The sequence below is a fragment of the Strongylocentrotus purpuratus genome, unplaced genomic scaffold (genome assembly GCF_000002235.5).
Source record: "Strongylocentrotus purpuratus isolate Spur 01 unplaced genomic scaffold, Spur_5.0 spur5_scaffold_5, whole genome shotgun sequence".
Classification (NCBI taxonomy): Eukaryota; Metazoa; Echinodermata; class Echinoidea; order Camarodonta; family Strongylocentrotidae; genus Strongylocentrotus; species Strongylocentrotus purpuratus.
This window is the reverse complement of record NW_022145611.1, coordinates 34,325,627-34,562,412: the sequence shown is the minus strand read 5'-3', so window position 1 is coordinate 34,562,412 and position 236,786 is coordinate 34,325,627. Positions and strand designations below refer to the sequence as shown.

Here is a 236,786-nt window from a genome sequence, read left to right as displayed (position 1 = left end):
TCTTTCTTTAATTCATTCCTTTATTTATTTATGTCTGTCTTTCTTTTGTTTGTTCCTTTTTTCTATCTCCTTGACTCTCCCGTCTATCCATCTTTTTTATACGTCCCATTTACCAACAAGTGAACTTATTATAAATGTTCGCAATTTCCATATCTTACCTGTCTCTATTTTGAAACTAGCTTATCTGGGAAAATCATCTCCCAGTTTGTTCAAACAAAATATTGTTTGCTATTCAATTATACATGGTCATAACATTCCCAATCGCATAATCACAAATTTAGTATGAAATGCAAGAGGTTTTTTAAAATCTGACCCCCTGCGTTGGATCTCATCAATTTCACATTTGAGTTGGAAGCTTCAGTATTGAACACTATTGTCAGATCAGAGCTATTAAATGAAAACATATCATTTTCTGAATAACACTGCTAAAACATTATGTTCTATGTAAACTGTGGAAAAGTAGGACTATACCAATTACCAGATAGCTGTGCTCAGAAGATTTTGTACTTTATATTGTCATGCAGTTAGCTTTATCTAGCGATCCTTTTGAGTAGAAATGTAAACATCTTTGCAGCTCCTGATTTGTTTCTACCACCTCTCTCTCTCTCTCTCTTTCTTTCTTTCTGCCTTGTGTCCCCATTTTGTCTTCCTTTCTCTCATTTGTTCTAGCCGTCTCTCTTTTCCTCTTTTGCTCAGAGGAAGTTGCGGTATTGTTATTCAAATCAGCTTGCTATCATGTATGCATGCATTTATGATGTGACTCAGGATCATGTTCTTGTTATGTAACGTCTGCTGAGAACTGGAAGAGTGTTGACTCATACTTGCTCAATATTGACTTAACACCCTTCAAGCTCACAGCACTCATACAATATCACATTTATATTTATATTGTTTGTAACACCAATGAGAAGAAAAAAATCTGTATTATTATGGACGATAAAACTTGAATCTTGAATCTCTAGTTTTCAAATTATACTGGAATGGGTTCATGGAAATTCTTACATGACAAAATCTGTTTTTTAATATTAAGTAAAGAAAATAGCAAAAGTTCCTTCAATTTCACAATAGAAACACTACACTGATGAGAATAATGCACGATTGAGAATCACATCTTTACAAAATAGCACTCAAAATTTTAATTGTTCAAGCTATATTTCTTTGTCTCAACATGAGACACAAGGAGCATATTCTGAGTATATAATCACCTGTATCCATATTGTGCATTGTTTCTCAAAATATTGCTTCATGAAAATACCAATCTCGGATAATAAAGAATATCTAAAACTACATCTCCATCCAACATAACATCGGTGTAAAGTTATGATAGGGTATTAGCATCTTGATTGTTCTACCTTAAATCTAGTTTGACATTCAACATTATCAATATCCTTTATTGACAAATACAAAAAAAAAAAAATAATGTAAATATAATCATGCACTGACAATCTCATCCACATGGTTGAAAGGAAAACAAAGCTGGATAAAGAAAGACACACTCTGTAAATGTCTAGCAAGGGAATGATATCCTTTACTAACCTTCTTAAAATAATAAGATTACTATCATCCAAACTTATCATCTGTTGAGAGCCAGAAGGGCGTTAATAGGTTTTTAACAATTACTGACAGATTAAACATTAGATGTTGTCATTAATGGAACAAGATTTGGCTTTTAAAACACATATAATTCTGAAAGGTATAAATGAAAAAGTTTTCAAACTTTAACCATGCAAATGATAATAAAAATGTCAAACAATTGGATCAAACTTCACATCACATAATAATCCTATAGATGGATTTTTAAAATTTGACACTTCAACCGATATTACACTAGACAAGTGAGCATGTACATTGCATGTACATGTAATCAACAAATAATACACTATTTTAATTATATAATCATAAACAGGTAATATTAACAAAAGCAAAACTATAAAGTAATCTAAAGTCTAAGCTAAAGATTTGAATATAAAAATTGGCAATTTAAAATTCATTTATCAAATGAGCAGAGCAAATATAAAAGTGATGTTTTACATCAAATTAAGTAGGAACAAAATAATGAATTGACGAAATGACATAAAAAAATAAGTGGAATGTATGGAAGACATCAGACATGACATGATATGCCATTATTAGGATCTCTTCCTGAAAGTTTAAGAACAATGCTTGTAAGCACCAAATTCACTTCCCACTTGTTTCCCTTGTAGATATCTACAATATACAGCAGCTGTAAATATTCTCACCACAACGGATATCAATTGTGGAAACTTTTTCACAATTTTATAGAATTCTAAATTTGTGGTGAACAACATAAAAAAAAGCATACCTCAAAAACAATCTGGCTGTTTATACATCATTGGTATTTGGTAAATATGTATAAACTAGGAAACTAATGTTTTTCATACGAGAATAAACAAAGTAACCGAAATTGCAAAACTGAGGATTCATGCTTTGAAATAACTTGTTCACAACGCTAGATTTGATCCATAAGTTAAAGTTTCTTGAAAGTCATTTTTAAAGAAAACCTCACTCCAAAAGAATAGTTTAGGTATGCGGAAAGATGAAATTTATTTCTGCCTATTGATGTACAATATCCCTTATGAAAATATTAAAGGCATATATGAATACAGATATTCTTGGCATGATGTAATGCCTTTTTAATAGCATTACATGGGTGCAGCCATTTTCTTTCGAACTTGCACAAATATAATGCACCAAGCTTTAGTTGAAGAGACATTTTAATTCAATAACAAAACCTTTGCTTTTCAAAAAGGGAACAATCATAGCTGAGAAGGTACCAATTTATTTGGTGAAAAATATATAACAGGCGAACAATAGTAACTTGTTAATTTTATAATACTTAAGTATAGCAGTTGATAAATCTATTTCATTTATGCTAAACCTTTACCCCAGAAGAGCAACAACTTGTTATTCAGTTTCACCAAGCAACAGCTGTTAAAGTGATACATAAGAATCATGGCGAACTAGCAAAATATATTTTAATTTTAACATGTAAAAAATACACAGACTAAATAACTACTAACTAATCTTTTTTTTTAAAGACTCGCTAATATAAAGAAAAATTATAATATAATGTGTACCTTTGTGTCATAACAAACTTATCTTCTATAAAAAAAGATTATTTAACAAATAAATGGATATAATATACATGCACTATAGGCTTATTTACAGTATTAACAAAAACTAGAAAACAAAAACAGCCCCGCCCCCTTGACATTTAATTTAGGGCCATGTGTACGCAACGCAAAAACCTATCACTCCAACATTTTTTGACTTTTTTTTCCTTCAAATCTGTTGAGAGCAAATTTGCGACACCCGGGTAATTGGTGCTAAAGCTGCACATCATTTTGTACTTGGTCATTAGAACAAAATTTGCTCAAAAACATGATTCATGCATAATTTCAAATACAAATTGTGCTTTCAAACAAAATTCATAAATGTATGATTATAATTGCTTTACCGTAACTGATTAATTTTATGCTTTTTATGATTGAAAAAGTGTCGGCAACAAATTTCATCACAAAATTAATGCTTTAACAATTCTTCTGCCATCCTCTTTCCTCGACATCAAATCAGCCACCGTACTTCAGACTATTAAAGAAGAAAGACTCGTTTTCTCAGTACAAAATATTCTAAGAAATAAGAAATTGGTCTGTAAAAATCACTCATGACAGTGCCAGGGTTAAAAGCTTGCCACAAGCTTACCTGGGTTTGAAATACATATATAAGGCAGTTCAACAATGAAACAGAACTCCTCTTCAGTGTTGAGTATACTTCACATCTCTCTACTAAGAAAATGGAAGATAGATTTTATAAAAACTGTAAAGTCTGCAAAACTCTCTTGCTTGTGACCAAAAGTCTGAAGGATTCATGCAAAGACTTTACGACACATCTCAAGAACTTCTTACAGATAAATTTATAGTGCTCTCATGATATAAATGTACACCTATTTCAGTGGCGGCATCAAAGGTTACTCCTCTGATAATATCTATGACAGCGCCTTCATATAATATAATAATAGTGAACATTTATAATGTGCCATGTCTGTCAAAAATGACACTCCTGGCACAGTTGTGTGAAAATTGTATAATTGTGGGCATACGACCATCAAGTAATTCAAGAAAGAAAGTAAAATACATATAAGTTAAAGTTTAACATATTTCAGGACATAATTTGCAATAATAGAATAATATAATACAAAGCATATTACAGTAATAAAAGTTATATAAGGGTAGTACAATGTAAGACATCATTAAACAAACTAATATGTTGAGAACAGAAACTTTTTTAACAGAGACTTGAACTGTGAGTAGGAGTTCTCAATTCGGAGGTGAGGAGGGAGTTACACATATCAAACAGTTTTCTAGACTGCTCACATTTTGGCACTGGCTTTCGTTAAGCAGAAACATACATTAGGTAACCACTTTGTGTATTGATAGTTCAGTTAAGATCCTGTTCAAACACCCACAGGTTCTGGTAAGTAAAGGGATGTGCTAATCAGAGAATGATGCACAAAACCTTACATTTTTGCTATGCTTTGCCAGAACATAGAGCAAACCAATATCATTTGTTGAGAGCCAAAAAGGTGTTAATTTTGTGGAAAAGGACATGAACTAAGGCCCTTCTGGCTCTCAGCAAACAAGATACTGTCACCATGGTTACTGTGCACTTTGCAAAATCCAAGACCAAGTGTTGCCTCAAACCACAGAGGGCACCACATCAATTGTTGATGCTTAAAGTATTAAAAACACTTCAAATTCTCAGCTAGGCAACTCTATTTCTTGGCCACTTTATCATGGTTCTTTACGATGATCTCTACGATGGAAGGATCAGCCAAGGTGGACACGTCTCCTAGTTCATCGCTCTGATCAGCTGACACCTTCCTGAGGACACGTCGCATGATCTTACCAGAGCGTGTCTTCGGTAGTCCTGGAGTGATCTATAAAGAGATTTAAATATTGAGATGCATTGAACTTTAAAAGCCTAGAAATTGACAGATCTGGTCAAGGAACAAATCAACAGAATGATATCAGCAAACCACTTAATGTAACAATAAATGCAGGATAATAAAGATGACACCGTTTAGAAAAACCAGAACAAACCAGTGTGTCATGTATGCCCCCAGTTTGAAACATCTTTAGGATGGTGATGAGTTCAGCCTAAAAAGGTTTAACTCATTGACTCCTGGATTCTCAGATTCCCTTAGGACTAATACAGGATCCTTCTGCTTCCGGTAAGCAATATGTTAACATTATAAGCTTGACACTTTCAAAACCATGGACACGACCTGAGCATCTACCATTGTCTGATCTGTATATAAGTTATGTAAATGTCATTTCGAAGACTTGCAAAAGCTCCACTAAAAGGGCCATTTCAAATATCTTATTTATAGCAAGTTAGTCTTGATTATAGTGGAAGTGACTTTAAGGCTCACCCACTTCAATAGGGGATTAGGCTACCGTTATAACCCAAGAGTGGATTTCTTGAAAGTCCTTTGCGACCATATCAATAAGTTCTTACCTGGATGATATCAGGAACAGCATAAGCAGCGATCTTCTGTCTGACTAGAGCCTTTAATTCCTTGATGATATCTCCTTCGCTTTCTGTCACATCATCCTTCAGAGTCACATATGCATACACACCTGTAAATGGTCAAGTTTCAAGAATACTCTATAATGTTGAGTACCAGGACTTTGACTCCATCCAACGTGAGATATGCTTAAGTTCTTCTCGCTCTTGGCATATGACAAGCAGTTTTGAGACAGAATGCTATAACTAAAGCAAAATATTCATTCCCCCAACACTGAGAATGTCATATTCATATCATCAAGAATGAAAGTCTACATGAATACACTCTACTTCTTACACTGAATACAATGCAAATATTAATATAAAGAAATATGATTTTCTTTCAGGAGGAGTAGTTTATGATTTGGGATTAATTTGAAAATTTGTCTATTCCAAATGTTTGGGTTGCATAACACATATAAATTAGATTAACTCTCATCAGGTTATTACTGGATCATAAAAGCGGCACAAGAACAGGAGAGAAACTATTCCAATTCAAAGTCCCGAATAAGAAATGAAAAGAGAGTATGCTGGAAGGGAACTGTACTTCTGAGTGACTTTCACTGATCTCCTAGTCCTCAGGTGCTTGATGATTGTTTACATTGTCATTCTTACCTTCTCCTTTAATGTCATGCGGGTAGCCCACTACAGCTGTCTCCGCTACGGCAGGATGCTCATCCTAGAAAGAAGAACAAAGGTATATAACTGACTGTCATTCATCATAACAAAATATATGTATACAAGTCTTTAGTATTAAATGGAAGAACCTGATGTTCTGGATGTTTTTGCACAATCAAACCATTACTATCAACACATTAAGCAATTCATCTAATATGGAAATATAAACATTTGAAGTAATACAGTAAAGTTTTAAATGGAGTCATGAAATCATGTGTATCGAAAATTCGCAATTACAAGAATAAGCATAATCATATTGGAGAACAGTTAGCATCAATAGATATTTGGACCCAAGTAATTAATAATTTCTGACATAACACTTTCTTGAGAAAATATTACCTTGATCTATTTAAATTGTTAATGAAAGGACCTCACCATAGCATCCTCGACCTCTGCTGTTCCTAGACGATGACCTGTGACATTGATGACATCATCCATTCTACCTGTGATGTGGTAGTAACCTTTATCGTCTCGGACTGCACCATCACCAGAGAAATAGAATCCTGGAGAAAGGGTAGGAACAATAAGTTAGCAATTGGAACAGGAATTGTAGAGGTGTGGTCTAGTAGATAGGAGATAAAACTGTGGAACACACAAGGTATGGGGTTCACATACCGACCATTGCCATATATTGTTCTTGCTTTACTAGGCCATGGTATATGACATGACATGACCCAACATGACCCGATATGACACATACTGAGCACACCCGGGTATGGGCTTAGATATGTCTCCAGGTAACGCTCATGGTTGTCATAAACTGTTCTTGCTATCCCTGGCCATGGTTCTTTGTAGCCTAATATGACTCTATAATGACCCGACATGACCTGATATGACCCTTTATTGAACTCACCTGGGTACGGACTCAGGTACGTCTCCAGGTAGCGTTTGTGATTGCCATATATGGTTCTTGCTATTCCTGGCCATGGTTTCCGGATGCAGAGGGCGCCAGGCTCATTGTTCACTGTGACTTCCCGACACTGTAGAAATGACATGTATGAATATAGATTCGTCAAATGAGGATTATAATTGGATTGGAATGATTATAGGAAGCTTTGGAGAGTAATTACACCCTAATTCACTTTAGAATCAAATAAGCTATGCTTTTTGGCCAGCTTTTTCTGGATTTTGACAATCTTACCCATACTAACTTGCCTTGACAAATAAATCTATCTTCATAACATTTCAGAAAGTGATATTCTTCATTGCTTTGGTTAAGAGAGGAAATGTTTTTATACAAGATAATCAGGATACTTACGGTAGATTATTTTTTAAGAAGTTGCATGACATGAACAGGAGAATTCAAGAACATGTGTATACTTCATACAGACAAAAGGCATACAAATTTCATCTCCTGATTTGTATCGATTGTATCACAGAGTAAGAATCTAATAATCTAAAAAATATGAACACAGAAGGATTAATATGTTTAACTGGAAGCAAATCGATGAGCAATTCTGGGAAGTATGTTTGATAGATCACCAAAGAAGAGATCATACTAATGAATTGTTAAGTAAAGGATAACCTATTCAAGTACCTTTTCATCAAGGAGAGCGGGTTCGATTCCAAAGAAGGGGCGCATAGGACCACCTGTTATTTCAGCATTGGGAGCAGATGGGCGTGGCGTGATACATATACCACCGGTTTCTGTATAATAATAGAATATGTACTTACATATACAGATTTATAAATTGTGTATAGCATTCTTATGATTGGAATAATATGTTTCCAAAAGTAATCAAAGGTTAATCTGTTTTACCCATTAAAAAAAACTATAAAGACTGCAAAGCCACAAGAAAACTCCCCTCCCCCAAAAAAAATTAAAAAAATAAAATAAAAATAGTATGTCTCTTTGTGTGAGTTCATTATAGAGCAATAGACTACGTACATACAATATTAACACATTGCTTCAAATCAGTGAAACGCCAGCTTCTCACAAGATATGAACAAATCAACTGCCGAGACCCAGTATGCATAAATACTTGTACATTGAGTTCATGCCCTTCAGCCTCTCATCCGACAAAATGTTGCAGGAAACGAACCTGTCTGCCACCATGTATCAGCTAGTGAGCAACGTCCTTCTCCAACAACATTGTTGTACCAATCCCATGCCTCGTGGTTCAGTGGCTCACCAACTTCAGACAAAAAAAAGAAGATGGATTTTTGATTTTCCTGAATTCATACCATCTTCATGCCCCCATATCTACTGATTTCATAATAATACCATCTTGTACAAATATTAATCATCATTACATGAATATATTCTTCTTGAACATACAATCAACATTAATTATCATTGATATAACTAACATCATCACTGATGTCTTCAGTAGTCTTTCTTAATTTCATTTGTCATAATAATGTGCTTCTCCATCATTACTCATTTCTCATTAACAACCCTATGTGATGCCATTTATTATTGCTTCCTCATCATTATAAAAACTAAAAAATCAACAAATTCCAGCTACATAACTGATCTAGATATTAGTGTCCTTTTCATCACCTCACAAAGAATGAACAATTATGAAGAAGAAACAAACAAAAATCTTACCACATCCCAGTGTTCTCAATGTAGATCTGTCATACTTTGTCACATAAGAGTCTCCTGATTTGAGTAGCAACCTCACGGCTGTAGGGGCTACATAAATCTGGTTGATCTTTAGCCTCTCTACCATCTCCCAATATCTTCCTGCAAAAAGGAAAACAAAAACAAAAACATTTACAGGGTTACACTAAGTTTTGATTTGACCTCCTACATTGAAATGTTTGTGGGCATCGAAACGTTGAATACACATTTGTTTGTTTCTTTCCTTCTTTATTTCTTTCTTTCATTTATTTTGAGGGGGGTGTATGCAATATGGAACCTTATGTTTCATTCTTATTTGTGGCACTTTACATTGCAAATCATCATATTATGTGAAATGGAGTTTGACACAGGCATAGAAACGATTTTTCTTTGCCAATTGTATTTATCTACAAATGCACAAACTTGTCAATGCTTATGACTATGCAAGATTTCCCACATTAAGCAAGAGAACGGATTATAGGGGTGTTCGTTCGTTCGTGTCTCCTTAGATCAAGATTAATTTAAAATCTTGATCTTCGGAGTGGTTGCTTCAACCGGCCGTGTTAGACACGTTGCCCAGGGGTGCGAGATAGGACTCTTGTAACGTGTTTAAAGCTTTATATAAATTCCCTTTCAATACATGTACCATCGTGTATGCATATTCTAGATAAAACTAATTAAAACTACATCTTTTCTTTTTTTTAAATATTGGAATGTGGAGGAAATAGGGAAAAAATGTCCGGGCACTTGGCAGAATTGGAATGAGATGAACTTTAGCATAAAACTTCAGCATCACATGACAACTTTTTAAAAACTTCAAATGTTGAAATTATATGGAGGCTGTGGCTTAAAAATGTATGTTACTAGGATCAGGTACCTGGATCAGGGTAGGTGGGAATGCTTTCAAACAACACGGTTGTGGCGCCATTACTGAGAGGACCATATACGACATAGCTGTGTCCAGTAATCCAGCCTACATCTGCAACACACGCATAGACATCACCAGGCTGATAGTCAAATACAAACTAGGGAACAAATAGAGCATAACAAAGTGTAAGGGAAAAGATACAGTCAACATGAAAAGAGAGAATGATACATGTGAAAAACAGAAGACAAATCCTACCAAAAGAATAAGAGAGAGAGAGACAGAGAGAGAGAGAAAGACAAACAGATATGTATATATATATATACAGAGAGGGAGAGAGAGAGAAAGAAAGAGAGAGATTGTTCAAAGGGGAAGGGGGGGGGGAAGAAAGAGGGAGGGACTCAAAGGAGACGAAAAGTTAGTTGAAATAGACTGATATACTGATTTATATACAATATATAGATTTTAAGAAAATAAGGATATCTTTACAGCCTGTGCTTACTAGTATTATATTTCAAAAAATTCTAGAGGCCATAACATGCATTTTTAACAATTATTTTCATTCCTTTTCAAATGTAGCTTTGCTTTAATAAGATTTCATGTCTAGGTATTAACTATGCTGCATTACACGTGGCAAAAACATCAAAGTCAAACCTTTGACATTAACTTCCTCTTATTCTCCTAGACTTGCACCCATAGAAAACGGGTTATTATCTGTACTAGTTCCTGTTTTCAATCACGTATTCCCCTTACCCCTATGGGAGACTGCACATACTAAATAGAACATGTAGGACACAAAAACCAGTAATCAATCACAGTTCACAGGTCACAAATGGAGCACAATCAGGTTTTCAATGAAAAGAATCTCTTCCCAGCTCAGTTTATAATAAAAGCCACTATAAAGGAAAATGGTTTAATCTTTGAAATGATATCATGCATGTGCATCCGAGACGGATTTTGCCACAGTAGACCTAATGAATTGAACAATATCACACTGCAGGTATTAAGAGTGTATTATAGTCAGACTAATGTATACGAAAATCGTTTAATACACTGTGGATGCATTATTAAATGCTGAATGAATACAAAATATTACCATCATCATTAGATATTGTGGCATATGCCTGTGCAAGAATGCAGCAATGACATTGTATATGGCAGTTTTTCAAAGAATTAAACAATTAGAAATCTAGAGAATATATCATCAAGTTTGAGAATGGGAGAGACCTTTAGTAGATCTTGATCTTTACATTGTACCTTGTGAGTTAGACTGGCATAGAGAAGGTAACCAGCTTGAGAATGAGCGAGACCTTTAGGAGATCTTGATTTTTACATTGTACCTTGTGAGTTAGACTGGCATAGAGAAGGTAAACAGCTTGAGAATGGGAGAGACCTTTAGTAGATCTTGGTCTTTGTATCTACATTGTACCTTGTGAGTTAGACTGGCATAGAGAAGGTAACCGGCTTGAGAATGGGCGAGACCTTTAGTAGAACTTGGTCTTTGTATCTACATTGTACCTTGTGAGTTAGACTGGCATAGAGAAGGTAACCAGCTTGAGAATGAGCGAGACCTTTAGTAGATCTTGGTCTTTGTATCTACATTGTACCTTGTGAGTTAGACTGGCATAGAGAAGGTAACCAGCTTGAGAATGAGCGAGACCTTTAGTAGATCTTGGTCTTTGTATCTACATTGTACTTTGTGAGTTAGACTGGCATAGAGAAGGTAACCAGCTTGAGAATGGGAGAGACCTTTAGTAGATCTTGGTCTTTGTATCTACATTGTACCTTGTGAGTTAGACTGGCATAGAGAAGGTAACCAGCTTGTGAATGAGCGAGACCTTAAGGAGACCTTGCTCTTTATACATGTATCTACATTGTACCTTGTGAGTTAGACTGGCATAGAGAAGGTAACCAGCTTGAGAATGGGAGAGACCTTTAGTAGATCTTGGTCTTTGTATCTACATTGTACCTTGTGAGTTAGACTGGCATAGAGAAGGTAACCAGCTTGAGAATGAGCGAGACCTTTAGTAGATCTTGGTCTTTGTATCTACATTGTACCTTGTGAGTTAGACTGGCATAGAGAAGGTAACCAGCTTGAGAATGAGCGAGACCTTTAGTAGATCTTGGTCTTTGTATCTACATTGTACTTTGTGAGTTAGACTGGCATAGAGAAGGTAACCAGCTTGAGAATGGGAGAGACCTTTAGTAGATCTTGGTCTTTGTATCTACATTGTACCTTGTGAGTTAGACTGGCATAGAGAAGGTAACCAGCTTGTGAATGAGCGAGACCTTAAGGAGACCTTGCTCTTTATACATGTATCTACATTGTACCTTGTGAGTTAGACTGGCATAGAGAAGGTAACCAGCTTGAGAATGGGAGAGACCTTTAGTAGATCTTGGTCTTTGTATCTACATTGTACCTTGTGAGTTAGACTGGCATAGAGAAGGTAACCAGCTTGTGAATGAGCGAGACCTTTAGGAGACCCTGTAGACCCTGAGGTATAAAGCATGAAGAGAAGATCCTCACTGTCCAACACTTCTGGTTCACATTCTGTTGATTCTTGTGCCATAGCCTGAAAGATATAACAAGAACCAAATGTGATAACAGATGACTCATTAAAGGTACTATGTCCCTTTTGCAGCCAACCTCAAATTATGTAGAACTTTGCAGGAATTATGAATATGTCATGTATGTCCTATCTGTGAAATTTAAACGTTAGCAGTGTCCTCATATTCAAATTATGCAAGGAGACCCGTTTACTTGCTAGACTTCACTGTCAGACACTATTAGGTGACTGACTGGCTTTTTTCTTCTTTGGTAATAACATACATGAAAAGAGTTGTAAAGGGTACATGAGCATTTGTCTACATCAATAACCCACTTCTTGTGATGGCCAAGATTAAACTGATTGAATCTTTGTGCAGCATAAAACGTATGACCATTCGGTACAATTGTCTGAAAATCAAGACTATTACTTTTGGGCTCTATAGCCCTAAAGTCGATTTGTCAACTAATAGTCGTTATTTTCCCACTTGAAGACATTTTCAAGCCCCACCTTTTTTAGGGAAGTTCTAAATTAGTATTATCTTTCAAATGCAGTTGGAATTTAATTTTTTCATTTTTTTGGCCTGCAAATGGGACATAGTAGCTTTAAATATACAAGTTCACAAACTGTTATGACATCTGAACAAAAGGCAGTGGGCTTCAGAAACTTACAAAAAGAAACCTACTGTGAATAATTGAGGACTGTAAAACAGTTTGTTTTTTCTCCTATGATTGCATAAATATAACAATAAATATACAAAATTAAAGCCATCAGATCATGTTGGCATTTTTATATATATATATTTGAAGACTACAACGCGTATGTAGAAACATCTTTTGTAAGTACTTGCAATTACTTTGAAAACAGTGTTATATCATACTCAATTTCAATAACATGAAAACCACATATTAGTAATCAAATTGTAAAGAAAGATGAAATGATGATAATACAGTAGTAGGAGTATCAAGCTCATTTAAAATCTAACGATATGTAGGATAGGATTCATGACATCCCTCTACTTTCTTTTTCTTTTTCTCTCTTGGGGGGGGGGGGGGGGCATTTCACAAAAATTTTCATCAGTGACAAATGACAGTTTTTGTTATAAGCTACTGAGATCCTTGCTTCTGTTTGGTTATTAGCAGATTTGTCACTGATTTTGGTCATTTGTCATTGAAAAAAAGGCTTTGTGAAACGCCCCCCTAGAGTGGTCTCCTTCACATCTCACCTCCTCCATGGGTATATCTCTATCATACATGGGGATGTCAGCTCCAGTCCTCTTGGACACAAAGACTCGCTTGACCTTCGGACACTGCTCCATGGCTTTGTCTACAGTAGCCTTCAGACCGATGACCTTTCCTCCTCTCACAGCCTGGTCAGTGGTCATAACAGTCTCTACACCAGCTGGATAAAAACCAAAGGATTTTGAAGTCTTGGTTTGATGTGGGGCTCATTGGGTGACCAGACATTTGTTCTGGGCCTCAACTTGATAAAAACTAAATGATTGGAGTTGTGAATGGGCTTTAATTTAGATTAGGTTCATGAGTTAGAGTTAGGTGTAGTGTTTGGTCCATGGTTGAAGTCTGGAATTCAGTAAATGTTGGAAATTAATCATGGAGCTATTGTTTTTAAGAACCATGGCAACTATAGGCCTGGTTTAATTCAGTATATTAATTTAATTTGAAAGGTAGAATGAAACATTGCTTTGTACTATAACTCCACTAGAAATGAGGAGAAGATAAGAGAAACAACTATTAACAATGCAATTGAGGAGTAAAAATGCAAAATCGACCCTTAAATGCGATTGCATTGTGAAAGAAACATTGTGAAATCGATCAGAAAAGGTTGATCATCTAGCATAGATGTACTGCAAGGTTCTGGAATCATCAAAATGATAAGAAATTTGGCCAAGTCTTCATAAAGTTAGAATCACTGTACACAGAAAGATGTATATGGGACTACACACACGTGCATGACACGTGCATTTGTATCTCTCAACAGGCAAGAGATACACTAATTTACCAAATATATCAATTAGTAGGCGGTTTCCCATCAACATTTTTATCATCATGTATTATTCAAAACATATTCCTTCACATGATTGGTAATAAGAGCTTGCATTTCATTTTTTGAAATTGGGGCGTTTCCAATACTGGTCTTTACCTTTAATAGAATTAAAGATGACAAATATAGTTTGTATAAATTGTGCTGCTGCTTCCAAACCAAATGCGGTTGGTTGTATACGCTGCATAGTGTTAACCATCAACCATGCACCCTTTACCATCAATACCTCAGATTAGTTCTCTTTTTCGTTCTACTCGCATTTATTTTTCTGAATTCAATTGAATTAAGCTTGTGTACTAATTTCAAGGCCAGTTTGTTTTGTCGCATTATCATACTTTTGGTAGACTGATTTCTTTGTGTCCAAAAGAGTGTCTGAAATGGTTGTCCTGTTTGTGCTTAAATTCTTACCATCAATGATTCTGCTAGCCAAGGCTTCAGCACTGAACCCTGCAAAAACAACACTGTAGGAGAGAGAGAAAGAGAGAGAAAGAGAGAGAAAGAGAGAGAGAGAGAAAGAGAGACAGAGACAGAGACAGAGAGAGACACAGAGAGAGAGAGGGAGAGAGAGAGAGAATATTAAAAAATATTGACTATTTTCCTATTGTCTTGCTTCATGACATTTTCAAAGAATTCACATAATTCATCAAGGTTATATATATAACAAACAGAAAACTGTGCTATGAGCTCTACTTGTGAGAAATGAAAGAAGGTTAGGGTGGTGTTCTTAAACATGATATTATCTTTAATGTTAGCTAAACAACATTGATTGACATAACAAATCAAACTTAGGACAAGTCAATGGTTAATGTCTGCACAAATCTGGGTGCACTTGTGTAAAGTTCAAAGAAAAATCTGCGGAACATACAAGATAACATTGATTCAGAATACGGCCCCTGGATGTTACATGTAGTCTACATCATGATGGCCCTTAGTATACATTTGTAGCTATAATGTAAGATCAGAATTGAAAATTGAAAGTAAAGTGTACACTGCTACAAGAACCAATTATCCCTAACTTTAATTTAGGAAGGGAATATAGATGGCAAGGTATGCCAATAAAACAAGTTTAATTTCAAAATTGCATTATGACAAAGATGATTTTAAAAATGCTTCTAAATTCAATTTTTGGATTGTGTTGAATAGAAAAGGAAGTGATTTTTCAAGTTCCTCAATTTACACCTGTATTGAAAAAGAAAAACAATCAAATAATAAATCATAAATCAATCCAAGACAAACTTATGGATTCTTTGAAACAGATGAAAGCATAAAAATTGGCATTTCTAACGATAGAAAATAAATATCAGAAATGAAAAATATGAGAAAACTGAAATAGAAACAAAAAGGCTTTATGCAGGGATCAACACTTACGTATATACATGTAGGTTACCCCTAAAATCTAAAATTTAAACAGGGGAGGGGGGGGGGGGAGGGTCATACACAGAGGCCTTCAAATTTTCCACCAGGATCCCTTTAAAAAAAAAAGTGGAACCCTGGACAAAACCGTCATTCACACATGTAAGTACAAGTTCGCTAACAGCACTAGTTTCAATAGGATGTTGGTAAACTCTACTTATAAATGCCAGTTTCATGATATGATGCCCTGCTCTATATGTTTCTAATCTACCTGTGAATGGCCCCAATCCTTGCACATGCTAACATAGCAGCTACTGTATGAGGAGAAACAGGCATGTAGATAGCGACTCGATCACCTCGCTTTACACCTTGACGACGTAGTGAGTTGGCAAGTTGATTGGTCATCTCATACAGTTGCCTGTAAAGAGAGAAATATAATTATGCAAATATCAGATGTAAATACTTTTCTAATCTTAATTTATATTGATTGTATTACATAAAACATAATATACATATTCAGTTCAGTCACAGTTTTACTAGTAGCGAATGTCTATTTTACACAAGCATGCCTTGGAATGATATCTACAAATGTATATGTACCACATGCCATTTCAAATGGTTATAACAATATAAAAATAGAAAGTAATTTCTTGTTAATACCTTTCTTGTAAATACGAAACTTTTACCGGTACTCAAATATGTTTTCTGTATACTCATGAAACTTTTTGATTTTGTCTGTTTGGTGGAAAAAAAATCATGTTGTACTGACATCATATTAATTTTATTGAAATAGTGTCTAAATGGATTAAAATAGAATTTGTCTTCAATATTTCGTATGTTTAATTTCAATACTTTTCAGGGTTTCATCTTAAGGTACGTATTTATGTACAATATACAATAATCATGTGGACATATCGACAATCGTTTGATATGAGCATATCTACAGTGTGATATACATGTGCACAAACACTTTATCAAGAATTTTGAGCATAACATAACATCAATGAAGCATGACAAATGTACTTGGTGGGGTAGCAGGCCAGAGATTTTGCCTTTTCAATTTAGGCAGCATACAAGTCGGGTATTTGGAAGCCTTTTGGAAGTTCCAATGTGAAGTTGTGGTTTGATGATTTGTGCATGCTTACTGAACCTCATATTCTGAATAATAGACCACCAGCTATTGGGCAATTTTTCATTTTTTGTTCATTCAAAAGAGGTTCTGAGCAAAGCACACACCATAAAAGATGTTTTCCATACTGTCGGAATGCACATTGAGAACTGATAGAATTAGGAACGAGTAGTGTGAGGGGTTGAATTCAGGCAAACTATTATTCAACCAGGAGCAAGGGGGAAACGTGACTGCTTAGAAGCCACATGGAATGATATAGCATGTTGCTATCCTGTTGTTAGAAGTGAAGACATGGGAGTGCAAGCAGAACAATACAGTGCAGAGACTGAACAGTAATCAGTTTCTTTGAAACAGCGGTAAGTTATTGTAAAGTTCATTTCTAACAATTTGGAAGAAAACATTTTTTTTTCTTCTCTAATACAGTAAATATTTGATAGCCTGATAGGCTTATCAGCAAACTACATGTATGTGCATCACAATTGTTTTCATAATGGTCCTGAATCAATACAAAAACTCTTCATTAAAAGTACTATTTGACATTTAGATTTGTGTGTGCACCTACATATGTATGAAGGTTGCCCCTCTGACTAGCTCTGTAAAAGTGAACATTATTTCAGTTTTCATTGCACTGCACTTCATTTTAGTTCGCACCAGATCAGATGTTATAGTAGACATCAAGGAACAACTTGAATGATTTCATGTTTATTCCTCAGATCAATTTTATATGACATGTTTGTTTCTTACTTCCTTTTGATTATACCTTTATCTGTATATTTAATAGAAAACTCATATTTCTAGACTCCTTTAATTAAACTTAATGAAAAATAATCATTTATTATTATTCTTACAATCAGATACCACTCAAGTTACTTTATATAAGCCTTTAAATTTTGATGGAAAGTGGATGATATTTAAATTTTAATTCCAAAATTGTTTTTGTTTGTAAGCAATATTTGTAAGATGTTATCATTATACATATATGTATAGTTCCTTTCATTTGTATTTATATGTATTTCTATAATATTATGTATGATTCTTCCTAATTTGTATGATGTTTTTAATGTTTTGAATTTTGTAAATTCATTTGTAATTTAGCCTTTGGCTACAATGAGTGAATAAAATGCCTTGAATTTAATAGAAAAGAAGAAAAAAATTAGGCAAGACCATGAAATCAATTGCATTATGTAGTAATCTGTTATTAAAATGTAAGAAAATAACGTCACTGAAAAAATTAATAAATATTTATTATTAAGGACAAAACTATAGTCATTCTATTCAAACTCCAGTGGAATTACTCTAAGAAAGAAAAGAATATAACAGATTGTCTAAGCAACTGTTACCATTCATTTTTTCTCGCTTCTCACTTTTGTGAACAAAATGTATTTTACAATGTAGAATCACTTGAAAGTATACATGTAAATTCATGATGTGGCTCTTATTACTAGCATCCAATAACCTATTCAATAAATCCGGTGAATGGGCAGGAGTCTGTGGAAATATGTATTACGGGATATAAATATACCAAAGTCACATGACATCCAACATATAAGCTTCATGTTTACTGTAGTTCTGTTGTTGTATACACTGGTATTTCCAAAAGGGCATAAATAATTCCCCAAAAATGAAATGTGTATCACTGAGTATATGGTATACCAAAATCATATGACATCCATAGAGATGAACAAAAAAGCTACATGTGCCTCATTCAATATACATGTAATTCTGTTATTGTAGCTGGTATTCACAAAAGTGTTCTATTCTGGCAAACTTTGAGAAATGCTGCAGGGTCGTGAACGTACAAAACACAAAAATGAGCTGACAATGTTTATGTACCCCATGTACATGTATTTCACACTTAAAAAGTAGCCTGTGTTTATATAGAACAACTCATGAAAATATCTGTGTCCTTGGCATCTGTGAAACTATTGGCACATATTGCTGCAGTAGTAGTGCGGAAGACATGAGGAGACTTACTTGTAGGTGATCCTCTCCTCCTGATTAGGCTCATCTTTCTCCCATATCAAGGCTACCCGATCGGGGGAAGCCTCCTTGTGACGGTCAATACAGTTCACTAAACAAGGAATAGAAGAAAAAAACAGATATGTATATGATGGATTATCAAAGTTACAGGGGACTTAGAACCAGAAATAATTTGCCCTGTCTGTTTATGGTCCATATTGGTATATTAACTTCAAAACATTTTTTTACAGACATTGCTTTTGCTAAGAGGTATTGCACATTTGAATGCACTACAATGTACATACAATGTACATAATTGAACTTAGGTAAAAACCACTTGAGAAGAACAGAGTAAACTACATGTACATGTATGTAAATGTAGTTCACACGCTCACCACATGCGCTTACACTATACAGTGCGTCCCAGAAAAAACGAAACCGAGAAGTATCGATGTTTTATCATAACTTAATCACAACCATGATTAATGAATGATACATATTTGGAAAGCTTAGAGTCTCCTCTTTCAGTTGATGCTACTCAGATGATGCATATTTCACGCATGAGTGATTAAAAGCAATTTAAAGGAAGGAAACCAAAAAGACATTTGGCGGGCGGTATCTGAATTTCGAAGAAAAATTCACATTTCTAGAAAGTTGAGTTTCTGCCCTTTCATATGACACCTCAATCAGGAAAAATGAGCGAGGAATAACAAAGTTCTGTTTGTTTAAAGTGGGTGCCTGCCGTAGCAAAAATTACAAAGCAGCAAAATGTCAAAGCAGATTTGACAAAAGACTTAACTCCGTTTCGTTGACAATCAGCCGTGCATGAAGACTCTCGTCTACGGCTGATTGTCAACGAAACGGAGTTAAGTCTTTTGTTAATTTCGTTTATTGATACGGCGGGCTGCCAGTGAAAACGAATTCGTTTAATAAAATTATGGAAATGAAAGCACTACTTTAAACAAACAGAACTTTGTCATTCCTCGCTCATTTTTCCTGATAAAGGTGTCATATGAAAGGGCAGAAACTCAACTTTCTAGAAATGTGAATTTTTCTTCGAAATTCAGATACCGCCCGCCAAATGTCTTTTTGGTTTACTTCCTTCAAATTGCTTTTAATCACTCATGCGTGAAATATGCATCATCTGAGTAGCATCACATGAAAGAGGAGACTCTAAGCTTTTCAAATATGCATCATTCATTAATTATAGTTGTGATTAAGTTATGATAAAACATCGATACTTCTCGGTTTCGTTTTTTCTGGGACGCACTGTATAAATGTGCAGTGCTTTTCTCAGAGTTAATTCCATTTCGGCATTTCTGTCTTCTTTTTTTGTAGGGGGGGGGGGGGGTGAATGGTCCTTTTAGGGGCTTATTTTATAAAGTGAAATAGCTCAGTCCATACCATTCTCATATCTTGATAATGAAACACTTGTAGACCAGTCTAATCATGTATGGTAAAACCTCTCCCTGATGATAAAGTTACCTGTATACTCTATGAATTAATTATTTATTATGGATCACAGGGTATCCCTGACATAGTAAATAACAATAACAAAATCAAATTTGGCTTCCTAAAATGTCAAATATAATATTTCATACTTATGCTGTTTTATTTGTGTGTTTTTTACTACAGAAAAATGTTTTGACATAATGTTTTGACTGTAAGTTATAATTTTAAATGCCCAAAGAAATTTCTCATCAATTCACAATTTACTAATTAAATCTTACAAAACTAGTATTTTAAAAATATTATACAGAAAAGGCTCAACAGGAAATTACATGGACATATAATATGATCCTTAAATTATAAGAATTATTTTATGATAGAATTTTTAGCTTTTGCAAATTTTACCCCCCCCCCCCCAAGAAAGAATTTTTAAAAAACAATGAAAATAATAAAGAGTTGACACGAGACTCTCCCTTTGTCATATATATTGTAAATATGTTCATCCAAGAGGAAGTATTTTGTTTTTCTTAAAAACTACCCATTATATTTGGTCAACACCTCATATAAAAGAATGATTTACGTAGTTACTTTGGGCCCATCCCAGCAAAACAAATAGAGCAAATGACATGCAAAGAAACAGAAAAGCAAAAAGGACTGACGGAGAGACAGATTAAAAAAATAAAAAAGTGGAGAGCACTGATTCCTAAACTGAATAGCGCTGGTTGGTTTGAATTGTGGGTGTGTCCCTCAAACAATGCAATTTGCTTTGTTCAGTCTGGAGAGCAATCAAGCATGGTATTCCACTCCTCAGTTTCAAGAGAGAAAGAGGACTTCCCCCTGCCTATACATGTATCTCTAACATGACGTCTAGAAAGACATATCATGGTTCACTCTTGCACTGGTTTTTATCCATTCTCACATGCGGACCCTTGTTCAAACAAGGACTCTGTGCCATAACTGTAAGCACTTCAAGTGAAATGGATTATTTATATCAAGCAGAGTTTCTAAAGAATTTTCCAACTTGGCCAAAATGACTTGCTAATGGTCATGGGGATACAAATAAAGTGAAATGGGTGAGTTTTAATGGAAGCCAACACTTATTTTTTTCGTTATTCATTAAAGGGCATTTTGTTCTGTTCTTTCGTTGTACCTGTTGCTCTTGATGATGATGATTATGTTTGGAGGAGCTTAACTACCTTCAAGAAAGTGATATATCCAAACATGTTATGGGCAGGGGTTCTCAATTCTTTCTCCCCCCCCCCCCCACACACACAGCTCTTTATTGGTATGTCAGAGCAATAATTTTAAATAAATGCTACATCCATGATTTGGTGATAATTCTTCCTCTCTTGTTTGTCTTATACATGTAGTACTAAATTCAAAAAAATATTTTTAATAAAGAAATTAATATTATATTTAATGTTTATTTGTTTTCATTTATTCAATGTTTAATTATTTGTGAGATATTCAATGTCTACTAATTCATTTCTTCAATTTGACTATATACCACAGTTGTTGCAGCTCAGACTATCTTAATTGAATTGAATTGTTAAGGTGTTTTTTTATTGAGAAATATACAACATTATTGCTAGTTTTACTACCACTACAAACTGATGCATCTTCATTTTACAGATAAAAAATATAACCTATACAAAATAAATGTAATACTACATGTGTGATGCAATATAGGAATAGCCAGAAGTAAATCAAACTTTTATTAGAAAAAATATAAAATTAAATTTGCAGGACTGAGCTTTAGTATAATGAAATCACATGTGTATATCGTAACAAAATTGAACACATATCATAGTAAACATATTTTTTCCAGTTAATATTGAAAATGTTGATAATGTGAGTCAGCCCTTTAAAAATTTAGTATATATGCACCTGGACTAATACAGGCACTCTGGATACATGTATTTTAAATAAGTGTTAGAGAAGAATAAAAGATGTAGTTTTGACTTGATCTTATGCTAAATGATAGGTTTCATTATTACCATTACGGTACTTGTGCTGCTTTACATTCATGCTGAAAAATCAGAGTATACATATTCATCGGAGGTGGTATTGCAAATGAAGACTTCCCTCATTTTAATGATCTCAGGCTCAGCCCGATATTTATTGGGTTCAAGCTATGGTAGAATACCCTGTGTGTACTGTATGTCACATACACCAAGCTATGTAGAATATGTATGTCAAGTTCAGTTTCAAATCAGCTTTATTTATCAATGTACTACTATCATTGGAATATAGATATACATGTACATGTATGCGCCTCTTTCGTATTTAAGGTAGAAAATGACAGAATTGTACTTAATTAAATCATTGGCCCATGTGACATACTGCTGCTATTACTTAATGTACTAATGTACTCCTGATGTTATTGAGAAAATGAAGGGGAACAAAAATCAAAGTCTGACGTTGCTTGAGAATGTAAATCTACTAGGAAATCCATGACTTTTCATATATGAGACTTCTATTTAGCGGCAAAGTAAACTTTACATGACACCAAAGTATCTACATGTATGTATTTACAACTCCAATCATGTTTACATAGTACAGAGTTCACAAGCTAATTTCCTTCCCAAGTGTGTAATATGTATCACCTTGACCACATTATCTCAGGGTGCCATATACATGAATGTAAAATGGAAAAAGTTAACACATTAATGTCTCTGAGCATATAAAGAAGGTCTATAATAAACTTGAAAACTGTTTATACAGAAGTTTATAGTTCAATATCAGAGGGAACCATTCAAGTACTTTGAGAGGAGGTACTGCTGGGTAATCTTTTAGTACCTACGTGTATACAACTATACCGGTACTTTACACCGTACATGTACATGTACAGAGTACATATGTACTGTAGTGTTACATGTCAAGTATTTAAAAGCCAATGGTTTAACCATATTCCTTTGGTCTGATGAATCCACTCCTAAGTCCAAACCCGATTATATTTCATGACCAGTGAAGCATGATTGAGACCATCTTGTAGCCTATGTCTGTTTAGATAGCTACCGTTAGACATAATTGCTCAGGTAAATGCTCGTAAAAAATGTGAACATGCACACTATCATTTTCATTATAATCATGGTTAATATTGTTACAAATATTATACAGCATTTTGTACAATAGTAAGGGCTCGTTCAGACGTGACATGGCAAAAGCGTGGGGGTCTTTCATGACAACGTAAAGTATAATAAGCTTCACATTTCTGTCTCCTATAGCACAGAGCTCAGTGAATTTGTGCACGTCCTTTGCGCGTGTAGTTGAAATAGTTTTTGCAGCGGTGCAGCAACATAAAGTCAGAACCAGTGATTCATGTTCTCCTGTTACAGCTTGTGAAGTTGCCTGGAAGAGAGGGGAAAATGCCTTACACTACACGTATCCTGTACATGTACGTGACCCTTGGCTTTGAGCCTTTCCCCATACTCTCATGATATACCTCAGGATTGCCTTGAACATAAATTGTAGTAAGACACATGTATGCAACATGGGAATAACATTGTCAGGCTGAAAGCACATTCAGTACAGACAGATTAAATGTACCTTACATGTACTTGTAAGAGATACAGTGTTGTATGAGAAATAAATATCTGACTTAATTACTTGTAATTTATAATCTGGAGTATCATTTAATGTTAGGTACTGTACATGCACATCAAGTTATGGTAGCATGATTTGAACCATGTAAGGAGAATTTAAAGTACTAGAGTGTCTAAAGACTTTAAATATGTACATCTACATCTACATATTATTCCTGTAACATACAGTACTCTACATGTGTGTAGTCGATATGATAAAACCATGCAGACTTGTAAAGTTTTGCTTCTACTATGTACAGGAAATCATATACTATAGTTACTTTCCCAGGATTATTTAAAGCAGGTTTTCACATTTTCACAATTTGTCAAGCCAGTAACATATCTGTATGTATCCCTGATTAATGCTGTTCAAAACTATGCCAAATACTGTACATTGTGCTTTAGCAGCTATACAACATACTACCGGTACTGTCACTTATTAGCAGTCAGTGATGTACTACTACTAGTGCAAAAAAACAGTATGCAGTGATATTGAATTTCAAAACATCATTAAACTTCCTGTCATCTGTCTGATTTGTCTCAAAAGCCAAAATACTACACAAATGTAGGTCTTTGTTTTTTTAATAGTCGGCCTCAACTCTACCCAATTTCCTTTGAAGGGCTACATGTGATTTCCTTTTTTTTTTAAACACAAGAAGTTTAGAAGCAATCTTTTTAAAGGGAAATTGAACTGTTAAAATCAATTCTAAAACAGAAAGCAGTAAAACCAGAGAAGCAGACTGGTGAAGTTTCAATGGAATCAGACAAACATAAGTAAATATAACATAATATTTAATTATACACAGGATATGCATTTTCAAATCAGCTGAATTGTAAGTATCTGACAGCTCTTCTATTTGGCCAAAACACACAAAAAGACTAAAATATATAATTTTCAAAATGTGCAATTCAGCAGTGATCATTTATATTTTGGAAGACCTACATGTACCGGTACATGTATATAACAAGCTTCTCCCTTGAGACACTACTCAAAATATATAATTGATCATGATCCATTATATATTTCGAGTAGAGAAAATCGGAGAACTAGATATTATAGAATTTAGGCAAACAGGAATACATCTCAATCCCCTTACCAAAATTGCTGATTTGAGATTTGCATAGATTTAGTGATCTCATATTTCAAACATTAATTTTTGCTCCAATTTATTCAAACTTTCGCCATTTTCTTGCCCTCAGTTTTCTGCTCTCGCACAAATAAACTCATTAAAAATGTTGGATTGCCCTTTAAATCTCTATCTTTAAGTTGTAGTGTCACAATAAACAAAGTATTGGTACCTAAGCCAAAGTACAAACATGTACATGTAATAGTAGGCACATCAATTTGTTGAATATGTTCCTGATTTTTTTCTCTCGATACATCTACTAGGGAAGACATTCCGCTGTACACGTGTACAATGTAGGTCACTAGATCAGAATCATGTACAGTCAAGGCAGAAATGTTGACCTTAGAGTCTTCACGTCTAGCATTAATAAATCTTAAAATATATATAATTTTATAAATTCTACTGTACCCTTTTCACATCTACCAAATATTGCTTAACCCCGGGAAATAGGTGGGGCTAAGGGGGCTCTTAGCCCCACCAATTCCTTCCTTAGCCCCACCAATTACCCGGGGTAATTTTAGCCAGCTTTCTGTTCGCATTACGTTTTGCCAAAGTGGGCTAACCCCACAAATAGTACGGGACTATCTGGCCCTGCAAAATAGCAGGGTTAGCCGGGCAATTGCGGGGTTAGCCGGGCAATTGTGGTGCTAAGCTGCGTAGTGTGAATCCGAACCGGGCTAAGGAGAAGCGGGGCTAAGCAACAGCCAATCACAGACAGCGTGGTCGTGTGGTCGTGAATTTGCATTTATCGCGCGCTATGCATGCAGTTCACGTTACGCATGCATGCAGTTCACGTTACGCATGCGCGGTAGCAAAAGCATTAATATTCATGAGCTATCGAATAGTCCGGGGCTAAGGCGAACGTAGTGTGAATCGCGAGAAATTTCTTAACCCCGGCTAAGCACATAGTCCGGGGTTAAGAAAATAGATGTGAACAGCAAAAAAAATAGTATGGGGTTAAGGATAGTATGGGGTTAAGGATAGTCCGGGGTTAAGAAAAATAGATGTGAAAAGGGTACTGGAGAACTATCCTCTGTGGTAGTACCGGTAAAGCTGTATCCTGCAAATCTATCAAGCCTGAATTTGTCCTTTGAATGAAAACTTTTAAACTTTTTGTTACTGCACCAATACCTTCTCAAATGTTCTTTTATAGTGTACAATACAACTTAAGTATCTCTCTCTCTCTCTCTCTCTCTATCTCAATTTAATTTTATATTTCCAAGTGTGTATCTCTCATTCTCTCTGCAGATCTCTCCCCTCTTTCTAATACTCTCTAAGTCTCTGTTTTTATATTCACAAACTCTACAAATCGTGTTAAAAGAAAAATTAAGCAAATCTTCCATGTACAGGTGTATCACATGTATTTGATCAAAATTGTTTTTACGCTGTTCAACATGGGCAATCACATCTTTTATTTTTTATTTTTTAATCTGGCATGGGCAGTTTGGTGGCCCCAGGCCGCTGTTGGAGACAGGTCTCCCATTTAACCTACTCAATGTCCATGTATTATGACCAAAATACAGATTCAGGGATCTCCATCTTCCTCAACTTGTCCTTCCTGTAATATTTTTTTTTTAATCCATGCAGTGTATGTACATTCATTTAAAATGATTGGACTTCATGCACAAGTATACTCATTTAGAATTTGCTAGAAGTCCATAAAAAGTGTAAACTGAACAAGACAATTTTTTGCATACACCACCAGGTAGATATCTCTTCCCATGGTAATGCTGTGGAGTCTGTAACAAAAGAACAGTACTTTCCTCTGAAAACATGTACTGTACAGTGTATACTGTATAGTGACAACCAAACACACACAAATCTGTTTCCATGTTTCCCTATATTGGATTCAAAACATGATCTAGAAGACTAGAACTCATCAATGAAAGAAATAACCAAATATACATTATCTATATTCTAGTCTCACTCTTTGGCAATAAATACCCAAGTACAATTTCCTTTGGAGCTGCACCTGAACATCTCATGTCACTGTGTCAGTGTACAATCAACATTAAGCAGATGAAATGTACATGTACAGTACATGAACTTGCAATCTTGTTTTGATTGATAACCATAACTCAAGATTGTTTACATAGATATTGTTTCAACCAAAGTGGGCCCCCAGTCCCCCATGGTTTAATCATATCTTAAATCCTTAAGTGTCTAGACTGTCTGATAAATCAAAAGATATGAGGAGTGGCATGAAATTGATATTCTTGTCAGCTAGACAATAGATGAATATAATGCACTTTGGTATTGGGACAGTGCATTATTAATCTATGAAGTTAAAACCCGGGATCTTCTTGGATATACATGTAAAGTTATCAACCTGCTTTGAATAATGACTCTTTTGTTAAATCTCTTTAATTAAGTGTTAAGTAAACTAATAAGTGAAAAAAAAATCATATAGTTTATTTTTTTCCCAAAACAAGTATTACACCAAAACTTGTTCTGTAAGTTAATTACAAAAATAAAAATAAGGTAAACGTAAAACAACAACAACAATTCTTCACATGTTTAGCCAGACAGGGATCCGATATTAGATGACCATTCAGAAGAATAAGAATTCATCTTGAGACTTAAACCTTAATGACAAGGTGTATCTACAATGTATCATGCACACACTGCAACATCAATACTACACTTATCACGATTATCTTTTTCCTCTTTCTCTCTCTCTTTCTTTCTCTCTTTGCAGAAATAAAGTGTTACAAAGTACAAGCAAACATAAAATGGAATCTGTAAACATAATTACATTGTAAAAAAAATGTAATTGCATCAAAGGGCTTTTTGAGCTACCCAGTATGCAACCATGGAATTCATACTGTACTCCTGTTTCCTATGTACATGAACATGTACATGACCTAAGAAAATGATGTGATAATTTAAAATGTCATTTTCTGTACAGAAAACACAGATTAGTAAAACATATGGTGTCAAATGTGATAACAAAAGGTCAAAAGTGCATCATCATTCAGTTAATCATTTGTGTAGCCTACATTACATGTACATGTATGTCAATATAACATTTCAGATCTGTGTTTGTTCATCTCTCTCTCTCACACACACATACACATACTCTCTCTCTCTCTCTCTCTCTCATGCAAATATCAAGAATTTTCAATCAATGGTAAAAGCTATGAACAAGCGTGTACAATGTAGATATAGTTGACTACTATGCATTGATAATGACTAGTACAGTGTACTTAGAGGTACTCGGTATACAGCAAACACAGGTATCATTCTGTGGAGCTACATCCTTTTTATTTGTGCTGCACAAAGATTCAATCAGCTTAATTTTGGCCATTACAATTAGAAGTGGGTTATTGATGTACATGCAGGCAAATGCTCATTTACCCTTTACAGCTAATTTTTTTGCATGGTATTACCAAAGAAAAAAGAAGTCAGTCAATCACTCAATAGTGTCTGACGGTGAAGTCTATAAAGTAAACGGGTTTCCTTGCATAATGTAAATACTAGGAGTAGGACACTGCTAACGTTCAGAGTTCACAGACAGGACATACTGTACAGGAACATGACATATTCATAGTTCCTGCAAAGTTCTACATAATTTGATGTTGGCTGCAAAAGGGATACACTACCTCTAATGCAAGTACACAGTAAAACCTGTCTCAGTGCAGTGGCCACCAATCTATAGTGGCAATGTACAGTATGGTGTCCTACCCGAAAATTGAAAATGTGTGTTGTTGGACCTGCCTACAACTTACAATGTACATGTACAAGGGCCACCTGTCTACAGTGGCCACTTTCTCTGTGCCCCTAAGGTGGCCTAAATAGACAAGTTTGACTGTATTTTCAATCTCAATCAATTACAAGATGTCAAATGAGTGTATGCGTAGTTGTGTCATGTTTGTAATTACATGTCCTTTGATTTCTAGTTTACATACTAAGGTATAATCAGGTGCCGTATTTCGAAAACAATTATATTGTATGTTAGGAAATGATGCTAATTGTCACAACAACTCAAATTGCACAGAACAAACGCTTACCATTGGTGCATGCCCAGATTTTTAAGTTAACTTTACGCGAGCACAGCCAGCTTTGCGCAGACATTAACCAATGACTTGTCCTAATTTTGAATTTTTAGTAAAATTAACATTGTTTTACTAACATAAAATATAACATTGTTTTCAAAATACCACTCCAGATTATCAGAGCCGTCATTCATTACTAAAAAAAACATCTTCTCTAAATCCAAAGCCTCCAAGATTAAATTCCTCACATCTTTTGATTTGTTTACAAAAAATTAGCCTATAATAGACTGGTATATGCCTACATTACATATTTACCTGATACATTTATTTTGCCTCCTTGAAACCAGGCAATTTTGCCCTCTTGAAGATTGCAGTCCATCACTTCATCAAACTTTCTGTACCATCGCAACCTATTTCTTGCTAGTGTTCCCCAGAAAATTTCAGGTTCATTGAGTGAAAATTTATACAGTTCTTCATGCGAGTTAAATGAATACCCAAGTGCTTCAAAATCGTTCAGCTCTGGGATGTTGGTTGATGAAACTTGCATGGCACGCCCCACTGCTGTACAGCGGAACGATCTTACCTCAGCTCCCCGAGTGGTCAGGCGGCTGGGACTCCCTCCGTTCCGCTGGAAACAAAAGGCGTTGGAGCTCCGATTGGCAGTGTTTGTGAATGAATTTACGGCATTCCCAAACTGATTCAACCGTTTCAAGCTTAATCTGTATAACGCTGCCATGTTAAAATATGCTGGATCTCCGATGTAGTACAGATCAAGTCTTCAATATTGTAAATATAGTCTGTTTCGATAGTTGAGATGGTACAACAACAACGAATGAATTTCGCGCGCGTAACGTTTATTTACCGTACCTGGCAAGCGTACTGCACTGGCCTGGGTACGGTGCGTGGGTACGGTGGGTGAGACGGTATCATAATTTAGGGGCGCGCGCTCGTATGCCGTATTTTGTAACACATGGATGCTAATAACGCATCTTCATCTCTGGCAAGGGAGCCATGTTCGAGCAGCGAAACATACAAGCTCCAAAGTTCAAACGAGACGTACCCCCTCCCGAATCGCAAGAAAGTGCACGCATTGGGCCATCGGGGGGGGGGGGGGGGGGGGAGGCACGTGTTCCCATTCTCTCTCGATATCTCTCACTCACTTACTCATGCACTCTTACATTTTCCTATTTAAATCGTGCCACTAGTCATTCATCATTTTTTTTAATCTACGAACCTCATTACCCCCCCCCCCTTCTGCCCGATAAAGATCGAGGTTGTGGCCCTCGTCATTCACCTACAATAGATTCGGTGCCACCCGACTATGAATTTATTGACATATTATGTCCCCAACTACATGTGCAGCCCCGCCCATATCATTATTTGACAAACTCATTATGATACAGATAATAAAAATAGAATCTTTCGAGTAGGTTAAGTTTTATTGGCTACTTATCGATACTGATAACAGTAATATAATAATTATTTTTGATCTCTCTATAATGCTTTGGACCCTTTGGTATTCATCAGGAAACGGTTTTTGTTAATGCCTTATGGATACTCACTCCGTGCTGTATTCATTGATGAGAGAGGTATCAATTAATATGTAAATAAGATAAACATTTTAAATAGGAAGTTTGTTAACCTTGATTTAATGAGTAATCCAATGATTGTAACTGTTATCATTGATATAGCCGACGTGATTCTTACTCAGAAGAAATAGAATAAACAGTATCTGCATCATGAAGTGGGTTAAAGGGATAGTTGAGTTCTATTTTCAGACAGCACTTTAAAGTGCATGGTTATTGCTCTTGACATTGCTAATGCCCTTTCAGAACCTAAAATTGCTATGAAGGTAATTTTAGACCCCAAAATGTGTGAAATTTAGCCAATACGATCATCCCATACCAGTTCAGCTCCACTTTAAAAAAAATACGGTGACCGTTAATTTATTATTTAATTAATAATAACAATACATGGGCCGGCTGGTTGTGCGTAATATAAGCAGCACGAGAATGCCAACACAAAATCCATCATCGGCATTGGCTGAAATACGACGTAAAAGGCAGGCGCGGATCCAGGATTTCTTAGGGGGGGGGGGCCCAAATTTGAAATTATGCGAGCCAAATATTGGTACGTAATGGCGACCAACAGTGACGTCATGCGGGGGCGGGGGGGGGGGTCGGTGAAGGGGGGGGGCGAGTTACCCCCTCCCAGGCTTTGAAGTTTCATTATATTATTAGAGAAAGAAGACGATTCGTTGTACCGTTCTCGAAAATAATTCTCGTCTGATTTTAGTTTCCCCCCTCCCGCGCGAAGGGCGGAAGCTTTTACGTTTCAATAAATCATTAGAGAAAGAAAACTATTCGTTGTACAGTTTTCGACTCTTAATCCTTGTCTAAAATCAGTCCCCCCCCCCCCTCCCCCTCCTGCGCCTAGCGCGGAAGCTTCTACGTTGCATTAAATCATTAGAGAAAAATGACGATTCGTTGTACAGTTATTGACTCTTAATCCTCGTCTGAATTCAGGTTCCCCCCCCCCTCTCGCGCAAAGCGCGGAAGCTTTTAATCTTCATTTAATCGTTAGAGAAGAAGACGATTCATTGTACCGTTCTCGAAAATAAACCTCATCGGAATTTAGTTTCCCCTCCATCCCGCGCGAAGCGCAGAAGCTATATTACGTTTCATTAAATCATTAAAGATTCGTATTACCGTTCTCGCCTCTGAATCTTCGTCTGAATTCAGTCCCCCCCCCCCCCCCCCCCTCCCCTCCTGCGCGAGGCTTTGACGTTTTATTATTAGAGAAAGAAAACGATGCGTTGTACCGTTCTCTATACTCTTAATCCTTGTCTGAATTTCAAAGATGTTCTTTGTCTGCTCCTTTTTCTTCCTATACGTCCTCTTCCGATTGGAGGGGGGACCGCCGCCCCCTCCCCCTTGGCTACGCGCCTGTGGTCAGATAAACACATCTTGATACCTTGTCCGACCCCGCAAGCTCAGGGCCCGTATTCAATAAACTTCTTAAGCATGAAATCTAAGTACTTTTTCTTAAATTTTGGCTAAGAAAAAATCTTAGCCAAAAATCGTATTCTATAACAGCAATGGGGACTTAAGAAATTTGCCTTAAGATTAAGAAGGATTCTTAGATTTTATCTAAGAAAAAGGACTTAAGTAGCATGTCGTATTCTAATACAATCGAGATATCTAAGATAAGTAAGAAATCTACCCTATATTTAAGCATACTATGAGGATGCTTAAATGGGGCTTTGGCACCGGCAGCTCAGTGATGCTGCAAGCAACCGCTTCGGATTTCGATCAAATGGAATAAAAACAATGCATGCAGCGCGAGCGCAGGTTATCAGTTGACCTATATAACAACGTAAGCTTCGCGCGCGTATACAGCGTCGACGGCGCAGCGCGCAGGAGCGCCATAGGCTCTGTGTACTTGTACTTATGTATGTTTGTTTGTACACAAAAAACGAGTAGTATAGCACATGCATAACACTAAATCATGACATGGCTGTCGTATATAAAGAAACCGTCTCTTACTTTATTAGTCTTTGGCGCTAAAGTATGGAAACAGGGAATAATGTGCAATCGGCATAATATTAGGTGAGACAAAATTTGTTATAGTATGAATCTGATAAAGGTTACATCTAGCCATTTGATTAATTTTAGGCCATATCATAACAGTAGACGATGTAAAACAATGAAAGGGTAGCTCCAAATCCAATGCTAGCGCTGGTCGGCCGGCTAGCGACGGCGCTCCCTTCATACTCACAGACCCTGCGGTGCTGCGACATAATAAGTAAGCCCGGTTGGGCTCCTCGGAGTTGTTTGACAGAAAAGTATAAAAAGCCTACAGTGGATGTTAGATCTAGCCTCAGGTGGTCTTGACTAGACTGTTTTAGTGTCAGTTGGTCAATCCCGAAATAATTATGTGAGCATCGTTCCTCCCTTACGCTCTCCCATACATGTTAGTGTATAATTTTCGTGCGGTGCGATTTTTATTTTAACACGCAAATTACATAGGCAAATCGAGTTGCAATTAATTCGCTCGAGTCGACCACATCAACTTTCCAACATGACGTCATCGGGTCTAAGAATTTGTCTTATCTTTCGTCTTAGCTAAGACAAACTGCTTTACGTGTTTAGAATACGGCTAAGGCAACTTTCTTAACCTAGACAAATTCTTAGACATTTTCTTAGACTTAAGAAAAATGTCTTAGAAGTTTATTGAATACGGGCCCAGGGGTTTAAGGCAATAAATTACGATCAGATAAGAATTCAGGGGCCCGCCTTAGGGCCCCTGGTGGGGTCGAGGCGGCGGAGCCGGCCCCGGAAGCTCAGGGGTTTTAGGCGTTTAATAAAGGTCAGATGAGCATATTTTGATGCCTCATTATTTTGTTAACACTGGCAGTTAACTATTCTCACTTTCTTGCTCTCATTCTATTTTATTTCTCTTTAATATACTTTGTCAAGAAAAGTGGGGGAGGGGGGGGGGGGGGAGCTCGAGGTTCTCGATCCCCGCCGTACCTCGGGCCCTGACATGTACGAATCTCAAGAATCATATTTTTTGCCTGGTTGTAAATTTAGGAATTTGTCATTTTTCAACAAACACATACAAACGTATAATTTACTAAAAAGTGAGGAAAAATTTCGGAAATTATGTCATTTCAGCATTATTTGTAATCCACCGTTGTGGAATTAGAAATAAACCACGTTTGAATTTGATTTCCCCCAAGCCCCCCCCCCCCCTCTATCAGTACGCCAGTATCTCCTCTTTTCCTTTTTTCTTTCCCTTTCCTTCCTTCTCTCTTATTTTTTTTTGATGGGGGGGGGGGGGGAACAGCCTGGGAGGCAAGGCCCTTTCGCCCCCTGATCTCCTTCTTCCCCCTTTTCTTTTCTTCTTCCTCTTCTTTCTTTCCCTTTTTCTCCTTTTTCCCTTTCCCTTCTTTTCCTTTCTTCTTTTTTTTTTTTTTTTTTTTTTTTTTTTTTTTTTGCGGGGGGGGGGGCAAGGCCCGCTCGGCCCCCCCCCCCCCTGGATCCGCGCCTGGTTAAAGGTGCTATTTCGTTTTTTCAACGGCTTTTTCAAATTATTTAATATTTGTGGTGGTACACAACTATTAGAAATATTTATGGATATTTTATCCGTCTCTGAATGATGTTGTCATTTAAATTGTATGTTCTTTCAAATTTGACACTCAGTTTTTCACCGAAAAAAATTGTGTAGCGCCCTCTGCAACAGAACTCAACTATCCCTTTAACATGGTGTTTATATCTACTTAATTATTAGTATTGCATTGGTACAGAAATGATGATGACCTTTTTGTCTGTCGGTTAGGAGAAACATTGGGCCAACCATAACAAAAAATGAAACTTGAAAGGTTTCATCACATCATCAATATGACTCGTGTTTAAGGTTTTGAAGGTGACTTGCAAGAAAGCTGATGGTCTTGCTTTTCCGGCCATAAATGGTAAACCATTATGCCAATTCCACGTTGGCTCGTTTACATCTATGATTTTTTTCTAAAAAATATCTTTCTGTAACATATTCTTTAATCACCGTTTTAATCATGGTTTTGATGAACTAAAGGTGATGGATGGGGAAGGGTGGCCAATGGAACACTTTGCTCTATAGTTAGCCTTCTACACGAAGTCTTTGAGCTCCTTGGGGGGGGGGGGGGGGGAGTGGTGAGGAGGGGTTATAACATCTCTTTCTGAAAAAAGGGAAAACTTTATCTAGGGATATAACTGGCGTTTACTATGATTTATTTAGAGTATTGGTGGAGTTACCAGTATTCCGTTTTCCCCATTTTAGTTAATTCAAAGAAAATGACATACACAATATGTTAAGATAAAAATGCATGTCTCGTATGTCTAAAGGCGAATATGGCCAATAATTATCAGTTCAATGTGTATCTAATTGTGATTCGTTATGTTATCGTTAACCTTTTGATGATTCAAATACAATTCAATCGTTTGCTCTTTAATAGTCTGTCTGATAGTAAAGCAGGACTTGCAAAAGAATTCCAAGTAGGCCTTTTGCTAAACAGCACTATAAAGAAGCAAAACAACAACAATCACTTGGAAGAATAATTTGTATTTGCTTCTTATTTTATATATATATATATATATATAACCTGGAAGATTAATTTTCTACTGGAGTGAATGAAAATAAATTAATGTCAAAAATGTAAAATGTAAAATAAAATAGAGCAAAAGAAAATCTTAGTTTACTTAGTAAGTATAAAAGATATTCCTATACTGAAAACATTCATTGATTATTTTTTAAATCTATTTGTATCTTTGCATTAGGTCACAATCGACAGGTAAAGCAGAGATGGAATGACTTTTGCTTGGGAATCGAACGACAGGGCCTTCAAGACAACAGCAGCAAGACTCATTCACATTGCAATACGACTGCTATTCTCATGGGATCTTCACGGATACGGATACGCACAATTATTGTTTGTTAGCTGTTTTGCAAAATCTTGACATTGGAGGACCAACCGAACAAAAACAAAAAACAAACAAAAGAGATATCGATCATTGACTAATATTTCTGAAGAACATTACTATGTAATATAGGCGCTGTATAAAAGAGCAGTTTCGGCAAAGGGTGACGAGCGGGGTGGCGAGCGGGTGACGAGCGGGGTGACGAACGGGGTGACGAACGTGGTGACGAAAGGTGTGACGAGCGAGGTGACGAAAGGTTTTACGAGCAGGGTAACGAACGAGGTGGCAAAAATACAATGTCAGCTAGGGGTAGGAAAAGGAAAACTGTCATTTCAAGGCCAGATTTAATTACTACAGTTCAGTCTCATAGCCTCCAGGGGGAGGAGAATCTCATGGTTAGTTCATTGACTCGTAACAAAACGGAGAGTAGGCATTATCAGAATGCTCAAGCGATTCCAAGAAGGCGATTCCCTGCCAATGTTTATCCTGATGTAATTCAAATGAGTAGCGTACAGCAACCTCCGCAATATGCAACAGAAGTTGATACAGTTGTCCCTCTGTGTTATGAGGAGGAGGAGGAGGAGGATGAGGAGGGGGTGGAGGAAGAAGACGATGCAAGATTCTTCCGACCATCAAATACAGCAGTTCCATGGGCACAACACCATCGAATGTTCTCAGATGCACTTAAAGTAGGCACAGCCCCAAATCCAATGACTAATCTGTTACCTGAAAGGCAAACGATGTTGATTGCGCCAGAAAGTGTTCCGACGCCGGATAGCGACGAATCAGAAAACATCGAGACACGACGGCCAGTGATGTTGTCCATTCCATATTTTAGACCTGGACGTCCTGAATCAAAGCTTGCTAGTCCAAGCGAACCTCAAAGTCAAGGTTCTGCCTTAAAGGTGGATTCTCCAAAATCTCTCAGTAAGCAATATTCAATTCCTCAGAACACCTCTGTACTAACAAGCCCATTATCACCACCTACAGGGGAACGACCGATACTGTTTTCTGCTTTGTCTGGTCATAGACTTTCTCCAACCGACAAAATCAGCCAAAGTCCAATATCTGAACTAAAAAATAAAACGATTACCGGCCGCAAACCTCATCTTGAAGCGCCCATGTCGCCACCATCTCATGGTTTACAAACGTCCCAATATTCCAGCGGGTCCCGGCCGCTTGTAAGTCCACTGGCATTGCCTTATGTACAGCCGCCAATGTCGGGATTGCTGTATGCTATTCCCATGTTTGGCCCTGGGCCGTCGCCTACTGACATTTACAGTCCATCTCCACCCATGCACACAGTGACAATGACTGAACCGCAATCGCCACTTCCTGCGGCTATGCCTTATACAGGTATATTGCCGTTTCTCAATCCAACTCCAAGTGATGCATTCAAGAAACCACCGGAATACTCTCTGAATATGAATGCATCACCAAGTGCATTTCAATACGTCTCTAAAGAGAATGGAAAAGGAGATCGTCTACAGAACTTTGACCGTTCTCCAACGTCTCCGTATAGCCCCTCACAACCGCCACTCTCTGTTTTTTCTTTATCAAGATCCACAAGTACAGGATCGTCACAAGATGCCATATCTCCTTCCAGCTCACATAGTCTTGACAGCGAACGTACCGTACTTTTACCGAACGATCCAACAATGCCTTCCAAAAAGAACCTGAGCAAATTCTCATTTGTAGACTTGCTGAATGACCAGCAATCGTTAGCTGCACAAGAGATACCACTTAACAACAGTACATGTAGAGTCATGCCTTCCTCAAGAATGGTTTATCCGGGCCATGGACCAATGTCACCTCAATCTCCTGTTTTTCCTGCATGTGAAGCAAACAACAACACTATACCCAGTCCTGGTTTAGGTGTACGACAGATACAGTCACAGTTTGCCTCTCTGAATGCCGCCAGTGCCATTCCCCAAAGTGAGAATGTATTCGAATTTTACGAGCCACCTCAACATCATGGAAATGAACCAAAAGATGAATCAAAAGCAAGAAAAATCAAGTTCAAGGGCGGCAAATTTATTGGTACTGAAACGATCTACCAATGCACTATATGCTACAAGGAGTTCGATCTAAACGTTTCTCTGAGAAATCACGAAAGAAGCCACCGGACTGACAAGGATCATCACTGTCGATTCTGCGACGATGTGTTTCACTTCAAAGCTCACTTGAGGAGCCATGAGCGTAATCACGCAAAACAGCTGCGCATTTGTCGTTTTTGTGGCGTCACGCTTGAATGTGATTACGACCTTGTCCAGCATGAACGAAAACATAGAGAAAATAAAGACGAGATGCTGAGTATCTATGCAAAGTCGAATAAGAAGAAGAAGAAGAAAAAGAAAGCGGAAGGAAATGACCCGCCATCAAATCATGACGAAAATAATCAAGAGTCATAATAAGCAAGAGGATTGTTTTCCTGTCTATGTATGAATGTTCTAGAAACAATGATGACTCTGATAACGCACTACATTTCCATTTTAAGGAAAAACTGTCACTGTGCTTTAAAATGTGATTAACTACAGACTACAGTCGTCGAAAAAGCAATTACGTACATTATTTCCAACAAACGAGTCTCGATTATATCAGTTTATGGAGCTATGTTTCGGAGCAAAAACCCGAAGTTATGGATGGTCTGTTAAACAACCATAGACACCATTATTATTTATATCAATAGGGGGATAACCAACATGTAATTTCTAACTTCATATTGGACGTCCCAACCACCAAAGGTGTTTAAGTGCTACATCAGAAGTCTTCTTCAGTATAATTTGTCTTAAAATGTTCCACAAAACAATCAAATAATCATGTATTGTGTATCTAAGTTGACACATAAGCAAATGCGTATCTAATGGTTGGTAATATTTTGGGATTTTGAGCGGATGAGTTCGGAATGATGGGGTGGGGCGAAGTTTAATTATATTGTTTAGCCTGGGTGCGCTAATTCCTAGCTCCGCTCCTTCATTTGGCCAAGTAAAAAAGTAACGAATTTCTCTTCAGGAGGTAGCGCTTTACTATCAACTACTGTTACTATTTTTTAACTAGGGGGGGGGGGGGGGGTCATTGATTGGGGAAGGTTTGGATGGGTTCGTAACATCTTATCATGTTCCTTTCCTCCCCCGTCTTGCTCTCTCTCTCTCTCTCTCTCTCTCTCTCTCTCTCTCTCTCTCTCTCTCTCTTTCTCTCTCTCTCTCTCTCTCCTCCCCTTCCCCTCTCTCATCCACCCCTATACTCTTCCCCCTTCTCTCTCTCTTTCGCTTTGTCATTTCCAAGGAGACAATATAGCAGCTCTTAATGAGCACCTCTAAATTGTGATGATTTATAGACAGATTTTGAAGGATGAAAAGTCGTATATGATTCGAGCTCGAATTATAAACAAAAAGATACTGTCTGCCGATTTATAAGGACTTACGAATGACCCCCCCCCCCCCGTGTAATCGCAAATAGTATTGTGCTCTATGAATATCAATATTTGTCTCCTCCAAGAAGTAATATGCTTTTAGCAATATCAAGATGGAAATCATCCGTACATGTACCAGTGAATTCCACTTGTTTAATTTTTTTTCTCCTTCTTTTTTCTTTTCCTTTTTTTATTTGGTGGAGGGACAAACTGTAAATAGCACGTACTCTGTTCTGAACAACGTATCGCACTGAAATTTCATATTCGTATAATGTTATATCGTGTATACAATTTATATCAAGAATGCTAAACACTCAATCATAAAACCAGTACGGTATTTTTATTGCTCTTATATTTTTTATTAGAAAAGAATGACAAAAAAAAAAATTGATTGTTGAAAACAAACTAAACGCCTCATGTACATCTTTCTCACTTGATTATGTTTTGATATCTTATAACAGATCTGAAGGAGGTGGGGACAAAATCAACATTTAAACAAAAATATATATCTCTTAAAGGTAAAGACCAGTATTGGAAACGGGCCCAATTTCAAAAAATGAAATGGAAGCTCTCATTACCAATCATGTGAAAGAATATGTTTTGACTAATACATGATGATAAAAAATTTGCCGGGAAACCGCCTAATTCATATATTTGGTAAATTTGTTTCTCTCATGGTCTGTGAGAGATATAGGGTAGTCCCATATACATCTTTCTGTGTATAGTGCTTGTAACTTTACGAAGAATGGGCCAAATTTCTTATCATTTTGATGTTCCAGAACCTTGCAGATGCTAGATGCTATAGATGATCAACCTTTTCTGATCGATTCCACAACATTTCTTTCACAATGCAATCGCATGACCATAACTGGTCTTTACCTTTAAGTAATAATGTTCCTATTGTAGCAACGCATTATCGTTTTGGACCGGGTACCTTTTTGTCTTTGTCCGGAAGAGGTGGGGGGGGGGTGGGGTATCCCCCAAACTGCCAACAAGCAAATTTACTGATTCAAGAACGTTGTAAATGTATGTGACGTTTCTATCTTCTTATGATTCTTGAAATCAACGAAGATGAAATAGGTTATTCCATAAAACATAATGAAATATACATTAAAGCACAAACAAGGCTACCGGCATTTTTGGGGAAAAAATAACAGTTTTTTGTACGGGAAATATTGGGAATGTTTGTATCCTCATTGATAACTCGTAACAATTAAAATCAACGAGTTTTCAGCGAAATTTTTAAAGTGCCATAACCTTTCATTTCAATTAATTTTCACTTGGCCAAAAGCAAAACCAATCCAGCTCTTTAAAATGTTTTCATAGTTCGAAAGTAATGATTGTATTTTCTCCAAGTGTTATTGTCTCTAATTTATATCATCTAATTCCTATGTATTAACCAAAGGGCCCCTAACTGATTGTACTGTAGTACCCTGCAGTTTTGTATGTCTTTTAATGAATACGATACATGTGTATTTATTACTTTGGAGGTATTCTCCATTTTTCTTAATCATGATAATTATCATGATATTCTAGCTTCCTCGATATTCATAAAATAAAGTATAGATTATCACTAATTAGAGTAAATGGAATAATTGCAACCTGTATGCATGCAAACTGACCCCCTCCCTCTCTCGCTCCCATAAAAGTAAAAATGGTAAATCATATTGAACCCCATACAGTCTACTAATGTGAAAGCAGGTTATACATATGGTATAACCCTTCAAACACTAATCAAATACGCTACATAGACAATCAATGCTTTTAAATTATACATCTTTATTTCAGTTCAATGAAAATATACATATACAGGGATTAAAAAAAAAAAAAATCTGTTTCCTCATTTAGTGTAACTTTGAAGGAGGATACCCTTCTCTCATTCCTTGCATTGACTAAAGAAGCAATAATTTATCGCCTATTTCACTCTTAAACATTCATAAACACCCATAAAATAATACAACAAATATTATTCTGCAGTAGACAAGGTGATACTGGCCATTACTTTGGAAGGCACTGTTCATGAAGGTGTCATATCAATATATTCAATACAATATAAAACATATATTTTGCTATGAAAAATAAAATAATGAACGATCTGTTCCAAAATGTATAAATTAAATTTTATTTGGCTCGAATTCACAAAGAGGTTTTAATTTACACCATGGGTTACATAAACCTCCTTCATGAATCCAGGCCTCTGAATAAAAAGAAAATAAGGGAAAAAACAAAAAAATTGGGAAACCCATTTAAACCGTGTATAATCTAAACATGTAGGCTAGGACACATACATAATTGACTTTGCAATTAAATATCATTCCATATAAAATTTATATTCATATACGTATGCAATCTTAAGTTCTCTGTGAATAAAAAGTACCATGGACATAATCAATAACAACCTTTTCTTCAACTATCTTCAGTTTCCTCTGTTTCTTTCCAGTGTAGGAACTTTTAAAAGACTTTGATGGTAAGTAAAATAAAGAGTGTTTCAGTATTTTATCTAGACATAAGGTCACTTTTTTTTTAAATACTTCAAAGCCATATGTCACATACAATACTACAATACCCAATACAAAATGTAAAGTATTTATTTGTACCTACTTTTACAAACAAAATAATGGTTTAATGGTACAGCCTGTAAATGGTGTGACATTTAATCACTGAACAAGTAAATGGTCTACAACCTGTCTAAGCTCCCTACAGTCAGGGTTTGGTTTCAGGAAGTAATAAAGGTAATAAAATTAAAGATAATAATAACAGCTAAATTCCATCCCAGGGGATGCTCAAGATGCCTACAAGGTAGTAATATTACCCAGGCTTTAGCCCGGCTACCCTAAGGCGTTAAAAGCATTCTAGGAATAAATTCCTACCATGTACCCATTTACTACACACGGGTAGAGAGTGGCAAACATAGATCAATGTCTTTCCACAGGATATTAGTGCCCTGGGGAGACTCAAACACTACACCATGTGATCCACAGTAAAGAGGTGATCATTTTTAATACAAAAATTCCAGACAACTTTACATGCTTGATACAGCATTCACACAAATAATGGACGGATAAAGTTGATATACATGTACATCTGAATAAAAAAGTACTGCAGCTGCATACAGTTGACATATCCTTTTTAAAATCTAATATGAAAGACAATAAATATTCTTTTGAAGGTAATGACATATCAAAATACAGTATAGTATATTTGTTGGGTTTGTCAGTACAAGTGACAATTGAAAGTATGAATGATTAGAAAGATATACAAATTTCCTCAAACTGACTTCAAATTTTCAACTGAAAACGTGATATTATAAAGTATCAAAAACTTGTATTAATGTGCAGTGATTATTTTTTTAACGAAGTGGCTTTGAGCTTGAAAGACATACATATGGACCCATGCAATATTTAATTAGATGCATGAGTTTAATAACATTAAGATCATTGGAAAGAAACAAAAAGGTTACTTTTAGCATGATATTTAATACAAATTTAAACATATATCTATTGATGCATATCAGTCTCCGTCTCTGCTGTCTCTCTCTCTCTCTCTCTCTCTTCTTCTATCTTCTCTAATAATATGTCTCTGTCTGTCACTCTCTTCTCCCTCACTACATCTCTCTTTTCAGGTTTTTACCTTCTTCCATCTTTTACTTCCTCTCATTCATTCCTTTATAATCTCTATATCTCTCTCTCTCTCTCTGACCTACCCTCCCTCTCTCCTACTACATGTCACATACATTGTATTATGAAAACATATACCTTCATCTTTGAAATGATATTTTCTTCCAGCTATAGAATGTCTTTGTTTTTCATTTCTAGGTAAACTGTTAATCAATCTACCAACAAATACAAGATCTATAACATAACAATATCTTTAAATCTCTACACCATGTGTCTACCTTATACTTATCATGAATAAAATAAATGTAATGCACAGGAATAAATTACAAAAAGTTACAGACTCTGCTTCATATTCTAATTTCGTATCCTCCACCTGTTAACCTCTTCTCAACTACTGGTCCATCATCATCACTTCCATCAGCTCCTGCTTGCGTTGCCCTGACAACGATAGGAGACGATGATCTATTAACCCTAGGAGTGCTGCTAGGAACAGGATTCCTTCGAGGTGAGTTGTAGGGGTTGGTCTCCTGGACAAACTGATAGCTAGACTGTCCAGAGCGACTTGACTTGTACTGTAAATACAAAATATAGATGTGTGAAGGACGGACTGACACCATAATAATAATACAAATAATAATAATAATAATAGTAATAATAATAACAACATTTATAATGTGCACATATCCACCCCAAGAGATGCTCAAGGCGCCATACATGAATTGATTGACTAGTGGTATATTGGTTGATTGATTAATTAATAATCAAGTATGGCTGGCAACTCATTCCATTATCCAAATGCATTTCTTAAGAGCAAAATATAAAACCAGGTATTTTACAAATTTTACAACACCCTGTACATGAAATTAAACCAAGCTTGAATTTCAAGACAAGACTTAAATTCATGGCAATGTTACAATATCCATCAAAATGGCATCAAAATCCATCACAATCTAAGAATTCAATTGTTGTACGTCTTTCATATAAGAATATCGGGTGTATAATCTAATTTCATTTCTGCACGATTGATATTGTCCATTGACAAAAATGTAACACAAAATACTGAGTGATAACTTACACATGCTCTCATATCTTTGGCATATTTGTCAATCTCCTTGCTTGCTTCAGAATGGCTCATCTTCCACATATTCAGAGAGAGATGCTACAATGTAGAAAGAAAAGAAACAATGATCATCTCAGAAAATTAACCAAACCTAAAGATAGAGTGACTACATGATTAACATATAACCAATGAATCCAAAGCTAGACCATGTGTTAAACATAAAACTCAGATCATTTCCTTCAAGTCTGTGGAGGAGGGGTATCTTTTGTCGACACAAATTAAGCTAAAAATTGAGAGACAGCAATGATATCTCAGCTTTAGGCAATATCATTTTGAAGAAAAACATTGATTGTTATACTGTATCTCTAGCATAAAGAAGAAGCAATAGGGCAAGTATCAAAGAGAATAGGAAAATTAAGAGGAATAAAAGTAAGAAGAAAAGGAAGAAGAGGAAGAAGAATTAAGAAGAAGAAAACTGAGATTAAAGTAAAACACTTACCCGCCAATGTATCTGTTCAAAGCTATGTGGATCATGTGCTATTGGTAATCCAACCTTCAATTTCTTCACTACATGCCAATCTGGGGATGGAAATTGAAATAATGATTGATATCAATAATATATTTTGTAGATGATTTTTCTTCTAAATCAAGATGTATTCAAATGATGAGATAGGACTACAACGATATACATGTACGACAATTACACACGGCAGAAATGTAGATTCTTTGTATCACATATGTTAACTTATGTTTAATTTAGATGGCATAAACACATTTCATAATATTTTGTTCTTATTTATATGGCAAAACTCCAATAAACCACTTAAATACCTGGTACATTGGTTTAAGAAGGCACATATAGTATTTGCAGCTTCTGCATTAATTTTTTTAACAATATTAATGTTACCATTGAATGTGATACAAAAGAACTAAGTGATTGATTCATCATCAAAGAAATTATAATACATATAAGCGTGTAATATGGATGATACTTACATTTCTTATACGCATCTTGATAGCTGAATATCAGCTCAGATAATGACTATTTAAAAGAGGAGAAAAAAATTGTTTCATTAATTATTAAGCAACATCAGAATTTGCAATAGCTGTGAATTCATTCGATCATTCTGATAGCATTCAAAAGAACACATTTAATGTCTTTGATTTGAAGAAAAAAATTGCCCCATAGAATTCTCTGCAATTTACTATGTATTCAATCTTAGCCATACCAACAACTTAATTTAATACAACTCAAGAATGACACTTATCCATTTGAGAAGTCAATTACAAAATAAATTTTAAAAACTGAAAAAAGGAGGAAAAATAAAAAGAGAAATCAGGAAAAAGGCAAACGCAGAGAGAAAGAGAGGTCACACACAAAAGATGAAGAGGGACAGCAAAAAAAAAGATAGGAAGATGAAGAGGAGAAATAAAGATAGGGGTCAGGGAGGAAGAGAGTTAATAGGGTAAGGAATGAAGAGGAAGAGAAAGAGAGATGAAAATAGAGATATAAAATACCTTGAATTCTAGAGGTTTATCCATGAGATCGTCTCTCCTGCTCATACCAAGAGCACCATACCGTGAGTTGTGAACCAAACCAAGTACCACATGTCGGTGAATGTTACCATGAAATTGAGTCTTAAAGCTGATCGGAAACCGCTCTAATCCCGGGGTACCATTGGTCAAATAACTGATACACACATGGATTTGTTAAGGAAAGAAATCAGTGTTATCATCAAACAAGCATGCCTTTTCATCCATCAAATCTTCCATTTAGGTTTTTAAAAAATTTACATCAATGAGAATAGATCTTTTATTTATGAACTAATATATTGCTTCTTTGCAAAGCCAGGATGTTTTGTATTGGACAAGTCTTCAATAATGCACATTTCCAAAAGATAATACATACATGTACAAAAGGATTTGTTCGGAATAGCACGCTTGTTCTAGAGATATTAGCAATTTCCCCAAAAGATTACAGAAAATATACTAAAACATTGTATACAAACACCTATAAGCATGTTACTAGTTTGTTATTTTGGTTACAAAAGGGTCCTTTTCTTAATGAACTTTGAAAATGTTAATAGAACTGCCTTTGAATGGTCTTTATAATATATGCAGGTTTCACTAAATATGCTATAGCATCATGGTAGAGAAAGGATACATTCCTAGAATGACTGCTTCAAGACACTTGATGGGAAGTGACTCCCTGATCATTTCTTTGGCAGAATCCATTAACCTGCAAGAAAGAAAAAACAGAGTAAGATGTACACAATCGGATTTCTTTTCAATTGATTCAACCTCAAATCTTAATCCAAACTGTTTGGATGAATATTATCAACCTATAAACCAAGAAAATGTTCTCTACATTTTCACTGTTTCTAAAAGATTTAACAATGTAGGAACAGAATCCTAGTGATACTAAGATAATTCTATTTAGAAATGAAAGCATACATTTGAGAATACTCTTACATTGAATACAGACAGAAATTTCTAAAAATCATTAATGTTTTCTTCATCATAGTTACTAATCATTATGTTTAAAGATTGATGCCACACATATATTTTTTCATATAGTTATAACTCACAACTTTGTGTTTCTATTTTGTGTTTCTATTTTGGCTTCTTGTTGGTCTTTTTAAATGTTTATCTCATGGCTGAATAGGATTTTGATCACAAAACCAGACCAATTGAACACTTAGTCCTGTAACATCATGTACCTACACAGAACATACTTACCCAGATAGTGGCCTGTTCTTTTTTATCTCATAAAACTGCATACCAGTATGGTTGTATCTGAGTAAATATATACAGTTAAGGTTATAAGCAAAATTATATGATTTTTTTAGCATTAAAGAAACAAAGAAACAAAGCCATATTGCTCCTTACATTTATTAATATTATTATCAACAACATATACCACACAACATAAATCTTATAAGGATATCTATTGATTTGATATAGTTCAAGTCATAAATGCAAAGTAGAAAATCTACCTTGGTACTTAAAAGCATCATAATTATTTGTTGTGAATAGAACTACGATAGTTCCATATTTTGATGAATATTTCAATTTTATTATACAGAAGGATACTGCAATTCTTTCATATAGTCCTGGATAGCTTCTAATCTTGCTCCAACAGACTGGTAAAGGTGCACAGCAGGAGCCGAAGGGACTGGAACCTACAGCACAAATGAGAAGAACAATCGTATAAATAGCTTCTTACATAATATCATTACACATGACGGTTGGCACCATCAAATCCCTCAAGGAAAGACTCAAATATTCAAAAATCAAAGATGTCTCAATCAGACAGATTTTGTCTTTCTTTCCCAGATATGTCAGAACGGGAAACGAAAATAAACCTAAGTTTCACTAGTGCCTAGTGAATGCAAACTTGGACCGAAGTTTCTGTCCCTTTCGTTCATTAGCCTCTGATTTGGGTAGGGTCGTCTCATCTCTATTTGGCTACCCAAATCAGAGGCTAACGAATGAAAGAGACAGAAACTTCGGTCTAATGCAAACTGAACTCTGATTTTAAAATTTTGATTTGTAAATTGTAATGACAAATTAGAATTCTGTACCAAAAAAGCACATGCTGACTGCATTGCATAATCACACCATAGTGTAATAGTAATAATAGTATTCTATCTAATTCTACTTCAGTCTCCGACTTTAGTCAGTGAAACGAGTTCAAGTTTGGTATAAAAATTAAGAGTCTGAAGTTGATGTTATTCATTATATGCTATTTCTGTTTCATACCCAGATGAGGGACTGAAGGTTTTAATCTGATGAGTATTGAGTACATGTAATGTAATGAAGGATTATTGGCGCTTGTTCCGAAGCTAACTTCACACAGCACAGCTGATGTGCACGCTCGCAACCCACAATCTGTATGCACTTGTATTATGCAGCTGTTTGCTGTGAAACCTGTGAAAAAGTGTATAGTATAACGTTATTCCGAAAAATACTCCAAAAATAAAAAGAAAATTGACACGAAAAAGGATAAACATAATGACTTTTAACTCATGATCTTTATTTGGACATTTAATGAATATTTACTTCATTTTTGGTATGTTTTAGTAGGGTATCTTCACGCCGGAGTTACAGGTCAAATTTTGGATAGGCTTCTGAACAAGCGCCGGATTATCGTCCAACTTAAGTTCTCATTAATTATTTCAAACTTTTTTTTAAGCTGTCCGAAATTAAAAATGTAAGTTGCAACACCTCACCTTAGGTAAGTTTTTACTCCCTTGAATTTTGTCGACCATCTTTTCTCTATCTGGATGAATCCTCGCACAGTGATTAAACATTTTCTCGCATGTTTGGTGGGTCATGGGAAAGCCGTCTTTATTGACATAAAATAGAACTCCCCCGGTCGCGGCGGCCGCGGTGCCGTTTTCATTCTCCTCATCGTCGCTCTTGTCTCCAGCACCGGGCGTTGATTTAGAAGTCATAATTCTCTATTATTACGATAAAGTGGCTGTATTCATATTGTATCCGAGAGAGTACTGACTACTACTGGATTCCATCTGATTGCTTGCAAAGCTTTCACAGGGTGATAAGCTTGAGATATTGTGGGATTTATCCGTGATAATGCGATAACTAGCTGTATGCAGTCGAGTGTTGTTTACATGTCGTTACGAGAAACCAACCGTGGCGAGACTTCACTACACACGAGATTATCAAACGATGTTGTTGTTGTTCGTTTGGTATTATAATGGCTATTAGTCAAATTTGACTATTGTTGCCAATTTCATCGCATCTCTTTCTTTTAATGTCTTGGTAAAATTATTATTTCTTTCTTTCTTTTTCCAATCTCATTGATAGTCTATGGTGTAGTCAAAAGAAAAAAAGGGAAAAAACAGGCAACAGTTTTATTCATCGCTTATAGTGGACAATTATACTTCCATGGTAATACTCATCATCACGCTGGTAGTTTCCACAAATAAAAAGGGGTTTATAACATGCATAACTATGCTTATGCCCAGAGGCGGCGGAGCGACTTCAAAAGTGGGGAGGCCGAGGGGAGGGGGGGGGGGGGGGGGGGGGGGGGGGGGGGGGGGGAGCACCTGGAGAAAAAGGTCACCTTCAAAGGGAAATCTTCAAGCGAAAATATACCAGTTTTTAGATACATACCCCTATATGATTATCAGGGATGATTTTAATATTTGTTTCTCTTTATAAATCATATTAAGCATCATACTTCGCAGTTAGGTGTGATGGTCTGAAAATTAATTTGCGAGTGAGCAAAGCGAGCGAGGAAAATTTCTAAGAGTTATGAGGTCGTAGTGCGAAAAATTTACACCTTATAAAGAGGAAAAACCCAATCCTGATGGGGTTAAGCACATTTTCATAACAGTAGACTGAAAAGGCCTTCGATAGTTAATATCATTATAAAATCGCGAGCGAGCTTTGCATGGGGAAAATTGCTCTTAGTCGCTTGAAATTATGGGCACGTTTAATGAGAGGAAAAGGGGACACTTTTTGAAAGGGATAAGACACTCACTGATTAGAAAAGAAAAGGACCAATGACGTGTCAAAGTACAAAGGCTAATTATCAAAGGTAAAAATGGGGCACTATTTCACCTAAAAAGAGAGGCACTCGATCACTAGGGATTTTTAAAAAAAAGGCACTTATGAGAATTGTCGACGGAAAAGAGGCACCCTTCAGATTTTGATAGGGGCATTTTATTAGAAGTGAAAAGGGGCATTTATGAAAAAGGATAGGTTCCTTATTAGAAAGGAAAAGAGGCACGTATCATTGCTAAGAGGTTAATCATCAGAGGTGAAAAGGGAAACTTATCGCATCTGAAAAGGGCCACTGACCATATATGAAAGAGACACTTATGAGAATGAAAAAGGGGCACTAATAATAAAGGGAAAGTTAAAAAGTTATCCGGGTTAAAAATGGGTAATTATTAAAAGCTCTTCTTACAAAAGAAGAGGGGCACTCGTCAAAGCAAAGGGGGCACCTCTTAGATTTGAATAGGGCAATTATCAGAGGTGAAGGGGGCGCTTATCAAAAGTGAAAAGGGGCGCTTCTCGTTCCTGAAAAGGGGCACTTACTAGAGGTGGAAAGGGGAAGGGTCACTTAAACAAATTAATAGGGGCACTTTTCCTATATACAAAAGGGCACTTTTGGGGTACTTGAAAAAGAGGGGGATCTGCCTCCCCCTCCCCCTCCTGCATGGCCGTACAGAGGATTATGGTACAAGGCATGGACACACAGAATTTTTGGTCGCTGTTTGGGACCGGGGGGAATTCAATGAATTATTGATAATTTATTGCATTTCTTTTGTTTTCTTTTATTTGTGGGAACAGCCCCCTACCCTACCCTACCCTAGCCCCCGCTGATATTTCCTAAAACATTTTCATTTTTGGATAAAGATTATTATGTCACAAATTATTTTTGTTTTATTGAAAAGCTGATGTAGGCCTATGTCACTGGCGTACTGGTTGGTTCAACCCCCCAATAAAATCCAATCATGAATTATTTTCAATTTCATACAAGTGATTTATAAATGTTCGTGATATCACATGATTTTCAACAAAATTTGCGTTTCTCCATTTCTGTTGCAAACTGACACATTCCCAAATAGCCAGGAAAAGCATTTTGTATAGTCACTAATGGGCCAAATTAGTGGCCGTTAACACTAACAGTATAGTATACAATTCCTTTCCAGAAGCTATTGCGACAAGCACTGCCGGGAGATAACATGCTACCCACCACTGTCTTGGGCTGTGCATGCAAATATTTGCGAACGAACGTTCAATACATACATCATGTGAGAAAACGAATCGTCTTCTTTCTCTAATAATTTAGTGAAACGTCAAAGATTCCGCGCTTTGCGCGGGAGGTGGGCAACTGAATTCAGACTAGGATTGAGAGTTATAATTAAATGAAACGTCTAAGTACACGATACAACGTATCATCTTCTCTTTCTAAAAATTTAATGAAACGTGAAAGCTTCCGCGCTACGCGCGGGATGGGTGAAAATGATTTCGGACGAGAATTAAGAGTAATAATCAAATGAAACGTCAAAACTTCCGCGCTTCGCGCGTGAGGGGGAAAAATGAATTCAGACAAGGATACGATGCAATAAATCGTCTTCTTTCTCTAATAATTTAATGAAACGGCGCTGGATGGGCAAAAATGAATACAGAAAAGGATTAAGAGTAATAAATCATTGAAACGTAAAAGCTTCCGCGCTTCGCGCGAGAGGGGGAAACTAAATTCAGACAAGGATTAAGAGTCGAGAATGGCACATCGAATCGTCTTCTTTCTTTAATAATCTAACGTAACGTCAGAGCTTCCGCGCTACGTGCGGAGGAAGGGGGACTTGATTCAAACATGAAGGAATAAGAGTCGAGAAGGGTATATCGAATCGTCTTCTTTCTCTAATAATTTAATGAAACGTCAAAGCTTCCGCCCTCCCTGCACCCAATCCCCTAAGGAGCGCGCTTCGGTTGCTTACTACCGCCCCCTAAAATTAAATCCTGGCTACGCGCTTGGGGAGGGGTGCAACCTGCCACACGCTTCTACCCCTTTGTTGCTTTGATCCATTGCCGAAAATATTTTGGCAACTATCATCCCCCCAACCACAGATACAAATCGACACCCTTGCCCTCCCCCAACCAATCGCCCGCTCGGAGCCCCCCGGCGCACTTGGTACCACATAATAATGCATTGAAGAATGTTATAACAGAGAAGAAAAAAAAGCACGATTGAATGATTGTATTACCCGATTGCATGGCCCATCAACTGGTTACAACGAAGTTAAAGATACAAAACAGCTGTAATGTTGTGACTGGATAAGACAAGTCAATCAGTGTGACACAAACTCATTTACAATGCTATTTATTGAATAGAATAACGAATTCGAGTAACATAACAAAAAACAAAAGAATATAGCGGGAAATAAATACGGGATCTGTATAATCGAAATGCATTACATGATTACCCGAGCCGATTTGTTTGTTGAAAATACAACATTATACAATGAAAATAAAGTATTTGTTAGAGATGCCATGCAGGTGCAACTATACAACCTATTTTGCTTTATGGATCAGAAATTTTGGATGCTAGTGCAATAGACATGAAGAAAATTCTTCAAATAGAAACAGGGAAAACAGGACTTTATTTTAAAAACAATTTTGAGAAAGTACACATTCTGTGATGTAAAAATTTGGTAGTTTCAGCCGAAATTGGAAGGCATCCTCAACTAATTCAAGTTGCAATACACATACTCAAATATTGGATACGAATACGAAGTTTGGATGAAAATGACCTTGTCTATAAATCCTTTGAAGAAAACAAAAAATTAGTAAACAACGAACAAAGCTGTTGGCTAATGTCAATTCGGGATATCTTTAGTTCACCAAATATTTGTAATAATGGAAATGAGACCGTATGGACCCTGAAAATATACCAATTTCTCAAAAAGATTTTGTCGAGCTATGTAAAATTTGTATGGAAAGAAGAATTGATGAACAATTAAAACTGGATTTTTTTTTAATGATAGGGATACCCATAAAAAAAATAAAAACAGAACCTTAAGACAATTTAAAAATACAATCAAGCAAGACAAGTATTTATCTCATGTACCAAAAATAAATTTAAGAAAAAATATCACAAAACTACGACTGAGCGCACACAACTTACACAAAGAAACGGGAAGATATAAAACACCAGAAAAAACGCCCCAGAATCTACGATTCTGTGAAGACTGAAATATGGATCTTGTAGGAGATGAATTCCATATAATTATGAAATATGACAAATATAAAGATTTACGAGTAGATTTTATTGACAATTTTAGCAATTTGGAAGAAAATTTTAGTAGCATGGAATGTCAAGAAAAAGCCATATTCATAATGAGATTAGGCAATAAAAATGTAATAGATATTTTCTCCTCGTTCACCAAAAACATAGTTACAGTGAGGGGTAACTTTTAGATAATATGTAATAACAAAGTAAAAATGTTCAACCTTATGTTTTGGGGTTTAATTTTGCAGTAGGTCGCATATAATATGTATAAATACTATCACTTCATTTATTTAGGCATTTCATGTACTTCATATACCTATTTCGTATAATGAAAATTGCTATATTAGGTTTTACCTATCGAAATCTTCGGATGTATGGTACATTATGGTACATTATATTTACTTTAGGGATTCATGTTATTACGAGAAGAAAAGAAACTGTTTCTGCTGTATATGATTTTCCTTCTGTTTTGCTATATACACTGCATTGTAAATTGATTTATATGATATATGTTTACAAACAGAATATTGATTCGTTACATTGCAGTCTAAATTAATTTATATGATATATATGTTTACAAACATAATATTGATTTCACTTAGTTGTTACATTGCATTGTAAATTGATTCATAATGTTTACAAACAGAATATTGATTGGTTGAATTGCATTACAAATTGATTTATGTTTATAAACAGAATATTGATATATATCATTGAAGTTTAATAAAATACGATACAATACATGTCTATACCATGCATGTTGTTTGGCTTCCGTTGAGTGGCATCCTTTATATTACTCATTCGATCTCGTAGAATGATGTGATTGATACTTATTCGTTTACAGAAGAAGAAATACCTTAAAGAAATGGACTGATTTTCTTTCTTTTTTAAAAATAGATCTAGCATATAGATTCTGCTTGAGTTAACACTGGATAATGGCATGATATCAAAATTCTGCTCTTTACCCGGTTCTCCGTCCATAATTCCTAGCTTTAAAAACAGTTAAATGTACCATATTTCTTTTATTACAGTTTAGGGTCAATCTAAATTCTTTCTGCATTCAAGAAAACAGCGACAAGCCCCCGCCACGCCCACATCTGCCACGCTCATCGCTCGAATAGAATCCAAGATCCACGTGCGATCATCTGGGACCCGTTTCACAAAGCCTTGTTTCAATGACAAATGACAAATCTGTTGACAACCAATCAGAAGCAAGGAGCTTATAACAAAAACTGTCATTTGTGACTGATTTGTGAAACGCCCCCAGGTCATATTAGCTTCGTTTTATCCCGGGGGAGTCACTCGACTGTTTTTAAAATATTGTTATCACCCAAAAGGTAAAATTTACGTGTTTTTACATGTTTTTTTCCTAGGGGGGAGGGGGGGGGGGGGTGGCCGGGCCCTACGCCCCCCCCCCCCCCCTCCCTGGATCCGTCACTGGCTACATGTCTGTTGCTAGCTGATGGGTGCTTCGGTTTGGCCCCAAACTACTTCCTCAAACTTAATTTGACGAGAATAGTGCCCTCTGCTGGTCGTAAGATCAGCAATCCAGCTGGTTTAGCCTCATCCAGAGTCTGAAGGGATTTAACAGAGAATCTTCGAAGGAGGTTGATCAGGATAACCTTGTCCTCCATCATTGCAAACTTTTGACCTGTGAATGTTTAGAAAAGCATGAGATCGGTGTAAGAGTAATACAATTTATACAAGAATAAATACTTCTTTCCAGCTTTCTCTCTTTCTTCTCCCCCTCCCTCCCTCCCATCCCTCACTCTTTGCTCTTCCTCACTCACCCATATGTTCCCCTATCTTTTCCTTCTAATACCCCTCTCTGTAGTGTAGGCTCCCTCTCTTCCCTCCACCCATTACTTCCTATCCTTCGTTGCCTCCTCCTTCGCTGTCTCTGTCTGTCTGTCTGTCTCTCTCTCCCTCTCTGTCTCTCTGTCTCTCTGTCTCCCTTTGTCTCTCTTTCTCATCCTCCCCTCTCTCACCCATCTTCGATTATCCTTGCCCTCTTACCCTTTCTCTTTCTATATTTTCCTCATCTCTTGTTTTGATATTTTTCTTTAATTTCTACTCTCGATTTTCCTATACCCACCCTACACTCTTACCAATGCAGTTTCTTGGTCCAGCAGAGAATGGGATGAAGGCAAAAGGGTGTCTCTTGGTCGAGTTCTCCGGAAGAAAACGATCAGGATCAAAACGATCAGGGTCAGGAAACTGTTCTGGGTCATGATGGATGCCATAGATATTGATAATAACCATCGCTTCTTTAGGCAACACTTTACCATCTATAGTAAATCAATGGGTGATACATATGAAAAAGATATTAGCATCACGGGAAATTATAACGAAAAAACAATAACGATTCGGTGGTTACATAAGACGCATGATAGTCTGATATCGTTGTCTATGCCCTTTGACAAGTCATATTCATGTCTCTCCTATATAGGTTTAATGTTTTGTTTTAATTACTAGGATTGATGGTTTATGTATAATTTGTTCTGGTAGTCAAGAGTCCCAAAGTATAAAAAAGCTTTTAAGAAGCTGACCCTCATTTTCCACATTGAACTTTTCAATTACAATGATCTCCAACGAAGATTATCGTTATTTAGATATTAGGGCCTTCTAAATGCAATCCCTATAACAACATTGCTCAATAATGCTCCAGTTTAAAGAAACACACTCTTACCTACAACGATGTCCTCATCAAGTTCCCTGCTTAATCCTGGAACAGGCGGGGTGATGCGAAGTGTCTCCTTGATAACACGACTCAAGTATGGTAGTTTTGAGAGGTCATCTGAGGTCACTGGTCGCTCAGATTCACCTTTGAATTAATAATTAATTGATAATAGCCATTATGACTGTGCAAGTTCATAACTATGGAAAACCATAAGAGTTGAATTGTAGTGTTGTCCCGAGAAGATGATTCCAAAATAATGAGTAAATGATAATTCTTCACCACAAGATTGAGAAGCTGGTATAGGCCTACCTTTATAAGCTGGGACATTCCAATGATGGGAAGTGAGATTCTTTTTCTTCTCCAAAATGTATGTAATCACATAAAATGACATTCTCTGAATCAGACTGTAAAAGCGAAATTAGTACGACTGATTTGTTTTTATCTGATTTTCAGAATATGAAATGTGTTTGGAAAAGCGATTCATCTATTAATGTTTTTATAAAAACAACAGGTAAAAACATACAATAAATAGCAGTGTATATCCAAACATATCCCCTAACCTTATTAATGTAAATTTACTGCAAATGAATCTGAATTTTGAGCACCTGACTATTTTAGCTTTCATACCTGTGTAAATATAATGTGCGATTATCCTGTGTTAAGTTATTTCGAATACTTCATCTAAATTTCTCCCTCTTCTATTTCAAGCTTGTTCTCGTCTGCTCTTTTCACTTTCCTGTCTTTTTCTAGATACTTGTTGATATTTTTGTTCAATATTATTCCTATTTTGTATATTATTTTGCATATTACTGTATTTTTGGGAACCAATTTTCAATGTATTGTATTCAAATGTATTTTTAAAATCTTTCGTTAATTCAAAATTGTTTCAGCCTTGGCCTCTATTTCGAATGTATGCTTTTCATTAAATAAACCACTTCAATGATATCAATCAATCAATCAAGAAGTTCATGTGACGAGTTTAATAGATAAGAATCATCACAAGGATGATTTTTGCCAGTGACCTACCAAAGACCTGATCTATTTCATCATGTAGACGGACTTGAACCTCTGGATGCTGGCCAATTAGTAGGAGAGCCCAACTGACTGCTGCAGATGTCGTGTCATGACCCTAGAATGTGAAGTCAGAATCAGTAAAGGTTTCTGTATTTAGATTTTTGTTGTTGTTGCTGTGGCTTGTTTATAGGGCAACAATTTCAGCTACAGGTATATTGCAAGCACTTGTGTGAATCATTTTGAAATCATATACATATTATATATATATATATATATATATATATACATATATAGATATTGTAAGTGGCACACGCATGGGTGTCGATCCCGGGGGGATGGGGGATATATCCTCCCCCCCAATATTTCAGGTGGGGGGGGGGCCTGTACAATCATCCCCCCAATAATTCACCATAAAAAAAAATCAAAAAAGAAAAATTAATGATGAGAGCCCGATTAGAGTAGTTAATGGTTATTACTCGCAAGATGACCATCAATATACGCATTTTGCTACCTCATTTTCATAATACATACACATTTACGAAGTAAATGAGACGACCGTATATGAGACAAGAACAAATTGAATTCTCGCTCATATGGATTTTTCAGGAATTAATGAATTTATTCAATTTGTTCAATCAACAGCATCATAGAAATGCAGTGCGCCAAATGCAAAGACGCAGCGTTAAAAAGCAGCGAGCTAAATGTTAAGCGCGTGAGCGCAAAAATAGCAATCTGCAATGCACATCAGACATTCCTGGACAGTGTAAACATAGATGAACTCTGTGACGAATTCGTGATGAGATAAGAAACAAGGAGAAAGCTTCCGCGCTTCGCGCGGGAGCGGGGAAACTGAATTCAGACAAGGATTTAGAGTCGAGAACGGTACAACGGTTCGTCTTCTTTCTCTAATAATTTAATAAAACGTCAGAACTTCCGCGCTTCGCACGGGAGCGGGGAAACTGAATTCAGACAAAGATATAGAGTCGAGAAAGGTACAACGAATCGTCTTCTTTCTCTAATAATTTAATGAAACGTCAAAGCTTCCGCGCTTCGCGCGGGAGGGGGGGGGGGGGGAACTGAATTCAGACAAGGATTAGAAGTCGAGTAATGGTACATCGAATCGTCTTCTTTCTTTAATAGTTTAATGAAATGTCAAAAATGGGGGGGGGACTGAATTCAGACAAGGATTAGAAGTCGAGTAATGGTACATCGAATCGTCTTCTTTCTTTAATAATTTAATGAAATGTCAAAGCTTCCGCGCTTCGCGCGGGGGAAGGGGAACTTGATTCAAACATTAAGGATTAAGAGTCGAGATGGTACATCGAATCGTATTCTTTCTTTAATAATCTAATGAAACGTCAGAGCTTCCGCGCGGAAGGGGAACTTGATTCAAACTTTAAGGATTAAGAGTCGAGATGGTACATCGAATCGTATTCTTTCTTTAATAATCTAATGAAACGTCAGAGCTTCCGCGCTAAGCGCGGGGGAAGGGGAACTTGATTCAAACATTAAGGATTAAAAGTCGAGATGGTACATCGAATCGTATTCGTTCTCTAATAATTTAATGAGCGTCAAAGCTTCCGCGCTTTTTTGGCACCTATCATCCCCCAACCACGGATACAAATCGACACCCTTGGGCACACGATTCAACATTAACGAAAGGTTTTAAGGCCGATCATTTCCCCTAGCTTTTTTTTCCTTCTCTCTCTCTCTCTCTCTCTCTCTCTCGCTCTTTCTCTCTACTCTCTCTCCCTCTCTCTCTCTCTCTATCTCTCTCTTTCTCTCTCTCTCTCTCTCTCTCTCTCTCTCTCTCTCTCTCTCTCTCTCTCTCTCAATGTCCCCTAAATAAATTACTTGAGGTTACAGAGTAAATGTTTTCATACAATGGCTGTATATAGAATCCTAATAATTATCAGCCCAAACCACTGTGAAAATAAGAGCAAAGGGGCGAAACGCAGCTAACTGTGCCCATGATGTCCGTCGGAAACACTCACCTCGAACATAAAAGTGTCTACTTCCTCTCTGATATCTTCAAGAGTGAACGTAGCATCCTCACGGTGCATCTGAAGAAGAAGATCAAGGAATGCGATTCTCTTGCGTTTCCTGGTGACTGCATCATCTTGATTGGTTCCATTTTCATTTGAGGGAATGTCACTGAGTCTTTCCTGGATCATCTGGAGATGAACATTATAACTGTTGAACCAATATAATATTATTTCCAAGAAAGAAAAGCAAAGTTTGGTATTATCTCATAATCATGGACTCACAGTAATGGTAATTACCAATTACAGATTAATTTTTTGCCAATGTAACCACTACAAAATTTACTTATTAATGACAAAATATTTGGATAAAATTAATATACGTTTGTTGTTGAGTTAAGCCTAAAGTGTTATAGCCTAAAGAACGCACCGAATCTTCATCAATGCAGAATGCTTATTTCTGTAACAATTACCATCGTTACCATCGTTACCATCTCAAACAGTAAATTCCTTTCGTTAGTTCATGTATTGAAAATCACCTCATTGGTTACTTTGTGTAGAACATTCAATGATTTCTCATGTTCCTTCCCGACTCCCATGTTGTAATAAATCCAATCAGACCAACACAACGGATTCCTCATCCTACGAACGACAAGACGACTCATACTGGACAAAGAAAGAAGCAAACAGACAAACAAATTTAAAAAAAACATCGTGGAATATTGTCACTGGCACTCTTTGTTTTTTTTAAGCGACGGTTGTGTAAAACCTTGGTTGTGTTTATAAGACCGATCAGAAGGATAATTCGATGTGACAATATGCAACTTTATTTCTTGAAACTACAATATTTTTCCAAGGTCGATTCAGGAAAAACATTCCACAAGTGCAATATCTTGCTCGATGAATGTTGAGGAAATCACATCATGAGATTGCTGCAGCATTTTGCTTGACACATGTGCCCATATATTCTGAGTAGTATTTGATCATTACTATTACCAATAGGTACCGGTATATTCACACAGGTTAACTTTTGATATATTCCTTGACCACGTACCTGTCAACGGCTCGAACGTATTCATTCTCACTGTCCTCTTGTGCATTGGTGCGCTTCCCCATGGCGGTATCTATATACCAAAGATATGAAAAAAGGAAAAAGAATATTATTATTAATTTCTGTTAAATCTCTCTCGAGGCATACAGTACTTCTTTGCTAAATTTATTTCTAGTTGGCTATAAAGATTGCACGAGTGATGATTACATCAATAAAGCTACAAATAAAACTATGAATAAAATAAAATAAACTATTTATAACGATACCATTGGTAAACCTGATATCAGAAGACAAGGAACGATATGACTGGGATGAAACACTAATTTGGCGTACCTCATGAGTCTATTATTACCTTCTACTTTTTTCTGCCCTAAAGTATTTGGCTGTGGTGATCCTATTTGTTGATGTATTATGATAGAACATGTGGAATTTATTTTTGTGAATAAAGAACTATGAGAAAAAGAAAAATGCCACCATCCTAAATTTGTAATTCTTCGTATATAGAACCCCCAGATCAAAGTATGTGACTATATATACAATCGTGTTAGCCAAAAATACATCTTTACATCCATCAGTCTTACCCCCCCCCCCCACAACCCCCCCCCCCCCAAATAAGAAAATTCCCTCTCTATAAGTAGGGACTGTAACATATTTTTAGCCCATTGAACAATGTACTTCAAACGAGTCTACACTAGTATTGATTAGCTGGGACATTCGCTGCACCGTCCCTCCGATATGAAATATGAGAAGGCCGGTTTTGGAACATAGTGGTGACGAAACGTAACACAGTCACTGAAAGCTTCTTCACATGACAATGCCCACACAAAACTTATCAATATTATTATGAAATATGAAAGTTCATTTCAGGTAATTTCATCACTAATATTATCTCAAAACTAAGTCATGTATTACCGCAAATGATATCCAGCACACAGTGGGTGACGAAAGGGAAGATGTTGAACGTCTCAGATTTCTCTGCAAACTTTTCGAGTTTCTTGACCAAGATGATGCTCTGCTCGTTGAACACTTCCATGAAATTTTGTAGGATGGAGAAATGAAAGGTCGGAGTGAGCAGCTTTCGTCGGTGAGTCCACTTCTTACCCGAGCTGATGAATAAAGAATTTGTAAAAGGCGTTTCAAGATTTAGACATTAGAACACGGGGCCTTATTGAATACATCGAGAACACGGGGCCTTATTGAATACATCAATAAATTGCAACATTTAAAAAAAAACAAAAAACATTGGTCATCTAATAGAAGACGTGCATTGCCACAATCAGATAAAGAATGTACAACTAAACCCATAATGCTTTCATGGGGATTAAGGATTGTTTAGAGGAGAGAAAATAGGGTTGGTAAAATTGCGACATTTCGTTGCCAATAAAAAGTAGCACTTTTATGGATTGAATAGTAAATATCTACCTGCACAGCCTTTATTTTTTCTTAAAGGTGGTGCAAACTTGATCAATACCATCTTCGACAAGTTTAATGATTCAAAGCGTTGTAAAACAAGAGTTAATTTAAATCTTTGTATTGCATTGTGTATATTTAAAGGGTGAATAGTTGTTTCATAATAAGATAGTCCTAGTTAGATTTTTACCTTGTAAGCAGCCCTTTTCCAAGCCATGGCTCCAAGCATTTGTATTGGATTCCCTTACTGGTATGGTGACTGCTATTCATTAAAGCCTGTTTAATTATTATGGGATACAAGGAAGGCATTAATAAAGGTTAATAAACATAAATCGATACTGTTACACGGTGGAATAATTGCAGGAGCAAAATTTAAAGACAAATAGACAGTGTGAGGGTAAATTGAATGCGAGAAGAATAGCAACGAAAACAGACATATTAGCTTCCGTTTGTTGTCCGACTTTGGATTTTGTTTAACATTCGTTTACTCTGATGATGTCTGTACTCGGTGCTATTTTTTAGAATTCCTCGTTTCGTCAGCAAATTGGTAATAATTATATTATGATGACTTTTTCTGTTGATGTTGACACATTTTCGGCAACTGTATCAGGCAACCGCCCGTTCAAATATGGAGTTAACGGCTGATCGTAAGTATCCAGGGATGTTTGCTCACCATCAAATGTGTATACGCAAAAATGTTCCAGAGTCCGCGGAGAAAAAAAATTCTTTCCTTCTATATTTATTGTTCATGTTTTGTCCACGGAGCGCGAGATTTATGAATAAGGGGAAATCAAATATTAGCATGGACCTGGATGAGCCGGTGGTATTGCACTGCTGCAGCAATCCCTTGGGAGCACTGAGGTGCTTTTTGTTATTTTCCTTTCTATTCTGTTAAACGTGTAAAATCTTCAGCCCGCTGAAGAAATAAGCTCTCAGTGCCCTGAATATTGTGGTAGGCTTATTTTGGGAGTAAGAAATGGTGGGAAAAGAAGGATACATAATCATGATAATGTCATTTCCATTTTGAAATCTTCGTTGAAATGCCCGAAATAAACCTATGGATTTAAACTTTTGCCTCGTTTTCACGAATAATAGGGGGCTTAGTGGTAAATGACCGGCTCGTTATTTTTGCACAAATAATTATAGGGGGCTGAGCCTGGGGTTAGTTTAGAAATCCTAGAATAATTATTTGTGACATCTTATTCGAAGAGAATATCTCGATATTACCTCGCCGTGTTTGGCACTGTAGACGATCACAGCAGGTAACGGTCCATACCATATCCTTGTTATGCCTCCAGTTCCCTGACGATATCTCTCGAAGTTCCTTTGATAGTACAGGAAAATGTCTACAAATATTATAAAAGCGATAAATATGCAGATTATATAAATTATAGATATATGGACAAATACATTAATGCATAAATCAATCAATCAATCAATCAATCAATAAATAAATAAATCAATAAATAATACAATAAATAAATACATGAATGAATCAATAAAATAATGAAGAAATACACAACAAGTAAATAAATAAATAAATAAATAACTGGCATACTCTTGAACACTTGTCATGTATATGCGGATGAATTGAAGCCACATCCCCGCATTTTTGGCGTCATGAAAGGAATGGAATATTGTACTTAATACGAGAACAATAGTAATCAAAGGAAGAGACAAAATATCATTTCAACAAGCAGAGTGCGCATATAATCTGATAAATTATGTTGCACCCTGCACCCGATCGTAAATTTAATCCCACGTCATTATCGGCGGCCGGATGTGTTTGTGTGTGTGCGTGTGTGTGTGTGTGTGTGTGTTTGTGGGAGGGGTGGTTTACTACAAATTATCATTTTATCAGTTATCACTGACTGCCAGTTGCAATACATAATTTATCTAAAGTTAACTTAATATGAAAAATGTGCAGGGACAAAGCGTCGATGTAATAGTGATACGCCTTTGTATCAAACTTAATGCTGAAAAGATACACGATAGAGGTAAAGGGTAAAATCTGGGTTAGATTAAGAAAGATATTGTTGTTACCCACCTCTAGGGTCGCTCTTAAATTGGAGTGTATTCCCGAAGATCGGGACTGCAGGTGGGCCATCGAATTTACTGATGAGAAGGAAAATACGAAGCAACCTGGCGATGTAGTAGAACAGGAATGCAGATAAAGCTACGATACACACAGTCACACCAATTCCAGCAGAGAGTACAGCGGCCATCTTGGTGCGATGGAAATCACAGAATGTCTCTGAATTATGACCAATAATAATATTGTGTAAAAAATGTTGGCTTTTTGTAACCTGGCATTATCTTTTCTTCGAATCAATTCATCCAAAAAATTAGTGTTAGGCATGATTTTTATTATAGGCTTAAACGAAATGTATCGAATTTATAACATGTGGAGATGGTTTTCTAATCGAGACAGTAATTATACCAAAGAGATGTAGAACGTGTGCGTTTTGACTGTACAAAGCCCTGTTTTATAATCAAATTTAAGCTTTCGTATTTCAAAATCTGTTGTATGATTTTAATTGACTGACACTCATAGCTAGACAGACAATAATGATATGAATGGTTCACAATATTGATCCATATATAGTTATAAATAATTATTATCAAAAAGTAGTGTTAGGGTCAACAAGAACTAATATATAATATTTTCTATTCCTTGTCTTTTTCATAGATATAAAGGCTTAACAAGAAGTGGACAATCACAGACAACATTAATGAAATAATGGCAAAGATAAAACTTACAGTTTTCGAAAATATCTTCGCGAAGTGTTCCTCCCGCGATGGTCCGTGCTATATCTCTCATCTCAGCATCCAACCCCAGCACCTCCCCAGATCAAGCATCATTAAGGTCTGACCGATAGAGCGCGTTAATCTATATAAGGTTCCACTGAACTTTACCACCATTTTTGCCCGTTTCTGTGACCTCTTGTATGAAATTGGAGCTTGTAGGTCCAGTGTATGTAGGTCCAGTGTATATAGGTCCAACGTTCAAGTTTAAGTATATACGCAAATATTCTTATTAATTTACAGAGGTCTCCCTTACTGAGGGAGCTGCTCATGGGATTGTCCTTTCACAACTACAAAGAAGTCGCGTAGGACGTGGATCGGAGGGGCGGGAGCGGGGGAGGATCAGGGGCGATGGAGAAAAGGGCATATAGTGCTCATACTTGTCAAAAGAAACATGTCAGTGACATCGCCTTACTTGAAGGAAAAAAAGGTGCCTATTTAACTGCTATTTCCCATATCTGTCAAGAGTATTTACTTGTACCATTTCGAGTCCGTTTCTATATGATTATGCAAACATGTATTCTAAGTCAAACAATTTCGGTATTGATCGATGCAGTAAATATCGTTCTTGTCCCAATTTCTCGATTGGTCAATAGCAAACATGCTAACCACTTTATTTAAAGCAGTGTAAATAGAATAAATCGAAGATGCTTGAATCCCAGGTGTTCACTACATTTGTTAAGCATAATAGCAAACTTCTTTAAAAATTAAATAGGCATTGTCAATCCTTACCCGACCTTTGATATTTGGGCTTCGGTATAGAACAAAATATATGAATGTATATACTGTGACAAAAACTATACTCTATAATATCTGTATTTGTTTCCAAAGTACATACAGGAAAAGAGAAAGAGAGAGAGAGAGAGAGAAAGAGAGAGAGAGTTAAAATAAACAATTCATGAACAATAAATCTTATAATACAATCGTGATAATCTTTTTTTTAAATCATTTATTTTTCCACAAAATCAAGGAAGGATACATATCAAACATTTTGAAGATTATATAAACCAGATCCATTCATGATGCAATGGAATCTTTTCTAAAGAAACACACCCCATATCCTGTTTTTTTAATAAGAGAAGAGTTTGTTACGGATAGGCCAGGGTAATATACAGATGGGTATAAAGGGAAAAAAAAGAAATGCAAACCGTGTGTTTTCAACATGATTTGAAATGATTTAATAAAGGTAATGTCATTTGAAATTGCATAATCAACATGGGCAATATAGAAACACTATATACAAATTGCCACTAATTTGATACCTTCATGAAAATTGTAAAACTTTTGAAGGTAATTTAAAAATAATCATACCACAGTTACTTCCAAAGGGTAGTTCCACGATGAAAGGTTTAGTATAAGTGTTAATGTTACATATGATAGACATAATTATCCACGTTACAGACACTACACAATTTTTCAGCCAATCTTTGTAACTTATGTGGTGCACATAATATTCTCGAACGGTTGAATATTATTTCTGAAGTTCCATTAATTCATACCTCTTAACAAAGAAGTGTGCATTAGTTTTGATTACTTTATTCATAATTATGACCTATCAAGTCTCAAAACAGTTCCCCCCAAATAGGCAGTTTTCGCAATTTAATCAAAATATGGATACGTCTTCGTGAAGAGCCTCGTTTAATTTTATTCACCCGTAAGAGTAAAGTTGTATTTCAATAGTCAGAATGCAAATTGTACACAACTATCTATAATGCTATTAATTTACCTACATAATACTTCTTTAACGTTTCATATGAAGTAATACTGTCTTATTTTATACGGAATATAAGTAAAATGTAAATATTGTTCTGTATGATATATCTATATAGGCATATGTGCCACGCGGGTTTTTGAAAGTAAGGTGACTATAGACCCTTTTCTTCAACGATTCTTAATTTATTTGTTTCTTAAATAGCTGGTTTCTAAGGAACATTCATCAATTTTGTTCTTTCTCCCCCTCCCTTTTTTTTGGGGGGGGGGGGGGGTGGGGTTCGTGTGTTAACACCCCAACCCCATTTTAACCAAATTAAAAACATCTTCTAATAAAGATTCACCAAAAAAAATACGAATGAAAAAACGTTTTTGTGTTGACCCCAACTACTTCCTGTGACTTAATTTGACAAGTATGTTGCCCTCTGCCGGTCTGAGGATGATTTGTCCGGCTGGTTTAGTTTCATCCAGAGTCTGAAGTGATTCAATAGAGAACCTTCGTAGGATGTTGATCAGGAGAACTTTGTCCTCCATCATTGCAAACTTCTGACCTGTGAACAAAATACAGAAAAATATTAAGGTCCAAACAAAAAAACCAAACATAGTTTCTAAACAGAGATGAAATATTTTAAAGTTCCCTTGACAGTACCTGACTGCATTTTTTTCTCAATAATTGCAATAAATAACACCCCACCCGAACAATGTGCCATATGGGCAGAAATTGTCGATATATACCCCCCCCCCCTGTATATATACTCTTTCTGTGCTTTAATTCTTGATTAGTTTCATGATGTTGTCTCATTCCCTTGTTTCATCCCCAGATTTCCCAAGTTCGTATGTTCTGACACCCCTTGGCCCGAATTCACAAAGCAAGGTTTGAGCTCTAAAAAAAAATGTCACAGATTACAAGCGTGTGGAAATGTCTAGAAGAAATTTCCCGGAAGCCTTTGTAAATTTATTAAAAAGTCAGGAAACAAGAGTATCGGAACACAGGGCAGTAATAATTTTCTTACCAATGCAGTTCCTTGGTCCAGCAGAGAATGGGATGAAGGCAAAAGGGTGTCTCTTGGTCGAGTTCTCCGGAAGAAAACGATCAGGATCAAAACGTTCGGGGTCAGGAAACTGTTCCGGGTCATGATGAATGCCATAGATACTCAAGAAGACAGAGGCCCCTTTCGGCACTACTTTTCCATCTACAGTAGATCGAGATTGTGTTAAGGATTAATAGGATTCAAATTACACAAAGTACATTAACTACCCGCATAGTGGTAGAGACTCTGGTTGTATACAATTTTACGTGTACTGTGGTCTATCATTATATACAAAAACCACGTTTTTAACTTAACTTAACCATGGACCAAACACTCTTCCTAAATACTCTAACCCTTACCCTATATCTTTCACACACTAGATCCTGAAAGAATATACTGTCGCCGGGGGAATGCCCGAGTAACATTGACTAAACATGCTCAAAATTTCACAACACTTCAGTCTACCGTCTCTAAATAAGCATGCACTCATGCAGTAATGTTAAGAAAGAACCTAAAACTCTACAATAGCTGGAATCTTAATAAAGGAAAGAGTATTACAGTATTATGTAAAAATAGAACATGTACATATTAAAGGATCCGGGGGGGGGGGGGTACTCAGATTTGGTTTGGACGGGGGTGTGCCACTCAAGCCTCGAAACCCATACCCATTATTAGGGGTCATTTTTCTCGAGAAAAAAAAATTCCAAAAAAAATCAGGTGCTTTACGGGTGACACCCGAAAATATTTGGAAAAAAACGGACCCATTTTTTAATGTTTAGGGATTTTTTGTGAAAAAGTGACCCATTACAGCGGCACACCCCTCTATGTCCTATGTTGTGAGTACCCCCCCCCCCCCCCTATACACACTTTAAGAAAACTGTTGTGTATTATCAAGAGATGTAGAGAAAGTACCCTTCAATCCAAATTAAGAAGACAAAATCAATCAAAGTTAATAATCGCCATGTTTATACTCACTCACGATGATATCTTCATCTAAGTCCCTGCCTATACCTGGAACAGACGGGAGAAGACGCAGTGATTCCTTGACAACACAACTCAGGTAGGACAATTCGGAGAGGTCGTCTGAGGTTATGGGCCGCTCAGAATCACCTTTAATCATAGATATAGAAATAATTGATTTTTCATCCATGTTCATCGACAGATGAAAAGACTATCAAATCAAACACAATAACATGACTGCTCGAGGAAGTTTCTTTACAAAATGATGGTAAAAAATCATATAGCTATGTTGACAATAATGTAGATAATAACTTAGACAATTTACATATACTGATATTACAAACTTTGCTACGTAAAATCCTCTTTTTATTAGAGTTATTACTTAACTAAAAGACATGATAAAGGGATACATATAACTTTCCGTTGTTGTCAACCTCCTCCTTGCTCAATAACCAGGTTTAATACTTACCAAAGACCTGATCGATTTCATCATGCAGACGAGCTTGAACCGTTGGATGCTGGCCAATTAGTAGGAGAGCCCAATTGACTGCTGCAGCGGTCGTATCATGACCCTGAACAGAGGAATAACAAAAAAGTATATAACGTTTGCATTGTGCGGGTTTCTTGTATTCCCCATCATATTGTGACGAATGAGAAAGGAAGAATGCTCATATTACTAGGTGTATCGTATATCCATTGACAAGAGTGGCAATCCCGAAAAAACGGGAGCGGGACCAGCCCACAACCCCCCCCCCCCCCCACACACCCATCAGGAATTTCGTGAAGAAATGTATAGAAAATAATAAGAGAAAAAACTGAAACTCATTTATAGACTATATGGAAAAATGGAGAATGCAAGGTTTAGACTATCAAAAAAGAAAAGAAAATCCTCTTACTCGTTCGCATGATATAGTAGCTGTACAAACAAATTTTGTAGAAGACCTGTATTTTAGAGGTATTGAGTATGTGATGTGTCATCCCACAATAAATCGCAAACATTAATTTATTTGTTAATCTTTTTAACATCAAAGGTCACAATTGTATATTCTGTTCTTATTATCGTGAATTCAGTAAAAACTTAATTGCGTGGGGAGTACAAAACTTCAGACGTCCTTCAGTACTGAAACAATAATAACTACAGCGTAGTGTCGAACTTAAATCTTAATATGAAAGAATAGGCAGATGAATGTCAAATATATTACAGCACCATCTCTCACCTCGAACATGAATGTATCTACTTCCTCTCTGATAGCTTCTAGAGTGAAGGTAGCATCCTCACGGTGCATCTGAAGAAGAAGATCAAGGAATGCGATTCTCTTGCGTTTCCTGGTGACTGCATCATCTTCATAGGTTCCTCCATTAGGGCTATGGAGGGGGTCGTGGAGTCTTTCCTGGATCATCTGGATATTAATAATGGAGGCAAGCCATTTTTACTTTCATTCCCTTTATTGGAGACGTTTTAATAGTTTACAATTTTTTGATAAAAAAGTTCCTAATAATATTTTAAAGTTAAAGGTATAGACCAGTTCTGGTCATGCGATCGCATTGTGAAAAAAAACGTTGTGGAATCGATCAGAAAAGGTTGATCATCTAGCATAGAAGTATTGGTGTGTACTGCAAGGTTCTAGAATCATCAAAATGATAAGAAATTTGGCCCAGTCTTGGTAAAGTTACAAGCACTGTACACAAAAAGATGTATAGGGGACTACCCTATATCTATCCAGTCCGGATAGATATAATAGTTTACCAAATATCTATTAGTAGGCGGTTTCCAGCAAAATTTGTATGATCACGTATTAGTCAAAGCATATTCTTTCACATGATTGGTAATAAGAGCTTCCCTTTCATTTTTTGAGACGGTTTTTTTTCCTCCAAAACTGGTCTTTACCTTTAATTAAAATGGTAACATGTCGAACAGTGGTATATTTTGATTGGACAACAGTTTTCAAAACGTTCTGTGCTAATAATCCCACATTGTTTGATATGCTGTTTCAGGGAATCTCATTGTTTATTGATAATTACAACATTGAGAGTATTTCTATACTTCTGTTGTCATGGAGGGGGGGGGGGGTAGCTTCACATGTGCACAACATTGACAAGAAACTATAGATGAAAGCAACATTATCGCTTCACATTTCACTGTAATAATTTTTTCAAAATGTGGTCTTTTCGCTTTACGTCATTTGTGTTTTAGTTGTTATCACCTTATTAGTTACTCCATGAAGAATTTGTAGTGCCTTCTCATGATCCTTCCCTGCGTCTGTTCTGTTATAGATCCAATCAGGCCACAGCATGAAGTTCCGTATTCTACTGACGATTAGATGACTCATTCTGGACAGATAAACACATTGTACAAACTTATTTAAAATTCTGCAAACACAGCTTCGAAAGTGTTTTATATCTTCAAACTAAACAATTAATTAATATTTGAGGGGCAATACCGAGGGAGGAGATTATGATTTTTTTTAAAGTGAATTATTAGAAATGCGCTTTAAATTTCAGGCAATACATCGTTTTAAAATAATTTACTTATGCGCAAAAGGATAATGGGATAAGGGTAAGAAAAGCCCCAATTTAAGATATTAAAAAAGAAAAATAGAAAGAGAAGGAAAGACGAAAAGAAGATGATACACCACCCTTCCACTTACTTCCTCTATGACCGTGTTCTCTCAAATTTCCATCTATTTAATTAAGAGACCTATCATACCGCTCTCGCTCGTGCCCTGGTCCCAGTGTCTTGTCACTATTCAGACATACGATACGTCATTCGTTGAGGCATGTCAGTCGCTGAAAATGGTGGCGAGGTTTGAATCTTTATCATTTTATTTGCAACATAAAAATTATGAGTGACTTGTTGTACCATTTCATAAAGTGACGTCATGCTTACCTTCCAACGGCTTTAACATATTCATTTTCATTGTCACTCTGGGCATTGGTGCGCTTCCCCATGGCGGTATCTACCAAAGATATCAACATACCGTTACATGGAAAAACATATTAGATTTATGTCTTGATTGGTTTTATAGATTACATTTTGAATAGTATAAAATAGTTACGATATCGCAGTACTATGATGGAATAGGTTAATTCTGTCATTAGTAAAACTATTTACCTCTATGTAGGGAGAATTTAGGACCTATGCCTCACATGAATAGAGCCACCAAATCACATTGAATCATTATCAAAGTATAAATTGAATCATGTTCATATCGAAAATTACAGAAATTATACATTTATTATGCGGCACCTCCTGCCCGAATATGAAATTGTTCGGGCAGGCCCGCTACCCAAAGATGGATATTCGGGAACTCCACTGCCCGAATATATAAGGATACTCGGGCATTTCACTGCCCCAATATGAGGGGTATAGTTACACAAATATTAGGACTTTGAAAATCCATGGGGCTGCATGCCCCTAGCGCCCCTCCTCAGACGAGGATTGCGACGCATGTCAAAAAAAAAGAAAATAATACCGCAAATGATATCCAATACGCAGTGAGTGACGAGAGGGAAGATGTTGACGGTCTCAGATTCATCTGCAAATTTTCCGAGTTTCTTGACCAAAATCATACTCTGTTCGTTGAAAACCTCCATGAAACTTTGAAGGATGGAGAAATGGAAGGTCGGAGTGAGCAGTTTGCGTCGGTGAAACCATTTCTGACCCCCGCTGAAAATAAACGAAGAGAGTTCAAGTTGTATATTTGGGCCCCGTCTTATCAAGAGACGACTGATCCACATCAATCGCAAGCCCTCCAATCAATCGCAAGTTTGCGGTCTCCCATCTCTTATGTGCATAGTTGCGATTGATATCAATCGCTTAAAATGTATGATTAATATCGACTCTAAATAAAGACGAGGTCCAAATCTGTATACTGATACTGTGCATTAATGTTGTATCAGCAGTGTTCAGCACAGGAAAATATATGGCTATTGGAAAGCCAGTTCACGGTTGCAGTCTGAGCATGAGCAGATAAAGGTCATTGCAGAACAAATTTTGAAATACACGGAGACGAAATACTGGATACATGCTCATGAAAGTTATGTAATCATTATTCATTCATGTACACGCAGTGCACTCCATGATACACAGGAGGAAGTATTCTTTGGAAAGGGGAAACAAAGGCTATTTATATAGTACCTCCGTCGCTGTAGGAGTGATTATTTCAAAATGTACATAGTGGGACCTCTTCATGTTTTGAAGATCTGTTGATTTTCGGGGTCATTGCAGTAATGTGCTAACCGTGAACTGGTCTATTACATGCATATTTTGTGTTGCTCTTGTACCTCCTTGTGAGCCCGAAAAGGGGCATAGGTGTTCCAAACTGAAAACTGCGTTCTTTAAATTCTAAATAATCATTATAAGTAACCTCTTATTTTACACAGTTTTGGAGGTAAAGGGCGAAGTCTACCCTTGATTATACTCAATGACCAGCTGTACACTTGACACCGAGGTTTTAGATTGCTTGTTATGTAAGGCATGTATTATAGGGGAAGGGTCTATAATAATTGATCGTGTTTGTATTTATTTATTTTTTTATTGAAGTGCTCAAAGTCTCTCCAAAAACATAAGAGTATGGTTAAGGTCTTGACCCCATAGTTCCGTTAATGACCTTTTCTTTAGCGGATGACCAGGGGGGATTGCCCCCTTGCCCCCCCCCCCGGGCTACGCCTATGCTTACCTTGTTAGTAACCCTTTCCCAAGCCACGGCTCCATAAATGTGTATTCGGTTCCTTTATTGATATGACGACTGCTATTCATCAGTGCCTATACAAGAAGGTTATAATTGGGCGTTTATTTAATCATTTTCCTAATAAACGAAAGAGGGAGAGAGGGGGAGAAAGTAACTGTTACAGCAAAAGAGAGAGAGAGAGAGAGAGAGAGAGAGAGGAGAAAGAGTGAGAAACAGACAGACAGAGGCAGACAGAGGGACAGAGAGAGAGACAGAAACAGAGTGACAGAGTGAGAAGGGGGGAGAGATAGAGAGATGGGGAAGGAGGCGTTCGAAAAAGAGGGAGAAGATGGAGGGGGAAATGTGGTTTGATTGCTTTCTTAAATCGTCAATTAATTCGTTACAAAAAATGTCAAGGTTCACATTATTTTACTAAAAAATTGTAAAAAATGATGACGAATTTGTAAGAAATGACGACAAATTTATTTTGATTTTCATGACACTGCGATAGTTTTATTATACAAGAATCATTGAGTTTAAGAACACTTTTTAGCTCAGAACACGTTTATTTATGTTGATCCCAAAATTTGATTTTTATATTAACACAGAGATCATTGCAAGATTAATACCAATTGGTGCTAATTAAAATTGCGCGCTCAGCTTGTCTCATCATGCTACCTATCTTTCATAATTATACACTGTCCTTCATTCACGCAGTTCACACCAACTCACCCCTTTTCTTTTGAACAATCTTGGCCATGTAGTTCATACCCTTGTGCTTCCACATTGCGTCTTATATGTTGATACCTGTTCTCTTCAGTATAGTCTCCTTAGACACAACACTTGTTGTTGTATACATTTTTATTATTGTGTTAATTTGTTATAACATTATTGTTGAGGGGTCAACACTCTACAAGCTATGCTTTTTAGTGGATCTCTACATTTTGACATATAATATACAGCAAAATTGTTTTCTTTTGCTTTTTTTCTTGACTTAGATTGATTGATATGATTATCGTATAATTCATTGTAACTAAATTATGAATTATATAAACAATGTCTTTTGTTATGCAAAGAAAAATATCATGTACACTTGTGTAATCACTTTTGTATATTTTTTAGAATGTTGTTTATAATTTATTTAATTTATTTATTGTACATAATTTGTGTTTTTCTTGTTGAAAATGAGAATAAAACTTGTATTTGAACTTGAACTTGAGTTACAAACATACCTCACAGTGCACAGCGTTATAGATGAGTACTATCGGCAATGGTCCAAACCACATTCTTATTACACCACCTGACTGGTGACGATACTTCTCCCGTACACCTACATCATACAGGAAATGTTCTGCAAATAAAAGAAAATTAATAAAGCACTTATACACTGCAGTCTTACTGAATTGTCACACTAATTTTAAAGGGCTGAAGAGTGACAGCTTTTTCAAAATGTTGTAATCCACTCAGATTGAAATAAATTAATGACGAGTTGCATCCAATGTAGCAGTTAAAAATTATTGTTTTTAAATGCTCTCACTTAATATCGGCTAGTTTAAATGTTTAAATAGATTACATTGTCACCCACCTCTTGAGTCACATACCATAAATATTTTAAATCCGCATGATCCAGAGGCTTCAATACAAAATAATGATGCATTTACAAAGAAAACATTTTTCAACTTGTAGTGAATTCTCACATTGTCATTTCATCAGTTATCACCGACTGTGAGTAGCAAACTAAGAAATGTTACATATCTAAAGTTAAATAAATATGAAAAATATGTATGGACAAAGCGTCAATATAAAAATGATTTGCCTTTGAATCAAAAGTGATGCTAAAAGATACACAATACGTAAAGGATAAAGGTTTTTCAATTGGAGTGAATTTACACATTATCATTTCATCAGTTATCACCGACTGTGAGTAGCAAACTAAGAAATGTTACATATCTACAGTTAAATAAATATTTAAAAAATGTATGGGCAAGGCGTCAATATAAAAATGATTTGCCTTTGAATCAAATGTGATGCTAAAAAGATACACAAAACGTAAAGGGTAAAATCTCCCAAATTAAGAAAGATATTGCTTTTACCCACCTCTAGGGTCGCTCTTAAATTGGAGTGTATTCCCGAAAATCGGGACTGCAGGTGGGCCATCGAATTTACTGATGAGAAGGAAAATACGAAGGAACCTGGCGATGTAGTAGAACAGGAATGCAGATAAAGCTACGATACACACAGTCACACCAATTCCAGCAGGTAGTACTACGGCCATTTGGTATGGGTGAAAAACCCTCAAGATTCACGTCTTATGTCTGAATAATTAGATCAATAAATTTTGTAACGTGTATGCAGAAAGCTGAACAAAATCAATCGCTAAACATACTGCATAAAATGTGCAAGATTGCATACAACTCATATTTTGTTATTCAAATATCTAAATGTATTTCATACATTTTTAAGTATTTCATAATAATTTTCTAAGACCTGCTAAGCTCCACCCTAAAAAATATTCCAGATCTCATTCATTTCGAGACATCATCCTATCAATCATTAGTGAGCTAACATGAGACAGTGGTATGTAGCTTCAGCAGAACTGACCACCTGTTTACAATAGACCATACAATACCAACATAATAGTTGCTATGTCCGACGTGCTGTAACATAACCAGGAAAAGAGAGGTAATGTGGAGGTATTGTATGAAAGAATGCAATTCTTTTGTGAGCATGTGCTGAGCTGCATGTGGGGAAGTTACATACCACTGTCTCTTGTTAGCTCACTTAAATGATTGACAGATGATGTCACAAGATGAATGAGATCTGGAATATTTTTTAGGGTGGAGCTTAGCAGGTCTTAGAAAATTATTGTGAAATACTTAAAAATGTATGAAATACATTTAGATATTTGAATAACAAAATATGAGTTGTATGCAATCTTGCACATTAACAGGAATCATCTTATATTTGGATGTCACCCGACCTTTAACTAAAGTAACATAGAAGAAAATCACAATCTCACACGCCATGTACAAATCAGGCCTAAAATAATCCAATCAGGGGACATTCATGTGAGGAGAGAACCCAATCAAGATAGATGAGGTGAGCAGGTTAGATAGTTCAAAGGTGAGAGGTGAAGAGAACCAATGAGAGAAGAGAAAGTGCCTGTTGCTAGAGCATATCAAGGCAAGCCATATGCAAATGAGAACACAACAAAGTGAACAGGTGAAGGGAATATGGTGTAGCAGAAGTGTAATTGAAAGGCTGTGCTGTAAGAAGATGAATGAAATGGGAACATTAGCTTGAAAAATGAATATGCATATCAAGAATGCAAATTTAATAAAAATAATAACAAAGATAGATTTATTGAGCGCATAATAAACCGAAGTTTCTCTATGCGCTTTACAAAGTAAAAAACAAGCAAGTACAAGTATATTTAAATAGGTATAAATTAAGAACGATATGTAAAAAGACATGTAGCTAAGAGAATCCATTGTGAGCAAAGTTAATACATGCAGATAGCAAATACTTAATTAGAGTCAATTTATAATGAATATGTAATAGTGGATATGGAAGAAGGCAAGTAGTAACCGATAACTGAAATAAGACAAATTTAAACTCTTGTAATGTAAAGGGGGAATTGAGAAGATGAGCACATTAAAAGAGATGCATGGTTTTGTTTGTTTTCATTAATAAAACAAAATATTATACAATCATGTACATGTAAATTGCTAAAAAGTGAGCAAGAATTGTCAAGCTTTTAGGATCCATGCAGAGAATGAAAATGATCGTTATATTACTTACTCCTGTGGACCAAACGTTTTCAGAAAGCTTACGCCACTAGTTAGCTAATATCATGAATATAATAGCCCTTAGAATCTGAATGGTTCTCTCGACGCTTTCAAAGTATCTGGAGGGAAATTAATTAGTGGATTGTATCAATGTCGTTTGATCGTGCAAGCCAAAGTTCTTGTTTGTTGTCAAACACCGTTCATAGTACGAAGATCAACATTGGAGTGATTTTACTGCAGTCACGTGCTTTGAAAACATTTTTTTTTTTTTTTTTTTTTTTTTTTAGGGGGGGGGGGGGGTATTTTATGTTCTCTCTTTTCCGAGGGGCTGGCTGAACATTAAGAAGGTCACAAGATTGATAAACTCGTATTTCAGCAAAGTTTCGTCACCAGCAGGTGATATGTCGAGGATGTTACACTCTATCAACTGTTCGACTGCTGGAATGAGTTGAGTGAAAGGGTGTGGGGTGCAAAATTTCCGAGATCTATATAATATTCATTTGGGAGGGAGTAATCGTTTTTCTGTCCCGGGATCAAGTGCACTTTCGCGGCTTTCAAACTATTACACTCACATATCTAAAATGACATTACAATGTTTGTATTGTGATCAGTGTTGTATCTTTAAGTTTTATAGCCGTACTATATAGTTCCATTCAAACCTTGGACTTTATAATTATATTACGATGACTGAATATTTTATAGAAAACCTGCTATAATGGTTATGATAATGATTATATATCTTCTACCCCTGCGTCTTTCTTTATACACTTACAGATTACTCCACAATGATGTATGAATGCTTTACCTGATTATTGACACTTTCCACAAAGAAAAATACAGCATTTTACGTCTAAAATATTAGACAATCTTTTTAAACAATAATATTTTGGCAGTGTGTCAAGTGCACTTTGGTATATACTCAAGTGATTTGTAATAGTCAGAACTGATGCACCCTCGGTTTAAATTAGATATGGGTACATGACCTACATAGTTGTGTGTATCCCAAATTCAAAATCAAACAAACAACTCCTTCCTGATGGGTGATTAATGTTAACTGTGATCCGAATGTCATCAAAATGATACATGATAACAAGAATTAATAGGCATTATCACGCGTTTAATGAGACCATAATGTGATAAACGCCTTGGAATTGACTTTTTTTTTTGGGGGGGGAGGGGGGGGGGGAGGGGGGGGGGGAAGAGATAATTTGCACTTAGCTTTGCCAGACTAAATTAATGTCTTTATTTATTTGGTGTTCTATTTTTTTGCAAGCACGAGACTTGGTAAACAGGAAATCCTGGGCTATTCCCATCATTGTTATGTGCATGGCATACAGCCATTTATTCTTTTATCTGCTTTTTCTTTAATACATGTGCCAGTTTTATGTTTGTACATGTAAAGCCAGATTGAGCTACATCACTAGTTAAAACTTGTGCTATACATTGATACATAATGCATTCAAGTTTGACATGTAAATAACTTTAAATCACTTTACGTAATAATCAAGTATCAGTATTAAAGAAGTGATCAAACTGACTTTTTTTAAAGCTGGTTCTCTTCATAATTGTCATTCATACATTGTTGCTTTACTCCAATTCTTACGAATATAGAGAAGACTGAACCCTGAGGCGTTTGTATTTTATACATTGTATCTGTGGAGTACATGTATATGTACACATACTATTTTGACTGGAATAAAGCATTCAGGAATAACTGGGTAAAAAAAAAAAAAAAGCACTTAGCTCATCAATGGCGCCCATTGGATGGGGATGGGCAGGGAAGGAGTTGTGGAGTTTATGAAGCTTCTGCCGAGGGCCGCTTAATGTTTTAGCGTAATTATAAGGGCCTGTCAACTGTTATTGTGAACTTTGTGAGTGCCAGATGATCGACTTTAGGAAAAAAGGACAAGAATTTATATTGAAGCAGTGCTTAGGAAAATGAATAAAACTATAGACTTTCACAAAACTTCACGGAAATTATGTCGGGTGATTTGGAAGGGAACGTGGGCCCAGAAGCTCACGCATGCGCAGGGGATAAATATGACGTCACGCGTAGTAGCCGACGTCAGGGCCCGTATTCAATAAACTTCTTAAGCATGAAATCTAAGTACTTTTTCTTAAATTTTGGCTAAGAAAAAATCTTAGCCAAAAATCGTATTCTATAACAGCAATGGGGACTTAAGAAATTTGCCTTAAGATTAAGAAGGATTCTTAGATTTTATCTAAGAAAAAGGACTTAAGTAGCATGTCGTATTCTAATACAATCGAGATATCTAAGATAAGTAAGAAATCTACCCTATATTTAAGCATACTATGAGGATGCTTAAATGGGGCTTTGGCACCGGCAGCTCAGTGATGCTGCAAGCAACCGCTTCGGATTTCGATCAAATGGAATAAAAACAATGCATGCAGCGCGAGCGCAGGTTATCAGTTGACCTATATAACAACGTAAGCTTCGCGCGCGTATACAGCGTCGACGGCGCAGCGCGCAGGAGCGCCATAGGCTCTGTGTACTTGTACTTATGTATGTTTGTTTGTACACAAAAAACGAGTAGTATAGCACATGCATAACACTAAATCATGACATGGCTGTCGTATATAAAGAAACCGTCTCTTACTTTATTAGTCTTTGGCGCTAAAGTATGGAAACAGGGAATAATGTGCAATCGGCATAATATTAGGTGAGACAAAATTTGTTATAGTATGAATCTGATAAAGGTTACATCTAGCCATTTGATTAATTTTAGGCCATATCATAACAGTAGACGATGTAAAACAATGAAAGGGTAGCTCCAAATCCAATGCTAGCGCTGGTCGGCCGGCTAGCGACGGCGCTCCCTTCATACTCACAGACCCTGCGGTGCTGCGACATAATAAGTAAGCCCGGTTGGGCTCCTCGGAGTTGTTTGACAGAAAAGTATAAAAAGCCTACAGTGGATGTTAGATCTAGCCTCAGGTGGTCTTGACTAGACTGTTTTAGTGTCAGTTGGTCAATCCCGAAATAATTATGTGAGCATCGTTCCTCCCTTACGCTCTCCCATACATGTTAGTGTATAATTTTCGTGCGGTGCGATTTTTATTTTAACACGCAAATTACATAGGCAAATCGAGTTGCAATTAATTCGCTCGAGTCGACCACATCAACTTTCCAACATGACGTCATCGGGTCTAAGAATTTGTCTTATCTTTCGTCTTAGCTAAGACAAACTGCTTTACGTGTTTAGAATACGGCTAAGGCAACTTTCTTAACCTAGACAAATTCTTAGACATTTTCTTAGACTTAAGAAAAATGTCTTAGAAGTTTATTGAATACGGGCCCAGGTGCCTAAAATCAAAAGCTCGTTAAGAAAGGGGGGGGGGGGGGTTAGGGGGGTTTAGGGGGGGGGGGGGTTTACACACAAAATAATACCAAGGGGGGGGGGGGGTAAGAGCACATATTTTTTTTTTTTTTGTCCTGGAAATTGGAAAATTATGCCGACCAATATTTCGTTCAGAAGGGGGGGGGGGGGTATTATTTTTTTTGAGGGGGAAGGGTTTTCCTCCAAAACACACACATAAACAAAAATGGGGGGGGGGGGGGAGTAACCCCCCCCCCTCCCCCCTGTGTACGCGCCTGGCTGCATGGCTTTGTCTCAATCACTATACCTCCTCTTTTTTCCATCTTTATTTTAAAAAATATTGCACATTTCGATATCATATTATTCTTAAAATACAACTAGAATAACGTAAATTTCAAGCATCTCTCCTCTTCAAAAAAAAAATTAAAAATATATTTTTAAAAATATATAAAAAAGCAGTTGTCTGTGGATTGAAAAACATACAAAAATTACCTACTTTTTGGCCAGGGGAGGGGGCCCGGGCCCACCACTGTATAGTCATGTCGAATATGTACTGTCGCTCACTAGTTGGAATAATTTTTTTTTACCCCAATGGAATTATTTTGACAATCATTAATAGATCTAGATAATAGTATACATTCTCAGATTTCATTCAATAATAATTAGCCAGTGTTTGTTTTGTGTGACTGCTAAAGCATGTGTATGCTACCATGCTTATCAACTAGGGGACCTACGCCCTTAAGTCATAAATTACAGTAATGAGGATTAATGCCCCACAAAAGGGCACTAATATGGCACATCGACACGGTTTTGATCCTGGGGCCTCACAGTTACGAGGCCATTGGTTGGCCACTGAACCATGACTGTATGCAGAGCCAGGGCTAGGGTAGGGGGCAGTTCCCACAAATAAAAACAACCGAGAAAATGCAATAAATTTTCAATAATTCATTGAATTCCCCCCGGTCCCCAAAAGAAAAAAATCTTCTATGTGCCAATGCCTTGAGCCATGATGCATGATTGTACAGAGGATTTTTTTTATGTCGGGGACCGGGGGTGAAATGCAATGATTTATTGAAAATGTATTGCATTTTCTTTGTTTTTTTTATTTGATCATTTTGGAGCGCGATTTTTTTCTAGGGCTTCAATATTACACCATATCACAGGCACTGATAACATTTGGCGTGCATCTTAGATTTAATATTGTTAAACGATACCTTTAAAAGATTACTACAAGAAGAAGAAGAAGAAGAGGTAAAACAACGGAATGCATGCATTCTGATGCGCCAGATTTTGCCTCTGCCCTATCGTAACTTTAAAAAAAAAATGAAATGACTAACTTGTCCAAACAAAAGTAGTACAAATAAAAATAACGTAAATACAAATGACCTCATTCAGAGGTTAAGTCGGTTACAAGTCAAAACTAAATAAGTTCATTCAACAATACTGTAGTGCAATATTAAAGATATATACTTGGTTTTTTACCCCCCCCCCCAACTCCGGGGTCGGAGGGACCGCATTCATGTTCCCAAAATTGCCAGTGAAGGGGTACTTTTCGCGCGACAAAATCCGGCCCGAGAATTGTAAAAAAAGGGGGGTGTGTTTAACTTTTCACCCGGAGATTTCTTTAAAAAGGGGGTGTTTTTTTTTCTCTCTCTCTCTCTTGGGATTCCTAAGAAATTAAAAAAGGGGGTTATAAAATAGTAAAAAGGGGCGTTTTTTCTCTTTCTCTCTCTCTCTGTGGACTCGTGAGAAAATTGAAAAAGGTAGTTATAAAATATCTTGAATAATAATAAGGGGGTACATTGAGCAGTGTTCCGGATTTAGGGTGGTCTTCAAGGTAGAAAAAGCCCGCGAAAAGCACGCGAAAGGGGGGTTCAAAAATATTGGGAGTCCGAGATAGGGGTGCTTTCAAAGGGAGGGAACAATCATACGCGTACCCTAAATAACATTGAGTGGGGGGGGGGGATAAAACTGTTTTTACCTTCTTTTTTTTTACATGAAATAATTTTCTGACCCATTATTATCGATTTTTGTGTTGGTGATCGATCGCGATTAAACATCGACGCGCACTAATATGCGCGCGCGCAAATTTAAATCCGAGTTCAAAAAACTTTTCGACTGTAAAAATGTGAGTGTTATATTTCGCTGCACTGCAGCTGATCTCCGAAAAAGCGGAGGAATCAAGAAGAAGAAGAAGAAGAAGAATGTTTTAGTCATAAACTCATAGTTCAACGATAAAGAAATAGGCTATGTTGTTTACGAAGTCGGATAGATCTAGATCTAGACCTACATTGATTTTGTGCCAGATCATGATCAGAAGCTAGGGCTGGGATCATTGTCAGAGGCGGATACCAAGCTACATACCGTATTGAGAACAAAAAAAAGTAGGGATCTAGATCTAGTCAACGGCAACGCCATAGATGATACCGGTAGATCTACTCGACATTCGACTCGAATCAGTGCAATCCCGGCAATCAATTAATATGAGCAACAGTCAACAGAGTCAAGATGTGGAGAGTAAGTTATAAAAAAACTGATAACCATGATAACATTAACGATCTGCATCATGTACAGCCTAGTAGTAGATCTAGGTCTAGAGAGTCTATATAGATATGTTCTTAATTTAATTACTAAATTAGGTCTAGATCTAGACTAGACAGATCTCAATCTACCGGTATACCCAAACGTTGACGTTGTCTGTCCGGACAGGTTTTGTAATTGTAGACTATCTGGACATTTGATTTAATCCAGCAATATATTTACTAAATCTTTTAAGACTTATGTTGGACAATAGAAAGGTCAAATATTCATGATGGTTAGTGCTTTGTGATGAAAGCTTCGCGTTTATACATCCGAAGCGGAAGGCAAAAGAGAAGGTTAGTTAGTCCGGACCTACGGACACACACCATCATATTTGATGCGCTGTCTCCCTCTGCTTTTCTTTCCCCTCATCAGTGTTGCGTGTCAGTATACCGTTCCCTACGCCATCTCTAGTCTGCTTTGTGCATGGCTGTTCGTCAACGAAAAGAGTTAAGTCTTTTGTCAACTCTGTTTGTTGCTACGGCAGGTAGCCAGTGAAAACGAATTCGTTTTAATCAAATTATGGAAATGCAAGCATTACTTAAACAAACAGAACTTTGTTATTCCTGGCTCATTTTTCCTGATTGAGGTGTCATCATATGAAAGGGCAGAAAATGAAATTTCTAGAAATGTGATTTTCTCTTTGAAATGCGGATACCGCCCGCCAAATGACTTTTTTGTAGGCCTACCCTCTCTTCAATTTTGTTTAATCCCATAGGTCTAATCTGTGCGTGAAATATGCATCATATGAGTTACATCAAATGAAAGAGGAGGATCTAAGCTTTACAAATAGATCTAGAGTCTAGACAGATATATAGTCTAGGCCTAGACCTAGACCTATGTGTCATTTATTAGGTCTATTGTGATAAAAGTAACATCGATAATTCTCGGTTTCGTTTTTTCTGGGACGCACTGTTGATATCAACAGTAGATCTAGCAACTGTTCATAAGACAGGGCCCAGATTCTACAACTGTCTTTGGTCATGTTTCGATATTTTTCAAAGCATTTCGCTTCATTTCTTCAACAAACTAATGATTTTGAGTAGGTAAATCGAATGTGTTGATGGTAAAATTCCATAATACTATTGATTCTAGACCATAGATCTTCATTTACGTTATTTAAGAAAAAAAAAAAATCACCAAATGTAAAAGCAGGATTTTAACTTTAAGACCCTTGATTTTGTCGAGAGAGAGACAGAGAGAGAGTGCTAATGGAGAGAGAGCTTAGACCTAGTTTTTTTTTTTTTTTTTTTTTTTCCTAAATTTTCTTAACATTTTACAAAGGAAAATTGTATTGTTTTTCTATCACATTTTGATGTTAGTTTCTGAGCATACTATTGAATTCCAGACCTGCGGGGGGGGGGGGGGGTAAACTTCAAATGTATAAGGGAGGGGTTACCCCTGCAAGAATACAGGTACATATACGCTACTTTGAGTGAGAGAGCGGGAATCGGTTTGGCATTATGAGAGAGGGAGAGGGGTACAGGAGTTGATCGTAACTCACCAAAGGTCATATGGGAACTCTTTCCTGTAGATTGCATAATAGTTAATGAATATACGGGAAGAAAGCTCAAACACTTTGCATAAGCCATAGGTTATACATTCGAACTTCTATTTGGAAAGACAGCAATTCACAGATACGGTAATGAAAAGTATATGCCTTATATAAGTTATAAGTTGCATAAAACATGTATAATTTATAGAGTATGCCTTTAAAATATAAAAGTAGATGTTGTTATTGTAAAATGAGTATGATAGTGGGTGAATAACTGAATGAATTAAAAATGTCGACCATATAGTAAACACTTCCTCCCTCCTTAACTTATTTTATCTCACGTCACCCTTGCGTAGTCTAGGCGAAACAGGGTGTGGCCATCTCGGATGAACATTTTAACGAGAGCGAATTATGACCGTGTACTTGTATTTCATCATCAATTTATTCAATTTCAACGCTTGGATGATAATTATTAGTCACACAGACAGCCTAGGAACCTCTGTATCGGAAGTGATCATTTGGGAAAAGCGAACCCGATCATGAGCGACGCGTTCTTACACACCATGACCGAGTACGTCTGAGCTAATTTATCCTGAACATGAAGCACGCATGCCCTGTGGACACGTGTAACATTCTACTCTCTTTTCCCCCCAAGACAGTTTGAGGATTTTCATTATGTTTATCTTTAGTGATTCAGAACACAGTACAAACTGTCATATTCGCCTGACTTTGTCTTTTTACTTTCTGAAAGTTTAAATTTTTGGATCTTTCTCTTGGAATATTGTTCATTTATGTTCGGCTGCTGTTTGTATAGGCCAAGGCCTGACAGCATTGACTCATCATGTTACTACGGTAAGTACGATAGCAAGCTCTGAGCGGAAAGCATTTATTAACTCTATCCAGAACACGTTTTCACAAAGGAAGATGGGAGCGAATTGTCGTGTGATAGCTTCTATTTCTAAGTAAACAAAAGTCGTGAGGAAGCGATAGATCTCGTGTGTTAATAAGACAGTTTTAGTTCTCGTCTTACAAACGCGCGAAAATTTCTATCCTCTTTTAAGGAAGATAAACTTCCATTTAAGATACATAATGCATGTGTATGGTTTCTTAATATACTCATCATTCGACATTATCCTTACTGTTATGTTTTCATAAACGTGTGATAACATTTTCTAACAAAAAAAAAAAATCATCATTAGTAACTTAATTTATTCACGAGTCTACACGTATTTATTCACTGTACAGGTTTTCCTTTATTCGGTCACAACCAGAACACAAAAAGTACTAGTAGTATGATAGTAGACTATTACCTCGTGCCTTATAATTCATGTATCAAAAGAGTAATTGCAAATATATTGCTATGACAACACTGTTTTGAAAATATATTTGAGTGGTGTTTATTCGTCATCATCATATTATTTCGAACTATGTACATGATTTAAACATGTAATCATAATTACGACAACGTTACTTTATATTAAGCTCTCAAATAATTTTAACTTTGAAAGAGATAATAATGATATAAAGTTGTCATTTTCAATATCCAATACTACAATTGAATTGAATTGAAAATTTATTGTCCCTTTCGGGAAATTCTTTTTTCACTGGTTTACAGTCTTTGACTTTGTACATATATACATAATACAAGAACAATACATAATACAATAATTATCAAACGTACATCGTTACAAACGTAGATACATTCTGAAAATAATTGTTGCAATGGAAAATGGAACAAAACGAATACATGATTGCAGTATAACATAAACATGGCATTCCAGGTGAAAAATTCGAACATTAAGCTTGCTGTTTATTTGAGAATATAGGTGAGTTTAATATTATGAGCCCTAGCGAAAATTCGCTAGGGCTCATCATATTAAACTCACCTATATTCTCAAATACTCCGTGGAAAAGTTCATTCCCCGAACTCTTCGAAAATTCATTTTAAGTAATATTTTTTTTCCAAATGAATAAAATTTGTGCACCATGCTTGCTGAATTGGCAGGATTTGGCGAATTACCTCAATTACACCTAGCCCTATATCAAGCAAAGGTCATCTGCAATTAACAATGGAAGGACGTGTCCCTGGATGCCATGTAGAAAATGAATGCCATTGAAGGCATGTACATGTACCATGTCTTTAAATTGTGAGTGACCCAGGCTATGACTATGAGGGTTAAGAAACTTTTCTTTCTTTTTTAATTTTAAAGGGGAAAAACAAGACAAAGAAATTAAAAAATGAACGATAATCAATAAATTAGTAGCAGGAGAAGTACAAAATAAATCAGTAAGTAGAACAGGCATCACGTAGGAATAACATTATACATACTCATTACCCATTCATCTATACTTAAATGCAGTAAGTGAGTGAGAGAGAGAGAGAGAGAGAGAGAGAGAGAGAGAGAGAGAGAGAGGGGCGACAGTGCTTGGAGTTCCTACGTGTATATACCTGTACATTTTCTATCTATTATATCTTGCCATGCTGCAGTGAAACCTCCAGTGATGAGGACCAAGGATGAGCACCCAAAGTCCCAAAGACTGAACCAGAAGGCTATGGTCATCAACAAACTGGCCACTCATGTGCCAGATCTGGTACTATCCCGCTCAAAAACAACGCGACTACCCAGCAGCCAAAAATTTGAAGGGGTGCTTATGTTTGCAGATATCTCAGGTAAGACTTTTTTTTAAAAAGAGTATCTAACAATAGTACAATACTTATATAGCTTGAAATATTGCATACTGCAATGTTGAATTTAAAAGGGGACAAGAAGAGAGAAGCCGCCCCCCCCCCCTCCTCTCTATAAATTTTAACCGAAAACAAAACAAAACGTATTATAAGCTTTACGCCCTTTTATTCCTACTTTTTATCGTCGTAATTTGTTTTCTTCCCCGAAACATTCAACATGCATAATGCAATAACTAAAATGCCTCCCCCCCCCCCCCCCCCACTCCCTGGCCGAAGTATGTGTATACAGTATACAGGCTACTGTGAACGGAAAGTTTAAACCAATCTCGGGATGAATAGATGTAAATGATCACCCAAACGGGTTTTAATATTTTGAATGATCAGTCTCATGAAGTCTTGATTACCTCGAAATCAACTAGAATTACAAATTTAATTACATGCTATAGATTACACACTCTTTACTTCTTGACATGTAATTCAATTCAATTAAAATTTGTTATACATATACATATTTGATACTTTGGTGGCTGGTGGTATGGTGGGGGAGGGGGGGGGGGGGGTTGTGTCATTTTTGTATTTGGTTTTAAAGTAAAATCAACCAATAAACCTGTGGTAGGAAAACGAGAACAAAATTTTACATACATTATAAGTCATGTTCATGAATTGGTAGCACCCCCCTGCATAGACAACCACAAATATGACAATGCATGAGAAGGTATTTTCCCTTTTTCTCTTTTCCCCGTAATCGGTATGTTGAAACCTTGCAATTATAACCAGGATAACAACAGTAGTACAAGCTTGACATTTCCATAAACTGTAGGGCTGGAAATGATACATGATGTACACATGTCTGCGGATACAATAAGCTGGGTTTTATGAAGCATTTTAATTGCAGCTGTCTAATTTCGGGTATGACTGTCCGACCGCGGATCGGAACCTTCGTAAAACCCTTGCTGACAAGAGTTGTCCAGGGTATTGTCTAATGATGGTCAATTAACCTAATTATGATTATTCGTACAGATATGTGACTGGGTGAAATGGTCACAGAATCTTCCATATAATATACATGTAGGTTGTTTTACAATGGTACATGTGTGGTACTCGTGTCCGGCTATTGTAAGGAATTTGATGTAGGGGAATGTTATTGTACACGTTTCGGATATCTCTTCTGAATGCAAAGAATGTTGAGTGGAACTTGAATTGTAAGACTTGACAGTCATTTTTATTATATTTGGAGAGATCAGGATGATTTGGAATTGTTTTGTTTCTCTCGTTCTTTCCTCATTTTACGATTACTTCTTTTTTTCTTTTTATTACACACACACAAATTATTAAAAAAAATAAGAAAAGGAGAAGAGAACAAGAAAAAAACAAAAACGTTTTCCTGTTAGCTGAAATCAGCTTTATCTGTGGAACCTCACTCTCCTTTAAACGATAAAAATAATTTTCAAGTATCATACCTTGCTCCGTCTTCATTAAAAAAATGTAAATATAGCAAATCTAGGTAAATATAGATGGGTGAAGACATGCAAGAGACGGATTCACTAATCGCCAAAAATGGGAAAGGAGGGGGAGAGAAGTATCGAGAAGGGAGATACACGTACGTAGATCACGCAGAGATGGGCAGCTGCGAATATTTCCGATTTTCCTAAACCGCAGTCAGGAAACGCGGAGAAAAGAGGAAGAAATGTGTTAAACATTGGGAAGGATCTTGTATTATTATCCTTTGAAAATACCTCATAGGTGGCCCTCACATGGTTAGAGCCATGAAAAGATCGCTTATAAATGCAAGACGCGCATGAATTTATTTCTTCATAATCATTATAGTAGTCACATGTATATAGCGCTTATAAGTGGCTGACATTGTAATTATTGTTACCCCGGTCATTGGATACAATTGCTAATCCGCATGCAGTGCACGCGCTCCCCTCCCTGGGGAGTATTCCGGCCATGCACCATTTACAAGCGCACACGTACAAACCAATTTAACCACGTCAATGTTCGCATCCAATACCGAGTACCCATTTACCACTGGGTGGAGAGTGCAAATTTAGATTAATGGTGCCAAAACATGAGTGCCGCGGCGGGACTCGAACCGTGAACCATGAAGTCCACAGTTCGTTACGTAATCACTAGACCACGAAACCTTTACATTAACTTCATCAACATCTCTACAAGAAGTAAGCATGGATTTGTTTACATCTACAATTCTTATATTTCTGAAGAAGTATGACTCATATACACTTCCAAGTAAAGTTCACGAGGCGCCTGTCACTTTGTTTACATCTCCAATTCCAGTAACTGCGTCCAAATACCAACACTAAGAAAAGTTATGACGTAACCATGGTCAAGGTTGAACGACTCCTGATGAAATCATTACACGTTGCTGGATCATTAAGCAGCAACGATAACGCAATTGTTAGATAAATAAACCAGAAAACAAAGTTTTAGAAAGTTTAAAACGTAGACCCGAAATATTACACAGATTTAGACAACATTTTTTTTTCTTTTTTTTCTTCCACTTCAGATACAATCCAACTCGTTAACTTCGTTAATGTGTATGAATTTTACTTCTAGAAAAAAAATGTTGTTTTCTTTGATTGTCATTGTAATGTGCACAATGTACTTTATGATCAATGATCAGGAGACCTTGCCGTTTTCATTGTTCAACTCTTGTTATGCAAATTGGGCGCTGAGGATGATATGGGGGAAGAGTCCAGATCTCATTGGATAAGGCATTGAAGAAATATTAGTTTAAATAAATGTTAATAAAAGTTTATTAATATATAGACTGGATGGTAAATTTACCAGACCAGTTGAGCCGATTCTGTACATGGGTGTGGTGTGGCTACCGCTTTTCTTACGAGCATGCAGAGGGCTAAATATGGATTCAGGAAAATTATATTTAGAACTCACCGCATGGAGCCTCGCTGACTGATTTAATTTAAATGGTTTTACGAAGTCTGACGAAAAATTAATTCCATGCAGGGATTAGCTCATCCAAATATAAAGCCGGTACACAGATCTAAACGAGGCAAATTTATTTGAATGATTTTGTGCTTTCGACAGTATGGAGAAATCATGTGTCTTTTTGCTTGATATATAGGGTATACGGTTGGATTAATAATTTTTTTTACATATTACTCTTTCATTTAAATTAACCAACTTTTTTTTCATAGTCATTTATTTATGTATGTCATACTGATTCATCATATTTTCAATATAATAAGAGGTTTGATATTTAGCAAGATACGCTAGATCACCATATACTAGCTATAATCCATGCACATATTAACATAATCTCAACTCTTCTGTTTGTAAGAATCAAATTAAACTCCAGAGGGGGGGGGGGCATACTTTACAAATAAGCGCATGAAAGTAAGTTATGTGCATGTCAACACGTTTGGGCAGTAACTGCAAAATATGTCATGGAGTTTGATTATCTTATCAAAATATTTCTATGCACAGATAAAGCAAAATATGTTTGTGTTGTTACAATGATTGATAAGCATTCGAGTGAATTTGTAGAAGAAAAAAAAAGATTTTAGAAACATTTACGGAAAGCAGCGATATCATTCCCCATTTTACTTAAGTTCATCACGGCATATTCCGCCTTTTATTGTTGCATATTAAAATGATTGTTTTCTAATACGATTCTCATATTTGGATTTTAAATTTGGATTTATGGGTTTTCATTATTTTTTAAAGGTAAAGACCAGTATTGGAAACGCCCCAATTTCAAAAAATGAAATGGAAGCTCTTATTACCAATCATGTGAAAGAATATGTTTTGAATAATACATGATGATAAAAATGTTGACGGGAAACCGCCTACTAATTGATATATTTGATAAATTAGTGTATCTCTTGCCTGTTGAGAGATACAAATGCACGTGTCGCGCACGTGTGTGTAGTCCCATATACATCTTTCTGTGTACAGTGATTCTAACTTTATGAAGACTTGGCCAAATTTCTTATCATTTTGATGATTCCAGAACCTTGCAGTACATCTATGCTAGATGATTAACCTTTTCTGATCGATTTCACAATGTTTCTTTCACAATGCAATCGCATGACCATATACTGGTCTTTAGCTTTAAACTGTTTTTTTTATATACCTGTTTTGTACATTATAATGCAAGTGAAGTACGATTTCATTGGATTTTCATCGCATCTTAATTTATTTCTTGAAATTTCGGTGGTATAAAAAAGAACGGGGAATTTTCTTATTCCTTGAAATAATGAAACATTGAATATGGCACAAAATCATAATTCTTTCCTTTTTTTACTGAAAAACTGCAAATTTCTTAGTCGGAATCAAAGTTTATTACAATAACCCTTTCATCCCAACATAGGTTTCACTGCATTATTCGTTGAAATAATGAAACATTGAATATGACTCAAAATCATAATTCTTCCCCCCCCCCTTTCTTACTTCAAAACTACTAATCTTAGTCGGAATCAAAGATTATTATAATAACCTTTTCATCCCAACATAGGTTTCACTGCATTATGCGAGCGATACAGCATGAGTTCACGATCGGGCAGTGGCACCGATCGTCTTTCTCGTACTCTCAACGACTACCTAGGAGAAATCGTGGAGAACATTCTAGGCACAGAGGGAGACGTCCTCAAATTTGCAGGTATAATAGAGTTACCGGTAGTATCATAATGATTTAAGTACTTAATGAGACTATTTTTGGACATGAAGGTGGCGTTAACTATTGTCTTAATTATCTCGAGTCCGTGATTGGTGCCCCTGTAATTGATTTTGTACCCCACATGTTAATACCTAAAAAGCAATTTCTTTTTCTTCATAGAAATATCTTTTGGCTCTCATAAAATTCATATTTAAAAGATCATACGTTGGCCTATCATTTTGATGTAAATCTTCTTGTAATGCTCTTTGGATTCATTTCAAGTTTTCTGAAAGAACTACGTGCTTGCGAGATGTGTGAATAAAAATGTTTAAATAAATTGAAGAAATTATGACTTTGATCGTTTTTAACTCGATTATATACTCTTCTTTTAGAAGTCAGAGTTTGGTTTTAGCTAAAAAATGTTCACAAGTAACGCTGAACCTTGCATGCAGGCAAGTCAAAAGAATACTATTCGACAGATCTCTTCTAAACCAATAGTCATAGTGATGCTCTTTGTATAGGCATGCATATGAAATTTTCTTAATTTCGCCGGAGAGTAAATTCTCTCTCACTGGCAGGATAGTTAAATTCTGCTTTAGAAATACTAACTAGCTAATTTGCATTTGTTTTATATAAAAAGAATAACAAAATTTGTGATGAAACTATTCTTTCAAGGCTTGGGAAAACAGACGCAAGTGACTTTCAACCAATCAGAATCGGGGATTGGGGACATGTCTGTGATTAACGTTTGTTCGCCATGTTTCAGTTGATAAAAGACGTGTCTCACAAACACTCATTTAAATGCCTATTTCGACTTTTATCCCCGCCTGACCGCGGCTGTCGATTTCTGTAGTGAGTCATCGTTTGTCTATACAAAACAGGGGTGAAGAAGAAGTAGGATAATTGGACATGCTTTATCATTTCCTACTCGTTAAAACCAAGAATTTATTTGTTGTCAAAAGAATGTATACATGAAGAGTTAGGAGGGCGATACATGCGAAATCGCAGTATTTAAATTAGTTTAAAATATAAACATCAAATTTAAATTAAATCTGAAATGCCGGAATGATGTATAGTATGTGGAAGTGTCTCTTGTATTGGTCTTTCACCGTACAGCAATGAGTTAGAAGGTAAAGTTATTAACATTCGGATGGACTAGGGATTGTTCTTTTCTTCTTAAAGAAATAAAGCTCGAGTTGGCATAGTACTATATGTTTTAACTTAAAAAGCGTCCTTCTTTCCGACACATATCAAATTAATGTCGGCAGTGACATCAAATTAAATGAAAATGCGAGGCTAAATATAGACATCTTGCTTTGTCATTGAGCAATCGCTTGTATTAAGCATTAATATAAAAGGTCTGTTTGGGATTACTCAGTATAGTCATGATGAAGACAATGATATTTCTTGGATACCAGCCATAGACTGCTGAGAGAATGGGGTCATTGAGGATTTCTGTTTCGTCAATACCCCCTTCCTTGATGGCGACTCGTTATGACTGCTTTTTGTAAACAACGGTAGATTGGGGATTTCATACATGTATCATGTATCTGTCAATGACGACGCTCTTTCTGTGGGTTCACAAGGCCTTTTAAATGTAGCCTAAAATAACCCAGCAGAAATACGTATGAAACTTTTTGTTTCTTCTTCAAAAGTCCGTGATCAAAATCTTCGACAGACAAAGTAGCGAGAAAACCCACGTACAGGTTGAACCTTACGTCACGTGACTCATTAGTTTGATCGTATTGTACTTTCTTTTAGCTTGCAAGACAATATATTCATACTTCAGTACATTTATTGTCAAAGGATGATCCATGTTCTTTCCTCACAAGAGATGAAGAATATTCCTTTCATTAAAACAACTTTGAAGTACTAAGTTTCCTCATTTGATAATTGAGAATTCATTTTAAGCTATGTATGAAATTGCATGATTATTTCCGTAACAAACATTAATGTACCTATCCGCCACAAAACAAAACAAACATTGATTTATAGTTGATAATACCAATTTATAAAACGCCTTTTTCACTGAATATAAAGCGCTAATTTATCATATATCTTACAACATGGTGTCAATTTTCGTCGGGTAATTCTTTCTTGGTCCCGTAATACTGAAATAGATTGATGGTGCATAAATTCTTCGAATTCTTATCACGAGTCAGAAAAAAGAATGACGTTTTGTGTTTTTATCGCGTCAGGCGATGCTTTTCTAGCCTTATGGAAGGTGACTAGAGCAAACATGGATCACATCCTAACACGCGTCATCAAGTGCGGTCTACGTATCCAGGATAGATGTGACAACTGGGACACAGAGGTTGGAGTCAAACTCAAAGTCAAGATAGGTAGGAAACATGAATGAATACCCCAATATCCATGGAATAGGCCTACGTAAAATTCAATATGAGTTACGGAGTAAATATTGATCATAAAAGAGAATTTCGTCTTGGTGGAAATATTAAAATTAATGATTTTAATGACATTCAGAGAAGTTTAACTGGATTGGAAGAAGATGTCCTTTCTCAGTTCCGATTGCTTCCAAAATATTTTAGTTCCATTGGCTTCCAGAATTTGATCTCGTAACTTGTGTAGAAGGTATAAAAATAGGCCGATTTAACCCTCGCGCAATTTTTAAACCTTTTTTCTGTCTTCTTTTTCATTTCCTCCTTATCCTCTATTCTCTTCCATTCTCTGTTTCCTCTAATTCTGCTTAACACCATCATTTCACCTGTCTCTTTGTTATGTTGAGTAGCTGTGTCTATCGGACCCGTCCGAGTCACGACCATAGGCAATGAAGGATGCATACATTTCGTCCTGAGCGGTCCAGCAGTACTCGAGGCGAACATTGCTGAAAAGTTTGCTCTGTCTGGTGACGTCATCCTCTCTCCTAAAGTGTGGGCCTACTGCCCTGACCATGATCTTATTGATCATACTTTCAAAGCGGATGACAAGCACATCGCGGTAAGCAAATCATGCAACTACCCCGCTTTGATCTCAAGTAATACCATGCATGTCTTTCATGTATTTTAAAGCTGTTTCGATCAGGATGACTACAAGAGAGGAACTTCCCAAGTGCATGTATGATGTACAGTATTCAAAGATTTAAAGATCTAGAATGGTAACCCCGTTTACACTACGTAGAGGTCGACAACATATTTAAGTGTTACATTTCACATTGTTAATCTAAACATAATATTTTACAAAACATTAAAGTGTACTATAGTACTACACCATGTATATGTATATCTGCATTTTCTAAAGGATCAGAAATCTAAGAGAAAGGTTGGGAATCCATAAGTGTTCCACATTCGGATCGATTAGGTTTCCAATCTATTTTCAAACTTCAAACAGGAGTATCATCGTGATCTAAATGATATTCAACTGCCTTTAACTGGATTTAACTTGATTAAAGTTGGGTAAATTACGATTATCATAAATCAGGTGACGGCATATCATCGTCGTAAACCAAAGGAACCTGGTAAAGGTATGAAGGCATCATCAAGTCTTCCAGCCAACCAACGCCAGCGTGGAGTAGCTAGTAAAGGCCCTCTTAGAGGTGAGATGTTTAAAACATGTAGGAACATTCAACCATTCATTTTTCTTCGACAGTACAGGCTACAAGATACAGAGGTTATCATAATTAATATGGACCTTATGGTATTCTAAGAGTCGGCGGTGGGTCAGAACCAGAACCCTTAACAGTTAACGGTGTTGTATTGATTTATCAAATTTCAGATGGGAACACCAAGTATGTTTAATATTAAAAAACAATTTACATTTCAGGTTCTGTTTTCACTCAGAATATTAGCGATTGAGATCATTTTAAATGTTGAATGAAGTTGTTAACATGAGACATTACCTTTTTTAAATGATTAGATGAGAGATTTACAGGATGGAGGCGGCTTTCGACTGGAGCTTACCTCCTTCAGAACCAGGCTGCTACAGCTCGGATGGGAGGTCAGAAACCCTTGATGACGGATGCCATGTACGGTGATGCTGGGATCACTGATTCGGCTGTTGCACAGGACGCTCGTGGTAGACGTAAGCTTGCCATAACTCTCACCATTGTGTGTGTTAGCTCAAAAGTTTTCTCCGAAGTTGTTATCTTAAAGTTGTAACAGATCTATTATGATGTCAACATGAAATATTTATTAGTGCATTTCGGGTTTCATTATGAAAATGAAAATAAATTTGTTGTGGGTTTTTGTCAAATTTCAGAACATTGATGTCCTCTATATGACCGGATGGTTAACTGGCTGTTTTACATTTCCATTTGCCTATCCCCACAGAGAGGCCTGCCGTGTTTGTTTCGCCAACGGATGACGAGAAAGCTCGTTTACGGAAATACATCATCAAGCCCGTTCTTCAAAAGGTGATTGATAACAGCATGGAAATAAAAATAAAAATGTACAATCATTTTATAAAAAAAAGCTTCCTAGTTGGTTCGTTTTTCATTTCGTGTAACTAAATAATTTCGCATTACAAGACTAAAAGAACAAAAATGTCAAAGATATTTCTATTCTAATTTTCTGTTATATCATTACGTTTATTATTGTGATTATCTTGTCATTGCTTATATAATGTCGGAAACTAAAAGATAAACTCGCTCTGCATAGAGCAACTATTATTACAACCACTTCAACATGTCATTTAAACTATCATTGATTACGATAAACATCCCCCTCCCCCATACAGAAATAATTTGATGAAAAAGGAAGGAAAAAACACAGACATCGAGCAACAAACCAACAAATAATCATATACCTTAACCTTGCTGTTCTTAAAACTATCTTTTCGATGCTAGTATTTCTTTATCATGTTTATGCTCAAGTGTTCATGGCCATTCCAAATATTTTTAGGGTTTTTCAGCATTATACATTTCACCAAGGTTAATAATGATAATAATAACCTAGGCTTCTATAGCGAAAAATAACAATGCGCTTTTATTCTAGTGTCATATGTTTTGTTATAGATTGACGATGATATGCCCCTTGAGTACTTGTCAGAGATGCGTCAAGTTTCTGTCGTATTCATCAACCTCATATTCGCGAGTGGCGCCGACATTGACGAAAGCGACAGTCTTCAGGAGGCTTTCAGCATCATCTACGACAGCATGCATGCATTTGAAGGTATTGCTTGATATCGAGAAAGTTTCAGTATCTCTGGTCTAAAAATGGGGAAACATCAAACAGTCTGTCCATTTCTGACTTTTAAATGGATGAATGTAATAACTTGACGCAGCGCTAATGATTTCTTATAATACACATATATATATATATATATATATATACAGTGCGTCCCAGAAAAAACGAAACCGAGAAGTATCGATGTTCTATCATAACTTAATCACAACTATAATGAATGAACGATACATATTTGGAAAGCTTAGAGTCTCCTCTTTCATGTGATATTACTCAGATAACGCATATTTCACGCATGAGTGATTAAAAGCAATTTGAAGGAAGGAAACCAAAAAAACATTTGGCGGGCGGTATCTGATTTTCGAAGAAAAATTCACATTTCTAGAAAGTTGAGTTTCTGCCCTTTCATATGACACCTCAATCAGGAAAAATGAGCGAGGAATGAAAAAGTTCTGTAAATCACTCGTGCGTGAAATATGCATCCCGTGAGTAGCATCAACTGAAAGAGGAGACTCTAAGCTTTATAAATTTGTATCATTCATTAATTATGGTTGTGATTAAGTTATGACAAAACATCGATACTTCTCGGTTTCGTTTTTTCTGGGACACACTGTATATATATATACATATATATATATATATATATACTTTTTTTGTTGTTGGGGGGGGGGGGGGTAGGGGGGTAAAATCATATATCATTACAATCGTTTATTGCCGTTACTACGTAATTGTATTGATCCATTTATAATGAATCTACATGATGATCATGGTTATCAGATTTTGCATCTTATTAATCTTAACCCCCTCCTCTTTGAGCCAATTTTTTACGTCGTACATGTATCTATCTCTCTCTCTCTCTCTCTCTCTCTCTTTGGTTCCAGGTTGCCTGAATAAGGTTTTCATGTTTGATAAGGTAAGTTACGGAAGGCACAACCCTGGAACAGACGGTATCAGTTCTAATTAAAATCATTGTTATTACTGTGTCAGATAGTTTGGGTATGAATTGAATGCTTGCAATGTTTATCCTATCCATGATTATTAGAAAATCCATTAGAAAACTATCACGTTCTACGTTTCAATTAAGTAAAATAATTAGTAATCAAGCAAGGATTTACACTGGTTGTTATTCAGGGTTATATACACTCAAGAACTCAGCGTCCAACACTGCATGCACTTCTTTGCTTCCAAGTGGATTTTCTAATTCGTTTGACTTTTTCTTGGAATTCTTTCCTTTCTATTTGAAGCGCATAGGGACATGCTATCCTGTAATGTGTTATGCGCTATAAAAGAACTGAGTATTATTATTATTATTATCAGCTGGATCCGTGAAAGAAAACTCATTGTTCCATGCCAAGAGTGAATTACATATTTCTTACAAGAACATGCCATTTTGGGAATGGCGAATCTTATTATAAAATCTCATTTAAAAAGGGTATCCTACTATAAAGCCAGTCAAACGAAACGCCTTTAAGTTGTTTTCCCACTCCCTTGTTTTTTAAGGTGCATACATTTTATAAGTTCTTTTGATATAACGAACCTCGATTGGTTAAAAACTTTGAGCCAATCATAGCCAGTCATTTAACGTTCGCTTTGCACCTTGATACAATCATGGACCCTAGCACAAATGATATCTATGTTTATGATTCTACAATTTGATACCTATAAAGAACTAGAAAAATAAAAAGGCGATTGCGCATCTTTCTTTCCAGGGCTGCACATTCTTAGCCATCTTTGGCCTTCCAGGATACAAACATGAAGATGATTGTGCACGTGCCCTTAGATGCTCCTATCGTATGATTGAACTCCTCAAAGGAACAAACAACATCATGTAAGTAAAACTATTAATAATAGTCGTGTATACAAAGTGACGATTAGCCTTTTAAAGTAGTGTGGAAGAAATATCTCGTCGTTGATTGATTAGAATCTGTTAATTGACCAACACTGTTTCATTTTTTTTTCTGGCGGATCGCGTTTCGATATATATTGATTTTGAACGGGTCTGCAATACCGAGATACTTCAATGAAATTTGTAAATGATTTTGGTGGATATTTGTTTTGTTTTGTACTGTTTTCTTTCGATTTGTTTTATGGGATGTATATAGATATCGTGATTGTGTGTTGTCTCTTTTTGCAGTACTTCGGTAAAAAGTTGACTGATATTTCCATTTATGTTATGTGAACGCTAATATTTATACGATATGCATCTATAGTCTTACATCCTGTACAAGAGAATGTCTTATTTGCTCAAATAATTCATGTAACGAGATCTGTTTATCAAACTAATGTCTTTAATTTTCTACATGTCCTTGAATATAAATTGTTCTATGAGCATTTCATGAGATCAGAGGGAAAACCCCCTATTGGGAATTGTCTCAGCCACCTCTGAATCACGATATGAACTATTTTAGGAATCATTTCTCATAGTCGGGTGTTGCGAAACAATTGATTATTTTAAATGTACATGTACGACCTATGCGCAGACAGAGAGAGAATGTATGGACATTTGAACGTTACATGACTCATGCAGGCTAAGAAAAACAAGAAGAAAACCAATACTAGATTAGTTGATCATTATATTCTTATCGAGACACGGCATACGATTGTGATGAATTTTGGCATGGGACACCGTGAAAAGAAGGCGCCCCAAAGAGAGATGTCGACTGAAGCCAACGGGTATTAAAAGGATGTTTCAGATCTGTGGATAGTAATTTACTTTAAAATCTGTGGTCGTGTACATAATTATTTTATATGTAGGGCTAGTAAATGAATGATTTAGTTTTATAATGGAGCAGGAGGATGGATACAGTCAATTCTGTTTGATTCACAATAGTAACCCGTTGCTTTTAAATTTTTGTTCCTCCTAACGCCAGATAATAATATTTAAAAAGGAGTTATTGTCACATTGTTTGCCAGAGTCATGACGCAAATCTTTTTGTAATTCCTTGTCTCAGTATAATTGCGTGCATCACTGTATTACTTGTATACAAGCCCTTCCTCCTGTAAACGTGCTGACCTAGCCTTACCCCCTGCCCCTGTCGTTCCTCAACCACAACTTTTAGCGAATCGTTGATCCTCATTAAAGGTGCTATGTCCCATTTGCAGCCTACATCAAATTCTGAAGAACTTTGCAGGAATTATGAATATGTCATCACATATGTCCTATCTGTGAAATTTAAACGTTAGCGGTGTCCTAGTATTAAAATTATGCAAGGAATCCCGCTTACTTTCTAGACTTCACCGTCAGACACTATTGAGTGACTGACAGACTTTTTTTTTTCTTTGGTAATAACATACATAAAATGAGCTGTAAAGGTACATGACCATTTGTGTACTATCAATAACCCATTTATTGTAATAGACAAATTTAAAGATAAACTTGAGTTCTGGTAAAAAAAGAAAATGAATTCTCACAGAATCTAACGAAACTTACACTGAATGTTCAAGATTACAAATAAATGTCATGTGCCAAACAATATTTGGAAGAAAATGTAAACTGGCTGAGTAATGAGCATAGAAAGATAAGGAAATCAAGGTAGTTCTAGCCCCGACACCATTTGTGTTGTCCCATATACATCTTTCTGTGTACAGTGATTGTTACTTTACCAAGACTGCCAAATTTGTGATGATTTTGATGACTCCAGAGCCTTGCAGTACACACCAATACTTACATGCTATATGATCAACCTTTTTTGATTCATTCCACACCTTTTCTTTCATAATGCAATCGCATTACCAGAACTCACCTTTATCTTTAAAATGATTGAATCTTTGCGCAGCATAAACGTACGACCATTCGGTACAAGGGTCTGATAATCAGACTATTACTAAAATGATTGCAATCACGAAAGGCGATTCGACAACTAATACTCGTTATATTCCCACTAAAAGACGTTTTCAAGCCCTTTCGTTTTGACGGAAGTTCTAAATTGGTATTATCTTTCAAATGCCGTTGGAATTTAACCTTTTCATTTTTTGGCCTGCAAATGGGACATAGTACCTTTAAAAAAGAAGGAAAGTTTGAGTAAATGCTTGTCAGACAAGTAGCACCTGTCATATTTTCTAATATCGTCACCTTTGATACTTCGCTAGTAACTGACTCGGGATGTCGTCATACCTGTGTTGTTCATATCAAGTATTTTTAGGTTTAGCTTCACAATCTTCTATTTTGGTGTCATCATCATCGTCATCAAATTAAGTTTGAACTGCTTAGCCTTTCTATTAAAAGACATTTTTAAATTTAGACATGCTCCAAATATAGCTATGATTAATTGCACGCGTATTGTAAAGATGTAAGGGTGATATCGGATAGAGACGGTTTAAAGGGTACCAGCACTCAAATATAAAGTATGCTTAATAATAATGCAACAAGAGTCATCTTCACATTATTTGCAAGCATCAAGAATGTATTGCAGTGTATATATCTTATTTTAGTATGTACAACTATCGTGCATAGTATCATATGATATAAGTGCCATCAGTATGCATACTAGATCTATTGTAATATGCGAGCTCGTCCTGTAGTTTTACGGTTACACATAGAAGTGGTAAGTTATATTGAGAGAAAAGTTTACTTCAGCCAAGTTATTTTCATGCTTTCTGAAAGATATTGTAGAAAAGTAACTTGGACAACATATGTAGATAAATAGGGCCGATTAGACAATGACAAATTGTAATATATATAGCGTGATGAAGAAACGGTATTATATTATACGCTTGTCTAATTGTGACATTGCATTTTAAAAACTAAATCCCTTGTTATATCAGAAATCAAATGACCTTTTCCCAATCAGAATCACTATATATTTCGGCAACTGCGGGAGGGTTTGATTTTCCTTCAAAACAAGAATTATGATGGAGGCAATAGGGCTTATTTGTAATATTTTCTTCATTTTTAGCCAAGCTTCAATCGGTGTCACAACGGGTGCTTCTTTCTGTGGCGTAGTTGGTCACGTACATAGGCATGAATACACAGGTAAAGACATGTATTATATCGAATATAATTCAATGATATTATCTTGCGCCTCTATAAAGAGTCCAATGGTCAATAAATAATCTAATAAACAATCAGTTTTCCGTTTGTGTCATAAACCATGAATTAATATTCATAAACCATGAATTGATATCACTGTGTAAATATAGATAACACAAATTGTGAATTCGTTAGGAATTGTATTTCGTTTAGTGAAGCATGTGCATTAAAAAGATCTTACATCTTCTTGACTTTTCTTTCTCATGAAAAAGCTCAAAAGTAAAAAGGAACGAATTCTGAGTACCATCGTGGCGACTCTATTATTGGAGCTTGTAAAATGATATTATGATAATTTTATTTGAGTCATGCAAAAGAAAGGGAGGATCGAAGAGCCATGTATCTGTACGGTATGCTTGAAATCGTGACCGCTTTCTAAAGTGATACTTCGGTTATTTGAAATCGTGACCGCTTTCTAAAGTGATACTTCGGTTATGATTCTAGCTTACTAAACCATTTTTATTTGCTCAAAGCCAACCAGCAATAAATTTACTTATTTCAATAAGAACCCCTCCCCTTTCCCGCCCATTTTCAATCAGTAATCGGACGAAAAGTGAACATGGCTGCCCGATTAATGATGCACTACCCAAACAAGGTGTCTTGTGATCCAGAAACCTTCCATCACTGCAAACAGCCTCGTGCATTCTTCCACGAGCTCCCTCTCAGAGAGATGAAGGGTGTGAGTGATGCAGGTGTCATCCATGAGTACATCGAAGGCGATGAGTAAGGCATACATTAATATTGATAATGTTGTTATTGAAGAAAAAAAAATTGTTATTATCACTATAAATCAATGATCAAACCAAGCGAGATATCGGATATATTTCTCAAACATTTCATTATACATACAGCGTCCCATAAAACAGAAATTCAGAACGGCTTTATTGTCGGATAGCAAGAAGGAGCGGTGATAAATTATTAAATGTACAAACATTTAATTGATTTTGAATGAACGCTCATTAATACACGTTGCAGTGACAATGATTCACTGATAAGAACAATAACCATGTTAATCTTAAACCAATACACACAATTTCCCCCGTTTCCGTCAACTATTTTCATCACCTTGTTATTACAGCTGAATTTGTCGTAGTATTTTCTCTAAAACATGAAGTGATTTTAGCTACCTTAAACATATATCTGCTAGAGCATTAAACAAAAGTCTTCCTGTAACGCTTTATCTCATTCGAATCTAAGATTTCCATCATTTTTCCCCTTTCAGACGCCGAGTCTCGACTGGTTTCAACGCTGTTTCAATACCGGAGTACGAGTATCCTTTGCTCGGTAAGTGACTACCTTTTTTTTTAAAATAATAATTTATTATTTCTCCAATCCATAGTCAATGTCAAAAAAAGAAAGAAAAGAAAACGCACCTTAAACGATATTGTCTATAGGAAACCAGGTTTACGATTAGTTAGATACGCTGCATTTTTGGTCTATTTTCCCCGATTTGTTCTAGCATGTACAATGATCTACTTCATGTTATAAATTGTGTATGCATGTTCTTTATTCCAGGACGTGATAAAGAGATGGCCATCTTTATGCGTGAGCTTGATCTTCTTCATCAGCAGAGAAAACGGGGTGATCATCGGAGGATCATCGTCTTCCAGGGTGACCCAGGAATCGGCAAGAGTCGAATGATGGATTCAGCTATCACGGCAGCTATCAAAGAAGATTACACGTAAAAACAATTATCCTAGCTTTGCCTTCGCTTATCATTTCTTTATTTAACATATATTGTGGAAGAAATATAAATCACATCGTATTGTTTCATTAAAACTTCCATTCAGTTTAGAATGTTTGAAATCGGCGTGTCCGCGATTTACGTGCAAGTTAGAAAGTATGTAATTTTGAAAGTGAAATTCCCGTAAATTAATATCTATTCCATTCCCGATTTAATTGGAAGGATTTCGTGTGTAATGCTTCTTCCACTGGCTGTTTTATCCACTCGATCGTTTAATTCATGTTAAGTATAAACGTTCTTGTTCCATGAATATTTACGTCTCAATCGGATTTTATCTAACATCTAAGTCGTAAATGTACAAACGTATTAACTCAAAATCCTAAATGAACAAACGTATTAACTCAAACTCATAAATAAAGTCAAAAACCTACAGTTGAAAGTGTCCAAATAGAGTGATAAAATAAGTATCTTACTCCTACCGTGTTATTGACAGAGTGGTGCCACTAGCGCTGACTCTGAACGATTCGGGTACCCCGTACTACGTGGTCAAGCTCCTGATCGCCATCCTACTGGATATGGAAGATTGTGCCAGCCACGTCGAGAGGGAACATTCTCTCATCCAACACATCAAAGAAGAGAAACTACGAGAAGACCTTTGCTTGCTCAATGATCTCTTAGTTCTCAAGGTGAAAAATTATTGTAATTTAGAGTACTTTCTGCAGTAGAGATAGAGTGATTTATGAGCAACACAGAGTGTTGAACAAGCCGACGTATCTCCTTTTGATAGGAGATAAGTGGCCTGCATAAAATCGTTACTATTTTGCAGATCCCAAGTTCAAGCATAAAGATTGCGATTAATTAAAAACATTGTCATTGACATCACTAGTAATATATACACTGTTTTTGTTCCTTGTTTTCGTTTACTTTTTAAATCTTCATTTTGCCTGCAGTTCCCAACAAACCCACGATGTCTTCACATGACCAGTGAGCACCAAACCAAGGCATTGCACAGACTATTGGTGCAAATCATCAATCAGGTAAAACAGACATCTTGTATTCGAACCTTAATATATATTATTTGGGGATATCAGGATCCCAGATGCGATTGATTCACAACTTATTCCAGTCGTAACCCTAAACAAATAGGTGATTCTAACTAACGATTTATTGGAGGACTTGTAATCATTTCGGATCAATCCCCACTCTTTATGAAGAAACAAAAAGAGACCCAGAGCAATTTCATATCAAACTGCCTAAATTTGACACAGTGAGCTGTCATGTGTGTCTATCTGAAAACGTGTGATTATTCATTGACTATTTTCAATTCAATTACAATAATGTTTTTATTGTAACAGTCAACCACGGATCAGGCTGTCATATTCGCCATCGATGACGCGCACTACATCGACAACGAATCCTGGGACTTCCTTACCCACCTTGCCTCAAGCAACTCATCAGCAACGCTCCTACTCACCATGCGTCCGTTGTCCGACGTTCAGCTTTGTCCTACAGCCATGGCTGTCCTCAATGCCCAGAAGTGCTATCACATCAAGCTAGGACCTCTAAACAAGACATGCATGGCGGCCTTGGCTTGTCAGCTCATGGATGTCGTTCAAGTGCCCGAAGAACTCGTCAAGTAATTGTTTTCTACTGCTCGTTAAATATACTCTTAAAATGATGATTTCATATATTCAATCAAAGTTGATGAACCATGATAAATATTAGTATAAGGATACACGTTTACAAGAATGTCTCTTCGAAACTACAGGCAATTAATATTCGTGAATATATTTTTCTTGATATAGCATTCAGCACATTTTAGGAATATGAAACTTTCTACACGAATCACGAAATATTGAACCAAGATAACATTTGATTCACTGACCGATTGCCCTACGTTTTATTTGGATTTTAAATTGTTTATTCATTCATATTTCACAAATTATTCAAGTCTATGACAAATATTTACATTGATTTGAGAGAAAAAATAATACAGATCATAATCAACCAATTGAGAACTAAAACAAAAAAACAATATGAAAATGTGGAGGGGTCTTCTGACAAGCTTTTTGCTTGTAAAAAAATAGACCCTCTGTCTCAAATACTTATAACTTTTTAATAAGTTCCCCTCATATCCCGCATGATTACTTACTACTCTTCACAATTTGTCTGGCAGGATTCTTCAAGAGAAGAGTCATGGTATTGCTTCTTGGTGTGAACAGCTGATCCGTGAGATGTTCTCAAGCGATAAACTGCAATTAGTACCTCGTCGCAGCCCGGAAGCCAACAAACTGGTAGGTCAGATCATGCCCGATCACTCGGCACTCCAGAAGCGAAGGGAGAGTAGTAGTAGCAGCTACTCTGGCAGACTACCTAGAAGTCGACGGGCCAGCGCCGATGAGGTAACGTTGAATACATTTCAGTTCCTTCTTTAACGAATGTGTTAATTGTTTTTCATTTCATATGATCTTTTTCCCCCAACTTCTGTTGTAATTACGAATATCCCGAGATTGTTCAGTTGGTTGAAGATTGAATTGAACCATATACTATAAATGATAGTACATCCTTCTCTTAAAGGAAATTGTGATTGATCTGAAGCGATCTAAAAAAATAGACAATTTAAGTTTATGATTGAATTTGTGTTGATTTATGAACATTTATTGATTCCTCGACTTGCAAACAATCACATAAAAACATAAGACAGTGTTCAGAATGATAAGATACTATCATCATATCTCCACGATTGATTGCATCATCTAAAAAAGATCAAAGGTTTTTTTTTTGTTGTGACACGTTTTCCTTCTCCCCTGTCAGTCTGGGCCAACGTTCCAGCTTCCAGCTGAGGCGACGAAGAGACTTCAGCAACTCGAGCAGGGTATTGATGATCAGGGAGAGACAGATACCAGTGTAGTGTGTATTGTCGCACCCGGCGTACAACTACAAGATCTTGAGATACCAAACTCAATGAAAGGTGAGTACTACATTCGAGTTGTGCTTTAAATGTAACAATAAAAATGGATTTTCATAATAATCTTGCTTAGTGATTTTGCTTTTAGATTTTGGTCTGTCTTTGTAGTTAATTTTGAGTTGAGGGGTCAATAATTTTACGTTAAGACGAGACAGAGAGATTGAAAAAAGGAAGAATGTCTTGGCATCTCTCTCTCTCTCAGTGTAGAAGTTGAATGCATTTGAAGTGTTTTGCCTCCCCATCAAATCTTCAGAAATGTTAGGAAGAGTATCATCATCATAATGATATCTATTATCTATTCATGATTCCTCGAGATAAAACTGCGGATTTGCTACTTCACGAATCTTATCTCTGATTCGTTCTGATGTATGCAGAAGAAAAAATTTCTTCTTATGCAGAAAATGTGTAAATAAGAGACATGTTGATTTGAATGTTGGACTAATTGCCCATGTGAAAGCTCCATGTCTGCATGTGAAAATGAATTTTCAAAACATTAAAAAAAACATTGTGGATTTTCATGAATTCTTCAATATACTTTTATGACCATGTGATTCTTTTACCAGGTATCGTCATCTCTCGCATTGATCGCATGAAGCCCACGCAGCAACTCATCGTCAAATGCGGCTCTGTACTCGGCATGACATTCTCTCGACGGATGCTAGAAGCCATCTTACCTCATAACACGAAATGGCGCAAGGCCATCCTACGTAAAGCCATACACGCACTCATGTTGGCAGGAATCTTCGAGTGTGCCATGTACTTCCACGATACTCACCCTACCTCCAAGATGCGCAGCACACTGTCTGCGGTGGTTTCGTAAGTATATATCATCTGTGACTTTCTCGTCCTAAATAATTTTTGTAGATTAAACGCATTAAACATTCGATAACAATTTTTGGTTTTATCGCCAAGTTTTGCATTTGGGAAGTAAAATGTAATTGTTACACAAGAACGCATCAGACAGGAAAAAGTTTCGATTTTATTATTATTATAATCTTCGAATATAGAAAACGACGAAGACACGTTAAGTTGAAGATGCAGCGTATAATTATGAGCCACCAGACGATGTATCAAGATGATCTTTAACGAGACAGGCCTTCGGTACGTCTGATCATATGATTTAATCTGATTCTGACGGATCTGATTTGAAGAAAAATATATTTGAAGTAAATTATATTAGATACTTAAAATCTGAGAGAAGATTTTATCATTAAAATAATAAAAATCATACAGCGGTTTCAGTTGGTTAGGACATGTTTTTTCTCTTCGTACAGGCATAGCCACGGGCACGGTCATCGCTTCAATACCAGAGTTGATTGTCATTGTGACGGCTATGCTCCGGATCTGGGTCCTAATGCTGAAATCACAAACTGCAGGTAAATTTAATTGCATCGTATCGCAAACATTTTTACTCCTTTGTTAGGTGCTACAAATTCTTTAAAAAAAAGAAAGAATTGAGAATAGCAGTGGACTAGTATAAAAATGATAACTAGGAAGTAAAGTTTGTCTTAAGTTCGTCTACGGTAGATGTTGATATAGTACATGTAGAAATCACTACTGTATACTCAAACGTTATATATTTGTATGAATTACTGTCGTGTTTAGTATACTTATGCTTAAGTATTGCATCAAAGCAACTATTAGAATGTATATTAGTAGTAGCTTTTCATGTCAATTAATGGAATTGTGGGATTATTGTGAGCTATGATTTTCATTTATATACATCTTCATCGAGAAATTTGTAGTTGGTAGGAGATCTAGATATTTTTTACAAAGCTTCCCTGATTTAATGTGAGCGGAGATTGTACATTCATTCAGAAATAGTGTAAATGCAACTGCTAGTGCTAGGTTTACATTTGGTTCCTGGCATCCACAGCAGCCCCGTTTGCCCGAAACGTAGTGGGTCGTGGGATTTTTGCCATTTTTTTCTCTGTATTCAAGTTTCGTTAGATCTTGTCAATTTGTTTTATTACGTACTGAGTTTTATACGGCCGACTAGGTATCTCATCCGTACCATGACTGTCATGGCAATTTTTTTTGACAGTTTAAAAATCTGGCCCGGCATCCACGGCAATCACGGCCTGTCACGTTTGCCCATTCCTTCCCCCCGCGTTGTCTCACGTCCATCCCGTTTTGTCCACGGTGGCCTGAAACGTGATTGCCGTGGCCGCCGGGAACATAATGTAAACCTAGCATTACCTTTTTAAGCTCTCTTTCTGAATCTGACACTGGATCCATCATCTTTCAGAAATCTGCGTTTTGTGAGTGCGCTCCTTCAGGAGACGCTGTACGAAATGCTCCTGTTAGACCAGCGCAAGAAGCTCCACCGTCTCTCCGCTCTCTACCTGGAGTCCTTCGCACACCGATGTGACTCTTGTGGAGGTGGAGAATTCCTGGCCGGGCATCAGGAGACCGATGAAGAAGACGAAGAAGAAGAAGGAGAAGAGGATGTTGATGACGCTAAGAGCGGGGGAGAGACGTCAGCCAGTAGCGCGCCAAAAGACGAGCCCACCAACAGTGACCGAGGCGGGGCTACTTCAAAGACCAGTACTGGTAAGAAAGCGCTTTCGCTCTTTAAAATTATAATAAAAATGTTAAAACGTTCTTGTATGTTCTTCCGAAAAACAATCAATCCTTCTGTATCGAAAAACGGCATAATTTAATGAACTAATAGCTTTTTTTCCTCTCATAAAAAAAATCTCTCCAATAGTTTGAATGTACGTTTTTTTCCTTTACACTGGTATCCATAATTTTCATCTAAAAGTAAATGCTTATCGAGGAATTCAAAGTAAATCTGTAACTTTTCCAGAAAATGAAACATCGAAGAGAAACGAGACGACGGGCTTGAACGTCATGCAGGGGTTCCGAGGTCGAAACCATTCAATCGTCCAGCCCTTGTTAGAGAGCGAAGAAACGGCAGACAAAGACGGTGTCGATGAGAAGCCAACGCATCATGTAGAGATGGAAGAGGAGGATGAATCTTCAGATGATGATGATGAGGGACCACACGGGACAGGAACAGGACGCCGCAACACCATCAGTCTCCGCAAGGGTTCGGTCGACAGTACTCTTAGCATTATTAGGTATTATGATTATAAACTTTACTACAAAGTACTCAGTACTCTTTTTTTTTATTGCTGAATGTTGTGAAAGGGTTATAGCGCGTTATGTTAGAAAAAATAGGAAAAGAAAATCTAGTATAGGTATCATTTTCCTCCAAGTATAAAACTACCCCAATCCAAATCAAATACTATTTGATGTCTAGTTTGTTGCATTTAAGATCTTACCGCGTTCTGTTATCTTTGTTTGTTATTTTGTTCGGCCATTATGTTTAAAGTTCTTTTTAATTAATTTTGATTTCAGGAAAAAATCTTTTAGAAAATGTCGATTCGGTAAATGTATCAATCCTTATTCCTCCAACAGACATATAACTGTCTTTGAATTATATTTCTAATTTCTCTCGTCTTCCAGTTTTGATGAGAAAGATGAATCAAAGGACAAGAGTGCACACCGGGCACACAAGGGTAGTAAGACTGATGTTGAGTTTGATAGCCTAGATCTGCGAGAGTGCAGCTGTGCAGAAGTTCTCAACTCAATCCTCTCACAGATAGTGAGACACTGGAGAGCGGCCGGTAACACGGCTAAGACGATCTACTATTTGCTGGAAGCAGGCGCTGCGGCGGTTGCTACGGGCAACAACATGCAGGTAGGTTGGAGCATAATACAATGATATCACAATTATTCTCTTTTCATACTTACTCTTTCTTCTCTCTTTTTGGAACGTTTTTGCTATACTTTATTTTCAGATTTTATATAATTTTTCATTTAATTCTTGTTACATTTCTGTTGTTTTAAATGTGTCTATCTGCCTTGTTTTTAAATCATCACTGTAGGCTTTGTCATATCTGCACGAAGCAAAGCATTTTATCCAGGAGCTTGATGTAGGTGAGAAGCCGTTAGCTGAAGATCCTAAAGAACCTCATGAAATCATCATAAAGAAGCAAGAGAGAGCCATTATTGAGAGGATGATGGGACAGGTATAAAACAGCTCCACTGAAATTAAAGTTTCTAAAGCACTCGATCCAAAGTTTAAAACACTGTGTGTGTGTGGGGGGGGGGGGGGAGGGGGGGGGGAGGGGGGAGGGGGGAGGTAAGTAAGAAGAAGATTATTCAGTAGCAGGTCAAATACTTTTCTAGATACGACATCTACAACGAGCCAGCCCATAGAAGAAGAAAAATCCATAGGTGTCGTTAATTTATGCTACAATAATGTTAAAAAAAGGCATTTATTTTGTATTTTGTGTGTGTGTGTGTGGGGGGGGGGGGGGGGGTGGGGAGGGGGCGGTTAAAGAATACAAATGTATGGATCAAACAGAAAATATGTGTTGCCTGTTTATATATGAACTTTGACAGCTACTTTGTATGGGTTATCCTTTGCTTATAATGTGAACATTCTGAACTGAACTCTCTTATTTCCATGATTTTGAACAGACGATGTTTCGGATGGGCCGAGTAGAAGAATCTGTGCCTCACTTCTATGAAGCTCTGTCCATACTAAGGAATAAACAACCACAGAGTATGACCGGGAAATGGTCCAAACTCATCGGGGCTGGCTTCATGCAGCTATTGCATCTCTCCTTCCCCACCAGGCTCCACGGCAGAATAAGGTAATACATGTTATCCATACCTCCCCCCCCCCCCCCCGAAAAAAAAACATCCGGCGGTCCGTCTTTCTCTGTCTCCATCTCGCCCATTTGTCTTCCCCTCTTTATATTATCCGTCTCCAACGCTCGTCTTCTTTCCGGCTTTGAGTTTAATGAACATTGATTAGGGGAGGGGGGGGGTTGTAATCAACATTTATAGAGGCGAATGAGATAATACATTTCAAAACATTGTTTGCTTATAATTTTTTCAAAAGAAATAACATGACACATAATGGCTTTTGAATTGTATAAGGTTGCCAAATGATAAGCGGTCATGAGATTTGCCATTGTAGAAAACAGTAGGTATGTTTTTCATCAAGTATATATATATTTGTAAGGGTATGTATGACCCAATTTTAAATATTATTCTTTTTTCAATTCTATATGATTTAATTTTCTTTACATTAGTTGCAGAAGGTGGAATCGGTTCAACGAGCAAGCCCGATGCCTCACCCACTTATGGTACTTTCACCTCAATAATCGTGACTTCACGCAGGCACTGGTGGCTGTCTTACAGCAGATGAACAGATCGGAAGCAGCTAATAATGATCTCACTGAGGTATGCAGTCTCTTTCAAATAAAAGAACATACTTCATTTTATCCCCTGTAAAACTATTGTACGAACACTCTTCTTCAATTTTGTTATAATTACGTTCGTATATTGGGAACAAGAAAAAATTCTCTCCCACACAAATGGAAATGTTCGAAACGACTTCTGAAATAAATTAAGACATATCTTTAAAAATTGTTCTAATACATGTATAAGAGTTTAAATATAAATACGATTGTTTCTCCAAACATCTTTTCTTTCCCCGTTGCCCTTGTGCTTTTGCAGACCTTATCAGTAATAATGACTGTCGGCATTCTTCCGTTTTCTCTTGTTTATCCAACATAGGTTATCAGATCCTACAGCAACATGATGGAAACATGCCATTCCTATCGGTGGAGAAAGCTGGGACGTCGCTATGAAAAGATCGCCATGGAAAGGCATGTGTAAAGTTCTAAATCGTGTCTTGATGATGTGTCGTCGTAACCATTGCATTATTTTATTCTTTTAGAGAAAGGGACGAGTGAGAATAGACCTAATGTTATGTAACTTGTGTCCCTTCAATTTTCTTAGAAATATCTTGTCCTTTACAGCTGAATGTTACATCATGAAGGAGAAAAAATAGTTAAACACTATCTTATCGGACTTCTTAATTTATCTCAACGCAACGGCGACTCCGGTATCAAGAAAGAACAGTAAATAGAAGATAATTGAACTCACCACTGCGTCCTCGTTAATTGCATGTCCTGCGTTATAGCTTTCTTCGGGTAATTGCTATGGCGGTCAATTGTGCGCCCAGGACGTTTTCATTTCGGTCTAAGAATTATCGGGGCACACATAGATCATAGTACATTGTACCAACGCAATGCTTAATATAAGAAAATGATGTTCTGATGACGCATCCCTAGAACTAGAAGTAAAGACACCAAGAAAATTTGATGTAAAAATGTAACAAAAATTGTGACAGGAGCCGATTGATTACGTGGCCAAGAGATGTTTTTCTCCGACGAATGCAAAATTGTGACTTAATGTAGATCTTCGATCCTCTTCATCACTCTCCACTTTCTAGATGTGTTTCGTCTCCTAGAGAAGTAGGAGCAGAAGAGTTAGCCGTCATCAGCCATCTCTATTGTGTTAGTATGAAGATACGACTAGCTCAGGGCAAGATTCAGGGTGCCATTGACACAGGTACGGAAAAAAAAAACCATGTTGCAAGATTAACATGGTTTGTAGTTGTTGAATTGTTGCGTATTGAACATTAAGACTTGTTAACGCAGTGCAGAATGCCATGAAACATCTACCAATTCAAGACAACTATTAATAAAATAAAAGATACTGCTGTGTAGATTCGTATGTAAAGAAGACAATACCAGGCACTGATTGAAGAAAAAATAAATAAAGGCAGTATTCGCAGTAAGCTTTTCAGCTGATGACGAGTATGCCTTAAGTTTTCACTAAACAACCCCCCCCCCCCCCCCCGAAGAAAAAAAAATATGCGCCTTCCCGTACATAAACTTTATAAAATAATTGCATTCAGTTTGTGTAATTATAATACTTTTTTAAAAAGAAGGTGAATTTCATTTTCAATGCTTACAAAATAGGTAATGCAATCGCCGTAGGTGACCTTAAACGAATGTACAGGTGTAGAAAAGTACACGTATCAAAGACACTTTATGAAATCATGAAATGTTAAGTCATAAAATGATCAATGAATGAAATGACAATAGTGTGGTGACCTTTTTTTAATTTTCGATAGGATACAGTGCACTGAAAGTAGCTGAGAAACTGCATGATAATGAGATGGCCATTCAAGTACTACCAACCCTCGTCAGAGCATTGGTGATTGCTCAAAGGTTAGATAAATCATTCCCTTTTCTTTCTTTGTATCTCATAGTATTTATAGATCATCTCGACAACTTTTTAATTGAATATTAGAAAAAAATAGAGTTGAAGTTATGCATTAATCCTTTTTAAGATATTTAAAAAATTCATTGTAAAGCTTGAAGCAAAATAATCATAATTCGTGTGTCTAAAATATTTCTTTCTCTCATTTTTCTAAATTGTAAAATGTCTACGTTTTGTCAAAGTCGAAACACGACTCGAAAAATGCATTGACTTAAGTACATGTTTTTTAGGGTGGGAAAGAGGGAGAAACAAAAAGCGTCCCATAACAAATATTTGATGTCTGAAGTAAACTGATTTGAAAATTTTAATTCGAACCTAAAGTATATAACAAATTTCCCAAAGGAGAAACTTAGTATAACCATTGATGTGGTCTATATTCAGGACGTCATCAGCTATCGAGAAGCTTAAGAAGTTGGACTATGCGGCCACGGAGGAGGAAGATGTCCTAGGCAAGGGATTCTACAATAACGGATGCATTGATCTCGTTTTAGAGACCGGTAGGTTGTGAATATATTACTTTTAGAATTAGAATAGGTGATGAGATACGTAATGTTATTATTTTAAAAAATGTATGCAATAACATAATCATAAGTGACATTCATTTACACCGCATCTTTTTTACGTCGAAAGCGCGGGGCAAATCTGCAAATTGTTCGTTGAGGGGTTTTTTCCCCGTTTTCTTTTGTGATATTTGTTATTATATATTTTGTTTAATAAACCTTGGCGGATTTTTTGGAGCAATTCTTTATAGTTAACAGCACGTTCCGTGTCGTTGTTTGATTGCAGGTGTATCTTTAGAGAGTAACGAAGCTCTGACTCAGTTCTGTCGACATGCAGCCAGCGATTCGGCTTTCTCCATCAACACCGTGCCAAGATTCCATCTCATGGCATGCCTGGCTCTATGGTAAAATTGAGATACATTCAAATTCTTCCCTTCGTCTACTCATTTTTCTCCTCGCCCCGTCTCCATCTCCCTCATTTGTTGCGTGTCAATCCACATCCATTTTGAGTCTAAAAATATGTTTTACACAGTATTCCCATTTTGACAGAACTTATTCTATGATCTTTCTTACATGTCTTCGCTCAACCTGAATAAAACAATTCTTTGGCCACGTCTTCCATCCATCGTATCCTTTTCCTGCCTCTGGCCTGTTCTTTTTATACACGTTTCCAAGCATGAGGCTCCATCCCTTTTTATATTTTCACCGCTCCCATTTTGATAATCGTGATATTTCAGTACGGATGTAGATTAAATTGTTGTATTTTCTGTCCTACTTTGTTCAGTACGGCTAAATGGGATGTGGATTAATTATTACAATTTGTTTATCCCCTGTCTGCAAATGTTATAATCTGAGGACACTCTTTTCTTCCCAATGGTTCGGCAGCAACCCTTTTTTCCGTGGAGATGATGATAACAAAAAATGAAATGGGTGCCTTGGAAATGATGATGATTGAAATTGGATATATCTTATATGATTCCAGGTGTGCTCGTCAAAGCCGGTATGAGATGTCCAATGAGTGGTTGGTTTTACTGGAAGGTGTAATGCCTGTTCATCGGACCTGCTTCTTAGCCATTGATGGCCTGCTCAAACTGGCTGAATGTCATCTTGTTAACTACTACAACTGCCTCAAGAATGCCTACCAGAACACTAGGGAAAGGTCTCGTGTTAAGGCTAAGGGGGTGAGCATTATTATTCATTCATTTAACAAACGTAAAACGTGAATAAAGGATATTCAGTGGCTAAAGAAAGTGATGCAAGCCTATGTTAGCCTGAATATGAAAATCATATTCAGAAATTATAATGCATATTTATTCCCGTATGTATCAGATTCTGGATCACCTGAAAGCCGAGATGAAGCTGTTTCCAGTCTTCATTCCTCGGATGTTGCACATGAAGGCTTACTACGCCATGTTGCTAGGCAACAGGAATCAAGCCAAAAGGCTCCTCGCCAAGTGCTTGAAGGAGAGCGAGAAAACAGGCAACCTGATGGAGCTGAAATGGGCTCAACAGAGCTGGGATTCTTGGGCTGACACTACTGGAGAGAATGTGAAGGGTCAGGAAGGCTTGTGGCTGACTAGGTCGGCTGATGACTCCAACACGGGTAAAGGAGGTGCATCTGATATCGAGCCTGTCAAGTTCTTGTTGCCTCTTCCTCGGCCTGATGCAGAGTAATTGATCGGCTCCTGACGATCCACACACGTTTCTAACTAAGCTGTCTTCAGTCGGTTTTTACATATTTGGATGAACCTTTATCCCTTGAAGGTGATTGGTTTTAGCTGGGCCATTGATGTTTCTATCAAGTTTATAAAGTGTAAAGAGTTGAATGCTCATTAAAATTTCACCTAGATTTTCATACGTTTACACTCGCCTAAATTATTTTTGTTGTTGCATTTGGATTTTATTCTCTTTCTTGCGAATGTTACTGCAAATAAGATTTTGTTTGTTTTTAAGAAAATTGCTTTGGAACGTCATAAAATGATTGTTCTTTTTACACTTAACAATTTAATTGTGTAGGCTTAGCCTCACGTTTATAAAATTGTAATTCTAATATTTTGATTCAGAGAATTCATGAATTTATGATGATATGAATGAAATTACTTCTGTCTTCCAGAACTGTCATAGATTGAATCGCCTAGGCATTGATTACAATGTTTTCTGTACATAGAGAGGATATAAGTTATCTTGTAAGAATTGTTTTTAGAATACATGTATTTATGAAATTGAAATTACCAGGCTTGTCTATAAGGAATATGTTAGAAATTGTTTATTGTCATTGTTGTTTTTTAATATGTAAATATTTATTATCGATCTCTGATATTTTTTTTATCAAAATAATATTACTCAAGAATAAACTGCAAATAATTTTAATTTATTATGATATCAAAATATTTACCTAAACAGATCTTACTGTTTGCCTTAAAAAGAGGAATAATATTACATGACTATTGTAACGGCATACAGAATTTAAAAATAGATACTTGTCTTTTTTGCATTACAAAAAATAGAAATGTACATTTTGTTTTGTATGTTGACAACTTGTTTAATTTAAAGACGGGATTAATTCAAAAGATTGTACAACATTACGATTACAAAGACGTTTGGGGCCTATTATGTAGTCATTTTGGGGGGATGAATTGGCCATTTTGCTCAAGTACTTTCACTCTGTTCATTTCTTGCTTGAGGTGTTGTATTCAAGAGGTTTGAGCACTTGACTAGAGATGCAACAGTTTGAGGTTCGTGCCTTGACATGACTCTTGAGTGGTGTGGAAAGAGATTTATCTACAGTCTGCGACACTTTACCCAGATATAGTTAATTGGTACCGGATAGGATTTATTAATGCATGCACTAGACACCACGGCAGCTAAGTCAATGATATTTGCAAGAGCGCAGAGACGCGGTTCCAAAGTGCGATGAATGTTTTTGAAAATGCTTTATTATTATCACCATTCATCAAATAAAGTGGCCTCTACCAAATAAGATATGCGGCAGCTATGTGTTTGGGCTTCCTTTCTGTCTTCTACTTTAGGTTTATCTCTTCGCCCAACGCACAGACCTGAAACTTCAAACCAGGTGCAATATGCTCATTTTCTCTCAGGTTCAGTTGGTCAAAGGTTATTAGTTATTGTTATTAATTGATGATACTTGAGTGGGCAACCACTATAAAGATGACTCTGGTGTAAAGAAATACCCAATTCTCAGTCTGTAAATACATACCACTAGAAGAGCCTCATATGTTGGTGTATTCAAAGTTTTGTTGAAGACGCACTTGTTTATAGGAGCTTTTGAATAGTTTTGTTTAAATCATTTTATTGTGTATTTGTAAGGTCGCGCTGTTGGGAGTTTTTTTTTCTTCATCACAGCGCAAAATTGATTAGCTGCGCTATATAAATTGATGTAATTATTATTATTACATGAAGATATGTTAGATGAATAAAGGGATTCATCATTGCATTTAGTTGCTATCAGTGATACTTTAGAACTCTTATTGATGCAATCAGGTAAAGAAATGTACGTCGTCATCTCTAATTATTAAAATTGATCATTCCATATTTATTCGAATACTTTAATTTCTTCTTTAAATCGACCACACTACAGTATTCCTCTTTCAGTGTTTCTCGTCGACAGTTACACAGACGTTCTACAATCTTTGTTCTACGATGTAGAATAAATTATATGTCAAATTTAACATTGCAATTCATCTCTCAAGGTTATATTTTTCACGTACGTGTTATTGGTATTTTATCGCCCTGGATGCATTTTATCCGATTCGGGCGACCTGATAATTGATTTTATAATAAAAGTCTTCATACCATTGTACTGCGTTACTAATTATATCTGTTATAAAGATAATTGATTATACAAAGTTTTTACACCCTGATTATCCCAATTCAACTCTTTTATTGAATTTTCATTGTAAAATATCCGAATTTTCTGCATTAAATTTCGAAATTTCTATGAAATTTGTGATTCTGTCAGAAAATCTTGTTTGTATGTAATGTTTATTAGCTATCCCCATGATGTCGAAGAGACGAGACAGAAGTGGCATACTTTATTGCAATATATAATTGTTTGTTTGTTTGATTTGATGTCTGCATTTTCAACGTAATAGAAAGTAATATACAAACTAAGTAGATATATATATTATTAACAAAAGTTAAGATACATATATAATCATATAATAAAAAAATCAATTGAATAATTATACCTTTCAAAAAACACTGTTGACAAATCATTTCAAAATTGAAAATGCAGGAGACCGCCTAGCGCTTGAACGTAATGGCGGCCTTAGGAAAGGAACATATATGTGCGACCAAACCTATAATATATATAATCAGAAATAAATAAATTATAACAGCCCCATAATGATAATTAGGGGCAGGGGCTAAATACACTAGAAAATAAGAAACAAAATGTTTGTGGATGAGATATGTTAGTTAAGGAAATGTAATACTGAACTTTTTAATAATTTCTAAATTAAGGTATCAGAATATTAAATGTTTCCCAACCCCAGAACTTCTTTAAACGATACTCTGTCCAGGCGCGCCGAAACAGTTTTGGATTGGGGGAGGGGGAGGGGGAGGGGGAGGGGGGGGGGCAAACATTCCAGGGGCAGTGGCGTATAAAATGAGGGGTAGAAGAAAAATCTGCATCACCACAACTCTTACATGTTACATGCAGGCCCCGCGGAACGTTTTTCATAGTGGAGTATTAACGATCAGGTAGACAGAACCGAGCGAAAGAAAGACGTTCATATTTCAATTTGTTCTATTTTTATGCATTGATACTAACAAAAAGCCCACTTTAATGTTTGCTTACAAATAATGATAATGACTTTGTGATAAGATTTGTATAACAATTTACTTGAATGGATTGGAAATTCGGTTACAGGAGCGCCTCTGTACGATGTGTCTCAATTTAGTGTTTCTGTGTTTCTGAGTGGTCTAGGCACCGTGCGTTACAAAATAAAAAGATCAATGCGCACGCACGCCGAGTAGCCGAGAAGCCTGTTTCAAATCGGGCAAAGCTAGTTTTCATGCAATCGAAACCGGGCTGACCAGATTAAACTTTAAAAAAGCAGAAACACGAAGTTGCAAACCATCCAGAGACTCTGAATAAATTGCGTTACTTATTAATTAATTATTTCATTACAAATCTTTATTCTCAGTTTTCTTATGAAGACTATAACTGATTTTCTTATAAAATTGAAGATATTTATGGCGTATATATTCATTACTAAATGAACGCCATTAAACATTTACCAACAACAACAACAACAACGAGCGTATTTTGGTGTAGGGTCCAGGGGCTTTGCCCCCGGAAGTTCAGGGTTTAGGTATTAAATTACTGTGAGATAAGCATATTTAGATACCTTATTTGTGACACTGGCAAGTCACTAAATGGCGGGGGTCCAGGAGGCAGAGCCCCCGGAAGCTCAGGGGTTTTAGGTATTTAATAACGGTCAGATGAGCATCAACGGGCCCGTCCAAGTTCGGGCCTTAGGTGGTATTCAGGGAGCAGAGCCCCCGGAAGCTCAGGGGTTTTAGGTATTTAATTACGGTGGCAGATGAGCATCCATGCAGGGGCCCTCTTTAGGGCCCTTGTTGGGGTCCAGACCCCCTAGAAGTTCAGAGGTTTTATGTATTTAAATACGGTCAGACGAGCATCCAGGGGCCCGCCATAGGGCCCTTTGTTGGGTCCAGGGGGCGGAGCCCTCGTAAACTAGGGTTTTTGGCATTTAATTTCGTCCAGATTAGCATATTTTGATACCTCCTTTGTGACATTGGCGGGTCACTCGTTTTTTCTCTCTCTCTTTCTTTCTTTTTCTCTTTAACATACTTTTTCAAAATCCCCGACGTTCTGCAGGCCCTGACATGAAAGCTTCTGAATAAGCATATTTTTTCGCCCGACTGTAAATTTGGGAATTTGTCATTTTCCAACAAATGCATAAAAAGGTACGATTTACAAAAAATACCCAAAAATCATTTCGGCAACATTGGTAAATCACTGGTATCACATTAGAAATACCCCCTCCCCCTCCCCCATTAGTACGCCAGTGTTCAGAGGCTCATATCTTCTCACCTCTACGATAAAAAAAAACACACACGCGGCTTTCCCATCATCTCACAATATTTTTACGATATGCGCGTATCGCTATTATAAAGACCTCCATTGATAAATATAGGGGAATGCGAAATGTATAGGAAATTTAAATCCTGCACTTTCCTTTTCTTTGAATGTAATTTGTATGTGATGCAATTCAGGTTTTATTATTTGTATGTTCTTTTGTTTAACAAATACAAACCATCTTTACTCCATTACTGCTTGGGGGGGGGGGACGTTTTGGGTGGCGTTTTGCCCCCCTCCCACTTTTTTGGTTGGGGGTTAGTGCCCCCTGCCCCCCTCACTTCCGGCGCCTATGACTCTGTCTGATGAAATGTGATCGCAACAAACGTTCTCATAAACTTACGAGGCCAAGTGACCTTGTCATATAATTGTCATGTATTTAATAAAGGTTTTCATTTTTTATTTATAAAAAAAAGATAATTATCATGTCCACGACACAATTTAAGTCCCATTTCCCCCTAAAAATAAGCCACTTCGGAGATACTATCTGCGCATGGGAAGCTTAAAGATCATTTTTACAAAATTGTAAAACCTATCGTGACGACTGCTGGATGCTTGTTCATAAAAGTTATGTAATCATTGTGTTACGCACCGTCTGTACATTGTAAGATACGCAGGTGGAAGTATTCTTTTCAAGAGGGCACACAAAAGGTATGCAAGAAGCACCTTCATCACTTTGGGAGTGATTATTCTAAAATTTCTGTGGCTATTTGGGGGTCATTAATTTGTTCAAGTGCTATCTCCGAAGTGGCTTATTCGAGAGCCCCCCCCCCCCCCCCCCACTCAGGGGTCGGAATGACCGCATGCGTGTTGCCAAAATGTCCGGTAGAGGGGTACTTTTCGTGCGACAAAGTCCGGCCCGAGAATTGTAAAAAAAAAAAAGGGTGGATTTGACTTTTCACCCGGAGATTTCTTTAAAAAGGGTGTTTTTTCTTTTTTTTCTCTCTCATCTCTTTGGACTCCTGAGAAATTATTCGAATTTAGGGGGGTCTCCAAGACAGGAAAAGCCCGCGAAAGGGGGGGGGGGGTTCGAAAATGTTGGCAGTCCTCAGATAGGGGGTGCTTTCAAAAAGAGGGAACGAGCATTATGCGTACCCTAAATAACACTGAGTGGGGGCCGGGTTCGAGAGGGACCCATAGACCGGTCGGGACGATCCCAGTATAGACCAATCAGGAACACACGAGAAACAGCACATGTATTGATGTGTAGGCCTATGAAGTTGTGTCATTGAAAGGGGCATAATGGAAATTTGAGAGAACGATGCCCCCTCCCCTCTACCCTTTAAAAGTGGGCATAGGCGCCGGAAGCGCCACAACTAGGCGTTGTGGCGTGCGCCTGTAATCCAGCTAAAAAGTGGAAGTTACAAACTGATTCAGCCGAGGATGCAGGTTCGAAACTGAGTCACGTCTTTCGGATGGTGACGTTTAAAGGTCGGTCCCAGACGTAAATAATCATATCTGATTGATACACGTCTGTAAAAACCCAATACACACACACACGGAAGCGCGGGGGTGGTCTCCCCCCCCCCCAAACAAAAAATTGGGAGGGGGGGGGGCAAAACGCATTCCCCCCCCCCTCCCGAAAAAAAAATCAGCAGTAAAGGAGTAAAAATGGTTTGTATTTTTTAATCAAAATAATACTAAAACCTGAATTTGAATCACACAAAAATTATATTCCATTCAAAGAAAAGGAGAGTAAAAAGGAAATCAATTTCCTAAAAATTCCGCATGCCCCTATCGATGGAGGATTTTGTAAGATCGATACGCGCATATCGTGGATATATTATGAGAGGATAGGAAAACGTCGGTCGTTGCACTCTACCTGGTCGTTAATAATCCACTTTGAAAAACGTTCTGCGGGGCCTGCATGTCGCATGTAAGAGTGGTGGTGATGCAGATTTTTCTTCTGCCCCCCCCCAACGTTTTTTGTGCTCATTACGCCACTGCCCCTGAAAGATGAGCCCCCTGGAATCTCACCCCCCCCCCCACCAACCCCAAACTGCTTTCGGCGCGCCCGCAAGTGAGCTATTTGAAACCTCTACACCGAATTGTGAAATTCGTTAGTTATGCCAGTTCATACAAAATTATTCCAATCATCAAAAAAAAAATTACTTCATTTAGTAGCTACTTTTTTTCCATCTTGTGAAGGTAATGTAGTACACAAAACTTTTACACAGAATTTTGAAATTTTGCCTCAAACAGTACAGTATAAAAATCTATGCATTTTTTTTTAAACACCCCCCCCCCCAAAAAAAAAAAAAAACGCTTATTCTCTGTCATTTATGGACCGATTTTAAGTTTTGTTTTCTCCGATTGAACTTAGTGATAGGTTCACATAAATTTTAGATTTTTACACAAAATCTTGACATTTTGCCCTAAACATAAAAAGTAATGCAATTGTTTCTAATAGCACAAAATTACCCCAAAATGCTTCTTTTCCTTCATTTATTGACCGATTTTAAATTGTTTGTTCTATTTTGTAAATCTAAATAAGATAAACATAGCTTCTACACAGGATGTTTAAATTTTGACTCAAACATGTATTATCATAATTAATGCAAATTTATTCAAAGAGTTTTTTATGCTTCCTTTTCTTCGCTTATTGACCTACTTTTTTAAAACTTTTTTTCTAATCTGGTACGGCCAATGTAAGTGAGAAACTTAGAACTTCTACACAGAATGTTGAACTTTTTTCTCCTTCTCATTATTGTTAAAGATAAAGTTGAGTTCTGGTCATGCGATTGCATTGTGAAAGAAACGGTGTGGAATCTATCAGAAAAGGTTGATCATCTAGTATAAAGTATTTGTGTGTATTGCAAGGTTCTGGAATCATCAAAATGATAAGAAATTTGGCCAAATCTTGGCAAAGTTACAAGCACTGTACACAGAAGGATGTATATGGGACTACACGAGCACATGGCGAAAAAATCTACCCCCGATTTTTACGATGTTTCATGTCATATTTAGAATATGAAGGCATTTGAAGAGCCATGCTTTTCAGGGAACATGTTTTATATGATGTTCTTCCACCCTTGCATAATAACAATGATAATGCTCACAAATTATTTGTTACCTCTTCCCAGAACTCAACCTTCTCTTTAACAAGAACCAATATATGGCTGTTCATTATAGATGTCACAATATATTTTTCTTTCTTTTTTTCTATGGTAATAACATACATAAATTGAGCTGTAAATGGTCAAAATTAAACTGATTAAATCTTTGCGCAGCACAAAACGTATCCATTCGGTACAATAATCTGAAAATCAGACTATTACTAACATGATTGCAATCACTAGAGTCGAATCGACAACTAATGCTCGTTATTTTTCCACTAAAAGACATTTTTCAAGCCCTTTCGTTTTGAGGGAAGTTCTAAATTAGTATCATCTATCAAATGCCGTTGGCTTTTAACCTTTTAAATTGTTAGTGGCCTGCAAGTGGGACTTAGTACCCTCAATCCATTTAGGCAGCCTGTCCTTCGAAAACGGTTTGCCAACGCGAAGAAGCGCTGATGATGATAATTCATGCATTTTTTAAAAATTTTAATACTTCTTCCTCATTTTCAAACAAATTCAAGATCGTAGTGAAAGTCGTGACGATTCTTGCTCTAGCCGGATGCTGGATGAGCCTATATGTCTTTAATGTTCTGGTTTAGAATTCTGACCGATCCTCTAAAATATTTTAAAGGTGATCTTCTGTTGAAGAAAAAAATACACCATTCTTTAGGGGCGTGCTATATGCAGCACCGATATGACCTTTGTGACAAGGCCCCCCTCCCCCCCCCCCCCCCTCCCACGAAAAATAGTCTGGTTGATCACTCTTTTATGCGCTAAGCGCGCCTCACGAAATAGGAAGACAGTGTGTAAATGACTGGTTCGAGATGACAAACGAAATGAAAGGAGTGGGTTACAATAATGCTTTATTATACGGTGGGAGAAAGAAAATACTGGTTGACGGATAAAGGTGAGAGTCTCAAAATGTGTCGTAAGCTAGTCCATGGTGTAATTCTATACCCATCGCGGACAGGGGCGTCGCTAAAGGGGGGGGGGTGTGGGGGGTGCGACACCCCCCCCCCCACCTGTCGGGATATTGTCGGTAAAATTGCGCTGCCGTCGGGAAAAAGAGAAAAGGGGGAGGGAAAAAAGAAAGGGAAAAAAGAGAGGGAAAGGGAAAGAAAAGAAAAAAAAGAAAAGAAAAGAAAAGAAAGAAAGGAAAAGAAAGAAAAGAAAGGAAAAGAAAGGAAAGAAAAGAGAAGAAAGAAAGAGAAAAAGAAAAAGAGGGAGGAGAGGAGAGAAAGGAAAAGAAAGAAAAGGGAAAAAGGAGTGAAAGGGAAACAAAAGAAACGGGGGATGAAAGAGAGGAGAGAGAGGGGAAGTAAGAGTCTGAGAGAGGAGGAGTGGGAATAAAAGAGAGAAGGGGGTTGTTGGGTGGAGTCGTCTCGTCGAGGGAGCAAGAAAGACACGGGTAAATATGTTGCTGTGTCGGGTCAGCTGTGTCGGGATTCTTGCTCGATCCTCGTGTACTATACCGTATATATATCAATGCAGAAGTTTGAAGTCGGTGAGATGATTGTATATTGTCGGTCGGCCGACAAGTTTTTTTCCCTACGAACTGTGACTTCTTATCCGCTGTAACGACTTCGAGAGTGACTACAACGACAATACTTGTATTTTCACTTTCCTATAATATCAGCTAAAGAAATCAGAGGTTTAAAATTTTCGGGGAAACTAAATTCAAACAAGGTTTAAGAGTCAACAACGGTACGACGAATCGTCTTCCTTTCTTTATATTGTGATGAAACACCAAAAATTCCGCGCTTCGCGCGGAAGGGAAAAACTTAATTTAGACGAGTCGAGAACGGTACAACGAATCGTGTTCTTTCTCTAATAATTTGAGGAAACGTCAAAGCTTTCGCGCTTCGCGCGAGAGAGGGAAACTGAATTCAGATGAATCGTCTTCTTTTCTCTATATTGTGATGAAACGCCAAAAATTCCGCGCTTCGCGCGGAAGGGGAAAACTTCATTAAGACGAGTCGAGAACGGTACAACGAATCGTCTTCTTTCTCTAATAATTTAAGGAAACGTCAAAGCTTCCGCGCTTCGCGCGAGAGGGGGAAACTGAATTCAGACCAAATTAAAAGGGCTTATTTAGAGTCGAAAACGGTACAACGAATCGTGTTCTTTCTCTAATAATTTAAGGAAACGTCAAAGCTTCCGCGCTTCGCGCGAGAAGGGGAAACTGAATTCAAACAAAATTAATAGCACTTATTTAGAGTCGAAAACGGTACAACGAATCGATGCTGACTAAATTGAAGAAATAATTCTTATATATTTATGTCGTCGAGGTAAATGGCCATTTTGCGCATATGCAAGTACTATAGATAGTCCATAGGAAAAACAATTTAGCCTTCGATCCCAGGTTTATAGGGTTGAATTTGTAGATATTGCACATTTAATTTTGTCGGTAATTGGTGGCTAGTTTTGTCGGTTATTGTTGGCCTCTACACCCCCCCCCCCCCCCACTGAAAAAGGTCTAGCGACGCCCCTGATCGCGGATTGGGGGAAAACGGCCCCTCCTAACTTTAACGTGTACAAACAAAAACATGTTATCCCATTTCTCTGCGTGTACAATAAAGAGTAATGTTATAAACGTTATGACCCTTTAAACATCAAATGTTGTGCCTTTTTTAAATATTGTCACTTGCTCAAAATCAGGATCGATTCATTATTTACTAGTGCCCGGAATAATTGTTTAGGAAATTCTGCCGCCCAATTCTCCCCACTTAAATCACTAATCCTACTTCTACTTTAAAATTATTCGCATCACCTACCGATATGTAAAAAAGTTCTCAATCGTTTCCCTACCTATGTATTTATCTGATTTCTATTATCAATTTATCTATCACTATCAGTATCACTGAGCTATACCGGTGTATTGAAATAACATGTCGGGGGGGGGGGGGGGGGGGGGGGCTCAGATTTGGTTTGGACGGGGTTGCGCCGCTCAAGCCTCGGAACCCCCTACCCACTTTTAGGGGTCATTTTTCTCGAAAAAAGACCCATTTCTCACAATTTTCGGGTGATTTGAGGGTTTAGAAAAAACGACCCCGTTTTTATAGGTATTTTTGTTAAAAGTGGGACCCATGTTTAGGGATTTTTTGTGTGAAAAAGTGACCAATTAGAGCGGCACACCCCCGTATGTCCTAATATGTGAGTCTCCCCCCCCCCACACCCCCCCCCCTCCCCGAGGGGGGGGGGGGAGACCAGATATCACTTCAAATGTTATTATACTACATGGTAAGCCCCATTGTCACAATGCAGCTAACCTGGTGGAAGACCCGTGAAAAGTACACTGTACACACATGAACTGCATAGGTGAGTGACTGGTATATAGCTCCACCAAATTTATATCAGAAACTATTAGAGATAACCAGATGAAAACCCAATAGATTTTGACGTTCGGTAGTCAGACTAGTCACTGCATTAGTGGTCACGTGACTGAACCACACGAGAAATCGCGAGATTTCGGTCACACGTCATTGACCCCCTGTGTAGAGCGACGAAGTTGGCTGCCAAAACTGGAAGCAGAAGAAAATCCAACATGGACGCCGATGAAGTTGACATTGAATTGCCCTACATTTGCCCCAAAATGGCGGATGATCCGGACATCATTGACACCGAAATTGGATTACCAGTTCAAGAGGTGGAGATTGAGAGCATACCAATGGAACATATTGAGGGTATAACGACAGAAAATATAGTTACAATACCGGTAGATGGAATTGGACAAGTGGAAACCGTGGAATGTGAAACTGTTGACGGAATTGAATGTCAACCCATCTCGATTCATCATGCGATTCACCATTTAACAGATCGTGAAGAAATTGTTCTTCAGACTAGAGAGGAAATTGTAGGGGATGTTGATGATTTAACAGGTTCAAGTTATATTATTGATGCAGACTCTGTCCCTGTTCCAGTACCAAATTCAGATTTATCGGACGAAACATTGGCCGGTCCCAGCAGACGGAAAAAGGGAAAGAAAAATTCTCGAACGAGAGTCTTGGCGAGCGGGGAGTTGTCATTTGACTCCGAAAAGAACACAAGAAAATGGGAACACAAGCAAGTTCAAATAAAAACTCTCGAAGGAGAGTTTTCAGTGACGATGTGGGCTTCAGGTGAGTGATTTTTGTTTTAATTAGATAAGGAAACCGTCAGACTATCACTATTTTAGCACGACAACTCTTACCATCAGCGCGCGTCCCTCGGCTGCCTATGCTGCAATGCCGTTTGTTCACTTTTCCGTGATCATGTGTGTAAACGAATGAGCGAACGCAAGCGCACAAACTCGCACCCTATTTTGCCGTTCGACAAAATATCAAAGCGTCTCCATCGAGTAGAATGCCCATCTTAAAGAACTTATTCAATATGAATGATCACACCAATAACTAGAGGCCCTAATCGGCCACAAATCTCGAATGTTTGGTTTGTTTTGATGTGATTTCGGCCATGTTTTTCGCCATGTTTTTGTCATGGGCGCAGCCATGTTACAAAATGGCGTTTTCAAGATGGCGAATTTGGCAGAGGGTCGTTTGGCGATACTCGTTGAAAATATGAAATTTGTTGGGGAATTATTACATTTACTGATTCATCGGTAATTAAAATACTCTTAATATTTCATTTGTATTACTTATAGGGTTACAATTTTAGTGTAAAAGGCCGTTTATTGCTCCAATTACCGTCTTAACGATTGTGTTCGAAGGGCTTACCCTGGAATTGCCATACTCTTGCTGGTGTTGTGCGGTGTTCCCGCCATTTGCTAGCCCGATAGCTCTGGCGTGGATTACAGCACATTTAGTTCATATTTTGTGTGTTTGTGTGTAGTGCATGCTGTAAGCTGTGCGTGCTCATTCATGCCATCAGGCATCAGATATGTTGGCTCATTGTCTATTGTAAGTAGTACAGTACTAGACTGAGGCTGCAACATTTTCACGCTCTGAATTCAAATGCCAATAAACATTTGGGATGGTGTTTTTGTTAATGTATTAGGCCTACATACAGTGAAAGAAGACCAAAAAAAGGAATTCTACAGAACATTTAGATCTAGACCTACTGATAAAAATAAAACTAAGCCCGCCCCAAAGTTGCCAAAAATTTGATGTCAAAATTTCACTTACATTTCACTTTCACTTAACATTAGATTCATAATAACGTGAAAGACCATGTCATTTAAAACGAACTTCTGTAAAGATTCCCCCCCCCCCCCCTAAAAAAAAAATGTGTTTGAAGACAAATTGATATTAAAAGGAATAATTTTGGGTTTTCTTTTGGACGCAAAAAAACAAAATGTTGTATTCTTTCATCAATATTCGACTTCAGACACATTTGTTTTGAAAATCAATGCAGAAATGTGTTGTTACTCTTACAGGTAAAGACCAGTTTTGGAAACGCCCCCCCCCCCCCCCTCTCAAAAAATGAAATGGAAGCTCTTATTACCAATCATGTGAAAGCATATGTTTTGACTAATAGTAATACGTGATCATAATAATTTTGCTGAGAAACCGCCTACTAATTGATATATTTGGTAAATTATTATATCTATTTGGACCTGATAGATATAACTCATGTGTCGCGCACGTGTGCATAGTCCCATATACATCTTTCTGTGTACAGTCCTTGTAACTTTACCAAGACTGGGCCAAATTTCTTATCATTTTGATGATTCCAGAACCTTGCAGTACACACAAATAATTATATGCTACATGTACATGTAGATGATCAACCTTTTCTGATCCATTTCACAACTTTTCTTTCACAATGCGATTGCATGACCTGACCATAACTGGTCTTTATCTTTAAATGACATCCTCTTTCACATTATGATACAGTTTATGTGAAATTTTGCAATCATATCTTTGGGGCTCCCAAAGGCTTAGACAAGTCAAAAATTGATTTGCTTTTAATAGATGCAGAAAAACAAGAGGAACAGAGCAGAGCAAACAAAATAGTAAAACCAGATATTTAACTAATAAGGAAGTTCTGACATTTTAAAGAAGTATGAAAAACTATGAACTTAGAAAATCACTACCTAAATTGCAAATTTTGTTATCAGTTTGTGACGTCATCGTCTTACTATTTATCAATTGCTTTACCGGTATATATTTTTATCCTATTAATTTCCCTTTTCATCCTCCATACAACTTGATTCCCCCATGCCTTTGCCCAGGTTATATTATTTGTATCATATGGCGTGCATGACATTTCACAATATCTTTTATGAACTTTGAAGAATTGATACTATAATGTGTATATTCATAAGCATTGATTTTATATCAATAGTTTATCAAAATGCACATTTTCATGAATTAACTGGAAAAAAATTACTCTATATTAGTGCATCCACACAAAAACATTACTATCAATATAACTTGGATGCTGGTGTGAGGAAAATATATTTTAAGGGGGAAAATTTAAAATTTATATTATCAATATGAAAAAAAGCTATTAGTGGATAGTGAGGCAGTGACGTGACTGAAGTCACAGACTCATGAGTGAGTTGCCAATTTGTCTTGTGATTTTCAAAGTTGTTCATGTCATTAAAAATTCATACAGGTGTAACTCTCTATTACATGTAGTTATCCAATTTTGCTCAAACTTTTTTTGATTGGTTTGTTTAAACTTTCTGCATCTATTGAAAGTAATTTATTTTTGGAGTGGACTTGCCCTTTAAATGGATAGGCCTAATTGAGTTTTGGTATAGAGGGCACTACACAAAAGAATTTTATGGTGAGATAATGAAAAACTAAGGGTCAAATTTGAAAGAGCAAATAATTTAAATAACAAAATCATCTTTGCTTGATCAAAATTGGTTCAGAGACGGCTGAATTATCCATTCTTACATTGTATATTTGATGATTTTAAACCAGCCGTTGAAAAAAACAAGATAGGGCCTTATACATACATGTACGTTTTATTCCAGCCAATGCCAATTTTGGCTTTTTGTTAGCTTTTTTGTTTTGGTTTATAATACGCACAACCAGCCGGCCTGTGTATTGTTATTATTAATTAATAATTAATTAACGGTCACCATATTTTGTTTAAGTGGTGCTGAATTGGTATGATTGGATTTAATCCAAATTTCACACATTTTGGGGTCTAAAATTACCTGCATAGCAATTCTAGTTCCCCACAAACTACAAAGGCACTAGAAAGGTCATAAATAAGAATAAGAGCAACAACCATGCACTTTGAAGGAATTTGCAGTCTTAAACAAGAACTCTTGCCTGTCCCGTTAAAGGCACACTGTCCTACTTTTAGCTACTTGCTCCCTCTAGAAAACTTCCCCAATCGGTGCCTGTTGGTCCCCCATGATCCTCTTTTTCTTATGTTAAATGAGAGCTGAGTTAATGAGATAGCCACCTGTCACGGTGACCTTGCTGGCTCGCTGGGCAGTCTAATCCATTCTGGCTGAAGTAGTAAAAGCCTGCCTTTAAGACTAATGGTAGACTTTAGAGTCTAGACATTATACCAGTAGACCAAGAATTAATGTTAATAGTTGTGCAAAGCCAAAGTAAATTACTAAATTTTGTCATTTTCTAATTTTGACATCAGAAACATTACTCTTTCATATCTATAATTATTGAAAATGGTGAAATAAATAGTTGAATTTGCTACGACTCTTTTTCAAATCATTTCTGTACTAAATGATAATGGAAATAATAATAATAGGGTGTCTAAAATAGAATAAATGACATTTTTAAAATAGTGCCCGCAAACATCAACAACAGTGACAAAACTTATGCATACTTTACTTTGTTTGTTTGCATTGATGCCCATGAAGAAAACTGTTGATTATCCTAGCAAATTAATGATAAAGCAAGCAAAAAAAGTAAAACAAGTGGTTTAAGATCATTACAGCTAGGCAACTCCAAATGACAAAATAATCCCAGAAATGAATTTTTTTTGAGCATTTGATAGCCAAAAACATGAAAATTGTTGTCATTAAAAAAATTAAAAAAATAGGCCAATTTTTTCGCCGATTATTTTTGTCGATACCGATCACAGGTGCGAGAGTGTCGCTCCGGTCTTCCGATCCGATCAAAACCCCAACTTACAGTGTTATGTAATTACAGCTTGTGTACCAAACTACCAACCTTGAAAGCCTTTTAATTAATCACCTCTTGTAAGAATGAAAAAGAAAAGTACATGTAGTTAGATCTATCTTCTAGTCTACATGTACACGTACATATACCGTACTACAGTGTATTTGATAGGTATGGAACTTTATCTTGAAATTAACTAAGAGATCTCAAGAAAATGGCTCAACGTTATTTACACTGCAAGCAAAAACCATAGATTTTTCTCACATTCCTATGTTTTGTTGGTAGTTGCTAAGCTACACATGTAAATTCACCTTTTTTGTAGTGTAAATGTAGTGTAATTTGGGTTTTTTTGTGTTTTTTTGGTCGCGTTACTCTCCCAGCTTCTGTGCAATTGGCTGCAGAGCAGTGACAAGTTGCACATTCGCACGACTTTCAAAATAGATAAATAATCATTAAAACAATTAAAATAATAATCATTTCTCTTTTTCACCAGTGAAGAAGAGAAGCCTCAAGGATAGTGAAGAAGAGAACTCTTAAGTATTTTTATTTTAATTGTTTTTCATTATTATTCATTTATTGCCGCGATGAAAGATTATCAACATTGAATTATTTGTGTCATACAGTATGTACACAAAAATACAAGAAAATAATGATGCTCTGTCTGTCACAAAGAAATTGTTTTAAAAACTTTCATCCCTGTTATGGTCTATTTTTAGATGGTTTAAAGATGAAATTGTCATGCATTAAAATATGCTCAATTTATCCCAAGAGATGAAAGCAAAAAGGGTAAAAATTTACTACAGAGTATCATTATTTCTTGTATTTTTGTGTATTTTCCCGATTTCGATCAAAATATAGACTCTCTTCTGTTTATGTACATGTTTGAGATGACACTTTGCACTGCATTACATGTACATGTTCTTGGTTAGACAGCAAGCTATAAAAAAAACACCTTCATGTCAATTTGTCATTGAAAAAACAAAAAAATCACATCTACTGTGTTGCCCAGTAGTTTTTTAAATGATGTTGCTCAGTGAAGCATGTGTAGATTTATGTCATTGGTGTATCAAAGGAAATAATTTACTTGTACTTTATGTAAAGCAAGGAATCATTATACAGTTAATATTTTGTTCACGATGTCAGTTTTTTTTTTAGTTTTTTTTTTTCTGGGACGCATTGTTCATAATTTCATATGATATGTCTACTTAAAATACTTATATAGTGTAATTTTTTTGATTGAAGAATTTGTATTAAATTTGCATTCATGTATAGCCTACATGTACATCCTAGTGAGACAGGCTTGACTTAATATTATGAATTTTGTTTCTTTTAAACAGAAGAGAAGAAGCAGCTGTCAGATGACCCTGTGACCCCACCTCAGCAGGTGATAGCACCACCAGCATGTCATGACCGATCTCTTGGCTTTGAGTGTGAGCCACCAGACTACTCAGAGTACCTCACTGGAAAGAAGTTACCACCTGGTGGCATCCCAGGCATCGATCTAAGTGATCCAAAACAGTTAGCAGAATTTGCAAGGTGTGTGTGTGTAATATTGTGACCAGGGAAAAAAATGTACAGGGGCTTGGGGCGAATTAGCCCCTGAAATGCCCAAAAGAGCCCCCGAAATTAAAAAAAGAGCCCCCAAAATTTGCATAGAGTTCAATGCAAAACAATTAAAGAGTGTTATTTTCATGAAAGCAAGCTTGAAAAGTAGCCCCCAAATGGGCACAGGTCCATCAACATTACTACACACATCTACAAACATTCATATTATATACAATTAATCTACTCATCTACTTATCACCTGCCCCTAATCTTTGTAAATCTGTTGTAGTTGTGTTGTGTGATTATTTGTCACATACTGGTACTGGTAGTTTGTTTTTTGAGTGATGTACTACTAACTGAATATTGACAAGTGCAGTTTCACTCATATTCTAACATTCTTTCACTCACATCTAGCATTTTTTCATTAATATCAGTAGATTTGTAAGGTTTCAACTTTCAAAGTTATTCCTTTATTTCCTGCTACAATAACAATTATCACTTTTAAAATGTATAATTGTTTGGTGAGAGATATATCAACTTCCTTCAGGGCACTTTCAGTTCAAATCAACTTACTTAGAAAAATATACCGGTAAGCGTATTCAACACTGCAATCATGATGTCCGTAAGGAATTTGTTAAAAAACAATATTTTAGTTGTGTAATTAGCAAATGGAGTTGAGGAGAAACAATCAAGCTGCACTTGTAATCATCCTGACAGTATGAGTTCTATCACTTTTCCAGTCAGTTTGTTTTCCATTGGCTTTTGGGGTTTTTTGCAGTGGCATATCTGAACAAAGCCTTACTTGTACATGTACATGTTTACTTTTTATATGTGCTTGACTAATGAATATGGACAATTAATGCAGAAAGAGCAAGCTCTCTACCCCTACTGTAGTTACCGTTCATTTGGGTTTTTTCTGTGTAAGATTCTCAGGAAGTTCCCATTTGTTGATACGTTTACATTTGTTGTTTGTTTTTGTTGTTTTGTTTGTTTTGTTTTGTTGTGTTTTTTAAAATTATTTTCTATGTGTGTACTGTGTTCAGTTTATAAATGCAACAGGGAAATGTGTATTTTCCTGTTGTAATCATATAATGGAGGACATTAGGATACTGAGCTAATGACTAGAACCTTTTACATCGCAATAATAATAAAGTTAGATTTGCCTCTCTTGACGGTACATTATGTAACATAAATGAAAACTGCATATTGTACACACTGCAGCTTAGTGAAGCTTAGTACTCCTTTGTTGAATTGTATGTTTTACATAACTAAATTCACTGGAATTTCTTAGGGAGTCTAGTTCAATTTTGGTACTATACATCTTATATCTTCGAGTAATTGAATTTTTGAACAAATATTTTAACTTTTACTTTCTGTCTTTAAAAAACAGGATTAAACCAAAGAAGCCAAAGGATGATGATGTGCCAAGAACAATAGCCTGTCCTCACAAGGTACATGTAAGCATGAGCTCAGTGTCAAAGTTATCCTTTATATTTACAAGTTGCGTACATTTTTTCTTGATAAGAGTGTACACTGTACATTTCTGTTTTGTCAAGGTGTTTGAAAGAAATCTTTAAGAATATTAAAATCTCTAAGGTTGAAATTGGAACATGTACTTGTTACATGTAACACTTCCTGAAATTTGCACTCACATATTTCATCTGCTAAATTTGATTCAATCATCGGATCAGTTATAAGATGTGAAATGTAGGTTTGATGAAACCCTTCTATATGTAGATTATAAAAATAATATAATTTATAATAAGATATTTCTATACCGCAAATTTGCATAATGCCTCTAAGCGGTTTAGAAGGAAAATAGTTGATAAGTAAAGGAACAGAATTTGCATTACATGGAGATGTATAATGAAGAGATGAAAATGAAATAAAAGTATTATTTTGCAGGCACTTTGAATAATTTACTCTCTGTTTAGTGTTCAATAACTCTTCACCATGATCTGCACATGATGCAGAATTAGATATGGTGCATTTGATATTTGTAATTCCTCAGTACTGTCATACATGTATGCACATGTACATTGTTTGTAATTTCTTTCTCTTTATCTGAACCAGGGATGTACAAAGATGTTCCGTGACAATTCAGCCATGAGGAAACATTTACATACCCACGGGCCCACGGGTACATGTATGCGCAGAGTGTGGTAAAGCCTTTGTTGAGAGCTCTAAACTCAAGAGACATCAACTGGTCCATACTGGAGAGAAGCCTTTCCAGGTACAAACTATTTTCCTATCCATCTTTAACCCATATCAGTAATAAAAGATGAGAATTGAAAGTACACAGTAGTTCAGCCAGGTGAAAATCTGATCAACACCAAGATACAATGGTTAATAATATACCACTGTATGTACTAATCGTGGTTTCTTCATGTGAATAAAGCACTTGGGTAACATTAGTTATTCTGTGTGTGCTTTTCCCTCGTGACCTATGTTTATTTCATTGTTATCCCATTTTTTTTGTATGCATAGAGTTCTTGGCTGAGAGATGGTCTGTAATTATACATTGTAAGCAGGTGTTTGTACTTTGATACATGATATAAAGTTGCATCTATTGCAACTGCATGAAGTGAGCTGTAATGCATATGCAATCAATGGCAGTAGTTGTTCCTGGTATGTGCAATGATTTAATAGAGCAGATGGTTCTTTTTTTATATAAACATACCAGGTAATCACTATGTAACATTGCATTTTGCTATTCACGAAGGTTTTCTATGGAAGATTTATAACCTACCAGTATACTGATGGAATTTATGATTCGGATAGATTTACATTGTAGCATTAAATGTATTGCCCATTTACATACGGTATATTGCTTGTTCTATCAGAATCAACAAGTAATGTAATCACTTTAAACAGGGCTGTCAACCTTGACGCCACCAAGCTCATTCTCCCGCCATTCCACCAGATTGTAGTGGGAGATTCCCGCTCTCCCGCAAACGATGTAGAATCTCCCGGTTTATGAAAAACCTCCCGCCAAACGTGTAAAATGAAAAGCTCTCAGACCAAAATAAAAATGAACTATCGAACGCGTTTGTCATTGTGGTTCCTTCGATAGTGGTTAATTGGGACGTACCGCATCATATGCAATTTTTTTTTTTGCTTGGGGGGGGGGGGGTTGTAAAATTTACCAGGTCTCTGAACTTGGCATCTCTGTATATATGAATGTACCATTTTATCATAAGTTTGATTGTTTTTTTTCCCTTCTCCCAATATTATCTCTAGTGTACATTTGAAGGCTGTGGGAAGAGATTTTCACTGGATTTCAACCTGCGCACCCATGTGAGGATACATACAGGGGACCGTCCATACGTCTGCCCATTCGATGGCTGCAACAAGAAGTTTGCCCAATCTACCAACCTGAAATCACACATACTCACCCATGCCAAGGCTAAACAACAGCAGCAGACAGTGGTAGTCACGTTGCCTTTGTGAACGTAGTCAACACATCTTAGCTGTAGAGCTTAGATGTGATGTAAGTGACCCTAGCCTTAACCTGACCAAGTGAAGAGAGAGTTCCATAGCTCCATTGACATCAGTCCTAGACTGTAATTGATCAAGTGAGCAGTGCAACAGTTTGGGTTGGAGAACTTGTATGAACTTTAACAAATAAAGGCATTCTTGTCTCTCTTTATTTCCCTCCATGTCTTTCTTTATCTCTCTCTTTCTCTTTCTCTTTCTCTCTCCTCTATATTTTGTGCATTTAAAATAGCTACAGATGATGAAAGAAGAACCGGGATGCATCTACCTGACTATTTTATCAAAGGTTCAATATTAATGTTCCTAAATTGATCTTGTTGTCAGTAGATGCTGATTGTTTAAATGTTCCCATCCGTCATTTGTCTACTGTCACATTCATGTTTCTAACATGTACATCTTTCTGTCTTATGCACACCACTCACTCTTGGCTGGCAATGTAAATATCTATACATACATTTAGTGTGACCTATGAGTTTGTAATTCGATTGAAACCTTTGCACCACTCTGTCAAATGGACTTAATTGTAAATAAACAATTTTAAATTCAGTCATGAGTCATGACAAGTGAAGAGCATCTATGCCACCAAATACATTATCAGTATATTTTTTTCATATGATAATGTTAAGGAATATATTATGTCTCAGTAACTTTCTGAGGTTATGATGAAATAGACTTTTTAAAGAATGCCTTTGTTATTGTTCTTTTCAGCAGTCTTTACAATATATATTAGTGCTGTAGTCAAACGTTTAACCGTCCGGTATCCGACCGCCCATGGCGGATTTCGATTTATGCCCCTCCACCTGGCACTATGCCTGGCAATGTCTCCCAGCTCAGTAATCGGTGTGATGACTCACCACTCGGAAACTAGAACAACCCTCCAATTTGTCTGTCATCTTGGTTTGAAAGTAATCTTTGTAATAGGTCTCAATATGTAGTTTATAATAATAATTCATCCAATTTTTACACATGGCGTACCACAAGGTTCTATCCTAGGTCCTCTACTGTTTTTAATTTACATTAATGATCTCACACATTATTCTAAAAACGACATTGTTACTATTATTTGTGACTAGTTCACAAGCACAAATCGGCGCCTTCAACTGCACCTCGCAGTTAAATGAAAGTCCTTCCCACTTTTTCACACGGACCTGGCTTCCAGTCGGCCCCCCCCCCCAAAAAAAATTAAATTTTAAATCGTTTAACCGAAAACCGTCCGGTTTTGACTGGCGGTTAAACTGAATTGGAGATATCCGTGATGTTACAGCACTAATATATATGCAGGTTTGACTCTTGTTCAGGGTGGTGCATTATTTATACTACTCACAAATGTCATTTAGCATAACATTCAAAGGAAACTACATGCCCAATTCTGAACAATTCTGTCTTAATGATGTATCCGAAGTACATAGTTTAATGAAAACCGTCCACATGTGTTCAACTTTGTTATTATTTTATATGTCATTCTATGTCATAGAACTAATAGACTGAATCACTGAAAGTACATACAGATATACATTTTTATTTTTAAACTGCAGTAATAGCATTGACTATGATTTTAAAGATAAGGTTGATGATTATGATGTAGGTCTAGATTGATTTTTATAATTTAAACTCTCTTATCCTGTCATTGTTAGATTCAGGCTGTGAAAGTAATCATGTAATTATTATGCTACAGTTATGTTACATGCAAACATTCAAGCTTTACAAACTTTCTTCTTATCTTGCTTTTTTAAAATTGCTGAATACTTATTTTTTAAAATATTAATCTTCTTAATCATGTGTTATGTATTTTGTTAAATTGAATGATACTTTGAAATACTTTTCTTCCCCTGTACTGTGCATGATTTGATATATATATATTTAGGGGCATTTTGGAACATGATGACTGTATAATTGACCAACGACCATTATGTTCCTGAAGTATATATTTCATTCTAGGTGTACCAAAAACGAAATGTAGTACCGGTTAGTAATTGTTTTAATATACTGCATATCTACATAAAGAAGAGCAAAAATATACTTACTGTTGCAATATGGTATAAAATGAGCATAATTATGATCAGTTATTTTATGAAATATTCTTGGCTTCTGCTTCTCATCAGAAGTATATATCTGGACTGTGTCTGTGGAATAGTATACAAATAATACACAGCAGTGAGAGCATTAGTAAGAGTTACCCACACAGGTACCTTTGGAACAATCTAACACGCCGATAGCCGAGGACGTTTGGACTGTTTCGAAGGTACCGAGTGTGAGTAATTTTACTAATGCCCGAACAAAATGATGTGTATTATAAGATGATGTTTTATTTGTTTTTTTATAACATGATTTTACTAATGACCGGTCATTAGTAACAAATCCAATCTCCCTGTAAGGTTCTGACCAGCGATGGGATTAGAAGACTCTGTGACCACTGTTACTTGGGTGATAACAAACTGGATACATTCCTTTCCTTTCCTTTCCTTTAGTACATCTGAGAAACTGAGGAAATCTTTATTTCATTGTAAGATTTGCCACAAAATTTACACTAGAAAAGAAGTTGATTCCGCAGATAAGTGTTTACTCTGCAAGAAGAACCTACACGTAAACAGGATTTTTTTAAACAAATACTTACAACAAAAATTCAATTTGTAATACATGTACCGTACATGTAGTTGAAATTCATAACTGCATTTATTCAGCTTGCTATTTTAGAAGAATTCCACAGATTTGGCATTGCATTGATTTGTTTTAGGGGTTCTGTGATATCTTAAAACTGATGGAAGGATATAAAACATGGCATTTGATGTGTGGTTGTACACATTAGACCGATAGGACAAACCTCCCCCCCCCCCCCCCCCCCCCCCCCCCTCCCCATAATTTGCACATGTGCAAAACTATAATGAAAGTGTACTTGTTGTGTCCCATTAATTTTGTTAACCTTGAACAGAGCTTTGTTAGTCATTTCAGTGTAGTTTACTCATTGTCATATTCACTTGTAAAAAAATCAACATTATGCTATATGATATTGTGTACATGTATTTGGTGCAAACCCACTTTCTCGAAAACTGCAAATTATATTACAAGTTTATAACAATATGTAAAAAGGAATGAAATAAATGGATGGCTCAGACAATGAATTGCTGAGGAAAATATTATTTTTGATGCTGATATGTGTTTTGTTGTCTAATGTTTATATGGGACCAATCACCTAGAAATAATTTGTGTAAATCTAGAATGTATAACAAAATAGTATCCCTAAAAGGCATTCTGTGAGGCAGCTAGAAATATATCAGTTTTATCATAAAAATAAAGAGCATGAGTAATTTTAGTACAACGTAGACAAGCCATCCTACCACCATCTACTAATAAGAGGAGCTACTAACCATCTACTAATAAGAGGAGCTGAATATACCACTAGTGATCTCTACATTCAAATATTCATGTTATTTGTCAGATTTATCTTAATTACTCAATAATCTTGTTTCTTTAAAAGTTTCTAGTCCCATTTCCCGTTCATATCATGACATATTTAGTTCACTAGTTCTTTCATTAATATTTTTTTAGTCTCGATCAGAAGGAGCAGTTCATAATTGGAGCTAACATTAAAAATTTTCTCTCTTCAAAATTTGTATCCTGCAGCATATCTGGAAACCTCATTGACTCCTCTTAGTCAATGTATCCTTGCGACTCAACAAAGAAAGAACGGAAGCATTAAGTTTTGTACTGGCACTTTCGGATTTTATTATTCAACCTGAAAGGCTCGAAAATAGGAAGACATGATATGCTATGAGCATAATATATATCAGACAAGCACTTACATTTTAAGAACATTATTTCAGAGGTTAAAATGTTGCTCATTTTGAGACTTCAGTACACTCAATTTCACTTCTGTATACATGTAGTTCTTTCCGTGATATGCATGCAGATTTCATAGCACTGGTGCTATTTATACATCATACATGCTTGCTTACAAACGGCCAACTGTTATAATACAAAATAGCATGCATTACATGGTCTACTGTCAGAAAGGAGGAAGAAAATGAATGCATTGAAATTCAGTAACTAAATGCAGATTACATTGAACAAATACCGGTACCTATTTTTCATTCTTTGTTACTGCCGTATCATTAATTAGTCAGCCTAAACCATTTGAAGAAAAAAAATATTAATTGCTTTTACATAGCATTCCATATCAAGACCACATTAATTCAGTAATCTCTTATTGTGATTTCTTTTACAACAAATAACAATTTTGAATACAAATGGAAAGAAAAATATAAATATCATCACTAAACTCCATCTAAGAATACCAATAGAATACTTAGCTACACCACATGTCAACGTATGTTTAATACAGGAATTAGTAATATAAACCATGATATTCTCTCTGCAATTTACAGGATAATATTTCACTTCTATCCAGCTGCGGCTCATACATATGTTTGCTTTCTACATAAATGTTGTTATACTACTGCTTTCTCACAACATCTGACGTTAATTTGTTTTATTTTAAAATTCAGACTTCCAATAATGAACTGCATTAGATAGTTTAGAGTTGTTTAAGAAGGCTCATCAAGGCAAGGAACCAGTTTTCATAAATACTGGAAAATGCTGACGGCAAATAACCTCAACATTTCATCCACTAAGAAATAAAAGATTTAATGTAATATGCATCCGACTCTCTGTTTCCTTTCTTTTCAATCTGGCAACCAATGGGTTCTTCCAAGTCATTTCAGTGATATATCATAAAACTCAAAATTCAATACAGCATCTCGATTTCTTTCTACAAGTACCTTGATATTAATTTCTCCTTCACTAATACAAAAGACAGGTATCAATCAACTTATTGCAACTCAATAATCTTTCATTCAATTCCCCTCTAGATTTTGTCTTACATTAACAAATAGAACAATACGAATTTCATATCCTTGACTACATAAATTCAACAACAAAGAAAACTTCAAATACATGCAAGTCATTTCTAGCCAATTGCGAAATAATACTACATATAATTTAAACTAATCACTATTAAAAATTCTGAAGTAAATTTTGTTCTATTCATGTAGATTTATATTTCAGCAATCCCAAAATATACCATTTGGTTGCCTTTAAGGATTCAAATGGAATAATGCACTTCCACCAACCATGGCATATACAATGTACCAATCAATAATTGCATTTCAGAATGAGATAAAATAAAAACCCCAACATTCCAGACAACTGCAACAAGCTGAAAGAACCGAGAAGCACATGATGATTGTTTTAAAGGCACTACATTTGAAATATTGAATACTAAACAAAGCAACTGAATAAGAAACTAGTTACTTCATGGAATATACTACTCCACACAAATTGTTGTCCTTGCTGCACATGTACATGTTTATACTTCATATGAGATGTTAATCTTCTAAAGGGAGAAAAAATATCTGATGAGGAATGAGTCCTTTTGGTACTTACTGATTTGGTTTTGTTTTACCTGCCTACCATAATGTTTCAAATACCACCCCCCCCCCCTTAAAAAGAGGACGTGGGGAACACTGCTCTTGTTGCAACAAACTCTTCATTCACACAATAACAAGAAAGTCCTGTAAATAAATTTTACTCCCTTTATTTACAAGTAACATGAATAGTTTGTTACCACTATTCTTACCTCTACCATAAACTAGGAAATAAGAATAGAAACAATTATAAGTAATGTATCACTTGTCTAATGCCCATGTTTGATATTCCTGAAAAAACTTTCCTTCACATTCTGGAATAGCAGCATTACAATAATTTTATGCAAACAAATAAAGATTTTATCAAGTCTTCACAAAATATATTTATCTCTCATTTAGAAAGAAAATGAGCATGTAATGCAAAAATGAACATTTACAATGCACACAACCAAATACTTTATACAATGCATTTTACACCTTTGAGGATATCAAAGGAAACCTCACCCCGAAGAATAAGTGTAGGTTTTCCGAAAATGAGATACATTCATGCCCTTTGATATAAACAAATCCTTATGAAAATGTACATATAATGAAGATATTTTTGGCATGATGTGATGCATTTTTGCACAACATGGGCACAGCCGTTTTCTTAAAAATGCGATGTACCAGTTGAAGTTGTACACTGTACATGTATTGTGCATCAAGCTTTAGTTGGAAAGACTTTTTAAATGTCAAAACCTTTACTTTTCAAAGAGGGAAAATCATAGCTGAGAAGATGGAAATTATATTTGGTGAAAAGCATATATTAACTAATTCACTTAAACATACTAAAACATAGCATTTGACAAGTCTTTTTCATTTATGAGAAATGTTCATCCCAGAAGAGCACAAACTTATTCGCAATTTGCATTCTGGCAATTGTAGTACAAAAGATAACAGCAGGTGAATGCAATGCTTCATTATCACACACCTGGGAAGGAAGCATCCATAAATTTGAATACATTTACTTGATAAACAACTTTACATAGTACGTCACGTTATCAAGAAAATAGCGATGCACATGTAGTGCTGAGAAACTGTACATTATTCTTGCTTTATGCCTCTCTCATACACTTTGGTGGGGAATCTTGTAGATTAGTGGGCAGGAATATAATAAATCTCTCAGAACAACTACAGTTATTTCATGGGGTGAGGTTTCCTTTAAGTACAGTAAATTCTGATGGAAACTGATGATTTGCTCAAGAAAAAAAGCTAAACAAATGTAACTACATGCAATACGTTCGCACCCTGAAAATCTTAATTCAATATCTTATTGATATAAGAAATATATTAATTTCAACTAAATTAAAACTACAATTGTGGCCAAATGTGAACAAGCAAAAAAAAATTACATAGATTTATGATATTCACCAGCTTTCACTGGTTCATTCCCAATTGAATGCTACCAGCTACATGATACAATTCAGGAAGTTCCACATGATTGTCTTCATATTCTTAAATAGGCACTATTCAAATACACCCAATTGACTGTCATATTTAAATTTCAAAAAAAAAAAAAAAAAAATCTACTTTCAATCCTTAAATGTCAAGTAAAAAATAGACAATTTGACTCAGTAATGAAATTTCATTACATGTAGGTAACTCTTTTTACAATTTCTTTTCATTATTCAAGACTAAAGGAAAAAAATATCCTCATTATGTATCTCAGTTTCATGCATGCTTCCAGGACAAATGCTGTTTAGACCAAAGGATGGTGTTTGTCATGTAGAATTCCACAATCGTTCCATGTACCAGGTACATGTAAAATGTACACTGTACTTTGGACGAGGGTCATTATTGAAATATTCTTGTTTTGTGTACCGTATCTAAAGATTCCCAAACCAATTAGCAATAAAGCAAACAATATGACTGTTGAAGAATAAAAGTACCAATATATTATTAACATGTGCTGAATGGATTCTCTCGCTCCTCGATAAGTAATTGCACAGAAGCATAAAATAATTCCTTTGAATACATTCATATGAAATTGGACTGTTGAAAGAAACTCAAGTAAACATTTAGTAAAGGTATAATGGACCACTTTGTCAAGAATACATACAAACCCTGGTAATAACTTTATTATTAAATAATTATTTGCTTTACTTGTATAAGTTGTATTAAATAGAGAACTGTTACTGAGCTAGCGTCATGAGCGTCCCTGGACAGTGTGTGCGCACTATAAGTTTACACTATTATTAATCAATATAAAGGATTTCTGCCCTGATTCAATGGTACCTCTACAAACACACTCCATCAGCAATCTCTGTATTTCTGTAGTGTGTGAGTGTTTGAATAATCTAATTCCAGAATGCAAATAATATGCCACCCCTGTATTGCTCAGTACAAACATTTAGTACCAGGTACCTAGCATGAGGAAACAACATGTCATTGTGCACCAGACCTTACTACAATGATTATGTGGATGGATTAACTGATTACCATTTGAACATCATGCTACATGTAACAGTGGCATACAATAATCATCTTGATCATTTAGAGTAGCGTATATTCTTTGTGCAATTCAAGTACACATACTATGATCAAGGTGACAAATATCAGACATTCAATAATAAGTAAACCATACAACAGTGGATTTAAACAAATATTAGCAATAAATATACCTCTTTTCTATTCCCTACATACATTCCCATCATCAACCTTGTCTTCCATTACTATTATTTGTCTGCCCCATTAGTTCAAGGGATAATGTTGCGCAGGTGAATATTGCAGCATTGGTAGGGAATGCCCTCAGGAGCGTTGTACCAAGTCCCTTGTTAATTACTCGTATTCCTTCCTTGCGGATACTCTTCCGTATGACATCAATGCTACCTTTGTACTTGTTCTTCCCGTCTAACCCGTCCGCTTGAAGCCTAGTCTTAAACACATCAAAGCTGTATGTGAGAATCCATGAGCTCATTCCGCTTAAACCCCCAGCGACCAGCAATCCTGTGATTCCTATCTGACCATCAGCATCTAACTTGGCTAGTTCACTGCAGTACAGCTCATAGGACATGAAATAAATCCCTAAACCAGGTGTGTCTCTTGCTATGGTCAACATGAGACCACGGTAGCATCCTCGCACACCTTCCATCCTGTAGATCTGCCGAAGGGCATCGATTGATCCATGGTACTTTCCCTTTCTTTCCTTGCCTTGTATCTGGACCTTTATTTTGGCGAGTTCCATTGGACCAGATATAAAGGATTGCACAAATCCAGCGACACTTCCGGATATGAAGTGGCTGTGGAGGGAAGGTTTATCAAACTGCCGTTGCATGTTACCCTGCACACCAAACAATAGTGCGTTAATGAATGTGAGTCCTACAAGTGGAGAGGCCATACCCTTGAACAGACCAAACACCTGGTAAAGAAAAAAGATGACAGAGTTAATGGTCTAAAAGGATAATTCAAGACATCGTAGAATAAATCAAAACATACTGTAACAAATCTATGAACCATTAGTATAAAATAAACTAGAGAGCCTTCTCACATACATGTAAGCCTATCAATAGTGACAATTCTATAAAATGTTTTTAAGGTCATTATCTAAACATATTGTGTTAATTGTAGTAACTTACAAAACCCTTTTTTGACAAACTAGGGTCACATTTACCCTAAAATTATAAAGAAAAAAAAGCATGAAAATACACTTTTAATTTTAATTTCTAGCAAAAAATAAATACATCAACGATTCTTTACCACAAAATACATATGGAGAGGGTTTACAAGATTGCTTGATACCAGTATATTGGGAGATAGAAAATAAAGCAACATTGCAGAGGCTTTATATAATTAAATGCCAACGCATTGTGATTGTCTTGCTGTATCTGTTATAAATCCCACCCAAAATATGATTTACATGAGAAGTGTACTCCGACCCTTCACGCAGCTGTGGAATACTTGAACTTACTGATTCCTGTTGAACTATCTTGATACAGCAATTGAAGGCACCTGAGTACTTGGGTGCAGTGCTGCTCTGTGTCTGCAGACGAACCTGAAAAGTGTTTGAGATAATACATCTGTAAAAATGAGCAATTTGCTACCTTCTTGACAATGCCTATACATGTAGGAGTATAGATGTACATTGCACATGTAGAGGTTGGGTAGGCTAATGAATTTATATTCATTTTAGATGAAATTCTTAAATGAAAGGATGAATTAAATTTCATTGGAGTGATTCAGAAGGGGTGCAAACAGAATGAGCATACTTGCTACCATTTTAACAATCAAGGCAGAGCTGAATAATCAATAATAATTGATAACTGTTATTATGTCAGGTAATCCTCTTGCTACATGTTACATTACGTAGAAATGTTTTCAAAAATCATTACATCTTCCATACTTCCATCTTACATACATACAAAAGAAGTAACATCATTACCATTTACATGTATGTCAAAATGTGGGCAGAATATAAGAATAGCCTTATAAATCTTTTGAGTTTTGAGTTTAGGGTACCTGTACATGTATACTGATGACTGGCCGATGCAATTCCCATTTCCATACTTACTAAATGCATTAGCAATTCTTTTGCCAATATACAATGTACTACATGTATGAAAACTGTAATAAAACTGGTTTTAAACAGAGTGCAGTATATGAATGATACCCTTTCCACTTTCCAGGAGAAGAAAACTCTACTATAATGTATGAGACATTACATTTTACATTCCAGCTTGATAACTTTCCAAATGAGTTTAATTTGTCATATTGACATCTGTTGAAGTAAAACAATTGCTAATTTCATAATAAAGATATTTTTTCTCTGCGTTATCTATTACAAGCAAAACTTTAAAATCACTTTAAATGAATTTCATTTCTTCTTCCAGCCACCCTAGCATGTCTCTTTAATGAACACGAAACACATTTTCAATAATCATTGTGTACTGGTATTCAGCAGGCTGTACATGTACATGTATAGAGACTAACCGGTACATGTACAATGTACAATACAGTGTGCAGTCATCCGGAACAAGACCAAATGGCAGTATCCATAATGTAATGACTATTAATTATTTTTAGAGTACTGACTTGAAACCAATTACTTTGAAAGTGTTAAATAGATACCCCAAAAGTACATGTAACCGCCTGCCACACAGCTTGATAACTTGACAATTGAGTTTACTTTGTCTTGACACCTGTTGAAGTATTTAAACAATTGCACTCAGCAGGCAGTATTCATAATGTAATGATTATTAGTTATGTTACAGTACTGATTTGAATCAAATTACCTTGACAGTGTCGAATGGATGCCCAACAAGAACACCTGCCACGCCTGTCAAGAAGAAGAAAAAATAAGAAAGATGGTATTGGATCTTATTGATGAAATCAAATTATTACACTGTGATCATATGATCATGTAAAGCTTAGCTATAATATCTATAATGTAAGTAGTTACAGACGGTTTTGTACATTTACCATTCACCTCTATCTGCAATCAGGACCCCTATTTTTAGTATTCAAACATGTACACATGTATATGATGACGTACATGTAGCTACACCATGTAATTTTTTTAATTTCTCTTGTGTACCTACAGTACATGTACATGTACAAATATACCTGTACAGGTACCGGTATGTATCTTGAAAAGGGTGTGTTAACCATTTCATTTTAAGTCACCTTGCAATTTCAGTAGGCCCCTCAAAAAGTTTTTGTCAGATTTCTTTGCTTTTAGCTGACAATGGCAAGATACTGGCCATTGTAAACTGCTGTGAAGAGGGGGGTTCTCTGGAAGGAATGCCTGCTCAGCACTTGAACAGTACTTTCCTTAGTTGGTATAACAACTTTGTACAAATAACATTCGCTCAAGCACAGACTACAAATACAAACATACAGTGTACTTATTGAAATAAGGGCCATTATGTGTTCTGTTCAAACATAAATACTTCAAACCTATTTCGATTTGTTTTTTGTGTATTACACATCAAACAAAATTGGTCGGGACATTTATACATGCATGAGTAGGAAAATATAACTATCACTAGTAGGCTTATTGTTACATGGACCCTATCATCATGACTTTTCTATGCATACCTCATTTAACAAATGGGCCATCATTTTAACATTAACCTCATTACAATATAAAGGTAATCAATCAATGGTGTGTGATTTACAGTCCGGGTATTTCATTAGAACAAACAGTTATTCTATGAATAGATTATCCAGTAAAATCTTGAAAAGGCGCATTGGTGCGAAAGAAAGGAAACAATTCAATTCAACTTATTGATTATATCTACTGGATGTCTAGCAAGATAGTCACATGATACATTCATTTTAAAACATACATCTGACATTTCAAGAGTCAGGTAATTTAATCAAGTCTAGCAAGTCTGAATTAAAAAAGGAAAACATTTGTCTAAACTCAAGTCTAAACTCTAAAAGCTGTTTCATAAACTGATATGCATCAGTTATATACTGTACATATACTGTAGGTCCACTGTTAGATGGTACCTACCGGTATTGATTTCCCCCTCCCAGGCTCCCCCTTCCCAGGCTCCCCCCCCCCCCCCCTACTCTTCTTGGAAAAGCTACAATACCTAGTCAAAAGTCCATTCAACTTATGGCTTACACAGTATCTTCTTTAAATATAGATCTTTGCCTTCTATAGACTAGACGATTTTCTCAAGGTTGACCCTGGATTGACCCACTGAAATAAAGAATTTGGTTACATAACACAAATGGCCTACTACAGAGCTCTTTCTTCTCACTGGGTTGTTGGAATGGTGAGGCATGTAATGATCCACTCAACAGCCAAGCTTGTCAACTTTGATCTTACAGAAAAGACTAATAAAATAAATGTAAGCACATTAACGAACTAAACTTTCAACGATAACAAACATAAAAAGATAAATAAATGATCTGTAAAGCCCTTAGAGACATCCTTGATGTATTAAGCGCTACGGGTATATAAAAAGTGGATTAATATCATTATTATTGATAACAAAAAAGATATACATGTATAATTTACATTTTGTAAGAAGAAGAAAAAGCATTGTCTGATTGTAATCATGAAGTACACATGTATTAAGACCAATCACACCTGATTATCTTATACCCAATCTACATGTATAATGAAACAGGAGTAGTACTTCAGTTGGACTTGGACTTGATTCATTATCACTAAAGATTGTATAAATGAATACACACATTAGTTATCACCTGTTGGTAAATGCAACAGACTTCATTTCATTATCTGAACATTACAGATATTTCTCAATAGTTCATTATTGACCAACCACGATAAAGTATATTTATATTTTTGTCTTATCTCTGTATGTTTGCTCTTCTTGTTTGTTCTTTCTGCTGGATAAAGGCCTGTCAAACTAAATCAATAGAAGTGATGTGGCACAGACAAAGCTTCTTATCGCTAGTTCGCTACAAGTATTTGTACAAGTTTCTAATACCGGTAATTAAACATCGATTCATGCACCTGCAGTGCTGCACAAGCACTGTTACTGCTCAAATTACAATAGGCAGTCCTAAAGTATGAAGAATGTTATGACAATTTCCAACAGCAACATTTCATTCTAGTTATTGACATTGTTTTAACTCTTTTTATCAAACTAAATTACTTCATGTGCTGAATTCCATTTGATGTCAGGCATGTAATTTTTCATCAATCTGGGGGATTTTTTCCTGCATTTAGACAAACTCTCGTGACTAGTATTCCTATTGTTGAATATTTTGCATTTAGTGCAAATAAAGCTTATGAAGTGCTGACTCTGCTCAACACAAGATCACGCGACCTTTGATGAGCATTCACAAACATACTTGTAGATCTACAAGAACTTCAAAACATCTGACAACAAACAACATAGTCTTCCCACACAGACACTATACATTGTGTGTACATCAGGACTGGTGAACATGTGGCATGGACGTCATGAGATACCATCTGCCTAATGCAAAGATCTGACTACTTTTTCACCAAACTGCCGGGAGAATATTTTGTTCTAGTGTAACCTTGAGTCTCCTCATTATACACCTGTACACACAAAGTACTTTGCACCAATATTTGAACTCATACTACAGGTAGAAACATAGTGTTCTACTGATTTTATGTTATTTATTGTACTTGGTCTTCAATACCCCCCACCATCGCTGCAACAACTTACCATTGCAAATTTGAAACTAACCCTGAGGCCAAGGGCACCTGAGAGGTCAAGTCTGATCACTTTTCAATGTCAAACTGCTTGTCTGTCAAGTGACATTTAAACATTACTGGGTCAATGGCTCTTTAAAAATTAACCCGTAATCTAAACCAGGCAAAAAAATAACTAAAGATTGTATATCTAGGATGAGACCCAGACACTAGAGCTTCATTTGAATAAAGGACTATGGGCGGAAGACCACAGCATTATTCATGTACGGTACTATAGAATACTGTATGGGTATTGAAAAGGGGAATATATATTATTTATTGTACTCGGTTAAAAAGAAACAGGCACAGGAAACATACTACCGTAAAGCTCCTAGTAGATTTATAACACTTGGGGGTGTTTCACAAAGATTCTACGTCAAAGTTATCTCTAAGTTGAACTTAAAAATTAAGGAGAACTGGAGAGCCTTTTGTACTTTTGTAGCCTTAAAATAAAATATATTCTAAAGCAAAAATTCAAGTATTCTAGACTTTTTATAAATTCCGCATCAAGAACATGAAGTCTCCTTGATAATAGAAGATATGAATGATTTGAATCAACATTTTATATAACTTTTACAAAATATTTTCATAGATGCTAAGTTGCTAACAGCTATTCATAATTGTTAAGTCCAACTTAGGATCTTTGTGAAACACCCCCTGGTCTATAGTGTACACAGGAGACAGTCTCTGGTATAGCAACATATCATGAAGTTATAGCAACATAACATGAAGTTATGAGATCCAAGACTTTGCACTAGGGTTACAGGCTTACAGCATGTCATGAGCAATCTACCTCAGAAAGCAATTGAATACAGCTCAACCATGAAGTGGGTTGGTGCTGTAAAAGAGGGATGTACATGTACATGTAATCATCTCCTTTAATTTGATATGTTGCTTTCCCCTTCTCCCTGTTTTTTTTTTATCTCTACATTTCTTCCTTCCCTCTGCTTTTCACCATTCAAGGAGAGGAGTAGCCTATAACCTAGGCGGAGTGCCGAGCTTTTTTCTTTGCTGCTAGACTAACCTTAAGCAGAACGTCTGATACGGCGAGACTACGAACCGTGAGCCGCGAAGCGGCTCACCGCCTATAATCACTGGTCTAGCTAATCAATATTCATATATATTCAAAATGGCGGATCTGTGAATCATTCAACAGCCCTACCAAATAAGGTACACCTATGTTACGTTCGACCAATCAGATATAAGAAACCACAACGAAAAAAGATTGCGCTCGTCCATTACTAAATAGGGGTAATAAAAAGGAAGAAGGGGAGATGAAACCAAAAAAATCTTTCACTCTTTCCAAAACCAGTAGGTAATGCAACAAAAATATCCTTGCCGGCTTCAATAACGCTACGAATAGCGGATTCCTGCAGTTCTCTGAATTTTCCATTAGGAATGCCTAGTTTGTTGGCCGCATATGATAAACTTTCTCGCAGAAGATCTTCGTCGCATGAACTACCCGCCATCTTGGATGAAGAAAATGACGTAATGTCACGTGATTTATAATATGCATATGCATAGACTCTTCTCCATACGTGTTTCTGATTGGTTGGGTTCATTTCGCATTCATGAGGTTTTTTCGTACCAAAAACTGCCACGGATTCATGGTCGATAATAAAAAAACAACGACTAAAGCTAGACCAGTGATTATAGGCGGTGAGCCGCTTCGCGACTCACGGTTCGTAGTCTCGCCGTATCAGACATTCTGCTTAGGGTTAGTCTAGCAGCAAAGAAAAAAGCTCGGCACTCCGCCTAGATTATAGGCTAGGAGAGGAGGGGACTTGTGCCATCAAGCAGCTATGCTACTGAGTAAAGAACTGGTTCAGGCCAACTATCACAACAATAGTCTATTTTGAGAAAGTACAAAAATCACAATGATTACTGAACCATTATATGGACTTACCTCCTAAAGTACCAGCTATAAAATCAGCTGCCATTGTTGAAGATCGTATGGTAAAATGGTAGTTCTAGTTATATCCTTCTTCCTCCTGGTACTCAATCAGACCGCAATGAGCATCTAAGCTTGGTTTCATAGTGAATGGTTAGTCATAGCCAGGCACAGGTAGATTCATTATCGGATTGTAATGCTACATGTACCTGCAAAAATAAAAGCACAAATGAATTTTTTTATAGATTATCTTAATTAGCCTCTGGTAAAATAAAAATGCAATTCTTGAAAACAATGTTATGTCAAAACTTGACACTAAAATCTGTCTGGTTGGAGGAGTGTTCAATATCTTTTAACTTTTGAGGCTCTCCTCCTACACATGTAGGTAAGGATTCCGTGGAAGTGATGGAAACCAAACATACAGCCTTTTCACACACAGGTAAAATTCTTTAAAGCTGATCAGTTTAAAGGGCTTTAAACTAATCAGCTTTGTAACATACGACATCATTCACACACAGAAACTCTGGTGCAATCGTTTTGTGATTAACTGCTCTTAAAATATGCAGTAATGCCATTGCGCATTAAAGGTCAGGTCATATCAAACAAAGTGCGCGCTCCATCCAGTTTCAACACGTATAACCGTTCACACTCAAAATGTCAAGCTCTCTAGATTCGGACTTCGTATCTGCAGCTTGCTTTAAACGGCGTATGAATCATGACTTCGTATCTATCCAAACATTGTATAAACGACGTTCACACAGGGAAAATTTTCTTTACAGCTGTTTAAAACTGTTGAGTTAAACAGCTTTAAACTAATCAGCTCTAGATACGATGAATTTTAGCTGTGTGTGAAAAGCAGCACTCAAAATACACGGGGGCGGTGGGCGATTCGCCCCCATGAGCTACACAATCGCCCCCTTCAGGTTGCTCACGGGGGCAATTGCAAAATTAAAAATCGCCCCCGTGGAATTATAAAATAAAGATTATCTTTCCTGTTACAACTTTAACACAATATTGAGTTTCAATTTTCAAACCTTAAACCAATGAAATAGAACTTACATTAGCGTGCAAGATTTCCCGTTCTATATGAGTAGGCCTATTATTACCGATTCAGCTCGCAGTGCAGTGCCGCCGTCAGCAGTGGTTATAGGTACGTGTGCACGCTGCCGTGCCATGTCTGCTGGAGCTGGATGCGATCGCGCAAGGGCAGAAACCCTGGCCCCCCACTCAGTGTTATTTAGGGTACGCATATTATGCTTGTTCCCTCTTTTTGAAAGCACCCCCTATCTGAGGACTGCCAACATTTAAAAAAAAAACCTTTCGCGGGCTTTTTCGTGGGCTTTTCCTGCCTTGGAGACCCCCCTTATTCATGAAAAATGCTCAATGTACCCACCTAAATTTGGAATAATTTCTCAGGAGTCCAAAGAGATGAGAGAAAAAAAGAAAAAACACCCCCTTTTTAAAGAAATCTCCGGGTGAATAAATGCACATACTGTATATTTGTTTAGGGGGGTCCAGTTTTTTGGGAACATTTTTGCGCCGACTCAGCCAGCCAGTGAATATTAAAGCGGGAGGGGGGATGCTCGACAGGAGGACCACTACTCTATTTTATTTTTTTCAGGGGGGGGGGGGGGGGAGGTGAAGCCCCATTTTAGTATGACTTTCTTTTTAACTCTTACTTTCACCTATCTCAAATAACCCTAAGTTTTTGGTTGCTGCTTTATATGTAGTTGATAATGCATGATTAAAATAAAGAGAAAGAGAGAGAGAGAGAAAGAGAGAGAAAAAGAGAGAGAGAGAGAGAGAGAGAACCACCATCATTTTGCAATGGTTCAGGGTTTGTGTAACGTACATTTGAAACCATTTCTTAGCGTCTCAACTGTAACAAAATAGTGAAACTATTTTTGAGGAAAAGCATTATACTGAACTGAATAAAGAATAATAGCTTTATATTGGCTCATACTAATACTAATACGGGCTAAAGACAATGTGGTATTTGTAAAGAGGTATTCCAAAATGACATTCTGATAATCAACATTTTGTTCTGGTATCATATGTATATATGCATAATACAACTGATCTTTATGATTTCTTAACGTGACATAGCTTCTTCTCCCCCTGCAAACAAAAAAGAAAACAAGGTTTTTTAATAAAAGGATCATGCGACAAATAATCATTGTGATTCAAATTGATGCAAGGATTTTTTTGAATAAGCAATGCTTTTCACCAGAATCTTCTTTGTAAAAACAACTTTTACAAATCTCAGCCATGCAAATCTGCCACTGTGTTGTAAGATCACTTTCAGATTAGGAGAAGAGTATTCTTTAATGAGTATTTTACATTGAATGGAACGTCTCAACTCAGTAAGCATGGCTGAGATTTGTAAAAGTTGTTTTTACAAAGAAGATTGGGTGAATAGCAGTGCTTATTCAAACAAATATTTGCATCAATTTGAATCACAGTCATTATTTGTCGCTTAATCCCTTTAAATGACCTTGTTTTCGTTCTCGTTTGCAAGGTGAGAAGAAGATATGTCACGTTAAAGACATAAAGATCAGTGTTCTATGCCTATATATTATATACACAAGCCCCGCGGAACGTTTATCAAAGTGGGGGGCTAAAGTATTTACGATCAGGTAGAGGATAGCGAGCGTAAATGGGGGGGGGGGGGAGTTCAGGGGTTTTAGGCATTTAATTACGGTCAGAGAAGCACAAATATTTTGATGCCGCATTTGTGTCACTGGCAGGTCAGGGGGGGGGGGTCAATTTTTATTTAATTTTTTAAGGTAAAATTTACGGTACTATCCTATTTTTTTTACCGGTTTGGGAGGCTAGGGGGGGCGGTAGAATCGGACCATGGATCCGCGCCTGTCCAAAAGAGCACACACACAAAATCGCCTCGCCACTATGCGGCTCAGTAAAGAAAGAATGTAAAGGTTGCTCCGAATAATGAGGAGGAAATAATGTGCAGAACGGGAAAAAATCGAGAGAATGTCATCACGGGATGAAAGTCAGTAACAGCTATGTAGCTTGTGAATTTGTAAGAGGGAAAATGCTGATTAAAGTGATAATGATGAAATAGCAAATAATTGAGGAGTATCATAGGTACCAATTCAATGGATATTTGTATAAAAAAGAGCCCCCGTGAGAAGGCTCATGGGGGCTCTTTTTAAGGGGGAAGAGCACCCGTGGACAAAAAATCAATTTGAGCCCTGGTAAAAAGGCCGATACTATAGTCTTACCGGTACATGTACATATATTATATCCCATAACACTACCCATAACAAAACACACCAATTTTTTAGTCTATTTCAAGACAAGCAAATGTACTACCTATAACCCCTCTCAATTAACATCTTGTTCAGGTAGTATTCTGGGTTTATATACCAGTTAAAGAAAACCACACACCAAGAAATAACTTAATTTATTCTGGAAATTCTGATTAAAAATAAGACATTTTTGAAGTTGCAATCAATCATACACAAATTAGCAACTCTGTGATGTACAGGTACAGTACATTTCACAACAACAACAAAATTTAAAATCATACTACATGCATGCACCCTATTAAAACTACTGGTATACAACCCCTGCATGGAAAAAATCTATTCCTTTGTCACTATAACAAATAAGTACAGGTCACCGTCACATCAGGTGCACAAAATGTATTCTCCTACTGGTGTTCTCTGTCAGCAATAATAGAGAAATTTAAATTTAAATAGAATACAGGCCCTAATGACATGTACATGTATAAAGCACAGAGGCCATGAATCTGAATCTGAAAATAATAAGGCTCAACACTCCTCATAGAGTAAAACAAGTCGGACTGGGTGTGCGACTGTGCGGCTGTGCGCATCAAATGATAAATAATACTATTAAAAATGCAGGGTGAAGCAGGTCTTGCATTGGGATAGAGCGCGGGCGGTACCCAAGCCTAATGCTAGCTTCATGAGCTTTGTATTTGAAGAAGGCTAGGCAGTTACTGAGTTAGTCTAGCAATCCTCTTTTCACTTTCAGCAAGTGTAGACTACTCCATCCAAGATCTTTCTAGATCTATTTGGAACTTTGGAAGTTAATGAGTAGAATTTTAAGGCACTTATTTTACTGACTTAGTAGACATAATAATTAAGCGGTATTTAATGTTATTATTACTATATTAGACCTATTACTTGTCCATCCATGCACCACCCTCAGGCCTGCCCTCAGCTGAGTCAGCTCAAACCAGCATCATACAGTACACCAAGGACGACACCGTACCTCTACCGCATGTATCTGATATTAATCTAACGACCGATGGCCTCCTCCTTTACTTACCATTTGTCTGGTGTGGTGATGTCGCGATGATATGGATTACAAGTCGACCGACTGTCTTCATATGAGCAGCGCAGGAAAACTCAACAGACGCCTCCACCTTGGCCTTTATCACTTTGTCTTTGGCGTAGCTGGCAAAGCTCGTTTGATTATAATGTCCACTTAGTCATTAATCTTCAGTATCTGTAGCTGTATGGCCTCGACCATACATAAACTTCAGGAAAGAATTTCGAATCTGTCGTAGACACTAGCCAGAATTGGAAGAAATCACCAGGATGTGGTCACCACATCATGCACATGCCACATGCAAACGTCCGATACTGAATCCGCGCGTGGCATGCAACGGATCACTCTCGAGCTCTCGAGCTCTAGATAGCGCCGCTCCCCGCCCCCGCTCTTTAGCGATCCCGTAGCGCAATATCTAAAGACGTACATCGAAACCGACTCATCCGGTATATTAGATTCTTGCCCAGTGATTACATTACTAGAGATACAGCCGATGATGGTGCTAGCGCTGAGCACATAGTCATAAACCACGCATACACACGAAGTTGGAAGTTTCGCTGTGGGCGCGGGTGTGGGCGTGGTAACTGGTAAGGGTGTTTGGTATAATTAGGACAGTAAATTAGGTATTGGTAGTAAATGAGTTTGCTCTACTTTAGGAGATATCTTGGTCGTTTGACCTAAATCTGAAAGTAAAGGCAAGCTCTTATCCTAGAGTTTGCTGTATGTATAGGCCCTACAGGGAGGAACAGAAAATGCTTGTATAAATAATTGGAGAAGTCACTTTCCCGGTGGGGTCACTCAATGTGACTTCCGGACCGCATGACCGTTACCAAAATCGCGGAAAAAGGGGTCAATTTCAAGCAATGTCCGCGGACAAAATATTCCTCGAAATAAAGAAAATAGGGGTGCACAGGTGTCCTCGAAATTGATAAATAGGGGTCAGGAAAAGAGAGAAAACCGGGAAGGGAAAAGAGAAAACCGGGAAGAAAAATTCTCGGAGCCGAGTCTTGTCCTTGAAATATGGTAAAATAGGGGTAAATTTACGAAAGTGTCCTTAGAATCTTGATAGGGGTATTCCAAAGTACGATTTTGTCCTTGTTTTGTCGTAAAAAAGGGGGTTATATGCATGCATTTGTGGTATTAGGTCATACGTGTCACTCTCTGCAGGGGAGTGACCCCACCGGGGTCACTTTTAACCGACTTTTATCAACGGCATTATTCTGGATTCATTATGGCGCCTATTAGAATAGTCGTGCCGAATAGTCATCGTATGCAGTCGGTCAGTCGAAGCATAAACACTGACGACCGACCTTTCACATCTTGTTTCAAATGCATTGCATGACAATGATTGACCAATGTTTTGACACCGGGTTGGGGACTATATTGTGGCACCGACCCTGTGGCACCCAGCATAGGCGCCGGAAGTGGGGGTGGGGGGGGGGGGGAACGCAATTTCGCCCCCAAAGCAACCCCAACCCCCCCCAACCCCCCACCCCACCGACAAATATCAGCCGCAAAAAGTCATGGTTGTTTATTATTTAACCTGAAAGGAAATTTAAAAAATCATCAAACCTGAATTAAATCACATACAAAATTATTGAAAATATTTTTTTTTTTCGGAGTGGACTTGTGTTTCAGAATGCTCGACAATAACGACGCTAGACGGTACCTATACCATGACCTGGAAAAGTTGATAGGTACAAGGTTTTTTTGTTGATTCGTGTTCTAGATGGGTTTGGAGGTAAATTCAGCTTGGTTGCCATCTCAGTAACCTTGGGCAATATTCTTTATAAGCCTTCTTAGCCTTATCATCAAACTAGCATAATGCGCAATATGTAATATGTTGCTAATCTTAATCCGGGAAGCCTAAAGTGGATAATACCACTTTTCAAGGGTTTTTTATGACAAGGAATTCATTTATGACACCGGTTCTAATTTTAAATAGCATAATTAGCATAATGAGCCAATTAGAATATGTACAATATGGACTTCATTCCATTGAGCCTGAAAAGGGGGTAATGCAACATTGTAAGTCACTTTTTAAAGACAACACATTATGTAGATCTACAATTAACCTAATTAACATAAGTAAATTTGCATATTTGCATTTATTGATATAGTTTTATCCATAAAATTTGGAATGACAATTTTAATGTGATTTTCTTAATGACAAAATTAACCAATATTTACCTCAGAGGTTAATCACGTTTGAACGAAAAATAATTAGCCTTACTAGCATAATAATTAACCTAATTAGCATATTAATCAGGCAATGGACTAATGAATTTCTGCCTGACAAGACAAAATACATATATTCATTTTTAATTTCCCACTATAACAGTGATATAAGCAAACAAAAACACAGTCAAGACAGAGGCCGTGAAATGCCGTGCCACGGAGCCTGTTTGGATCGAGCACTGGACGGCACTTGTGTAGTGACATGATAAGAAAAAAAGACTGTGACAACATTCTGCTTCTTCACGGTCCTAGATCATAGATGCCATCTTGACTGTCAACGAGTGTTCGCTCTCCATAGTTGTTGAGAGGAGTGCAGAAAGTTGCCTCTTATTCATGATCGCTTCTCCATTCTTAAACTCAAAGAAGAAAAGAACAACATTCTAAATATATTTGCCTGATTAATATGCCAATTAGGTTAAGTAAGCCAAGGCTAATTAATTTTCGTTCAACGTGATTAACCTCTGAGATAGATATGGGTTAATTTTGTCATTAACAAAATCACATTAATATTGTCATTTCTTATTTTTCTGGATAAAACTAGACCTATATCAATAAATGCAATAATGCAAATTTACTAATTATGTTAACTAGGCTAATTGTAGTACATCTACTAATTATCTTCTTATGAATTAATGTGTTGTCTTTAAAAGGTGATTTACACTTTAGTGTTGCATTGCTCCATTTTCAGGCTATTAACCTCTGAGATAAGTATGCGTTGTCATTAAAAAAAATCACATTAAAATTGCCACTCCAAATTTGTCTGGATAAAACTAGACCTATATCCATGGGTGTCGATCCCGGAGGGGGGTGGGGATATATCCCCCCCCCCCGATATTTCAGGTGGGGGGGGGGGGTGGCCTGTACAATCATCCCCCCCCCCAAATAATTCACCATCAAACAAAAAAAAATGAAGAGAAAAATTAATGATGAGAGCCCGATGAGAGTAGTTCGTGGTTATTACTCGCAAGATGACCATCGATATACATATTTTGCTATCTCATTTTCATAATACATATGTAAATGAGACAACCATATATGAGACAAGAATAAATGGAATTCTCGCTAATACGGCTTCATCAGGAATTGATGAATTTATTCAATTTATTCGATCAACAGCATTATAGAAATGCAGTGCGCCAAATGCAAAGCCGCAGCGTTGAAAAGCAACGAGCTAAAATGTTAAGCGCGAAGCGCAAAAGTGCAAAAAACGAAGTAGAGAGTGGGAGAGAGAGATAATGAGAGACAGAGAGAATACAGGCGCTTAGCCAGGGAGGGGGGGGGGAGGGGGCTGTCGCCCCCCCCCCAAAAAAATCAAAACAAAAAACGCAGGCCCAAAGAGAGAGAGAGAGAGAGAGAGAGAGAGAGAGAAAAAGAAAGAAGAGGACGTAGGGGAAAAAAAGATTAAGAGTCGAGAACGGTACAACGAATCATCTTCTTTCTCTAATAATTTAATGAAACTTCAAAAGAAACTGAATTCAGACAAGGATTAAGATTCGAGAACGGTATCGTCATCTTTCTCTAATAATGTAATGAAACAATGAAGCTTCCGCGCTTCGCGCGGGAGGGGGTGGGGAACTGAATTCAGACAAGGATTAAGAGTAAAAAATGGTACAACGAATCGTCTTCTTTTCTTTAATAATTTAATGAAATGTCAGAGATTCCGCGCTACGCGCGGAGGAAGGGGAACTTGATTCAAACAAGGATTAAGAGTCGAGAACGGTACAACGAATCGTCTTCTTTCCCTAATAATTTAAAGAAACGTCAAAAGAAACTGAATTTAGACAAGGATTAAGATTCGAGAACGGTACAACGAATCGTCATCTTTCTCTAATAATGTAATGAAACGATAAAGCTTCCGCGCTTCGCGCGGGAGGGGGGGGGAAACTGAATTCAGACAAGGATTAAGAGTAAAAAATGGTACAACGAATCGTCTTCTTTTCTTTAATAATTTAATGAAATGTCAGAGATTCCGCGCTACGCGCGGAGGTAGGGGAACTTGATTCAAACAAGGATTAAGAGTCGAGAACGGTACAACGAATCGTCTTCTTTCTATAATAATTTAATGAAACGTCAAAAGAAACTAAATTTAGACGAGGATTAAGAGTCGAGAACGGTACAACGAATCGTCTTCTTTCTCTAATAATTTAATAAAACATTAAAGCTTCCGCGCTTCGCGCGGGACGGGGAAACCCCCTCCCTGCACCCATCCCCCTAGGTCGCGCGCTTCACGCGCTCTGTAAGTGATTCGCACGCTTCGCGTGCTCACTACCCAAATTGCAAGCCATGTGGGACCCACATTGGTCCTATATTCTCTGAAATGTTATCTTTATTGAGGGTGACTTGAAAAAAGTTAATAACTTGTAAGGGAGGGGGTGCAACCTGCCACCCGCTTCTACCTCTTGGTTGCTTTGATCCATTGCCGAAATATTTTGGCACCTATCATCCCCCCCCCCCCCCAACCACGGATACAAATCGACACCGTTGCCTATATAAAAAAATGCAAATATGCAAATTTACTAATTATGTTAACTAGGCTAATTGTACTACATCTACATGGAATATCTTCTTATGAATTAATGTGTTGTCTTTAAAAAGTGATGTACAATATTGCATTGCACTTTTCAGGCTATTTAGATCATAAGAATGAAGTCCATATATTGTACATATTCTAATTAGCTTATTAGGCTATTTAAGACAATTGCATTACTTAAAAATAGAAACCGGTGTCATAAATGAATTCCTCGTCATAAAAAAACCCTTGAAAAGTGGTATTATCCATGTTTTAGGCTTCCCGGATCAACATCAACATATTACTTTTTGCGCATAATAATTATGCTAGTTTAATGATAAGGCCAGGCGCGTACACAGGGGGGGGGGGGGGGGTTAACCCCCCCCCCCTTTGGTATTTTTTTTGTGTGTAAACCCCCCCTAAGCAAAATGTCAAATTTTCAAATTTCGATACAAAAAAAAAAAAGTGTCCTCTTACCCCCACCCCCCACCCCCCCCCCCCTCCCCCCCGCTTATTCAGCGGCTGGCTGAGTCGTTGCGAAATTTTCGGCCCGATTTATAAATGTTAACCCCCCCCCCCCCCCCCCCCCCCCTTGAAAAAAAATCCTGCGTACGCGCCTGGATAAGGCTATAAGAAGGCTTATAAAGAATATTGCCCAAGGTTACCAAAATGGCAACCAAGCTGAATTTACCTCCAAACCCATCTAGAACACGAATCAACTAAAAAAAAACTTGTGCTTCACAACTTTTTCAGGTCTGAAAAACTTCTACCGGACTATTATGTAAAACAAAATATTCAATCACAGGCGTTTTTGGGACCTAAGACTCCTCTTTCCATTTAAAATCTTTCACATTTCTTAAGTTTTTATGCGAGTGAAGCAAGGAAGGAAAAGTTATTGCTTGCAGCTCTTTATTAGTTGTTCATCTTTATATTGTTACTTTTCCAATGACAAAAAAAGTATAGCCACTATAGCTATTCCATGACTACAGAAGTGAAACAGCTGAGGAGAGCAGGAAGGGGGTATAGAGAGAGGGTGAGAAATAGAGAGAGAGAGAATACTAAGGTTGGTGGTAGCTTCATCTTGGCGACATACATGTATTTAAGTGAGATCTGTCTCCTGTGACTACGTTCAGCTTGAACCCCACATGGTTAGATTAGAATCAATCAGAATAAGATTTTGATGAAATAAACAGTGACAAAGAAAGATCCCCTGACCATACATACATGCATGCGCAGGAATTGGGTCCAATCGCTTAGTTAGAAGGAAAGAAAAGGACTAATTATGATAGAGACTAATATCCTTTGGCAAGATATTAGGCCATTATGAAAATATACAGCGTCCCCGTCCTTGCTACTCTTCACCCAGGTGTTAAATTGGTACCCGTAGGATGCGACCGTTAATGTTGTTCAAACAGTTTCTGACCGTCAAGTGGGCAAGTATTAAATCCAATAGTAATAGTATATCTGTAAAGCGCTTAGAGACATTTGTATTAAGCGCTATATAAAAGCGGAATATTATATTATAATTATTATGATGATAGTTGTCTCAGGGGAATCATCGGTTGTTCTTCGTTGGTGGAAGGATGCAAGCCCCACCATGGATTGTTTTTTTTTACCATTATGATAAATGTCGTTGTAATTTAGTATTGTAAAAAAAAATAAAAAAATTATTGTCTCACAATACTCACTGTCTACGACTTTGGATTTGGAATGGGGGCGAGTTGTTAGGATCATCTAGGGGTTAGTAATCATTAAAAAAATATTGTTTATCATGTTGTCTTTTTTTTTTCCTTTTTATTTGAAAAGAAAAGGGGACAACATAGTAAAAAGTATTACGAGTGATATAATTTGTTTTCATCCCTGCAGTATATTTCAGATAAGACATGCAGTAGTATGTTAATTTGTGTCATTCCTGGTTATTGTTATCTTTACTCTTGCACTCAATTATCTATGTTACACTATAACTTTGAAATTTGTTATTCCATGTATACAAAAATTGAGAATGATCCTATCTGTTTGGATTGAAATTAATGAAGTTTGAATTTGAATTTGAATTTGTACAAAATGAATGCAAGAACCCCAAGCCCATCAAAGCTCCCCCCTAAAAAAACTCTTCTAGACTCAGATAAGATAGTTGTATTTTCTTCATATAGTTCTAAGGGAGAGTGCCGTAACCTTTTTTTTCTCCAAAAAAAAAAGGATTCAGGGGAAAAAAATCTAACAACATTCTCCCCTTTTGGGTGAGAAAATTGGGAGAAAAAAATTGGCGGGGGGGGGGGGGGGGAATCAGGGATTTTTTTCTTCAAATCGGGCCTGACTCTAGCAAAATAAGCACACTCTTCGTCTCAATATATATTCATTGAATACATCAGGGGCATAGACTTACTGGGATAATCCTTCCATAATACTCAACCAAACCGTACACGTTTTTTTTTTTTTTTTTTTGTGGGGGGGGGGGGGGGGGGACGATGCACAAGTGACCTTCAGTTATATCTCTTACTCATTATACACCTCTTTCTCATCTTTACTTCACTCTCAGAGTTTGACCCCTCTTTCTATGGTGTATCTAAACTATTTTTTTTCAACAAGCCTCATATAACTATTATGGTCGATGTTATCTGTGACCATTCAGTGTGATATGGCTTAAGTATATAAGTAAACTTACAGCACAAGTCACCATGTCCTCACAACATGAACACTTAATAACAGGCAAAATGAATGTTATTATACATGATTGTATTGTACAGAGATGTGTCCTTTAGATATATTTGTGTTTCATATCATAACTTACACAGCGCATTCATAACAAAGCTACTCGAGATCCTCTGAGCAATTTATAATTCATCACGTAACCTTGTCATGGAAGAATTTGTTTTGCACACCTTGTAGATGTACATACAACATGACCCTTCAAGTTCACACTATTACTTGCCACTTCCATTCACAGAGAACTTTGGTTTGTAGTAACAATCTGTGGTATGTGATGTTTGATTGTCAACCTTCAATGGCATTCCAATTGAAAAGGCCAATTAATTTTCCATTCTTTCAGCAAACTACATTGTACATGTCTAAAGACTCACCATTCTCCTTGGCTCGTCCAATCTAGAGTTGACTATACTTTACATAAGGAAATCAAAATCTTCAACAACAAAAAATGAGTAGTTTTGACGATAACATTTTCAGGAAATAACATGAATTAAATCATAGTGAATAAATATTAATTATTTACTTTGAAATTTAAGATATATTCAATTTTTTTACTTTTTAATTTACACAATGCAACCAAGCTAGAACTCTACATTGATTTTGTTTTTTAATATCTTTGATTTATGGTCATAGGCCACTTGAGTTTCTTCTACTTGATATTGTTGATTCTTGGGGTGAGAATATAGGTTTACCGGTACCTATTAAAGCTATTTGTAGCAATTTACTATTTGAGTTCTTGACTAACATCTACCTTGAAAGTTTACTAAAGTAACATGCAAAAAAAAAGGGAAAGGTAAAAACTATCATGCCAAATTCAGACATCAAGCCTGCGAATATGAGAGTTGCACAACCAACACAAGTATATTACCCTGTGTTTCAGCAGTCATTTTACTCCAGGGTAATCCAAATAATGGACCATTCAGTTCATGAGCTCAGACACTTTTGACCCTTAGAGATAGCCACAGGTTATTTCTTGTTTCAAATTCCTCATTCAATGACTATTTTTATCGATTTACATGAAGATTGTAACAGTAAAATATAAATATTGATCGCTCCAGGGTTGAATCTAAAAATTTTATCAAATGACAAATTAATAATTTCATGAGTGATGCTATACTACACCAAATATAAAGGCATAAGGAAAATTCTGAATTTGGAGATGAATATATGATATATTGTGTAAGTATATATTCTAAAGGCTTTGAAAATAATTTGAGAAAAATCAATTTTATGTGTTGGCAAAATTATGTCAGACACAACATTGAATATATTACAGATACAATGGTATGATACATCTACATTCACATTACACTACAATCTCCAGATTACACAGCCTCTCAACACTCAAAACTGAAATTTAGAACGACTACAGAGTATTTCCTGTTCAAGTTAGTCCACAGGGAACAACAATCAGCTGGATATAGGGCCGTCCCCGATCTCAATCAACGTATTTGTCTCAAAGTGTCCATAGTCAAAGATAAAGTGAATCATCAAGGTGTACTTGGCAGCCTTTGATCAGTTTCATCAAATCAAGCTCCCGTGTACAATGAGAAGAAATAGATGTATAAGAGGAGGACTGGATAGAGTAATAATGGTTTCTTCTGTGCAAGTTCATCCTGTATCAACAATGACCCTGCACTGTAAGCTGCCCAGGATACACCAACAAGCTAATGAATGAGAGGGAGAAAAACAAAGAAACCAATTAAATATAAAAACTCTACAGCATTTTGTTAAAACCTTTAACACTGAAAGTTAATAAGCCAACACTGAAAGTAGCATAGTTGGAAGAGCAATGATGCTTTGGAGAACAAAGTGTTGGTATTTAAAATTATCCTAATGCAATTTAATAACCTTGCCCTTCATTGACCTTGATAATCCTCATCAGATCATGACTAGTATACAACACCACACAGCCACATCCCACTTCCCTCCCTCTAAACAAGGGAAACGCTCTCGGCGGTCTCGCCTGCATAATGCAATTCAATATGATAAACCAGAACGTCAATGACGTAGCGCTCATCCGCAGCTCACAACAACAAATATCGTAAATTTTATGTGGTACACTTTTGAACTGGTCAAAAAATAGAAATTTGATGCCCTGGAAGGGACATAATTTCATTTCATTTGCATAAATAATCAATGCAGCAAAATCTCACAATTCTGTGTAGAAGTTTATTGTTCCAAATTTAGCTCTACCAGATAAGGCAAAATCGGTCAAGAAATGAGGGAAAAGAAGCAATTTTTGTTATTTTGGAAAAAATTTGCATAAATTACCATAATTAATAAATGGAGAACAATTTCAAAATTCTGTGTAGAAGTTTAGTGTACCAAATTTAGCTCTACGATATAAAGCAAACCAAATCAAAATCGGTCGAGAAATGAAGGAGAAGAAGCCTTTTTTGTGATTTCGAATAAATTTGCATAAATTAGCATAGATAATGAATTTCACGATTCTGTGTAGAAATTTTAAATCCCCTCCTAGCCCTATCATATGAAACAATCAGAATCAAAATCGGTTGAAAAATAACGAAGAAGAAGCATTTTGAAAATCTTAATGTTGATGCCACAACAAAGTCTAAGTTTGTTGACCTTAAATGGCCTTTGACCTTAACTTAGTGACCTGAAATTCTACTCACATGATTGGGGAGACTTGATAACCCTATAGTCCAAGTTTCATTGACTAAGAACTTATACTTTCAAAATTATATCAAAAATTCAAAAACTTAACCTTAGGTTAAGTTTTCGATGATGATGCTACAACATAGTCCAAGTCTGTTGACCTGAAATGACCTTTGACCTTGACTTTGTGATCTGAAATTCTACTCACATGATTGGGGATACTTGATTACCCTATAGTCAAAGTTTCATTGACTAAGAACTTATACTTTAAAAATTATACCAAAAATTCAAAAACTTAACCTTAGGTTAAGTTTTTGATGTTGACGCCGTCGCCGTCGCCGTCGCCGTCGCCGTCGCCGTCGCCGCCGCCGTCACCGGAAAAGCGGCGCCTATGTCTCGCTTTTTGCTACGCAGGCGAGACAAAAAACATGCTAGCATAAAAACAAAGATCATGTGCTGTTGGCAAAGAAAAGAATATAAAAAAGAAGAGAAAAAAGGGGAATAACCAGTACTGACTAAAGGAAGTGGACAGATGTCAAGTGTTGATTGACAAATACAAGAACAGAAGGTATAATACAAGGTTTGGACTAAGGGGAGCTATGATAACGATAGGCTGATGTTCAGCTCTCTCTGTCTTCAAGGATAAAACATCTTATTGAATTTCAGAAAATTGATTCAAAGAATTGAATACTTGATGCTTGCTATGAACAATAATGATTTGACCTTACCTTCACTAATGAACCAATGAAGGGAATAAACCGAGTCACTGGAAGTATAGTAGCAGCAATAATGAGAGGCAGCAATGAATAGCCTATCACACCCAGACACTGTGAGTAGTTCACCTAAAAATACCACCAAAAAAAACAGATACATGTATGGGATAAACAATCATACATTTTTCAATTACAAATGGCTTAAAGCTATTATGAAATCAACCTTAAAAATTTCACTAGGCATTCTATAGGTAAACGGTATGGTAAAATTGCAACGCATATAGGGATCACACGGAACACAAGTTGCACTTGGGCTCCGTTCAAGCCCCTATCTATGTGAGTGCGTACCAGTTTTTAAATTGCAATATCTATTTGTAGGAGTAATATTTAAAGCTCATATTTTGAATGCCACATAGCCATATGAATCCCCTCTTACATCAAGAGCGCAACATGTTTTGGTGATTGTAAACATTAATATTTCGCTAAAACTCTGACAAACTGTTTCATAACAATGATGGACTATCATATAATTTCTTTCTAAAATCATGTGAATTTAGTAACTGACAAAGTAGTAAATTGCCTTGCATGACCTTTTCGTGAAGTGAAAGTAGTAGTAAAAAGATCATTGATATAATTTTGTTACATCATATGTTGAATACAGAATATTATGGTGACAGTATTTGAACTTTGTACTGTACATAACATATCTTTTTAATCTGTCATTTCAACAAAGTGAATCTCTTCAAATTCAATATTCAATTCAATATATTCTTTCCAGAATTCAATGAAAATTACAATGAAAACATACAACCCATACACATATCAACGCAATAAAGGAATAAAGAAATTCAGCAGCAATTAAAGGTATAGTACAAAATTACAAAATTGCTGATTTGTGTTTCACTGGTGACAATTTCAAAAATCAATAACTTTCCTATTATTAATTTCCTTTTCCTTTTTTTTATATTTCGCTAATATGTTTTTCTCATTTTTATGCTGTTATTAAAACCAACTTAATATTGGGATAGACTTTCCCTTTAAGAAGGGCATCAGAGGAAAATGCCTTCTGGCCTCTAGTTGAATCAAGCCCTTACAATGCCTACCTCTCCTCCAAGAACTCTTGCAAGCAGAAAGATGACAAGTGACCCGAATATCCAGATGGTGATTATCCAAGATATAACCTGCAAAACAAACAAACAATAATCACATGTTGAATCCAATTTCATAATAGTAATACAGTGTATAACAATTATTTTCCAAAGAACATAGCCAAAAATATTTTGTGTACTATTTTTCAACAGGTTAATTATTGTTCAACATATTCTATTCCAAACTGTAAGGTTTTCTATGCTCCACTCCTAAAAGATGTTAATCACAAGCTACATATTCAAAGAATATCTACCGGTACATGTTTTGAATAGTTTCTATTTAAACATGGCACAGCTACAAACAAATACGACAATACATAGTAAATCAAAGCTAATCTTGATTTCTGGTGATGGAACTTAATGGAACATAAATGGAGTTGTGGTTTAGAGCGTCAAAATGTAAACAAACTGAAATAAACTTTCTAGGAATCACACTTACCCAAACCACGATTAACAGTATTAAACAGTCAATATTTAATTTGGTTTGCATCTGTAAAATTTCATTTTCTGTTGCCACAAGAACTCAAAGATTCCTTAGAGAACTTGGGATGTACCATATTGGGCATAATGCATATATGCATACAGATTTGTGTTGAGTAGGACTAACAACAACTTTAATCAAAATCGTTTAAATCTAGTGCCTGGAACAAAATAAGATAAAGTTCAAGACAGCAAGTGTGATTTTTAAAATGCACTTGGTCTTACATACTAGAGATAGACTGTAGATGGACTGTATAAGGAGAGTTGCTTACCCTGAATTGTCCGTAAACTGAAACCATGGAGAAGAGTAGAACAACAAGCAGAGGCCCCCAAAAGTCTGGATTATCCCTCAGGACTTGTCTCTTGAACCCAAGAAATGGACATGGAAACACCACACATCGCACCTTGTAGTAGATATCTTTAATGTCGATGTCCAGTTCATCCCTATGTAAAGTATAAAGCAGGTGAAACATCTAGCTAGTACAATAAACATTTTAATGTTGCAAAATGCGAACGTTGCAAATTTTATTCCTAGCAGTATATAGACTTTGTTGACTCATCGTTACTTTTTTTTTATTAAGGATGGGTCATCAAAATTCTACTTTGCAATATTCCCAAATATTTGCATTGTGGATTCTGCTGCAGAAAATCTTTGCAAATTTCATGCAATTCTATTTTAGATGTTCATGTTCGGAAAGCAAGCAATGCATTATTTTCAACTTCCTATGTCTACCATACATGTACATAGTAACCACTTTTTATGCAGATTATCTTAAGCTTTCTTCAAACACATGTGATTGAGAAATAAAATTACTACACATTAAAAACACATGATTAGATACATCAAAGCAATCTCTTTAACTTCACATTTTAAATTTCAAAGGAGTAATCTTACAGCAATGGAGCCTGGTCATCATCCTCATCATTATCATCCACTTCAAGCAACCAGCCATAACCCTTGGTCTGAAGAAACTGTGAGGCAGCATTTCCTCTTGGTCTAAGTTCTGGCTGAACATCCGCTTTGTCATAGCTCATTTCCCCAAGATCCAGCTGCACATTTGCATCTGTGGATACAAAATTGGCACATTAGCAGAAGATATTTACTTGGACAAAATGAAAATGCAGATATGTACAGGAAAAGGGAGAATGAAAATACTGATAATTAACAGATGGATCTTCTTCTTCTTCTTTGCTTGGCGTCCTCCAGTTTGGAGAACTGCAGTTGGTGTAGGTGTTGGTAGTACACATATACAAAGGATAGGCAGGTTTACAGTGGCATTAACATAAATGTAGTGGAACAGATTAGAACAAATTTTCTGTGCATACAATCTTATTGATCTTCTTGACACATTTTTGGCTATGGAGTAAAGACTATGGCAGGCATCATCAGATCACTGTCAGGATGGAAATAATTCATATAACATAAAAGGACTACAAATAATCTAAAATGTCAATTTTTCAAAATGTATGACCCCGAGAGGGGGGGGGGGGGTCTTTTTAGAGAACTTTTAATAATTATGCTACCCACTACATATAATGAGATGTGCCTAAATGGAGAAGGTGCTAGGACTATAGGAGAACAGACATTAAAAGATATTTTCGTACATGGGAAACTCGTGAGTTGTCCATGAATACATCACAATCCAGTGTTGCCAATTTGCGATTCCCATATATTTAGTGATCTCATATTTCAAACACTCGTAAATTTCTCATAAATATTGGTCCAATTTAGTTTAAACTTTCGGCATTCTGTTACTTTTATATTTCCGCTTAAAGTTAGACTAGAGGTCTAGAGTTACATACAATTTAAATTCTTACTAAGGTTGGATTGCCCTTTATTACAGAATGAATTTAATCAATCTAGATGACTTTGTATGAATGGCATTTTCCTTTTTTTTCATATGACTGAATTAAGAACGCCGACCAACAAAAGTCAGACAAGTAAAGTACAAATTACGATTTTCTAGGTGTTGTCTATTGTCTCATGTTAATTACACAACCTCCTCCCTCCCCAAATAGCAGTAATCATGAAAGAATCCTGGATCGATGAACAGGCTTAGTCCTACAACATCGTGTATTACAGTAAATAAAGATGATATTGAGCAGGTTACATAAAAAGAAACATTAGATCTAGGATCCAGTGAACATTAATGGAATAGAAACTTACATAATGACTGACATGCGGTAATAAGAACACGTACAAAAATACAGTCACCAAATTATTGCTAAAAAAGTAAAATGGAAAATTCAAAATGCATTCATGAATTCAACTTTCATGATATTGACAGACACCAAAACATATTCGTGGGACCCGGACAATTTCACGTCATAGTCTATAGCACGTAAAAAACACAAAAAACATGTTTAAGTTCATCACAAAACAATAAAAAGATTCATGTACCATTGTCACTCTTCCCATTTGACTCAGTTGGAGGTATGAAAACAAAGTCATTTGGCGGTCCTGAGCCTGAACTTGACATTTTGTGTGGAGTCTTGTTTTGATAGAGTTTTAGAGATCCACGTTTACAAAACAATAGAGGGCGCACATAGAACGACATCTAGACATACTACATCACATCACAGCAAACGACAGAAAGCAAAATATAGACATAATGAATCATAGTAATGTGATTTCTATATATTATGCAGCACTTAGCTCTGAACGGAATGATTATTTTTTGAGTAAACAACATCCTCCCCCCCCCCCCCGAAGTTGAGACAGTTATTATAACCCTGATATTTCCAATTTTATTATTTCATACTTTGTATCCTATGCCATTCTATTGTACAGTACCTTGTATCGTATGTTTGAAATGCCAAATAAATAATAATAATAATAATAATAATAATAATAATAATAATAATAATAATATAAAATCTAAGGAGATAACATTTTTACATATTTTCTATGATACTTTTTGCTATATGCAGATTGATTACAAAAATAGTACGAACTTGTAAGTAACATACCATTATTATTTTGTTTCTCCAAGTAAAGTTCCACTGGACTCCCGTAGCTCTCATACTACGGTCTAATATATATACCTGATTAAATACCTATCTATTCTTATTTTTATATCTATCTCTATCCAATATAAAAATCTGATCAACAAAGGCTTCCTATATCCATACTCTCCTTTTAAGTGACATTTATCTCTCATATCGTTCTACCCTCCTACACTGGCTGTATAACCAGTTTCCACATAATTATTCTACCTCTTCTATCGTACTGCCTAGCATATCTATTCTACACTTCCATGATCTCCCATTAACACTTCGATTGCTTTCTTCGCATCTCTGCACGGTCGGTTGTTTGCCACAAGTGCAATTTCGCCCACCACAGTAGGCACCAATCGACAGAATAATTGCTTTGTGTAACATAATGGCCGTGCAAGATTACCCATTTCTAGTCATCATTAACTTCATGCCAACTTCTGTATCACTGTTACAGATGAATCTTACTATTGAATAAGCTAAATACTCTTGAACCCTTGATAAATCTTTCCCATGATGAATACACTCATGGTACAGAGAGATTACTTGTTTGGCGTATAAAGAGTTAATTCTCTCTTAACATTTCTTTATAATCTCTCCTAACATTCTTATGAGTATTTCTCCCACCGTTATCAAGTACTTATCAGTCTCTCCTCATACTCTCATTGCGTTTATATCTCTCTTTTCATTCTATATCTCCCTCATCATCGCTGCTCATCATTCAATCTCTCAATGCTTCCTTTTTATCTCTCCTACCATCCCGTAGGCCCTCTTACAATTCAATTATATATATTTTTTCAATTCATTTTAATTCAATTTATTTTGCAATAAAAAACATACAGGGTAAAACAAAATTGACAGTGTACAAAGTTTCACACAATACAATATTATATTGTATTGTGTGAAACTTTGTACACTGTCAATTCAGTGTGTATTTATGTGTTAATCTAATAGATTAACACATAAATACACACTGAATTTACAAACATCCGAGGAAATTGCTAATGCTGGTAGCAGCCAGAATGGAGGTGGTCCTTATATGCGGCTGACCAATTAATCAAATATAAAAAATGATATATATATATATTTACCGGCCATTTCCTCCAGCTCTCCTATACTATTGTATACCAATATACAACTTCTCCTATATACCATTCTATATAAGCCTACCACACCTAACCTATCTCTCCTAAATTCTGTCCTATCATAGACGTAGGTCTGGTCCTATTAACTATTTTATGATAAAATCAGGGGCGGCCGAGCGACTTCCAAAGTGGGGGGGGGGGGGGGCACCAACAAAAAAGGGCACTTTCTGGAAAAAAGGGGCACCTACAGTGGGAAATCTCGAAACGAAAATATACAATTTGTTAGACATTGGTATATACCCCTACATTGTGATTACATTATCAGGGATGATTTCAATATTTGTTTCTCTTCATATATATATCGCTTAAGCATCATACTTTACAGTTGGGTGTGATGTCCGAATATGCATTTATGAGCGAGCGAAGCGAGCGAGAACAATTTTAAAGATCTGTGAGGTCGCAGTGCGAAAAATTACATCTTATAAAGAGGAAAAAAGCCAATCGTGATGGGGTTATAAGCACATTCTCATAACGGAAGACTGACAAGACCTTTGATAAGTAACTGCGAGCGAGTGCAGCGAGCGAACTTTGGGGGAAATTGCTCTTAGTCGCTTTAAATAAGGGGCACGTTTAATGATTACATGAAAAGGGGACAATAATCGAAAGGGATAAGACACTTATTAGAAAAGAAAAGGAGCACGTGTCAAAGTACAAAGGATAATTATTAGAGGTGAAAATGAGGCATTTTTTTCACCTGAAAAGAGGCACTCACCAGTGATGAAAAAGAGGCGTTTACGAAAATGGGAAATAGGCATTTGTTGACGGAAAAGGGGCACCCATCAGATTTTGATAAGGGCATTTATAAGAGGTGAAAAGGGGATAGGTCCCTTATTAGAAAGTAAAAGGGGCACGTATCATTATTAAAAGGGGAATTATCAGAGTTGAAAAGGGGCACTGACCAGATATGAAAAGGGGCACTTATAATAAAGGAAAATGTGCATTTGTTTAATGAAAAGAGGGGCACCGTTCAGATTTTTAAAAGGGGCAGTTATGAGAAGGGGAAGGAGCTCTTTCTTTTAAATGGGAGCACTTATCATAAGGAAAAGGGGCACTTATTATAAAGGGAAAGGGGTAGTTATGAGAAGGGGAGGGAGCTCTCTCTCTTTTTATGGGGGTACTTATCATAAGGAAAAGGGGCACTTATTAGAAATAAGAGGGGCACATGTTAAAATGAAAGGTGTGCTCACTCCGAGTTTTAAAAAGGGGTAGTTATTAAAAGGAGAAGTGGCACTTCTAACAAAGGAAAAAAGGAGAAGTTGTCAAAGTAAAAGGAACACCTCTCAGTTTTGAATAGGGCAATTATCAGAAGTGAAGGGGGCACTTATTAAAAGTGAAAAGGGGCACTTCTCGTACCTGAAAAGAGGCACTTACTAGAGATTAAAAACTTATTCAAGATTTATGAGAATGGAAAATGGACATTTATTGCAAAGGAAAATGGGAACATGTCGAAGGAAAAGGGGCGCGTGTCAAAGGCACTCGTCAGAGGTGAAAAGGGGGAAGGGGCACTTTTACTAAGTAATAGGGGCACTTGTCAAAGTAAAAGGGGCACCTTTCCTATTCAAAAGGGGCACTTCTTACAAAATAAAAGGGGCACTTTTCCTATGTAAAAAGGGGCACTTTTGGGGTATCTGAAAAAGTGGTGGGGGCACTGTGCCCCCCTGCCCCCCCCCCGGGAGGGCCGCCTCTGGATAAAATAGTAGGCCTATACTATTTTAGGACAGAAGGTTTTTATCTCTCCTAATTTTCTACCTGTCACCTCAATGCCTCATTCACCCTCTTCTACCCTCCCATTCGTTTTCTCAATTTGAGCTCTTATAGTGAGCACCAGCCTTTTTATTTCACTCCGACTGAATTACATTTGTTTTGTTGTTGAGCGAGTGTAATTTTGGCGACATACATAACCATGAGCAATATAAATTGTCCAGTAGAGCTTATACTTTCAGAGATATTTAAATATGTGATACATTCGTAGTATAAGCCAATCGAAAAGTTACGAACAAAAACTTTGTCTAACTAACTTCAAAGGCCCTTTTTCAAATCATAATTTTTTTTTCTTCCATTCTCAAGCTCACACGAGAAAAAGGATGAAAAGTTTTAAAACCTTGATTTTCAATATATGGCATAAGTACTAATAATAATAAGGAGACAATGTGCTGGTACATTTCAAGCACGATTATGATCCTTATCATTTCTTTGATATTATCATATAACTCCCCACCCCTTCGATCCCCTGGCCCATACCTTCTTCTAGAACCTCTCCTCTTTTATTTACGTTCTCCTTTGTTTGTTTTTCTTTCTTTGTTTTCCAACTTCTTCTCTTTTTCATTTTCTCCGTTTCCCCTTTCTTTTATTTTGCTCTCGGCATTACCCGGGGGGTGGGGGTTCTCACAAATTAGATCATGAGGGGTGTGCCGCTCTAATGGCTAACTTTTTCACACAAAAAAACTAATTATGGGTCCCACTTTAACCATTAAAAAATGGGTCCGTTTTTACAAACAAAAAATGCCTAATGGGGAAAAACTTTTTTTCGAGAAAAATGCCCCCAAATTACCTCTAATAATGGACAGTGTTTCGAGGCTTGAGCGGCACACTCCCGTTTTGTATCTGAGTATCCCCCTCCCGGGGGCAGTAGCCCTCTGTCAAACGCTCTCTCTCTCTCTCTGCATGCACAGTTCGGCCCAAAGGTTCGGCCACAACCCCAACCTAAACACGTTATACATCGTGGTTGCTACTCATACGTTGCGTCCTTATCGGAAGCTAAGTAAGCCCTCTCGTACATGGTAATCCCTTGGTAGTCATAATCATTCATTTTTGTACAGCGTATACGTACATGTGTGCAGTACTAGTGCTTGCATGCATCGTGTAGACCCTGTTTGTAGATTTTGAGAGCACGCGTGACCCGAATCCTACTGTAGCTTCCGACAGAAGACAGTGAGATATTTTCCTTTTATTTTCTAGTTCTGTAATGTCTAATGACCTCATTTTACGATTGAATACAACCTTTTTAAAGCATTCGTTTGTTAAGTTCATGTAATTGTTGTTGTTTTTCGTACAGATGGCACGAGGAAAACGCGGAACAAGAGGCAGAGGTCGTGGGACTGGGAAAGCCAAAGAAGCTGCTGAGAATGAGATTGCCGAAGAAAACATGGCTGAAGCTGGCGATGGAGAACTCGATGAATTTGACGTCGAAGACAACGGTGAAGAAGACGGTGAAAAAACCGAAATGGGTAGGTAACACAGTAATTCTACAGATTCTGGCCAGATTAGTGAAAGCTCCCAGAACATATTTCTAGAATAAATTAGAGAATGATGAATTGAGGATCGTCCGCATAAACGTAGCTCTAGATGTCGGAAACGCAGACAACTTGCATCTTAAAAATAAAAGATTAAGGGTCGTGCAGAGTTTTTTTTCTTTGGCGCTCTGCGGGTGAAGTATTCCCGATCCTGGAAATCCGAGAAAAAAAATTCTGTGTAAAATACCCCCAGTTCATTGTCTAGATCTACTTTATGACGAGTTGTTCGTCTTCCCGAGGATATATCGCTCAGTCATAACGTGAAAGTCAATGTGAACTGAAATGCATCAAGGAGCGAATCCGTTTTTTTGTAAACGCCAACGTGCGGATCTAAAATAAGAATCATCCACAAAAATGCGGAAATCCTGATCTTTTTTTCCAGGACTCGTCTGTCAGCATTTACGAAGACGGTCCTCGTTTATGCAGATGATTCTTATTTTCGGACCAGCGCCCCTACTGATAATCAGGCCAAGGTCAACATAAAGCTCATTTGATTGAATTTTAGGCGTTTCTTCAGGACAATGCAATCCTTTTCTAACCGTTTGTAAGTACGGCAGTGCTAGGTCACTAGTGTGATCTCTGTAATCTCCATTTCTCGGTCATGGGAACCTTTGATTTTGGAATATCAGAATAACACTGCCATGTGCAGTTTTTTTCTTGTGAAAATGACATTTATCTTGCTCAGAGTTTTGATGAGATTTTTGGCGCACTGACTTTAGAATTTAAGGAATGAGATGAAATTGAGCTTTATGGGATGGGAATAGGACAGAAAATCACAATAATTGTATCATGTTACACTCACATTGAGAACATCAATGGCTAAAAAATGAGCTAATATGCCCAGCATGAGAAAAATGCATCGTACAAATAAAAACAACTTTTGTTTTCTAAATTGTGAGCAAATTCACATTTTTAGTGTGATCTCAATTTCTCAAATCCTTTTGCCCTCAGCTTTTAAGCTATTTTTCAATTGTGAAGCATGCATAATCTGATGATCAGACATGCAAATAGTTTAAACCATTATGAAAACTACATGACTTGGATGTTACTCTTGATATAGTATAAGAAAAAAAGCTGACTTCAGAAGACCTAGTGATTAGTATGTGCTTATTGTGTTTGTCATTTATAATGCAGACGACTCTGTAGCTGATGAAGAGCAAGGAGAAGTGGAAGCAGAAAATGGGGAAGCAGACAAAACTGAAGCAGAGAAACCCATAGAAGATGTCCAGCAGTCGGAAGAAACACCAATGGAAACCCAGGAAACCACCAAGGATTCTGAAGAAGAGGAGAAGAAACCAGCAGAAAAGCCTGTTGAAGAAGAGAAAGAAGCCAGTACAGATAAAACAGAGGAGGCTGCTGAAGACACTGAAGAGAAGACGCCTACAAGCGAAGAACCGAAGAAGGAAGGAGGATCAAAAAGGAAGAGGAAGAAGGAGCGTACGAGGCCGTATGAGCTAGAGAAGTACTGGAAGGCTGTGAAGACAAACCCTGCAGACTTCACTGGCTGGACATACCTGCTGCAGTATGTGGAGCAAGAGGTTTGTTTTTAAATACAATGCAATACCAGTTTCCTACTGTCTCAATGAAGATTCTATTTCTTTTGTGAATGGAAATAATGAAATAAACTGCCTGATATCATACAGATAAAACTTCACAATGTAAACAGGGCCAATGTAGACACAGAACCCGAAAGCTTCACTCAAGATAACTATGTTACATGTATCCAATGAGCTTATTTTCGTTATAAACCCTTTGAGAATTTTTTCAATATTTTTGTCTCGCAGGATCACATGCCATTCTACCGTGAAGCTTTTGATGCTTTCTTCAAGTGTTATCCATATTGTTACGGTTACTGGAAGAAATATGCAGACTCCGAGAGAAAGAAGGGTACCATTGAGAGATGCTGGGAGGTAAATTAAAAATTCTATTTTTAATAATCACTCCTTTTCCACTACTAAGTGGGTGAAAATATAGTGCTAACATATGTAATAGAAAATGTGATTCAAGAAGGATGCCCTGCAAAATATTTTTCAAATTTAATCTTCCTTACGTTGAAATTTGCTAATGTTGTCATTTTACTGAATACTTAGGTTTTTGCAATTTCAAACAAGGAGAGGAGGTTGTATTTTCCTTAAAAACAGCACGTCTTAAACACATGTATTAATGTAACCCTTGTCAAGGAGGTGTTAGAGAGGGGTTGAAATATTATTGATTTGATTAGTTCATTGTTTAACTTAATGTATGCTAATGTGACACACGAATGCTTGGGACTTTTCACCAATTTATTTACATGTGATGTATCCAAAAGATGTTTATTTCTTCGTTTTATTAAATGTTCTATGAGGGTTATTGAAAGGAGAAGCAATATGGAACTTGTGCTTTAGCCAAAGTCCAATGACAATGTGATGATATTTATTTATAAACCAATGCAGTACATGTCTTCACCAATGTCATCATACATGTAGACACTGAGCTTGTGTTACCCACATGCTGTCACTTTTGTTCCACAGGTCAACGTCTGAAGGAAGGTAGTTTTTTTTATTAGGAATATTAAAAAGAAAAAGAAAACAAGGACTTACATTGTATCTCAAATGTCAACTTTTTCCAGAAACATTCAGTGTTCATTTATCTCATGGTGTGAGAGCACCATTTGAATATTTTGTGCGATATAATTGCGCGCTGTTCTGAGCAATTGGAATTGTCACTGATTTTGAAAGGTAGTTGTAATATGGTTGTGTATTTTATGATTATGAGAAATGTATCATGAAGTAGGAGAGCTGAAATCCTACAAAAGAAAAAGGTAAGTCTGGTTATTTATACTCCTTGAGGTTGCAATTTATGTCTTCAGATGTGACAATGAATTGCTTACTTTTTTTGCATTTGATTGTACGAAATTCATATTTATTTGCAATTTATCTTGCTTGGAATATTGCATTGAGTCAGGTATGGCTTGCCAAGCGAACAGAACTTTGGTGTCTGTCCTAGAAATCATACATTCTTAACTGGTTTGTATTACCGATATATTAAGAAATCGCATGCATCTAAATGAGCACTGATTGTTTTGTGGAAATGGTCATTTGAGATATTAAGTCCTGCATTTGAAAGAGCAGAATTTTTCGAGCAAAATAAAAAGCATTTAAAAAAAAGTGAAAGAGAAAAGAAAGCTGAGCTTCAAAGGATGCATAAATCACAAGGAACTAAGGAAGTACATCAGTTGTTATCGTCATCATGTCAGCTCATCTGCTTCTTCACATCAAGAAGGTTGCCCTAAAATCGGTTTATGAAATTATATTGACTTTATAGATTGAGTCCTCTATTAACTGCTAGCTAGCGATAATGTGATATTGTTTGTTTTATTATTGCCATTATCATCGATCTTGGTATGAGATTTAGTGAATTCATTGCATGGAACTGGCATTGCACTGTTATGTGTGAGCCTGCATGTTTATTACATGTAGATGTGAACTTGGATGTGCTTTTCTTGTCGGTGTGAGTGAGGATGTATGAGGAGGCAATGCTGTTCCAACACGCCATGTACACATTGTAATGCTATGCTGTTGGAATGTTCTGTTTGATCAGGTGTTTGAACGTGGGTTGAAGGGCATTCCTCTAAGCGCCGATCTCTGGCTGCATTACATCAGTGTGACGGGTCAACAAATTCCTAGGTCCGATGACACCAGAACAGAAAAGCTTAGGGCGTAAGTGGCACCATCCTTATCATGATCCTATTCATTAATATTTTAGTCAACAGCTAATTGCTACAGCCAGTGTATAAATGATTTATTAAGCATCATTCTGTTGTAATGAAGTGGATTAATACTTCATTGGGTATAGATAATATTATTTGATTTCTTTTAAACTGTATTAATCTTACTGATGTCATCAAAATTGTAGGATTATTTCTTAATCATTTGGGCAGGTTAATTTGAGTGCACTGTCTAGTAGTGTCTACAATAGTTACTGATTAATACTAATCTAAAGAAATATCCTCATTGCTTTGTTTCCAGATAGATGTTGATGAGCCTGTTTTTAGTTTCTACAGGTACACTATTAAAATGAAATGTTCTTGTTTCTGTAGTCTGTATTGAGTTTATAGAGGTACACTAAGTGAAATGTTCTTGTTTCTGTAGTCTGTATTGAGTTTATAGAGGTACACTAAGTGAAATGTTCTTGTTTCTGTAGTCTGTATTGAGTTTATACAGGTACACTAAGTGAAATGTTCTTGTTTCTGTAGTCTGTATTGAGTTTCTACAAGTACACTTTTAAAATGAAATGTTCTTGTTTCTGTAGTCTGTATTGAGTTTATACAGGTACACTAAGTGAAATGTTCTTGTTTCTGTAGTCTGTATTGAGTTTATACAGGTACACTAAGTGAAATGTTCTTGTTTCTGTAGTCTGTATTGAGTTTCTACAGATAAACTATTACAATGAAATGTTCTTGTTTCTGTAGTCTGTATTGAGTTTCTACAGGTAAACTATTACAATGAAATGTTCTTGTTTCTGTAGTCTGTATGAAAGGGCGCTTGACGTTGCTGGAAAGGACTTCAGATCAGACAAACTGTGGGACCAGTACATTAACTTTGAGAAGAAAGAACAGAAGGATTGGAAGAGAGTCATGCAACTCTACGATAGAATCCTCAAGATCCCTACCCAACTCTACAGACACCATTTTGACAAGTATGTCCAATCTGTTGTATGATTCATTCTAACCCATCAATTTATTTTACATAATTGATCATACAGTAAATGGTATGACCTGGGGGGTGTTTCATAAAGCTGTTCGTAAGTTACGCACGACTTTACGCACGACTGGTAATAAGTTCTTGTGCTACATGTAAATGATTGAGAATCTGATTAGCACCCAAGAACATGTTCCAGTCGTGCATAAAGTCGTGCGTAACTTACGAACATCTTTATGAAACACCCCCCAGATTAACAAAAGAATGTATTGAAACTCACTTAGCTTACACAATATACCAGAAAAGTCTACTTCTGGAAAGCCCCTTTTCAGTGTGGGTCAGTTTGAAATGGAGATGTTCCTAGCGGTATTTGCCCCCTAATCTTTTTACAGAGCCCATGTTCATACAAAATAAGTTATTGAACACAATAGCCTTATATAATATGATTGAATTTAACCCTTATATGCAATAATTTGATCTTTGTTCAACTCATCTAAACTGATATAGGAAACATTGCCATTAAAGTCTTCTTACTTCTAAAATACGTAATGTGGATGAAAGAATTTATTCATAATAATAATAATAATGATAGCTAGTTCTTATATAGCGCTTTTCCGGACTGAAGGCCCTCTCAAAGCGCTTTACAGATATACATATTATTACCCCCGTCATCGGATTCAGGCTTACTCGCACACAATTTATGCACATCCTCCACTTCCTGGGGAGCATTCTAGCCCAGTGGCATTTTTACAAGCGCACACTGGCCAATCTAAGCACATTAGCTTTTGCATCCTACCGGGTACCCATTTAACACCTGGGTGGAGAATGGCAAATGTAGATCAATGTCAATATATTGCGTATACTCCACAGACTGAAGGAGTTTGTCCAAGCCCATCTACCCAAGGAATACTTAGACTTTGATGAGTTCCTCAACTTCCGAGAACAGGTGGTAGCAGAGGCGGGTCCAGAGGAAGTGGATGATGATGCCATGATACCGGGTGAAGATGCCCCACCCGGAGAGGAAGCGCCCCCTGGTGAAGAAGCACCTCCCGGTGTTGGGCCACCATCCACAAGGGTATATACTCTCGAGAGTTGTTACTGTCTGTACTTCGCATTCATTGCCATGGGATACTATGACCACCTGATACATTATAGGGCATGTCCTTATTCCCATTTATGAATGAATTGTAAAACTACAACAAGGAACTAACACTTTGAACACTGCTGCTACATTTTTGTGTAGTTTAGACCTATAGAGATGTATTCTTTAAAATAAAAAGTATTTCATGAAAGGCAGTGATGATACCATGATATTTATTGCATTGAAATGCAGAGGCATTGTGTGTTAAGCTAATGAATGTTTCGCTTGAAGACAGGAGTAAAAAGTTGAGAGTATGCTGCTGTATAGTTGGCTATACTTACAAGGCCCACTATCATTTGGGGGATCGATTTGGTTCATTGCTTATTTTTAGAATTCCCTTTTAAAACCGATGTGACAAATTTTCTCTTGAATTTTAGTCGTTATAATATATCCTCATTGATATTGTTTTATTATGCTGAATCTTGCAGGTCATAGAGGGAGAGAACAAGCTTATCCAGGAGAAAGTGATAGAGTCTCGTCGAGTTGTTTTCAGGAAGACTGAACAAGAAGTGAGCAAGAGATGGGCCTATGAAGAAGCGGTGAGTTCATTCATTCACCCTAGTCATGTTGGCAGCCTCAATCCATGTTGCATCAGATTGAAATTTTCATGGTTCATTGTTTCTCTACTGTTCTTGATTACCAGAATTCCTGGTTTAAGTGCTGCTTTTGGTTTTATTTTTTTAAATATTTTTTACTTTCAGTTATTTTTTTTGAGTTGATGACCTCTTCTATGAATTTGTGCATACAACATGCTTCAGAGCAAAGCTGTAATAGTGCATTATTGAATCTTGTTTGTAAGATCCGTCGTCCCTACTTCCATGCCAAGCCACTAGAGAAAGGACAGCTGAAGACGTGGAGGGAATACTTGGAGTTTGAGGAGACCACTGGTAGCCATGACAGGACTGTCCTGCTCTATGAAAGATGCCTGATTGCATGTGCTCTCTATGAAGAGTTCTGGATCAAAGTAAGTCCCAACTTAAATTGTTGCTTCATAATAGAAATTAGAAGAAATAAATTTTTCATATATATTGGTTGAAAGGAAATTAATTGTTTTCATTTTGTTTCTGGAATGACTCCATGTAGAAAAGAAAAAGCAGCAGACTTGTACCTGTGTTCAATAAGCTGATAAATTATCCCAAGTCATTGAAAATAGAAGAATTTGTGATTTTTATTGATACAGATTATTTTGTGGTGTTCTAACCCATATACACTTTTTGGCCTTTTTATGCCTGGTTCATTAATAGTGTCTTATTTTCTGAACCTTGTTAATCTTGATCTACATGTTGATCATCTTTGATTTGTAGTATGCTCGATTTATGGAGAAGACGAGTCAGGAAGCAGCATCAGAAGTGTTCAAGAGAGCTTGTGGTACCCATCTTCCTTCTAAACCAGCCATTAACATCCAGTGGGCAGCTTTTGAGGAGAGATATGGTAAGATAACAATTGTCTTTCCATTACCTCTGTTCATAGATAGCACACACCCCTGGGGGGTGTTTCATAAAGAGCTTGTAAAGTTACGCATGACTTTACAAACGACTTGTATATGAAGTGCCAGATAGGATGCCCAAAGTTTTTTCTGATATTCCAATAACCTCAATTAAATTACGGCAAAAAATATACTTTGCATTAAAAATGGTTGTTATAATCAGAATGTTAATCTACATCTGCACAGTTCAACTTAATAAATAATAATCAATAATGATTGAGCATCACATTTGGCTTTTCATATACAAGTCGTTTGTAAAGTCATGCGTAACTTTACGAACAGCTTTATGAAACACCCCCCAGGTGGTTTATCTTCCCAATAAAGATAATAATTTACTAACTGCCTTGATTTCTTTTCTCTTTTCCTGCTACTAATGTCAGATTCTGACAATGTAAGTTTGTCAAGTTTTTTCTGTCCAACTCAATGGAATTTGAATGAAATACTTATTTTTGATTTTTTGAGTTACACAGTGACATGTGTGATATTTAGTAACGATGAGATTCAAGGCATATTTAGAGAGAAATACCTTATGCCATCCAAACGTTTCCACTTGTTGTGGGCAGTAGACCTTCTGTGACATTGTATATACCTTTTGCATATGATTCTCGCCATGGCAGGAAACATTGAGCGAGCCAGGGAGATCCTAGAGCAGCTCCAGGTCAAGCAGCAAGACTCTGTCATGATCCGTCTAGAACGTATCAACTTTGAACGTAGAGCATGCAATCACGAGGAGGTCATCAGGCTCTATGAGGGGTGTATTGATGACGCTAAGACAGCCACAGGACAGTCTTTCTTTGCAGGAAAACTTGGAAGGTTTTATCAAAAGGTGAGTAGACAGAGAAATCTGTAAATTGAAATCAAAGGGCAAGTAAAATGTTTACAACCCTGTTCATGATGTTGTATTGTCTATTAAATAATCATGATGTGATTCAAGCAGTCATAGTATAGCATATATGTAGGGATGTTTGTATCTCATATTGTTTTGCCCAAATCAGTGTCGTAAGTATGAAATAATAATTTTATTAATCAATTATCATAGCAATTATTGAAGTACCCAGGAAGAAATGATCTATGTAGCAAATACCACACATTAACCTTCTGTTATGGTAAAGATTTTTTATGATTTCCTTAACAAAGTATACACAAATGCTTTAAAGCAAAACTAGATACAGGATGTCACATTTATCCATCTCTCGATTTAGATAGTGATTAAGTATCTTTTTATCTGTTTATCTCTTCTTCTTACGCCTTGACTATAAATCTCTATCATTCCAAAGGTCCTTGGAGATACTGACAAAGCTATTGAGGTGCTGGAGAAGGTCTTGATTCAGAAACAGGTAAAGTTGTGTGCGTCTTACCCTCAAGTAAATTTTTTTAAAGTTTTTTGTTGGGGGGGGGGGGGGGGTAGAAATTTCAAAATAAAGTTTTTAAAATGAGTCGAAGAAATGTTGTGTTTGCTTTGAAAATAAAACACTTTAAAATTGCTTTTAATCTCTTTAAGTTTCATGTATGGTATTAATTCCTCGTACATATGATTTTCGATAAAATTTCATGTTGCTTGATAATAGTTTGCAAATTTCTTGAACCACACCCAACTCACTCACTTTCAACTTTAGCTCTTTCTAGTTCAAGTTTCAAGTTTGTGTATGAGAATTGAACATTATTAGATTGCTGTTTTCATATGAAGCAATAAGTATTTTAGTATTAGAAGGTTTAATGTTTACATGTTTGCAGTCACTCTCAACAAACTTTAAAGAAATATCTATTGTTGCATAGGAATGACATGATTTGCTGAATATATATGTTTGTGTGTTATTCAGGTGAGTCCAGTGCTGAAGGAGCAGATCTATACCCTCATCATGGATGTGGAGTATCAGAGGTCGCCCCTCAACGAAGAGAAGATGACGGCACTCTTCGATACGGTCATCTCAAGCAATCTACCCCAAGACGTCAAGATTCAGTTTGCTCAGCGCAGGATCCAATTTCTCCAGGACTTTGGTAGCAACCCTGCAGCGTAAGTTCAAACTCTATTTTTTTTTTCTTTCTTTCCCAGAACAGAAATGTTGTATCAATTAGGCATGATCCTTGATGACAGCAGTAGAATCAGTGTGAATTATATTTTCCATCTTTAAACAATACTACATTATGATTCAGTTCTAATATTTTCAAGCCAAGGACTTTGTCTCAGAGGTTAGGTTTGGGATAAACATGCATACTCTAAACCAGAATCTTCATTAACTGTGAATATTCTGTGTGAGTGATCATTTGTCTGTTTGTGATATTGATATAATTATTTGGATTCTCATTTTATTAGATAACAATTGCAACCACATTTTGTCAACTATAAATTTCTACTACTTTAGTAGTATCCTTCCCATTGAACACATGAAACAGCTTGCCACATTTCATTAGTTATTTTTTACAGGTCTTCTAGCCTTGAAAATGTTAGCAAGTTTCATGAATGCAAACATTACAGGTGTTACAAATAACATTCTCATGTTGACTTTCAAGCCATGCAAAATCTATTCGACAGTGTTAGTGAATGATTTAAGTTAGCCATGTGAGTTGTCTCCAAAAATATCACAGAAAAGTTTTCTAGAACTTATTACATGAGCAGAGTTACCAGCATAAATCAGACTTATATCTCGATGTTCAGCTTTCAAAGTTGTCTGTTCCATTCTAATCATGTAGGTCTATTGTTTCATTTTAGAACCCATGATGCTGTAGATGAGCATCAGAAATTGGTCAAGAACATCTCTTCTAGCAAGAAACGCTCGGCCGATTCCAGGTAAGGTGATTTGTAAGCAGTCCTCCCGTTATGTACACTTTTGAGAACGAGTTTGGAAGCATTCATGGATAAAATCAGCATAAATTTGTATCATTGTTAATCTAGTGTCTTACATTATCATCTTCTTTGTATCAAGTATTTTACTTGTGATAATGCAACAATGACATATTTAATGATAGAAAATTATAACCCTGATAGTAGAGTTTGACCCTGTTTTTTCTCCTTTGAGATATTTTATTGCTTAAATAGTGGAACTATAATTTATTGGGTTCTAGTACCAAGAATGTCTTGTGTTGTCTATCTTTCTTCTTTCGGGGCATGCTAGTGAGGTTAAAAAGTAATACTCTTCGAAAGGCAAACAATCACTGTGTACATAGATAGCTTCCCACTAACACTGCTTCTCATCACAATTTTAAAGTAGCATATTAGTTTCATTTTGCATCATAACTAATGGTTTCCAACAACTCGAGACTATCAAAATGATTTGAAATTTTTATCATGTTTTTCTATTAGTGGGGATGCCCCACCAACATCAAACACTGCTGCAAGCGACACCAAAGCACCAGAGAAGAAGAAAGCCAAGACAGTAGGAGGAGGAGCCAACAACCAGACTGATAAAAATTCCAGTGGTTCAGGGTATAACAACTATAACTACAATCAGCAGGCGACTGGGGCACAGGCGGCAGCAGCAGCACCAGCACCAGCAGCTAACACAGGACTGAGTGTAAGGGACTATGTATTTACTAACAAAGAATCTTTCCATCTCGTTCTGTAGTTTTTATGGAGCAACTAGCTTTTTTGAACTTTTCAAAGTTATTAGGCAGGTGATATACTGCTTTCATATTAACGTCATACATGTCAACATATAAAAACTCAATTTAGTAATTTCATACCAAACCAAGCAATGTACATGAGTTCGTTGGTGGTCTATGAAGTTACGAAATATCTCACCTGTGGCCTGTTCCAATTTGATTTGTTTTTGAAAACCATGTCTGATTTGATTAATGCATTTGTCAATGACATGTTATGTTCATTGCTTTATGATTAAAATGAAAATCTCTGCAACACTGTCTTGCACCCATGGCTCTTATGTCTTTGTGAAGTATCTTTGTCCTGGGATTAAATTAATCTCTTGCTGAATCCATTCATTCATTCCACAGGGAGCTGACTACCCGCCAGTAAGCTGGGAAAGCTGGGGTGCATGGGGTGCTGCTCAGCAATGATCCACATCATCTGCCTGCCTGCCATCATCCTGTAGAGCATTGGTCAAAGGCGTCTGATGGCACACACTCCCACCACTTCAATGAAAAGGACATCATGTAAATCCAAATCGTTTGGGAAGGACTGCATTCATGAAAGATCATGGAAGATCAAAACTATTTTAATCAAGGTTAAAAGTGTTTTTGATTAGTTAATTGTCCTTGTTGTCACTGTTTTATAACCATTCATTGATGTACTGCTGTAAAAAATTATTGTTGCCTGTTAACCACTTCAAATACATTTTTTGTCAGTCTTTACAATCTCTTTATTACAGTTTTGACATCTAAACCAATTATGAGGTACTATTTGTATTTGTTCAATTTTAAATCAGTTACTATATTTCCTAATCAGGTTTGAGTTGAATTAATCCTATGTATGTCAGGGGAAATTTAGAATTGATGCTGCAGGATTATCATTTGATTTGCATATTACCATTTATGGTTTGCCATGTCCATCTGGTGCATATGGAAGAAAGACAACCTTCGAGATGGATCCCACATGTAGTACTGTTCAAACTTACCTGAGTCTCTGTTGGGCTTGGAGACTGGATAGCCAAATACATGTTTTGCAACAAAGAGCTGACGTGTGAAAAAAGGATGTGCTGATGTCAATTTTCAACTAGAATTTTACAGCGGCAGTTATTCATAACTGAAGGAAATTCAAGGAATAATGTATTTCATTAATCCTTTCATTATCTAGCTGCTTTTGTTCTGTACATGAATCATTGCTTGACAATTAGAAAAGATATTGATTTGTGTAGTCAGTACTTACGTGTGACAATGAAACCTGTCTTATTATCTATGATGCTGAATTGTGAAGAAGAAACAAATTACATTCCTTTTTTTTGTTTTTTGTTGTTGTTAGAAAGATGTTGTTTTAAAGAGTTGGTATGTGTATTCGGTATGCAGAATTCAAATTGGTAATCTTCTATTGTTTCTAAATCATGGTGTAAGGGTTGTTAGAAGTACCCTTTAAATGTAAGAAGGCATATTCGAGCTACATCAGCTCCTGCCATTTTGCCATACACTTTACAGTACAAAATGGCCACTTTGCAGAATGTATTCTGATGATTGGTTTGACTTTGTATTCCACAATACACGGCCGAATATATTGAGCAGCCCTCTGTCACGTGTAAATGCATTTTTTTCCTAAGCCATGTCCATTTTTCTTTTAAAATGTTGGAAATGGTGTACATGGAATGGATTCTTCAAATACAGATTTTCCACCAAACATATTTTGAAGAAATGTATTCATGTACATTTTCATATTTTAATGTTTTGTTGAAAATAAGTATGAAAGTGTGTATCTTGTCATTTTCATGACAATTCATTTTTACTCGCCTAGAAATGGATTTTAGTTACTAAGACATCTTGTAAATATTCTAGTCAATAAGTCAGATGTAAAGCATTTTTTGCATGTTCAGCTTCACAACATCTTGTTTTCTTGTGAGATTTCAAGTCATGGTAATTAGCACTGATTATGTTGTTGTTATTGGTTGCTCATTTTGTGATGAGGAAAATAAATTTTTGTAAAGAACCTCAATGAAATTCTCTCTTTTTATTTCATGCATTCTTGTAACAAAGTCCCATAAAACAAAAAATGCCATGGTCTAGTGTAAAGCATAGCACAATGTGCAAATATTGAAATGGTATTTTATTTGATAAATCCAAGAATAATTTATTCATTTATCTCTAACCTCCCACTTCCAAACAATTAGAAAGCAAAGTATAATCGAGTTGATGTCTTGAAAGTGTTTTGATAACTGGAATGTCGTTGTATTGGACGTGAGGATGAGAGGAAATGTATTCTGCTACATGTATGGATACTTTATATTCAATGTTTCATGTACTTTTAATTTTTTATAAGAAGCATACATTTTTTGTCCGTCTTAACAATTGGATCAGCAATATTAACCCTTACTGTACTGGGCTATTTTGAACACCCTCTGACTGGGGGGGGGGCCTCGGAGGCCCCCCCCCTATGATCTCGGCCGTCGAATGTCCGATGAACACGAAAATTTGCATATTCGTAGATATTTACGTAAGGAACAAGATGGTATAATTATTTTTTTCCTAATATGCAAATTTTTGTCGTTACAGCCTAATTAATTATGCAAAATGCTAATTTTCTGCATTTTACAGAAAACTTTACATATTTGTCCGTAGACTTGTGAAGAATCTTGAAAATGTATTGAATAAATGTTTCCTTCATCTCAAATTCATGAGGTTTCATTATTTTAATGATATTTGAAAATGCATAGGTTAATTTGCATAAATTATGAATACGCAAATTACGCATTCATGAATATCAAATCTGGAACTATATTTTGGGGAACTAGAATCATTACAAAAATTGTCAGACTCCACTTTTTGAATGTTGAAACTCATTCTTCGTATGAAACTTCTTTTCTAACACAAAATAGTTATTTGATGTAATCAAAAATGATAATTTATGCAAATTTGATGCGATTTTCAACTATTTATTTTCTTATGTATTTCATTGGTTTTATTTCTTATTATATCTATTGTTTTATTTCTAATGTATTCTTTTGTTCTGGAATACACCAAGTTACTCTGAGAAACATATAAAAGCAATTTGATATCAATTCATATCTTCACATTTCTGCATGTACATGAATATATGCAATTATAGCACTTTTTTTTTTGATGACATGCGCATACTAGTTGTTATGTAACACCTTACAGGTATATCCAATTTTGACGAAAATGGTATCAAAATGTGCACAAGACTTGAGGGAAAAAAGTCATGAAACAACAATTCAAAATTCCAAGCCATTGCGGCGCGATCTCCGAAAATGTCGAGGGGGGGCCTGGGAGGCCCCCCCCCCCCCAGTACAGTAAGGGTTAAGGAATAGTAGTATTTCCTCGAATTTGAGTTAAATTTTAAGATGCTCTCTGATATGAGAGTAATATTCGAGGCATCCAATCCAAAAGCTGTCTAGATTTATATCGGGGACAACTACTCGCGACATTCCGGAGGATGAGGCAAGAGTCCAGAATTATTATCTTAGATTCGTCCAAATCACTATAACGGAGCCTACTCCAAGTAGAAGGATATAACTGTAAGGAGTACGGTAAATTAATGGGGTAAAGTAAATAACAATTACATATCCTGGCGAAAATGGCAATTGTTATCGGGTTTCTAGAGATGTGCATCAATCAGATATGATTATTTACGCCCGGGGACCGGCCTTTAACGTCACCATCCGAAATGCAGGACTCGGTTTTGAACCGGGGTCCGCCTGAGCCAGTTTTTAGGCTGAGACAGAGAACTGACCGAGTGAACGCACCGCTAGAGAAACTCTCATCTCCTTGAGAAAAAATCCTAAGAAAACCTAATTGCAGCACCCTGTTGTTTATCACTTGTCAACTAAATAAATTAAATATGACGGATTTTTTGTGTGTAAAGGCTTACCCAAACAAACTGAATTGTTTAATCAGGCCTAAAAAAAAGAAGAAGATGTTGTATTGCCCTTTGCGACCGACCTAATATTTTTGAAATCGACGGTCGGCCTTTTAAAAGTTTTTTTTTTTACCGTTTTTTAGAAAAAAAATATATTTAAAGCATTCAAAACTGGAAAATATTAGCCCAAAGAAGGAGTTAAAAAAGAAACGATTTCCGACCGACCGACCCACGTTTTGGCACCTAAAGTGCAATACAACATCTATTATTTTAGGCCTCATAGACCTACTACTAATCAATTGTTTAGTTATCCATTTTTTATTCTTGAGAGCGCGTGGCCGGGCACATAACTTGTTTTCACTATGTTTTTGGTCAATATTTAAATCAATACTGGGAACTGAATTAGACTTAATCGTTCCGGCCTTGCGTCTACTGTCTGTAGGTTTATGGATTTTATCGAGTTCATGTTCACCGTCTCCTGCCCAGTTAGACCCAAGCAGATTAATCGTTATCATAAAGTGTAAGACAGAAATAACGGCAGATATTGACCATGGCAACGACAACAAACACATCAAAGACGCGTATATTATGTTTATTGTTTCTGTAGGAAACTTCCTAATAAATAGGAAACACTGATATAAACAAACATTTCATGTATAACCAGCATACAGTAAGCAATGATGATTGTCTTTTTCATGACTAAATTAAACATTTATCGTGCTTGTATCTTCTTGATTCTGCATTTTAGCAGAACCACATGAAGAATAAGGATGAATAGAAAAGACAGAAAAGTAAAGAAAGTAGGAAAATATGAAGGGATGTGTAGGTTGTGGAGGAGGGGGAGGAGAAAAGAAGAGGAAGATTAAGAAAAGAACAGAGAAATCGGGATGAAAAAGAAGAACAAGAAGAAGTGAGATATAAGAGACAAAAAGGGAGAAGGAGGTTGATGAAGCGAAAGAAAGTGTGAAAAAGAGAGACATAAAGAAGGAAGAAAAAAGGGATGCCTTTGGGATTAATACCTTTTTATTCAGCCTATTATGATTGTCATTTTATAGTGATTTGATAGAGGTATTTCTAGCAATTACCTTCTCTGCGAGGCTGTCGCCCGCATCTTCCCTTCAGATCTATGTTCGTAAAGTCCAAGAAGAAAATGGAAGTCTGTGGATTCGACCCATTGCATGATTGTCATGAACATTGCTACATGTATTATCAAAGTTTCACCACCCCCCCCCCCCCCCTCTCCCCAAATCGTAGACCTTTCACGATTAAAAAAACGAGACTAGATCGACGTCGAGCAAGGTAATTAGACCACCAAAATAGACAACACCGCGACACCGAAAAAACTGAATACAAAGTACAGTCAGTCAATATTCTTGCCCGGATCATCTGTTCGTAAAATTAGTAGACACACATACGTTGATAATCAACAGTTTACAGCTTTCATGAGCAGCCAAATTCAATGTAAAGCAAATGCAAAGAAAAAGATTTCTAACTTTCGATTTTTCTCTTCGCTACATGGGTGAGCCTACAATTAGAAGGACATTGTCATTAATTCCTTGCCTAACCCAAAGTTATTATTGCTTTTCGATAACAATAAGCACGATTGACTTGACGGAACATGCCAAATGTATTATTGATTTCATGTCAGTTTAATCCTATCAACGAAAGAAATGCAAGCTCTTAATTGGAACAAAGGATTTACAAGATTAAAAGATCGAACATTAAGAATTTAACTTTGCCCACAGTAAAACATTAAATACATACCTCATCATGGTGAAATAATCATTGGAATAACAGTAAGATAGAAGTTAACATATTTTATTCTGAAAAGATAAGTGCAAATTTCAAAGGACAAACAGAAATTGCGTTCGTCGATATTTACAAGAAACTTACAAAATGTTAATACAATAAATATCCAGATGAGAGATCAAATATAATGGGATTAAACATGCGGAGTGTGAAAAGAGGACAGATTATGGAGGGTGCTATCGAAAGGAGCGAGAGATGGGGCGTCGACATTTCCACTTGAGATATATAACAAAGTTTTACGAGGATATTAAAAGGCAAATGGTACTGAGATATAAGCAGGATGACCAGGGCACCGTATATCAAAGGTTTGCGATCTTGTAGATTTGCAATAACTATTTTAATCCGTTGATATAGTCAGCCTTGCTAACAAATTATGCGCATGCAAGGTTTATCTTCATTGGCCCGGGATTGGCCATTGACATTTTGCTTTGCAATTTATTGCAAAAATTAGGGTTGCGGGGCTCTGGTCTTATAAAGTACAGGAAAATGGTTATTGATAATTTGATATATTTAGCTACGAACTGAATAATAACTGAAAATATACCGTGTGAGTCAAAGAAAAGTTTACACCTAGAAAATTGCTAATAATTTTAAAAATCATCTATGAACAGTTAAGTATTATACATCTTATGAAAGAGTGTTTTATCTCAAATCAGTTGGTATCATTTTTGTTTGGTATGTGTTCACGCTTGGATGAACATGAGGCATCGTTTACGAGAGTGCAAAAATCGACTTGCGCCAAAGTGATCCCTACAGTTGGGATTAGCGAGAGTGAGAGTGAGAGAATGAATTGAATGTATCAAATGAAATGCATTGGATATGCTTTTTGCAGAAGCAAATTCACACACGCACAAATGTACGTTGATATTTGATATTCGATATTTGATATGTGTGGCATGATTAAATTTGTTAGGGATGTTATTTGGATCTGCAAAGACCGAATTAATACCCAAATCCCAATTGTTTTATTTAAACGTCACACAAGCAACTTTGGCGCAAATCAATTTTTGCACTCTAGCAAACAATGCCTCGTGTTCATCCAAGCGTGAACACATACCACACAAAAATGATACCAAATGATTTGGGATAAAACACTCTTTCATAAGATGTATAATCATTAATTGTTCAAAAATGATTTTTAAAATAATTAGCAATTTTCTAGGTGTAAACTTTTTTTTTACTCACACGTAGTGATAAACATGTTTCCAAGAGTCTGCATGCACGCTCAGCCTTATTTAAACAGCATAAAACGACATTGACCAATTACGTTTAAGACGTTATCAGGAAATCGTATTTTCAATTTAATATGCGTTTTTGTGCTGTTACATAAAGTGACAAGATAGTGCCATTAAGGAGAACGAAAAGAAAAAGAAAAGAAAAATCTTAATGTACATAAACTTGCTTATTGAGGCGATTGAAAGTAAACTGCTCGCCACACAATAATAGTAATATACAAAGTCATTTTAAAATGTGTTCTTGACATAATACACACCTGCTCGAAGATTATATTTTCTAAAGCAGGATAATAAACAACATCCCGCACTGAAATATGATAATAATGATTACTGGGAAACTAGGTCAGATTGCACCACATAGTAATTAAGCGAATAAAAAGAGAATCAATTGACATCAGACGCGTACGCAGGGGGGGGGGGGGGTTGAACCTCCCCTTTGGTATTGTTTATGTGTTTATTTTGGAAGAAACCCCGCCCCCCCCCTTTTTTTTTCAAAAAAATGATATCAATGGCTGACCTAAAAAAGTTGACGGAGCAAAATGTCAAATTTTCAAATTTCGAGACCCCCTCCCCCCAAAAAAGGGTCCTCTTACCCCCCCCCCCCCTCCCCCGCTTATTCAGCGGATGGCTGAGTCGTTGCGATCTTTCGGGGACCGAACAAAAAAAAAGTGCCCTCTTACCCCTCCGCTTATTCAGCGGCTGGCTGAGTCGTTGCGAAATTTTCGGCCCGATTTAAAAATGTTAAAACCCCCCTCCCCTTGAAAAAAAATCCTGCGTACGCGCCTGATTGACATGCACCCCCATCAAACATCAGGGGCGTCGCTATAAGAAGATGTTTGGGAGTAACATCTTCCGGGTATCTTCCCCAATTTAAAATGTTATGTCGGGAAGTCGCACGTTTGGGCTAACTAAAGTCTGTCCCACATTCATTGTCGTTTCTTTGCGAAATCGATTGATAGCGTGCCTTGGAAAAAAAAGTTGGAATGTTATATCACTATGCACAGAATAGACGTGTTATTTGACCACTCGACCTTCCCCGATTCCTTTTGTTTCTTTGTGACATAATTTTAGTTTTTAATCCCCTGTTAATCCCATCTTAACGAAGCAACTGAGCTTTTCAAGAGGAGCATGTCTTATGAATAGAGAAAGAAAACGACCCTAATTGACATTTTTATTCAATCAATATAGCAAGGCGAATCGCTTAAAATAGAGTCTTAATCACTCATAACAGCAGCTCAAGTCGATATCACCGTCCCATTCACTTCCTGTACAGTGAACTTGGACACTGCATGGTGGCATCAAGGGTCGCCTCTCCCCCCCCCCCTTTTTTTTTCTTTCCGAAATAATTTGTGTTGTTGTTGGTTGCAACCGACTGCCGTTGAATGCGCCGTTTTGGATGACTATCAAAAGCAACACATTTCAAACGAGTATTTTTTCTCGTTTCAAAGAGCAGGGTGACATCATTCAGTTATCTGTTCTGGCCGGATCAAGAAAGAACTCGCTCTCCAAGAATTTGTATCACCCTCCAAGAATTGGTCCCACCCTCCACTATTTGCTCTCACCCTTTAGACATCCCCTTCAACTTTAAATTCCTTGTGTCCCCACTGCTAGCGTGCTAGTCATGACAATGAACAAGATCTCGTCCATTTAACTCTATTCAATCCAAAATTGAACTGACAACACAAACGACAGTTGCAGGGGCTTAATTCCGTTGACAATTGCGCGACAATTGTTTGGCCATGTCAATATTTGATTGAAAAATATAACGAATGTATTATTAAAGATTGTAATAAAGTAATAAATAATATGAAAACTGTCACTAGGTAACGACCGATTACAACAGGAGCATGGCACAGAACAGAGCCACATAGTGACTCTACACTGAATATAGGAGATAGGGGGGGGGGGGCTTTTAAAACACGTTAATGCGGTAGTGTGAGTTGTGACTATTTGGTTAAATACTGCACGACTTCTCAGGTCAAATCTTGTCGCCTTTTTTATCACGACTGGTACTCACGCGACACTTATGTCGATACATTTTGTCTATAATAGAGGGGCGTGCGGAATTCGTTTTAGTATCAAATCCTCCTATATTAAAGGGAAAGTCCACCCTGAAATTAAGTTAGTTTTAATAGGAGTAGAAAAATGAGAGAAACAAGTCAGTGAAAGTTTGAGCAAATTCCGATTAAAAATAAGGAAGTTAGGATTTTTGAAGTTGTGATCAATCAAACACAAATTGGCAACTCTATGACGTATCATGCGAGCTCAACTTCCATTTGCTCAGTACTAAAAAAATCTAAAATTTTCATTTTCCCTCAAGAAAAATTTCAACCATACATGCACCCTAAATATAATAATTGCAAATATGTTTCTATACTCCCCCTGCAAGGAACAAATATATATTCCGTCATCAATAACGAAGAAAACATGATTTTATGGAATATTATGCACAAAGCAAATGAAGGAGAGCTCGTATGACAAGTCACAGAGTTGCCAATTTGTATTTGATTGATCACAACTTCAATAATTCATAACTTTCTTATTTTCATTCAGAATTTGCTCAAACTTTCACTCACCTGATTTTCTTATTATTCTGCCTCTATCGAAACAAACTTATTTTTGGGGTGGACTTTCCCTTTAACTGAGGTGATCAACAAAACAATGTCCTTGCGTATATCATTGTTCCTCCTGTAAGATTTGCACTTATACTAATCTTGCAAAATTTGTTTTATATTTTTGAGCTCATTCATCTAGCTTTTCCAGTCATGACCGGTTACTATGGTGATCTCCCTTAACATAAACAATCGCACACTGCTCAAGTTCACACACAGTATGGTATAAATAATAGAAGATGTAAAGAAGCTGTGAAAGAGCTTAGCTTTGTTAACATCAACGTTCAAACTAAACAAAAGAGGGCGATGTTATAATAGTTTACCTACCACCCCCCCCCCTCCATTTTATATAAACGCATCATATTTGCACCATATTTGTATATCAAGGGGCAAGACTTTATTTTCATCTGTTAACACATTCATTCCCCGAATGTACGTTACTTTGAATGGTAATGTCGTTCACGGAATCTTATTGTATTGTTTTCATTGAGCAGCACGTGATTGACTGGTGCCATTATTTTGGTGCGATACGTATTACCAGCAAGTCCCTCGGATAAGTCTTAAAGCCGATACCCTAGATGCTTTACCTGCAAATTTTCGTCATAATAATTATTCAGGTAAATCAACATCGTCATCATCACCATCATCATCATTATCGATTTAATGAATGACGGGTTCTATTGCATGTAGGTTCTATACCATAATCCCTTCTCGTGATTACAGGACTGTGTCTAGGAAGATTCGACTATTCTTTGAAATGCCTCTTTAAGTGATAATCCCCGATTAATTTAGAGAAAGTGTTTATTGATCTCGTTGTGCTCGAATCCATTCATACCTCTGTCAGTTTGGGCGTCCATTGTATGTCACACGTGTCGCTGGTCACAAACGCGTTTTATAAGATGGATTTCAGCATTGCTTCCCTCGTCGTCTTGACATATTATATCATTTCTTTAAATTATTCTTGTCATATTCATGGGTTTTATTGTCTTCTAGACTGTCCTGTTTATTGATGCATTGTACGGTCTTTATACAGGACAGTCTCCTCAGTACATTACACAAAAAGTATTTGCAAAATAGCTCTTTATTAAACAATCTAATTAGAATTCAATCTAAAACAAGGAAATAGTACAATACATTAAACAAAAACAAGAATAAAACTATGGATTGATAATGGAAACAAGTATGAGACTTCTGATCAAATTAGCTAAAAATGTACTTGTTAAATAATGATCAAATACCACAAAAGGTCAGTATAGTTATTGATCCGTTTCCCGTTCCCTACTCCCTTCCCCATTAAAGGGGGTACCTCACTGAGCGGGGATTGCTTACGAACGTCGCGAATTTGGATTCGCCAACTATTCTGACGAATGTAGGCGAAAATCAGGGTTCGCCTCTGCGACATTTAGCGACTTTTAGCGATGTTTATAGCGACAATTGGCAACACTTTGAGTAAGTGTTTGCAAAAGTGTTTGCAAAAGGTAGTTGGCGACTACTAGCGACTGTAAGCAAATGTTAGCGACAATTTTTTGCAAATATTAGCAGCTATTTGCCAATCCTATGCCACGATTCGGGACCTTTTGCTAACTCCTGGTACTGAATGGGTCAATTTTATATAGGAACAATATGGAAACGTGGTCGATGGCATAATCGAATAAAAAAGAACTTCAGCGTCACCGTCTTACAGCCGTTAGCAAAGGATTACGACTGTCTTGCAAACGCTTGCAACTGTTTGTGGAAAAATAAATTCGCAAAGAAATTTTGAACAAGTTCAAAATCTGCGACGAGAAAAGTTGTTTGCGACAATGAAAAGTATTTGCAAACTTTCTTGCAACTTTTACGAACCTTTTGCAACCTTTTTCGAAACCTGGCGAAACCCTAAATTCGATTTTTCTTTGCGTATAATATGACCTATATTTATTTTCCGCATTTGCCAAACAGTCACGTCGTAAGCCTTTCCAACGGTTGTAAGACGGTGTCGCTGAAGTTTTTTTGTTGATTCGCCAATGCTAGCGACCAAGTTACCATATGGTTCCTATATAAAATCGACCCATTGAGTACCAGGACTTAGCAAAAGATCCCAAATATTAACAAATAGTGCCAAAGGATTGGAAAATAGTTGCTAATATTTGCAAAAACTGTCGCTGACATTTGCTTACAGTTGCTATTAGTCGCTAACTGACTTTCGCAAACACTTTCGCAAACATTTGCTCAAAATGTTGCTAATTGTCGCTAAACATCGCTAAAGTCGATAATTGTCGCAGAGGCTTATTGAATATAGAGATAAATGGATCACATGCACCTATTCGTCAATGTCCTTTACAACCTTTACCTAAACACTATTTTATGAGGTCCCATTGCAACCGAGCAGAAAATAGTTTGTGGGGAAAAAAAAATCTTATTTCTGTGAAATATATAGGCAGTTTGATAACACACTCTTTTTTTACTATATGAACTTTTTAAACTACAATTTTCATCATTTATAAATTGTTTGAGGAGTGGACAGTTTCCTATTGCTCCTCCCCTCTTTAAAGTGACTTGGTAACATTGTTGAAGGTTGATGAAAAAATTGCTTAATTATATTCCTTTTACTGTATTAACCCTCTGACATGCAAAAAATCCTGAAAAAATTCTCAAACCACGAAGATATCTATGGTTTTTTTTTTGAAGGAGTCGATGTTTGACACCCTCTAACAGTGATTAACAGTAAATTCTTCCAACCATTTTTCCATGAAAAAAATGACATAAAACAGACTATAAAAAAATCTGTCAACACTTAAATGTCTGGAATGGAATGTAGAGCCATTTTATTGCTCTGTGACGATTTCCATTCACCTAAAATGTAATTATATTGTAATAATATAGTTGGGAGAATTAAGGAATCGATCAGATCAGTTTTTCTCAATGTATACCATGTATAATGGTCTGTTTTCACTTAAATTTTCAGAGTATCTTTAAGTGTACATCTAGCATTGAAGTCACTACCTTAGCACCACTATCTCTCATCTGAACAATGTTACCAAGTCCCTTTAAGATAAGCTCGTGTGTTCAGGAGAGTAAACTTAAATATTGAGAGATTCGGTGCAATAATGGGATTTTATTATGGAAATTTTACTAGATCTGTATTGAACTTGTGGTTTGTCGCAAAACATTTTAATTGATTCGTCCTCAAACAACGAAATGCGGTTCTAAGTTGTTCTAGGCACCAGGCCCAAAGTCGATGAAGAGACCCAATTATATACGCCTGAGTGGACAGGGATACAGGGAAAATTTGGAAGAGATTGACATGCTCATTTCAATTCTGAATCTTGTGGAGTTAACACATAAAAATAATCTACTCGTGTCATCTTCAGTCTACATCAAGTTTACTGACAGATCGGACACAATGAGAATCGTAGAGAACAAGGAACTACCTATCTTTGCAGCAGGTATCAGAAGTGATGACGGTACTCTTTCTAAACGGAATGAATCTGGGGAGCATACTCTTGTGAAACCTACGGGCGTGAATCCGGCAGTGGTGCCTGAAATTTCTTTAAGCTTGTTTGCCAGTCCCGAAGCGCAGAAGGCCCTCAGGTTCGTCAACGGCGAAGATATTGAAGAACAAAATAATAATGACGGTTACAGCAGCAAAAGCGAAGTCGATGATGGGAGAGACGCTGAAAATTTAGAAGAGGGTGAGGAGGGAATAAAGAGCAGGTACAGATGGACGGTGGTTGCACGAACTGTTGCTGCTTGCCCTCCAGCACGCGCAAGAATGGGAAGAAGAGCGAGTCTAGCTCCAGATCATAGATGTTTGACTCCTGCACCACCAAAGTTTGACCGACCACGAAGAACGTCTCTGTCTCCAAACCGCTATCCACTGCTTCCAAGTAGGTCCATCTCCCCTGTTCCTTTAGCAAACAGTGAAAAGACGTCTTCAAATTCCAATTTAGAAGTGACGAACACATCATCACCACAGGAACTCAAAACTAATTCACAGACCTCATCATCTGGGCCTGAAATTGATGTTACAGGTGGAAACCCTGCGATCGCTCGTGCCCTATCTCGACGTCGCTTCTCTTTGCCAATAACACCTAGTTCTCAACTTACCGTTCCTCATCCCCCATCGCCATCTCCACAGAGGAGCTCTCCAGTTAAGTCTACTGATTCATCTTCACCAAGTAAAGTAAACAAGAGAACATCAGTGACCAGCACTCTACAAGCCAATCGACACAAGCTCGAAGTTTTGATGAGGGAGAGATCGAAAGCCATCGCCAACTTGAAGATCGGTGGAAGCAGAGAGAGTATCTCGTCGCCATCATCAGTGAAGTCGATGCAAAACAGTCCGAGGATGTCGCCTGCACCTATCAGAGCCAATCATAGTCTAGCTCGACCATCGTTATCCAGGAGATCATCGATTACCTCTGAAACTGAATCAGATGCTTCGCAACCAGACACGTTCGAGGTAATTAAGAACAGGTCATAGATTTTAGAGACTTCTTGACATAAACAGAGTTTTGTTTTTCCATGTATTTTATGTACAAATATTGATTTAATTCATTTGATAGTATTTTTCACTGATCTTGGCGCACCGATACGACAGACCCATATTATAATGACCTAACAAAATAGCATATTGCTATTCATCTTTCGTTCTGACGAATTACCAGATATTCAAACATAATTAACTTGTATTTAAATTGAAACAGAAAAAGAAGTTACATTTCTGTCTAAGTGGAAATTCACCGATGAAGGAAGATATTTCTCATTTGTTTACTAAATAAAGATTAATACTTCTAAATCTTACGCTGATAATTGTATTACTTACTTGCATTTCCAAAACTATTCAGTTATTATAAATGAATAAATAACTGCAGAAAAAGATAAATAAGTAAATGAATAAATGCCTACATTATTTTGTTTATTCATTCTTTATCTATCTATCAATTTATTTGTTCATATATTTTTTTTATTTATTCTATCGTTCATTTATTTATTCAATAAATTTAGATATATTCATACAAATATCAAATGTACCGTGTATAAGGAAACCATGCTAAAATCATCGAAACGTAAATTTATGATACTTCTGTGTATCAAAGTAAGAACAAATCAAATTTCCATTGTATGCAGCGGCACCGCCACCACTAAAACCAGCAACAAATATATCATGGAAATTATAGAGCAAAAATAATCTTCATGTCATAATAAAGTCAATGAATTACATGACACAATACAAAGCTAAGAAGCATGAACATCTGCAAATAGAGGCTGCTGGAGATATGCACCTTTAATAAGGATTCCAATTTCAGTGATTTTCTTTAACCGTTATTTCATTTCCCCTTTACCTCTCAAAACCAACCGACAGAAACTGTTAAATGTCCTTTTATATGCCATTCTTTAATATTCGACAACAGATTAACTGGACCATTGCGTTGATAATGCAAATCTCACGAGACCAGAAGATACATGTCGAAGGTGCATGTATTGATGCAAACTGAAAACAGTCTTTTCTTTTTGTTCTGATTTCTCTTAATCCAGACAATAAGTTTGTTAGACGGTGGTGATGCAGCCCGCTTGGATGCAATGGTGGTAGGAGATGTTATCGACGTGGGATCGTCGCCACCTCCTGACGTCATGTCAAGGAAGAGTGATTCTACTTCTTCTCCGAGACATCTGGCAGCATCTCCTCTTTGTCTGGTTGGTGGACGTCCTGTCTTTAAGCGGCGCGGCTCATGCTCATTGGATTCGGGTATTTCACTCTCTGATACAGCCTCCGCCACATCCGAGCAGGAGTCAACGTCATCGACCACCAACCAAACTGACGATGAGTTACCTGCAATGTCAAGATTGCGGATTCGGAGGGGCACTATTTGCATGGGGTCGTTGAGTGCGCTGGTAGCCCTGGCACCGGGACAAGGCAATATGCGGTCCTCCCCAATCTTGAACCAGCGTTCAAATGGTGACATCCAAGAGGAAGTAGAAGAAGAACTCCAGGAAAGAATCATGCAAAGGAAGAGTCAGCTTTTGATACAAGCAGCACCAGGAAGCAATAATATTACATCAGCTGTGTCGAGACTTGAAGCCCGGGCAAACTCAAAGACAACTAACGGCAGATTGAAGAAAATCATGGGCAATCTTACGATGGAAAGAACAACATCCGAACTGCTAACCATGAAGGCAGCGATGAATGCCGCAGCAACAAGAAGGGACTTTGGTGGTATTCAAAAATCCAAATCATTGGACTGTAACTGAACTCATTGAAGAATAAAATCATATGCATTTTATATTTAAACATTGATAACTAGATCAACGTGGCATATATTAATCTACATGTTCATTTCTTATACATTTAATTATTCTTATTTATATTCGACGATGAGTTGCACTTTTTGTCAGCAATTTGATCAAACTCATATATATTTAAAAAAACTACACGAACAGACTTGTGACCATTTAATGGTTCTTATAAAATTGTTTAATTATTTTTAATCACAAACTTGTCATTAGAAGCTTTCGATTATAGATATTGATTTTATTGATGAGTTAGCGTGTGTTAGACGGAGGCCTCTAGAGTAAGGTTATGAATATTGTCCGCAGTAACATGAAGTTATACTAGAAGAGATCATTATATTGTTTCCAAATATGTAAAATAGACTCAATCGTTACCTTGACGTGCATAGTACATTATTCACCTCCTGTTGATGACTTATGATACACAAGAAAATCATCTAAAATAAGCACAGTGTATTACAAAAATGAGTATGATGATAACGACCTTTTTAATCCAATAAAAAACATCCCTCACCTACATCAAACGCTTACCTTCATTTATTCCATCCCTCTCCTCTTCGTCTCTCTCTGTCTCCCTGTCTCTGTCTTTTTTTCTCTTTCTCTCACTTCCCCACTCTTTATCTCTCTCTCTCTCTCTCTCTTTACCCCCCCCCCTCTCTCTCTCTCTCTCTATTGCTCTCCCTCTGCCCCTGGATCTTTATCGCTGTCTTTCTATCTGTTTAACTATCTACCCCTCTCTCTCTCTATCAATATATATATATATATATATATATATATATATATATATATATATATATATATATCTTTCTATCTATCTATATCTATCTACTTATCTATTTATTTATAAAATGTCTATCAATCTATCTCTGTATGAATTTACTTTTGTATTTATCTCTTGATTTCTCTTATTTGTTTTTAATTCACAATTCCAATCGTTTTCAAAATCAGAAAATGTAGTTGCCTCGCCACCACTACCACCAAGATAAGGAAATCTTTTATGTAAGCGTGCGTTCACTGAACGTAGCCTTATATTGGGATCGATTGAGGGGTAGCCCATCCTAACTGAATCATCATTTTTTACATACTTTTTCATGAGTTTTATGAACTTAGTTAGTTTTCTTTATTGATTTGGAATTGGATACAAAAACTTACCGTGGAAGTCGTTTGTTTTGAATTGATATACACACTGCAGTAATTTTTTAAATTTGGGATGACAATTTCTCTGTTTATGCTTATGAAAGTGCAAACGTTTTTACTTTCTTCAGGATATATGATGTAAAGACTTGAAATCATTTTTATTATATATTTGAATAAAAATTTATCGAGTGAACTATCATCCTTCATTCTTATCATTATTTATTCATCGTTTCCCTCTCGTGTTCTCACCCTCATGAAGTCTTTAAATCATGGTAGATTATGTTTACAAAGAAATGTTCCCTCAACTCATCTTGAATCTCATTCTCGGATATAGAGTATCAAATAAACTTTACTATCATTAAATTTCATGCGAAGGATGTTTGAGCACGTCAATTAAAAAATTACCCCTCTAAAAACAATGTATATAATCACGAGATAAATGGAAATAGAGAACTAGAGAGAGTGATTGAGAGAGCGAATTGCAAAATGATATCATAACATAACAAGATATCTAGTGAGATAGAATAGACATTCATACAGAGAGAGATAGAGAGAGAGAGGGTGAGAGAAGGGGATCGTTTAAAGGTAATACAAAGTTTTGGTAAATTTTGAAAATTGGGTGGATAGTGATTCTTAAAAATTTTGATATATTTGGATCCCCCTGTGGATATATTATAAGCACTAGAAAAATTAGCCCCTAAAACACTTCTGCTTTCGAGAAAAATTGAATATAAAAATTTACCGGTGCTCCCGGTAAATTGTGATAAATTTCAAATAGCGCCTACAGCCATACAGTGGTAGCTGCGACCATGAAAATCTCAGAATATGTAGATGTGACATTACCAAACGGGAAAAGCTATTTGGTCGATTTTAGTCAAGAAACGTTGTTTTATAGCTTAATTAATATATTGACCTTGAGAGGGAGCTATACAAAATAAAGAGTGTATTATTTACAATTTCATAACTTTAGACTCGATTTCGACAACGATTTCGACAACGATCACTGAATATTGTAGGATCGCATATGCGTCCAATATGTTCATTTGGAGCAAATTCATGACCCCATACCAAAACTTTGTATTACCTTTAATGTTGGGGTAAATTTATTCATTCCATGTTTTTTCTGTTGATCATTCTATTGATTTACTCCGATGAGTGCAAGACGAAAAGTTTAATATATATGTATTCGTTGGTATTCTTTATTTATCTCTTGTCTCTATTTTTTTTGTTCCCTTGCATTTGGGATTTAAATAAGTCTAAAAAACAAATACACAAAACGAGCTGAATACATTTGAAATCATCGGGCCATTTATTGATGTAATCATACAATTTTATTCTTCGTATTCCGTCTCATTGGCAATGTGCAATGATGAGATGAGTATTATATTGTGTATATTGTGTATTGTGTTATCCAATAAATATCGTTAACAAGTTCCTACAATAATCAAAGTATGCAATATACAAAAGCATATGTTATCAAATTCAGTCATCATGTCATATGTAATTATATATTTACAATACCGTTATAAAATATGTTTTAAGACGGGTAATCTCTTTTTCTCCACATGAATCCGTTGTGAAATAAACAATAAATTGCACAATGCTTAAGTCGAGATAAAATTTGAAAATTCATCCTTTCTTCAACAATTTACTTTGAAACAATAATAATTTAACAATGGATTTGTGATTATTTATTTCATTTTGTATACCTAATTGTTTGTGCACCCTATTCATCAATCCTAACAAATAATCTTTGAAACATTAGTAAAGACATGCATAAGCCTCATCTTTAATAATCATTTCACCTTTCTTACGTAAGGAAAATCTGACAATAGATAGGTATCATTATTTTGTCACCTGAAATAGCTAGGTTAAATTCAACCAGCTTGTTATATACTTTGCAAGGAAGTAGGCCCATCCCAGTTTATTCATTATATATACATTATGTTAGAACAGTTTTTTTTTTCTTCAGGACATTCTCTGCCACTTTAATAGCAGCAGAATGAAGAATTTCGTTCAAATCAAATATCCGATGTAATTTTGTAAAGAGATCCACGATACAAAAGGGATGTTTTGGCGTACACACAACATAAGACTTTGACAATATTGTACGATAGTCTAAACTTGATCTGCTTATATTCTTGATGAAACACCTTAGAATGGGGGGGGGGGGGGGGGGGTAACGCTTTAAAAAAAAAGTACCGATAGATAATTCTTCTGAATATCTATATTATGTGTATTTCGAAAGACTCCTTGCAAATTCTTTCATCATTTCTTGTACTCACTCACGTTTCCACAGAGCAACAAAGGGAGTGGGTGGTATTCCTGCTATCCTGCCAAAAATAGTTTGTTTAGAATGAATGAATGGACACCCCAGGGGGCCGCTCACAATGGGGGACGTCTTTTATCCACTTAATATAATCTAAATTTACCCGTTTCTAAGATACTAGGTCTTACCAACGCAGTAATTTGTACAAAGACGAAAACGTTAATCCCTTTTTTTAATCGTCTCGTAGGCGTAGCGTAGATTGTTTTGTTTTTTTATTTTGTTTTTTTATCTCTGTTACTTTTGTCCACAGAATGAACGCATGATGGCGCACATTAACCGAAAATGACAATAATACCCACATTAATTTTGACGTGCTTTATTAATGCATCCCCTACCTTCTGTAATGATCCGGCAGTTAGGTGCGTAAATCATAATTCCTCCTCCTCCTCCCCCTCCCCCCCCCAACCTCCCCATCTTTCAAATTCACTCGTGTGATATGTGCTCAGAAAACTTTCTGCGGAATCAATGTGTGAATAATATGGAGAGATTCTTTGGTGCAAGCAATTAGATTTTATTATGGAACTTTTACTCGATCCTTATAAGGACAAATCGATGAATTGAACTTATGGTTTGTTGCTAAACATTTTATGTGAAAGACTTACGTCCTCAGACAACAAAATCAGATTTTTCTCGGCACCAGGCCAAAAGTCGGTGAAACTAGATACCTATTATACGCCTGAGTGGACAGGTGTGGGGAACGTTTGGAAGAGACTGACCTGCTCATTTCAATTCTGAATCTTGTCGAGTTAACATATCAAAAGACTTTACTCGTGTCGTCTTCAGTCTACGTCAAGTTTACTCACAGATCTGACACAATGCGAGTCATAGAGAACAAGGAACTACCTATCTTTACAGAAGGCATCAGACGTGGTGAAGGTGCTCTTTCTAAACGGAATGAATCTGGGGAGCATACTCTTGTGAAACCTACGGGTGTGAAACCGGCAGTGGTGTCTGAAATTTCTTTAAGCTTGTTTGCCAGTCCTGAAGCGCAGAAAGCCCTCAGGTTCGTCGACGGCGAAGAAAGTGAAGAACAAAATAATAATGAAAGTGACAGCAACAAAAGCGAAGTCGATGATGGGATAGACGTAAATTTAGAAGAAGGTGAGAAGGAAATAAAGAGCAGATACAGATGGACGGTGCTGGCAAGAACTGTTGCTGCTTGCCCTCCATCACGCACAACGATGGGAAGAAGAGCGAGTAGTGCTTCATTTCATAGATGTTTGAGTGCACCACCAAAGTTTGACCGATCACGACGAATATCTCTGTCTCCAAGCCGCAATCCACTGCTTCCAACCATCTCCCCTACTCCTCTGGCAAGGGGTGAAAAGACTTCTTCAAATTCCAATTTAGCAGTGACGAACATATCATCATCCCAGAAACTCAAAGCTGAATCACAGGAATCATTATCTAGGCCTAAAATTGATGTGACAGGTGGAAACCCTGCAATCGCTCGTGCCCTATCTAGACGTCGCTTCTCTTTGCCAATAACACCTAGTTCTCAACTTACCCGTCCTCATCCCCCATCGCAATCTCCACGGAGGCACTCTCTAGCTACTTCACAACCACCGTGGACAGGAAACAAGAGAACATCAGTGACCAGCACTCTACGAGCCAATCGACACAAGCTCGAAGCTTTGATGAAGGAGAGATCGAAAGCCATCGCCAACTTGACAATCGGTGAAAGCAGAGAGAGTATCTCGTCACCATCATCAGTGAAGTCGAGGCAAGACAGTCCGAGGATGTTGCCCGCACCTATCAGAGCCAATCATAGTCTAGCTCGAGCATCGTTATCCAGGAGATCATCGATTACCGAAGGAATATCAGACCACGAAGCACGAAAGAAGGCCATGCTAGACTTTTTTGCATGAAGAATCGATAAATTTTGACAGCTTATAAATCTCATTTTGTTGGAAGCATGTGATATTCATGTGATATTCATATTCAAGTTCACCAACTTTTGAATCTCGGGATGCCGAAATTGAGACTTAAATCATCAATTTAGCGACCATTTTGTTTGGAAGTCTGTCTTAGTGTGGTCATACAGAACGTAGCCTTCCTCCAACGGTCCGGCTCCGGCGATCTTGCGGATCATGTAAGCACACGGATTAATAGGCCTATACTCCTATAATGTTAGTATACAACGAACAGGTACTATTGTTCTCACTCAAGTGCGTTCACACTTGATTGCGTTTAACAAGGTGCTATTGTTCAGAATGATTGTGTGCCGTATTATTCTACAGAGTTTTCGTTGCGTGCATGACGGGAGAGTGCGATGTGCGATGCGTTTGTACAAGTGCTCCGTCAACCGTATACTTGGTAGTATAGAATCAGCAGCATTGAACAGAAATGTCGGGAAAGGTCGTCGCCTCCGGAGCGACGGCAAAACGAAGGCTGATAGTCGGCCGAGAACTGATCCCAAACATGAATGGAAATCACAAGACGCGAGAATAGAGTCTCTCTCTCTCTCGAGAGAGAGAGAATTAAGTGAGTGGGCTAAAATCCGCCAAGGATGAATCAGAGCAGTATACGAGGAGAAACTGCTTGATCTTTTCCGGTGTGAAAGAGAAGGATGGATAATTTACAGACGATCTAGTCAGAAATATCTGCAATGACGAAGTCGACATCGAGCTTGATGTCGCCGATATTGATCGAAGTCATCGATTGCATGGGCTCTGCTCCCTCTGGAGGAATTCATGGCATGGAAAGGAACGACAGAGAACTGCCAAAAGGAGAGAAGAGAAAGACCATGAACATCATAGTGAAGTTCACCAACTACCGAGCCCGAGAAAAGATCTATGGTGCTAGGATGAAACTTCGACACTCAGCCAATGCCGAAAACCATTCGAGAGATAGAGCGAACCTCGTTTGGAGGATACAAAAGGCGAACAACAAGAAAGACCACAAAATATGGACTCAAGATGGAGTGATCGTCGTGAAATCACCTAACGGGGAGCGCAAGATAGAGATCTTGCCAAAGTATCCTACCTGAACATTCCATAAAGACTTTTTTCTATGTTTGTTCTCATAAACTTAGATTTCTATTATTACTACGAGAGACTTTATCTTTCGTCTACTTTATTCTAAACTGTTATCATTGTTACTGATAAACCTATCATCATTTGTGTATATAGCGTCATCTTGTTCATGACGGTCAAATATTCATGTTCATGTTGCACGAAACCAGTTAAAGTAAATCAAAAAACACTTCTAAGCACCGAATGTAAAAAGTGGATTCACATTGCATGTGCTAGTATTACTGTTGCACAATACAACACTCCCACAGAAAGTTTTTTGAATTGGAACTGTCAGAAATTATTCGCCTGTTTGCCATTTGCTATGGAACTTGGAGAAGAAACCCAACCTGTATTATTACCTCATCTGACATTAACAGTTAATCTAGAAGCGGACATCCAAAGCCAATATTGTTTCAAACTCAAAAGGAATGAAAATTGCACACTTTGAATGTTCGAAGTTTACGTAACAAAAAAATGTAGAGCAGTTTTTAAAGTGTAATCCATATGATATAATATCACTTTCTGATACTTGGATTGATGAGGGTATTACTTGTAACATGTTTTCCATCGAGGGTTTTAAGTTTGAAAGGAAAGATCGCAATCAGTTTGGAGGAGGTGTTGCGTGCCATCTAAAAGAAAATATGTAAGAAGACACGATCTGGAAACGGATGATTATTGAATTAATGTGGCTTGAAATTAAGCCAATAAATGAGCCTATTTTACTGTTAGGAATTATTAACAGAAAACCAGATAGTGGTTTTACTTTTTTTTACCAACTTGGAAAGGGTTTCAGAACGTGTTCTCTCTTTTTCGGACAGAATTATATTAGCGGGGGACTTTAATAAAATGTAACATGCTTACACCACATCCCTTTTCAAATAAACTGACTGAATTGTGTACTGCTTTAGGATTTACTCAGCTTGTTCAACAACCTACTCGCATTAATCCAAACAGCACCTCGTTAATAGATTTAATATGTGTTTCCAACACAATTGGTCCATTGAAAGCTGGAGTTCATTCGTAGTAGGGTCCATGGTCGGATTAAGCGACCATTCTTTAGTGTACTTAGTCGCAAAACAACATCATTCAAATTAAGTTAACGCCCAAAATCTTTTCTTTTAGATCGTTAAGGTCCTTGAACGAAAACGACTTTCAAAATAACCTTGCATCCATTGATTGGGATCCAGTCTTCTGTTTAGAAGACGATGTCGACCAATTATGGGAACTATTTTACAAACATGCTCCGTACATTTCTGTGAGGAGAAAGATGAATGGTTCTCCCTGGATTAACGATAAATACCTGGCTTTAGCCCGAGAGATTGACTTCAACATAAAGAAGTTCGACCAATTTAAAGCTAAGATACCGGAAATCAAATTATCAAACTTATCTCCAGCAACCTGTTCAATATAACCAAACCATTGCACTGGGAAAATACACTTGCTTTCAAAACAAAGCGAACAACCTGAATACAAAATTGAAAAGGCTTTATTTATAGGAATAAGCTTGCGGAAAGCAGCAACGATTTTCGGAAAAGTTGGAAGGTGATGAATGATTTACTTCCAAGCAAAAAGTCTGAAAAAGAAAGGCATATTGTTATTAACCAAGAAGTTATTTCTGATAAAAATGTTATAGTTAACAAATTCAATGAAATGTTTAGTAGTGTTGGCAGCGTCATAGCTTCTAGATTAAACCCAACGGATGATGATACGAATCTATTTGAAACTTTGTCACAAACAGCTTTTTCTTTTAAATTTGGTAACATTGACTCTGAGTTTGTACTGAAATAGTTGAGTACTATTGATTGTACAAAAGCGATTGGCTTGGATGATTTACATCCTCGATTATTGAAACTGGGTGCTCCTTTCATATCACAGCCTTTGACCTACCTATTTAACCGATCCTTGCAGACCGGCTGCTTTCCAAAAGACCTGAAACTCGCTAAAATTATTCCGATTGCCAAAAGCAAAGGTAAACGATCAAATCAAATAACAAACTTCAGACCTATTTCACTTTTGTCATCTGTTTATAAAATATTGGAAAAAGCTGTTCACTCACAACTGTATCACTATTTGAACGAACATCGTCTTTTGTCTGAACGCCAATCGGGCTTAACCGACCCAAACACTCTACTGCAACTTGCATGCCCGAGATATGTGATTTTTTGTTAGATAATATGGATTCAGGCCTATAATTACAGGAGCAATATTCTTAGACCTCAGTAAAGCATTTGATGTTATTATACCCCATGATATTCTTTTATATAAATTGTCGTACTATGGAATTTATGATACCGAATTATCACCTCGTATTTATTCAATAGGCAGCAGTGTGCAGCCTATCAGGGCGTAATGAGTGATTTTTTTTACCTGTTGAAACAGGAGTACCCCAGGGGTCGATACTGGGACCTTTATTATTTAGCATCTTTATCAATGATATTTGTCATCTTAATTTCAAACACATGTCAAAAAGTATCTCTACACGCTGACGATAATGCCATCTTTGCAAAAGGGAATAATTTTGCTCATGTTCAACAAACATTACACAATAACCTGGATGCTTTGATAAAATGGTTTACCATAAACAAAACGAAGATAAATTCTAGTAAAACTAAAACTATGTTATTTGGCTCTCAAAGAAAAGTATGAAATTTTGAGTTGAAGTTAGAAATACAAGGTCAGTATCTAGAGTATGTTATTAACATTAAGTATTTGGGTATTGTTCTTCAACAAAGTCTTAATTGGTCGTTGCATATTAATGAATTTTTCCGGAAAATATCGCGTACTTTAGCATGCGTACGAGGAATCAAATCATGTCTGACGAAACGAAACATGATTCAGCTGTATTTTTCACTTGTTTTACCCAGTGTAGACTATTGTTGTTGTGTATGGGGTACGTGTACAAAAGAATATATGACAAAATTACAAAAAATTCAAAATAAATATGCATGATTAGTTTTAAATGCTGATTTCTATACGTCGAGTGTTACTTTGATGCATACACTTAAATGGCGAAATGTTGAAGAAAGAGTAAAGTACCAATGCTGTGTAAACGTTTACAAAATTTTAAACAATCTTGCTCCTTTGTACTTAAATACATTTGTATCCAGACGTCTTTTCGTAAATCAAAAGGTGTAGATTTAAATGCTTTTAAAAGAGAATTAATGAGCTTGATTGGTCTGATGTTAAAGAAATGAACAGTATAGATGACGCCATAGATGGATGGAAAGAGCTTTTGTTGTGTGTAGTTAATACATGCCACTAAAAACTAAAAGAGTAAGAAAGAAACATTCACCGTGGTTGAATGAATGGATTTTTGAACTAAGGAAGAAGAGTGACAAAATGAAACAGAAGGCATAAAATAATAACAAAGATGTATATTGGAAAGAATATCGACGATCAAAAAATAAAGTTACATTTGAAAAAAGAAAACTTAAAAGGAAATACTTTATTAAAAAATTAACTGAAACTATAGCTCCGTCAGTTAGGCACACTAAATTTGTTTCACAAACATGTTCGAAAATACTTTAATTATTTTGATATTTCAATTTTGAAACCCATTGGCTTTTGCCGTAAACATAATCAATGTAATAACAGACTAGATGCTGCTTGCAAGTATCGGCTTGCATGGTAATGTATAGATGTACAATATGCTTGCGGATGCACCATGTGAGAGAGAAGGAGGATTGAGGAGTCCTGAAAAGGACTCTCGGTAATCTTTCTTGAGGGTGTGTAGTCTTGAAAAGGACTGTTGGTCATCTTTCTTAGCTTATAGTTCCTTCTCTGGCTACACGCTTGGATCTCACACATTTAGATGTTAATGTTTATGTATGGGGTGCAGATTTTCCTCATTATCAGCATAGGTTCCAGCACTAGTTCTGTATTTGGGTTGGACACCCAAATATGTGTGTAATACAATTATCATATTGGTGTGAATTCATGTACCGCCATGATTAAATGATACATGTAAAAATGACAGTAACCAATGTTAAATAAAGCCACGCAAAAAATAACATTCAAACAGTTTGTCGATTCCTCATTTATCAGCCGTGAATAACTTTCCACTTATCTATTTATCTATAAAATGTTTATCAATCTATTTCTAAATTTACTTTTGTATTTATCTCTTGATTTCTATTTGCTTTTAATTCAAAATCGGAAAACGTAGTTGCCTCGCCACCACTACCACCAAAAGAAGGAAATCTGTATGTAAGAGTGCGTTCACTGAACGTATCCTTATAACATTGTGAAGGGTAGCCAACCCTCAGTGAAGCATCAACTTTTACATACTTTTTCATGAGTTTTCTGAACTTGGTAAGTTTTCTCCGATGAGTGCAAGACGAAAAGGTTTAGTATGTTTGTATTTAATGCTATTCTTTATCTATCTCTTGTCTTTTATTCGGTATTTTTGTTCGCTTGCATTTAAGATTTACCATAGTCCAGAACACAAATAGACAAAACGAACTGAATACATTTGAAATCATCGGGCCATTTATTGATGTAATCATACAATTTCATTCTTCGTATTCCGTCTCATTGACAATGTGCAATAAAGAGAGGAATATAATTATGTTGTGTATAAAAAGGCAGTGTTATCCATTAAATATCTTTAACCCCCGCTTATTCAGCGGCTGGCTGAGTCGTTGCGATTTTTTGGGGACCAAAAAAAAAAGTGTCCTCCCCTGGCAAAAAAAAGAAGGATAAAAAAGAAGGAAATAAAAGGGAAAAAATATCAAAGGTATCAAAATATGCTCATCTGACCGTAATTGAATACCTAAAACCCCTTGACTTCCGGGGCTCGACCTCACCAGGGGCCCGAAGGCGGGCCCCCTGCATGCTTGTCTGACCATTATAAAATTCCTAAAAACCCCTGAGCTTCTGGGTGCTCCGCCCCCTGGACCTCACGCCAATTAGTTACCTGCCAGTGTCACAAATAAGGTATAATTTTGCTAATCTGACGTAATTTATTGCCCGAAACCCCTGAGCTTCCGGGGGCTTCGCCCCCTGGACCCCACGCCAATTCGTGACCTGCCAGTGTCACAAATAAGGTATAAAATTATGCTCATCTGACGATAAATTTATGTGTAAACCCCTGAGCTTTTGAGGGCTCTGCCCCCTGCACCAAACACCAATTGGTGCCCTGCCAGTGTCCCAAATAAGGTATCAAAATATGCTCATCTGACCGTAATTTATTGCCCAAAACCCCTGGGCTTCCGGGGGCTCTACCCCCTGGACCCCAGGCCAATTCGTGACCTGCCAGTGTTACAAATAAGGTATAAACTATGGTCATCTGACAATAATTTAATGTATAAAACGCCTGAGCTTCTTGGGGCTCCGCCCCCTGGACCCAACACTAATTAGTTACCTGCCAGTATCACAAATAAGATATAAAAATATGCTCATCTGACCGTTATTTATTGCCCCTAACCCCTGAGCTTCCGGAGGCTCCGCCCCCTGGACCCCACACCAATTGGTGCCCTGCCAGTGTCCCAAATAAGGTATCAAAATATGCTCATCTGACCGTAATTTATTGCCCAAAACCCCTGGGCTTCCGGGGGCTCTTCCCCCTGGACCCCAGGCCAATTCGTGACCTGCCAGTGTTACAAATAAGGTATAAACTATGGTCATCTGACAATAATTTAATGTATAAAACGCCTGAGCTTCCGGGGGTTCCGCCCCTTGGATCTTACGCCGATTCGTGACCTGCCAGTGTTACAAATATGGTATAAAAATATGCTCATCTGACCGTTATTTATTGCCCAAATCTCCTGAGCTTCTGAGGGCTCCGCCCCCTGGACCGAGTGACGGAGCCAGGGGGGGGGGGACGTGTAAAAACACGTTAATTCTACCTTTTTTGGATATGCCCCCCCCTCCCCCTGGCGCTCAAGGGGGGTGCGATTCTTTAAATTTTCGAGAGCCAAAAAAAAAAATAGTGCTCACTACCACTACCACCACCACCCCCCCTTACTCCCCCCCCCCCCCTTCCCCACTGAGCGAAATATTGGCCGGCACGATTTTCAGATTTCAGCACACTAAATTTCATATTGATTTCAAATTTGGGCCCCCACCCCTAAGAAATCCTGGATCCGCGCCTGCATGAGCCTCATCTTTAATAATCATGTCACTGTTCTTACCCTAAGGATAATTTGACAATAGATAGGTATCATTATTTTGTCACCTGAAATAAGTTCAATTATTTAACCAGCTTCTTATAATCTTTGCAATGACATTCTCTGCCACTTTAATAGCAGCAGACCGCACAATTTCGTTCAAATCAATATCCGAAGTAATTCTGTAAAGAGATCCACGATATAAAAAGGGATGTTTTGGCGTACACACAACATAAGACTTTGGCAAGTCTACGATAGTCTAAACTTGATAGAGATCTGCTAATATTCTTGATGAAAAACCTTAAAATGGGGAGTAACAACAAAAACAACACAAATAAACAAACAAGCAACAAGTACCGGTAGTATCGTTCTTTAGAAGACCTATATTATGTGTAAAGAAAAAGACTCCTTGCAAATTCTTTCAACATTTCTTTTACTTTTCATTCACGTTTCCACAGAGCAACAAAAGGAGGGGGTGGCATCCCTGCCATCCTGACAACAAAAATAGTTTGTTTAGAATGAATGAATGGAAACCCCAGGGGGCCTTCCACAATGGGCGACGTCTTTTATCCACTTAATATAATCTAAATTTACCCGTTTCTAAGATACTATGTCTTACCAACGCAGTAATTTGTACAAAGAAACGTTAATCCCTTTCATTTTTTTTTAAATAGTCTCGTAGCGTAGATTGTTGGTTTTTATCTCTGTTATACTTTTGTCCACATAATCAACGCATGATGGCATACATTAACCGAAAATGACAATAATACCCACATTAATTTTGACGTGCTTCATTAATGCAGCCCTTACCTTCTGTAATGATCCGGTAGTTAGGTGCGTGAATCATAATTCCTCCTCCCCCCCCCCCCCCCTCCCCCCGTCCTCAGACAACAAAATCAGTTCTAGATTTTTCTCGGCACTAGGCCAAAAATTATCGTAGAGACACTATTATACGCCTGAGTGGACATGCATAGGAACGTTTGGACGAGATTGACATGCTCATTTCAATTCTGAATATTGTCCAGTTAACACATCAAAAGAATCTACTCGTGTCCTCTTCGGTGTCTATCAAGTTTACTGACAGATCGGAGAAAATGAGGGTCGTAGAGAACAAGGAACTACCTACCTTTACAAAATGCATCAGAAATGGTCAAGGAGGTCTTTCTAAAAGGAATGAATCTGGGGAGTATACTCTTGTGAAACCTACGGTTGTGAAACCGGCAGTGGTGCCTAAAATTTCTTTAAGCATGTTTGCCAGTCCAGTAGCGCAGAAGGCCCTCAGGTTATTAAATGGCGAAGAAAATAAAGAACAAAACAATCATGAAAGTGACAACAGCAAAAGCGAATCCGATGATGGGATAGACGTACATTTGGAAGAAGGTGAGAAGGAAATAGAGAGCAGGTACAGATGGACGGTGGTTGCACGAACCATTTCTGCTTGCCCTCCAGCACGCGCAAGAATGGGAAGAAGAGCGAGTCTAGCTCCAGATCATAGATGTTTGACTCCTGCACCACCAAAGTTTGACCGACCACGAAGAACGTCTCTGTCTCCAAACCGCTATCCACTGCTTCCAAGTAGGTCCATCTCCCCTGCTCCTTTGGAAAAAATAAAAAAGACTTCTTCGGATTCAGATTTAGAAGGTACAAAAACATCATTATATGTAAGTGAAGGAGGTCTTTCTAAAAGTAATGAATCTGGGGAGCATACTCTTGTGAAACCTACCGTTGTGAAACCGCCAGTTGTGCCTGATATTCCTTTAAGCTTGTTTGCCAGTCCCGAAGCGCAGGAGGCCCTCAGGTCTTTGAAAGGCGAAGAAAGTGAAGAACAAAACAATCACGAAAGTGACAACATCAAAATCGAAGTCGATGATGTGAGAGACGATGACAGTTTTGAAAAGGATGAGAAGGGGATAAAGAGCAGTTACAGATGGACAAAAATTGGAAGAAGAGCGAGTCTTGCTCCAAATCATAGATATTTGAGTCCTGCACCACCAAAGTTTGACCGATCACGAAGAATGTCTCTGCCTCCAAGCCGCTATCCACCGCTTCCAAGTAGGCCCATCTCCCCTGCTCCTCTGGACAAAATCAAACAGACTTTTTCGAATTCCAATTTAGAAGTGAAAAACACATCATTGTGTGTAAGTGAAGGAGGTCTTTCTAAAAGTAATGAATCTGGGGAGCATACCCTTGTGAAACCTACGGTTGTGAAACCGGCAGTGGTGCCTGAAATTCCTTTAAGCTTGTTTGCGAGTCCCGAAGCGCAGAAGGTCCTCAGATCCTTCAATGGTGAAGAAAGTGAAGAACAAAACAATCATGCTGACAATTTAGAAGTGGATGAGAAGGTAATAAGAGCGAGTAGTGCTTCATCTCATAGATCTTTGAGTCCTGCACCACCAAAGTTTGAACGATCACGAAGAATGTCTCTGTCTCCAAGCCGCTATCCAAGTAGCCCAACCTCCCCTGTTCCTCTGGAAAAAATCGAAAATTCCAATTCAGAAGTGACGAACACACCATCATCCTATGAATTTAAAACTAAATCACAAAACTCATCATCTAGACGTCGTTCCTCTTTGCCAATAACACCTAGTTTTCAACTTACCATTCCTCATCCCCCATCGCCATCCCCACGGAGGCGCTCTCTTGCTACTCCTACTCATTCATTTTCAAAACCACCGTGGACAGGAAACAAGAGAACATCAGCTGCCAGTGCTCTACAGTCCAATCGACAGATGCTCGAAGCTTTGATGAAGGAGCGATCGAAAGCCGTCGCCAACTTGAGTATCCCGTCACCATCATCAATGAAGTCGAGGCAAAACAGTCCGAGAATGTCGCCCGCATCTATCAGAGCCAATCATAGTCTAGCTCGACCATCGTTATCCAGGAGATCATCGATTACCTCTGAAACTGAGTCAGATGCTTCGCAACCCGACACATTTGAGGTAAGAATATAGAGATTTCTTGATATCAAAAGAGTTTTTATTACCATTTATTTTATGCGCAAGTATATTAATTTGATACATTTGATTGTATTTATCACTGATACGACAAACCCATATAAGGAACTAGCAAAATAGCGTATTTCTATTCATCTTTCGTTACAAGAATTACATGATATTCAAACATATTTGCAATTTGTATTAAAATTTGCAACAGAAAAGAAAATTTAGATAAGCATAAATAATTCTAAATTTGACGCTGACAATTTTATTAATTACTTGCATTTCCAAAACAAAATACATTTTAAAATACATGTAATGTTCAGAAGAACTAATCTATTTATTTAATTAATTTAAATCATACATTCATACAAATATCAAAGGTATATGGAAATCATACTGAAATCATCGCAGAGTAAAGTTTTATTACATCTGTGTATTAAAGGAGAAGAAGGGGAATCAAATTTCCATCGTATGCAGCACCACCATCACTAAAACCAACAACAAATATATCATTTAAAGATAATCTTCTGGTGGTTTCTGTTGTACTAGAAAAGAAAAATCTAGAGGTAAGCTCAGCTTTGACCTAATCACATGAACATAATGTCAGATAATCACATGACACATTACAAAGAAGCATAGAGATTTGCAAATAGAGGCAGCTGGAGAAGAGCAATATGCCTCTAATAATAATTCTAATTTCAGTGATTTTCTTTAACCGTTATTTCATTTCCCCTTTATACCTCTCAGTTTTGATTTTGTCCGTGATGATAAGATTTTTGCTTTACAACTTTGTTACCATCAACTTTTATTGGGACTAGGCCTATTACAATTTGAAATCTTTTGTAATCTCAATACTACTCGACAGTCAAAGAAAAAATCAATCTTCGCACCTATATCAAGTAAGATTCGTTTCGCATCTATTTTGTCCAATTATAATAACGCCCCTTACTTTCATATATAGATCGTTTAATTCATTTAAATGTTGGCAGGGGAGAGGATTATTTTATTAATGACTGAAATGATGGTCACATGGTGATCAGTTGACGCGGAGCTTTACAACAATTTCAGCTATTCTTCTGTGTTGATTGTTTGGTTTTTAGTAGGACCCCATGGGGTAATTCTTCAATGTCAAGTGCACTTTGCTCGTAAAATGATTGGTTAATGGTGTTATCAGCTGCATCAAATTTCATTTAGGTCATAATGATCATTAATGATATAATATTCAGTCATCTATGCACTAACCATGGAGATAAGAAACAGGGTCCATTAAGTCAATTGGTACGTCAAGGACTTTTTCTCTCGCACTCTTTTTTGATTTAAGATATTTGTCGTAAAACATGTTGAACCATGCAATCATGATACCAAAGCAGCGATTGCATTAATTGTTATGGACATGTTTTTATTTTGATCTGGCATTGAATCGGTAGACATGGTAATTGCAGAGTAAGTGTATGTCTTTGTCGATGTTCTTTTAACTGATAAACCTAATAACACAATGAAAAAATTAATATTGATTAAGGAAGAATGATTGATAAGCGCCACTGCTTACGGCCATGTGCTCATTCTTTCCTTCGAAAGTAAACAAAAATATTGAAGCAAACTGAAAACAGTTATTTTCTTTTGGTTTTGATTTCTCTTAATCCAGACAATAAGTTTGTTAAAAGACGATGAAGAAGCAGCCCGCCTGGATGCAATGGTACGACATGTTATCGACATGGGATCGTCGCCACCAGCTGACGTCAGGGAATCTTCTTCTTCTCCAAGACATCTGACATCATCCAATCTTCGTTTGGTTGGTGGACATCCTGTCTTTAAGCGGCGCGGCTCATGCTCATTAGATTCAGGTAGTAGTATTTCACTCTCTGATACAGCCTCCGTCACATCCGAGCAGGAGTCAACGTCATCGACCACCAACCAAACTGAAGATGAGTCACGGAGAATGTCAAGATTGCGGATTCGAAGGGGCACTATTTGCATGGGGTCGTTGAGTGCGATGATGGCCTCGGCACAGGGAGAAAGCATTATACGGTCATCATCATCCAGTCCATGCCCCTTCCAAAACTTGAAACAACGTTCAAATGTTGACATTGAAGAGGAAGTAGAAGAAGAGATCCAGGAAAAATTCATGCAAAGAAAGAGTCAGCTTTTGATGCAAGCAGCACAGGAAAGCGTTCATATGCCACCAGCTGGAAGGAACACTAAAGCCCGGGCAATCGCAAAGACAACCAACGCCAGATTGCAGAAAACCATGGGCAATCTTACGATGGAAAGAACAACAGCCGAACTGCTAACCATGACAGCAGCGATGAATGCCGCAGAAAGGAGAAGGGACTTTGGTGGTATTCAAAAATCAAAATCATTGGACTGTGAATGAACTCATTGAAGAATAAAACCATATGCAATTCATATTTAAAAACTGATAACTAGATCAACATGGAATTTATTAATCTACATTTTCATTTCTTATAATGATCTTTTTCAACGAGGAATCGCATTTTTGTCAGCAATTTGATCAACCATGGAGAAAAAAACATGGTGTTTTAGTGGTAGAGCAGCGGGCTTGAGGTCCCAGCAGGTCCCGGGCTTGAAACCAATTCGGTGCGCTAGTGCCCTGTGGTAAGGCATTAATCCTAATTACCAAGTTCCTCGGAGAGGACGTAAAACCGTCGGTCCAGTGGTTGCTTACTTACAAGCATACACATGCTTTCTTAGCAGTACGGTAACCCCCCCAAAAATCAAACAAACAATTTATATTATTGATCTATCTGACGAACAGACTTGTGAACATTGAATCGTTCTTATAAAATTGTGTAATAATTGTAATTATAAACTTGTAAAATTTTGCTCTTGTCATCAGAAACTTTCGGTTATCATAAAAACTGATTTTATTGATGATTTAGCATGTATTGGACGGAGACCTGTAAAGTAAGGATTATAGTTTCCACAATAAACTGAAATCATACTAGAAGGGACTAGTATATTGTTTGCAAACATTCATTTATTGCATACGTAGACTCAATCTTTACCTTGATGTTCACAGAATAGACTGGCTCTGTATCGCTTTCTATCTGTTTGTCTATAGTGTTGTTCAGACGGAGGCAATTTACCCCAGGGTAAATGTCGTGTTAAGAGCTAGTCGGGGTAATGGTGAAGTAGGCATAGGTGTTAAGGTCGGAGTAGTGACCGTCTAAACGATAGTCGTGTAAGCTAAGCCTACCTTTACCCCGACCTATTTACTCCTGGATTTATCCAAGAGTAACTATGTCTTACTAACACGACTAGAGGGTAGCGTAAGTTGACCGCGTGGATGCTCTCACTTACACTCGGGAGTATCTGTGACCTTTCACGAGGGTTGTTTGTTACAATAGAAAATGAAAATTAAATTTCGCACGGTTTAGATGCGGAAGGTGGGTTGAGGTCGACTAGTGCGGGCGCCATCACTTCCGTAGTAAGTTACGCTGGTCGGTGGAAGTTCGTCTTGATAGAACTTTTTTTTTATCTCAACTGAGCGATATGCGGATAAGAAACAGTTGGAGGTCTGATCGTAAAACAAGGGGTGAGCCTTTGCTAGGCTCATGGACACAGTCTTAACCAGCCATCCGCAAAAACCTCACTCGGGTAGATTACCATAACAACCGCAACTCCCTCATCGTGATCAGCTGGCGCGCACTATTGTGTGCGTTAGCGCGGGAAATTTTTCCCGGTAATTCAGAATCGGGAGCGCAATTTAGTCATGCACGCTATAATTTCGCTGTAATAAAATGGTATTAGTATCGTTCGATATATATATACTCTATTATCTATTAGAATCTATTATCTTCAATCCGACTTCGAACTTAATCAGTGTTGAACATGGATTTGCGGTGGATAGCCATTACTATTGATTGCGTTTCGTGCAATTCACAGCATGCATTTAAGCAACCGATGTTTACATTTTTCACGGTCCTGACGTCATCTACCCGGGAAAGTTCCGCGAGCGTCTTATGCATGGATTACATTTGCTCGGGCGCCGTACGATAAATTGGTCTAAGATTTTCCGTGCGATTTTTAGGGCATCGTAGGAGGCTACGGGCTACGATGTTTGTGTTTACATTATCTTCGAGCATCGTGCCATTTCTTGTATTGACCCTCGAGGGGCAGGCCGGGGCTAATCCGTACAGAGGCTGCTTGGAAATTGAACGAAAATCAGGCAAATGCAGTGCAGTAGCCGTGCAGTCTCCGCAGCCTCCGCACGGAAATCGTACGAAGCCCGTGTAGCTTCCGTGCAGAGGTTTGGCGAGAAGGCGCGGTGACCGTGCAGCCGCCGTGCCGTCTTTGAGCGTTTTTTTCCCCCATGTTCACCAAAAAAATCGTGCGTTTGCTGCACGATCAGCGGGAGGCCTCCACGAGATGCCCGTGGGGGGGGGGGGGGTCGTGCAATGCAACATACGACATGTCTCCAGGCTACGGGCTTACGATTTTTTTCGAATTTCTATAAATTCCCGCGAAACAAAATCGTAGAGGTCGCGGAGCCCGTGAATCCGTACGAATATCTCACGGCCACCTCCTGCCTCCACACGGAGGCCGCACGGAAAAGGGGGTACGGGCAGGATACGGGCTCCGTAGACTAATCCCAGGCCAAATGTAATCCAGGCATTAACTCGCCGTTTGTCAGGATGTCGTCCGGATGTTGCCGCGATCTCACCCTGCATGGTGATTGATTGAGGGGTAGCCAATCCTCAATGAAACATATTTGTTTACATACTATTCCACGAATTTTCCGAACTTGGTTAGTTTTCTTCATTGATTTGGCACTGTATATATAAACTTATCGTGGAAATCGGTTGTTTTTAATTGATACACATTGCAGTGATTTATTCTTTTACATGTAGAATGACAGTTCCTCTGTTTATGCTTATGAAAGTGCAAACTTTTTCTGTACTTCTTCAGGATATGATGTAATTGATATCATTCTGATTGTATAATTGAATAAAAATCTTTCGTGTGAAGTTTAATCTTTCATTCTATCATCGTTTCCCTTTCGTGTTCTCACCCTCATAAAGTCTGTTAATCATCTTAGATATCACAAAGAAATATTCCCTCAACTCATCTTGAATCTCAATCTCGATCATTAGAATAATTGATATTCATTACAAACTAAATATATTGTAAAATGTTTACAATCATTACATTTCATTTGAAGGATGTTTGAGCACAAGTGTTTTGATAACAATAAGAACGATTGATTCGACGAATTGATTCCATGTCAGTTTAATCCTATTAGAGAAAGAAATGCAAGTTCGTATTTGGAACAAAGGATTAACGAGATTAAATGATCGAATATTAAGAAATTAACTTGGCTAATTAGTCAAACATTTAATACATACCTCATCCTAATGAAATAATCATTGGAATAACAGTAAGATAGAAGTGTACATTTTTTGTTTCTGAAAAGAAAAGAAAAGGGCAAATTTCAAAGGACAACCTGAAAATTGCATTTATCCTAGTTTACAAGAAACTTACAAAATGTAAACGCAGTAAAGATTCAGATGAGAAATCACCTGGGTTTAAATATTCGTGATCATGGAGAGAGGGCAGTTTATTCATTGGAGCGAGAGATATAACAAAGTTTTACGAGGATATTAAAAGTCAAACGATAGTGAGATGTAAGCAGGATAATCAGGGCGCTGTAAGTCCGTAACACAAATGTTTGCGATGCAAATTTGCAATAACTATTTTGATTTGTTGATAGTCAGCCTTGTTAACAATATGTGCATGCAGCGATGATTTTGACTGGTGATTTGACTTTGTGTTGCGGGGCCCTGGTCTTAAATGGTACAGGAAAATGGTGATTGAGGATTTTATATTTCAGCTACGAATTGAATAGTAACTGAACATAGTAATAAAAATGATACTAAGATTCTGCACGCTCAGTAGTGTTACACTGTCGCTCATAACGATGGAATATTTTTTGTTAACCCCACTTTATGGAATTATTTTGACAATGATTTATTTCTAATAGATCTAGGTAATAGTATACATTCTCAGAATGTATATATTAAATAATAATTTGCCAGTGTTTGTTTTGTGTGACTGCTAAAGTATGTGTATGCTAATATGCTTATCAACTAGGGGACCTTAAGTCATAAATAAGAGTAATAAGGATTAATGCCCCACACAAGGGCACTAATATAGCACATCGACACGGATTTGATCCTAGGGCCTCACAGTTACGAGGCCATGGCTTTGCCACTGCCCCCGCTGCGTACCGTCATGGTTCATTTATGTATACTATTATCTAGATCTATTAGGAATAAATCGTTGTCAAAATAATTCCAAAAATTGGGGTAAAAAACAATATTCCAACGTTATGAGCGACAGTGTATAAACAGCAAAGAACGAAACTGAACAATGACGTTTTTAGACGCTATTAGGTAAACGTATTTTCTAATTAATACTTGTTTTTGTAGTGTTACATAAAGTTACAATATTGTGCCATTGAGAAGAACGAAAAGTGAGGGAAAAAAATCATGCTGTTCCATTAACTACCCATGAACTTGCTTATTGAGGCGATATAAGTACACTGCGCGCCACAAAATTTATGTACAAAGTCATTTTTAAGTTCCATGTTTTCTTGACAATAGTACATACCTGCTCGAAGATTACATTTTCTAAAGCAGGATAATAAACAACACCCCGCATTGAAAGATGATAACAATGAATGTAATTTATACTGGGAAACTAGGTCAGACCGCACAACATAGAAATTATAAATTAAGCTGATAAAAGAGAATATACCCCCATCAGACATCAGGGGTGTCGCTATAAGGGGGATGTTTGTATGTCATATACTATAATTGATAACCCCCTTTCTGGGGGAGGCATGTTCGGGAGAATTCGGGGCTAACTAGTCTGCAAATTCAGTCTAACATCCCTCCCCCTTAACACATGTTTAAATATATCCCCGGAATGATAGGCAACCATTACTACTCAAATAGCTCCGATTTAATTTTAATGCATGTATCACGTATTCACGTTAATCATCGTTTTTTCTCCAAGAATTGCTCTCAGCCTCCAATAATTGGTCTAGTCCTCCAGGGATTGGTCTCATCCTCCAATAATTGCTCTCACCCTTTAGACACCCCCTTCAACTTTATAATCCGTGTGTCCCCACCGTGAAAGATAATAGTGAAGCTAGCGTGTCAGTCATGACAATGAACAAGAGCTCGTCTATTTAACTCTATTCAATCATACATCTATTTTTGGACTGACAACACAGACGACAGTTGCAGGGGCTTCCATTGACAATTGAAGAATATTGGCCATGTCAATATTTATAACCAATGTATTATTGAAGATAATAATAAATTAATAAATAAAGTAAAAAACTGTCGCTAGGTAACGAACGATTATAACAGGAGCATGACACAAAACAGAACCACATAGCGACTCCACAATATAGGGGATGGGCTTTAAAACAAGTTAATGCGGTAGTTTGAGTTGTAACTATTTGGTTACTACACGACTACTCAGGTTCGATCTTGGCGCCTTTTTATTATGGTGGCTGGTAAATGTCGGTCCACCCACACGACACTAATAGTAATGTCGATACATTTTGTTTGTAGAGGGGCGTGCGGATTACTTAAGGAATCAATCTTGTTTCGTTTAAGTATCAAATCCTCCTATATTAACCATAATCTTTTTTAAGTATAGGTTAGTTTTGACAATAATTTCTTTAAAAAAAGTTATCAAATCATTTTCGGTAGGACCTACTTCAGGTGTTCAACAAAATAATGTCCTTGCTTATATCATTGTCCCTCCTGTAATAGTAGCCTATTTGTTTTAGTTTTTTGAGCTCGTTCATCTACCTTTTCCAGTCATGACCGGTTACTACGGTGATCTCCTTTAACATAAACAACAAAAACAGTCAATCGCACACTGCTCAGGTTCACACACACCCTCTATCCCCTTCAACTTTAAAATCCTTGTGTCCCCACTGCTAGTGTACCAGTCATGACAATGAACCAAATCTCGTCTATTTAACTCTATTCAATCATACATCTGTTTTTGGACTGACAACAAACGACAGTTGCAGGGGCTTCCATTGACAATAAATTCTTCAATTATTTAAGAATTTATTGACCATGTCAATATTTATAACCAATGTATTACTGAAGATATAAATAAATTCATAAATGATGTAAAAAAACTGTCACTAGGTACTAATCTTGCAAAATAGTAGCCTATTTGTTTTAGTTTTTTGAGCTCGTTCATCTACCTTTTCCAGTCATGACCGGTTACTACGGTGATCTCCTTTAACACAAACAACAAAAACAGTCAATCGCACACTGCTCAGGTTTACACACACCCTCTACCCCCTTCAACTTTAAAATCCTTGTGTTCCCACTGCTAGTGTGCCAGTCATGACAATGAACCAAATCTCGTCTATTTAACTCTATTCAATCATACATCTATTTTTGGACTGACAACAAACGACAGTTGCAGGGGCTTCCATTGACAATTGAAGAATTTATTGGCTGTCAATATTTATAACCAATGTATTACTGAAGATATAAATAAATGATGTAAAAAAAAACTGTCACTAGGTACTAATCTTGCAAAATAGTAGCCTATTTGTTTTACTTGTTTGAGCTCGTTCATCTAGCTTTTCCAGTCATGACCGGTTACTACGGTGATCTCCTTTAACACAAACAACAAAAACATTGCACACTGCCCAAGTTCACACACAGTATGGTATAAAATAATAGAGGACGTAAAGAAGATGTGAAAGGGCTCAGATTTGTTAACATCAACGTTCAAACTTAACAACTGACAAAAGAGGGCGATGTTACAATCAGAGTTTTGTACTCCCCCACCCCTCCCCCCCCCTTTCCTGGAAAAAAGACATCAATGAATAGGAACCATATTGGTATATCAAGGGGCAAGACTTTTTTCATCTGTTAACATATTCATTCCTCGAAAGTACGTTACTTTGAATGGTAATGTCGTTCGCAGAATCTTATTGTATTGTTTTCATTGAGCAGCACGTAAATCTTATCATCAATATCACATTGCTTCTTGGAAGTTCGACTTCCCTACTTTACTTTTACACCCCCTCCCCATTTACCTGGCCCTCTCTCTCCATCTTTTTTCTATCTTTCTCTCTCTCTCTCTCTCTCTCTCTCTCTCTTTCTCTCTCTCTCTCTCTCTTCCCCCCTCTCTCTCTCTCTCTCTCTCTCCCTCCCTCTCTCTTTCAGATCAAGGTGATTTAAACTCACATATCCCTGATTGGCTGGTGCCCTTCGGTAAGATACGTATATTATTATTCAATTACCAGCAAGTCCTTCGGATAAGTCTTAAACCTTCTATTTGTTTACCTGCACATTTTCGTCATAAAAATTGTTCAGGTAAATCACCATCGTCGTCATCACCATCATCATCGATTTAATGAATGGTGGGTTTTTATTGCATGTGTACACAATACCATTTAATCCCTTCTCGTAATTACAGGACTGTGTCTAGGAATATTCGCCCATTCTTTGATTTGCCTCGTCAAGTGATAATCCCCAATTTTCAGAGAAAGCGTTTATTGATTGTCGTTGTCACGCGATGCCACTCGTACCGATGTCAGTTTGGGCGTTCATTATGTTTGTTGCACGCGTCGCTGGTCACAAACGTGTTTTATAAGATATATTTCATCATTGCTGCCCTCCCTCACGCAATGACACATGCATCGGCCTCACATATTACATCATTTCTTTAAATTATTATTCGTGTTATATATTCAATGGGTTTTATCGCTTCTAGACTGTCCTGTTTTTATATTTATTCTATGATCAATGTACAGGGTTATCTTCCCGTACATAGTTTTAAAAAAAATACTTTGCAAGATAACCCTTTATTAAACAATCTAATTACCATTCAATGAAAAACAATTAACAACGAGTAAAATACTTCAACACATACAACAAAAAAACGAAAAAAACCTTTGTATTGATAATTAAAATAAGTATTAGACTTTTAATCACGATACACAATTCAGCTAAAAATATATATTTTTAATAAAGATACAAAACCACAAAGATTCAGTAGTTCGGGTTCTGTTTCCATTCCTCACTCCCTTCCCTCATCAGGATTCCAGCACACATGTATTATATATGGCCACACATTTCTATAATTCGTTACACCACTCGGCAATCGCTACGTCGTAGTTATTAAGAAAATGTGTAGTTAAAAAAATTAATTAAGAGTTATATTGTTTAAATTATAATTATTTATTGCGTTGTTTCTTAAAAGATGTAACACAAGTGACATCGATAAGAAGACTGTTAAAACCATTGTACCTTCAGAGGATAAGGTTAATCCTATTGTGTACGTGGCGTTGAAATAAAAATATATTTTGTTGATTTTGTTGTTTTTATTCTTTTTAGGGGTGTTTTTGTTTTTGTTTGTTAAATGTATCTATTTTAATGTATTTAAAAGTATGTATTCTTTATTTATTTGCTTATTCATTTAATTCTGATATTACTACAGGGTAGCACATTTTCATTAAATAGTGGTGGTCTTCCATGAAGCCCTGTTTGGTAACAACAAAATGCACTAACAATCATGAATATGAATTCATAACAGTAACATAACAAAACACAGAAGAAAATAAGTATATATATATGTGCTTACAAAATTTGTACGAAAAAATGATTATTAAAAAAAAAAAAATGACTTCGTTGTGATTATTGTACGAATTCCAAAATAATATAAGTACAAATTCTGTTCCTACGTGAAGATAAAAACCTTTCCATGTTAACATTTTACCGACATGGGTATGATTTCGAAAGGATTGTAAACTTGACAAATTGCCGACCGTACTCATAAACTTCCATCTCAAATACTGAGCAAGAATGAGAAAGGGGGCTAGTAGAACCCCCTGCAAGCGCCCCACCTATTTCAATCACTCCTTATATACTGGTGTCCGTCTCTTATATCATCATCGTCATATTCGTCGTCATCATCATCATATTCATAACAGCCCTAAAAGCGTTTTTTTTTCTTTAAATCAATCTTCCATGATCAATGGTTGAATGAAAATGTGATGTTTTTGGAGAGAAAAAAAAGTTGTTTATTTTGGTAGCTTCGGGCCTATCTCGGTTAATACTTATGTGTAGATTTTGATGATTTTTCTTTCTTTCTTTTTCTTTTCTTTCTTGTTTTTGTTTTTCAAACATTATCTGACATTATATTTTGTATATGATAAATGCATTTTTTAATTAGGCTTATTGAATATGGAGATAAATGGATCACATGCCCCTACTTGTCAAAATATTTTACGGGAAAAAAAACTAATTTCTGTTAAATGACGTTGGCAGTCTGATAATAAAAGGCTCTTTTTTACCATATGAAATTTTCAAACTACAATTGTCATCAATTATAAATTGGTTTGGGAGTGGACATTTTCATTTTACCCCTCCCCTCTTATAGATACGCTCGTGTGATCCGTGTTCAGAAACTCTTAAGATGAGATCATCTTAAATATGGAGAGATTATTTTGTACAAGCAATTTGATTTTATCATGCAATCAATTGAACTTATGGTTTGTTGCAAAAAGTTTTTAATTGTAACGCCATCAAACAACAAATGCAGTTCTAGATTGTTCTCGGCACCAGGCCAAAAGTCGATGAAGCTAGAGACCCTATTATACGCCTGAGTGGACAGGGATATAGGGAACGTTTGGAAGAGATTGACCTGCTCATTTCAATTCTGAATCTTGTCGAGTTAACACATAAAAATAATCTACTCGTGTCATCTTCATTCTACATCAAGTTTACTGACAGATCGGACACAATGAGAATCGTAGAGAACAAGGAACTACCTACCTTTGCAGCAGGTATCAGAAATGGTGAAGGAGGTCTTTCTAAAAGGAATGACTCTGAGGAGCATACTCTTGTGAAACCTACGGTTCTGAAACCGGCAGTGGTGCCTGAAATTTCTTTAAGCATGTTTGCCAGTCCCGAAGCGCAGAAGGCCCTCAGCTTCGTCAACGGCGAAGAAAGTGAAGAACAAATCAATCATGAAAGTGACAACAGCAAAATTAGCGAATCCGATGATGGGAGAGACACTGACAATTTAGAAGAAGGTGAGAAGGGAATAAAGAGCAGGTACAAATGGACGGTGGTTGCACGAACTGTTGCTGCTTGCCCTCCAGCACGCGCAAGAATGGGAAGAAGAGCGAGTCTAGCTCCAGATAATAGATGTTTAAGTCCTGCACCACCAAAGTTTGACCGATCACGAAGAATGTCTCTGTCTCCAAGCCGCTATCCACTACTTCCAAGTAGACCCATCTCCCCTGCTCCTCCGGCAAACAGTGAAAAGACGTCTTTAAAATCCAATTTAGAAGTGACAAACACATCATCATCCCAGGAACTCGAAACTGAATCACAGAACTCATCATCTAGGCCTAAAATTGATGTTACAGGTGGAAACCCTGCAATCGCTCGTGCCCTATCAAGACGTCGCTTCTCTTTGCCAATAACACCTAGTTCTCAACTTACCGTTCCTCATCCCCCATCGCCATCTCCACAGAGGAGCTCTCCAGTTAAGTCTACTGATTCATCTTCACCAAGTAAAGTAAACAAGAGAACATCAGTGACCAGCACTCTACAAGCCAATCGACACAAGCTCGAAGTTTTGATGAGGGAGAGATCGAAAGCCATCGCCAACTTGAAGATCGGTGGAAGCAGAGATAGTTCTCCGTCACCATCATCAGTGAAGTCGAGGCAAAACAGTCCGAGGATGTCGCCCGCACCTATCAGAGCCAATCATAGTCTAGCTCGACCATCGTTATCCAGGAGATCTTCGATTACCTCTGAAACTGGATCAGATGCTTCGCAACCAGACACAATCGAGGTTTGTTTGTTCGTTTATTTTATTTTAGCACGGTGGTATACTTCAGCATGGCCGTGCATGCATAAAAGCAATCAAAATTTTACAAAGAAACATAAATCATAGATTAACAAGGCTTACATACAAAGGTATATAAAACATACACATACATAATATAAAGTGAGAACAGGTCTTAGTTTTTAGAAACCTATTGATATCAACAGAGATTTTATTCCAGTGTATTTTATGTGCTAGCGCTGATTTGATTTCATATGATTGTATTTAGGTCAGATCGTGTCGCACCGATACGACATATCAATATAAGGCATTAGCAAAAAAACATATTACTATTCAACTTTCGTCCAGATGAATTACCTAATATTCAAACATATTTGAAATTTGTATTGAAATTTGTACCATTTAAAAACGTTACATTTGATTTAAATCAATTTGATTTCTGTCAAAGTGGAAATTCACTGATGGAAGAAGATATTTCTCATTTGTTCACTAAATAAGGATCAGTAATTCTAAATCTAATTTAAAATTATTTGCATTTCCAACACATTTAAACAATACATGTAATGTTCAGAGGAACGAAGTTCCAAGAAAAGAAAAAGTAAAATATACTAATTTATTTATTAAAAAATTTAAAAAAAGTAAGTTTGACACAAGATATTCGTACGATATACTGCCAAAGAAAACTTCAGACGTCGTGGAATTGAGTTTTGCTTCGTGATAATAATACTACTACTAATAATAATAATAATAATAGCCTAATAAGTCCACTCCAAATTTTATTAAACCGAAACGGAAAAACGGATAAATTATAATGTATTACTTGAAATCTTTTGGAATTGAAATTTATTAATATATATAGTTTAAGCTAAGACGTTAAAACTTTAAGATGTGGGCATTTTTTAATTAATGAATATGTACATGAATAAATGCCTACATTTATTTGTCTATCCATTCTTTATTTCATTCATATATTGATCAATATATTTATTTATATATTTATTCTATCATTCATGTATTAATATATTTTTTTCAGTCATTAAAATCTTATATTAAAACACATATCAATTGTATATGGAAACCATACTTAAATCATCAAAGAGTATATTTATATTGCATCTGTGTATCAAAGAAGAAGAAGGAAAATAAACCATCGTATCCAGCAGCACCACCACTAAACCAACCACAAATATACCATGGAAATGATAATAGCAAAGATAATCTTCAAGTGGTTTCTGTTGTACTTGAGAAGAAAATCTAGTGGTAAGCTCAAATTTGATCAGATCCCATAAACATAATGTCAATGAATTACATGGACACGCGTCAAAGATGACTTCTCTCGCGCTTTGTCTGATTTAATATACTTGTAAAACATGATAAACCACTCAATCATGATACCAGACCAGTGGAGTGATTGCAGTAATTATTCTTATGGCAATGTTTTATTTTTGATCAGACGCTGAATCGGTAGGCATGGTACGTGAAATTGCAAAGTAATGGTATGTCTTTGTCGATGCTCTTTTAACCTCTAAACACAATGAAAATAATTGATTAAGGAAGAAAGATTGATTAGCTCCGCTTCTTACGGTCATGTGCTCATTCATTCCTTCGAAAGAAAACATAAATCAATAATTGCAATCTATGTCCTTCTTGGATTACGACAATAGATTAACTGGGCCGTTGTGTTGATAATGCAGATCTCACGAGACCACAAGATGTCTATTGAACGTTTATTGAAGCAAACTGAAAACAGTTCTTTTCTTTTTGTTTTGATTTCTCTTAATCCAGACAATAAGTTTGTTAGACGGTGGTGATGCAGCCCGCTTGGATGCAATGTTAGGAGATGTTATCGACATGGGATCGTCGCCACCTTCTGACGTCATGTCAAGGAAGAGTGAATCACTTTCTTCTCCAAGACATCTGTCAGCATCTCCTTTGGTTTGTGGACGTCCTGTCTTTCAGCGGCGCGGTTCGTGCTCAGTGGATTTGGGAATTTCACTAAGTGATACAGCCTCCGTAACATCCGAGCAGGAGTCAACGTCATCGACCACCAACCACACCGACGATGAGACACGGAGAATGTCAAGATTGCGGAATCGAAGGGGCACTATTTGCATGGGGTCGTTAGCTGCTTTTGCGGCCTCGGCATCGGGAGAGAGCAATATACGGGCATCATCATCCAGTCCACGCCCCTTCTACAACAGAAACTTGAACCAGCGTTCAAATGGTGACATTGAAGAGGAAGTAGAAGAAGAACTCCAGGAAAGAATCATGCAAAGGAAGAGTCAGCTTTTGATACAAGCAGCACCAGGAAGCATTAATATGACATCTGCTGTTTCGAGTCTTGAAGCCCGGGCAAACGCAAAGACAACCAACGGCAGATTGAAGAAAATCATGGGCAATCTTACGAAGGAAAGAACAACATCCGAACTGCTAACCATGAAGGCCGCGATGAATGCTGGATCAAAGAGAAGGGACCTTGGTGGTATTCAAAAGTCCAAATCATTGGACTGTGACTGAACTCATTGAAGAATAAAATCATATGCATTTTATATTTAAACATTGGTAGCTAGATCAACGTGGACTAACTCAATCTACATTTTCATTCCTTAGACTGATTTTATTCGACGATGAATTGCATTTTTGTCAGTAATTTGATCAACCGTGATATTATGGACAGATAACCCCACATGATGTCTCAATGGAAGAGCAGTTGTCTCGTAACCGGGAGGCCCGGGTTCGAAACCAATTCGATGCGCTAGTGCCTTTTGGTAATAAGGCATTAAACCTCATTAACAAGTTCTTCGGAGAGGACGTAAAGTCGTTGGTCCACTGGTTGCTTATTTACAATCAAACACAATGTAATGCTTTCTTAGCAGAAACGTGAAACAAACAATTGATATCATTGATCTATCTGACGAACAGATTTGTGAACATTGAATTGTTCTTATAAAATTTAATCATAAACTTGTACAATTTTGCTCTCGTCATTAGAAATTTTAGGTTATGATAAAAAAAAATGAAGTGTGTAAAACAGAGGGAAAAGTAAGGTTATAAATATTGTACGCAGTAAACTGATATCATACTAAAAGCAATTACTATATTGTTTCAGTGCAAACATTAATTTATTCGCAAAGGTAAAAGTAGAGTCAATATATACCTTGATGTTCACAAGACATTATTCACCTCCTCTGACAAACTTTTGCGATATTCACTTCTATTTAGAACATGGTTGGTGGTTTTTGGTATCATAAATAAGTATGATGATAATGACTCTCGAAAACCAATTTACAAAACATCCCTCACCTTCACTCAACGCTGTCCTTCTTTTATTCCATCCACCTCTCCTCTTTCTTTCTCTCTCTCTTTTCTCTCTCTTTTCTGTCTCTCCCTTACCCTCCCACACACACACACACACACACACTCTCTCTCTCTCTCCCTCTCTCCTTCCCCTCCCACACACACACACTCTCTCCCTGTCTTTATCCCTCTCTCTCTCTCTCTCCTTCCCCTCCCCTCCCACACACACTCTCTCCCTGTCTTTATCACTCTCTCTCTCTCTCTCTCCTTCCCCTCCCCTCCCACACACACTCTCTCCCTGTCTTTATCCCTCTCTCTCTCTCTCTCTTGTTCTCCCTTTGCCCCTGGATCTTTATCGCTGCCTTTCTATATATGTATATATATTTATTTATTTATTTATATTCCACATACTAAGAATCTTTCTCTACGATTGGTCAAAAGTAAATCACGTGAAGAAAGATAGTTTGCCCATCATTGATGGGAGAAGAAAAGTTTGTTGCACTGTGTATATAGTAATACTATCTACACAGTACAACGCACTTTCACTGAAGAAAAAAGTACTATCTACACAGTGCAACGCACTTTAATTGTATACGCTGCGTATTGCTCTCCTCTTTAAGCGCTTTTAGTGTTGGTACGCGAACTTTGGTAACGCGCGAACTATATATGGTCACACCACCATACTATACTGCATGCACTGTACATATCGTACACCGTTTGCTAGCTAGCTGTTAATTAAATGATGACTTGTTGCTCTAAAATGACGGAAGAAGTGAAATGTTTCCGACGTGGAATATAAAGCAAATAATCACCTTTTGGTTTTAGGCGATGGCAAACTATCACTTCCTCGGCAATCTGAAAGTATACGCTCACTGAACGTATCCTTATAATATTGTAATTGATTGAGGGGTAGCCAATCCTCACCGAAACATCATTTTTTTACATTCTATTTCACGAATTTTCTTCATTGATTTGGCATTGTATATATATATATATATATATAAACTCACAATGGTTGTTTTGAATTTATACACACTGCAGTGATTTTTGTTTTAAATGTAGAATGACAGTCATCTGTGTGTGATTATGAAAGTGCAAAGGTTTTTTCTTAATTCAGAATATTATGATGTAAAAAAAATGATATCATTTTTTATTGTAAACTTGAATAAAAATTGATATCATTTTGATTGTATACTTGAATAAAAATTTATATCATTTTGATTGTATACTTGAATTAAAAATTGATATCATTTTGATTGTATACTTGAATAAAAATTGATATCATTTTGATTGTATACTTGAATACAAATTGATATAATTTTGATTGTATACTTGAATAAAAATTGATATCATTTTGATTGTATACTTGAATAAAAATTGATATCATTTTGATTGTATACTTGAATAAAAATTCATTGAGTGAATTATAATCTTTTATTCTTATCATGTATTCATCCTTTCCATCTCGTGTTCTCACACTCACGAAGTCTTTTAATCATCTTAGGTATGTTTACAAAGAAACATTCCCTCAACTCCTCTTGAATCTCAATCTCGATCATTACAATAATTAATATTCACTACAAAGGAAATAGAGTGTCAAATTTTTAATATCATTAAATTTCATTCGAGGGATGTTTGAGCACGTCAAAGAAAATATTACCCCCGCCCCCTTAAAAAAAACAATAAACATAATCACGAAATGAATGGAAAGAGGGAGACAGAGAGAGCGAGAGAGAGAGAGAGAGAATTGCAAAATGATAAGAGAACATTGCAGATAATAGTGAGATAGAATAAACGGTAGTATAAAGAGAGAGAGAGAGAGCGTTTAATGATGTGTACATGTTAGTCATTCCGTGTTCTTTTGTCTTCCTTTCGATTTACTAACGATAAGTGCAAGACGAAAAGTTTAGTATGTCCGTATTTGGTATTTGTTGCTATTCTTTATCTATCTTTTGTCTCTTATTCACTATTTTTGTTCCCTTGCTTTTCGGTTTTAAATTAGTCCAAAACACAAATAAATAATACGAACTGAAATTTGAAATCATCGGGCCATTTATTGATATAATCATACAATTCTTCGTTTTTCGTCTCATTGACAATGTGCAATAAAGTGATGAATATCATTCGTATAAAAAGGCAGTGTTGTCCAATAAATATCTTTAACAAGATCCCTTAAATAATCAAAGTACTTGTATACAATACAAAAGCATATGTTATCAAATTCATTCATCATGTCATAAATATATTTACAATACATTTTTTTATATAAAACGTTATAAATAATGTTTTAAGACAGATTGTCTCCTTTTCTCCACACGATTTATAATCATGAATTCATTGTCAAATAAGCAATAAACTTCACAATGCTATAAGTTTGTTTACCTAATTGTTTGTTTTGTACAACTCCTGTGCACCCTATTCATCAACCCAAACAAAATAACATTTGAAATGTTAATAAAGACATGCATGAGCCTCATTTCAATAATCATGTCACTCTTCTTACCTAAGGGAAATCTGACAATAAACGGGTATCATTATTTTGTCACCGGAAATAGTTCAATTCAACCAGCTTATAATCTTTGCAATGAAGTACGCCCACCCTAGTTATAACAGGGTTTTTTTCTTCAGGACATTCTCTGCCCCTTAGTACAGACCGCAGAATTCTGTTCAATTTTTGTTCTTTTTCAATTCTCGTTTGATTCCAAACTTCCATCATGATTCCAAACTTTTACTGTTCAAATTAATATCCGAAGTAATTCTGTAATGAGATCCACGATATAAAAAGGGATGTTTTGGCGTACAGTACATGTATAAACATGATCAAGATCTACTTATATTCTTGATGAAGCACCTTAGAAGGGCGAGGGGGTATTTAACGCTTAAAGACAAACCAATTAAACAAACTAGCAACAAGTACCAGTTTAGTATCATTCTTTAGAATGCCTTTATTATGTGATTACAAAAAAGGCTCCTTGCAAATGCTTTCAAAAATTCTTTTACTTTCCATCCACGTTTCCACAGAACAACAAAGGTGGGGGGGGCGGGTTGGGGGCATCCCTGCTTTCCTGACAAAAAATATTTTGTTCAGAATGAACGAATGGACACTCAAGAGGGGCTCACAATGTGGGACGTCTTTTATGAACTCAAGGTCTGAACTACATACGATGTCACTTCACATGCGTTAACATGGTGCGTCAAAGACATACGTCAGACAAATAGGACTGCTACGTGTGACGTCCTTTTAAGGCACGCACGTAGCAGACCACTATGTCGACGTGTACATCTAAAAGTCCCTAATGACGCACGGTGTGCAACGAGTTAAACGGTAATTGATGATATTTTGACAATGCGGCAGCGCTGTTATTTCGATATAATAAATGTAAAAATTATATTCTTACAACGTTAACGTGATGAAATATATGACGCGTCTTCATTTACATTTGCTTTAATTTAAACAGTATACATATGTACATAGAAACTAAAATCTATGCAATGCTTCCATTAATATAATTCCAACCCAATTATTGCTTTCTGTCTGTAACTCTACATTCTGACAATACACGTAAAAGTTACTTTCTAAACGAACCAAGCATAGCCTTTTGCCCGTTAATTGTGCGTAGGGGGGGGGGGGGGCAGTTTCAAGCAATGAAATGACTGGTACTGTCATAAGTTTTTCGAAATGGAATTTTTCTCTCCTTTGTCTGTTTGCGTTTTTGTTCTTGTTCTTTTTTGTTGTTGTTTGTTTGTTCAATGCTTGCCTTAATTTCGTTTTAAACTTGGACTCGATAAACGTATACCAACGAAAAACACCGTTATTATGCAAGAAATAATCATCTCATGGTTAATTCCTTCTGGTTTCCGCTATATACTTCTTGTGTTATAGACGAACGTATAGAACCTAAGAAATGGTCACGCATTCCTTTTCCTTTGAAACATACTGTGAAC

At 36.7% G+C, this 236,786-nt stretch overlaps 11 protein-coding genes across 14 annotated transcripts; 6 read left to right on the top strand and 5 right to left on the bottom strand.

Moving 5' to 3' along the window:
* Positions 1 to 4,768: 4,768 nt before the first annotated feature.
* LOC585742 (acetyl-coenzyme A synthetase 2-like, mitochondrial) lies at positions 4,769 to 29,775 on the bottom strand. The gene is made up of 15 exons (XM_030998992.1): positions 29,214 to 29,775; positions 18,759 to 18,855; positions 15,927 to 16,073; positions 14,711 to 14,763; positions 13,467 to 13,642; positions 12,116 to 12,268; positions 9,708 to 9,855; positions 8,816 to 8,953; positions 8,307 to 8,399; positions 7,802 to 7,911; positions 7,118 to 7,244; positions 6,640 to 6,767; positions 6,202 to 6,265; positions 5,539 to 5,660; positions 4,769 to 4,957 (listed from the first exon to the last, which is right to left on the bottom strand). Exons 1-15 carry the CDS (start codon positions 29,632 to 29,634, stop codon positions 4,793 to 4,795), a joined length of 2,142 nt encoding a protein of 713 aa, XP_030854852.1. The 5' UTR covers positions 29,635 to 29,775; the 3' UTR covers positions 4,769 to 4,792.
* Positions 29,776 to 42,117: 12,342 nt separating this feature from the next.
* Positions 42,118 to 48,111, bottom strand: LOC577818 (tubulinyl-Tyr carboxypeptidase 1). Its single transcript, XM_778025.5, has 9 exons — positions 47,675 to 48,111; positions 46,536 to 46,624; positions 46,182 to 46,238; positions 45,607 to 45,681; positions 44,961 to 45,132; positions 44,439 to 44,484; positions 43,942 to 44,021; positions 43,458 to 43,541; positions 42,118 to 42,954 (listed from the first exon to the last, which is right to left on the bottom strand). Exons 1-9 carry the CDS (start codon positions 47,897 to 47,899, stop codon positions 42,730 to 42,732), a joined length of 1,053 nt encoding a protein of 350 aa, XP_783118.3. The 5' UTR covers positions 47,900 to 48,111; the 3' UTR covers positions 42,118 to 42,729.
* Positions 48,112 to 53,653: 5,542 nt separating this feature from the next.
* Positions 53,654 to 75,431, bottom strand: LOC577955 (cytochrome P450 4V2). 3 transcript variants are annotated; one of them, XM_030999739.1, is made up of 12 exons: positions 75,327 to 75,431; positions 73,623 to 73,840; positions 72,758 to 72,876; positions 71,535 to 71,620; positions 70,329 to 70,522; positions 69,743 to 69,812; positions 69,060 to 69,186; positions 68,073 to 68,255; positions 67,325 to 67,427; positions 66,871 to 67,005; positions 65,878 to 66,057; positions 65,142 to 65,415 (listed from the first exon to the last, which is right to left on the bottom strand). In XM_030999739.1, exons 2-12 carry the CDS (start codon positions 73,798 to 73,800, stop codon positions 65,252 to 65,254), a joined length of 1,539 nt encoding a protein of 512 aa, XP_030855599.1. In that variant the 5' UTR covers positions 73,801 to 73,840; positions 75,327 to 75,431; the 3' UTR covers positions 65,142 to 65,251. The 3 variants fall into 3 exon arrangements, with proteins under 3 accessions (XP_030855600.1, XP_030855599.1, XP_030855598.1); XM_030999740.1 differs by lacking the exons at positions 65,142 to 65,415; positions 75,327 to 75,431 and adding an exon at positions 53,654 to 53,863 and having other exon boundaries at positions 73,623 to 73,912; XM_030999738.1 differs by lacking the exon at positions 75,327 to 75,431 and having other exon boundaries at positions 73,623 to 73,912.
* Positions 75,432 to 80,833: 5,402 nt separating this feature from the next.
* LOC574069 (soluble adenylyl cyclase) lies at positions 80,834 to 116,485 on the top strand. Of its 2 annotated transcripts, none has more exon segments than NM_001025209.1 (35): positions 80,834 to 81,168; positions 85,215 to 85,397; positions 89,911 to 90,054; positions 92,250 to 92,393; positions 92,801 to 93,009; positions 93,490 to 93,604; positions 93,925 to 94,089; positions 94,338 to 94,420; positions 95,021 to 95,177; positions 96,071 to 96,102; positions 96,899 to 97,017; positions 100,085 to 100,161; positions 100,755 to 100,938; positions 101,438 to 101,499; positions 101,731 to 101,896; positions 102,393 to 102,585; positions 102,850 to 102,936; positions 103,255 to 103,535; positions 104,076 to 104,301; positions 104,714 to 104,870; positions 105,431 to 105,683; positions 106,142 to 106,243; positions 107,116 to 107,420; positions 107,677 to 107,950; positions 108,339 to 108,573; positions 108,761 to 108,904; positions 109,359 to 109,534; positions 109,979 to 110,129; positions 110,466 to 110,557; positions 111,187 to 111,305; positions 111,874 to 111,970; positions 112,404 to 112,519; positions 112,809 to 112,926; positions 113,505 to 113,703; positions 113,852 to 114,306. In NM_001025209.1, coding segments are annotated over 35 exon segments (5,607 nt in total). In that variant the 5' UTR covers positions 80,834 to 81,071; the 3' UTR covers positions 114,197 to 114,306.
* Positions 116,486 to 125,183: 8,698 nt separating this feature from the next.
* On the top strand, positions 125,184 to 135,615 carry LOC585260 (transcriptional repressor protein YY1). The gene is given in 6 exon segments (XM_785095.5): positions 125,184 to 125,826; positions 131,088 to 131,286; positions 132,686 to 132,746; positions 133,369 to 133,425; positions 133,427 to 133,528; positions 134,536 to 135,615. Coding segments are annotated over 6 exon segments (1,203 nt in total). The 5' UTR covers positions 125,184 to 125,252; the 3' UTR covers positions 134,746 to 135,615.
* Positions 135,616 to 138,492: 2,877 nt separating this feature from the next.
* On the bottom strand, positions 138,493 to 155,077 carry LOC585283 (mitochondrial basic amino acids transporter). Its single transcript, XM_785116.4, has 5 exons — positions 154,595 to 155,077; positions 150,296 to 150,489; positions 145,478 to 145,521; positions 144,157 to 144,240; positions 138,493 to 143,607 (listed from the first exon to the last, which is right to left on the bottom strand). Exons 2-5 carry the CDS (start codon positions 150,327 to 150,329, stop codon positions 142,903 to 142,905), a joined length of 867 nt encoding a protein of 288 aa, XP_790209.1. The 5' UTR covers positions 150,330 to 150,489; positions 154,595 to 155,077; the 3' UTR covers positions 138,493 to 142,902.
* Positions 155,078 to 162,041: 6,964 nt separating this feature from the next.
* Positions 162,042 to 169,550, bottom strand: LOC588712 (protein YIPF4). Its single transcript, XM_788382.5, has 6 exons — positions 169,412 to 169,550; positions 167,906 to 168,074; positions 167,283 to 167,454; positions 166,486 to 166,563; positions 165,398 to 165,511; positions 162,042 to 163,717 (listed from the first exon to the last, which is right to left on the bottom strand). The coding sequence occupies exons 1-6, from the start codon at positions 169,488 to 169,490 to the stop codon at positions 163,580 to 163,582; spliced, it is 750 nt and encodes a 249-aa protein (XP_793475.2). The 5' UTR covers positions 169,491 to 169,550; the 3' UTR covers positions 162,042 to 163,579.
* A 4,390-nt stretch (positions 169,551 to 173,940) lies between these two features.
* Positions 173,941 to 187,338, top strand: LOC588692 (pre-mRNA-processing factor 39). The gene is made up of 16 exons (XM_030998640.1): positions 173,941 to 174,080; positions 174,205 to 174,376; positions 175,577 to 175,980; positions 176,227 to 176,352; positions 178,022 to 178,140; positions 178,949 to 179,119; positions 179,992 to 180,196; positions 180,691 to 180,801; positions 181,062 to 181,226; positions 181,567 to 181,693; positions 182,366 to 182,574; positions 183,026 to 183,085; positions 183,569 to 183,762; positions 184,459 to 184,536; positions 185,050 to 185,260; positions 185,697 to 187,338. The coding sequence occupies exons 2-16, from the start codon at positions 174,205 to 174,207 to the stop codon at positions 185,757 to 185,759; spliced, it is 2,415 nt and encodes an 804-aa protein (XP_030854500.1). The 5' UTR covers positions 173,941 to 174,080; the 3' UTR covers positions 185,760 to 187,338.
* A 10,814-nt stretch (positions 187,339 to 198,152) lies between these two features.
* On the top strand, positions 198,153 to 201,662 carry LOC588669. The gene is made up of 2 exons (XM_795428.5): positions 198,153 to 199,316; positions 200,393 to 201,662. Exons 1-2 carry the CDS (start codon positions 198,159 to 198,161, stop codon positions 201,104 to 201,106), a joined length of 1,872 nt encoding a protein of 623 aa, XP_800521.3. The 5' UTR covers positions 198,153 to 198,158; the 3' UTR covers positions 201,107 to 201,662.
* A 14,694-nt stretch (positions 201,663 to 216,356) lies between these two features.
* Positions 216,357 to 221,665, top strand: LOC115929498. The gene is made up of 2 exons (XM_030998533.1): positions 216,357 to 216,671; positions 218,317 to 221,665. Exons 1-2 carry the CDS (start codon positions 216,462 to 216,464, stop codon positions 219,043 to 219,045), a joined length of 939 nt encoding a protein of 312 aa, XP_030854393.1. The 5' UTR covers positions 216,357 to 216,461; the 3' UTR covers positions 219,046 to 221,665.
* A 6,702-nt stretch (positions 221,666 to 228,367) lies between these two features.
* Positions 228,368 to 232,829, top strand: LOC100890931 (rhoGEF domain-containing protein gxcI). Its single transcript, XM_003723532.3, has 2 exons — positions 228,368 to 229,550; positions 231,330 to 232,829. The coding sequence occupies exons 1-2, from the start codon at positions 228,489 to 228,491 to the stop codon at positions 232,059 to 232,061; spliced, it is 1,794 nt and encodes a 597-aa protein (XP_003723580.2). The 5' UTR covers positions 228,368 to 228,488; the 3' UTR covers positions 232,062 to 232,829.
* Positions 232,830 to 236,786: the final 3,957 nt, after the last annotated feature.

Coding starts and splice junctions, on each gene's coding strand:
- LOC585742 (XM_030998992.1), bottom strand. CDS start 29,634: ATGGCAGCGTTATACAGATTAAGCTTGAAACGGTTGAATCAGTTTGGG. Junction 18,856..29,213: donor AGGCAAAATAAATGTATCAG/GTAAATATGTAA, acceptor TTCCTTGTTTAG/TGAACTGTATTGACCGTCAC. Junction 4,958..5,538: donor CTGTTCCTGATATCATCCAG/GTAAGAACTTAT, acceptor ATCTCTTTATAG/ATCACTCCAGGACTACCGAA.
- LOC577818 (XM_778025.5), bottom strand. CDS start 47,899: ATGACTTCTAAATCAACGCCCGGTGCTGGAGACAAGAGCGACGATGAG. Junction 45,682..46,181: donor AAGAACAGGCCACTATCTGG/GTAAGTATGTTC, acceptor TCTTTCTTGCAG/GTTAATGGATTCTGCCAAAG. Junction 43,542..43,941: donor TTGAACAGATACATTGGCGG/GTAAGTGTTTTA, acceptor TCTACATTGTAG/CATCTCTCTCTGAATATGTG.
- LOC577955 (XM_030999739.1), bottom strand. CDS start 73,800: ATGGCCGTAGTACTACCTGCTGGAATTGGTGTGACTGTGTGTATCGTA. Junction 70,523..71,534: donor GGGAAAGGGTTACTAACAAG/GTAAGCATAGGC, acceptor GTTTATTTTCAG/CGGGGGTCAGAAATGGTTTC. Junction 68,256..69,059: donor TTCATGGAGTAACTAATAAG/GTGATAACAACT, acceptor ATTAATATCCAG/ATGATCCAGGAAAGACTCCA.
- LOC574069 (XM_011675681.2), top strand. CDS start 83,518: ATGTTCGGCTGCTGTTTGTATAGGCCAAGGCCTGACAGCATTGACTCA. Junction 102,937..103,254: donor TGGTGCAAATCATCAATCAG/GTAAAACAGACA, acceptor TTATTGTAACAG/TCAACCACGGATCAGGCTGT. Junction 104,871..105,430: donor GATACCAAACTCAATGAAAG/GTGAGTACTACA, acceptor TTCTTTTACCAG/GTATCGTCATCTCTCGCATT.
- LOC585283 (XM_785116.4), bottom strand. CDS start 150,329: ATGGCAGCTGATTTTATAGCTGGTACTTTAGGAG. Junction 144,241..145,477: donor ATCCATTCGACACTGTCAAG/GTAATTTGATTC, acceptor AACACTTTTCAG/GTTCGTCTGCAGACACAGAG. Junction 143,608..144,156: donor AGATAGTTCAACAGGAATCA/GTAAGTTCAAGT, acceptor TTTCTTTACCAG/GTGTTTGGTCTGTTCAAGGG.
- LOC588712 (XM_788382.5), bottom strand. CDS start 169,490: ATGTCAAGTTCAGGCTCAGGACCGCCAAATGACTTTGTTTTCATACCT. Junction 168,075..169,411: donor AAATGGGAAGAGTGACAATG/GTACATGAATCT, acceptor TTGTATCCACAG/ATGCAAATGTGCAGCTGGAT. Junction 166,564..167,282: donor CAGTTTACGGACAATTCAGG/GTAAGCAACTCT, acceptor TTTGTTTTGCAG/GTTATATCTTGGATAATCAC.
- LOC588692 (XM_030998640.1), top strand. CDS start 174,205: ATGGCACGAGGAAAACGCGGAACAAGAGGCAGAGGTCGTGGGACTGGG. Junction 174,377..175,576: donor CGGTGAAAAAACCGAAATGG/GTAGGTAACACA, acceptor TTTATAATGCAG/ACGACTCTGTAGCTGATGAA. Junction 176,353..178,021: donor CCATTGAGAGATGCTGGGAG/GTAAATTAAAAA, acceptor CTGTTTGATCAG/GTGTTTGAACGTGGGTTGAA.
- LOC588669 (XM_795428.5), top strand. CDS start 198,159: ATGCTCATTTCAATTCTGAATCTTGTGGAGTTAACACATAAAAATAAT. Junction 199,317..200,392: donor CGCAACCAGACACGTTCGAG/GTAATTAAGAAC, acceptor CTCTTAATCCAG/ACAATAAGTTTGTTAGACGG.
- LOC115929498 (XM_030998533.1), top strand. CDS start 216,462: ATGCTCGAAGCTTTGATGAAGGAGCGATCGAAAGCCGTCGCCAACTTG. Junction 216,672..218,316: donor CGCAACCCGACACATTTGAG/GTAAGAATATAG, acceptor CTCTTAATCCAG/ACAATAAGTTTGTTAAAAGA.
- LOC100890931 (XM_003723532.3), top strand. CDS start 228,489: ATGAGAATCGTAGAGAACAAGGAACTACCTACCTTTGCAGCAGGTATC. Junction 229,551..231,329: donor CGCAACCAGACACAATCGAG/GTTTGTTTGTTC, acceptor CTCTTAATCCAG/ACAATAAGTTTGTTAGACGG.